The 288,358-nt window shown below is 34.3% G+C and overlaps 1 protein-coding gene across 4 annotated transcripts; it reads left to right on the top strand.

Annotated features, from left to right (window-relative positions):
- Positions 1 to 139,779: 139,779 nt before the first annotated feature.
- ACSL6 (acyl-CoA synthetase long chain family member 6) lies at positions 139,780 to 280,238 on the top strand. Of its 4 annotated transcripts, none has more exons than XM_051978216.1 (21): positions 139,785 to 140,309; positions 208,667 to 208,887; positions 221,339 to 221,453; positions 226,532 to 226,596; positions 227,253 to 227,354; positions 227,542 to 227,641; positions 228,272 to 228,450; positions 232,154 to 232,186; positions 233,142 to 233,193; positions 246,975 to 247,048; positions 249,700 to 249,777; positions 253,297 to 253,431; positions 254,687 to 254,821; positions 256,227 to 256,322; positions 258,244 to 258,316; positions 266,845 to 266,933; positions 269,268 to 269,384; positions 270,516 to 270,659; positions 271,906 to 272,007; positions 274,572 to 274,643; positions 276,278 to 280,238. In XM_051978216.1, the coding sequence occupies exons 1-21, from the start codon at positions 140,261 to 140,263 to the stop codon at positions 276,413 to 276,415; spliced, it is 2,169 nt and encodes a 722-aa protein (XP_051834176.1). In that variant the 5' UTR covers positions 139,785 to 140,260; the 3' UTR covers positions 276,416 to 280,238. The 4 variants fall into 4 exon arrangements, with proteins under 4 accessions (XP_051834178.1, XP_051834176.1, XP_051834175.1 ...); XM_051978215.1 differs by lacking the exon at positions 249,700 to 249,777 and adding an exon at positions 249,565 to 249,642; XM_051978217.1 differs by lacking the exons at positions 139,785 to 140,309; positions 249,700 to 249,777 and adding exons at positions 176,654 to 176,793; positions 249,565 to 249,642.
- The last annotated feature ends 8,120 nt before the right edge of the window (positions 280,239 to 288,358 follow it).

Here is a 288,358-nt window from a genome sequence, read left to right as displayed (position 1 = left end):
AGTACTTCTATGAATTTTATTTAATTGATATGATTTTTCTGTTTTTGACTTTGTATGTGCTTAGCATACTGAGTTTGGCCTGATATAAGCAAGCTTCTTGGTTGTTTATATTCAATACTGAAACAAAATGAGATATCAAAGGTCATTCTCAGTTAAAAGGAGATTTACTTAATAAAAGCAATGGGCCACTCAACAAGGACAGGTGCTGAGGACACTTTGAATTGATTTAACTGGGAAAGGCTCCCTTGTCTAAACTTGCCATTGTGAATTAACAAATAAGACAGGATGTCAACAAACTCAGTCATTGGTTCCTTTAGTCAACTAGGGCTGGAGATTGATCTCAATTATCTTTTAAGGAAAAACTAGCTTACCCTGACTAGAGGATTGGGATAGAGAGGGGATCAAGTATTGTTCCTCCCACACTCTGTCCCTTGGTGTTAAGATGCTTAAGATCTTTCACCATCTAAATGCATTTGGTACTGTTCCTGGTCAATTCTCATCTCCAGTAATCAAGAAGTTTTTGTTTCTTTTTTTACAAGCACCATATAAGAAGAAATAAAATATAAACATAGCAAAAGCAAAATAAATCACTTAAAAGCTCTCTGAAGGAGTGACAGAATAGGACAAAGACTGGAAAGACTAGACTTCATTTCACTCTGCCTTTAGAAAGATCAAATCTTATGTCTAATTGACCAAGTCAATATGGAAATGGATTCCAAATTTTTTTACACTTCACAAGGAGTTTCTCAATGCCAAAAGGTAAAATTAACAAAATATAAAAATAACAGCTCTAGGAATTTATCGCACAGATGATATAGCCTTTTGCATAACTAGGTATAAGAAGGAATAATTGCCTTGTGCTACCACCTATGTAATGTCCTCTCAGAGCCCCATGGGTGGGATAATATGAAATTTTTGTCCCATGAGAAAGTGTCTGAGAAATTGCCACACTTATTTGTAGAGGCCTGGAAGATCCTCTTGTTACCAGAAAGCAAACCATCTTCCAACAAGGTCATCACCTGGTTCTTTAAGTCCTTCCTGAGGGACAATTATAGTATGATCACTGAGTGGCTTACTAGTGGCAATGTGAGAGGAACAATCAGTATTAGATAATGATTGCACTTCATTGGACCTGTCTTTTGCCACAGCTCATACCAATCAATGATTAAATATAGTTCTTTGTGGAATAGTCAGAAGGCTAGTATCACTAGACCAAAGAGTACATGGTAGGGAGTAAAGTGAAAGAAAACTGGGAACCTAGAAGCAGGTTCTGATTAGGAGAGGTTTTAAATGCTAAGCAGAGGATTTTTGTATTGATCCCAGACTCAATAGAAAGCCAGGAGTTTATTGGGTAAGAGGCTGACAATGTGACCTGCACTTTAGGAAAATCACTGTGGTGACTGAATGGAGGATGGATTGAAGTAGGAGAGACTTGAGGTAGACAATCTCACCAACAAGCTATTGCAATAATTAAGATGGCAGATGATAGGCATCTGCACATAGCAGAGTCAAAGGAGAGAGGGGCCTATTCAAGAGATGCTGCAAAAGTGAAATGGATAGGCTTTAGGAGCAGATTACACAATATGGAGGGAGGGTGCAAGACAATGAGGAGTCAAGCATGACATCTAGCTATCAAGTCTGACTGCCTCGGAGGATGGCGTTGTCTTCCACAGAGAAGGTGAAGGGGGGGGACAGGAGGGATTGAAGGGAGTTGATAAAAGTCTGTTGTTTTTTGTTTTTTTTTAAATGAATTCTGTTTTGAACTGTTTAAAATGTCTAGTGGGCAACCAATTTGATATAATGAAGACAGAAATGTGAGATTGGAGGTCAGCAGAAAGGTTGGGGCAGGAAAGGTAGTATTGAGAATTGTAGGCCCAGAGATGGTAATTAAATTCACAGAAGGATGAGATCACCAAGTGAAGTAGCATAGAGGGAGAAGAGAAGGGGCTCAGGAGAATTTCATTTGGTGATCTTAGTTCCCATAGATTTATTATTATTATGTTTATGCCAATGATTCTCACAGCTGATGTCCCAACCTCCACTGACCTTCAATCTTATGTGATTTGGATGAAATCCAGCAAAGGAAACTAAGAAGACGTGGTCAAGTAAATAGGAAGAGAACCAGGAGAGAGTGGTATCCTAAAAACTTCTAAGAGAAGGGTATATTAAGGAGGAGAAAGCAGAGTCAAAAGCTGCAGAAAGTCAAGGAGAATGAGAATTGAGAAAAAGCCATTGGCTACAACAAACTAAAAGATCACTGCTGATTTTGTCAAGAGCAGTTTTAGTGGATAAATTGAGAAGCTGGATTGTAGAGGGTTAAGAAGAGAATGTGAAAAAGGAAAGCAGAGGCACTGATTCCAGATGATATTCTTTCCAGGATTTTAGCCACAAAAATTAGAAGAAGCCAGAAAAAATTAGAAAAATTAGGATTATAATGATATTGGAAGGATTAAGCGAGGTGTTTTTTAGAATGAAAAAGACATGGGCATGTTGATAGGCAATAGGGAATGAATGATGCAGTGCACAGAGTAACATTAAAATAAATAAAAGAGTGAGGATTACAGAGAGATGTGTTTAAATATATTGCTTGAGCATGTAGAAGAATTAGCCTTGGTAAGGAGTAAAGTCACTTTATCATGTGAGACAGAAATGAAGGAGAAAATAGTAGCAGAAAGTGCATGAATGATCAGAGGTGAAGAAGACTTTTAGACTCATGATGAATGGCCTCAAATTTTAAGGTAAAATGTGAGACAAGCTGAGAAGATAAATAAGAAAGAGGGAGCTATATAGGAGGTTTGAAGAGGACTGAAAAAGTTTGAAAGAGTCTTAGATGAGAACAAAAAAATTCTTTTAAAGTGGAATAATTTAGAAATTTTATCAAATTGTCCAACAGAGGGGAGAGCCAGAAAAGGGGGTGGCCATTCCCTTTGAATGTCTGAAAACTACATATATACAATTCAAACAAAGAATGGAAGACTAAACTGACTGACCAGCATAGAGGTGGTTTCCAGATAACACATATGGTATACTTGGGATATAGAAAGGGAGAAAACTACTTTTTTTAAAAATTTAATTTAATTTAATTTAATTTTATTCTTTAAATAACTTTTTATTGACAGAACCCATGCCAGGGTAATTTTTTACAGCATTATCCCTTGCACTCACTTCTGTTCCGATTTTTCCCCTCCCTCCCTCCATCCCCTCCCCCAGTATATCCTAGATACAATATATGTGTGCAGAACTGAACAGTTTTCTTGTTGCACAGGGAGAATTGGATTTAGAAGGTATAAATAACCCGGGAAGAAAAACAAAAATGCAAGCAGTTAATATTCATTTCCCAGTGTTCTTTCTTTGGGTGTAGCTGCTTCTGTCCATCCTGTCCATCCTTGATCCATTGAAACTGAATTAGCTCTTTATCGAAGAGATCCACTTCCATCAAAATACATCCTCAAACAGTATCATTGTTGAGGTATATAATGATCTCCTGGTTCTGCTCATCTCACTTAGCATCAGTCCATGTAAGTCTCGCCAGTCCTCTCTGTATTCATCCTGCTGGTCATTCCTTACAGAACAATAATATTCCATAACGTTCATATACCACAATTTACTTAACCATTCTCCAATTGATGGGCATCCATTCATTTTCCAGCTTCTAGCCACTACAAACAGGGCTGCCACAAACATTTTGGCACATACAGGTCCCTTTTCCTTCTTTAGTGTCTCTTTGGGGTATAAGCCCAGTAGAAACACTGCTAGATCAAAGGATATGCACAGTTTGATAACTTTTTGAGAAAGTTCCAAATTGCTCTCCAGAATGGCTGGATGTGTTCACAATTCCACCAACAATGTATCAGTGTCCCAGTTTTCCCACATCCCCTCCAACATTCCACATTATCTTTCCCTGTCATTCTAGCCAATCTGATAGGTATGTAGTGGTATCTCAGAGTAGTCTTAATTTGCATTTCTTTGATTAATAATGATTTGGAGCATATTTTCATATGTCTATAAATAGTTTCAATTTCTTCATCTGAGAATTGTCTGTTCATATCCTTTGACCATTTATTAATTGGAGAATGGTTTGATTTCTTATAGATTAGAGTCAACTCTCTATATATTTTGGAAATGAGGCCTTTATCAGAAGCTTTGATTGTAAAAATGTTTTCCCAATTTGTTGTTTCCCTTCTAATCTTGTGTGCATTTGTTTTGTTTGTACAAAAACTTTTCAATTTGATATAATCAAAATTTTCTATTTTGTGGTCAATAGTGATCTCTAGTTCTTCTTTGGTCATAAATTCACGAGAAAACTATTTATATTCCTTACATAAATCTTGGGGTATGACTAAGTTTCTGGTTAATATAATCTAGGTCCTGAGTATGTGATATGTGAAACATATCTGACCTCTAAGCAACAAATCAGATTTCTCCATCATACAGAGATAGGCTCAAATGGTGCCATAACATTTCCCCACAGGAGGCATTATAAAGAGTATGATAGTGACTAGAAAGATAAAGCAGGTATAGAAGAATTGCCTATCACTAGTGAGGATCCTTTTTCTGCTATCAGGATCCCTCTATGGCCAGAGACTATTTGCTTGCCATTGGGGCCCACATCTCTTCACTATGAACTACAATATTTATAAAGTCCTGTATCTGTGTCCACTAATCTCTAACCACTACCTCTGGGGCCCTGTGCCTTTTTTTTTTTTCTTTAGGTTGTTGCTACTACCCTCAGTAATAGTATGGATAGATACATAGGCCTTTTTAAAAAAAGCATGAAGAAATTAATGGCTTTTCTAGCATAATTCCAAATTATTTCGAGCATAATTCCAGAAAAGTTAGACTAAATCACTGCTTGACAAATAAGGTATATGTACTCTTCTTATAGCCATTCTCTCTCATATTGCATTTTTTCTGTCTTTTATCATCATTGTCGATTTAGATCTACTAAATCTTCTAAGAGAAAAATCTTAATCATCTTCTAGTTCTCTTTTTTTCCCCTTTTCTCTTAAATTCCTTTTCTTTTTCTCTCTCTTATGAGGACCTGGCCTTTTACTTTACATCTGACACTACTTCAGAAGCAGATTAAACAAGCACTATCTTTGTTTTCTCTGTCATAATTATTTCTGTATTTATCTAAACAGTCATAAAGTTTCTTTGATCATTCTCTTTTTCCATCAGTAGGATTTTAAAAAATAAACCTTTTCTTAAGCTTTTCTCACGTCTTTGCTCATTCTAAAGGCTAGCAGTTCTGATGCCTTTTTATCATTACCATTCAATATTTTTCCATTTATCCTGTTACCTGCATTTGCTTTCATTGTATGTGTATATGATTTCATTTCTTGTTTTGCATATGTTGTTAAAATTGAAATTGGTTGTTCATCTATCTGGGCATGTACATCAGTCTTTCTAGATAAGTTCAACTTTGCCTTCTCTATGGCAATATTTCTCTTTATATTTTCAGACTTTTATTCTTAAGGATTTTTCTTCCTTATATTTCCCTGTAAAACTTTAGTTCATCTTATTCTCAAACTAAAATCTGTTCTTGCATGCCCAATTCATTGATCTCCTCTTTCTCTATTTTATTTATATAATTACTTAGAGATATAAAATTTCCCCTAAGAACTGCTTTGGCTACATCCCATAGGTTTTGGTGTCCTGTCCCATTATTGTCATTCTCTTAAATGAAATTATGGATTGTTTTTGTGACTTCTTGTTTGATCCATTCATTTTTTTAAGAATTAGATTATTTAATTTCCAATTGGTTTTTAGTCTGTCTTTCCTTGTCGCTTTATTGAATATAATTTTATTGCATTGTAGTCTAAAAAAGAAAGCATTTATTATTTCTGCCTTTCTGCATTTGATTGTGAGATTTTTATGTCCTAATACATGGTCAGTTTTTGTGTAGGGGCCATATACTGCTGAGAAAAAAAGTGTATTCCTTACTGTTCCTATTCAATTTTTCTCTAGAGGTCTATCATATCTAGATTTTCTTGAATTCTATTAACCTCTTTAGTTTCTTTCTTGTAGTTTAGTTTCTATTTTGTGGTTAAATTTGTCTGATTCTGGGAAGGGAAGGTTGAGGCTCCCCACTAGTATAGTTTTGCTGTCTATTTCTTCCTAAAACTAGTTTAAAATCTTCTCTAGGAATTTGACTGCTCAACTACTTCATGCATATACATTTAATTTCAGTACTACCTTTATCAAGATGTGCTTTCCTTTGTTACCTCTTTTAATAAGATCTATCTTTAATTTTGCTTTATTTGAGATCAGAATTGCTACCCTTGCTTCTTTTTAAATTTTAGCTGAAACATAATAAATTCTGTTCCAGCTTTTTACAAAACTTCACTCTTTATGTATCTTTATGTGTCAAATATGTTTCTTGTAAACAACATATTACAGCATTCTGATTTTTAATCCATTCTGTCATAGGAGGTGGACAACATCAAAAATTGTCAACGAGACTGCTACAGGAGTTCAAAATCTGCAGGAATCATTGGATTCCTTGACACATGAAGTAATGGACAATAGATTGATTTTGGACTATCTCTTGGCTGATGAAGGAGGTGTATGTGTGGGTGTTATTTATATACCCTCCTTTGAGGACTTATGGATATGTATAATTCCTCATGTTGATTCAGGTTGTTTTTTTACATCACTAGTAGCCTGTGTTATATGCTTGTGTAATACCTCCCATGCTGATGGATTTATGTATACCTGTTTTAAGTAAGACCCTTCAGCCCAGAGGAATCTTGATAACAATATCTAGTTTGACTCTTCATTTTCCTTTGGTGCCCACCTCCCTTCCTGAGAAGTCAGGGAGGGTGTGATCACCTCCTTTTTAGTGTTTTCACCTCCCTTTCTGAGAAATCAGGGAGGGTGTGACCATCTGTGTTCTAAAACAAAAGAAAGTGGGAAATGTAGAGGACCACAAATATTGGGGAATTCTGAGAAAAGTATACTTGAAGCAAAGATACTTACAGCAGGGTGTTTACTTGGTGTGAATGATGAGATAACGGTTCTCTAGTTCTCATATACTTAGTACTTAGTTTGGTGATATAATGGTTCCACAGTTGGCACATGCTCAGTGTGCTGTAATGATGTAATTGTACTAAGGGATATAAGGACTGAGAGGCCTTGAAATAAGCAGACTCCAGAGAGACTCGAGTGAGAGTGTGCTTGAGCTCAGGCTCCAGACTCCAGACTCTATCTCTGACCATCCTCATGGTGACTCTCCTGCTAAGTCCAACGCCTGTCCAGAGATCCTCAACAAAGCTAGCCCAGACATTACATTTTGTGGTTGATTATCTTGACAATATTTCTGTTATGATACAAATTGTTTTCCTGATTCTATTTACTTTGCAATAGTTCACATAAATCTTCTCAAGTTTATGAAACTACCCCCTTCATCACACAATAGTATTCCATCATATTAATATATCATAACTTGTTCAGTTATTCCCCAATTGATGGGTATCCCCTCAATTTCCAGTTCTTTGCCACCATAAAAGAACTGCCATATGGTCCCCTTTCCTTTTTCTTTGATCTCTTTGGGGTATGGATTTAGTAGTAGGATAGCCTTTTGGGTATAATTCCAAATTGTATGAAGAATGGATAGATTAGTTTACAGCTCTACCAGCATTCTCTACCTATATTTCCCTCAATATTTGTTATTTTCCTTTGCTATTATAATAGTCAATCTGATGGCAATGAGGTGGTAACATCTGAATTGTTATGATTTGCATTTCTCCAATTATTAATAATCTTGAACATTTTTTCAAATTGACTATTAATAACTATGATTTCTGGGGCAACTAGGTGTCACAGTGGATAGAGCACCAGCCCTGAAATCAAGAGGACCTGAGTTCAAATCTGGCCTCAGACACAATACTTCCTAAATGTGTGACCCTGGGCAAGTCATTTAATCCCAACTGCCTCAGCAAAAACAAAAATAAACAAAAAACCCCAAAAGCTATGATTTCTTCATCTAAATAATTAAAAAAAAACTTCTTGACCTTTTATCAAAAGAGGAATATCTCTTATTCTTTAAAGTTGATTTAATTCCCTCTGTATTTAAGAAAACCTTTATCAGAAAAACTTGCTGCAAAGATCTCCAGTTTCCTGCTTTTTCTTCTACTTTTCACTTCCTTAATTTAGTTTTTGCAAAAGCTTTAATTTCATGTAATCAAAACTATCCATTTTACTTTCAATGAGTCTCTCTATCTCTTCTTTACTCATGAACTCTTGCCCTATCTATAGATCTGATAGATAATTTCTTGCAAACTCTACAACTTTATTTGTGCTATCATTCTTTATGACTAAACCATGTACCCATTTTGGTACACAGTTTTAGATGTTGGCCTTTGTATAATTTCTACTAGACTGCTTTCCAGTTTTCCCAGAAGTTTTTAATTAAATAGTCAGTTCTTACCCTAATAGCTGGGATCTTTGAGTTTATCAAATGCTATGCTTGCTTACTTCTATATATTGTATACCTTAACAGTACAAATTCAGTACCAAATTGTTGTAATGAAAACAGCTTTGTAGTATAATTTAAGATCTTATGCTGCTAAGCTTCATTTACCTTTTTTCATCAGTTCCCTTAATATCCTTGTCTTCTGTTCCTCTAAGTGAATTTTGTTACCATTTTTAACTATATAAAGTAATTGTGTGATAGTTTGATTGACATGACATTGAATAAGTAAATTAATTTAGTAGTATATAACTTTATTATGTTGATGTGGCCTACATATAAGCATATTTCTCCAATTATTTGTATCTGTCTTTATCTTTGTGAAGAATGGTTTGTAACTGTATTTTGCTGTTCCTGTATATGTGTAAGTAAGCAGACCCTCAAGTATTTTACACTGCAATTATTTTACATGGAATTTCTCTTTCTGTTTTCTTCTTGCTTGCTTTTCTTTTTAAATAACATATAAAATACTGAATTTGTATGGGTTTGTTTTATGTCTTGCAACTTTGCTGAGAAAGTTAATTGTTTGGATTAGTTTTAAAACAAACTCTCTTGGGTTCTCTAAGTATACCATCAAATCATCTGTAAAAAATGGTAGCTTTATTTACTCATTGCCTATGTTTATTCCTTCAATTTCTTTTTCTTTTTTATTGTTATCTAGAATTTCTAGTAAGATATTGAATAGTAATGATGAAAATGGACATTCTTGCTTCATTCCTGATCCTCTCAGAAAGGCTTATAATTTATCACCCAGACAATGTATGTTGTTGTTTTTAGAAAGATACTGCTTATCATTTTTTAAAACTTCATTTATTTCTAGGCTTTTCAGTGATTTTTTAAAAATGGGACTAGATGTTATATTTTGTCAATTTTTTCCTACATTAATTGAAATTGTTATATAATTGTTGTTATTATATGGTCAATTATGCTTATAGATTTCCTTATATTGAACCATCTCAGCATTCCTTTGGTATAAATCTGGCCTGATCATGGTGTATGACTTCTGTAATTTATTGTAATAATCACTGCTAGTGTTTTATTTTAAGATGCTGCATCAATATTTATTAGGGAAATTGTTCTATACTTCCCTTCTCCTGTTTTGACTCCCTCTGGTTTAGATAGCAAAATCATATAATCAAAAGTTCTGCAGAAGGAATTTAGTGGAACTCCTACTATACCTTTTTTTTTTCATTTTATGTAGTATTTTAATTAATTGTTTTTTAAATATTTGATAGAATTTCCTCATAAATCCATATGGGCCTAGATTTCCCCCACCTTATGAAATTCATTTATGATTTGTTCAACATCTTTTTCTAAAATAGTGTTATGTTCTCTGTTTCCTCTTGTCTTAATCTAGGAAGCTACCCTTTTAAAATAATTCATTTATATCATTTAGATTGCCAGTTTTGTTGGCATAATTTTGAACATAACTCTTTTTTATTGACAAAACATATGTATAGGTAATTTTTCAACGTTGACCCTTGTAAACACTTCTGTTCCAACTTTTCCCTTTCTTCCCTCCATCCCCTCCCTTAGATGGCAAGCAGTCCCATACATGTTAAACATGTTAAAGTATATGAATGTAGCTCTTACTCATTGTTTTTCTTTCATCTTTATTGATTGCAAATTCATTTTAAATTTTGAGTACTAGTAATTTGGCTTTCTTCTATCTTTAAAAACAATCAAATTAACCAATGGCTTTTCTATTTAATTTTTTTCATAAAACTAGATCCCAGTTTAACTTATTAGTTCAATGGTATGTTGGTTTTTCACTGTTAATTTTTATTTATCCCTCCCTTGATTTTTAGGATTTCTATTTTGAAATTTAATTGGAAGCTTTGAAATTTTGGATTTTCTTTTTTAGTTGCATATTCAATTTGTTAATCTATTCTTTGAATCTTTTAATTATATGACAGCTATAAAATTTCCCCTAACTACTTCTTTAACTGCATCCCTCTAATTCTGGTATATTGTCTTATGGTTGGTATTATTTTCTTTTCTTTTTTTTTTTCATTAAAGCTTTTTATTTACAAAGCATATTCATGGATAATTTTTCCAACATTGACCCTTGCATAACCTTTTGTTCCAAAATTTCCTTCCTTCCTTCCAACCCTTCCCCTAGCTGGCACATAGTCCAATATATGTTAAATATGTTGAAATACATGTTAGATCCAATATATGTATTTATACAGTTATCTTGTTGTACAAGAAAAATCAGATCAAGAAGGAAGAAAAAGAAAAACTGAGAAAGAAAACAAAATTCAAACAAATAACAACAGAGAGAGTGAGAATGCTATGTTGTGTTCCACACTCCGTTCCTACGGTTCTCTTTCTGGTGTAGATGGTCCTCTTCATCACTGCACAAGTGGAAGTGGTTTGAATCATGTCAATGTTGAAGAGAGCCATGTCCACCAGAATTGATCGTCATATAGTCTTGTTGTTGCTGTGCATAATGATCTCCTGATTCTACTCATTTCACTTTGCGTCAGTTCATGTAGGTCTTTCCAAGTCTCTCTGAAATTATCCTGCTTGTATAGTATTCCATAGCATTCATATACTATAATTTATTCAATCATTCTCCAATTGATGGGTATCCACTCAGTTTCCAGTTTCTGGCCACTACAAAGAAGGCTGACACAAACAATTTTGCACATGTGAGTCCCTTTCCCTCCTTTAGAATCTCTTTGGGATATAATCCCAGCAGAAACACTGCTGGATCAAACTGGATGCACAGTTTGATAACTTTTTGAGCACACTTCCTAACTGCTGTCCAGAATGGTTAGATCCATTCAGTTATGCCAACAATGTATCAGTATCCCAATTTCCCCCCATTCCCTCCAACATTCCTCATTATCTTTTCCTGTCATCTTAGCCAATCTGACAGGTATGTAGTGGTATCTCGGAGTTGTCTTAATTTGCATTTCTCTGATCTATAGTGATTTGGAGTACCTTTTCATGTGGATACAAATACTTTCTATTTCTTCATCTGAAAATTGTCTGTTCATATCCTTTATCAATAGGAGAAGGGCTTGAACTATTATAAATTTGAGTCAATTCTCTATATATTTTAGAAAGGAAGCCTTTATCACATCCTTTGGATGTAAACATGTTTTCCCTTCTATTGCTTCCCTTCTAATCTTGTCTGCATTAGTTTTGTTTGTACAAAAACTTTTTAACTTAATATAATCAAAATTATCTATTTTATGATCAGTTATGATCTCTAGTTCTTCTTTGGTCACAAATTCTTTCCTTCTCCACAAATCTGAGAGGGAAACTATCCTATATTCTTCTTATTGTTTATAGTATCATTCTTTATGTCTAGATTATGAACCCATTTTGACTTTATCTTAGTATACGATATTAGGTGTGGGTTTATGCCTACTTTATGCTATACTAGTTTCCAATTTTTCTAGCAATTTTTGTCAAATAATGAATTCTTATCCCAAAAGGTGGGGCCTTTGTCATTGGTTATTTTGTTCTGTGAACCTAACCTATTCCACTGATCTAACTATTTGTTAGCCAGTAACAAACAGTTTTGATAACCATTGCTTTATAATATTGTTTTAGATCTGGTACAGCTAGGCCACCTTCCTTTGCTTTTCTCTTCATTAATTTCTTTGAAATTCTTGATCTTTTATTCTTCCAGATGAATTTTGTTATTATTTTTTCTAGGTCAGTAAAATAGTTTCTTGGGAGTTTGGATTGGTATAACACTAAATAAATAGATTAATTTAGGGCATATTGTCATCTTTATTATATTTGCTCAAGTTATCCACAAGCACTTAATATTTTTCTATTTGCTAAGATCTGACTTTATTTGTGTGGAAAGTGTTTTTAGTTTTGTTTGTATAGTTCCTGACTTTCTTCTTGGCAGATAAATTCCCAAATATTTTATATTATCAACAGTTATTTTAAATGGAATTTCTCCTTGTATCGCTTGCTGGTGGATTTTGTTAGTAATGTATAAGAATGCTGATGATTTATGTGGATTTATTTTGCATCCTGCAACTTTGCTAAAGGTGTGGATTATTTCTAATAGCTTTTTACTTGATTCTCTGGGGTTCTCTAAGTATACCACCATATCATCAGCAAAGAGTGATAATTTGATTTCTTCATTGTCTACTCTAATTCCTTTAATCTCTTTTTCTTCTCTTATTGCCAAGGCTAGCATTTCTAATACAATATTGAATAGCAATGGTGATAGTGGGCAACCTTGTTTCACCCCTGATCTTATTGGGAATGGTTCTAGTTTATCCCCATTACATATGATGCTTGCTGATGGTTTTAAATAGATGCTATTGATTATTTTAAGGAAAAGTCCATTTATTCCTGTACTCTCTAGTGTTTTTTTTTTTTTTTAATAAGAATGGGTGTTGGATTTTATCAAATGCTTTTTCTGCATCTATTGAGATAATCATATGGTTTTTGTTAATTTGATTATTGATACAGTTAATTATGCTAATAGTTTTCCTAATATTGAACCAGCCCTGCATTCCTGGTATAAATCCTACTTGGTCATGGTGTATTATCCTGGGGATGATTATCTGTAATCTCTTTGCTAATATTTTATTTAAGATTTTTGCATCAATATTCACTGGGGAGACTGGCCTATAATTTTCTTTTTCTGTTTTAGTTCTACCTGGTTTAGGTTTCAGTACCATGTCTGTGTCATAAAAGAAATTTGGTAGGACTCCTTCATTCCTTATTTTTTCAAATAGTTTATATAGCATTGCAGTTCATTATTTTTTAAATGTTTGGTAGAATTCACATGTAAATCCATCTGGTCATGGGGATTTTTTCTTAGGGAGTTGATTAATAGCCTTTTCTATTTCTTTTTCTAAAATGGGACTATTTAAGTAATTTATTTCCTCTTCTGTTAATCTGGGCAATCTATATTTTTGTAGATATTCCTCCATTTCCCTTAGGTTGTCAAATTTGTTGGCATACAGTTGGGCAAAGTAACTCCTGATAATTGCTCGTTTCCCACTAGCCTCTGCAATAAGAGTCGAGAAAGAGATTAAAGGAATTAGAGTAGGCAATGAGGAAACCAAACTATCACTCTTTGCAGATGATATGATGGTATACTTAGAGAATCCCAGAGATTCTACTAAAAAGCTATTAGAAATAATTCATAATTTTGGCAAAGTAGCAGGATACAAAATAAACCCCCATAAATCCTCAGCATTTTTATACATCACCAACAAAATCCAACAGCAAGAGATACAAAATGAAATTCTATTCAAAATAACTGTTGATAGCATAAAATATTTGGAATCTATCTACCAAAGGAAAGTCAGGAATTATATGAGCAAAATTACAAAAAACTTTCCACACAAATAAAGTCAGACTTAAGTAATTGGAAAAATATTAAGTGCTCTTGGATAGGCCAAGTGAATATAATAAAGATGACAATACTCCCTAAACTAATCTATTTATTTAGTGCTATACCAATCAGACTTCCAAGAAAATATTTTAATGATCTAGAAAAAATAACAACGAAATTCATATGGAACAATAAAAAGTTGAGAATCTCAAGGGAATTTATGAAAAAAAAATCAAATGAAGGTGACCTAGCTGTACCTGATCTAAAATTATATTATAAAGCAGCAGTCACCAAAACCATTTGGTATTGGCTAAGAAATAGATTAATTGATCAGTGGAAAAGGTTAGGTTCACAAGACAGAATAGTCAAGTATAGCAATCTAGTGTTTGACAAACCCAAAGATCCTAACTTTTGGGATAAGAAGTCATTATTTGACAAAAACTGCTGGGATAACTGGAAATTAGGATGGCAGAAATTAGGCATGGACCCACACTTAACACCACATACCAAGATAAGATCAAAATGGGTCCATGACCTAGGCATAAAGAACGAGATTATAAATAAATTAGAAAAACATAGGATAGTTTATCTCTCAGACTTGTGGAGGAGAAAGAAATTTGTGACCAAAGATGAACTAGAGACCATTACTGATCACAAAATAGAAAATTTTGATTATATGAAATTAAAAAGCCTTTGTAGAAACAAAACTAATGCAAACAAGATCAGAAGGGATGCAACAAACTGGGAAAACATCTTCACAGTTAAAGGTTCTGCTAAAGGCCTCATTTCCAAAATATATAGAGAACTGACTCAAATTTATAAAAAATCCAAGCCATTCTCCAATTGACAAATGCTCAAAGGATATGAACAGACAATTTTCAGAGGATGAAATTGAAACTATTACCATTCATATGAGTGTTCCAAATCACTATTGTTCAGAGAAATGCAAATTAAGACAACTCTGAGATACCACTACACACCTGTTAGATTGGCTAAGATGACAGGAAAAAATAAAGATGAATGTTGGAGGGGATGCGGGAAAACTGGGACACTAATGCATTGTTGGTGGAGATGTGAACGAATCCAACCATTCTGGAGAACAATCTGGAATTATGCCCCAAAAGTTATCAAACCGTGCATACCCTTTGATCCAGCAGTGTTACTTCTGGGCTTATATCCCAAAGAGATACTACAGAAGGGAAAGGGACCTGTATGTGCCAAAATGTTTGTGGCAGCCCTGTTTGTAGTGGCTAGAAACTGGAAATTGAATGGATGCCCATCAATTGGAGAATGGCTGGGTAAATTGTGGTAAGAAATGACCAGCAGGATGAATACAGAGAGGCTTGGCGAGACTTACATGAACTGATGCTAAGTGAAATGAGCAGAAACAGGAGATCATTATACACTTCGACAACGATACTGTATGAGGATGTATTCTGATGGAAGTAGATTTCTTTGACAGAGACCTAACTGAGTTTCAATTGATAAATGATAGACAGAAGCAGCTACTCCCAAAGAAAGAACACTGGGAAACGAATGTAAACTATCTGCATATTTGTTTTTCTTCCTGGGTTATTTTTACCTTCTGAATCCAATTCTCCTTGTGCAACAAGAGAACTGTTCGGTTCTGCAAACATATATTGTATCTAGGATATACTGCAACATATCTAACATATATAGGACTGCTTGCCATCTAGGGGAGGGGGTGGAGGGAGGGAGGGAGGGGAAAAATCGGAACAGAAGCTAGTGCAAGGGATAATGTTGTAAAAAAATTACCCTGGCATGGATTCTGTCAATATAAAGTTATTATAAAATAATATATATATATAAAAGATAATTACTCGTTTCCTCTTCATTGGTGGTTAGTTCTCCCTTTTCATTTTTGAGACTAACAATTTGATTTTCTTCTTTCCTTTTTTCTAATCAAATTAAATAAAGGTTTATCTATTTTGTTGGGGTTTTTTTCATAAAACTAATTATTAGTTTTATTTATATATTTAGTAATTTTTTTTTACTTTCAATTTTATTGATCTCTTCTTTTATTTTTAGAATTTCAAGTTTGGTAGTTGATTGGGGGTTTTTAATTTGTTCTTTTTCTAGCTTTTTTAGTTGCAAGCCCAATTTATTGAGTTTCTCTTTCTCTGTTTTATTCAAGTAAGCATCTAGAGAGATAAAATTTCCCCTTATTACTGCTTTGCCTGCATCCCACAGATTTTGGTATGTTGTCTCATTGTCATTTTCTTAAATGAAATTATTAATTATGTCTATGATTTATTGTTTAACCCATTCATTCTTTAGGATTAACTTATTTAGTTTCCAGTTAATTTTTGGTCTGTTTTCACCCAGCCTTTTATTGCATGTGATTTTTATTGTATCATGATATGAAAAAAATGCACTTACTATTTCTGCCTTTCTGCATCTGATATTGAGATCTTTATATCCTAATATATGGTCAATTTTTGTACAGGTTTCATGAACCATCACGGAAAAAGTGTACTCCTTTCTGTCTCCATTCAATTTTCTCCAGAGATCTATCATATCTAGTTTTTCTAGTATTCTATTTACCTCTTTAACTTCTTTCTTATTTGTTTTGTGGTTCAATTTATCTAGTTCTGAGAGAGCAAGGTTGAGATCCCCCACTAATATAGTTTTGTCATCTATTTCTTCTTGCAGCTCTCTTATCTTCTCCTTTAGGAATTTAATTGCTATACCACTGAATGCATATATATTTACTATTGATATTGCTTCATTATTTCTGGTCCCTTTTAACAAGATATAGTTTCCTTCCTTATATCTTTTAATTAGATTAGTTTTTACTTTTGGTTGATCTAAGATCAAGATGGCTACCCCTGCTTTTTTTACTTCACTTGAAGCATAATGGATTCTATTCCAGACTTTTATCTTTCTTCTGTATGCATCACTCTGCTTTAAATGTGTTTTTTGTAAACAACATATTGTAGGATTCTGGCTTCTAATCCAGTTTGCTATCCACTTACGTTTTATGGGAGAGTTCATCCCATTCATATTTACAGTTGAAACTACTAATTCTATATTTACTGCCATCTTATTAACCCCAAATTATACTTTTCTCTTTCCTTTTCCCCTTCCCCTCCTCTCCAGTATTTTACTTATGAGCACTACTTACCTCAAGCAGTCCTCCCTCTTTAGAGACCCTTTCTTATACCTTTCCCCTACTATTTCTCTTTTCCTTCTATTTAGTCTATCCTTTTCCCCTCCCACTTTTCTATAAGATGAGAGATGTTTCTTGGTGAAATCAAATATATCTAATATTCTTTCTTTGGGCCAAATCTGATGAGAGTAAGAGTCACAAAATATTTGTCATCCTTTCTTCTTTCCCTCAATTATAATGTTTTCTTTGCGTCTTCCTGAGATGTAATTTCCCTCATTTTACCTCTACTTTCCCCTTTTTTTCTGTTACAACCCCCTTTTCATCTAGTTTCTTTTTTATATTATAACATTACAATCAGATTATACATGTATTCTCAATGTATACCCATAATAGAAATACAATTCTCAAGAGTTTTTTTTTTTTTTTTTTTTTTACCTTTTTATGCTTTTCTTGAGTTCTATGTTTAGAGGTCAAATTTTTCTGGTCTTTTCATCAAAAATAAAGGGAATTCATCAGTTTCATTGAATGTCCACCTTCTTCACTGAAAGAAAATGCTCAGTTTAGTAGGGTAATTTATTCTAGGCTGCATTCCAAGTTCTTTCACTTTTTGCCTGGAGTATCAGATTCCAGGCTCTTTGATTCTTTAAAGTGGAAGCTGCTAGGTCCTGGGTAATCCTTATTGTGACTCCTCAGTATTTGAATTGTTTCTTTCTGGCTGTTTGTAATATTTTTTCCTGGGTCCAATAGTTTTCAAATTTAGCCACGATATTCCTTGTGGTTTTAATTTTCTCTTTTTTATGATATCTTCAGAATATTTGATAAGAAATTTAATGCTGATTTACTAATAACATTGCATAACACAGACATACCGATAATGATAAAATCTTGGAGAATATTACTGGCATACATCCCTTCAATCCATAATTTATAACTCTGTTAGAATAATCTTTCTTTCAGCAAGATCAGACCATGTCATTCCTGTGATCAAAAATCTTCATGGTCTCATGAATGTTTGTATGATAAAATTAAAAATATTCTGCTCATAATTCAAAGCTTTCTACTATTTGGCTTCAATTGAATCTACCTTTCTAAGTTTATTTCTTATTAATTCCATATTTGTAGTATAGTTAGTATAGTGAGGTATATGTGACATGAATATAATACAACATAGTATAGCAATACATTAATATAGCTCTTTCAGTTTTACATATCATTTTTCCTATAGTGGCCCTGTGGGTAGGTAGAACCAATATTATTAACTGGTCTTAGTCTTACTATTTGACGAGTTTGTCCCTGAATTACCACTTCCAAATAATTCAAGAACAATCATTAATCTAAAATGAGTTTCAATTCTCTAGTAATTCAATTCCAAGTAATTTCTTTATTGCTTTATGTTGAAGAGAACAAAGCCCAATCACCACGAGCCCTTTTGTTACTCATTTGTTGTATGGTGTAGGGGAAATAATAACTATTCCAACTTCTATTCTTTTGGGAAGTTATTAGAAGGATGGGGAAGATCATGGAGATGATTCATAAAAATAAAGGAAGCTTCTCTTGTATGAGACCCTGGATAATCCTCTGAAAGGGATAACAATCTTTCAGTTAGTAATGATGATAATATAAAGTTTCAACTAATCTAATATTCATAACAATTATGTTGTGTACAACAGTATTACATAGGTGATTTTTTTTCTTTAAGATTGGACCTGTTGGACCAGCTAGATAGCACAATGGATAGAGTACTGGCCCTGGAGTTAAGAGAAAATTCAAATCTGGCTTCAGATACTTAACATTTAAGCTACATCGGCAAGTTACTTAAAACTAATTGCCTCTCAAAAAAAAAAAATAGGAAAAAAAATTGACCTGTGATTTCCACTAATATAGGAAAGGAAGGAAACAAACATTTTTGAAATATCTACTACATGCCAAAGACTTCACAGTTGATCCCTACAACAACTCTAGAAGTTTGGTAGTGTTATTATGCCCATTTTGCAGGAAACTAAATTAAACAGAAGTTTAGTGGCTATGTCACAGGACTAGTATATGAGGCTAGATTTGGCTCAGGTCTTCCTGACTGGCTCATTGCCCTATCTATTGTGCTATCTAGTGTTCTCTAAGGATTCTAGGGAATTTCTGCTGTGGAAACTTCATCCATCAATGTAGATAGGCAATTGTCCTTTAAAGTATAACCTTAGCTTTATCTGAAGACTGAATGTTAAATGATATACCCAGAAGTGATCCTTTAACCCAGGACATCCTGACTTAAAGGTGAGCTCTCTATGAAATTAACTCAGGTCACCTCTACCATGAATAGTACAAGGGAACAAGATGAGGGGGAGGTATGTTTGTTCTTTTAATAACTTTTAACTTTTCTGAGTTTGTCTCTGACTCATTTCCCCCATTATGATTACAATCACATCAAGTGGTAAGGGAGACATTCAGATATTCACTGAAGATTCTCATAAGTTTGAATGAATTTGCTTTGATACTTTAGAAGAAAAATGAATGGAAATGATCTATTTCTTTCCTATATTGGGATGGTTATTCTTAATTGTCATATGCTCCTTGGTAAGGATGTGGTATATCTTCTCATGAGGGAGCCACACAAATTTGTGTCTGGTGTTATATCATTTTCAAAAAAAACTTCCATAATTTTCAAAGAATATTTATGCTTCTGTGGAAATCTTTCTAGGAAAAAGAATCTCAGAAAAAAGTACCATATTCTTTTATCTTTTTCTCTACCTTTTCCTCAATAGGAAATCACAAAGCTTTGGAATTAGAAGAGGCTTTCTTGATCAACCTGTATCTGGAATATCAAACCCTGAAAAAATAAAAATAGCAACTGGCATTTATAAGAAACTTTAGGTTTTACAAATACATCATATATATCATCTCCTTTCAAGCTCACAACTTGTTACATAAATATTATAGGCATTCCTATTCCAGGTTCACAGATATGCAATTTAAAGTAAAGATGTATATTTTAGTTCCATGAGTTTCTAGGAAGCAAGTAAGACTGTTTCTCATAAACATTACAAGAGCTTTCCCTTTGATTATACAGTACATTTCAAAGGTTAGCATCAAAGCCAGATCCATCATGATTCTAAGCCTACCACTTTTTCCACTGTCCTACAGGTTCATCATGAATCTAAATCTACCACTTTTTCCACTATACTACATTTTTTTCCCAGAAAAACTAAACAAAAAAAAAACCTTCAGTTATGGGGAACTCCCTGTCTCTTGGACTAATTATGTTGCTACTTGAAGCTCAGATCATGTTTTCCAAAACTAAGAACTAGACTCTAGATCACTAATGAGCTGGCTTTCTGAGGGACAGATACCCCAAGTTTGGATAGCCTACCAATTCTCCCCTTCTAGCTTCAGCTCATTAACTACAGTAAATATTTCCATTTACAAGGGACAAAATAATTTACCAAAGTCTTAAACTCTGAGATTTGGCCCAATGAATAATAATTCTACTTGTAAGAACTAAATCTTTTTTTGGTCCTGGTGTATAGGGGAAGTCTGCATTAGTGCAGAAAGAGGCACAGTTGGGCTGTAGGTAGAGGATGATGTAAGGCTCAAATGAAATTATGGATGTAAAACACTTTACAAACTTTAAAATGCTATATGTTCCTATTGTTATTGTTATTTTTGTTAGTCTCCAGTCACCAAACCTCCAGGCGTCATTCCCCAAGCCCTCTACTGCACTTCTACTGAGCTTAGGCTTGATATTTATAAGTTGTATTTATACAACTGTATACTAATAAGTGTATAGCCACAGTGTATTGAAGGAAGACAGGAGAGAAATGTGTGTATCTATACTTTTAAGTTTCATTGTGTTATTGAAACTACTTGAAGTGAAGGCTTAAACCTTAAACTTCAATTTGTCTTTTGCCAGTTTCTAAGATATAAATGGTTACACTGAAAATTAACCATAGTGCAGTTAGATGGTGCAGTAGATAGAGCGCTGGCCTTAGGAGTTAGGAGGACCAGTGTTCAAATCTAATGGCAGATGCTTAACATTACTGTGTGACTTTGGGCAAATCACTTAACCCCAATTGCCTTGCAAAAAACCTTTTTTAAAGAAAATTTAACCAAAAAAAAAAACCCTACTAGAGTTTACTCCAGCATATCCCCAGTTATAGATTGGGATATTTATGAAGAATACTCTCATTTGTTCCCTAGGAAATCATGAATCGAAGAATGCTTCCAGAAAAACAACAACACAACCAAAAGCAACAATAAACAAGCTTTCAATGGAGCTCAATAATCCTCATAGTTCACCTTTATCTAATTCTCTACAAGGATTCTGTCAAACCTTTCTTTTCTTGGTCCCAAAGACTTCTCACCTTCACATGGCTAAACTTTTTACTCAATTAAGAAGACTGAGGTCATTAGTTGTCAATTCCCATCATTCCACTCCTTCAATCTTTAAATATTCACAGAAGCATCACCTACTCACAGAAGTAGTATTCCTATTTCCCACTAAGTCTAGTTGTATTCAGTATGGTCTTGTTCCTCCTTCCTCTTTTAAGATTTTCATCCTTTAGTCATACCCATTCTTACTTACCTTTAATCTTTTTCCATTGGCTCTTTCCCATATGCCTAAAAACATACTTAGGTGTCTTCGGCCTTAAAATAGCCTTCTTTTGCTTTTTCTAACGTGTAAACTTGTCTCATACTGAATACTGACTTGTGAATCTCCTGAACTTGTGAGCTCTAATGTGTAAACTCTTTTAAAGGTGTGAGCTCTAATGTGTGAATCAATTACCTAAGCATTGTTTCTATCAATTCCATTGAGTTAACACTAGGATTCTAACACCATAACACTATCTATCTATTATTTTATTATAAATTCTTTCCTTATCCATAGATCTGATAGAAGCTACTTCAGTTTTAACCTGAATTTGTTTATATTTTCCTTTGAACTCCTTTTTGTTCTCTTCTTTGCATGTTGAAAAATGCTTCCCTTCACCTTCTTACTTTTTGGCCTCATTATCACTCTCTTTCCCCCCCTCCCAAATAGAAGAAAGAGCTTTCCCTCATAAGAACTAAGCATTTTTCTCACAGAGAGAATAGTAACAGTCTCTGTGATCAAGGAATTCATATTCTAATGGGGGAGACAACTTTTACAGAAGGGTTCAGCTGAAAGTCAAATGAAAAAGTCCCTTAGTCCTGATGTCACAGCAGTAAATAAGATACTAATTTCTCTTTAAAATGTCATTCCTAAAAATTAAGACAATTCTGAGATACCACTTCACAGCTCTCAGGTTGACTAAAATGACAGAAAAAGATAATGATAAATGTGGCAGTGGATGTGGGAAAACTGGAAAAATAATGCATTGTTGATGGAGTTGTGAAATAATCCAATCATTCTGGAGAGCAATTTGTAACCGTGCCTAAAGGACTATCAAACTGTGTATATCCTTTGATCCAATAATACCATTGCTAGATTTATATCCCAAAGACATCTAAAAAAATTAGAGAAGAGGATTCACATGTACAAAAATGTTTGTAGCACCTTTTTGTAGTGACAAGGAACTGGAAACCAAGTGGATGTTGCTCATTTGGGAGGGTCTGAGTAAGTTATGGTATATGAATGTAATGGAACGTTATTGTTCTATAAGAAATTATGAGCAGACTGATTTCAGGAAATCCTGGAAAAATCTGAACTGATGCTGAGTGAAGCGAGCAGAATCAGGACAATATTGCACACAGTATCATTAGATGATGATCAACTGTGATAGACTCTCACAAGAGGAGGTCCATTCTATAGGTCTAGGTTGGACTTCCAGCAGCCACTGTAAAGTGACTTCCATGTATTCCAACATGACACTTTAAGTCTTAAAAAATATTGGCAATGTATTAGAGCACAAAGATTTTGCAAACAAATGTAAAAAAGCAGAAATAATTAAGATATGCTTTACAGATAATAACAATAAAAATAATCATTGAGTTAGAGACCATAAAGAAAAGACACAGGTGCAAATGAAGATGTAATATAATAATTAATAGGTCAAAGAATAACTATTAATTATGTGAAAGAAAGTTCTAATGATAAAAAAAATATGCCAAAGTTTTCTGGATTTGACTAAAACAGTCTTCAGAGGAAATATCATAACTCTGCAAACACATGCTAACAAAACAGAAAAAGTAAGGACTGATGAATTGAATATACATTTTAATTAGAAAAACAACAAATAAGTCTAAAATAAGAACAAATGAAAAAAATAATAAAAATTAAAGGAGAAAGATAATTTGAAAAGAACAAATCCTATAGAAATGATACATTTTAAAAAAGCTGATCCTTCAAAAATTATTAAACTTTAGTATAAGAAATGATAAAATTGAAAAACACCCTAACAATTCTTTTATGAGATAACCTATATATCTGAAATAAGGAAAAAATTCAGATGAAAAATTATGGGTCAATATAATTAATGAATATTGACTCAAAAATTTTAAACTAAATTCTATCAAATAGATTTTGGCAATTTATCCAAGAAGTGATTCATCATAACAAAGTGGGGTTTATACCAGGATGCAAAGATAATTAAACATTAAGGAAAGCAATCAATATAAATTAATCATATTAAAAAACAAAATGCACCAAACTACATGTTCATCTCAAAAAATTTAGTAAAAAACATTTGACAAAGTACAACACTCATTTATGCTAAACAATAACAAAACCCTACAAAGCCTAGTCAGATAAAGAGTCTCGATCTAAAACTAAAAACAAACATCATATTCAATAGGAATACATTAGAACTTTTCCAAGAAAATACAAGAGTGAAGCAAGAATGCTCACTCTCACCACTCTTACTTGATAAAGTTTCAGAAATTTTAACAATAATAATAAGCCAAGAGAAAGAAGTTAAAGGAATAAAGATAGGTGAATAGGAGATATAGCTATCTCTGTTTTCTGATGACATGAATAGTTTACTTGGGTAATCCTAAGGAATCAGCAAAGATATTAATTTTGACAATTAATAGTAACTCCAAAATTGCAAACTACAAATTAAAATCTTAAAAATCAACATTTCTATGTGATGGCAAAACTTAGAAGCAAAAATAGGAAGGAAAAATCCATTCCAAATAACTACAAAATGCAAAAAAAAAAAAAAAAAATCTGGGAACTGACCTACCAAAATACAGAAAAGACCTATATGAATTCAATTACAAATTCAATTACTCCATGAAAAAAACAAAGAACAATTTAAATAACTAGAAGAATTTTGGTGTTCATAGCTATGCCATATCAATATAAAATTACAATACTTCCAAAGCTGATTTACACCAATCATATACTTTAGACAACTTGATTCTAAAATTCATTTGGAAAAATAAAATATCTAGAAACTCCTCAAAAATGATGAAAAAAGTAGAGATGAAAGAGAAATAGTACTTTCAGATCTCAAATTATATTATAAAGCAGCAGTCATCAAAACCTTCTGGTATTGGTTAAAAAATAGAATGATAGATCAATGAAATGAACCTGACAAGAGAGAATTTAATAGCCTAGTGATTAGTAAAATAGAAAATATAAGATATTTAAGGGGAAACCTTCTTATTTGAAAAAAAAACAGGTAGAAAACTGGAAAGTAGTGTGGCAGAAATTCTTTAGACCAATATCTTAACATTATATTCTTCAATTTATTCTAAATGGATACCTTATCTTAATATTGATGATCAAACTATAAAATAATTAAAAGAGAGAAAAATCATGTCTCTCATGACTATTAAGAAATCTATTTTTAATCAAATGAGAGATAGAGACAATTATAAAAGATAAAATAGATGACTTTGATTACATGAAACTATAAAGCTTTATAGTACAGACAAAATTAATGTATGTAGGAAAAGAAGAGAAGTAGGTAAATGCTAAAAAATGTTTATCTAATTTCTCTGATAAGAGTTTGGTACCTAACACATAAATAATTAATAAACACATTTAAGACTAATAGCTATTTCCTCAATAGATGTCAAAAGACAGGAAAAAAAAACCTCTTAATAAAATTACCAAGGTGTTGTTGTTATTTGTTGCTGTTCATACTTCATTCTCAAAGAGGACTAATGACAACAGAAGGATGATGTCTTGAATTACAAGTGAATTGGATTTAAGACATAGCCCTGTCTTATGCAAAGGTATCAGCCTCATTCTTTTCTCTATAGTCATCTGAGTCCAGTGGCAAGACATAAGTGAAGATGTCTGAAGAATGACCAAGGTGCAGTTGGAGACTTTGGCCTTTGAAGCTACGGTCTTTCCCAGTTCTCAGTTTGTCTAAAGCAACATTTATTTAATGATTTAAGTCAAGGTCATAATTGAAGCAAAAGATGGCTGTTTGTGGCCACTTATAGGAAAATGGAGTCCCTAGTTTTGAGTCCAGGGCAGAGGGGTAATCTGAAACTTATAGCCACCTGAGGAACCACATGGAGTAAGAGTGCTTGCAGTGACAGCATTGTTGGGCAGCCTGGGCATGGCTTTACTCTTCAGGAGTGAGGAGGAATACGAGATGAACCCCCTAGATAGAGCCCAGAAAACAATACTATGAAAAAACCTGAAGCTTGAGACATTATCCTCCTTTCTTCCTCTCCTTGGCCATCTCAGAATTAGAGCCTAACTCTAACAAAAACTTAGCAGCCAAGAAATAAGTTGCTAAAAAAAAAAAAAAAAAGAGTATAGGTACTACGGTGATAGAGAAGAGCTGAGTTCAAACTTAGAAGATGATGGGAAAATTAAAACAATTATTTTTACTTAAAAAAGTAAAATGATCACAAACCACAAAACAGTTTTTGGAAAATTTCAAAAAGGACTTTAAATATCAAATAAGAAAGGCTGAAGAAAAATTGGAAAAAATAAGAGTAACGCAAGACAAGCAAATTATGAAAAGAAAGTCAACCTATTGTTTTTTATTTTTCAAAATTTGTGCAAAGATAATTTTCAACATCCACCTTTGCAAAACCTTGTGTTCCAAATTAAGAAAATAATTCCTTAAAAAATGAGAATTGGGCAAAGGAAAGATAATGGCTTCACATGAAACTAAGAAATAATAAAACAAAATCAAAAGAATTTTAAAAACCATTAAGAAACATCTCATTAGAAAAATAACTGACAGACAGTAAATGACCATAGAAATCTAATATATAATAAACCCAAAGATTCAAGATTTTGGAACAAAAACTCATTATTTGAGAAAAACTGCTGGGAAAACTAGAAAACAGTATGTCAGAAACTAAGTATAGACCAACATCTCACACCATACATCAAGTGAAGATCAAAATGGATACATGGTTTATACATAAAAGATAATACTATAAACAACTTAAAAGAGGATGAAATAATTTGTCTGTAAGATCTATGAATAAGGCAAGGATTTAGCCAAAGAACATATATAAAACATTACAAAATGTAAGAAAGAGAATTATGATTACACAAGAATAAAAAGTTTTTGCACAAACAAAATCAATGCAACCAAAATTAAAAGGAAAGCAGAAAACTGGGGGGAAATGTTTGCAACAAGTATCTCTAATAAAGGACTCATTTATCAAATATGTAGAGAACTGAGTCAAATCTATGAAAATACAAGTCATTTCTTGCATGATAAATAGTGAAAGAATATATTATTTGATACAGACTAAAGCATGCTATTTTCCACTTTCTTTCTTTCATTCTTTTTCTTTTTTTATTCTTTTTCTTTTTTTTTTAGGCTTCTTGTACCTAATGACTAACATATCATCAACAAAATCCTATAAGAAGAGATATCCCATTTAAAATAAATATAGATAGTGTAAAATACATAGGAATATACCTGCCAAGACAAATTCATGAATTGTATGAACATAATTATAAAACACTTTTTAAACAAATATGGTCAGATTTAAATAATTGGAAAATATTAATTGTTAGTGAGTAGGTAGTGCCAACATTACAAAATGACAATTCAACTTAAATTAATCTACTTATTTAATGGATCCCAAATAACTACCCAAAAATTATTTTATTGAGCTAAAATAATAAAATTCATTTGGAAAAATGAAAGGTCAAAAATGTGAAAGGAATCAATGGGAGAAAAAAACTGTAAAGGGAGGAGGTTTAACAGTATCTTAAATCTTAAAATATATGATAAGGTGGTAATTATCAAAATTGTCTGATACTGACTAAGAAATAGAAAGGTCATTCAATGAAACTGAGAAAATGAGTAATACTCAGTAGCAAATAATTATAACAACTTTGTGTTTGACAAATATGTAGATTTAAGCTTTGAGCCCAAGAATTTGTTATTTGGTTGAAATTATTGAAAAATTGGAAAGCAGTCTGGTAGAAATTGAATATTAAGCATCTTACACCATTTATCAAAATAAAATCAAAATGAATACTTGACTTAGATATAAAGGGAAATATAATAAGTAAATCAGAAGATCATGAAACATACCTACTAGCCTTTCCGACAAGAGAAGAAATGATAAGTAAATAAGAGATAGAGAACATTATGAGATGTAAAATGCATAATTTGATTACATTAAATTTAAAAGCCTTGTACAAATAAAACCAATGTAGCAGGAAGAAAGAAAATTAGAGAAAAAAAATTATAGACACTTTCTCAGATAAAGGTTTCATATCTCAAATATAAAGAGAAAATTGTTAAAATTTTAAGAATATGAGTCATCCTCTAAATGATAAACGATCAAAGGATATGAGCAAGCAGTTTTTCAAAGAAAAAAATCAAAACTTTATATAGACATATGAAAAATGTTCTAAATCATCATTGATAAGACAAAGGCAAATTAAAACAACTTTGAGATACCATTTTACATCTATCAGATTGGTTAAAATAACAGGAGAGGAAACTAACAAATGTTAGAGGTGATGTGGGAAATGAGTCATTTATACATTGTTGATGGAACTGTGAACTGCTTCTAGCATTTTGGAGTGCAACTTGAAATTATACAAAAGTTGTTACAAAATTTTGTTTACCCTTCACCCAGCAATATCACTATTAGTTCTCTTTTTCAAGATGACCAGGGGAAAATGAAAAGGAGCTATCAGTTCTAAATTATAGTTATCCCTTCCACATTGCATCACTGACTGTTATGATATATTGAAGGTTGACATAAGAAATTAAATGAGAATTTATTGGGAAGCTGCAGGTAACATGTGAGGATCAGTAGTTGACACAATAGTTTAGAAACTCAGAAATGGATAAAATAAATGTATATTATTGTATAATATAAACATACTTTATCTTTTAATACTACAAATATGCCTACAGTTTCTTCTTTTCTGGTACAAAGGGAGAACCAAAAATTTTACAAGGATTTTTCATATTATGGGTATGCCCATAACCAGTATTGTGGAAGTGATAACTGTATTTATGGCGGCTCTCTTTGTGGTAGTAAAGAACTGGAAGTTGAGGGGAAGCTCATTAATTGGGGAATAGTTAAACAAGTTGTGTCATATACTTGTATTGAAGTGCTTGTAAAAAATGATAAACTCAATGATTTTTAGAAAAACATGGAAAGACTTGCAAGAAATAATGAAGTATGAAATGAGCAGAAACAAGAAAATCTTATATACAATAACAGCAATACTATTCAAAGAATTGGGAATGACTAAGTTATTCTGAGTAGACATACTACAAATGATTCATGAAGGAAAATTCTTTCCATCTCCAGAAAAAGAACTGACAAAGAAGTATGCATAATGTACTTTTATGAGTGTGTGTGTGTGTGTGTGTGTGTGTGCGCGCGTGTGCACACTTGCGAATGAAAAATGATGGCTTTCAATAGTGCAGGAACAAGGAAGAGAGGAAAAATAGTTTTAAATTTTAAATGTAGCAAAAAAATAAATTAAATTATTTTTTAAAAAATAGAACATCGAGGCAATTATTTCCCTTCTCCATTTCTGAAATCTCTCTTTCATTCTCTACATTCTGCCAAAAAATCTGTGAGAGCAGTTCAGCAGTCATGGATGTAAGATTTTTATTTTCTCCTACATTAAGTTCATTGACTTGAGCTCACTGATTCCTACCATTTTTTTTCTTTAGCATAATGTTATTCTGAAAATGGACACTATTTTTGTTCTACTAGCAATAATAGTTAACATTCATATATCACCAATGTTATATACAAAGTACCTTAAAAATATTTCATTTGATCTTTACAACAAAAAATCTAGGTGATAGGTTGTATTATAATCCCCATAATCCTCAATGGTTGTATTTGCCTGAAGTCATACATTTAGTAAGTGTCTGAGATCAGATGTGAATTCAGGTCCTAAAAGCCTGATGCTCTATCAATAGGCTATCAGCAATGATGACAAATTTTCTTACTTTGCTCATGATATTATAAAAAAGATTTTTAATGTTCTAATTCAATTTCATATAGACTGAAAAAATTAAGGAAAAATCATTTTATTATTTTGGTTTTTAATGTTGTTAACATGGATAAATGCTTTATATATAGTCAGTGATCAAGGCAGTTGTTGAAAAAAATAATTTCATCAGGGAGCAAGAAATAAGATGTATTCACATCAATCATTATCATTTTTTTTATATATTACCTACAAAACTAAGCAGGAAGAAATAGAAATAAAATTCTATTCAAAATAATTTTACAACAACTACAAAACACTCTTTACTGAAATAAAGAAAAGCCTAAATTATTGCTCATATGTTGGCTATGCAAATATAATAATTTCAATTCTATCTAAATTAATTTATTTATTCAGTTCCATAACAACCAATTTTTAAAAAGTTATTTTATTAGACTAGAAGAAGAACAAAATTCATCTAAAAATTAGTTTTGAATTTCTAGAGAAATAATGGAAAAAATATTAGGTAAGAGGATAACAGGACCAGATCTCTAACTATACTATTAAGCCATAGTCATCAAAACTATTTGATTGTGCCTCAAAAAATGGAAAAGTTGACCAGTGGAATAGTTTGGACATATACACTACAAAAAGAAATGAACAAAATAGCATGGTTTTTGATAAATTCAAAGAATCCAACTATTACAATAGTAGGACTCACTATTAGGCAGAAACTGCTGAGAAAACTGGAAAGTAGTTTAACAACCCTCGGTTAAGAATAACAGCTCCCATCATGAATCAAAATAAATATCAAATTGATATATGATCCAAATAATAATCCAAATAGATACATGATCGGGATAATAAAATTATAGGAACAGGGAAGGAGATAACTTTCACAAATAGTAATAGAAAAAGACTTCTTGACCAAATAATAGTGAAAATCACAGAAGAGAAAATGGACCTTTAGTATTATAGAAAACAAATTATTTTTAGCAGAAACAATCAGTTAAAATTAAAAGGGAAAAGTAAAACTAGGGAATATTTTCTGCAAGTTTCTCTGATAAAAATCAGGTATTCAAGACATATTGCAACTGATTCAAATAAAATAATGTTAATGAGGATGATAGTACATATTTTTGTAACACAATGTTTTCTAAGTAGAGCTGTCAAAAAAAAAAAAACTTTGAATTGATTCACACTAGTAAGTATATATAGAAACAAAAAGCATTCACCAACAGGTAAAAGTACAAAAATTTTAATTGGCAATTCTCAAAAGGATAAAAGCAAGTTCTCAATAGCCATATGAAAAATTGATCCAAATCACAAATAATAAGAAAAATGCAAAATAAATTTCCACCTCATAAGATAGTTTAAAATAAAGAAAAAAAAAGAAAAAGAAAATCACAATTGCTGTAGAGCAAAGGTATCAAATATTCTGGCCCAGAACAGATTAAAATGTAATTGGGAAATATTTAACAAAATAAAAATACAACAGAACATGGAAAAAATATTTATGTATGATTTTCTAAGTCACTATCCACCCTGCAGAGATCCTTATATATGCTTTATTGGCCCCATTTCTATTTGACTTTGATACTACCATTATAAAACATCTGGGAGCTCAAACTCTGTTAGTATAATTGTAAAGTAGTTTGACCATTCAGGAAAGCAATTTGGAACTAATATCCCAAAATTCACTAAACTGAACATATCTTTTGACACAGAGATCCCCAAAATTTTTTTGAATGGATGCATGGTAAAATGAATGTCAGTAGAACAGTATTTTAAATGACTTGAGAAGTATGATTGTAATGCCAAAGAAACTGAGGCAAGATAGAGATTGGTTTTTAATATTTTCATTGTGGAGAATTTAGACTAGTCAAGACTAGCTGTCTTAAAGCATTCAGCAGTGAGTGATTAATTCAGGAGACTTTTATAGGGTTCCAGCTATGGGGGAAACAAAGGCAGAGGGGAGAGGGAGGAGGATATTGGGTGAGAAGACAAGTTAGAGTTCAGGAAAGGATCTAACTTAGTCCTGACAAGATGAGGGTCAAGATAAGAAAGTTGAGGGCAGTACACAGCAAGGTGAGGGGCAATATTCAAAAGGAAAGGGAATTAGCCCAGCAAGCATTTGAGATAAGACACCTGGAGTTTTATGACTCAATGGTATTTCAGGGTCTTCGTTCCTACTGGCAAGGAACAAAGGAGTAAGGCTATAATAATTTTATTCAGAGCATAATAATTATGGGAAACTGAGGCATTATATGATTAATGCCATGAGGTACAAGAGGATTAAAAAAAGGGCATCATCTTGACAGAGATGATAAACTAGAATTGCAGAATTGCAAATCTATTTTCACACATCACTAATCTGTGAATTTGTTTTGTATGACTTTATTTATTTGTTACAGGTAAGGTCATTATTTTGAGGGAGAAAGAAAAGTATAATGTGAATAAAAGGAATTGGTAATCAATAATGATGCCCCAAAAAGAAGAAGAGAAAAGAATACTGAAACATCTTTGAAAAATGTACAGAAGAAAGCAGAAGGAAATTAAAAGACAGACAAGTCTGACAGCTTTGAAGCTACTATCCTAAGTTGTTAAGTATTGTTAATAATTTTATATACTTAAAGAAATAGAACAAATTATCCAAAATGTATATTCATTATTTCATTTGCAATCCTCCTCCTTTTATGATTTGCTTTGTATTGGAAATGTTCATATTTGTTGTTGTCAACTTCAAAATGATAAAATAAAGTCAAAATTCAATTCATACTAAAAAGGGGAATGTTCACAAGATCATCAAACTTACTCACTTGCCAATGAATAATTTCACTTTTTTAAAATTCCAGTTTTCTCAATTGGAGGGATAAAGAGTTGAATTAGATGGTCTCTGTTGTCCCCTCTATTAAAACTATTATCTCCAGGACATTTCCTAAGAAACATTTAATGGAAAGTGCTATTTTACACTGACCACATAGCATGATCATTCCTGTTGTTGCTCCCCAAAATTTTGTTGCCTTTTCATGTTGAGGCATTTTCTGATGTCTCACCCACTTTTTGTTTCAATTCCAGGCAGGGAGGCATTAGTATTTGGGCATTAGAAAACTATATCCTCCATTATATAGAACTAAATTGTAGTCCAGTTGAGCATTCATTCTTTTGATTTGAGTCAGCAGGAATCTATCCCCTTGAGCATTACCACCGTGGGAGAATAATTTAAAATGCTGAGTTAAGTTCAGATCACATTTTCCAAATGTGAAGACTAGAATCTGGATCTCTGTTGAGTCAGCTTCCTGAAGGAAAAATATCCTGGACTTGGATAGCTAGGCTGTTTTCCCTCTTAAATCTTATGTTTGCAATAGATTTAATAGTTCATTAAGGTCTTTAGGAATAAACAATAATGAAATTTTGATAATTTAAAATGCTTCTAGTAAAAAAAAAGTCTTTTATTTCATGGCCTGTCAAGTCTGCCAGTTTTAAGTAAAGGGGCCAGTGTGACTACAGTAATAATCAAAATTGAAGGTTAAAGGCTGTAATGTGTATAAGAACCAGTCTTATTTGTTTCTTAGAAATCAGAGAGCCATGAATCATTTCCAGAGAAAAGCCTTAATGGAGCAAAATAGTCCTTTCGTATATACTCGATATACCCTTATCTTATTCCACACAAATATGTTCTGTCTCTTCCCTCTCTCCCTCCCTTCCTCCCTTCATTCTTCCCTTTCCTTCCTCCCTTCCTTCCTTTCCTTCCTCCCTTCCTTCCTTCCTTCCTTCTTTCCTTCTTTCCTTCCTTTCTTTCTTTCTTCCTTCCTTCTTTCCTTTTCTTCCTTCCTTCCTTCCTTCCTTCCTTCCTTCCTTCCTTCCTTTCCTTCCTTCCTTCCTTTCCTTCCTTCCTTCCTTCCTCCTTCCTTCCTTCCTTCCTTCCTTCCTTCCTTCCTTCTTCCTTCCTTCTTTCCTTTCTTTCCTTCCTTCCTTCCTTCTTCCTTCCTTTCCTTCCTTCCTTCCTTCCTTCTTCCTTCCTTCCTTCCTTCCTTCCTTCCTTCCTTCCTTCCTTCCTTCCTTCCTTCCTTCCTTCCTTCCTTCCTTCTTCCTTTCTTTCCTTCCTTCCTTCCTTCCTTCCTTCATTTCCTTCCTTCCTTCCTTCCTTCCTTCCTTTCCTTCCTCCCTTCCTTCCTTTCCTTCCTCCCTTCCTTCCTTCCTTCCCTTCCTTCCTTCCTTCCTTCCTTCCTTCCTTCCTTCCTTCCTTCCTTCCCTTCCTTCCTTCCTTCCTTCCTTCCTTCCTTCCTTCCTTTTCTTCCTTCCTTCCTTTCCTTCCTTCCTTCCTTCCTTCCTTCCTTCCTTTCCTTCCTTCCTTCCTTCCTTCCTTCTTCCTTTCCTTCCTTCCTTCCTTCCTTTCTTCCTTCCTTCCTTCTTCCTTCCTTCCTTCTTCCTTCCTTCCTTCCTTCCTTCCTTCCTTCCTTCCTTTTCTTCCTTCCTTCCTTCTTCCTTCCTTCCTTCTTCCTTCTTCCTTCCTTCCTTCCTTCCTTCCTTCCTTCCTTCCTTCCTTTCCTTCCTTTTCCTTCCTTTCTTTCCTTCCTTCCTTCTTTCCTTCCTTCCTTCCTTCCTTCCTTCCTTCCTTCCTTCCTTCCTTCCTTCCTTCCTTCCTTCTTTCCTTCCTTCCTTCCTTCCTTCCTTCCTTCCTTCCTTCCTTCCTTCCTTCCTTCCTTCCTTTCCTTCCTTCCTTCCTCCCTCCCTTCCTTCCTTTCCTTTCCTTCCTTCCTTCCTTCCTTCCTCCCTCCCTCCTTCACTTCCTTCCTTTCTCTTCCTTTCTTCCTTCATTCCTCCTTTCTTTCTTCCCTTCCTTTCCTTATTTCTGGACCCTTACAAAAGCCTTCTGCTTAATCTACATGCCCCTCTCCAGGCTGCCCTCCAATCAGCTCTCATTATGATCTTCTTCAAAGTCTTCACCACCCCACCACTTTAACCATATTTAATATGTTGCCAAATTCTGTCAATTCTGCCTTTGCAATATGTCTAGTATATACCTCCCTCTCTCCTTATACACTACTACCATGCTGGTGCAGACCTTTTCACCTTGCTCTTGGCCTTCTGGTGGGCTTCTCTGCCTTAAGCACTCTCCATTCCAGGTCATTTTTCCTTCAGCTATCATTGTGTTCTTCCTAAAGTCCAAGTCTGCCCTATTGCACTCAGGATCAAATAATGAATACTCTACTTGACTTTTAAAGCCCTTTATTGTCTAACATCTTTGAATGTTTCCATTCTTCTTATACCTTCTTCATTCTTCTGTACAATTCAGTAACACTGAAATACCTTGAAATACCAAGAAAGGTCTGTTTTTGCTGGAGGGCGGGGACGGTTTTAGATTGGGCACAGGCTGGGGGCAGGCGGCAGTAGTGAGAGCACGGGAGGCAGCTCACAGCCAAGCAGACCGGAGAGGGTGTGATCTCAGCATCTCTGTGGGGAGAACTTTGCTACAGGATTGGATACTTTGCCCTGGCAGCAAGTCAGTAGCCCAGTAGAGAAGCTAAAAACACCGGGGGTGAAGAATACAACCCGGAACAGCTGGAGTCTCTCGGGACCTGGCCACCCCTCCCCCACAGTGTCTCAGCACGCTCTCAGAGTCTCAGAGCGCAGGTGTAGCACAGCCATCGCTGTCTTGTTAGGGCCTCATTGCTGCCCCCGTGGTCTGCAGAGGAAGCTCAGTAACACCACCCAGCCCCTCCATTCCATTTGGGGTTTTTTTCTTTTTTTTCTTTGCTAGTTTGTCTTTGATTCTTCTCTGACAAAATGAGCAAAAAATTGAAAAGGACCTTAACCATTGACAGCTTCTATATGGATTGAGAGCAGACTCTAAACCCTGAGGAGACCAAAAACAGATTGTCTCCAGGTGAATCCCCAAAGGAGGAGATCATCTGTTCCTCAGCACAGATGAATCTCATAGAAGAAATTAAAAAGGCTCTCACAAGAGAGCTAGAAGAAAAGTGGGAAAAGGAGAGGGAGGCTTGGCAAGAGAGTCTGGACAAGTCATCCCACTCATTTAAAGACAGAATGGAGAAAGAAATCAAATCCTTGAAAAATAGGATTAGTGAACTGGAAACAGAAAATAGCTCTCTAAAAAATAAAATTGGTGAAATGAAAAAAAAAATTCCATAGAACAAAAGAACTCAATTGGACAATTAGAAAAAGATATTAAAAAAGTGAGTGAAGAAAATACTTCATTAAAATCAGAATTGAACAAATGGAAATGTCAAGGAGATAACAAGAATCAGTCAAGCAAAACCAAAAAAATCAAACAATGGAAAAGAATGTGAAATACCTTCTTGGGAAAACAACAGACCTTGGGAAAACAAATAGATCCAGGAGAGATAATCTGAGAATTATAGGACTCTCAGAAAAATATGATGAAAAAAATCCTGGACACTATTTTCCAGGAAATCATCAAAGAGAACTGCCCAGAAATCATAGAAACAGAGGGTAAAATAGACATTGAAAGAATTCATCAATCACCTACTGAAAGGGATCCTAAAATCAAAACACCAAGAAATATAGTGGCCAAATGCCAGAACCCTCAGACGAAGGAAAAAATACTGCAAGTGGCTAGAAAAACCCAATTCAAATATAGAGGAGCCACAATGATTACCCAGGATCTAGCAGCATCCACATTAAAAGATCGAAGGGCCTGGAATATGGTATTCTGAAAGGCTAAGGAACTTGGTATGCAACCAAAAAGAACTTACCCAGTCAGAATGAGCATCTTTTTCCAGGGAAGAAGATGGACATTCAATGAAATAAGCAAATTTCACCTATTTTTGATGAAAAAACCAGAACTTAACAAAAAGTTTGATCTACAAATATAGAACTCAAGAGAAACCTAAAAAGGTAAAAAGAAATCTTGGGAACTATATTTCTGCTATAAATATGTATAAAGAATACATGTATACCTTGTCCTAGAAACTAGAGGTGGAAAGGACATTGTAGTAGATGTAGTAACATCTTACGAAGAGGCAAAGGAAACCTATTATATCTGAGAGAAAGAATGGAGGGGGATGAATATAGTGGGTATCTTACTGCCATCAGAATTGGCTTTAAGAGAAAAATTTTAGACATATTCAATTTATGATGAAACTTCTCCCACCTCATTAAAAAGTGAGAAGGGAAAAGTGAAAAGGGAAGGGATAAACTTAGCAGAAGGGAAAGGAGTAAGATAGGGGGAGGAACTCTAAGGTGGGGGCAGGGATACTAAAAAGGGAGAGCTGTAGAAGCAAGCGATACTCACAAGCTTAATACTGGGAAGGGGGGGAAGGGGGAAAGAAGGGAGAAAAGCATAAACAGGGGTTAACAAGATGGCAAGTAATACAGAATTGGTAATTTTTAACCATAAATGTGAATGGGGTAAACTCCCCCATAAAGAGGAAGTAGTTAGCAGAATGGATTAAAAGCCAGAATCCTACAATATGTTGTTTACAGGAAACACACCTGAAGCAGGGAGATACATGCAGAGTAAAGGTAAAAGGTTGGAGCAAAATCTACTATGCTTCAGGTGAAGTAAAAAAAACAGGGGTAGCCATCCTGATCTCAGATCAAGCAAAAGCAAAAATGATCTAATTAAAAGAGATAAGTAAGGGCACGATATCTTGCTAAAGGGTAGCATAGATAATGAAGCAATATCAATATTAAACATATATGCACCAAGTGGTGTAGCATCTAAATTCTTAAAAGAGAAATTAAGAGAGCTGCAAGAAGAAATAGACAGCAAAACTATAATAGTGGGAGATCTCAACCTTGCATTCTCAGAATTAGATAAATCAAACCACAAAATAAATAAGAAAGAAGCCAAAGAGGTAAATAGAATACTAGAAAAGTGAGATATGATAGCTCTCTGGAGAAAACGAAATGGAGACAGAAAGGAGTACACTTTCTTTTCAGCAGTTCATGGAACCTATACAAAAATTGACCATATATTAGGACATAAAAACCTCAAACTCAAATGCAGTAAGGCAGAAATAGTAAATGCATCCTTTTCAGATTATGATACAATGAAAATTACATTCAACAAAAAGCCAGGGGAAAGTAGACCAAAAAATAATTGGAAACTAAATAATCTCATACTAAAGAATGATTGGGTGAAACAGTAAATCATAGACATAATTAATAAGTTCACCCAAGAAAACGACAATAATGAGACATCATACCAAAATGTATGGGATGCAGCCAAAGCAGTAATAAGGGGAAATTTCATATCTCTAGAGGCCTACTTGCATAAAACAGAGAAAGAGAAGGTCAATGAATTGGGCTTGCAACTAAAAATGCTAGAAAAGGAACAAATTAAAACCCTCCAGTCAAACACTAAACTTGAAATTCTAAAAATAAAAGGAGAGATCAATAAAATCGAAAGTAGAAAAACTATTGAATTAATTAATAAAACTAAGAGTTGGTTCTATGAAAAAACCAACAAAATAGACAAACCCTTAGTAAATCTGATTAAAAAAAGGAAAGAGGAAAATCAAATTGTTAGTCTTAAAAATGAAAAGGGAGAACTCGTCACTAATGAAGAGGAAATTAGAGCAATAATTAGGAGTTACTTTGCCCAACTTTATGCCAATAAATTCGACAACTTAAATGAAATGGAAGAATACCTTCAAAAATATAGCTTGCCCAAACTAACAGAGGAAGAAGTAAATATCCTAAACAGTCCCATCTCAGAAAAAGAAATAGAACAAGCTATTAATCAACTCCCTAAGAAAAAATCCCCAGGACCAGATGGATTTACATGTGAATTCTACCAAACATTTAAAGAACAATTAACTCCAATGCTATATGAAAAAATAGGGATTGAAGGAGTCCTACCAAACTCCTTTTACGACATAGACATGGTACTGATACCTAAACCAGGTAGGCTGAAAACAGAGAAAGAAAATTATAGACCAATCTCCCTAATGAATATTGATGCTAAAATCTTAAATAAAATATTAGCAAAAAGATTACAGAAAATCATCCCCAGGATAATTACACTATGACTAAGTAGGCTTTATACCAGGAATGCAGGGCTGGTTCAATATTAGGAAAACTATTAGCATAATTGACTATATCAATAACCAAACAAATAAAAACCATATGCTCATCTAAATAGATTCAGAAAAGGCATTTGATAAAATCTAACATCCATTTCTAATAAAAACACTTAAGAATATAGGAATAAATGGACTTTTCCTTAAAATAATCAGGAGCATATATTTAAAACTGTCAGTAAGCATCATATACAATGGGGAAAAACTGGAACTTTTCCCAGTAAGATTTGGAGTGAAGCAAGGTTGCCCACTATCACCATTATTATTCTATATTGTATTAGAAACATTAATAAAACTAAGAGATGGTTCTATGAAAAAACCAACAAAATAGACAAACCCTTAGTAAATCTGATTAAAAAAAGGAAAGAGGAAAATCAAATTGTTAGTCTTAAAAATGAAAAGGGAGAACTCGTCACTAACAAAGAGAAAATTAGAGCAATAATTAGGAGTTACTTTGCAATAAGAGTTGAGAAAAAGATTAAAGGAATTCTAGAGTAGGCAATGAGGAAACCAAACTATCACTCTTTGCAGATGATATGATGGTATACCTAGAGAACCCCAGAGATTCTACTAAAAAGCTATTAGAAATAATTCATAACTTTAGCAAAGTAGCAGGATACAAAATAAATCCCCATAAATCCTCAGCATTTTTATACATCACCAACAAAATCCAACAGCAAGAGATACAAAGAGAAATTCCATTCAAAATAACTGTCGACGATAGCATAAAATATTTGGGAATCTATCTACCAAAGGAAAGAAAGGGATTACATGAGCAAAATTACAAAAAACTTTCCACACAAATAAAGTCAGACTTAAATAATTGAAAAAATATTAAGTGCTCTTGGATAGACAGAGCGAATATAATAAAGATGACAATACTCCCTAAACTAATCTATTTATTTAGTGCTATACCAATCAGACTTCCAAGAAAATATTTTAATGATCTAGAAAAAATAACAACGAAGTTCATATGGAACAATAAAAGGTCGAGAATCTCAAGGGAATTAATGGGAAAAAAATCAAATGAAGATGGCCTAGCTGTACCTGATCTAAAACTATATTATAAAGCAGCAGTCACCAAAACCATTTGGTATTGGCTAAGAAATAGATTAGTTGATTAGTGGAAAAGGTTAGGTTCACAAGACAGAATAGTCAACTATAGCAATCTAGTGTTTGACAAACCCAAAGATCCTAACTTTTGTGATAAGAATTCATTATTTGATAAAAACTGCTGGGATAACTGGAAATTAGTATGGCAGAAAGTAGGCATGGACCCACACTTAACCATATACCAAGATGAGATCAAAATGGGTCCATGACCTAGGCATAAAGAATGAGATTATAAATAAATTAGAGGAACATAGGATAGTTTATCTCTCAGACTTGTGGAGGAAAAATTTGTGACCAAAGATGAACTAGAGACATTACTGATCACAAAATAGAAAATTTTGATTATTTCAAATTAAAAAGCCTTTGTACAAACAAAACTAATGCAAACAAGATCAGAAGGGAAGCAACAAACTGGGAAAACATTTTCACAGTTAAAGGTTCTGATAAAGGCCTCATTTCCAAAATATATAGAGAACTGACTCAAATTTATAAAAAAATCAAGCCATTCTCCAATTGACAAATGCTCAAAGGATATGAACAGACAATTTTCAGATGATGAAATTGAAACTATTACCACTCACATGAAAGAGTGTTCCAAATCACTATTGATCAGAGAAATGCAAATTAAGACAACTCTGAGATACCACTACACACCTGTCAGATTGGCTAAGATGACAGGAAAAAATAATGATGAATGTTGGAGGGGATGCGGGAAAACGAGGATACTGATGCATTGTTGGTGGAGTTGTGAACGAATCTAACCATTCTGGAGAGCAATCAGGAATTATGCCCCAAAAGTTATCAAATTGTGCATACCCTTTGATCCAGCAGTGTTTCTATTGGGCTTATATCTCAAAGAAATACTAAAGAAGGGAAAGGGACCTATATGTGCCAAAATGTTTGTGGCAGCCCTGTTTGTAGTGGCTAGAAATTGGAAATTGTATGGATGCCCATCAATTGGAGAATGGTTGGGTAAATTGTGGTATATGAATATTATGGAATATTATTGTTCTGTAAGAAATGACCAGCAGGATGAATACAGAGAGACTTGGAGAGACTTACATGAACTGATGCTAAGTGAAATGAGCAGAACCAGGAGATCATTATATACTTCAACAACGATATTGTATGAGGATGTATTCTGATGGAAGTGGATTTCTTTGACAAAGAGACCGAACTCAATTTCAATTGATCTATGATGGGCAGAAGCAGCTACACCCAAAGAAAGAACACTGGGAAGTGAATGTAAACTGTTTGCATTTTTGTTTTTCTTCCCAGATTATTTTTACCTTCTGAATACAATTCTCCCTGTGTAACAAGAGAACTGTTCAGTTCTCTCTCTATATATATTGTATCTAGGCTATACTGCAACATATTTAACATATATAGGACTGCTTGCCCTCTAGGGGAAAGGGTGGAGGGAGGGAGGGAAAAAATTGGAACAGAAGTGAGTGCAAGGGATAATGTTGTAAAAAATTACCCTGGCATGGGTTCTGTCAATAAAAAGTTATTATAAAATTAAAAAAAAATTGCTGCACATTTTTGTAGGTTATCTCCTTCATTAGTCTATGGGTACTTTGAATATAGGGACTTTCCTCCCTTTCTGTCTAGCACGTAGTACAATACCTGACATATAGTAAGTACATAGAAATGGTTGTTGACTTGAGTTGACTCAAATTCAAAATGTCCTAAAGTAAATACTGTCCTAAAGTAAATTTTCAGTAAAACCTGAATCTTCTGATTTTGCTGTTTCTATCACTGGCACCATCATCTCCTACATTTTTAACCCTGATGTTATTCATAATTTTTCCTTCTCTTCCAAATTAGTTATTAAGTACTGCTGATTGCATCTCTGCATTTTTCACATCTATTTTTTACTCATAGACCCTCCCTTCACATAGGGCACAATAAAATCTGCTTGGACTATTGAAATGGCCTCTTAAAAGATCTCCCCATTTTTATTATCTTCTCTTTCCAATTTACTCTTCACTCAAGTACCAAATTAATTTCCCTTATGCCTAGATCTGGTGAAACTGTTCCTCCTAAAAACATTCCAGTAGCTCTAGGAAACAAAACTTCCCTTTTTCACTTTTAAGAACCTCTAAAATTTACCTTTCTTGCCACATTTTATCCTATTCCTCTTGATGTTCCAATGAAACTAATAGGAATACTCATTTTTCCTAAGGTATTGAACAAATCTGGACTATTCCCATCATTACAAAGACAAACCAGTTACCACTTCATCCCTATCACCTTTTCTCATTACCTATCCATTTTAGAATCTCCCATAGTACTTTACTTTTTCCTTACTTAGTACTTACTAATTTCCTTAAATGCATTTATCATGAACTCTTAAATATTGTTATCTGGGTTTGTCATACCCTTTTCCAGATTGTAAGCACCATGACATTAGAAACTGTGCCTTATTTATGTTTCATATATCCTTTGGATTTTAGTATAATGTTTTATGCATAATAGATACTTAAGAAATATATGCTGAATTGAATTGAAATATATATATATATTGCAGCATGAATAATTCAGTATTAGAGAATTCTTATTGAGTTTTGGTTGGACTAGATGCCACTTGAATTCAATGCCAAATTTGAGATTCTATGATCCTGTGCCCTGGACAAAATCAAAATATGTAAACAGGACTATATTGTAGTTAGAATTTATCATTATGAAAAAACCTATAAAGACCCTCCAAAGGAGGTATCTGATTTATATATTTTTTTTATTTCCTGGTGAATTCCTCTTATCCCTCATTTAATGAGCTATTTCCTTAGAAGGAGAGACTAGATTGCCAGCATAAAATGGAAAGAGTTGGGGAGCAGGAATCAAGGAGTCTCGTTAGCAGGTCTCAAAGCTCAGTCAGTTGAGATGTACTCAACCCAAAAGGATGACATGAAATCAGTCTGTTGGTCCTTATTTAGTGTTTCCTTTGTGGATAGTCCAGCCAGGATCTCAAAGCCAGGAATTTGACTTTCTGTGCAAGAGAATGTTGGTTTCCAGTACAATGAGAGGCCTCAAATGAGACTAATTTTTCCAACAGTATTTTTTTCCCTTACTTTTGTCTTATCACAAATATGGAGAAAATTATGAGCAAACATCATCACAGTGTGGGGGTTCTATCTGATAATCAACCAGTTTCTTTCTCCACTGATAAGCTTTCCCTCCCCTTTTCAAAGATTGTGGGTAGATAAGCATCCCTGAAGCATATATAAGAGCTTCACAGCCACCCAAGGATAGTTCAGAGTTTCTGAGCATAAAGCAAGTGTAGGGATGCAGGCCACCGGTGTTCTCCTCCTCTTCTGCACCTCAGCATACTGGGTCCTCACCGAGGCTTTCCCTACTACAACTGTGAAATATGACATAGATAGAATTGGGCAGGAAATTATTTCTATACTAAACAGGAACTATACTTTTCCCACACAAGAGGTAAGTAATTTTCAGGTGTTCTGAATCTGTTTCATTTTTTAGAATTCACTGACTAATTTTGTTCTTGAAAATTGTCCAAATTAATATCACTGATTTTTTTTCTCATTCACAGGGTCTGATAACTCTCCCAAACACTCCTGAACGACAGGTAAGAGGTATTTGTCATCAGTTGTCTGTCCTTTCATTGATTGCCTGGAACTCACTCTGATTATGGATCCATATTGAGTGAAAGGCAATGTAGCATAGTGAGTAGAGAGATAGTCTTTTGAAACTAGAACTTGGTTTCTGCCTCTGACACAGACCAGCTGTGTGATCCATAGGCAAATCATTTAAACTATTATTGTCTCAACTTGCTAAGATTGTAAATTGTAGATGAGTTACTGGTTTGTTGATGCATTTTGCACACTGGAAATTATCTATGTGCATAAAAGCATAGGTGTTTATAGTCCACCATCTCCACCCCACTGAAGAAAAACAATCTGTGTGTGGATAACAGTTGTACCTTTTAAGAATAATTGGTCTCTTTCAGTTAAAGTCTAGCTCATACCAGAAAGAGCAGAGACCTTACAGTAGATACTCTAGATACATAATTTAGATATACCCAGATATAGACACCACAACAGAGTAGAGTGGGGAAAAAGCAATTCAAGGTCATCCCCTTTGAGGAGCAGTTAGGGAAGGTTCCCAACACACAGGATTTTGGAGCTCTCTTATGGACAGGGAGTCTGAAGAGCTGTGGGTGAGATCTGAAGTCCATCATATTAAGAAGAGGATGTTGCTGAGGGCAAGGGATAGAGACTCCCCTGGAGGGTGGCACATATCAGAACACTTCAGTTTCTACCTTTTCAGATCCCTCCTTTATTTCCCTCTCTCTTATCCCCAAGAAAGCCATGATAAAACCCAGATTTCCAACCCCTGGATAGGAGCCTAAAGGTAACTTTCTATTTTTCTGTTATCCACAAGTGTTGTAAGAAAAACCTGAAAAGCTTCATGAATGCTACACAAACATTCTTCCAAAAGAACATTATCGAAAGAAATCACGTTTATCACAGTCTGGACCTTATCCAGGTGGGTCTTGAGGAAAGCTGCCATCTCAATATGTTCCCTGCTAAAGATGGGGTTCCTTGGGTTGGGACAGCAGATACAGTATCCTTCTTCCTGTCTTTGTTCACTAGAGGGACCTGCTTCCAAAGCTGATCCCTTGGGAATGACAGTTGATTCATTTCTGTTGCATCACTTTTCCTTTTGTTACCTCTCCATTAATAGTGAACATGTGTATGGGGCTGAGAGGGTGGAAGGGACAGGTTAGGCCAGGTAATTCAGGACAGAAGAGGTTTTCTCTCCATCACTTTCATAGCTGCAAAGGGAAAACAAAACAACAACAACAACAACAACAACAACAAAACATTTCTTTGAGAAATATGAGCATGTGGTGTGGGGAGATTGCATTTCCAGGAAAATGAAGTAAAATGCATCCTGGAATTATTTATATTGGCAATATCTCAGGTCTGTCCCATCCTAGGGTCTAAAGGTATTGCCTGGGGAGAAGTCTACTCTGGCTATCAAATTGTTTTTGGAAGCAAGGACATGGTCAGTGGTCTTGGCCTGTGATAGCTTTGCTCTAGACAGCTCTAACTCATCTCTCCTCCTTTGCAGAACAACTTTTCTCTATATGAATGTAAAGCACAGGTAAGAAGTTTCCTTTCTCCACAATTCCACTCCACAACCTGTATCCCCAAGCCCCACTGCCAGCTTCCTCTGACTTCCCCAATGTCTGATGCCAATTTTATGATTTTGTCATTAGGATTGTACCTGTGGAGAAGGCAGTTTTCCTCCTGGAAAATTCAAAGAAGATCTAAAAACATTTTTGGTTGACATTTCCTTTTGCCTCTCTAAGGACAACAGCTCTTGAAGAAAAAAAAAAAAAAAAACAATTCTCCGGCCACAGACAGATTCATTCTTCTACCACTGGTGAAAGCAACATTCTCCAGACATTGGAAGTTTGCTTTCATCTCAAAGACCAGAAAGGCAGAACATATGGAAATGACCTTTGAAAACAGGAACTATTTTTCAACATGTGAAGCAAATGATTTCTTTTTATCATATTTAGTAGCAGATATATCATTATATTTGTATTAATGAAATGTATGGCTTGAATTTAAAACTACTTGGTTAACTTATTTCAGGATATTTATTATATTTATAATGTCTTAGCTCTAAAAGTTCTCAAAATGTGACTTATTTTTATTATTATTATTTATTAATACCATATTTATGATGTCCTCTGTTAAGAAGAGACATTTTATAGATATTTACTAATTGTAACGCTCAATTTCAATGGGTAGAATTTCAAGGCATTTTGATATGTAAAAGACTAGAATAATTGAATGTCATCTGGGCATATTTCAAAATAAATAACATTTAAAAACACATGCTTTGCTTTTCAATATTGCAATTATTAAATAATAAATACCTAAAATATTTTTATTTTAATTTTTATAGATTCCTTTTATTATTAGAATACATTCATTTTAGAGGACATTTCTCCTCCCTTCCCAATACTTTGAATCTTCCCTTGTAACAAATATTAAGAGACAGAAATTTAAAAAAACAGCAAAAAAAAAAAAAGAAAGCTGAGTTATCAATATACCAATTTTTTCTTCTTTGGAAATATTCATATTTGTTTGTAGTATTTTTGGACTCCTGAACTTTTTGACCTTTTGCTTTTCTATTGTATTAAAAGTCCTCCTTAATCTGTGGATTCTCCTTTTTTTTACTGCCCAGTTGTCCATAGCCTTCTCTTTTTCTCACTTCCTTTCTTACTGTCCTCCAGCCCCAAAGCAAGGCCCAATTCCTTGTTCTGTGTATTCTCCAGATCTCTTTTCCTTTAGTTTAATCTTCCCTTTCCTTCTAATTTATTCTGCCTTTTGTGCTTTTCTGCTTTCCTTTTTCCTAGATGTTATCCTCTTCCTTTGCAAAACTTAACTGAATGAATGTCTGTCAGTTCTATGGATTAATGGGCCTATGGGGGAGTGGACAGAAAATTTCACAGCTGGCTCCCAAATCACAAGTCTGAAAACCTGCATAAGCTCATTGTACCTAGCATGTGAAATGGTTTGAAAGTGGGAATACTGATCGAGAATTCTAAGAATTAAAGTTTTCTGACATAATTTCATGAAGTTTTTAAAGTTTTGTGATATAGCTATCTTTTCTATGCTTTATCATTTTTGGTTGATGTATTATGCCACATATACTATATAAAATATTCTACATTTGACGCATAGTTCCTTTTTTCATATATATTTTTGGGTTTTTAAGGAAAGTTGAAATCAGCACTTTCATTAGCTTGCCAATCTCATGATCTTCATCTTTCAAGAAATTGTCAAGAAAAACTGCCCTGTTATTCTAGAACCAGAGGATAAAATGGAGATTGAAAGAATTTGCTAATCATCTCTTGAAAGAGATCCCAAAATGAAAACTCCCAGGAATATATTTGCCAAATTTCAGAGTCTCAGGTCACAGAAAAAATATTGCAAGCAGCCAGAAGGAAAAAAAATCAGGTATCTTGGAGCCTTAGTTAGGATAACTAGATTTTGCAATTTCTACATTAAAGAATGAGAAGATTTAGAATTGACATTCTAGAGGGTAAAGGAGTTAGGATCACAACCAAGAATGATATACCCAGAAGAACTGAGTATAATCCTTTAGAGGAAAAAATGATATTCAAAGAAATTGGGAATTTTCAAGTATTCCTGATGACTAGATCAAGAGCTGAATAGAAATTTGACTTTCAAATAAGACTCAAGAAAAGCATAAATCTGTAAACAGGAAAGGCAAATCATAAGGATAGTAAAAGGTTAAAATGTTTAAATTGCTGCATAGAAAGATGATGCTTGTAACTCTTAAGAACTTTCTCATTATTGGGACAATTAGAAGTATACATAGAAAGAAAATACAGATATGGGTTGAATATGAGGAGGTGATATCTAAAAAAATAAAATTAAGGTGTGAGAAAAGGAATGCATTGAGAGAAAGGAGAGAAAGGAAGGTAGAATGAGTTAAATTATCTCACATAAAAAAAGGCATAAAAAAGCCTTTCCTCATTTCCAAAATATATAGAGAATTGACTATTTATAAGAAATCAAGCCATTCTCCAATTGATAAATGGTTAAAAGATATGAACAGACAATTCTCAAAGAAATTAAACTATTTCTAGCCATATGAAAAGATGCTCCAAGTCATTATTAATGAGAGAAAAGCAAATTAAGACAACTCTGAGATACCACTACACACCTGTCAGATTGGCTAAAATGACAGGGAAATATAATGCAGAATGTTGGAGGGGATGTGGGAAAACAGGACACTGATACATTGTTGGTGGGTTTGTGAATGAATCCAACCATTCTAGAGAGCAGTTTGAAACTATGCTCAAAAAGTTATCAAACTGTGCATACCCTTTGATCCAGCAGTGTTACTAATGGGCTTATATCCCAAAGGGATACTAAAGAGGGGAAAGGGACCTGTATGTACACGAATGTTTGTGGCAGCCCTCTTTGTAGTGGCCAGAAACTTGAAACTGAGTGGATGCCCATCAATTGGAAAATGGCTGAATAAATTGTGGTATATGAACGTTATGGAATATTATTGTTCTGTAAGAAATGACCAGCAGGATGATTTAAAAAAGGCCTGGAGAGACTTACATGAACTGATGCTGAGTGAAATGAGCAGGGCATACTCCTTCAACAATACTATATGATGATATGATGGACGTGGCCCTCTTCAGCAATGAGATGAACCAAATCAGTTCCAATAGAGCAGTAATGAATTGAACCAGCTACACCCAGCAAAAGATCTCTGGGAGATGACTATGAACCATTACATAAAATTCCCAATCCCTATATTTTTGTCCTCCTGCATTTTTTATTTCCTTCACAGGCTAATAGTATACTATTTCAAAGTCCAATTCTTTTTGTACAGCAAGATAACTGTTAAGACATGTATACATATATTGTATTTAACTTATACTTTAACATTTAACATGTATTGGTCAACCTGCCATCTGGAGGAGGGGATGGGGGGAAGGAGGGGAAAAACTGGAACAAAAGGTTTAGCAATTGTCAATGCTGTAAAATTACCCCTGCATATAACTTGTAAATAAAAAGATATAATAAAAAAAAATAATTTTTTTTAAAAATGAAAATAAATAAATAAAGCCTTTGTAGTGGAAGGGAAGATGGAGAAGAGGTGGCAAGGAAAATTTGACTCAGGTTAAATTTTTTTTTTAACACAAAAAGGAAATACATGCTCAATAGGTTATAGAGATTTATCTTACCCTATAGGAAAGTATGAGGGGGAAAAGGGATAAAAAAGAGGGAGGTGGAAGTAGATTGTAAGAGGTGGTAGTCAGAAGCAAAAAATTGTTGAGAGAAGACAGGGCGAAAGGAGAGAGAATAGAATAAACAGGAGGGAAACCTACTTCCCATTGGAAGAAAGGAAACACTGTTATGTATTATGTATAATCATGTAAATAGAGGGAAATACCATTAACAATCATAATTGTGAAAAAAATTGACTGTTTCTCTGATAATGGCCTCATCTCTCAAATATAGAGAAATGAGTCACTCTTATAGGAATAAGAGCCATTCCCCAATTGATAAATGATCAAAAAATATGAAGTTAGTTTTCAGATGACATAATCAAAGCCATATAAGAAAATGCTCTAAATCATTATTAATTAGAAAAATGCAAGTTAAGATGATTTGAGGTACTACCTCATGCCCAATTAAATTGCCTAATAAGAAAGAAAAAAGGAAATGACATTTGTTGGAGGAGAACAAGGAAAATTGAGATACTAATGCACTGTTGGTAGAATTATGAACTGATTCAATCATTCCTAGGGCAATTGGAACTATGCCCAAATGATTACAAAAATTTGCATATCCTTTCACCAAGCAATAGTACCATTAAGTCTGTATCACAAAAGAGATTTTTAAAAGAAAAAGAAAAAAAGTAGGCACATGTACAAAAAATTTTTATGGCAACTCTTTTTGGTGGCAAAAAAATTGGAAATTGAAGGGATGTCTATAAATTGAGGAGTGACTGAACAAGTTGTGGTATCTTCTTGTGTTATAAGAAATAATGAGTTGGATGCTTTCAGAAAAACCCAGAAAGACATGTTCAGATGAAAAGTGAAATGAGAAAACACAAAGAAAATTTCACACAGTAACAGCAGTATTGTAAGAAGATCAACTGTGAATGACTAAATTATTCTCATCGATAAAATGATCCATGACAACTCTGAAAGACTTATGATAAAAAAATGCTATCCATTCTCAGAGAAAAAAAATTGATAGAGTCTGAATACAAATTGAAGCACATTTTTAAAATTTATTTTTCTTTTTTTTTAATTTTGGTTTATGATTTTTATACAAGGTGACTAATATGGAAATATGTTTGGCATGACTACATTTCCTTCTTAATGAGGAGAATGGAAAGGAAGAGAGAAAATTTGAAACTCACTTTTTAAAATGAATTTCAAACATTATTTTTACATGTAATTGAAGAAAATAAAATATTAACAAAAAAATTAAATGATTATTGAAAATCAAAAACTTTTAGTTCAAACCATCAGTTTAAATTAGATGGGAAAGATTTAATTGGGAAATATTTACAGCAAGTTTTGCAGATAAAGATCAAATATACATTGAATGTATATAGTAGTTGACCCAAATAAAACAATATTAATGATGATGATGGTTCATTTTTTTGTATAACAATGTTTAAAAAGTACTTTGCATTTAATATCTCACTTCATCCCTATAATAATATTATGAAACAATATTCTCACTTTGCAGAACCTGAACATTAGAGTTGTTAAAATAAAAATTAAAAAAAAAAAAAAACTTTGACTAGATTCACACAGCTAATAAGTATATATAAGAACAAAAAATCACCAATAGCTAAAAAGTACAAACATTTTAACTGGCAATTCTCAAAAGAACAGAAGTAAGCTCTCAACAGCCATATGAAAAATTGATCCAAATCACAAATAATAAGAAAAATGCAAAGTAAAACAACTCTAAGTTTCTATATTACATTCATCAGATTGTCAAAGATAGCAAAAAAAAAAAAAAATGACAATTGCTGAAGAGCAAAATCTGGCCCAAAGCAGATTAAAATATAATTTGGAAATATTAAACAAAACAAAAATACAATAAAACATAAAAAATTAATGTATGATTTTCTAAGTCACTATCCATCCTACAATATTTTTTGTATGCTTTATTGGTCCCATATCTGTTTGAGTTTGATACCACCATTGTAGAACATCTGGAAACTCAAGAATGCTAATGCATTATTGATGTTACTCTTAAATTCTAGAAAGCAATTTGGAACTAGGTCCTCCAAATTCACTAACCTACACATACCCTTTGGCACAATGGTATTCCAAAAGATTCATTTGAATGGATACATGGTGAAATGAGTACAATCAGTACAACAGTTTATGCCATTACCCACAATATTTCCCTTTCTTAGCAATACAGTGATACAGGAAAATTCTGAAAGACTGATTATTTTTAAAAATTAGTTTCAGAAATAGTTAGCATCTTTATAGAAACAGACTATGTATTACAAGACCAAAATTATTTTTAAAATATGAAGTACTCAACACACTTTGTACATACCACAAAACGATAAAAGTACTATTAATAGAGGCACCAGAAGCAAGTCAGTCAGATGCAATTAGAGACTTAATGATGAAAAGTGAGGTTGTCAAAGAAAAATAATCAGTGGAACAATGAATAACTGTATAAAAATTTTAAATGATAAGAAAACATGCTAAAATTTCTGGGATGCAGTTCAGTGTTAAGAGGGAAAGTGTGTTCCTAGAAATACACATTAAGAAAATAGAAAAAGAAAGGAAACCAATAAATAAACTCATAACAAGCAGAAAAATCAAATTCTCCAAATTGGACAGAAACTATGTAAATCGGAAAGCAAGAGCACTATCATATTCATAAATGAGTTAACATGTAAAAAGTGGTTTGCCCACATTAAAACACTATATAAATTCTAAATATAATTATTGTCATTTTGTTGTTCATATTATTATGGACAAAAAATAAAATTTGGTTTTTTGAATAATTAGAAAATTGAGAAATTTAACTAATGATTAAGGTGGGAAAGAAATTAAATGAACAAAATAAAAAATGAACAAAGAGAATAAAGGAAAACAGCAAACAAAATCAAACTTAAAAAAAAAAAGAGCTCATCAAGATCAAAAAGGATACAAAAAGATAAAGACTTAAATGGAAGTTAAAACAGTAGAAGTGAGGGTAAAAAAACAGAACTGAAGCATCAAGATCTAAATACCATGAACTCTACCCTTCTTTTTACAAGTTCATTAATGTCATTTGTTTGAGATATGAAATGAAATTATAGAATGAAAAGCACATGCATGAAAAAAAAGGGAGTTTGGGTACAAAAGGAAATAAATGATATGTCTTTACCAAGTCCATGGATGAACAATTTTTAAAATAACTATTTTTATAATTTCTCAGCAAGAAGGAGACTTCAGGTAAATTACAATTAGCCCCATTTTATAAATGAGAAAACTGAAGGTTAAATAATTTTCACTGGGTCTGAGTTCAGATTTGAACAAAAATCTAAGGTATGCAAGGATAATACAACTCAGTCATTTTCTGATTATTAAATGCTTACGATGAGTCAGGCATTGTTCTAAGTGCTAGGGATAGAAGAAGCAGCATAAGATAATCCCTGACTTAAAATATACAAATATATAAAGCAACTAAATAATGGAAAAAATAAGAGATAAGTAACAGAGGAAAAGTATGAGAATTAAGCAGGGTTTGAAAGGCTTCCTGTAGAAAGTCAGTAGGTGGAAGAGAAGTGGGAGAGTATTCCAGCTAAGGGTGATAGCTGGACAGAATCCCCAAAGTCAAGAAATGGAGTTGATGAGGTCCTGGGTAGGGAAATGGGCATTGAGAATGCCTAAATTATTGTAAACAATATGGAAGTCTAACTACTCCCTGAGACAAGCAGGAAGGAGCACTGATAGGATTATAAGTGGACTTTTTTGATTTTGACTTGTCTTTTTGTTCTGTAAGTGGACTTACAGCCTCATCTTAAGAGGTGTGGGTCTCTTTTCATCGACAAAACCGTCATAACTCTACAATTACTGTATTAAATCAGAAAGCCAAATTATTATGCTAAACTCCTCTATGAAAGACCTAATGTATTGTAAATATTGTAAATTCTTTTTTTCCCCCCTGAGGCAATTAGGATTAAGTGACTTGCTCAGGGTCACACAGATAAGAAGTGTTAAGTGTTAGAGTTCAGATTTGAACTCGGGTCTTCCTGACTTCAGAGCTGGCACTCTATGCACTGTGCCATCTAGCTGCCTCCTTTTCCTACATTCTTTAGGAATTTAGCCCACCAGTCAATAGCAAAATCCCCCCACTTGCCATGCTTAAGTGGAATCTTCCTCCTTGATGGTGTCTTAGAACCCTTGTTAATTGCTAAAATCCCTTTCCTTGCTAAAACAAACAAACAAACAAAAACCTATGGATTTAATCCACTTTTAGCAGCATAATAAAATATTTGCCCCTTGATTTGGAGAAGGCCTAAGCCTACAAATTCTTTTGAGATATCCATAACACTAGCCTGTAATCACAATATACTTTTGGGGTGTGAGACAGGGAGGAATCTAGGATGATTCCTAACTTGAGAGCCTGAGACATTTGGCAAAAGAGGAAATATAATAAATTTTGTTTTGGAAATATCAAATTTAAATTGTCTACCTAGTTCAAGTTGTTTGAAAGGCAATTGGAGACATGAGAATAGAAGTCATTAGAGAAACTGGTGCTGATTCGAAAATCATTAGTATAGAGATTAAATTCATTGATACTAAAAAGATCACCAAAGGAATTTAGGGAGGAAATAGAAAGCTCCAATACATCCAATTTAGAATATTGAAAAAACCCATGGTTAGGGAGCTTAATCTAGAGGAATATCCAGTAAATGAGGCAGAGAATGAGGGGTTAGATACATAGAAAAAAAAAGGGGGGAGAGTGGTAACCCCACAACCCAGAGAGATGAGAGCATTAAGGAGAAACTGATCAACAATTGATCAACAGAGTCAAAAGCTGCAGAGCATAAAGACTGAGAAAAGGCCATTGGATTTAGCAATTGGTAACTATGGAGAAAGCTGTTTTGGTAGAATAAGGTCAGAAGCCAGAATGTAAGGACTGAGAAGAGAGGGAGAGAAGAAAAAGCAGAGGCACATATTCTAGAGGTCCTCAAACTTTTTAAATAGGGGGCCAGTTCACTGTCCCTCAGACTGTTGGAGGGCCAGACTATAGTAAAAACAAAAACTTTGTTTTGTGGGCCTTTAAATAAAGAAACTTCATAGTCCTGGGTGAGGGGGATAATCGTCCTCAGCTGCTGCATCTGGCCTGAGAGCTGTAGTTTGAGGACTTCTGTAACTAGATCATCCTTTTGAGGAGTTTAGCTACAAAAAGCAGAAGATATATAAGATAATAAGAGGAATGGAAGAGTCAAGTGAGTTTGGTAGAATTGGGTTTTTTTTTGTTTTTTGTTTTTTTCCAGGATACAGGAGAGGGAAGGCTTGTAGGCAACAAAATGAGCTAATTGAGAGGAAAAAATGGAAAATAAGTAGAAGACTAAGGATACAGGGAACAATCTGTTGGAGAAAACCATGAAATTACTCGGATAAGTAGAATGGTTAGCCTAGGAAAAGAGTAAGGGTATCATTTGAAACAGGGGGAAGAGGGAGGAGCAGAAATTACTAGAGTGACATGAGATGAAGAAGAGGGAAAAAGAGGGCGTTCATAGGGAATAGTCTCAAATTTTCCCACAAAATATGCAACAAAGTTCTCAGCTGAGAGATTTGAGAGAGGGGGAACAATGGAAGGTTTGAGAAGGAATGAAAAGATTTGGAAGAGCTGCTATGGAGAATGGCGTGGTGAATTGCTAAAGGAGGATTGTAGCATTGCCTAGCAGCATTTAGGACCCAATTGAGGTTATGTAATATAAATCTGTGGTGGCCCTAGTCAGAGAAAGTAGTATGATTTTCTCTACCTTCATGCAATGTGTAAACACAAAAAAGAACAAATAGCAGTGATCAAAGGCTAAGGCTTGGTTGGATGCAGTTATGATATGATAAGAGTTCGAGAGATTCAAGAGAGGAGGACAGAGCATTATTCAATTGGTTCACAAGGAGTCAAGAAGGGGAGAAGAGGAAAAAGTGGCTAATACATGGGAGATAGCATGGAAGAGAATTGAGTGGTCAAGGGATTGTAAGTCACAGTGTGGATGAAGAGTAGAGATAGTGAAGAGAATGCAAAGAAAAAAGTGGAAAGACATTAAATGGGGAAATTACAGAAATCTCGAACATAAAGGTGGTACATTTGTGAATGGTAGATAAAGAGCATGAATATCTTTGTATCTGGTTGAGTTGGGGTGGAGGCATAGCTTATAAGAACTGAGTGATCAGTATTTAAAGGAGAATTAATATGTTTGTCAAAGTTACCTAGTATAAGGGTAGGAGTTGAGGAAGGGAGAGAAATTGTAAGTCAGATGTTAAATTCATTGATGAAAAAAAGGGAATGACCTAGTGGTCTGTAGACAGTAAGTAACTACTAGGACTTTCATTAATTGGTAGATAGGAATAACATGAACCTCCAAGTAAGAGAAGTTACTGAGTAATGAAGGAAGAAAAATATGAAAATGGCAACGAAAAGTAAAGAGTATTATTTCCTTTCTTTGTCTAGTGACCAAAGAGAATGAATGGAGGTGCTGCCAATATTGGAAAGAATGACCAGGGAGGTTGTGTCATCAGGAAGAAACCCCATTTCAGTAAGAACTAATACATGGAAAAAGTGGAGGAAGAACAGTTTTAAGATGACAAGAAATTTACTGACTATAAAATAGGCATTCCAGAAGGCACAATGGAAGGGTTGTGTAGAATTAGGATAAAATTTTAAGAGGAGGAAGATTGAGATGACAATGAGAAATCAGATGGTAGGGAGAAAGGAATATGGGAATTTGGAATTACTGGAATGTGATGAGTATGACCAGGTATAAGAATAGTTATTGTTAAGTGGAGAGAGCCATTCCCATACCCTCAAAGGACAAGAGTACCAGAAGATGCTATAGTTAATGAAGTTGAAAAGAGAGTAACTTTTTTGTATAGATGATTCTTTACATTTCAATTACAAGGTTGGGCCAAGATTAGCAGGCAGCAGTAGCCTTGTATTGATACAGACTGAAAGAGATTGATCTGGAACTTTGGAGGCCTGGCCAACCAGCCTTTCCTAAGGGAACACACTGCACCTATCAGGAGATGAAAGACTCAGGATGCTAGTGCTTACATTGTTCTATTTAGGAAAATGACAAAATTAACCGTGTTAAAAACAAAATAACTAAAACTATATGATAATATAAATAGATGGCAGGAAAACATTCTTTAAAAGTACAATATTAATTTTTACTAATTTTATCATAGGATTAAATGACAGTTCTTTTAAACATTTGATTTATTTTTTTAATTAAAACTTTTTATTTTCAAAATATATACATGGATAACTTTTGACATTCAACCTACAAAACCTTGTGTTCTAATTTTTCCATCCCTTTCCCAAACTTCTTCCTCAGTCAGCAAGTGATCCAATATATGTTAAACATGTGCAATTCATTTATACATATTTCGACAAATATCATGCTGAACAAGAAAAATCAGATCAAGAAGAGGAAAAAATGAGAAAGAAAACAGAATGTAAGCAAACAACTACAAAAAGAGTGAAAATACTATGCTGTGGTCCACATTCAGTTCTGACTGTCCTCTCTTTGGGTGCAGATGGTTCTCATCACCACAAGATCATTGGAATTGTCCTGAATTATCTCATTGTTGGAAAGAGCCACATCCATCAGAATTGATCATCGTATAATCTTGTTGTTGCCATGTACAATGATCTCCTGGTTCTGCACATTTCACTTAGCATCAATTCATTTAAATCTCTCCAACTCTCTCTGTATTCATCCTGCTAGCCATTTCTTTTTTTTTTTTAATTTTTAATTTTTTAAATATATTTTTAAAAAATAATTATTGCTTTTTATTGCCAGAACCCATGCCTGGGTAATTTTTTACAACATTATCCCTTGTACTCACTTCTGTTCCGACTTTTCCCCTCCCACTCTCCACCCCCTCCCCCAGATGGCAAGCAATCCTATACATCTTAAATATATCACAGTATATTTTAGGTACAATATATGTGTATTGAACCGAACAGTTCTCTTGTTGCACAAGAAGAATTGGATTCAGAAGGTAAAAATAACCTGGGAAGAAAAACAAAAATGCAAACAGATTACATTCATTTCCCAGTATTCTTTCTTTAGGTGTAGCTGCTTCTTTCCATCATTGATCCATTGAAACTGAGTTAGATCTCTTTGTTGAAGAAATCCACTTCCATCAGAATACATCCTTATATAGTATCATTGTTGAAGTGTATAATGATCTCTTGGTTCTGCTCATTTCACTCCTGCTGGCCATTTCTTACAGAACAATAATATTCTATAACATTTATATACCACAATTTACCCACCCATTCTCCAATTGATGGACATCCTTTCATTTTCCAGCTTCTAGCCACTACAAAAAGGGTTGCCACAAACATTTTTACATATACAGGTCCCTTTCCTTCTTTAATATCTCTTTGGGACATAAGCTCAGTAGTAATACTGCTAGAACAAAAAGTATGCATAGTTTGACAACTTTTTGAGCATAGTTCCAAATTGGTCTTCAGAATGGTTGGATCCGTTCACAACTCCACTAATAATGCATCAGTGTCCCAGTTTTCCCACATCCCCTCCAACATTTGTCATTATCTTTTCTTGTCATCTTAGCCAATCTGACAGGTGTGTAGTGATATCTCAGAGTTGTCTTAAATTTGGATTTCTCTGATCAATAGTGATTTGGACCACTCTTTTATATGAGTAGAAATAGTTTCAATTTCATCATCTGAAAATTGTCTGTTCATATCCTTTGACCATTTATCAATTAGAGAATGGCTTGATTTCATGTAAGAGTCAATTCTCTATATATTTTGGAAATGAGACCTTTATCAGAACCTTTGACTGTAAAAATGTTTTCCCAGTTTATTGTTTCCCTTCTAATCTTGTGTGTATTAGTTTTGTTTGTACAAAAGCTTTTCAAATTGATATAATCAAAATTTTCTATTTTGTGTTCAATAGTGATCTCTAGTTCTTCTTTGGTCATAAATTCCTTCCTTTTCCACAGGTCTGAGAGGTAAACTATCCTATGTTCTTTCAATTTATAATCTCATTTTTTATGCCTAGGTCATGAACCCATTTTGACCTTATCTTGGTGTACAGTGTTAAGTGTGGGTCAATGCCTAGTTTCTGCCATACTAATTTTCAATTTTCCCAGTAATTTTTGTCAAATAATGCATTCTTATCCCCAACACTGGGGTCTTTGGGTTTGTCAAACACTAGATTATTAAAGTTATTGGCTGTTTTGTTCTTTGAACCTAATCTATTCCATTGATCAACTAGTCTGTTTCTTAGCCAATACCAGATGGTTTTAGTAACCGTTACTTTATAATATAATTTTAGATCTGGTACAGCTAGGCCACCTTCATTTGATTTTTTTTTCCCTTAAATCCCTTGAAATTCTTGACGTTTTGTTTTTCCATATGAATTTTGTTGTTATTTTTTCTAGGTCATCAAAATAGTTTTTTGGGAGTCAGATTGGTATAGAGCTAAATAAACAGACTAGTTTAGGTAGTATTGTCATCTTTATTATATTTGCTTGCCCAATCCAAGAGCATTTAATATTTTTCCAGTTGGTTAGATCAGACTTAATTTGTGTGGAAAGTGTTTTGTAGTTTTGCTCATAAAGTTTCTGATTTTCCCTTGGCAGATAGATTCTTAAATATTTTATACAATCAGTAGTTACTTTAAATGGAATTTCTCTTTGTAACTCTAACTGTTGGGTTTTGTTAGTGATATATAAGAATGCTGATGACTTATGTGGGTTTATTTTGTATCCTGCAACTTTGCTAAAGGAGTGGATTGTTTCTAATAGCTTTTTAGTAGAATCTCTGGGGTTCTCTAGGTATACCATCATATCATCTGCAAAGAGTGATAGTTTGGTTTCTTCATTGCCTACTCTAATTCCTTTAATATCTTTCTCGACTCTTATTGCCGAGGCTAGTGTTTCTAATACGATATTAAATAATAATGGTGATAGAGGGCAACCTTGCTTCACTCCAGATCTTACTGGGAAAGGTTCCAGTTTTTCTCCATTGCATATGATGCTTACTGCTGGTTTTAAATAGATGCTACTGATTATTTTAAGGAAAAGTCCATTTATTCCTATACTCTCAAGAGTTTTTAATAGGAGTGGATGTTGGATTTATCAAATGCTTTTTCTGCATCTATTGAGATGATCATATGGTTTTTGTTAATTTGGTTATTGATATAGTCAATTACATTAATAATTTTCCTAATATTGAACCAGCCCTGCATTCCTCGTATAAATCCTACTTGGTCATGGTGTATTATCCTGTGGATGATTTTCTGTAATCTTTTTGCTAATATTTTATTTAAGAGTTTTGCATCAATGTTCATTAGGGAGATTGGTCTATAGTTTCTTTTTCTGTTTTTGTCCTACTTGGTTTAGATATCAGTACCATGTCTGTGTCATAACAAGAATTTGGTAGGAATTCTTCATTCCCTATTTTTTCAAATAGTTTATATAGTATTGGAGTTATTTGTTCTTTAAATGTTTGGTAGAATTCACATGTAAATTTACCCTGATCCTGGGGATTTTTTCTTAGGAAGTTGATTAATAGCTTGTTCTATTTTTTTTTTCTAAAATGGGACTATTTAACCAATTTACTTCTTCCTCTGTTAATCTAGGCAACCTATATTTTTGAAGGCATTCATCCATTTCATTTAAGTTATTAAATTTATTGGCACAAAGTTGAGCAAAGTAACTCCTAATTTTTGCTCTAATTTCTTCTTCATTAGTGGAAAGGTCTCCCTTTTCATTTTTAAGACAATTTGATTTTCCTCTTTCCTTTTTCTAATCAAATTTACCAAGGGTTAATCTATTTTGTTAGTTTTTTTCATAGAACCAAGTCTTAGTTTTATTTATTAATTCAATAGTTTTGTTTTACTTTCAATTTTATTAATCTCTCCTTTAATTTTTAGGATTTCAAGTTTAGTTTTTGATTGGGGGATTTTAGTTTGCTCTTTTTCTAGCTTTTTTAGTTGCAAGCCTAATTCATTGATTTTTTCTTTCTCTGTTTTATGCAAGTAGGCCTCTAGAAATATAAAATTTCCCCTTATTACTGCTTTGGCTACATCCCACAGATTTTGGTATGTCATCTCATTATTGTCATTCTCTTGGGTGAAATTATTAATTATGTCTACAATTTGTTGTTTCACCCATTCATTATTTAGGATGAGATTATTTAGTTTCCAATTGCTTTTTAGTCTATTTTCCCCTGGCTTATTATTGAATTATTGAATGTAATTTTTATTGCATCATAATCTGAAAAGCATGCATTTACTATTTCTGCCTTTCTGCATTTAAATTTGAGGTCTTTATGTCCTAATATGTGGTCAATGTTTTTTTCTTTGTAAATGATGATATACTTTGAAAATCAACTAAAAAACTACTTGAAATTATTAACCACTTTAGCAAAATTGCAGGATACAAAACAAACCCACATATATAATCAACATTTCTCTATATTACCAAAAAAATCCAGCAGCAAATAATAGAAAAAGAAATTCCATTTAAAATAACCGTAGACAATATAAAATACTTGGGAATCTACCTATTGAGACAAAATCAGGAACTATATGAACACAACTACAACACACACACAAATAATCAGATCTAAGCCATTCAATAGACTCTTGGTTAGGCTGAGCCAATAATAATACATAATTATACAATATAATAAAATATAATAATATAACATGTATTATATAATAAAAATGACAAATTTACCTAAATGAATATCTATTCAACATCAGACCAAACTCTTAAAAACTATTTTATAAAGATAGAAAAGATAACAAAATACATCTGAAAGAACAAAAGCTCAAGGACACCAAAGAAATCAATGAAAAAAAAAAATGCAAAGGAAGGTGCCCTAGCCCTGACCTGATTTCTTTTTTCTTTTTCTTTTTTTTTTTTTATAATAACTTTTTATTGACAGAACCCATGCCAGGGTAATTTTTTACAACATTATCCCTTGCATTCACTTCTGTTCCGATTTTTCCCCTTCCTCCCTCCACCCCCTTCCCTAGATGGCAAGCAGTCCTATATATATTAAATATGTTGCAGTATATCCTAGATACAATATATGTATGCAGAACCAAACAGTTCTCTTGTTGCACAGGGAGAACTGGATTCAGAAAGTAAAAATAATCTGGGAAGAAAAAAAAATGCAAATAGTTTACATTCATTTCCCAGTGTTCTTTCTTTGGGTGTAGCTGCTTCTGTCCATCATTGATCAATTGAAACTGAGTCAGGTCTCTTTGTCAAAGAACTCCACTTCCATCAGAATACATCTTCATATAGTATCGTTGTTGAAATATATAATGATTTCCTGGTTCTGCTCATTTCACTTAGCATCAATTTATGTAAGTCTCTCCAAGCCTCTCTGTATTCATCCTGCTGGTCATTTCTTTTTCTTTTTCTTTTTTTTAAATTTTTTTATTTAATAATTACATTATATTGACACTCGTTTCTGTTCCGATTTTTTTTCCCCTCCCTCCCTCCACCCCCTCCCCTAGATGGCAAGCAGTCCTTTATATGTTGGATATGTTGCAGTATATCCTAGATACAATATATGTTTGCAGAACCGAACAGTTCTCTTGTTGCGTAGGGAGAATTGGATTCAGAAGGTATAAATAATCCGGGAAGAAAAACAAAAATGCAGATAGTTTACATTCGTTTCCCAGTGTTCTTTCTTTGGGTGTAGCTGCTTTTGTCCGTCATTTATCAATTGAAACTCAGGTCTCTTTGTCAAAGAAATCCACTTCCATCAAAATATGTCCTCATACAATATCGTTGTCGAAGTGTATAATGATCTCCTGGTTCTGCTCATTTCACTTAGCATCAGTTCATGTAAGTCTCGCCAATCCTCTCTGTATTCATCCTGCTGGTCATTTCTTACAGAACAATAATATTCCATAACATTCATATACCACAATTTACCCAGCCATTCTCCAATTGATGGGCATCCATTCATTTTCCAGTTTCTATGCTGGTCATTTCTTACAGAACAATAATATTCCATAGCATTAATATACCTATGTGGTCAATTTTTTTTAATGGGTTCTATGGACAGCTGAGAAGAAAGTGTACTCCTTTCTGTCTCCATTTAGTTTTCTCCAAAGATCTATCTATCTAACTTTTCTAGTATTCTATTTACCTCTTTGACTTCTTTCTTATTTATTTTGTGGTTTGATTTATCTAATTCTGACAGTGCACGGTTGATATCTCCCACTACTATAGTTTTGCTGTCTATTTCTTCTTGCAGCTCTCTTAACTTCTCCTTTAAGAATTTAGATGCTACACCACATGGTGCATATATGTTTAATATTGATATTACTTCATTATCTATGCTACCCTTTAGCAAGTTATAGTGCCCTTCCTTATCTCTTTTAATTAAATCAATTTTTGCTTTTGCTGGATCTGAGATTAGGATGGCTACCCCTGCTTTTTTGACTTCACCTGAAGTATAGTAGATTCAAATATGTGTCCTGTAAACAATATATTATAGGATTCTGGCTTTTAATCCAATCTACTATATGCCTCTGTTTTATGGGGGAGTTTACCCTATTCACATTTATGGTTAAGATTACTAATTCTATGTTTCCTGCCATCTTGTTAAACTCAGACTATGCTTTTCTCTTTCTTTTTCCCCTTTCCCCCTTCCCCAGTATTAAACTTATAAGCACCACTTGCCTCACATAGCCCTCCCTCTTTAGGATCCTTCCCCACCTTAGGGTCCCTCCCCTTTTCTTAAACCTTTCCCTTTCAATTTCTGTATTTCCTCCTATTTATTCTACCCCTTCCCTTTTCACTTTTCCCCTCCCACTTTTCAATGAGATGGGAGAATTTTCTGTAAACCAAATATATCTAATAATTTCTCTTTGAGCCAGTTTTGATGAGATTAAGATTCATACTATCATCATTCCTCTCCCTTCTTTCCCTCAGATATAATAGATTTTCTTTGCCTCTTTGTGAGATGTAGTTTCCCTCTTTTTACTTCCACTTTTCCCTTTTTATAGTACAATTTCCTTTCCACCTCTAGATTCTTTTTTGTGTTATAACAGTAAACCAAATTATTCATGTACTCTTTATGTATACCATAACAGAAATACAGTTCTCAAGAGTTCTTTTTACCTTTTTATGCTTCTCTTGAGTCCTGTATTTGGAGGTCAAATTTTTTGTTTAGCTCTTGTTTTTTGGTCAGAAATATATGGAATTCACCTATTTCATTGAATGCCCATTTTCTTCCCTGCAAGAAAATGCTCACTTTAACAGGGTAATTTATTCTTGGCTGCATAGCAAGTTGCTTTGCCTTTTGGAATATCAGATTCCAGGCCCTTTGATTCTTTAATGTGGAAGCTGCTAGATCTTGAGTGATCCTTATTGTGGCATCTTGGTATTTGAATTATTTTTTTTTCTGGCTGTTTGTAGTATTTTTTTCTTCGTCTAATAGTTCTGGAATTTAGCCACAATATTTCCTGGAGTTTTAATTTTGGGATCTTTTTCTGTAGGTGATTGATGAATTCTTTCAATGTCTATTTTACTTTCTGTTTCTATGACATCTGAAAAGTTCTCTTTGATGATTTCCTGAAAAATAGTGTCTATGCTCTTTTTTTCATCATGTATTTTAGAGAGTCCAATAATCTTTAGATTGTCTTTCCTAGATCTATTTTCCAGGTTGGTTGTTTTCCCCATTAGGTACTTTACATTTTTTTTCTATTTTTTCATTTTTTTTTGGTTTTGTTTGATGGATTCTTGTTCCCTTATTGAGTCATTCATTTGCATTTGTTCAATTATGAATTTTAGTGTGTTATTTTCTTCATTTACTTTTTTTTTACTTCTTTTTGTATTTGTCCAATTGAATTTTTGAATGAGTTGTTTTGTTCTATAGAATTTTTTTCCATTTCACAAATTCTATTTTTTAGGGAATTATTTTCTTTTTCCATTTCACAAATTTTGTTTTTTTTTAAGAAGTTATTTTCTTTTTTTGTTTCACAAATACTGTTTTTCTGGAAATTGTTTTCTTTTTCCAGTTTATCAAGTCTGTCTTTTAATGAGTTATATCCGTATTCTATATCACTATGTCTATTTTTCTAGACTCTCTTGCAAGGCTTTCCTTTCCTTTCCTCATTTTTCTTCTAGTTCTCTTTTAAGATCCTTTTTAAGTTCTTCTAGGAGAGCCTTGTGCGATTGGGACCAGATTATTTTACCCCTTGGAGCTTCACTTGGAAAAAATCTGCCTTTAGTCTCCTCAGGGTTTGAAATCTGTTCTCCTCTTTCACCATAAAAGCTTTCAATTGTTAGAGTCCTCTTTACTTTATACTCATTTTTTAATTTTTTTTTTATTTTTTATTTTTTTATTTTTTATTTTTTTTTTAGATTTACAAAGATATTTATTGAAAACTGTTTCACCATTAAGAACAATGGAGCCACTTTTATTTGGACTCAACATCATAGTCTTAATTATGTCTATAGAGAACTTGAGAAAACAAATATGGGAAAAGTTGGTGACCTCTAGCTATAAAATCTTACTATTAAAAAAAAAGATGACCTATACAACATCAGTGACTATTAATTTATATGCCATATTTCCCATTTTTTCTTTTTTTTTTTAATTTTTTATTTAATAATTACTTTATATTGACAATACTCATTTTTTTAAAAGTTAAGTTAAAGTCTGCCTTTAGAGTGGAAGAGGTTTTCCAAGCAACAGCAGCTGCACTGGGTCAGTACTGATTCACTCCTGGTGCTGGATCTGTCACGTGGAGTCATTAGCAATGCCCCGGGGCTCTGTGCTGTCTGCCCTGGTATTTGTGGTTAGTTTTTTGTGCTTTGCTGCTTCTCTCCTGTTTCTGATTGAAACAGATCTTTTCTGGTCTGTTTCTGTTATGTCACAGTCTCTTTGAACTGTTCTACCTCAGTTTCCCTGTACTAATTTCCCTTATTGTTCTGACTGAGTTTCCCTGAATTGTTCTGTCTCAGTCTCCTTAACTGTTCTGCCTCAATCCCCTTAGTTGTAAAACCCCCCTCTGGTCCATCAAGACTGAGGATCATTTGCTCTAAGGTTATAAATTGTCAATATAAGACTCAAGATAAGGGGAAGATCAGACTTCCTGACTCCTAACTCCTTCAGCCTTCAAGAATTTATGACACTACCCCTCTAAAATATTCCAAAAGATAAGACTATCCTGGCTACCTCATTGACATCTTTACTTCTGTTTATTCAGACATCCTGACTCTGGCTTTTAGTAAGATTTATGGCCTCCCCCCATCCTGACAGAATCAAATGGTTCTATGAAGAAGTTTCCTGCTTCTTTCCCCTTCTTTGTCTATAGAAGATATATAAGGATTTGGGATTCTTCCATTCATCACTGGATACTTTGAGATGAGAGTCCTATCCAATCAATTATGCTCTCCAATTAATAAAATATTAAAAACTCTTTAATCTCTCTCCTGCCTCAGCTTCTCCGGCATTACATTTCCTCCAGTAAATTCTCTGCCCCGGGACTCTGAGCTGTCTATGCTGACTTTTGTACTGGTTACCCTGGCTGCTTTCCTCCTCCCATTTCCAATTGAAACAGACCTTTTTTGGCAATCTTTGAAATTATCTTCTGCTGATTATTTGTTGCACTCCCAATATTTGTGGATTCTGCCTGTCCAGAGCTAATGCAGAGGCTGGATTTCGTAATTATTGTGAGGGTTGTAAAGAAGGTCAGAGAGAACCATGTATTGTCTCTGCCATCTTGGCTCTGCCCCTGCTTCAAGCAATATTTTTTAAAAGGAAATAATTAAAGGCACAAAGACAGAAAAGGTCATTAATCTTCAGTGTTTTCCTATTTATTCTTTCACTCCATGTTTCATATAAGAATGCACTAGTTTCCTTGATCTTTCAAAAACCATCATTTGATTTTGGTATCCATATAAGCTATTGTCTTGTAACTTTCCTCCTTTTGTCAGCCAACTTTTTAAAAAAGAAATCTACTTTGGAGACTGCATTTCTTTTCTTTGTATCTCTACAAACTATGTGATCTGGTTTTTGACCTAACTAATCACTCAGTGGAAACAGTTTTCTCTAGTGACCTATAATCATTGTCAATTACATGACAATTTCTCAGTCTTTATCCTTCTAGACTTCTTAACATATTAACTATTTTTTCCTTCTGTATACTCTGTCTTCTCCAAGTTTGAGGCTTTTTTCTTTTCTTTTCTTTTTTTTTTTACATTTTGTTGTTGTTCCATCATTTTTAGTCATGTGTGATTCTTCATGACCTCATTTGGGATTTTCTTTACACAGACACTGGAATAGTTTGCTATTTCCTTGTGTAGCTTATTTTATAGATGGGGAAACTGAGGCAAACAGAGTTAAGTGATGTGCCTAAGGTCACACAGTTGGTTAAAATCTGAGATGAGATTTGAACTCAGAAAGATAGTCTTCTTGACTGTTGCTCTATACACTATGTCACCTAATTGTACCTTTTCTGACATTGCTGATTGTTCTCTCCTAATTCTCTCTTCCTTGACCTACTAATAATAATAACTAACCATTCCTTCTCATTTTCCATTGCTCATTCTTCATTCTAGTTTTATGGAAAACTATGAATAGTAGTTCTTTTCTTCTTTCCTCCTTCCCTCCCTTTCCTCCTTCCTTCCTATTTGTTCCTTTAAAATGGAAGGAGAATTTAATTTTAAATGGGAGAAGATCATGCAAGCTGATGGAATCATTGCTTTCAGTTTTCCTTAAAACCCAAATATAAATATGAAAAAATAATCATGCATCAATTATTATATTTATTACATAGTACATTTGATATAAAACATCAACAAAAGATGATAAAGTATATAAAGATAGATATAGCACAAAATTTTAAAAGTTTGATGAACGACATCAGAAAACTTTAATTCTTAAAATTCTCACTTAATATTCCTACCTCCAAACCATTTCACATGCTAGATGCAATGAGTTTAAGCAGGTTCTCAGACTTGTGGTTTGGGAACTACTGACAATGACAGACATTGATTTGGTCAAGTTTTGCAAAGGAAGAGGAGAAAATCTGGAGAAAAGGAAAGCAGAAAAGCACAAAAGGCAAAATAAAGTAGAAGGAAAGGGAAGATTAAACTAAAGGAAAAGAGACTTTGGAGATTAACAGAGCAAGGAATTGGGGCATGGGGGCTGGAAGGACAGTGAGGAAAGAAGTAGAAAGGAGAGAAGGCTATGGACAATTGAGCAGTAAAAAGGTAGGATCCAAAGATTAAGGAGGAAAAACAAAAGCAAATTACTTTTAATACAAAAGAAAAGCAAAAGGACAAAAAGTTCAAAAGTACAAAATACCATGAACAAATATTATATTATGAATATTTTCAATAAAGAAAAGGATTGGAGTGTTGATGAATTGGTTTGTTTTGCTGGTTTTTAAATATTTTTCTCTCTTAATATTTGTTACAAGGGAAGGTTCAAAGTATTGGGAAGGGAGGAGTTGTCTTCCAAAGTGGATGTGTTCTATTAAAAAAGGAATCAATAAACAAATAAAACCTATATTAGGAATTTTCTTTATCTAAACAACATTGAAAAGCAAAGCATGTGTTTTAAAATATTATTTATTTTAAAATAAAAATAAAGCAGATGACAATCAATTATTCTAGTTTTTTACATATCACAATGTCCTGAAATTCCACCCATACTAGCCATTGAAATTGAGCCTTACAATTTGTCAATACCTATAAAATTTTTCTTTTTAATAGAAGACATTATAAATAGGGTAGTAATAAATAATAATAATGAAAATAAGTAATATTTAGAGAATTCTTAGAGGTTTTTAAAACATTATAAATATAAATATAATAAATATCCTGAAATAAGTTAAGCAAGTAGTTTTAAATTCAAGCCATACATTTCATTAATACAAATATATTGATATATCTGCTACTAAATATGATAAAAAGAAATCATTTGCTTCACATATTGAAAAATAGTTCCTATTTTCAAAGGTCATTTCCATATGTTCTGCTTTTCTGATCTTTGAAATGAAAGCAAACTTCCAATGTCAGTGGTAGAAGGGTGATCTGTCTGTGGCCTGAGAACTGTCTTTTTCAAGAGCTGTTGTCCTTAGAAAGGCAAAAGAAAATTCTTTCCAAAAATGCTTTTAGATCTCTTTTGAAGTTTCCAGGAGGAAAAAGGGCTTCTCCACAGGCACATTTCTAATGACAAAATCATAAAATTGGCATCAGACATTGGAGAAGTCAGAGGAAGCTGGCAGTGGGGCTTGGGGATACAGGTTGTGGAGTGGAATTGTGGAGAAAGGAAACTTCTTACCTGTGTTTTACATTCATATAGAGAAAAGTTGTTCTGCAAAGGAGGAGAGATGAGTTAGAGCTGCCTAGAGCAAAGCCATCACAGGCCAAGATCACTGACCATGTCCTTGCTTCCAAAAACAATTTGATAGCCAGAGTGAGCTTCTTCCCAGACAATGTCTCTAGACCCTAGGATGGGACAGACCTGAGATATCTCCAATATAAATAGTCTCAGGATGCATTTCACTTCATTTTCCTGGAAATCCAATCTCCCCACACCACATGCTCATATTTCTCAAAGAAATGTTTTTTGTTTGTTTGTTTGTTTTTGGTTTTTGGTTTGTTTTGTTTTCCCTTTGCAGCTATGAAAGTGATGGAGAGAAAACCTCTTCTGTCCTGAATTACCTGGCCTAACCTGTCCCTTCCCACCCTCTCAGCCCCATACACATGTTCACCATTAATGGAGAGGTAACAAAAGGAAAAGTGATGCAACAGAATTGAATCACCTGTCATTCCCAGAGGATCAGCTTTGGAAGCAGATCCCTCTAGTGGGCAAAGACAGGAGGAAGGATACTGTATCTGCTGCCCCAACCCAAGGAACCCCAACTTTAGCAGAGAAGATATCGAGATGGCAGCTTCCCTCAAGACCCACCTGGATAAGGTCCAGATTGTGATAAACATGATCTCTTTCGTCAATGTTCTTTTGGAAGAATGTTTGTGTAGCACTCATGAAGCTTTTCAAGTTTTTCTTACAACACTCCTGGACAATAGAAAAATAGAAAGTTACCTTTAGGCTCCTATCCAGGGGTTGGAAGTCTGGGTTTTATTATGGCTTTCTTAGAGATAAGAGAGAGGGGGAATAAAGGAGGGGTCTGAAAAGGTAGAAACTGGAGTGTTATGATATGTGAGCTCCTGCATTGGATAATGACTGAAGACAAGCAGCCACCCTCCAATGGGGTCTCTGTCCCTTGCCTTCAGCAACATCCTCTTCTTAATATGATGGACTTCAGATCTCACCCATAGACTCCCTATGCATAAGAGAGCTCCAATATCCTGTGTGTTGGGGACCTTCCCTAACTGCTCCTCAAAGGGGATGACCTTGAATTGCTTTTCCCCCACTCTACTCTGTTGTGGTGTCTATATCTGGGTATATCTAAATTATGTATCTAGAGTATCTACTGTAAGGTCTCTGCTCTTTCTGGTATGAGCTAGATTTTAACTGAAAGAGACCAATTATTTTTAAAAGGTACAACTGTCATCCGCACAGAGATTGTTTTTCTTCAGTGGGATGGAGATGGTGGACCATAAACACCTATGCTTTTATGCACATAGATAATTTCCAGTGTGCAAAATGCATCAACAAACCAGTAACTCATCTACAATTTACAATCTTAAAGAGTTACTTGAGACAATAATTGTTTAACTGATTTGCCTATGGATCACACAGCTGGTCTGTGTCAGAGGCAGAAATCAAGTTCTAGTTTCAAAAGACTATCTCTCTACTCACTATGCTACATTGCCTTTCACTCAATATGGATCCATAATCAGAGTGAATTCCAGGCAATCAATGAAAGGACAGACAACTGATGACAAATACCTCTTACCTGTCGTTCAAGCTTAAATGGGAGAGTTATCATACTCTGTGAATGAGAAAAAAAAATCAGTGAAATTAATTTGGACAATTTTCAAGAACAAAATTAGTCAGTGAATTCTAAAAAATGAAACAGATTCAGAACATCTGAAAATTACTTACCTCTTGTGTGGGAAAAGTATAGTTGCTGTTTAGTATAGAAATAATTTCCTGCCCAATAATAGCTATGTCATATTTCACAGTTGTAGTAGGGAAAGCCTCGGTGAGGACCCAGTATGCTGAGGTGCAGAAGAGGAGGAGAACACCGGTGGCCTGCATCCCTACACTTGCTTTATGCTCGGAAACTCTGAACTATCCTTGGGTGGCTGTGAAGCTCTTATATATGCTTCAGGGATGCTTATCTACCCACAATCTTTGAAAAGGGGAGGGAAAGCTCATCAGTGGAGGAAGAAACTGTCTGGTTGATTATCAGATAGAACCCCCACACTGTGATGATATATGTTTGCTCATAATTTTCTCCATATTTGTGATAAGACAAAAGTAAAGGAAAAATATTATTGGAAAAATTCATTTCCTTTGGGGTCTCTCATGGAAACCAACCTTCTCTTGCACACAAAGAAAAAGTCTGATTCCTGGCTTTGAGATCCTGGCTGGACTATCCCCAAAGGAAACACTTAGTAAAGACCAATAGACTGATTTCATTTCGGCTATCCTAGCTATTCAGAATTCTCTGGACACTGTCCTGATCTATCATGTAAGGTGATCACCTTGCTTTCTCATTTTGTCATTTTCAATAAAATAATACAATTAAAAAAAAAGACTGATTTCATTTCATCCTTTTCATATAAGATATAATACTCAGCTTTCTGACTTTCTAAAGAGACCCTTGCTCCCCACATACTACTATTTTGTGCCAGGAATCTAGTCTCTCCCTCCAAAGCAAGCTCCTCAAGTGAGGGATAGGGAGAATTCACCAGGAAATAAAGAAAAAAAATAAATCAAATAACTCTCAGAGCATCTTCACAGGTTTTTCACATCCATAAATTCTAATTACAACATAACTCTGTTAAGAGATATTGATTTTGTCCAGGTCACAGAATCATAGAATCTCAAAGTTGGCATTGACTTCAAGTGATATCTAGTCCAATCCAAACCTCTCTTTAATACTGGATTATTCATATTGCAATTGATACTGAAACATTTCAATTCAATTCAATCTTTCTTTAGTAGCTGCTACATATAAAATATTGTACTACAATCCAAAGAATACATAAAGTTCAAATAAGACATAAGTCATATCATAGTGCTTACAATTTGGAAAAGAGTGAGACAAACACAGATAACAGTGATATTTCACAGTGCATTTATTAGAAAGGAAAAATTAAAGTACCGTGGGAGATTCTAAATGAATATTGTTAAAATGGATGATGAGGGAAGGTGATAGGGATCAAGTGGTCCCTGGTTTGTCTTGGCAGCAATAGGAATAATGCAGACTTGTCCAATTCATGAGCAAAAGCAGTGAAATAGGAAAGTACTGCAGATGATATGTTTAGAGAGGAAAGAGTTTTCCTTTTGGTTTCACTGACAAAGGCTAAGATATAGCAAGAAAGGTAGATTGTAGAGATTCTTGAATGTGAAAAAAAGGGATTTTAAACCTTCATAGGTAACAGGAACCTACTGAAAGTTTTTGAGGAGAAACAGATCTACTAGATCTAGGGATAAAGGAGATTAATTTGGTGGTTGAGTAAATAGGAAGGAAGGAAGAAAGGAAGGAAGTGTGAGATGCTGGTCTGTGCCAAGTTTTTGCCATACTACTTTCTGTTTTTACTAGATGTTTTTGTCAACTAGCGAGTTCTTTGCTCTTAATTGAGATTTGGGGGTTCATCAAACTATATTTTTGGGTTTGTTTGCTTCAATATATTATATACCTAATACATTTCATTGATCATCCATTTTCTTCTCCCCTATTAAATTGTTGTTGATGCATATAGCTTTGTAGAACATCTTGAGATGCAGTACTGCTAAAAGAGAAAAAAAGGAAAAAGAAAGAAAGAGAGAGAGAAATAAAGAAAAAGAAAGAAAGAAAAAAGAAAGAAAGAAAGAAAGAAAGAAAGAAAGAAAGAAAGAAAGAAAGAAAGAAAGAAAGAAAGAAAGAAAGAAAGAAGAAAGAAGGAAGGAAGGAAGGAAGGAAGGAAGGAAGGAAGGAAGGAAGGAAGGAAGGGTGAGATGCTGATCTGTGCCAAGTTTTTGCCATACTACTTTCCATTTTTACTAGATGTTTTTGTCAATTAGTGAGTTCTTTGTTCTTAATTGAGATTTGGGGATTCACAAAACTCTATATTTTGGGGTTCATTTGCTTCGATATATTATATACTTAATACATTCCATTGATCATCCACTTTTTTCTTCCCTATTAAATTGTTGTTGATGAATATAGCTTTGTAGAACATCTTGAGATCCAATACTGCTAAAAAAGAAAAAAAAAGAAAAAGAGAGAGAGAAAGAAAGAAAGAAAAAAGGAAGGAAGGAAGGAAGGAAGGAAGGAAGGAAGGAAGGAAGGAAGGAAGGAAGGAAAGAAGGAAGGAAAGAAAGAAAGAAAGAGAGAGGGAGAGAGGGAGAGAGGGAGGGAGAGAGGGAAGAAGGAGGGAAGGAAGAGAAGAAGAAAGGGAAGAAGGAAGGAAGGAAGGAAGGAAAAGATATGAAGAGAGTGAAGGAGGAAAGAAGAAACAGAAAATCTTTTGTGTGGAATGAAATAAGGAATGTGAGGTGAGGAAGGACTATTGAACTTCTTTAAGGCCCCAGTTTGTTTATCTTTGGAAAGGATTTATGGTTCCATGATTTATAAAAGAGCATATAAGACTGATTCTAATAGACATTACAGCCTTTAATGCACAATTATGAATTTTTTAATAGGAGCATTATCCTTACTTTGAAATTACCAAAATTTTATTGTGGCTCATTGCAGTTTGATATAGTTTATACATATGCTACCACATATAACATATTTCCCTATTAGTCACAGTTGTAAAAGAATGAACACATCAAAAGAAAAAAAAAGAGAAAGAAAATAGTGAGTGAAAAAATTCTGCATTTATCTATATTCAGAGACCATCAGTTCTTTATCTGGATATGAATACCATTTTCCTTCATGAGTCCTTTGTACTTCTTGAATCAGTGTTGCTGAGGAGAAATGAGTCTTTCTTAGTTGATTGTCACATAATGTTGCTGATACTACATACAATGCTTTCCTAGTTCTGCACATTTCATTTTGCATCAGTTCATATAAGTTTTTTCAGGTTTTTCTTTTTCCCTTTTTTTTTTTTTTTTTTTTAAAGAGGCAACTGGGGTTAAGTGACCCAGGGTCACACATTTAGTAGTAAGTGTTAAGTATCTGAGATCATATTTGAACTCAGGCCCTCCTGACTTCAGGACTGGTGCTCTATCCACTGAGCCATCTAGCTGCCCTTCCTAAACCTACCTGCTTTCTTATAGCACAATAGTATTCCACTAGATTATATGCTACAGGTTGTTCAGCTATTCCCCAACTGATAGGGATCTCCTCAAATTCTAATATTTTGCCACCATGAAAAAGGCTGCTATAAATACTTTTGTACATAAGTCCTTTTCCATTTTTTATTATCTCTTTGGGATACAGATGTAATAGTGGTATTGCTAGATCAAAGGATATGCAGTTTGATTAGCATAGTCCCAAACTGCTCTCCAGAATAGTTGGATTAAATCACAACTCCAACAATTGTACATGTGTCCCAAATTTCCTCCATCTTCTCCTACATTTCTCACTTTCATTTTTTTGTCATATTACCCAATCTGATAGGTGTGAGGTGGTCTCTCTATTTTAATTTGCATTTTCCTGCTTAAAAGTGATTTAGTGAATTTTTCCATAAGCCTCTAGATATCTTTGCTTTCTTCATCTAAAAGCTGCCTTTTCATATATTTTCACCATTTATCAATTAAGAAAGACTCTTGAATATTTTATAGATTCTATTGTTATTTTGAATAGAATTTTCTTTCTATTTTTTTCCTGCTGGATTTTACAGAAATGATGATAATTAATGTGATTGTATTTTATTTCTTGCTCTTTGATGAAGTTATTGTTTCAATTAATTTTTAATTGAATCTCTACCATTCTCTAAGCAGATCATATCATCTTCAAAAATAATTATTATGTTTCCTCCTATATTATGCTTATTGCTTTAATTTCTCTATCTTCTATTGCAATAGCTAATATTTGTAGAACTATATCAAACAAATGGTGATAATGGACATTCTTGATTTAGCCTCAATTTTATTAGGAGAGCTTCTAAAATTTCACCAAAGCAAATAAAGTTGTTTCTTAGTTTTAGATACATAGTACTTATATTAAAGAAAGGTCCATTAATTCTTATGTTTTTTAATATTTTATAGTAGAAATGAAATCTATATTTTTAAAAGAAACCCAACATTTTCTAAATCTAATGATATAATCATGTTATTACTGTTTCTTAAAAATATGGTCTATTATGCTTATAATTTCCTAACATTGAACTATCCTTGCTTCTTTAGTATAACTTGATCATATAATTTTAATAGGTGCTTGTAACCTATTTGATAAATATTTTCTTTAATACTTTTGTGAACTTATTTATATTTTTATAAACTTGATTTTCACTAAAGCTATTTGGCTAGTTTCCTTTGTCTGCCCCAATATAGTTATCAAGACCAAATTTGTATCATGGAAGGGATTTAGTGTAGGAATTTTTCCTACTTTTGGACACTATTTATGTAATATTAAGATAATTTTTTTGACAAAAAATTTTCAAAATCATGTTTTTTAAAGTTTTTTTATATCTTGCTCAAATTCCATTCCTTCATATATTAATCTGAGCATCTTTTTAGTTATCCATTCTATTGGCCAATAATAGAGCAAAATATCTTCTAATTACTTCATTGTTATGTCAAAATCACACATATTTCATGAATTTTAATTGTTGCTGATTGACATGGTATTAAATATCATTAAAATATATGTCATTTGCTTCACATTATATTGCTTGTAAAAAATTTAGCATATTAATTTTTCTAGTCTCTAAGATGAAGGCAAACATTCTAAGGTCCAAAAAGGTTACTCTTTCCAGTGTAAGAACAATAAGCAAGAAAGAGTAAGGATATCTGTCTGTAGTCTGTGATATATAAGGAAAATTCTGGTTAAATGCATACAAGAGAAGTACTCCCCCCCCACACACCAAATATCTTTAGTTTCATCATTTACCGTTCTTTTGGCTAAGTTAAAAATTGACAGTATGGGGAAATGGATAGAGTAATAGACTTGGAATTTAAAAGTCCTGAGTACAACTTAACTGTGTGACCATAAACAAATCACTTAATCTGATTGGCTTCAGTTTTCTCAACTGTAAAATTAGGTACTTGGTGATCAAATGATCCTATATTTAGAGCTGAAAGGTCCTTAAATCTTTCTAATCTAACCCCTCTCTATCATACATTTTATAGATTAGAAATCTGAAGATCAGATAGATTGTGACTTGCCCAGGGGTCACCACAGCTATTAGTGTGAGGGCAGGAATTGAATTTAGGTCTTTCTGATTCCAAATCCAGCTATCCTCTCTATCTACTATGCCATGACCAATAAGATGTTCTCAGCTCTCTCTCTGGGCTTTGTGATGCAGAATTAAGAAAGGAGATGAGAAAAAAGGAACTCTCTTGCCTGTTAGTCAGGTCTGGGTAGCAAGGAATAAACTTGAGTTACCCAGTGCAAAGGCAGAAAAGGCTGTTTTAATCCCACAACAAAGTGACTACACCTCCCAGTCCCCCATTCTACCCCATTTATTTATTTATCAAGAAGTTCCAAAGAAAGAATACTGAAAAAACAACCATAGAGATAAGCCTTGATACCTTTAGAGATTCTAAAAAGAACCTTGAAAATAGTCACAAATGGCCACACCTTTCCTCAGTTCTCTCATATATATGTTTCAGACTGAATTTAAGCTTTATGTCAAATTCTGCTGCAATCTTCCAGAATTACTTGGAAGGGATTTCAGAGGGCAACTAGTTCAACCCATTCTTGAAAAAAAAGGCCAACTACAATACACTTCAGAAGTGATTACTCCATCTTTGCTTGAAAGCTTCTAGTCCTTCAGTCCAATCCACTTTTGGATCACTCTAATTCTTAGGAAATTTCCCTTTAAACCAATTTTGGTGTAATTTACTTTTCTGCAACTTCTTCTCATTGCTGCCCTTACCTCTGCTGTCCTTTAAAGCCAAGTGGATCAAGTCTATTCTCTTTTTGACATAATGACTCTGAGTGAAATGGGAAACTGAGGACTTCTCAGAATAATAACTGAGTAATTCAAGACTCAATACTGTTAATCATTAAGTCTCTTGCTTTTCCAGCACAAAACATCTGAGAGATAATCCCTTGACCTTTATTTAACAGCTTAGAGACTGGACCTAACTAATAATTTATGACCTGGAGATATTCAAGAAGCCTCTATTTGTTGATTAAGAAAGCTTGAGATAAACCAAGTCTCCTTAGTTATTTTAGAAACCTTTAACCCCTCTAGCTTAATTGATTACTTACCTCTAAATAAATTTCCTTATTGTAAGGGATTATGTGGTTTTTCATAAAATCATTAACTAAGATAGATTGAACCTATAATCTAAATATTAATATATGAAGGCCTGATAGGTTTGGGAAAAATGAAATTCTTTGTACAAACATTACAATAGAGTGTTCATATCAGCACAAGCAAGCATTTGCAAACATTGGAACAAGCTCACCACAGTAAAGTTAGGCAAGCACATCTGCAATAAGTCAACTTATTGAACTATATTTGCTTGACTAGAATTTAGCAAACCTTTGCTATTTCCAGCTAAGCAGACAGTGAAAATTAACCATATTTTCTTTGGGTGGGAGGGGGAATTGTGGGTTCCTACAACTATTTATTCACTTCTAAGTCTGTCATCAGTGGCCTCCTCTCTCTGAGACCTCAGTGAGCTGACTGCCTGATTCTCTCGAGATTCTAATAACACTTCTGCTCTTCACTGAGAAATCTCTGAATAATCATTTTGAGTAAGGAATTGCATTGCCATTTTATACAACTCTTCCAACTACCAGCAAGTCTTCTCTTCTTCAGTTGTATCATCTCCATTTTCTTCAAAGCTCTTTACAACCATACTTGTTTGCTTCCTCTACATATTCTCTAGCTGATCATTGTCCTTCCTAAAATGTGCTACCAAGAATTCAACCCGATATTCCAGAAGAATTCTGATCAGGACACTGTGCAGTGGGACTATTAGTCCTTGATAATATTGCTCTCTCAAAATAGTCCATAGTCATTTGGAGACTGTCTGAAATCTTCCTAAAGATTTCTAGATTTGTCTTTTAATATGCAGGCTTAGTGAAAGAATAGAAAGGAACCATTAGGATGCTGAAAATATGGACTTTCACATGGGAGAAAGGAGGCTAAAAACTAGCTTCTTTCCTCCCAAGTCTTATTATTTAATTCCATTACACTGTGCTCTATGTTCAGAAAAACTCTCTCCTGAGAAATGCAATGCATCCTGGGAGTAATACTGAGTCACATATCTTCTAGCCCCAGCAGAGCCTTTCTTGCTGAAAGCCTAACGATTCTATTGAGGAGGTCTTGGCTGCTGTTGGTAGAAAAAGAATGAAACATCGACGGAATTGCTCCCTGGGGAAGGGTACTGATAGGAGTCAGTTTAGACTCATTATCTTGCCCTCTGTGGAAGATCCTTCTGCCCCAACCAATGGGTGACCCCACCTTGCTGTGTTCAGCCAAGAAATCCAACTTAAGTCAAACCCACGAGGGTTAAATCTCCCTCATAAATCTGTCCATGACTCATGCTATCTTTGCTAAATCCCTTTTGGGGTTATAGCCCATCACAACACTCTGCCTTCACCCCACCCCTGCCATGTGGTGTCTCTTCTCTCAACCCCCCATCATGCTTCATGGTATCTTTCTCCTTATAGCTAACTATATATATAACTACATATATATATAACTACTTATATATAACTACATATATATAACTTTTAGAGTGCTAAACTGTCTGGATTTTGCCTTCCAATGAAGGGCATGCTCCATTCTCATTAGGGTGTTTCCTTTCTCCTGGCTAATTGTGAATTCCACTAGGGAACTTGTCTTTTCCATCATTAATTATTAAAACCTCTTTCCTTGCTATGTGGTCTTCCAATTCTATTTTATATTTGCCACTCCTGGTATCAATTTTATCTCTTCATTTTGTCTGTAACCGCTTCTCCTAAATAAACCTAACTTTTGCCGAAGAGAATGGCCATTGTGAATTCTTCACATGATCAAACTTCAACGTTTAGTGCTTAAATCAATTTCAATCTTTGGTGTCTCAATTGCTCTTCTAAGTCACATTATTTAGTACCTGTGTCTACAGCCACATCACTATCACTGAGGATTCTTCTAGAAAGGAAAGGGACAATGGTCCTAAGCATTAATGCTTTTTTCATTTGCCAGATATTTTTGAATGTCTCTTTTTTACTCCCATAAGTGGTTCACAACATCTTATCTCTAGCTACATCATATTTTGACTTTTGTTTGCCAGCAGTCACATCCTTATTTTTTGTAAGCATCCCAGATGAGGGGAAACATTTGGAAATAATCATAATAATTAATAATACAAATTTCAAAATTAAAACATGTTAAGGTTAATAAAACATTTTTCTGATAATAATTCTAATATCCATGTAATGCAAGAATTAGTACTACCTTTTTGAATACAAGGGAACTAAGGCTCTTAGAGGTTAAGGAACTGGTCCATGATCACACAGATGTTAAGTGTGTAAAGAACACTTTGAACCCAGATATCCCAAGTTCAAGTCTAGTAATGATTATATCCTACAATTACTATTCTATAGTAAGATTTTAGTAGTTAAGTTTTAGTTGTGTCATCAATGTCTATTTTTTTTAGACACTTCCTAGGAGAAAGTTCTATAAACTAATGAAATGGACAAATTTTTCATCCCCAAAGCACAAAGAAAACTGTACTACTTTACTTACATGATTATTATATGGCTCAAATGAAATGAGGCATTAAAGTATTTTGCAAATCTTAGACTTTTATAAATATCAATTGTTAATATTCTATTGCAGAAAAACTTGACATTGCTGGAACTAGTGCAAAAAAAGGCTCTTCCAAACCTTAGATTCTATGATACTATGTTGAAAGATAGAATGTGTTCATTTTGCTATGTATTTTCTTTGGGCTATCCAAATGAAATTGTGACAAAAAAACACCTGATGCATTTTTTGAGAAAATGATAATGTCAAATATATAGGATTTTCATTTGTTCACCCATAGTGAAATAGGAGGATTTAATGCAGCCTTGAAGGAAAAGATGATGAAAGGGCATAGACCTCCGAAAAATTGAGATCATGGAAAGAAATAGGTCATTGCTTTGCTTTACTTCTCTTCTGAAAAGTGAATCTAAAATCATTCAAACATTCAAATCTGAATAAAAATGTAACTCTATCCCTAACCACAAGATCTGATTGCAATCACTTGTAGGGGAAATAAACCAGAGAGCAGCTTAAAAAAATGAGAATTAAAAAAAAATACGTCTTTGTTATATGAGGCAACTTGGCATAATGAATAAAATGTTGGATGGAAAATCCAAATACTACCCCAGATTCCCATTGGCTATGTGACTCTGGACTCAAATCATTAACTTATCTAAATACTGGATTCCTTAATATGAAATGGGATAATAATACCTATAGCTTATTTTTCACAAAACTATTGAGAGGTTCAACTGGGTGAAAGGTGCCTGGCAAAGTTTAAAATCCTGGATAAATATCACTTTTTATTATTGCTAACTAAAGATTCATTCTCTGTTGGATCATCAAGAATCCCAAACATCCTGAAAGGTTTATTTGAAGCCAACAGTACCCTATGAACATCTCCATCTTCCCACTGGCCCTCTAGAATGATAGGATTCATCTCATGTTATGCCCAGAAAAGCAGGAGAAGGAGGAAAGATAGAAGATGAACAAGGCAAGATCTATATGAAAGACTGGAAATGGTCCTTTGAGAAGAATCAAATTCAGTCTGGATTGGGAAATATACTTGAATGAAGAAGTGGGAGCTCAGAATCAACTTCCTCAAGCAACAATGAAATAATTAATTAAATGCTATTGGTCCTACCCACCTCAAGGGACCATTGTGAAGAAAGTGTTTTGTAAAGCTGGAAGAGCTTTGCAAATGTGAGTTTCAAGATTATACCAGATTGTACAAATATTTTCATTCCTCCTACATCATTCCATCCACCCACTCTTTTAGCTGAGGTGAACCCATACTTGAATGGGAAAAACAATGAGGCCATGCCATAACTCCCTTTTTCCCCTTATATTACTCAGATTCCCCCCTCCCCATACTATCTCCTTTACCCTTATCTCACGTGGCCCTTGTTCTTGCTAAGATAAATTCTTTGACATATATCTTTGATCCTATCCCCTCCCTTTTTTTCTCACTATTATTCTATCATGCTATCTCTTCTCTCCCTCCCTCCTCTCTCTTTCTCTGTCTGTCTCCTGTGTATGTATCTCTTCCTTCTTTCCTTCCTCCCTCTCCTCGTCTAAAGGCTCCTTTCCTACTTCCTGAAAATATACTCATTTCTCTTTCATCCTTTTTAGATATTGTCTTATATCTTTCTTATATTCTGTATGAAATTCCTTGAGAAAGCTTTCTACTCTAGGGACCACCCTTTCATCTCTCTCACTTACATTAAAGCCCCTGAAATATGATTTTCTATTTCATCACTCAACTGAAGATGCTCTTCCCAAAGTCTCAAACTCCAAATTTAGTGGATTTTTCATTATTATTTTTCTAGAATTCTCTTCAGTCTTTGATATTACCAATTATCCTTTTCTCATTGATATTCTCTCACTAGCTTTTTGTGACATCTCTTCCCAGATTCTCCTTCTACATCTGGCCCATCTCTCTTGTTCTCTTCAACCTCTCATAGTATATTTTTCTTCTTGACATCTTCTAAAACACAACACTTACACAATAATGACAAGAATGATTATTTTTAAAAATGTGGCAACTTCTTGGAAGATATTTGGAGGCCATTGTAGTTTTGCCTAGCCTTCATGAATAGGGCTGAGTATAGTTTTCAAGTCAAATGAGAAGTTAAGCCAAAACATCATATTACTCACTTAATTAATAGTGATTAAAAATCAAATAGCTTTTTGGATCTATAGGAGATAGCAAATTAAAGCCTGCAGACCAAGTATGAAACTGTTTTCGTATGATCAGCAAGTTTAAAATGTTTTTTACATTTTTATTGTATTAAAAAATATGGCCAGTGGCCATAGTTTGCTAACTATTGATCTGTATTATATTTGGACAGATTTGGGTAATACTTTTGACTTTTACACTTAAATTTTTTTTTGAATGCTGTTCTCATTCTAGGATGACTTATTTGTTAAATTCTCAAAGATTTATAAAAAACACAGCATTTCTATAATATTTAAATGGGATTTTCTTTTCAAGCATTATGGTTTGGATTTTAATCTCATAATACAGAAATACTATTGATTTTTATGCATTAAGTGCATGGAGGTCAATTTACTATAGTACATTCAAAATTTGTATAAATTCAATTACAATATGCTCCTTAAATAAAGAACAGTTTGAGTAGTTGCAGGAATATTCAATGTTCATAGCTAGACCATTGTAATATAACAAAAATGGTAGTACCCAAATAAACTTTGGTTTTAATGCTATCTTGATCAAACTACCAAAAACATACTTTACAGAGATAGATAAAATATTAACAAAATTGATTTGGAAAAAGAAAAAAAAATTTAGAATCAAGAAAATAATGAAAAAAATAGCAATGAAAAGGAAAGAGTACCTCTAGATTTCAAACTGTATATTATAAAGCAAAAGTCATCAAAATCATTTTGTTTGGTTAAAAATAGAACAATAGATCAAAGCAATAAACAGCAACAGGAAAAGAAGAATTAAAAATAATGTGACTCTGGATCTCAGTATCCAGAAAACCAAAATTCCTAGTAATAAACTTTCTATTTGCTAAGAACTCTTGATAAACCTAGAAATCAGCTTGCAAAAAATAGTCTTAAAACTATATTTCTCATGGATACATGACCTGAATATTAACAATCACAGAATTGAAAATTTTTGGAAAAAAAGTAAATTACATAACTTTCACAATTATGAATAAGAGAGAAATTCTTAACCAAACAAGGAATATAGCTACACAGGATAACCATAACTACGCAAGATAAAATAAGTAATTTTGATCACACAAAATTTAGAGGATTTTGTACAAATAGGAAGTGGTTGGTTGAAAATAAAAATTGGATCTAATTTCTTGGATAGGAGAATTGTATGGAATATATTTATATATGTATATGTATATATACACACACACACACATACTCACACACACATATGAGAGTATATATACACATACAATAAAAATAAATACATAAGATCAAAAATCATTCTCAAATAGAGACATTATTAAAGGATATGAACAGCTAGTTCTTGGAAGAATTGCAAACTATTGACAGCTATATGAAAGAATCAATAATCACTAATATTAAGTGCAAATCAAAAGAAGGAAGGAAAGGAGGAAGGAATTGAGGAAGAAAGGGAGGGAGGGAGAAAGGAAGGAAAGGAAAGAGAAAGGAAGGGAGGGAGGGAGGGAAACAGGGAGGGAGAGAGGAAAGAAAAAGGGAAGAAGGAAGGAAGGAGGGAGAAAAAGAGGGAAGAAGGAAGGAACTATGTTGTCCAACTGGAAATGGCCAGCTGTGTCCCCAATAGGGCAGGTACTATTAATTACCGATTATTGATTGTTGTTTGTCCTTTGTTCTTAAAGAAGTCTATGATATCATCTTTAAGGCAGAAAACTAGAAACAAAGTAGACACTCATTAGCTGAAAAACAGCTAAATAAATTACAATGCATAAATGTAATGAAATATTACTCTGCTTTAAGAAATAAATATGATAAATACTGAGAAGTATAGAAAATGTATGAACTATTGCTAAATAAAATAGTCAAAAAACATAATATACTAACTACAGTGATATAAATAAAAAAGAATAACTAATAGAAAACCATAAAAAGTTAGTTTCAACTTGCCAGAGAACAACTTGGTTCCCCCAAAAAAGTTAGAAAAGAATCTTCCCCCACTCCTTTGTAGAGGTAGGAGATCCAGACGTGAAAAAAAACATATTCTTTTTTTAGTGTATTTACTGGCATTAACTTTTTTCTTTTTTTTTAAAAGTATTTATTTAATATTTTCTCCAAGTTACATTTAAAACAATTTTTAAAACATTTGTTTTAAAATCTTATGGTTTCTTTTTTAAAATAATATCTTTTTATTTTCAAAATTTATACATCTTAGTTTTCAATATTCATCCTTGCAATAAAATTAATATTTTCTTTTTCTTCTTCTTCTTTTTTTTTTTTTTTTGGTTTGGCATTAACTTTTGTAAAAATTCTTTGTTATAAAGGTGGTTCTCTTGGAGTGAATAAGACAGGTATTCAGTGGGAAATTTTGGTGATGTAAAAACAAAAAATGGTAACTTTTTAAAAAATAGCTACTTTTAAAGGAAAATTTCTATTAATGTAAAAATGTCATTTGGAATCACCAATGTAACACTTTTAACATGTGCCACATAGTTAACTTCCACCATAAAGAGAGTTTTTAACATAAATATTGAGGGCAAATAGAATTAATGAGTTAAATTTATTTTTATAAATAACTTGGTCTCCAAGAAATATACATAGAACATGACCAACAAAGAAGAATCCAAAGCTATATGTGTTAAAGACAGACTGACAATATAAAATTAAAAGTCTAATGAGAAAAATACATTTCAATTAATTGACAATTACACAATGCAAGTCTTAACTTCTAACTATTGCCACAAGAAAATAGATGACAGTGAATTAATAAAGTGTACAAATAAAAATCAATGCAGTGTTAAAGAAACATATGGCTTATTGCCCCAGATAACTATAGAAAGATTAAACAAAACTGCCTTGTTAAAATGGAGGCAGTTAGATGTTCTATAGGCCAAAACTGACAGAAATACAAAGTGTATTAATAACAAACTGACTCACTCTTCAGAGATTTGTCAAGTGAAATTAGAGATGGATTATCTCCAGATAAAGGTGTTGAAATGATGAAGAACCAACACTGGAATCAAAAATCTCCATGGGCAACATTCACATGAATTCAAATAGTATATCACAAAAGCATAGAAAAATAGATTTGTTTAGGGAAATGGGAAGATTTACAATAGCAATTCAGGAACAAGTCAGTGTCCAAAAAAATTATAGAAAAAATTATTAAGGATCTCATTCTTATGCCTACCAATTGAAAAGTGACTGAATAAATTGTGGTATATGAAGGTAATGGATTATTATTATTCTATAAAAATGATGAACAAGCTGATTTTAGAAAGGCCTCCAAAGATTGATATGAATTAATGCTGAGTGAATAAAGCAGAACCAGGAATACATTGTACACTGTAATAACAATATTGTGTGAAGATCAACTATAAAAGACTTGGTTCTTCTCAGTGGTTTAGTGATCCAAGGCAACCCCAATAAACTTTAGATAGAAAATGCCAAATGAATCCACAAAGAAAACAACAGAGATTGAATGTAAATCATACACATGCTACATCCACTTCTTTTTTCTGTTTTTTTTTTCCTTTCCTGTGTTTTTTTCCTTTTGTTCTCATTTTTCTCTCCCAATATGATTCATAAAGAAATGTGTATTTTAAAAGTTAATGTACACGTATAACCAGAAAAAATTTGAAACAATTTTTAAAAAAGGATCTCATTCTTAGTGATTGATACAGATTGCACAATTAAGTATAGGTTATAACAGTTTAGCATCTACCAAATACTGAGGAAGATTTAAAACTAAATCACTATCAGTGATTTAAAACTAAATATCAGGATTCACTGTGTTTTACAAACTAACAAATGACAAATACATACACTATGAATACAAAGTACAAAATACCCTTGAGAATTCAGCAAATAAATCATCCTAAATTGAGAGCAGCATTATAAGTCAAAAGTATGACCCGAACTTACCCACATATAACATAGATTAAAGGTCAGCAAACTATGGCCAGAGCCCACATTTTTAAATACAATAAAAATGTAAGAACCAATTTAAGCTTGCTGGTCATGTAAAAACAGGCAGTGTAAAATTTAACTTAGAGGTTATAATTTGTTCTCCCCTTTAGATCCATAAAAATATCTAAAGTGTTTTAATAGGTGTAAGGATAACATATGGCTATAATATCCAAATTACCCGAATGAAAAGTTTTTTTTTTAAAATAAAGACCTGGCTAAATAGTTAAAATCATGTGGAAAGAGGATGTTATCTTCTCTGATTTATAACAAGATTATATCTTAATTATTGAATTATGAAATGTATCATACTACCTATGTGTGCAATGGTCTGCAGAACATTAAATACACAAGAATAATAGCAAAATAGTTACTTGTCCATAAACATTTACTATCTGAACCCTAACCCTAATACTGATCTTTAAAAAGAAGGTGCTGAAGAAGGAGAAAAAGCACAATGAGATCTGGGAAACAAAAGTATATTAGAAATTCTATATTCCTTTCATCAGAAATTGACAGCAAAATTTGAAAGCTTTTTTTAAAATCAAAGAAGCACAAAAAGTAGCATAAATAGTTGAACAACAATCAAAACCTTTAGTATAAAAATTTGAGACACAACAAAATTAAAGGAGAAAGATCTTCGCAGTTAAAGAATTGGAAATTTTCTGATTGCATATATGGTAACAGGAAGCCCAACACAATGAAAATTCAATCTGGAAAAAACAAGAAGTAGAAAATATGTTTGGTATTAATATAATAAATGGTAGAACAGGCATGTTAAGGAAAGTAAGTAGAACTCAAATGTCTGAAAATTTGGAAAGAAGAGGGATGAAATAAAACTTATAATTATTGATTTAAGCATTTCACAATGACATGAATCATTAGCAAAAGTAGTTAGCTACTCTCATATGCAAGACTAATCCTGTCTTTTTTTCCTCAATAGCATTTTATTTTATTTATTTGTAAAGATAGTTTTCAACATTCATTTTATTAAGATGTTGTCTTCCAAATTTTTCTCTTTCATCCCTTCTCTCCTCCCTTCCCAAGACAGCAAGCAATCTGATATAAATTAAATATGTGTAATTCTTTTAAACATATTTTCATATTTATCATGTTGTGCAAGAGAAATCAAACCAAAATGGGAAAAACATAAGAAAGAAAAAACAAACAAGAAAGAAAAACAAAAAAAGGTGAAAACACATTTAATTTCCATAATTCTCACTTTGGATGCACATGGCATTTTCTATCCCAAGACTATTGGAATTGTCTGGAATCACTGAACTATTGAAAAGAGCCAAGTCCATCATAGTTTAATCCTCTCTTTTTAAAGAAAAGACATAGAACATATTTTTAAATTTTTCTTTTTTATTATTACAAACTTTACAACCATCAATAAATATGAAAAATTCTTTTTACAAAGAGCAGATTTCTAGCTAAGATGAAACTTGAACTTACTCAATGTGCACCTTGCATATAAATACTTATGTCCACTGATGTACATATTAATTATTACATGTTTAATGTGTTTCCTTTTATTATTATCTTTCTCATGTATGTTGATTTGCTTTGTATTAATATCATGCATTTACTGTATAGTTTGTTAACTACTTTTAGTTTTGTTGTTAGTTATGTCCATATAATCTAGCTCATAGACTACCAGTGTAACTATCATTTTGATTTTGTTTGTTGTTATTTATATCTGTTTGGCACACATGTCATACATGACATTTAAACTTGTAGTCAATGAAGCAGTCTGTCAAATGATGTTCTGCATTGTTCGAATTCTTTCCCATGTATTGTTGATGTATCTTTTCTGTGAATGGCACCCTAACATGATTACCTCAATTAATTATCTTTGTATATTCAATGTTCATGTAATTTGATGCTATACTGTATAATTATAGTATTTTCAAGCTATCAGATTGTCAGAACTTATAATTCTAGATGTCAGGTGTCCAGACCTGGTCAATGAAGGATTTCAGAACCAGTCCAAATCCTGATCATGGGTGAGGAGTGAAAGGGAGGAATTCTCAAAGCTGGTCAAAATAGGAGTTGTTTATTCAAAATTCTCTCAGCCTCATATGCCCTAATACCCTTACATAATTATAGCACTCTGTGCATGCACTAACTATATACTGTCATGCAGGACCACATAAACAACTTGCTATTGTGTGCAGATGTTTCTTTGCCACTTAAGTATAACTGCTTTAATTACAACACAGATTGTCATGCCTCCATGATTTCTCAGAAAGGCCCAGATGCCCCCAGAGGTGAGGAGGAGCCAAACCAGACAGGTCAGCAGGTTCCCTTGCTAGGCTGGAGGGTCTTATACCTCACCCGGAGCCCCCCCTCCCATCTGTGACCTTCTATAGTCAAGTATTGTCAAACTGGCAAATGACAGAGTGTCAAAATTGCAGCCAATTTTGCAAGGAACTGTAAAATTTCAATCCCTGGGGAGAAATGTAAGAGAAATTTGAGAACTGGTAGTCATCCTGGAATCTATAGTTCAAAAGCATAAATGTTTCTTCTTGTCTTCTCATTTTATTTATGTGAGCCCAAAGATAGACTTGAATCATTCCTGAGAGTTCTTAAAGAACATACAGCCTTGAGGCATATCAAGAGAATGGAATGGGATTTTAAAAGTTCAACAGCAACAGCAGCAGCAGCAGCAGCAGCAGCAGCAGCAACAACACTGGGAAGACAGGGTTACCAGCTAGTCCCCAACTAAGACTTAATGAGTGAAATCAGAAGGAATGGGCACAGGTACAATAAGCAAAAGGAGAAACTGAAAGAAAAAATATCAAAGAAGAGCTGAACTGCAGTGGGGAAAGAACAGATCAAGAAAGAAGAGGTCTACAAAAGTCATTAAGTTCCCATAGACTTTAAAGAGCATAAGACTTGAGCTGAAACTACCTATTATACATATTTCTTCAATGACTAGAATAAGTTCAGAGAATTCTGCTCCTTCCTCACCTTCCTGTCTTCATATCTATCTATTCACAAATATTTCGCTGCTCATTTTTTGTAATAAAATATTTCCAGAACCCAGATTTTTTGACTCAAACATAAAGAAGCCAAGAAGTAGCTAGAAACTGAATAAAAATTTAACAAAAATTTAGATTAGTGTAGATTGTAGAGACTTAAACCTCTGTATGAATTTAATGAATTTTTCTGAGGCTTTGTGCTTTGGGGAATTGTTGTCAATAACTTCTCATCTGCTATAAACTGTATAAATTAGAGAATGGAATTATATGGATCTGAGGGCAGTTTTATTGCCCACAGTCTAAATAAGTAAACTAAATGACTCATAAAATCTTAAGAGATAAAGAATGTGGGGAGAAGAGATTGATGACAGGGAAAAAAAGATTCACCCCAAACTGTGCCCCAGGGGAAAGATAGAAATAGAGGAGAAGGATTTAACTCTGTTCCCATCCAGCAGGAAAGAGGGGGCAGAAAAGATCTGATTTCAATGAATCCCAAGTTCCAAAGCAACATTCACTATTGTAACAACAAATAGAATCTTAGATTTAGAGATTTAGGACCTTTAAATCATTTAGCCAAACCCCTTGAGACAATTAAGAGGCTCAGGAGATATAGTACTGGGTCTGGAATCAGAAGGACATAAATTCATATCCAGCCTCAAACACTTACTATCTGTGTGACCCTGGGCAAGTCACTTAATGTCTATTTACTTTAATTTACTGAAGAAGGATGTGGCAAACCACTCCACTATCTATGCCATGAGAACCTCGTGGATAGAGATGGCATGCTATAATCCACAGGTTTGCAAAGAGTCAGACATACTAACCAACAATTCAACCCCCATTCTACAACTGAGGAAGCAATACAGATGATTATCTGAAATTGAAGGTGCTTTTAAAATAAATATCTCCAGCAGCAAACAATTGAAGTGGGACAGATTGGTGAAGTAGAATGAGAACCCAACAGTGTGCTAGAGCCAATTTATTTTATTTTTTTTTGGTAAGGCAGTTAGGGTTAAGTGGTTTGTCCAGGGTCACACAGCTAAGAAGTGTTAAGTGTCTGAGGCAGAATTGGAACTCTTTTGAGTCTAGGGTCAGTATTTTATCTATTACACCAACACCCTAGCTGCCTCTGCTAGAGCCAATTTAAATGGTTTCACAAGAGTCAATTTTTAAGCATGAGCATTTTTACCCAAGGTAAAATTGGCAAATAGTAAAAATCAGGGATTGGTATTCTTTTTGACTTGTATTGGTATTTTTTATTGTTGGAAATCCATAGAGAAAATATTAATAATGAAATAATGAATATTAAATGTAATCATTTTCTTTTTTTCATGGAGTTAATCATTTACTGACATATTGCTGACCAGAACTGACTCAGGCTGGTCTGCTAGCAGTTTCAGTCTGATATTTGAAATAAAATAGACATTTGTAATTCATTCAACTGTTAACAAAAAGATTTTTACTTAGTCATAACATGGGAAGAATATTTCATAAAAATATTCTGTGTGGACAATGAGACTAGATTTAACTGTCTGGCTCTCCTCGTCTTTTGAGTTGTCCAAGGTTGTCCAAGATTTAAAGAAGGGTTGGAACTCCTCTCAACTTTGCATTTAGGAAGTGATATCAGCAACCTGAAGTTTTAGTCACCTGAGTCAGTTAATTCTGAAAGATGGTTTCAATACCTTTTAAAGAAAAAGAACTAGTCTCCTCTAGGTGATGGCAGATACTTCTATTATAATAAATACCCACAACAGAACAATTTGAAGTGGAACTGGTTTAAAAGAATGGGCAAGGGGACAGAATCAAATAACTAATAAGTGGAGGGGAGGAATACATCACATTCACAGGTAAGAAAGTATAGGAGAAATGCAAAATAAATATAGTTTAATGGGGCACTGGTAACTTGAGAAATCAGAAAAGATGTCTTGAAGGAGATAGCACATTATTTGAGTCTTAAAGGGAGCAGTCAATGGACATGCAAGGGCTGGGGATGTTGTGAAAGGTAGAAGTTGGACTGGATGACTCAAAGATCTAACTCTGGAATTCTGTGATCTTCACGAGGATGAGAAGGCTTTTCCTGGGATTAGAATTCTAAACTGTCCAAGCACTGAGTTTTGTTTTTTTTTTTCTTCCTAGACCTCTAGAAACAAGTGATTGGATCCTGAAGTCAATACAATTTAACAATCATTTAATAAATGCTTACTATGAGTATGTATCATGCACTCTATCCATTGTTGGACCATCTCACAGAGGCATAGTTTCAAAATTGCAAAGAATATTAGAGACCTTCTAGTCTACTCTTCATTTCATTTGTGGGGAAAAACTTGGCCATTTCCCATAGTGTATAAATGCCAGAGCTGGGACTAGCACCCAGATCTCATTCCTCTTCCAGTGCTTTTTTCACCATCTTACATCCTGTATTTAACTTGCTTTTTTTTTTTTTTTTTTTTTTTTTTAATCATGTGTAGCATCTTTACTTTTTGGCTTTAGCTTTTTTTTTTTTTTAAATAATAGGCTTTTTATTTACAAGTTATATGCATGGGTAATTTTACAGCATTGACAATTGCCAAACCTTTTGTTCCAATTTTTCCCCTCCTTCCCCCACCCCCTTCCCTAGATGGCAGGATGACCAGTAGATGTTAAATATATTAAAGTACTGTATTTAACTTTCAATTCAATTTCAACATTTATTAAATACCTACTATATGTTAAGATCTGCAATCCTGCTGAGGAAATATAATGATTAAATAAGATATAGCCCCTACCTTCACAGAGCTCACAATTTAGATATGGAATAGGATGTGTGTGTATGTGTGTATGTGTGTGTATGTGTGTGTGTGTGTGTGTGTGTGTGTGTGTGTGTAATTACACCACAAAAAAGATTTTTGATAAATGGATTGAAGAGTACAACCCAAATGCTATGGAAGATCTACAGAAAGTCTACCAAAAAAAAAAAAAAAAAAGGAACACCCATGACTAAGGGATCAGGAAAGACTTCCTGCTGAAGGCAGTGTTTGATATAGGCTTTAAAAGAATGGATGGGATTTCTATACAAGGCAGCTAGGTGGGGCAGTGAATAAGACCCGAATTCAAATGCAGCCTCTGGCACTTACTAACTTTATGATCCTTGGTAAGTCACTTAACCCATTTGCCTCAGTTTTCTCATTTGTAAAATGGAGGGTATAGAAAGCCTACTCCTAGGGTTGTTGTAAAGCTCAAATGGAATGATAATTGTAAAGTGCCTGGCCATATATTATGGCCTATATATACTTATGCCTATGCTTATATACCTATGCATATACTTATGCCTAAGTGTCATATAAATGCAAGCAATTATTACAACTGGTAGAGAGATAAGAGTATAGGGTATTCCAAGAGCAAGGAAGAGCATGAGCAAAGTGACAGGCCCAAACAAGGGAAGGTAAGAAGTATAATGTGTTTGAAGCACATGTTTCTTAATTGATTCATTTTTGATAAACATTTGCCAAGAACTACTTTATTTAGATACTAGAAATACAGAGACAAAAATTCCTGTCCTATGGAGGCAGAAGTGGAGTAAGAGACAAACAGGCACACCGATAAGTTAATACAATATTGATACAAAGCAATTAAGGAGAAGTAAAAAGAGTACTAATGATTGAAGAGAATCCAGGAATGTATGAAGAAACAATTAAGTTCAGCTTGAAAGGAACTAAGAATTGGCAGTGTATGGGACCTCCCCTACTCAAAAGGTAACTCTGACTACTCGGAGGCATCTTCAGATACAAACAGAAAGCATTTATTGGTCCTTGCAAGGAGAGGTCCAAGCGCACCACCTGGAAAAAGTCCAGCATGGTGTGTGGCATATGGTGAAAAACAGGGAATGAATTATAAAGCAGAAAAAAGACTTGGGCTGAAAATACCCTTCTGTTATGCCAGTTTCCTTGAATTTTTCTGCCTCAGTTTCCCTGAATTATTCTGCCTCAGTTCCTTGAATTGTTCTGCCTTAGAACAATGGTAGCAACCCCCCTTCCTGATCATTAGAACTGAGATAATTAGGGCTTTGAGCCCTAGCTACTCTACCATTCCAAAGAGCCATAAACTGCTGATGATTAATTTCAAGATGGGGGGGGATATCTCTTATATCAGACTCAGTGGCTCCTAGCCTCCCAGTTTATCAGAATTTATGATCCTTCCTTATCCCTAACCTGTCAGAATTGAATTTATGGTCCGTTCCTGGAAATTCCCAATCACTAGTGTTCTAAACCCCACCCTGTCTTTGTTCCCCTGATCATTAGAGTCCTATAAGAGTCTCCGGAGTCCTTCTCTCCCTGCTGGATGATTTGAGACAAGAGTCCAATCCAGCCTACTGGGGTCAACATGGATCCTGTTTTGCCCCAAGTCCAAACTCTCTGCTTGGAGCCTCTAATAAAATATTAAAAACTCTCTAATCTCTATCTTGCCTCAGTTTCTCCAGCATTACACTCCCTGCTGATTTTTAAATTCATTGGATGGACTAAAATGGAAGTAACCATTAACTAATGGTCAGCAATGCAGTCACTTCCTGTGAGTCAGGTAATTTCCTGAAGCTTAGACCTAGGGTCTGACCTTTTCGACCCTATAGCCCTGTGAGAATAGGGATCACATGATTTCCTGAAACTTAAGGTCTTACAGACTCTGAGAAATCTTCACCTAGTCCCATTCAGTAGAGAGGAAAGAGAATCTTCCAGGTATGAGGGAAAGTCTGTGCAAAGACTTGAACATCTGTTGCTTAACCAGAAGATGAGAGGGACTGGTAAAAGAGAAGAGGGTCTAGCTACCTATTATCATTAGCCTGATTCTGACCCAAATTTCAGCTATCTAGAAAAGCCTTGGCAAAAATTGACTGGAGACCTTGCTAGTATTGGAAAGGCAGTGAGCAGGTCAAATTTGTGATATGCCTGAGTTTCTCCTCAGAAAATGCTGAAAAGAGCCCTCCTCTTCATTAGGACTTGGTAATCAGTCCTTAGTACTTTGGTGGGGATACTGTTCTTCAAGTGTAGGTGGAGCTAATTCACTGGAAACCTTGGGGCCCCTCTCTTGACAGTGGTTTGATTTGGTCTCTGATTAGTAACCACTCTTCCTTCCTCAAAAGAAAACTTAGTGACATGCCCACGCCTTTTCCTATCCTGATTACAATCTGACAGCTGGGGTGAGTAAGACATGTGGTGGTTTGGAATGTCTCTTCTACCATTGGATATGGCTCATGGAACCAATGATCTGCCCTTAGGTCATTATTGAATTTTCTTGGGCTTTTCTTTCTCTGGTGGCCTTTTCTGAAGGAAACCCTAGAAGCAGATAGCTCACGTCACTTGGATTCAATATATTTCCATCTTCCTCTTCTGCCCTTTGCTTACAGGGAAAATGTCTCTGCAATTGGCAACTCTTAGTTCACTTGCACTATCTACCTTTCAAGACTATTCGGAAAATACAATTAAGACATTGGATGTCAAATGCTTTGGGAACCTCAATCAAAATAATAGCTATGATGTATGGAGTTGGAAGAAATTATCTTATCGGGCATCTAAAAGCAAAACAAGAGATGTTACTTCATAGGACACTAGACCTTCTTGTAAAGAGCTTAAATAATAAGATTGTAATGAAGTTAATTCTCATTTATACAGTGACATCTATAGGAAAGCATATGGAAGTTGAAAATTCTACAAACAATATCCCTTTAAATTAAATCAGTCTATTATTTAATATTCAGTGACTTCAGGGCAAATAAGTGTTTTGAAGATGAGAGCAGGAAAATACATTGGGAAAATATGACTTGGGATCAAGAAACAAAGAAGGCCAAAAGTATGTATATGTTAAACAGAAGACTCATGCATGGATAAACATATATTGAATACTCTTTATGAAGATAAATAGGAGGAGCAGCTAGGTGGTGCAGTGGATAGAGCACCAGCCCTGAAGTCAGGAAAACCTAAATTCAAATCTGGCCTCAGACACTTAACACTTCCTAGTTGTGTGACCCTGGGCAAGTTACTTAATCCCAATTGCCTCAGGGGGAAAAAAGATAATCTAGGAGGTATTGTATATGGTGAGAACAGAGAAGCATCACAAACATAAATAAATAACTGATCTATCCCTATATGATTTTTATAGAATATAACATTGATGAATACTAATTAGAAGAGAGTAGCAGTCAAAATGAATTATTTCTCAAGCAAAACTTAGATATTCCTTCCAGAAATATGGAAAATCTGCCCCTGTTACAAAGTTCTATTTTGGGGTATAAATCTAGAAAAACATATAAAGACATCCACAATAAAGTCATTATGGTGTCAAGAACATCAAAGATACAAATTCAGAAATAGACAATGAATCCAAGACAACAAGCAAGTCTGCAGAACAAAAATAGCATAGGTATTATTCAGAGAAGAAATGAAGCAAACTTTAAAAAATATAAATGAAATAAGAATTCAAGAAGAAATAACTGGGAAATAACTGAAAGATTTAAAGACTTGGAAATACAATCAGAAGCAAGAAATGGTGTTAAAAAAAAAAAAAAAACTTACCCAAATGATCAGCTATGAATGACTTTTCTATCCTCAGCAATACAATAATCCATGTCAACCTTTCCCAGTAAGATCTGGAGTGAAGCAAGGTTGCCCACTATCACCATTATTATTCAATATTGTATTAGAAACACTAGCCTCGGCAATAAGAGTCGAGAAAGAGATTAAAGGAATTAGAGTAGGCAATGAGGAAACCAAACTATCACTCTTTGCAGATGATATGATGGTATACCTAGAGAACCCCAGAGATTCTACTAAAAAGCTATTAGAAATAATTCATAATTTTAGCAAAGTAGCAGGATACAAAATAAATCCCCATAAATTCTCAGCATTTTTATACATCACCAACAAAATCCAACAGCAAGAGAGACATAGAGAAATTCCATTCAAAATAGCTGTTGATAGCATAAAATATTTGGGAATCTACCTACCAAAGGAAAGTCAGGAATTATTTGAGCAAAATTACAAAAAGGTTTCCACACAAATAAAGTCAGACTTAAATAATTGGAAAAATATTAAGTGCTCTTGGATAGGCCAAGAGAATATAATAAAGATGACAATACTCCCTAAACTAATCTATTTATTTAGTGCTATACCAATCAGACTTCCAAGAAAATATTTTAATGATTTAGAAAAAATAACAACAAAATTCATATGGAACAATAAAAAGTCGAGAATCTCAAGGGAATTAATGAAAAAAATCAAATGAAGGTGGTCTAGCTGTACCTGATCTAAAATTATATTATAAAGCAGCAGTCACCAAAACCATTTGGTATTGGCTAAGAAATAGATTAGTTGATCAGTGGAAAAGGTTAGGTTCACAAGACAGAATAGTCAACTATAGCAACCTAGTGTTTGACAAACCCAAAGATTCTAACTTTTGGGATAAGATTTCATTATTTGATAAAAACTGCTGGGATAACTGGAAATTAGTATGGCAGAAATTAGACAAGGACCCACACTTAGCACCATATACCAAGATAAGATCAAAATGGGTCCATGACCTAGGCATAAAGAACAAGATTATAAATAAATTAGAGGAACATAGGATAGTTTATCTCTCAGACTTGTGGAGGAGAAAGAAATTTGTGACCAAAGATGAACTAGAGACCATTACTGATCACAGAATAGAAAATTTTGATTATATCAAATTAAAAGGCCTTTGTACAAACAGAATGAATACAAACAAGATTAGTAGGGAAGCAACAAACTGGGAAAACATCTTTACAATTAAAGGTTCTGATAAAGGCCTCATTTCCAAAATATATAGAGAACTGACTCAAATTTATAAAAAATCAAGCCATTCTCCAATTGATAAATGGTCAAAGGATATGAACAGACAATTTTCAGATGATGAAATTGAAACTATTCCACTCACATAAAAGAGTGTTCCAAATCACTATTGATCAGAGAAATGCAAATTAAGACAACTCTGAGATACCACTACACACCTGTCAGATTGGCTAAGATGACAGGAAAAAATAATGATGAATGTTGGAGGGGATGTGAGAAAACGGGGACACTGATGCATTGTTGGTGGAGTTGTGAACGAATCCAACCATTCTGGAGAGCAATCTGGAATTATGCCCAAAAAGTTATCAAACTGTGCATACCCTTTGATCCAGCAGTGTTTCTATTGGGCTTATACCCCAAAGAGATACTAAAAAAGGGAAAGGGACCTGTATGTGCCAAAATGTTTGTAGCAGCCCTGTTTGTAGTGGCTAGAAACTGGAAAATGAATGGATGCCCATCAATTGGAGAATGGCTGGGTAAATTGTGGTATATGAATGTTATGGAATATTATTGCTCTGTAAGGAATGACCAGCAGGATGAATACAGAGAGGATTGGAGAGACCTACATGGACTGATGCTAAATGAGATGAGCAGAACCAGGAGATCATTATATACTTCGACAATGATACTGTATGAGGATGTATTCTGATGGAAGTGGATTTCTATGACAAAGAGACCTAACTGAGTTTTAAGGGATAAATGATGGACAGAAACAGCTACACCCAAAGAAGGAACACTGGGAAACGAATGTGAACTATTTGCATTTTTGATTTTCTTCCCGAGTTATTTTTACCTTCTGAATCCAATTCTCCCTGTGCAACAGGAGAACTGTTCGGTTCTGCAAATATGTATTGTATCTAGGCTATACTGCAACATATTTAACATATATAGGACTGCTTGCCATCTTGGGGGGCGGGGTGGAGGGAGGGAGGGGAAAAAAACGAAACATAAGCGAGTGCAAGGGATAATGTTGTAAAAAATTACCCTGGCATGGATTCTGTCAATACAAAGTTATTATTAAATAAAATAAAATTTAAATAAAAAAATACAATAATCCATGTCTACTTTGAAGAATTTATCATATTCAGAGAAATAACTGATTGTATCTGAATACAAACTGAAACATACTTTTTAAAAAATTGTTTTCTTAAAAGTTTTTTTTAGGAGAAATCTAGTTTTCTTTCATATCATGATTTTTATAAAAAAACATTTTGTTTAGCTTCACATGTGCCTTCTTAATGGAGTGGGGGTGAGAAAGAAGGGAGAGAATCTAAAACTCAAAGTTTTAAAAACAAATATTTAAAAATAGTTTTACATATAACTGGGGAAAATATTATATATATATTTCCTTGAAAAAGAATAAATATAAGACTACCTTATCCAAGTAACTAAATCTGTGAAAAATTGGAATAGATTAATCAGAAGTTTTCAACACCATGAGATAACAAAAAACATATCAAAAGATTGAAAAAAAAAGCAAATAAGGCATCTCATATTAAGAAAAATTGTGCTGAATATCAAGGATATAAAATTTTTGAATCACTAGACCATCTGAAGGATATGAACAACAACAACAAAAAGGTCTAGAAACCATTTTTCAAGGAATCATGAAACAGTACCATCAGATCTTTTAAAACCAGAAGACAAAGTTAAAAATGGAAAGAATCTTTTGGTTGTCTCCTGAAAGAAATCACAAAATTAAAATTCACAGGAATATCATAGCCAAAAGCCCAAATTTCTGGATTGAAGGGAAAAGAATACTGCAAGCAGCCAGAAAGACTTATTTGTACTAAGGAACCACAGCTATAATTACAAAAAAAAAAAAAAAAAAAAAAAAAAACCAAAAAAATCCAAAACTGGTAGCCACTACTATAAATAATTAGAATGCTTGGAATACAATATTTCAAAGGGCAAAAATTAAGGGACTTACAACCATTAATAACTTACCCAGCAAAAATGAGTATAATTTTATGGGGGAAATTGATATTTAATGAAATGAGTTGCTTGGACATCCCTGATGAAAACACCAAAATTAATTAGAAATTGGAAATATAATTAAAAGAATCAAGTAAAACATAAGAAGTCAAATAAAATTCAATAACCAGAAAAACTATACAAGTTCGAAGTAGTTTTATTACCTTAAAATAATTTTATGGATAGTTTTTGGTTTTTATATCACCAGAATTTCTCCCCATATATCTTGCCTTCCCTTTCCAAGAGACTCATTCCAAATAAAAATAACATTTTAAAGAAAAGAGTAAGAAGATTTAAAAGTCAGCAAAATTGATCAATAGATCAAAAAATTCTAAAAATATATATACAATGTTTCATAACTATGGACCTCCACCTCTGCAAAGGAATAAGTAGAGGTATCTTCTCATTTTTAAAAAAAATATATATTTGTTCTTTGTAGTTTTGTAACATTCTCTTTTGATTACTTTGTGATTGTCGTTTTTTCCATTTATATTGTAATAATCATTCTGTATATTATTTTCTTGGTTCTGCATAATTTACTCTGCATCAGTTCATACATGTCTTTCCATCTTTCCCTGTATTTGTCTCATTCATCTTTTCTTATACCTTAGTAAAATCCCATCATATTTATGTACCACAGTCTATTTTGCTATTCCCCAAAAGATGAACATTTAATTTGTTTCTGTTTCATTTCTACAAAAAGTGCTATTTTAAATATTTTGGCGCATATAAAGGGAAGCCCAAAATACAAAATCAGAAGACAAGAAACTCAAAATTGCTACAGCCCAAAGCCTCAGGAAAAAATATGCAAATTGGTCTCTAACCAAAAAGTATTCATGTAAGGGCTCAAATTTGTTTTCAAATATCAAATCAGAAAAGTTGAGGGAAAATGGAAAAAGAAAGATTGATGCAAGAAAATCATGGGGAAAAAAAGAGTTTAAAAAGCTGTTTTGCCAACAGCTTCATAAAGGAGGCAGATACAAAATTTCATTGAAGAAAATGATTCCTTAAAAATTAATTTCTTAATTAATTGGATTTCTAGTCTAGCTTTCCCTGGCTCTTTATTGAATGTAATTTTTATTGCATTGTGGTCTGAAAAGAAAACATTTACTATTTCTGCCTTTCTGCATTTGATTGTGAGGTTTTTATGCCCTAATACATGGTCAGTTTTTATGTAGATATATTGATGAGAAAAGGGTATATTCCTTTCTCTCCCCATTCTGTTTTCTCCAGAGGTCGCTCATATCTAAGATTTTCTAAGATTCTATCAAACTCCCTAGTTTCTTTCTTGTTTATTTTGTGATTAGATCTATCTAATTCTGAGGGGGGAATACTGAGATCCACCACTTGTTTAGTTTTGCTATTTCTTCCTTTAACTGGCTTAACTTCTTTTCTAAGAATTTGGATGCTATGCCATTTGGTGCATATATAATTCCTCAAAAAATTAGAATTGGACAAGTGGAAACTAATGACTTGAAGACATATTAAGAAGCAGTCAAAGTCAAAAGAATGAAAAAAAGAAAAATGTGAAATATCTCATTGAAAAAATAACTGACATGGAAAATAGAGTGAGGAGAGATAGTTTAAGAATTATTGGGCTATCTGAAAGTCAGGATAATAAAAATAGCCCAGAATTCATCATTCAGGAAATGATTAATGAAAACTATCCTAATATCTATAACCAGAGGGTAACACAGAAATTGAAAGAATCCACCAAATCCTTCCTGAAAAAAAGATCACAAAATAATTATTATATTTAGATTTCAGAGCTTTCAATTAGAAAGGTGATATTGTATGTAGCTAGAAAGAAACAATTCAAATATCATGAAGCCATAATGAGGATAATACAAAACTTAGTAGCTTCTACATTGAAGGCTCAGAGGGCTTGGAATACAATATTCAGAAAAACAAAGGTGCTATGATGATAACTAAGAATCATTTACCCAGGAAAACTGAGTATAATCCTTCAGGGGGAACATAGATATTCAATGAAGTAGAAGTGTTTCAGGCATTTCTGATGAAAAGACTAGAGCTGAATAGAAAATTTGAAAGTCAAGAGAAAGATAAAAAGTTAAACAGTATAGATGAATCATAATTGATAAAAGAAGATTAAACTGTTTACATTACTACATGAGACGATGACACTTGTAACTCATAAGAACTCTTTCATTGTTAAGACAATTAGAAGGAATATACATGAACATAGGGCACAGGTATAGTTGAATATGATTGGATGATTATCTAAAAATAAAATTTAGGGGTGAGAAAGAGAAGTGCACTGGGAGAAGGGGAAAGAGAGATATAATGATGTAATCATATCCCATAAAAAAAGGCAAAGAAGAGCCTTTACACTGGATAGGAAGATGGAGAAGGCGAGGAGAGAGATCATAAAATTTACAGTCATTGGTATACACAATGCATATGTATTATATGTAATGTACATGAAAATCTATCTTACTCTACAGAAAAGTAGGAGAAGAAGAGAGTAAGAGAGGGTATTCATAGAAGATAGGGAAGATTGGGGGAGGTAGTAGTCAGAAACAAATTACTTTTGAAGATGGGCAGGGCAAAAGGAGGGAGAAAATAGGGGGGAAGTGGGTAGAAATACACAGTAATCATAATTATGAAAAAATTTATACCATTTTTCTAATAAAGTCTTCATTTCTTATATGTGTATACATATAAACACACATACCTATACATTCATATCCTGTATATGTATATTTTTATATATTTATATATATAGATACATGTATATATATAGTATGTATATATAAAAATATTTTACATATATATATATATGTATACACACACACACACACATACACAGGAGAAAGAGAGAGAGAGAGAGAACTGAATTAAATTATAAAAACAAGAGCCATTCCTCAATTGATAAATGGCCACAGGATATGAACAGGTAGTTTTCAGATGAAGTAATCAAAACTATCTATAGTCATATGAAAAATGCTTTAAATCACAATTGATTAAAGAAATGTAAATTAAAACAATTTTAAGGTACCATTCCTCACCCCTCATATTGGCTAATATGACAGAAAAGGAAAATGATAAATGTTAGAGGAGATTTGGGAATATTGAGACATTAATGTACTGTTGGTGAATATATATGATTCAATCACTCTGTAGAGCAATTTGGGACCCACCCAAAGAGCTATAAAATTATATGTATTCTTTGACCTAGAATTACTACTATTAGATCTGTATCCCAAAGAGATCAAAAACAAACTTATTTACAGCATCTCTTTTTGTGGCGGCAAAGAATTGGAAATCGAGGGGATATTCATCAACTGGGGAATGGCTGAACAAGTTATGGCACATTATTGTGACAGAATACCATTATGCTATAAAAAAACAATAAAGAAGTTGATTTCAGAAAAACCTGATAAATACTTACATGAACTAATGCAAAGTGAAGTAAGCAGAACCAGAAGAACTTTGTACAAAGTAACAGCAATATTGTATGATGATCAAGTGTGAATGACAGTTATTCTCAGCCATAAAATGTCTGGCAATTTTGAAGGACTTATGAAAAAAAAAGTCTTGATCTCCAGAGAAAAAACTGATTGAATTTGGATTCAGATCAAAAAAAAAAATTTCCTTTATTTTTCATGGGTTTTTTTGTATATTTCCCAACATTTTGTATTATTTCCCAACATTACTAACATGGAAACATAATTTATGTGATGGCACCTGTATAACCTGTGTCAAATTGCTTACCTTCTTAATGAGGTGAGAAGGAGAAAGAGTGAAGAAGTAAGAGAATTTGGAACTCAAATTTTTAAAAAGTTAATTGTTTTTACATGTAATGGGAGAAATCAAATATGTAATTTAAAATATTTTTAAAAAGAAAGAAAATAGGATATTTGGAAATACACAATTAATAATCAGTAATGGGAATGGAAATAGTATCAGCTCACATAAAAATGGAAGTTTTAAAACTTTTATTAAAATAATAGCTTTTTATTTTTTAAATATATGCAAAGATAGTTTTCAACATTCACACTTGCAAAACCTTGTGTTACAAATTTTTCTCCCTCCCTTCCCTCACTTCTTCCCCTAGACAGCAAGTAATCCAATATATATTAAACATGTAAAAATCTTCTATACATATTTCCACATTTATCATGCTGCACAAGAAAAATGATTTCTTATAGAATAATAATATTCCATAATATTCATATACCATAACTTATTCAGCCATTCTCCAACTGATGAGCATCCACTCAGTTTCTAATTCCTTATCACTACAAAAAGTGCTGCTATAAACATTCTTGCATATGTGGGTCCTTTTTCCTTTTTTATAATCTCTTTGGGATACAGACCCAATAGAGACACTGCTGAATCAAAGGATATGCAGAGTTTGATAGTCCTTTGGGCATAGTTCCAAATTGCTCTCCAGAATGATTGGATCAGATCACAACTCTACCAACAATATTCCTTCCAACATTCATCATTATCTTTTCCTGTCATCTTAGCTAATCTGAGAGGTTTACAGCGATATCTCAGAATTTTCTTAATTTGCATTTCTCTGATCAATAGTGACTTAAAGTATTTTTTCACATGACTAGAAATGGTTTTAATTTCTTCATCTGAAAATTGTTTATATCCCTTGGCCATTGATCAATTGGAGATAGCTTATATTTTTATAAATAATTTCTTTATAAATTTATATATTTATATATGTAGTTTAAAAATGAGGCCTTTATCACAACACTTGGATGTACATTTTTTCTCCCAATCTTCTGTTTCTCTTCTAATCTTGTCTGCATTGGTTTTGTTTATATAAAACCTTTTTAATTTAATATAATAAAAATTATTCATTTTGAATTTCATAATGTTCTCTAGTTCTTCTTTGCTCATAAATTTCTTCCTTCTCTACAGATCTAAGAGGTAGACTATTTGGTTTAGGGTATTAGGTGTTGGTCAATGTCTGATTTCTGACATACTATTTTCCAATTTTCCCAGCAATCATAAAATGGAAGTTAGGAGAGTAAATTAGAAAACCAGATCCAATATGTTGCTTACAAGAAACATACTTGAAATATGAAACACAAAGATTCACACAGAATTCACATAAGGGGCTACAGCAAAAATATTTTATACTTCAGAGAAACTCAAACAAGCATGATAGCAATCATAATCTCAAACAACAGTAAAAAATTATTAAAGGAAAAAAATGAGGAAACTATTTTGTTGATAAGTATTGTAGACAATTAATTATCAATATTTAATATGTACATACCAAGTGGCAAGTCATTTAAATACTTAAAGGAAAAATTAAACTTAATCTTGATGTATAAAACAAATACTCATAAGAATAATATTTCTTTATATCAAATCAATAATCATTTATTAAGTACTTTCCACGTGCTTGACACTTTGCTAAGCAGTTGGAATATGAATACAAGCAAAAAATAAAAATAGTTCCTGCCGTCACTCTAATGGACTGAGACAATACCAAAAAAGAAGCTCTTGGAAATCATGAAGAACATAGGTACTCTGAATGAGAGAATAATAAATAAAATGCAGAGTGCAACCTGAAGAATGCTCAGATATGGATGACTTGGTTCCTTCCCTAAAGGAAGGTTCATCTAGTCAGAAAGTCCAGGAGTGAATGAGAGTATGAATTCCAGGGTTGGAATGACCTTCCAGGAGGCAAAGGTTTCTGGAGTATAATAGAGAACATCTAAAGCTCAGTCTGGAGAAGAATTAAATCAAATGATATTGATGAGGTCCTGGGACACTGGGGTGGCAAAGAAAGCCTGAAGTATTGATATAATTAATCCCTAAAGCAAGCAGGGAAGGGCACTGATGGGGATCACTTCAATTTTATAGACCCACCCTCTGTATATGTCATGGGTAGACCCACCTTGCTGTGTCCAGTCAGAAATCCAAGTTATGTCAAACTTCTGAGGTTAAATTTCTCCTATAAATCTGCCTATGGCCCATCCCATTTTTGCTGAATCTGTTTAGCTGACCACCTCCTGGTGTCTTTCTCCTCCCCCCTTCCCCATGTCTAATGATGTCTTTGTTCTCATCCCCCCACTATGACTCATGATGCCTTTCTCCTTCTTATAGATAACTAACACTTTTAGTGTTAAATCCCTCTATAGATTTAGCCTGCAAGTCCTTGGCATACCCATACCTCATTGCATATTCTTTTAATGGATTTTTCCAAATTCCTTTCCTTGGTAACCTTATTGTTCTCCCAAATCTATTTCATATTTACAATTCCTTGTATCTATCGTATCTCTTCATTTTATCTGTGAATGTCCCAAATAAATCTACCTTTTGCCAAAGAGACTGGCCATTGTGAATTCTTTACATGACCAAACTCCAGCATTTGGTGCTTACATCAATCTCATCATTTAATGATAAATCTTTTAAAAATCAACATTATCAATAAAAGCCAGTGGGAAGATAAAGAAAGGGAAAATTTATTTAAAATACATACAGAATGTGTAAGATACTTGAAAATCTTCTTACAAAGACACACATAGGAACCATAAGGATACAAAATAGTATTTATTGATGCAAAAACAGGTTAATTGAATGAATTTCAATTGCTAAATCAATATAATAAAATTGGCAACATTCATTAAATTAATTTACATATATTGTGAAATCTATATCAAGGAATAAAAGGTCAAGAATCTCAAGGGGAATCATAAAAAAACAATAGGAAGGAAGGGGGTCTATTCGTACCATATTTCAAATCATCAAAATAGAAATAATAATTAAATCCATGAGAGTTAATAAGATTATCAAATGAAATAGTATTAAAGGAGAAGAGAAGAGGGCCAGGACAAAATCATATACGATACCTACAGTTAATGATCATGAAGCAAAGAAAATCAAAAAAGAACAGCTCAGATAGGTAGAAGACCCAAAATAGAATGGGATTGAGAGCTTTGAGAGAAGAGAATATTAAGGAGAAAAAAAGTGACTGACAATGTCACAAACTTCAAAGAGATCAAGAGAGATAATTGCAATTAGGAGATAATTAACAACTTTGGAAAGAGAAATTTCAGTCGAAAAATGAGGTCAGAAGTTAAACTATAGCGAGTAAGAGCAAAGTGAGAGAAGAAGAGGCAGATGTACCTCTCTTGAGAGGTGATTCAGGCTAGTTCCAAGGATCTTGTGATGAAGAAAGCCATCGGCACCCAGAGAGATGACTGTGGAGACTGAATGTGGATCACAACATAATATTTTCACTATTTTTTGTTGTTGTTTACTTGCATTTTGTTTCCTTTCTTATTTTTAAAATTCCTGATCTGATTTTTTTTCTGCATCATGATAATTGTGGAAATATGTATAGAAGAATTGCAATTGTTTAACATATATACATATATTGGATTATACTCCAATGGGGGAAGGAATGGGGGGAAAAGAGGGAGATAAAAAGATTTGTAACACAAGATTTTACAAGGATGAATGTTGAAAACACATATGTGTCTGCATATCTATTGTAGATGGCCTTCTCAAGGAATTGAGCCACAAAAGGCAGAAGAGACATAGGGCAATAATGAGGATGGAAGGATCAAGTAGGGTTTTGTTTTTGTTTTTGTTTTTTACAATGGAGGAGATATGAGAGTTTTTTAAGAAGTAGAGAGATACTTTCTTTTCACTAAGGTAGACAACCAGACTGGAAATTTGATGGAATTGTCCTTTTGCCCTTCATCTCAGTAGCAAGAGATTGGTATGATAAAATGGAGCTTATCCTCTTCCCCAGAAGGCTGGGGATCAGACAAAAGAAGTCTGATCATATGATAGCCAACTCTCTCCCTCCGACTCTCACTAAAAGCTGGAGACCATCGGATGGCATAAAGGAATAGATTTTGATTATATAGGTAATGTAGGTAAAGGTAATAGAGAATACAAAGAGTACTCCAAATGATATTTCTCCCCATTTAAGAAGCCAGAGAGTCTATTTCTGGGAGACATAATGATATGAAATAGCAGTGGCTTTGGAATACACACATACATTCTGTTCAGGTTCTGGCTGGATAACCACATGGTGAAATAAAGGCTATTTGATTCATTGTGAAGAGAATCTTTAACTGGATGACAACTCAGCAGAGATAGTGGTTGTTGTCCTTCATTCTCAAACAGGATCAAAATGTTAGCATCAAGTTACAGTGTGTCCAACTGTGGCTGATCAGACTAATGCTAACTTGGGATTGCTCTACCACAGGTTGGATGGACACAAATAGCCCCTCTGAACATATGGGGCAGAATCTCTAACTTTAGGTATCTTGTGTTTCTTCTGAGCTCATTCAATTCTGTTTTGCTCATAGACCATAGCATCTTTTCTGATGAGAGCACCCCATGCTGGATGGTCCTGTGCAAGGGTCTTCTATGTCATACAATTAATTCTAAAGTTTTTAAGAGAGACTTTGAAAGTGTCCTTGTATAATTTTTTTTTTTCTGACCATCATGTGAGCACTTACCCTGTGTGAGTTCTCCACAAAATAATCTTTTCGGCAAGCGTGTATTTGGTATTTGACTAATGTGGTCAGTCCAATGGAATCGCACCTTTTCAGTAGAGTGCAGTTCAGGTACAGATTGGATTACTGAACACTGAGCTCCTTCCAGGTCTGAGGTCTGGAATGTCTTCTGATCTCCAGGATTTAAAAAAAAAAAAATTTTATTTGGGTGTTCTTTGTTAAAAATGGATTGACAAAGGTATTGAGAGTTTCAGTATGTCTCACCTACCCAATGTATTTTAGAAATAAGTTTCCGCTTTATTCATTATACTAGGATGCATTTTTATGCTTTTATTGCGTTATAAAATGTTTGGATTCAAAGCCCATCCTAGGTATTTGGAAAGAGATGGTAGATCAGTTTATGGTTTGGGATTCCATAGAATATAGAGACCAAGAATGAAGAGGCTGAAAGACAGAACTATTACCCAAAAAGAAAAAAAAAGAACGTGAGGTTAAAATGTGAATGACTCCCTTCTTTATCTCTGAGTATTTTTCTGTGCCTGAATATGGGGGTCGGCAGATGGCGCCCTAAGAGTGCACCATGCAAAAGCAGGACAGGTTGTTGTCTGGTTCCTTAAAGAAAAAGGATTTTGAGGATATTTATCAAAAGGCCCTTGGCCAACCTCACTGTCTTTCTCAGCTGACTTCATGATCCCAGAATGGTATCTCCTGACTGCCTCCTGCTCTATGTGCTGCCTTTTTGTCCGCAGACAAGTGATAAAAGGTCATGGGATTGGGGTTTAAAGCTAAAAGGGATGTCAGAGGTCATCCAGTTCAATTCCTTTACTTTGGAGATGAAAAGACAGAACTAAAGCCCAAGATCAAGTTAGTATGTGAGTAACTCCTGAGCTTAAGAAAAATCCACTGCTCATGAAGCTAGAGCACAGCTGAAGGAGGGTAGATACAGAGGAAGAAGTGAATGAAGAGAAGGAAGAAGTGGGAATAATGCAGAGATCCTTCAGCTATAGGAACTCTCTCTGATTGTCCCCCATGCCTGATATGTTCTCCCTCCTCCATTGAGACTACTGATTTCTCTGGCTTTCTTTTAAGTCCCAACTAAAATTATGTTTCCTACAGGAAGGCTTCCTTGATGCCTCTAAATTGCAGTGCCTTCTCTCTGTTAATTATTTCCTCATTATCCTCTACATATTGTCTTGTATAGACAGTATTTGCTTGCAGGTTGTCTACCCAATAGATTATAAACTTTTTTATTGCTTCTTTTTATATCTCCAAGATCCTTGGCACAAAATAGGTATTTCAATAAATGTTTATTGAATGAATGAATGCTTGGAATCTGTATGTTTCCAAATGGGGTTTGACTTTTCCTATTAACAAGTCTTTACAGATCCAGCATTTGTCATCTGCAATAATCGCATTGTGTGTTTGAACATGGACAAGTCACCTTCTCTTTAGACTAGATTATCATTAAGATCCTTTCCAACTACAAATCTCTGATTCAAAATGCTTTAGTGTTTGGGGGTCTGGGAATCAGTCTCTCTAGACTATGGGGGAAGTAAGGGACCAGGAGTCAGGCAAAGACTTTAGGGTACATATCTTTCAGAACTCATTTTCATAGATTAGGCTTGGAAGGAGCCTAAAAATCACCTAGACTCACCCCTTCATTGCCAATGGGGGAACTAATGTCCAAAGAGGGAATGTAATGTGTCCAAGATCACAGAGAGAGCCATTTGAAGAGTTTGACCTGGAACCTTCATTTCCTTTGTGAGGTCTAAAACACCCCCAACAACATTAGGTCCCCAGGTCAGCATCACAAGTGTGGCGAAAGAATTTGCAAACTTAATTTGTCTCCAAATTAAGTGGCAAAGATTTATTTATGCTACTAATAGTGGGCTGATTTCCAAAATTAGAAAAGAATCAGGAGCAAGAAAGTAAATTCAAAGGGGAAAGTCAGAGGTACTAGGTGCTTAATGTCATTGATATGCTAATTTTATGGCTTGGAGGTGGAGCTGAGGAGTGGTCTGGGTCTGACTTTGTGCACAGGTATAATACTCATATTTTTCTGAGTAGAGCTGGGGGAGTGGGTACCTTCCAGAGGTATTCTCTTAGGCCTGAAACAATAAGTGGCAGGTACCCGATTTTGTTCTGTGCCCATGTTAACTTTAAGTACCTCATTATTGTTGTTCATTAGTTTCAGAAACCTTTTATCACTGACCAAAAGACTTATCTGACAGCCAGCAATATTTGTGTCTTCAGCATCATGGTCAAATAGAGTAATTTGAGGCAGGATAGCCTAAGGGAAGAAATATATCATTTCTAACTACATCACTCCCAAGGCCAAGTGGCTGTGCAGTTATTGCTGCATCCTTCCTAAGGGCTGCACCATATCATCCTGGCTTTAGGTTCAATACCCTTTTTCATATACAAGTTAGTGAGTTATCAGGGTATAATATATCCCTAGAAGTTATAAAATACATTTTAAGACAAAGTCCACACTCACTATATAGCTCAGATCATGATAGACTTCAATATTCACTATAATGAAATCTAATTTAGCCATTACCAATCTTTGAAAAGCTTCCTTTTCAAAAAACGATAACCCATGAAAGCTGGTCTTGAGCCCAGAAATGCTTCTTCATAGTATCTAAACCAGTTCTTCATAAGGGAAAATTAAGTATTGTAAAGGCTGCAAGTATAGGACTAGATCATGTGAAGGTAGTAGCTGCGGATATGATTTTGGGATTGTTGGGTTTGTTTTTTGTTTTTGTTTTGTTTTGTTTTGTTTTAATATCCTGTTTGTTACTTCCTATGATGAGTACCTCTGCAAAGAAAAGGGAGCCTGGATATGATGATGTATTTCTGAATGAGAGAATTAGTCCTTTGGAGGGGTTAAGTCAATACAACACAAAAGATTTTTTTTTTTTTTTGCCTCTCTTTGTTTCTCTAGTCCTTAATAAAATGCCTAACATATAGTAAGTATTTAATAAATAAATGCTTGTTAACTGTTGCTCTGAGAATGCTTAGGTTTTCTTTTAATCCTACAACTCCCCAACTATACTTTCAGATAAGTAAGATTTGGAATTCTGTTTTTAGAAAGAGAAAACTAGAAAGTAAAAAGAAAAGAAGGCAGAAAAATACTGTGGATGCCAAGTGTATTGAAGTCAGTTCTAATAGGAAAGCAAATCAGAAATCACAAATACTGCAAATTGGGGTTGATTTATTGCTTTATTGATTATCTAGTCTTGAAAATGTGATATAAAATTTTTAATAATGCAGATTTTACTCAAAACTTCATCATACTTTTTTTTCCCTCCAAGACACAGTTGTTAACACTCCTGGCTGATGAAATTGTATATAGCATTCCCCAACTTTTCAACTAATGTGTTGTTTTTCTACACAAAGCTAGAAAACAGTTAAGACAAAGCATGTGGGGATTCAACTACATCAGAGATATTTTTTTAGAAATATTCCTTCACTAGGGCAGAAACAAAAATTTTAAAGGATGAGTCCATGGTGATATTTAGTCACATATAGAAATCACTTTGGCAATGGAAAAAGCCATGGAGTTTATAGATCAAGACTACTCCAGACTCTGCTCCCAAATCACTGTATAAATGGTATACAAGCTTCTTCCCCTCTGGGCCTGTTTCATCACCTATATAACTAAGAGGTCAAGCTTCAGAGGATCACAGATGTAGATCCTAAAGGAAAGAGGGAAATCATCTGAAGCAACCACATCTCTCAGATGTGGAGATTAAAGCCCATAGAATTAATTTGATTTGCCCAAGATCACATAGGTAGGAAGCTGCAGTACCATGAATCAAAACTAGATCTCCTAACTCTAACTCCAAACCTCTTTCCATTGTGCCCCTCAGACTGAATCAATGTGAGACCTAATTATTTGTGGCAGGCTCTGATTTTAACAGCAATGGTTTTCTGGTGTACATAAAGATTCTTGAGGCATGGGGTGGTTTCTTTAGGCTTTGAGCCTTCAGCTTCTTCTATAGTGCTTGGCATGCAGCAGGTGCTTAATAAATTCTGATTACTTGCTTAGGAATCAAAAAAATCCTCTAATTCCCAGAGGATCAGTATTGCTGACAGCAGCTTTGATGGATCAGAGCCAGGAATCTGCCCAAAATTGCATACCTAGCTAAGGAATATGGAATAATAAAAACTCTATTTTTGCTCCTCATCTGTCCTCTGAAAAAAATCTGTCTGATAGTTAATATCTGATTAATCTGATTAATAACTGATCTGAATAATGTCTGATAGTCCTAAAAGACATCCTTGTCTCCTTACCTGGATAAAAAGATTTCCTGGCTCCTTCTTATTTCTCTTTTACAATTTACAACCTTATAGACTGTTAGCCTATTAGCTAAGCCTCCAATTTTCAGTATATTAAGTTCTCTTGAACTATTTCTAATTTGCTAGACTTCCTTTAAAGACTAATCCATCAACTTTGGCATAAATAAACTCTTCTATGACTTTAAGAAAATCTCTTTGAATTCTTTTAAACTGTGAACTGTGATGCTCACACATTTTAGCTTCACCCCACCCCAAAATTTGGTCTCTTTCCCTTAAAGAGTTTTGCAAAAGACATTTATGCTCCTTATCAGAGCACTTCGCTCTTTTGTTGTGATCAAAGTTAACTAAAGAAACCAGAGGATATTTATCACTTTATTCCCTCGAATCCTTGAACAAAATACTTCAAAATACTTCTGGTAAGTGAGCAAGCCACAAAGCAAGTTATAAAGAAGTAGTCAATAGATTTATAATTTTATTGACAGCAGGTGTTCCCAACAAGGAACTTCATCTACCAAAGTACTTTAGCACCTGCTTGTCTTTGAGAAGGGGTCAGAATACTAATCATTTTCATATAGCAAATATGTGCCAGAATCAGGACTTGACACATGGTCCTGATTTAGAGTCTAGCATAATATTCCCAACACCAGGCTGCTTCTTTCACATAGTAGGTCCTTTGATAATACTTAACAAAATGACTAATTGAAATGACTTCCTTAAGCTTAGTCTTTTGTACCCCACCACGATTTGCCTAAGGACTATATTCAGACTGCAGAAATTCTGTACATATGTAAACTCAGCGTCTGTATATAATAGAGATTCATTTTATAGCCAATCATCTTTTTTTTTTTTTGGTATAAAGAAATGTTGATACTGATGTTTGCTGATGGATTTCTGGCACTTACACTCCATCTCTTGACTCTATGCCTTTTCAGTGGCTGCCTACTGTATCTAAAAGGCTTTCCCTCATTTTCCCTGGTTTTCATCTCTTGCAGGAAGATTTTCTGCATGTCTTCACTCTTCCCCCATCTTCTCTCCACTAATACCATCCTTCTGAGGTTATTTTCCATTTATGCCCTATGTATCTTGTATGTACATGATTATTTGTGTAGCATATGTGACCTCACTCTTAAGAGTTGCAGAGGTTCCCCAGAAAGATTGGGACGGTCACATTTCTCAGCCAATAGTTTGAGTCCCCATCAACATCGTTTCTCCTTTGTGTTAGGGACTTAGATACTAGTCTTGAGTTCCATTTAACCTCTTAAATCAAGTAAATTTTACAAAGAGATATTTACTTCAGAGACATTTCTCCCAATACCTCAAGGGTATGCTCTTCCTTTTATCAGAGCCTCTTAAACTTTTTCCACTAGCAACTCCTTTTCTCCCAAGAAATTTATATGTAACCTTGGGCACATAGACATATAAAATGGATACACAAATCAAACATTTACTAATAATAAATCATAATTTCATGACCCCCACATTCAGTTATGAGACCCTATATGGCATCGTGAAGCACAAATTAAAAACTACCACTTCAAACTCTGGAGGGGAGGGGTAGGCTCAAAACTTGGCTCAGTTCAGACAGAGCATTGATTCCTACAAAGTTCATGTCCAAAGGCAGCATCACTCTGGATTGCTCTTCATTTCAGTTTCTGTGGCACAGATTCAGAAAGTCATTCCAAAGGATTTCTTTTTAGCTTCTTAGGGCATTAATGGGGACTGACAGAAACACCTTGCCTGAATTCCAGCTCCCGGGTTCTAAATATCTTTTTTTCTAACCACACCAGTGCTTGACAACCCGAGATGATATCACTCTGAGGCCAGGCTTATATAATGTAAGAAGCCTTCTGACTCACTCTCCACCACCAGCCTGTCCCAGCTTCACACCAGGAGTCCTGGGGACATGATAGCTTGCCTGAGTTCACTCCCTCCATCATATTGACTGACTGATCTATTTCAAAGGGAGAGGTAGCAATACTCTGATTAATGAAATAGTTTCTGCTCTTTTCCTTTCTTCTATTTGCCTTAGCTATATCCTAATAGTTTCTTACTCTTCTTTCTTCCCTCTCTCTTTTTTCTCTTCCTTCATTTTCTTTTTCTTTCTTTCTTTCTTTCTTTCTTTCTTTTTCTTTCTTTCTTTCTTTCTTTCTTTCTTTCTTTCTTTCTTCCTTCCTTCCTTCCTTCTTTCCTTCCTTCCTTCCTTCCTTCTTTCTTTCCTTCTTTGTTTCCTTCCTTCTTTCTTTTTCTTTCTTTCTTTTTCTTTCTTTCTTTCTTTTCTTTCTTTCTTTCTTTCTTTTTCTTTCTTTCTTTCTCTCTCTCTCTCTCTCTTTCTTTCTTTCTCTTTTCTTCCTGTCTTTCTTTCCTTCTTTCTTTTCCCTTGCATCTCTTTTCATTATACACCCTCTGACATTAGTCCTACTTAGAAACAATCTTTCCCTTAATCTATCCTACCTTTCCTTCTCCATTCTTCTTTCTACTTATTCTCTTTCCTTGTTGAGGGAAATGTATTTCTTCACTGAACTCTGTGTGTATTTTATCTCCTCTGACCAATTCAGATGAAAGTATTTTGATTTCGCCCTTTCTTCTTTGATTGTATAATCTTCTACTTGTACACTTCAATTATATGAAGTCATTTCACTCCCTCTTTTCCCTCCATTTTTTTTACTTTCCCATCCCCCCTTTCCTGTCTTTTTTTAAGATCATAAGAACATAAAAAATTTATTTCCTATCCTAATTTATAAAAAAATTAACAAGAAGAACCAAATGGAAGAAAATATAAAACTAACTTGCATAACTTTGAGTATGGATAGATTAAAAATCCAATATAACAAAAAAGAAAATGACAAATTAGATTGGAAAACAAAATTCTGCAATTTAATTGTTATAAGAAACACACCTAAAGCAAGATATAAACAGAAGAAAAATGAAAGCTTTTAACAAAATTAAACATGTGTCAAGTAAATTCAAAAAAGAAACATTTGCAATTATGCCATTAGACAAAAGAAAACCAAAAGTTCATAGCATAAAAAAGAACATAAACATAAACAAGGAAAGTACATTATGATGAAAGAACTCATAGATAATAAATTTTGTCAATATTACTCTTTTAAACTCCAAATGCCTTAACATTGAAATTCATAAAGGGAAAATTAGCTGAATTATAAAATATAAATATAATAATAGCAGGAAACTTTAATGCTAATCTCTCTAGTTAGGCAAATCTAATAGAAGAAATAGAAGAAGAAAAAGGGAAAAATAGTTATGGTTATCATCATTTATGTCTATGCTGGAGAAGCTAAAGCTAAAACTTCTTCATGGCTTCTTCTAAATAGAAATTCTGAAGCATACATTATAAATATACACATTTATATACCTATATGTATATATCCAGATATATACACATATATGTGTGCATGTATATATGTGTCAATACATATAGAAATCTTCTTAAATTGGCTATATATTGGGGCACTAAGATATTAGAAAATGTCTGCATATTTACAAATCTTTACATACAGATAAATGTAAAAAGGCAGAAATACTAAACATTCCATTACAGACTATAACATAATATGAGTAAGAATCAGTTCAGGGAACACAAATAAAATACACACATGAAATTAGAGACTTAACAATTAAATCCTAAGTAATGAAGAGGTCAGGAGGGCAGCTAGATAGCACTGTGGATAGAGCCTTGACCCTGAAGTCAGGAGGACCTGAGTTCAAATTTGATCTCAGACACTTAATGCTTATTAGCTATGTGACCCTGGGAAGTCACAATCCCAATTGCCTTGCAAAAACAAACAAAACATGAATAGGTCAAAGAGCAAATCAGAGAAATAATAATTCTGTGAAAAAAAGCAGAATAATTATTAAACAACACATCAAATGCTCTAGGATATAGCTAAACTATCCTTAAAAAAATTATATTCCTAAAAACACACATTAACAAAATAGAAAAGAAGAATGATGAACTGAATATACATTTTTTAATTAGAAAACCAAGAAATAAATAAACTCAATTATACTGAAAACTAAAATTAAAAAATTACATTTGAATATTGAAAACTAAAATAAAAATATATTTTATAAATATAAAATGAAGACAAAAAAGACTTAAAAATTGATACAATAAAAGCTGATATTTTTTGAAAAAAGAAAAAACTGTACATTTGTATCCAACTTGATTAAAAGGAAGATGACAGAAAATCAAATCAATAAAAAACAAATGAGCCATGATAAATTACAACAAAATCAGAAAAAAAATAAAAAAGAATTATCAGAACAAATTATTCATAGTTACATGCTAACAAAATTGAAAACACAAAAGAAATAGAGTAAAAATTATAAAACATTCAAACCAAAAACAAGACAAAGATGTTAAATAATTCAATCTCATAAAAGGAAATGGAACTTACCAAAGGAAAAAGACAGAACATTCTGATCATGAAGGATTTGCAGGAAAATTCTATTAAACTTTGAAGGCAATTAATACAAATAGTACCTAAATTATTATAAAAGAAGAGAAACATTTCATTTTCACTTTACTTTTCTCACTTTTTTGTAATATGGCTAATATAGAAATATGTTTTGCATGATGGTTATCATATTGTTTGTTGCCTTCTCAATGAAGACAGGAGGGACTAGAGGGGGAGAGAAAAATTTAAATTTAAATTCAAAATTTTAAAAAAGAATCTTAGTTCTATTTTAAATTAAGATGGGGCAAAGAACTTTACTATACTCCTATTAGGATATAAATAAGGCAACAGAAAAAGTAAATTTTATTTCAAAGAGAAAGAAACTCCATTATACTGAAACGTAAGTTAAACAATGAATAAATGTCAGTACTTAGAATATATGTATCAAAGGCATGATAGCTAAATACTTTTTTTTTAAAGCTACACAAGATACAGGGAGAAATAGGCAGTAAAATTATGATAGTAGATGACCTTAAAAAACCCCTTTGTGAACCTGCATAATTCTATCCAAAAATAAACAAGAAAAAAGTTCAGATTTTGAATCGAATTTTAGAAAATAATTTTAGACTTCTGACTGTTGTTCAATAGGAACATAAAGGAGTATACCTATTTTCATCAATACTCAGCACCTTCACAACACTGATTATATATCAGGATCCCAAAATCTCACAAAAAAATGTAGAAATATTCAACACATCTAATAAACATTGTTATTAATAAGCCATAACAGAATAAAATTATATTCATTAAAGAACTATTGAAGGAAGTATTAGGAATTAATTAGAAATTAAATCATCCTAGAGAATTGATGGGTGAAAGATCAAATCATAGAAATAATAAATATTTTCATCAAAAATAATAACCATACGACAATATGTCATGGTTATCTGACCTTCAAGAATCCAACAAAGAGAAACTCACTACATCTAAAATGTGAGCATTTATACTCAGAAATCAACAATTGCTAAAAATCAGGACTTGATTTATTGTTTTGTTAATTGTTTAAACTTAGAAACATGTTCATAATTCAGATTAAACTTAAAAGTCTGCATGAATACATTTTTTTTTTTTTGTCCCAGAGAAGCAGATAAAACATTTACCTTCATGGTAAAAGATAGAGGACTTAAAATCACTCTATATGAGCACTAATTGAAGGAAATGAGGATACTAGCCTGGAGAATAATAAACTGGCTTTGAGTTATTGAAGAAACTGAGGTGAGGAAGAAGGATTGAATTTGTTCTACTTGTCTTGACAGGATACTGCTAAAAAGTAATCAGGAAAGCTGCAGAGAAACCGATTTTGTCAAGGAAAACTTCCTAAAGATTGGAGCTACCCAAAAGTGGATTATTGCCTCAGGAGATAGTAGATTCCTCCTAATCAGTGGTCTCTTGGAGACTGAAGGACCATTTGTTGGTAGTGCTGTAGAAAGAGTTCTCTGAATTGGGTTTGCAATTAAAAATGCTAGAAAAGGAACAAATTAAAAACCCCCAGTCAAACACTAAACTTGAAATTCTAAAAATAAAAGGTGAGATCAATAAAATTGAAAGTAAAAAAACTATTGAATTGATTAATAAAACTAAGAGTTGGTTCTATGAAAAAACCAACAAAATAGACAAACCCTTAGTAAATCTGATTAAAAAAAGGAAAGAGGAAAATCAAATTGTTAGTCTTAAAAATGAAAAGGGAGAACTCACCACTAACGAAGAGGAAATTAGAGCAATAATTAGGAGTTACTTTGCCCAACTTTATGCCAATAAATTCGACAACTTAAATGAAATAGAAAAATACCTCCAAAAATACAGCTTGCCCAAACTAACAGAGGAAGAAGTAAATATCCTAAACAGTCCCATCTCAGAAAAAGAAATAGAACAAACTATCAATCAACTCCCTAAGAAAAAATCCCCAGGACCAGATGGATTTACATGTGAATTCTACCAAACATTTAAAGAACAATTAACTCCAATGTTATATAAACTATTTGAAAAAATAGGGATTGAAGGAGTCCTACCAAACTCCTTTTATGACACAGACATGGTACTGATACCTAAACCAGGTAGGCTGAAAACAGAGAAAGAAAATTATAGACCAATCTCCCTAATGAATATTGATGCTAAAATCTTAAATAAAATATTAGCAAAAAGATTACAGAAAATTGTCACCAGGATAATACACTATGACCAAGTAGGATTTATACCAGGAATGCAGGGCTGGTTCAATATTAGGAAAACTATTAGCATAATTGACTATATCAATAACCAAACAAACAAAAACCACGATCATCTCAATAGATGCAGAAAAAGCATTTGATAAAATCCAACATCCATTCCTAATAAAAACACTTGAGAGCATAGGAATAAATGGACTTTTCCTTAAAATAGTCAGGAGCATATATTTAAAACCATCAGTAAGCATCATATGCAATGGGGAAAAACTGGAACCTTTCCCAGTAAGATCTGGAGTGAAGCAAGGTTGCCCACTATCACCATTATTATTTAATATCGTATTAGAAACACTAGCCTCGGCAATAAGAGTCGAGAAAGATATTAAAGGAATTAGAGTAGGCAATGAGGAAACCAAACTATCACTCTTTGCAGATGATATGATGGTATACCTAGAGAACCCCAGAGATTCTACCAAAAAGCTATTGGAAATAATTCATAATTTTAGCAAAGTAGCTGGCTACAAAATAAATCCCCATAAATCCTCAGCATTTTTATACATCACCAACAAAACCCAACAGCAAGAGATACAAAGAGAAATTCCATTCAGAATAACTGTTGATACCATAAAATATTTGGGAATCTATCTATCAAAGGAAAGTCAGGAACTATATGAGCAAAATTATAAAAAAGTCTCCACACAAATAAAGTCAGACTTAAATAATTGGAAAAATATTAAGTGCTCTTGGATCGGCCAAGCGAACATAATAAAGATGACAATACTCCCTAAACTAATCTATTTATTTAGTGCTATACCAATCAGACTTCCAAGAAAATATTTTATTGAGCTAGAAAAAATAACAACAAAATTCATATGGAACAATAAAAAGTCAAGAATCTCAAGGGAATTAATGAAAAAAAAAAATCAAATGAAGGTGGCCTAGCTGTACCTGATCTAAAATTATATTATAAAGCAGCAGTCACCAAAACCATTTGGTATTGGCTAAGAAATAGATTAGTGGATCAGTGGAAAAGGCTAGGCTCACAAGACAGAATAGTCAATTATAGCAATCTAGTGTTTGACAAACCCAAAGCCCCTAACTTCTGGGAAAAGAATTCATTATTTGATAAAAACTGCTGGGATAATTGGAAATTAGTATGGCAGAAATTAGGCATGGACCCACACTTAACACCATATACCAAGATAAGATCAAAATGGGTCTATGACCTAGGCATAAAGAACGAGACTATAAATAAATTAGAGGAACATAGAATAGTTTATCTCTCAGACTTGTGGAGGAGAAAGAAATTTGTGACCAAAGATGAACTAGAGACCATTACTGATCACAGAATAGAAAATTTCGATTACATCAAATTAAAAAGCCTTTGTACAAATAAAACTAATGCAAACAAGATTAGAAGGGAAGCAACAAACTGGGAAAACATTTTCACAGTTAAAGGTTCTGATAAAGGCCTCATTTCCAAAATATATAGAGAACTGACTCAAATTTATAAGAAATCAAGCCATTCTCCAATTGATAAATGGTCAAAGGATATGAACAGACAATTTTCAGAGGATGAGATTGAAACTATTACCACTCATATGAAAGAGTGTTCCAAATCATTATTGATCAGAGAAATGCAAATTAAGACAACTCTGAGATACCACTACACACCTGTCAGATTGGCTAAGATGACAGAAAAAATAATGATGAATGTTGGAGGGGATGCGGGAAAACTGGGACACTAATGCATTGTTGGTGGAGTTGTGAACGAATCCAACCATTCTGGAGAGCAATCTGGAATTATGCCCAAAAAATTATCAAATTGTGCATACCCTTTGATCCAGCAGTGTTTCTATTGGGCTTATATCCCAAAGAAATACTAAAGAAGGGAAAGGGACCTGTATGTGCCAAAATGTTTGTAGCAGCCCTGTTTGTAGTGGCTAGAAACTGGAAAATGAATGGATGCCCATCAATTGGAGAATGGCTGGGTAAATTGTGGTATATGAATGTTATGGAATATTATTGTTCTGTAAGAAATGACCAGCAGGATGAATACAGAGAGGACTGGCGAGACTTACATGAACTGATGCTAAGTGGAAATGAGCAGAACCAGGAGATCATTATACACTTCGACAACGATATTGTATGAGGACATATTTTGATGGAAGTGGATTTCTTTGACAAAGAGACCTGAGTTTCAATTGATAAATGACGGACAAAAGCAGCTACACCCAAAGAAAGAACACTGGGAAACGAATGTAAACTATCTGCATTTTTGTTTTTCTTCCCGGGTTATTTATACCTTCTGAATCCAATTCTCCCTAAGCAACAAGAGAACTGTTCGGTTCTGCAAACATATATTGTATCTAGGATATACTGCAACATATCCAACATATAAAGGACTGCTTGCCATCTAGGGGAGGGGGTGGAGGGAGGGAGGGGGGAAAAAATCGGAACAGAAACGAGTGTCAATATAAAGTAATTATTAAATAAAAAATTAAAAAAAAAAAGAGTTCTCTGTCACTTTTGAGTTAGACTAGATGACTTCTGAGATGCTTCCACCTCTGAAATTCTGGCACATTATAAACCCAGGATGCCCACTAGAGTGGCAGGGAAAATGTTGGATTTGAATCTTGGCTCTACCATTTACTACCTGTGTGATTTCAGTTAAGAAAGGAACCACAAAAAGAAACATTTATTTCCAGAGCAGATGCCAGACACTGTGGTAGTCACTTCATAATTATCTCACTTGATTCTTATAACAGCACTGGGAAATGGGCACTATTTCCATTTTAAAGTTGAAGAAATGAAATTTGATGACTTTCCCAGTTACATCCCTAATAAGTATCTCAGGTCAGATTTGAAGTGGAGTCATCCCGACTCTCGCTCCAGTGTTTTATCCACTGTACCATTCCCTCTTTAATTTGGAGGTTGAACAAGATAATATGAAAGCACCAATTCCTATTATTCTGATTCAGAAGGATATTTCTATTCCTCGTTCCCTGGGACTCTGTCATCTGAGGGGAATTTGTTCAGTAACTCCCAGAGGAAAGGAAAAAAGTACTGAGGATCTCTGGTGACTGTCCTTAAACGCTCTGGCAGCCTAACCAGCAGCTTTGAAATGACGTTGGGTTGCAGCAGCTGGAGCTGTGAAGGAGAGATTATCTTCTGTCTGTGGACCTCGTGCTATTTATAATCTGACTAGGAATTTTTTTCCCCTGACATCTAATTCCCTGTAGATCTCTCTGAGTGAATCAGAGCAAACAAAGCCCCACAAGGTTTGTGCTTGTTGCGTCTTCCTAACAATGCTTCTTGGGCCTCCAGTGCATAGGCCCTGCTGATCTCAGCCCTGCTGCTCCCTCTTCTGAGTTTCTCCTCAACTGTTGGAGGTAGTCAAACCTCCACCCTCAGTGGTTATTAATTTCTAACACTTCACAAAATAAATTCAAAGATATAAAAGCCAAGATATTCAAAGGCAAGACTCCTGTAATACATTGGCAACTTTGTTATTGGTTGGTTTTTGTTTATTTGTTTTTGTTTTGCCTCTACCCAAATGTCCCAGCTAGTTAAAAAAAAATAGTTCATGACAGAAATTCTGTGCTCAATTTGATGTCTAACTGAAGCCATAATTAATTCTTGATGATGCTTTGCAGCTGTTTTGTACAAGACATGGACTTAAAGTTACCAAAAATCAACTATTGTATAGTGGGAGATATACCCTATTTAGGCATTGGGAGACAAGAATTCCAGTCTTGGTATTGAGACTGACTCGTGTACCTGAGGTAAATTATGAACTATCTCTGCGTTCCTTTTTTCTAATATGTAAAATGAATTTGGATTAAGGGATATTTAAGCTTCTGTTCTAATACTTTATGTTTCTTTTTAAAAATTTCAATAGCATTTTATTTTTTCAAATGCATGCAAAGATAGATTTCAACATTCATTTTTGTAAGACTTTATGTTCCAAATTTTTTTCCCTCTTCCCTTACCTTCCCCTTTACCTTCTCCCTCTCTAAGACAACAAGCTATCAGATATAGGTTAAATCTGTGCAATTCTTTTAAACACATTTCCATATTTGTCATGTTCAAGAAAACTCAAATCAAAAGGGGAAAAACCATGAGAAAGAAAAAAAACAAAAAGTGAAAATATTATACTTCAATCCATTTCAGTCTCCATATAACACTTTGTGTTTCTAAACTCCCTTTCTATATTCAGGGATCCAGATGGTGGTCAAATCATTTAACCTGTGAAACAAAGCCAGAATCAAAGCAATTAGCACTTGATCCCAAGATGAGAAAATTGCCTCAGGGATGGAAATTGAGACGAGACTGAAAGATTTTATAGTCCTCTAAGAAATGGAGGGCAGAGAAGAAATGGAGTTCAACTGGGCCAACCTGTGGTGTTCAATGTCAGGATAATGACATCAGGCATTGTAATAGGCTCTGGTTCTGGAGAAAGGAAACCATTCTGCTGAGTTCCCAGCTCTGTCCTAGAGGAACATGGAGAAATGGAGAAAGAGCAAAGGATTTGAATAAAGGATCTGAATTCCAACCTAGCCTATGGAAGGAGAGGCTGGAGCTGGCTCTGTCCCAGGAAAAAGTCTCTATGTGAATAGCCAGTAGTCTGGGATCCCAAGCAATGAAATGGGAGGAATAAGTGGGCAACCCTTCAGTGTGCCAGCTATACCATAGACCCATAATTATTAACTAGAGCAGGTCCAGGCCACTGATCCTTCTAGAATTGGGAGGCAGTTTAAAGTAGCCAATTTGAAGATTAACAAATGCTATAGTAAGGTTTGAATTACTGTTTTGTTGATTGTCTGAGCCTGGGGTGATCAAACTATCACATCCAATTAAGAATGGTTTTTACCATTTTAAACAAGGTTTTATTGTGGTTTTTTTAAAAGTAAAAATCATTCAAACTCCAATTAGGCACAGGCCTATAATATGCTGACCCCTGGTCTACACTTAAGAAAAATGATTTTTAAAATATTAGTAATGCAGATCAAACTTTAAAATGTGTGGTTACATTTTTCAGAGAGTTGGTTGTTAAACATTCAGCAGCTCATTCCCTAGTAGAGGAGTTAAGTTTAGGGCAAGAATACGCTCAAGAAGAACTGTGGATCCCCCTTGCCATTCAACCATGATTGAGAGATGGGATTAAGGCCAGTGTTCAGAAAAAGTTGGAAACCTTTATCACTTCTCAGGACAAATATCAATATCTGACTGTATGAGAGCTGGAATAGGAATTAAGAAAACCTGGATCCTAACCCTATCTGATATTAACTCTGGGTCTTTGTTTCTTCTTCTGTTAAAAGAGGCAATTAGACAAGATTTCCAGCTCTAATATTCTGTGAGTTATGAGAAAGGGGTTCCATGGGACTCAAGCCTAGCCTCGATTTCAGTAAGAATTGAATGAGCCTTTTATACCTCTGGCCAGTTACTTCTTTCTGGGGCTTCAGTGTCCTCCATAAAATGAAGAAGCAATGGAAGATGATCCCTAAAGTCTCTCTTAGTTATCTTGTTAAATTTTGAGAATTTTAATATTGGGTGAAGGACACTGGGAGGGTTAATTTCAAGACAAGAAAAGTGTGCTTTTTAAAAAAGAGATAATTCATAAGTTGAGAGACAGAGACAAAGAAAGAGAGGCAGAGACCTAGAGACACAGAAACACACACACACACACACATACACACACACACACACACACACACACACACACACACACACACACAGAAACAGACAGAGACAAAGATAAACATACAAAGGGAGCCAGACAGAGACAGAGACAAAGAAAGAGAAATAGAGACAAGAAAGAGACAAAGACAGAGAGAGACAGAGAAAGACAGAAATACTCTCTATAGCATTTCTAATGTAGTAGAATGCAAACCTCAACTGTAACATTTTTTGCTTATGGTTTTGAAACCAACCCTTCCAGTCTCCTTCACCCTTATGACCATAAGAATATATATGTCACCTCCCTGAGTCTTAGTATTCTCTTCTGGAGTAATAACTAGTAACATACAAAACCGGTTTCACAGTGTTGTTGTGAAAATAGTACCTTGGAAAACTGAAAGTGCTATTGACTGCTTTCTTACACAGCTACCCAAGATAGAAGTTAGCACACTAGAACTGGAATCAAGGAGAACTGAATTCACATGTGATCTCAGACATTTATTAACTGTGTAACTTTAGATAAGTCATTTAATTCTTGACCACCCCGATTGTCTCACCTAACAAATGAGAATAATAATAGCACCTTCTTCTCAGGAATAAAATGTCAGGATAAAATGAAATGGTGTTTTTAAAAAAACTTTGCAAATTTTAAAGTATTATATAAAAGCTAGCTATTATTATTCTAGTTTTTTTTTAAAAGATAACAATCTTAAAGTCTATATTTCCAAAAGGCTCCACTTTTCAAGATAAGAGTAAGTCATTCATTGTGATCCCACTGTGTCATCTAGAATGTTTCCTATTGTTGTTCTATATGTCCAAAGGATCACAGATTTTGAGCTAAAAGAGACCTTATAATGAAAAATTGTCATCCATCCCCAGAAGATGGGTTGATAGAGTTTGAATACAGATCAAAGCATACTTGTTTTACTTTATTTTTCTCCGATTTTAATTTTGTTTTCTCTTTTAACATAACTAATGTGGAAATATGTTTTCTCCAGTACACATGTATAATGCATATCAAATTACTTGTCTTCTCAATGAGGGGATTGAAGAGGAGGGTAGAGAATTTGAAATCCAATTTTTAAAATGAATGTTGAAATTTGTTCTTACATATAATTGGGGAAAATAAAATATTAAATAAAAACATTTCAATATAAATGATACAATCAAACCCTCTCATTTCACATATGAAGAAACTGAGGCACAGGGATGTTAAGTCACACAGATACAAGCAGTCAGTGATAGAACTAGGACTCAATCCACAAATGCAATATTTTTTTCCATGGGACTATGCAGATATAAGGGTCTTTGGGGGCAGGGAAGGTGAAACTTGGGATGAGGAGGAAATAAATGAGGAAAGAATCCAGACTTAAGCCTTGCAGACAGGGAATAAAGGAAATGGGATAGGCATATGATATAAGAGTAGGACTAACAAGAGTAGAGAATAGAAAAATAGGATCTATGGGCTTATCTGGGTCACTGAAAGCACTAGGTGAAGAAACAAATCCCTAATTTGAAGTCTGGAGAATACATTTGGGTCTTTTAAAAGGATCAGGATTAAGCAGAGGGAACTCTAAGAAAATCTGAGGATACTTGGGTCACAGAAGGTATTGGCAAACCTCTGCCCATTGGCTTGTAACTTCCTTCTCTAAATAAAAGGACCTCATTGCTTACTCATTATAATCTCCTGCCCTTTCTCACTGTGGCTGAGGCCCAAGTGAGATGCCAGCTCTCAGTCAGCTTTTTCCTCATGTCAGACACTAACAGCTCAACTGCCTTGTGCCATTCCTTAAAGGAGGAAGAGTGATCCTAGATTAGCATGCTCTAGAATCACCTAAAAGTATTATAAATCTGTGATCTAATATTATTTTCTTTACAAATGAGGAACCTAAGTCCTACAAGTGAAAAGTGACTTGCCCATGTCCATGTTGATAATATAGTGTCAGAACTAGTGTTTGAATGTAGGTCTTTTAATTTTAAATCCATTGTTCTTTCCTAAAAATGAATTCTTGCTTCTAAAATGGATGAAGCTGGACACAGGCACTTTCTGGGCATTTTCCCTTCTTTAGTAGTTCAAAAAACTAGGAGAGAAGTTAGCCCTAATTTAGCTATGTGATAGTTTTTATGAAAATATCCATCTGCTATCAAAAGCTATGCTATAACATGACTAATATGGAAATATAATTAAAATGATTGTACATGTGTAACCTATATCAGATTGCTTACTGTATTGGGGAGGAGGGAGGGAAAGTAGGGAGAGAGAAGAAAACTTGAAACTCAAAATCTTAAAAAATAAATGTTGATATGATAAACTAGGCCCTTTTCAACAATGAGTTGATTCAAGATAATTCTTGTAAACATGTTGGAAGATGCCATCTGTATCCAGAAAGAGAAGTATGGAGATAGAATGTGGATCAAAGCATAATATATTTTCACCTTCCATTGTAGTTGTTTGTTTGCTTGTTTTTTTTTTTTTTTTCTTTCTTTTTTTTTTTTCCCCTTTTGATCTGATTTTGTGTGTGTGTGTGTGTGTGTGTGTGTGTGTGTGTGTGTGCAGCATGCGACTATGGAAATGCATTTATAAGAAATGCACACGTTTAGCCTATATTGGGTTGCTTGCTGTCTTGGGAAGTAGTTATGAGGAGGAAGGAATAAAAATTTGGAATACAAGGTTTTACAAAGATGAATGTTGAAAACTATTTTTGCATGTATTTGGAAAAATAAAATACTATTTTAGAAAATGAATGTTGAAAACTATCTTTACACGTAATTGGACAAAATAAAAGGCTATTAAATGGGAAAAATAAGAGTTTGTCTTAGGGTGTTTTGACTTCTCTAGTTACTACTCACATAGTTTTATGCTTACACTCTCTGTGACAGAGGATGTTGGACCCAATCTAGAAGACTTAAGTTCTCTTCCAAATTCTATTCCAACTTTTTGGTAACCTTAAACAAGTTCTGAACCTTATCAGTCTTCTCATCTACAAAATGAAGGTTTAGATCGAATGATCCTTAATGTTTCCTTCAAGTCTAGAGCCTATAACACTTGTTTAGTTGATCCAGTTCTGTCCAACTCTTTGTGACTCTATTTGCAATTTGTTTTGTTCTGGGTTTTTTGGAGTAGTTTGCCTTTTCCTTCTCCAATTCACTGTACAGATGAAAGAGTTGAGACAAACAAGAGTTTTGACTTGCCTAGAATCATTCAGCTAGTGTCAGAGGCCAGATTTGAATTCAGGAAGGTGAGTTTTCTTGACTCCATGTCTGACACTATATCCACTAAGCCACTTGATCCCAAAACACTATACTCTTATGAAAAGTGCCCATCCCAAGGGAAAAGACTAGGTTTCTCATGAAAATTCAAGTTTAAGGAATAAGCCTGATGGAAATTCTTAAGACTGTAGTTCCATTGTACTTGTAATTCAAGGTAATTTATTATGAGGTCAGCAGAAATGGCTAGGAGAAAAATGAGAAAGTGGGTCTTGAAGTCATAGAGCTAAACAAGAATGGATTGTGGATGGACTATATGACTATACCAGTCAACCAAACAATGCCAAAGCCACCTTTGTTCAAGATTGACAAGTCTTTGTCTTGTTTCACTCAGTTTGCACTCAGGGACCTATATGAGGAAAGTGTTTGAAAAATGGATTCTGAAAATAGTCTAGTGAAGTCAAAAAGCACTTTTATTAATCACTTACCATGTCTCAAAGTGCTAAAACCATGCTAAGTGCTACAAAAAAAAAAAAAAATTATAGGCCCTCATGGGAAATGACAACACATACATTGAAACTGAAAAAGGCTTGGAGCAAAGAAGGTACCTATATAGGATAATAATGGCAAGTTCAGGAAATTAAATAACAATTGGTATAGGCATTCCTCAAAATGGAGATTACAGGAGGAACTCCCCAGTAGAGCACACAATTTTCACTAAAGAGTCAAGAATACGTCCTTCACAATTTGGAGTTGGGCTGCTGTCACTTGGGACTTCGTACTAAGGATGCATGCATGGAATCAGTCTCTCTACATTCTGTTTTAGTAATAAAAAGTAAGAGAAAGAGAAGGAGTGGGGTACAATTTTCAACTATGTTATTTCTTCCTGTTTGAACTCAATGGGCTTCAATGAAAGCTACCTTTGGATATGAACTTGATCAATATTCTGTGGGAACTAAGCTATGCTTTGAACTTTCTCCCCAGAGACCAAGTTACAGGAAAGAGTATGCCCTCAAAATAATGGGGAAATGTTTGTGCTTTGTGACTGCTATATTTTTGAAATAAATATTCCTTTGTAAAAGCTACCTAGTGTTAAATGGTTAAATAGAACTAGAGTCTAGTCCCTGGCCCTTAATTAAAAGGGAAAGGCATAATGCTAGTAATGGAGACTCAAACTGAAGATAGCAGAGAAAAGAAATGTTCCCTAACTCTGGACTCTGAGGGTATGAGTAGCAATCTGGTTTTCAGAGGGCCAGAGAACATATAAGTATTTCCATATTGGATTCAGTCTAGCTTTCAATTTCTATTTCTCTTTTCTTTTGGAGAATTCTGCTATGGGAATGAGAGACTTCATTTCTCCTCTCCAGTCCCATTAACTTTTAGAACCCCTGAAAATGACCACATGCAGAGCTAAAGGTGCCCTGGTAATTGGTGACAGTTAATGAACAAACAAACTATATTCATTTTTCTGGTCGGAAGGAAGAAGAAGGAATCTGACTGTCGTGACAATTAAGCTCTCTATGTAAGGGTAGATATTTTGTTAGGTATTCAGGGAATCTGACACACATTTATCAGCCCAGTGGTACCTTGTGTGGAAATCATGAGTGTTGACCATGAATAATTCTGGTGCCTTACATCTGGCTAAATATTCAAGATTGGTTTAGGGAGACGTGTCAAAAATAAAATTTGAAGTCTATGGTACTGATAAAGTGCTTGATAGCTGGATGGCATTGATAGAGACTCTGAATTACTGTAAACAATCTGCAAGTTAAGCTGCTCCCTGAGACTAGAAGGAAGGAGAACTAATAGGATGATTTTGATTAGTTACCTTTAAGTGGACTTTTAATACCCTGTTTGGATTTTTAGCCTAATTTTTCGCATTGACAAAACCATAGTACCTTAACAGTTAGTATCCAATCAGAAAGCCAAATTATAATGTTAGCTCTCTAGATTATATTTCCTCTATAAAAGACCTACTCATAATCCCTCCCCCCCTAACTCTCCCAGCCTATTAGGATGCTAACTTTTCTTAAGGGTTAGCCTGCCAGTCAATGGCATAATCCCCCATTTTCCAGACCTTAATGGCAGCACACCTCTAAAGTCCTCTTCCTCCTTGATGGTGCCTTCCTCCTGGTTATTTGTGAATTAAGTTAGAAGACTTAGTTCTTTTCCTTGTTAACTATTAAATCCCCCTTTCTTTACTTTCTTTTCTTATTCTTTCTTTACAGATACATAATACAATCTTTGTCTTTTGATTTGGAGAAGGTCTAAGCCTAAAATTGTTTTAAAACACCTTGAGATACTGGCCTGTAACCCCAATATACTTTTGGAGTCCAACAACCCCTCACCCCAGGAGTCCCAGTTTCAAATGTGAATTATACAGTTTATTGGATATGACATTTAATTTCTTCATCTGTAAATGAATGCAGTGGAGTAGATCATTTCTAAGGTTACTCCAAGGTCCAGCACTATGATTCTATGAAGCCATTTCCTTGTAGTCTGATGAAGTTCCTAGACTTTTCAAAGGGTAATATCAGAGTAGCTGGTCATAAGGAGGGTCAGGTACAATAAGGAGAAGGAGGAATGGAAGAAACCATGTCATACTGATCCCTTAATACTTCTGTGAATACAACTGACCTTTGCAGTGAAGTCAACTGAGGGAAGCAGCACTATTTCTGCTAGCCTTAGGCAGCGATCAGGCAGCTGATGTGTTTGTACATCAAGATCAAGGCTGCTTTCCTTTTCCCAAGCCAGATGTCACTCTCCTCAGCTGACCCCCGGGGAAGGACTGTGCCTGCTGTTTTCAATTATATGATGAGATACTTGGATTTAAAGGGTATATATTGGAACTGATCTTAAAAATCATCCATTCTAACTCCATCACTTCATAGACAGGTCCAAAAGTTGAAATCATTAAATGACCAGGGTCACATAGGTATAGAGGTATGCTGGCAAATGCTTAACAATTAGCAATCAGAGGGAAGGAAAATGTATGCAAAACAGGAGAACTAGAGTTGAAGGTCTGAGTTTAAATCCCACAACTGTTACTTGCTAAATGTATGAACTTGCACAAGTTTTTTTGAGTCTCAATTTCTTCATCTGAAAAAGTATATTCTAAAAATTGTATTAAATGGCCTCTACAATCTCTTAAATTCATGATTGTTAGTCCTTACAATGATAAAATGAAGCTTGCTACAAAAGACATTTTATCCAATTGTTTCCTTTCTAATTTTAACTGTTAAATTCGTTTCTGCAAAATCTTTTTATTTTTATGTAATAAAAATTTATCATTTTATTTTTTAAATCCTCTCTGTCTCTTGTTTGCAAATGAATTTTCCCTCTACCCTTTTATCTGGAAGGCAATTTATTCCCTGTTTCTCTTATTTATGATGTCACCTTTTATATCTAAACAGTGTTTCTTGATATATGCAAAATATTGGTCTATAACTAGTTCCTGCCAGAATGTTTTCCACTTTTCTTAGAAGGCTATTTTTGTTTTTTGGTGCTTTGGTTTTCTTTCTTTTCTTTCTTTCTTTCTTTCTTTCTTTCTTTCTTTCTTTCTTTCTTTCTTTCTTTCTTTCTTTCTTTCTTTCTTTCTTTCTTTCTTTCTTTCTTCTTCCTTCCTTTTTTCCTTTTTTCTTTCTTTCTCTTTCTTTTTTCTCTTTCTTTCTTCCCACCTTCCTTTTCTTCCTTCCTTCTTTCTTTTTTCTCTTTCTTCCTTCCTTTTCTTCTCACCTTCCTTCCTTTCTTCCCTCCTTCCCTCCTTCCCTCCTTCCTTCCTTCCTTCCTTCCTTCCTTCCTTCCTTCTTCCCTCCTTCCTTCCTTCCTTCCTTCTCTCCTTCTTTCCTTCCTTCCTTCCTTCCTTCTCTCCTTCCTTCCTTCTCTTCTTCCTTCCTCCTTCCTTCCTTCCTTGCTTCCCTCCTTCCTTCCTTCCTTCCTTCCTTCCTTCCTTCCTTCCTTCCTTCCTTCCTTCTTTCTTTCCCTCCCTCCTTCCTTCCTTCCTTCCTTCCTTCCTTCCTTCCTCCTTCCTTCCTTCCTTCCTTCCTTCCTTCCTTCCTTCTTTCCTTCCTTCCTTCCTTCCTTCCTTCTTTCCTTCCTTCCTTCCTTCCTTCCTTCCTTCCTTCTTCCGTTCTTTCTTTCTTTTTTTTTCTTTCTTTCCAACAATGAGTTCTGATCCCAGCAATTAGGACTTATGAATCTAATGACTGTTGCTTTTTGTTGTGAACCTAATTTGTTCATTTTAAAGATGCCTCTATTTCTTAATCAGCAACAGATCACTTTAATGATCACTACATTATAATTTATATTTGTTATCTAAGAATTTTAGGCCTCCTTCCTTTCCATTTTTCATAATTTTCCTTGAGATTGCTGACCTTTTGTTCCTCCAGATACATTTCACTAATTTTTCTAGTTTTATAAAGCAATTTTTGGCAGTTTGGTGGTAGAACACTGAAAAAGTAAACTAATTTAGGTAATATTGTTATTCAAATATATTGGCTTAGCTAATATATTAAATGAGAAACAATGTTTCTCCAATTATTTAGATCTGTATTTATGTAGGATGCTTTGTAATTGTATCTTTATGGTTTCTGTGTGTTTTGACAGGGAGACTCCCAAATATTTTATACTTTATGTAGTTGTTTTAAAATGCAATTTAAATGTTGCTCTGAACTTGTATAGAGTCCATTCCGTGATCTGTAAATAAATGTCCTTCACTTGTTGCTACTAAAATACATTTACAGCACCCAAATTACCCGGATGTTTTTCAAGTCTTTGGGTTACTGAGTTACAATCCTAATCTAACAAATAGTTGAATTAGAAATATGTCTTGACAATATTTACATGTGAATAGGGAAGATTTCTGCATCTTTTTATTGAAGTGCTATTTTATAGATTTATACCTGGATTTCCTTGCTTGTCCATCCAGCCTCACAAGACTGGAAACAGTAGAAAGAATCCTTATAACTTAAAGTCCAGTGGCTGGGAAATGAGAAAACCCCTTATACTGTTAATTCTTTCATAGTGACAGATTCTGCTCAAGGAGAAAACATAATGATGTTTGGCTCCTGGCAAAAGGAAATATAAGCGATCTTTTAGAAAAGATAGAAGATATTCTTGAGGAATATCTTAGCTATGACAACCACAGCTTTTTGTTTCATTAATTGAGCTTCTCCTGTTAGTGAAAGTCTATAGGTAATTTTTTAGTCGGGATTGTGTCTTAATCTTTCTCTTTCCATTGCTTAGTTGAGTGCAAGACTGAGCATACAGTGGACTACAACACAAATGTTTTGATGGAATTGCTGTTGAGACAGACATTGAATAGTCACTGAGACAATTGTACTTGACACATATTTTTTTTTTTTGTCTGTTCCTTATTTCTCTTCCTTCCTACATGCCTCTCATTCTCTAAATCCTTTCTTTCCTATTTGTGTCTTTTCCATAGTCAATGCATTAAACCTGCCAGAGGCACCTATGAACATTGCCTAGACTCCTTGGAGCACAAGTGTGAAAATATGCCGACCTCTTCAAAAGCTTATAAGACCAGAGATTTAGAGTTGAATAGGACTTGAGGAAAATAAAGGCTGGAAGAGTGTTGTGACTGACCCAATTTAATAGAAATAATTAGTCTATAATTTTAGAGATTTTAATTTGGACTTAGCCCTTATTCTAGTCATCTTTCAGCTTGCTATTTGACTAATTCTCATATTTAAGTTAACCATTCCAAGTTCTAGGATAACCTAAGGGTTGATCAGAGTCCCTACTTCATTTTATTAAATGTTATTTAATGTATTATTATTTAATAATGTTAAGTGTTATTTAATAAACTAGAAAAAGCTCATTACCTGTGGATTTTCTTGAGACATTGAAAACTCCTAATTTCCTGAGGATATAAACTCTGGTAACAATATGTTCAAAAATAATACAAAAAACATATATGATTTTGCAATATTTTAACTACAAGAAAATTCAAAGCCATAGTTACTTCGAATTATTCCTGTGACTGTGACTTCCTATTTCTAGAAATACAGTTTTGTCGCTCAGTGCATTTAATATTCCTCTTTGTGTAATACAGGTTAAAATATTTTTATCAGGAAAGAAGATCCTTACATTTTCTTTTTCTCTGTCATATACAACTTTTATTTCATTCATAACAGGAAAGAATTCTTTCAGTTCCTCTCAAGTCATCATTCTAAAGAGTATCTCCAAACTAATAGTTGAGATTCTTATTTCTACAACATTCTATTTGGCTTTTAAAAAGGCATGAATAATATCTGCAGTCTCTTTGGAAGAGCATTAAAAAGGTGCCACATTTCTCTCTGAGGTCCAAAATTTTTCAGTTATTTGAAAATCATTTGGAAGGGTTCTACCAAATCCAAAGGAATATTATATACAACAGACACATCACAATGCAAATGAAAAGTTGGCTTTAAACAAAGAAAGAAAAAAAAGTACTAGTAACAGTAAAAAAAAAACACTAGTTAAATAGAATAAAAAATGATGCAGCATTACCAATAGTAATAATAATAATCAAATAAAATAATAATATATGCATGACATTGCACTTACACATCAAAAGCAGTAACAGATTTTTATTAATGAGTAAACCACTTCTATTTCTCTTGCAATATGCTCAATATTGATTAAATAGAGATTAAATGGTAATCTATTGATCTTTTGCTTATATAACTTGATGGTACAAACTATCCTTATTTCTAAACTTTAGAAACTGTCTTTTCCCCCTTGGAAATTTCTCCAAATGAACTTTTCAGAAGGAAAAGAACTGCTTTTGAGTTCAGCCCCAACACTGGTTGTTGAATTCTGAGTATAGTGTCATCCTCACTATAATCATCACTTCCTGAACTATTGTCTAACTCATACAGTCTAGCTATAACTGGTAGATAATCTTGTTGAAGTTCTTTTAATTAATTGCTCTTTACTTTCTTCTCGTTCCTTAGAGAATTCAACTACTTCTCCTATGAGCATTAGATCATTTCTATGAATTGTTTTTATAGCACCCCAGTACTCTTACGTGCTACTCTATTTATTGGCAAGTTGCTTAGTCTCTTAACAATTTGAAAAATTGTTATTTTCCATCTATCTACTAATTTATCACCCGCTTCTAGATCTTGATGATGAACCTGACATTGAACCTTTACTAGTATAAGAATTCTTTGCTGAGATCAGAACCACTTATTACCAATTACCAAAAGGTAATTTTCCTTAAACTTCTCTTTCAATATAAGAAAATACATTGATTGTAACTATATTTTTCTATCCTTTCTATTCTATCCTTTACATTCTTTCTATTTAGCTAAAGTCACCACATAAAGATGGTGCATACCCAAACACTAATATTGAGTGCAAAATCTGTGATATCATAATTGGTAGAGTGAACATGTAAAAATGCCATATAGAATATTGTTGTTCTGTAAGAAATGACCAGCAGGATGAATACAGAGAGGCTTGGAGAGACTTACATGAACTGATACTAAGTGAAATGAGCAGAACCAGGAGATCATTATACACTTCAACAACAATACTGTATGAGGATGTATTCTGATGGAAGTGGATTTCTTCGACAAAGAGAAGGTCTAACTCAGTTTCAATTGATCAATGATGGACAGAAGCAGCTACACACAAAGAAAGAACATTGGGAAATGAATGTAAACTGTTTGCATTTTTGTTTTTTTTCCCAGGTTATTTTTACCTTCTGAATCCAGTTCTTCCTGTGCAATAAGAGAACTGTTCGGTTCTGCACACATATATTGTATCTAGGCTATACTGTGACATATTTAACATATATAGGATTGCTTGCCATCTCGGGGAAGGGGTGGAGAGAGGGAGGGGAAAAGTGGGAACAGAAGTGAGTGCAATGGATAATGTTCTGTCAATAAAAAAGTTATAATTATTAAAAATAAAAATGTCATATATTGGTTCCACTGAGATTTTTGTTCAGGCTTCAATGTGCTCAACATGTTTACCAATATTAGACTGAAATGCTTAGATTATGGATTTCCTTGAGAAGGGTAAAACATCATTCTTGATTTCTTAATGCTGTCAAGGCTATCTTTCATGTAATTTATTTTAAAAATCTCTACTTTGGTCAGAATCAATCATGACAGAGAAATAATAACTAAAAATAACTTTCTGAACAATAAAAATCAATGGAAGTTTTTTGGTTTCTTATTGAATATATCTATGTGTGTATGGTAAAATGATCAGTCACTACTAAAATATAACTTACACTCTTACTATCACATTTGAGTCATTGGAGATATTTCCCCATTGGGAGAAAGGAGTCATAGAGGTGGAGGAATCTGCCAGGGTAAGAAAGCCAAAAGGACAAAGAAATTCCAGGGTAATAAAACTGGAGGGAACTTCCTGAGTAACAAGATCACAGATATAAAAGAAACTTTACAGGGTAAAAAAAAAAAGTCAATGCAGTTCAGTTCCAAAAATTTGCTAGTACTAATTTTATTCAAACATGTTTTATAAGGTGGTAGTACTTTTCTTTGCATACAACAAACAGAGGTTACTTCTTAGTAATATCTGCAGCCAAACAAGGTCAGTAAAATCTATTTCTTACTAACACTAAGGTCTTAACACATATATCTGAAGTCATCCTGCAACCTTTCATAGTCATAAAATAAAATGTCCTTGGAAGCACCAACTGTTTCCTAGTGCTGTGCATGAATTTAAACAGCTGTTAATGATACAACAACTTTCCAAGCTGTCAGTAGAATTGTCATGATAGTGGGTATAAGAAGGAAGATTCTTACATGTATTTCTTAGATCATATTCATTTATGGTCTCCAGGCTATCTCAATATTCACATTAAATTAACAGTTTTATTCATTCATAATATTAAATCACTTTTATAGAATATGGAGACACTTAACAAATGTATGATTTGTCCATTTCATAGAATTTATTGTGCAGAGTATGGATGTGGCTAGGTCCTAATGAAAGATACAAAAGGAGTTTACAATCAAAAGAGGATGACAATACTAGTTGAAAGCTCCACATAGTATGGTATAATTGACTAAGTTAATTGCAAGTATAGAAGCAATTGTTTAACAACTAAGGGACAGAAAAACTTTAGGAGAGGACTCAGATCTGTGCTTAGTAGAATTGGGACAAGAAACTTACACTTTCAAAGAATTTCTGACTTTAAACTGTCATTAAACATTCCTCCTTTGCCCGGTTGTTGAGAAGTTTTCATTTCTTATAGTACAGCAAAAAAAAAAAAAAAAAGAAGAAGAAGAAGAAGAAGAAGAAGAAGCAATCACATTTTTCTTTTGAATCCCTGTCCTAGGTGCTAGAGGGACTCTATCTGTAGTCATTTTTATACATTTGTTCAATAAAGAAAACATCCTTTAGTCTATATGTCAGATCACATTGATGTCATTCCATATTCTTTTCTTTGTTCCAGTCTCTGAAAAAAAAAAAAAAAACAACAACTCTCTTCTTTTGTAGATCCAATAAATTACTCATGCCCTTTATCCCAACCTTTCCTATATTCTCCTATTAACATTGTCCGCTCCTACTGGCTTTTTTCTCTGTTACTTTCAAAAATATCTGGGTCTCTTACAATCTTTTAAAAAACATTTGACCTTATTAATATCTTATTCTATTGTGCTAATAGATTATAGTCTATTATCTAATGTCCTCATTTCACAAACAAATTTCTAGAAAAAGAAAAAATTGCCTAGCTTTCTTGTCTCTCCTTTCTGTTTTGGTTTTAACCTCCTCATTCAACTGAAATTTCTCTCATAGGTTACCAAAAATCTCTTAATTGCCAAATCTGATGGCCTTATCTTAATCCTTATCCTTTTTCAAGTCAATAAGTAAATACTTACCAAGTGCTTACTAACCACCAGTTAAATACTGGAGATATAAATACAGTTTAAAAAGAAGAAGAAGAAGAAGAAGAAGAAGAAGAAGAAGAAGAAGAAGAAGAAGAAGAAGAAGAAGAAGAAGAAGAAGAAGAAGAAGAAGAAGAAGAAGAAGAAGAAGAAGAAGAAGAAGAAGAAGAAGAAGAAGAAGAAGAAGAAAGAAACACAGTCCCTGACCTCAAAGAGACTAGTCTAATGAAGAAAGACAACACATAAAAAGAACTGTGAAAATTAGGAAGAAATGTATGGTAGTAAAGTCTTGAGATTCAGAAGGAAAATTGGGAGAGGAATAAGGGATGGCTAGTCTGTGCCCTGGGTATAGAAATCCTCCAGAATGAAAAGGCAACTGAAACATGATGGCAAAGCCCAGAGAGTTAAAAAGTAAATCTAGAAAAGGAAAGGCCTCTCTTTACAACATTTGATATCATTTGCCATGCCTTTCCCAGAATATTCTCTCTCTTTGGCGATTTTATAACTCTCCTGATTCTTCTCCTACATGTTTAGTCATTAAATTCCAGCATCTCTAGCACCAACCATGTCCAACTCTATGTATGGGGTACTCCAGGATTCTGTCCCCCACTCTTCTCTTCTCTCTATACACACTTTCTATGAGTCATTTTATCAATCTCCACAGGTTTAAATACCAATTCTAAGTGCTTTCCTGAGTTCTAGTCCCACATCAAAGACTGACTGTAAGACATTTCTAACGATGTCCCACAGACATCTTAAATTCACACATCCAAAGAAGAATCCATTATCTCTCCACTCTCACCCAAATACTTTCATCTTGCTAACCTCTATTCCTTTCTAGCTACCTAAATTTGAAATCTTGGAGTTATCCTCAGTTCTTTCCTCTCCCATACCCTGCCATGTCCAATCAATCATATATCTAAATATCTCTAAAGACATCCCTTGACAACATCTCTAGTTGAACTTCTTTACACAACTATTAAACTGATATCTCTAAAGTGCAAGTTTGTCTGACTCTGGCACTGCTCTGCTCAATAAACCTTGGTGGCTCCCTGTTGCCTCTAGCATAATTATATATGAACCCCTCTGATGAGAATTCCTTCTAAATCTGACTCTAAACTATCTTTCCAGGGTTGTTATACATGACTTTCCTTCATGTACTTTATATTATAACCATGTTGTCTTATCTGATGTTTCCCATATGTAAAATTCCATCTCTTTCTTCCATGATTTTGTACAGGCTGTCTCCAATGCCTATAAAGTTTTTCTTCCTCTCTTCTGTCTTTTGGAAATCCCAACTTCCTTGAATCAGATCAAATTCTTTCTTATATATGGTAGCATGATTATTCACTAGTAGAGGTAATAGCTGATAGAGCAACCTCTTTGCAACTTATCAACTTAAGTGAGTTGCCTATAATACCAAGAGGTTGTGATGTCCCTAGGATCACATAACCAGTATGTGTCAGAGTGAGAACTTAACTCTGGGTCTTTTTGACTTCAAGGCCAACAGTCTTATCACCTCTGCCAAGATGCCTCTTGTGATAGAAATAACAATTATTAGATGAGAAAATCCAGCTAAATAGATATGATAAATTAGAGAAGACCATGTTTACCAAATAACACCAAAGCAATCCTTTGGTTCAGTGGGAGGGAGAAATGTCAGTATATCTGCCATTATGCAGATCATGATGTAAGCTTGAGCAAATTTTTAATTTGTCATCAGGTGGTAATGGAATTTTTTCTTTGTAGATGCAATTTGAGCAATCACAGAATCTCAGACTGTTAGAGCTGAAAAGGACTTCAGAACTCATCAGCTCCTTCATTTTATGGAAACATAAGCTAAATTGGCTTGAGAGAAGGGTAATGACTTGCTCAAAATCACAAAGCTGATAACTGCGAGATTTTGGACTCCAGTCCAGTCTTCTGAATTTAAGTCCTAAGACCTTCACTTTGTAGCACTAATGATCTCACTTTTATTCACACTACTGATTTTACACATCTTTCTAAATGGGGTAAATTAAGGTAAGATATCATGTTTTGTCTAAGCTCAAAGCAGTAAAATCTGTGGGACCAGATATTGTCCCTATTTTCTTAACAGGAAAACCAAAGATATACAGTTCCATAGCTATTTGGCTATTTGCCAGTGGTTAGGGTCATTTAAATCTATAAATTCCTTACTTATAATATCCCCAGTATTTGGGAGACTATTATTCAAGGAAATCACTCTGGGGAGCAGATAATAGTAAATAATAATAATAACTAATATTTATATAGCCTTTTAAGTTTTATAAAGAGCTTTCATATATGATCTTGTTTGAGCCTCACAGAAATCCTGGGGCAAGTGCCATGTATTATCTCTATTTTACAGATGAAGAAATTGAGATTGGTAGGGATAAATTACTTAGAGTAAATCACTTATTGGGATATCTGAGAGAGGATTTGAACTTATATATTCTTGACTCCAAGTCCAGTGTTTTTACCCAAAGCTAGTGAAATGATACCTGTTCTCTAACTCTCCAATAACTAAATCAGAATACAGTAATTATGACAGAATATACCACTATCCTCTCACCTTACATGCAGGATCACACATTTAGAACAAACATCACCAAGAGGCTGCATTTTAATTCTGGGCTATTTGAGAGCAAGCATCAGAAGCCTGAATCATTTGTGAAGATAGATAGATCATGGCTATGTAAATTAAATAGACTCCATCCAACCTTCTATTCCCTGTGGGGACACAGTTAGAACTTTGCTCCTGTTAAATGGATGGACTTTCCCTACTGCCAGAGTAAACAGGCACAATCAGAAAACAATATATAATTAGAATTGTATCTTTGGAAACTGAGAGCAAAGAGTATTTTATTCTGTGCTACTTCTTCCCTTCCCTTCCCTTCCCATTAGACTCATGAACCTACTTTAAGAAATCTAACCTGACCTTTTCATTCCTGCCTCTACCAATTAAAGATGGGCAGGTTAAGCAGATTGGGGGTGGGTTGATCCTTCCTGTAATGACAGTGGGGAGCATGCACATACACCAACCAGATGGTATCAGGTTTCTCCTGAAAGATGTAACCCATGACTTAAATTGCAAACCTGCTGTTTTTAACAGTGTAAGTCCTGGACTAGGTGCCTGGTATTTTCCAAAGTGTACACTCCGGCTTTCTAAAGACACTGATAATTCACAGAATTATCCTCAAATGATTAGGGCCACAGAGGAAGAAGATACACTGGACTGGGGAAATTGGAGAAGTATAATTTGAATGAAAAATAATTTATTCAAATGGCCTTGGGAAGATGAAAGGATGACCTTGGGAAATGATGAGTAGGGCATTTAAGGATATAAGCTAAAGGAGAAAGGTCTGTAAATGGAATCAAAGGATCAGAAAAGGGTCTGGGAAGATTTTGAGGACTTGTATTCATGCCTATGTTCTTCAACAGATCCCAACCAATGAATTCTTCTCATACTATAATTAGCAAATTAATGAGGAACCTTTTTTTTTTGACCATTAAAAAGAGGGCTTCTTTTTGTCATAAAATTTCCTTCTCTCATTTATGGAAGAAATGCATATATTGCATATATGTATGTATATATCATACTCTATATATGTATGTATAATATGTATAACTTCATGTACATATGTGTATATACTGATATAGAGAAAAATTAGAGATTCTACCTCTGAGGCCAAAGATTGTAAGATTTGAGAAGAACTATGAAGTTTGATACCCTCTTTTTATAGAATAATATTCCACTATATTCTTTTTAAATTTTTAAAAATTTTGCTTTATCAAAACTTTTTATTTTTCAAAACATATGCATGGATAATTCTGCAAAATTAACCCTTACAAAACCCTGTGTTCCAATTTCTTCCCTTCCTCCCCTCCCATTTCTACCTCCTCCAATGGCAAGTAGTCCACTATATGTTAAACAGAATATCCTCTGTTACAGATGAGGAAACTGAGGACCAGGAATGGGAAGGGGATCCTTGCGACTTCAACTGAATGTTTGCTGAGTTGAATGATATTGTAGCAAAACTTGAACTGAGATCCAGATTGGTTAAAGAGCAGTATTTTATTTGGCTTAACATTTTAAGTAATCCAAGTTTCAGGGGAAATAAAGTTCTGTTTGGAACTAGAATAGATTCATGGGAGAAGCTAGACTGCAAACATTTAGAGAGGCAACTTAGCATGATGGGAAGTATACTAGACTCAAAGTAATAGGTCTGGCTTCAAATTGTGTCTCTGACACTAGTTACGTGATCATGAGAAGCCCACTTTATCATCTTAGCCTCAGTTTTCTTATTTGTAAAATGGACACTATAATACAAATATAAATGTTAGATGTTCCCGTTATTATGCCTATATATCTATATTTCCCAGGATGCCCTAATTCTCATACAGGACCATCATTAACCTGATTTGAACTAATAAATAACTCTCTTTATATCAGAATTATGATCTGGTTGAGTAGATTTGCAGCCCTAAATCCAAGAACTCTGTAAAAACTCTTATTTCTCCTTTATTTTGATCTCTGAAGGAGGTTGAGAGGGGCCACAAGAAAGTGGGACTGAGCTCCACCCCACCCCCATCAACGTTCTCTCTTCTGGACTTGAAAAGCCGTGGGCTGCTGGTCAAGGTGAGCACTAAGTCCTCATTGCACCCCCACAGGTGGATGTGACTTTATAGCCGGGGAGTAAGGAGTCCTCTGGACTGCAGGAGGAAGAGAGGTGGGGAGCAAAGAAGGAAGGGGGGGGGGGAGAATGAGGAAGCGGAGGTGAGGGGGAGGGAAAAGGCTAAAAATAGCTTCGCCGCTGCGGGAACCAGGGTGGCGCTGATGCTGCGGGAGGCAGCATCGGAGACATAGGAGGAAGAGACAGAAGCGAAGCGGGTCCTGAGGAGCCGCAGGAGGCCGCGGGCACCTCGGTCCCTTTGTCCGCAGTGCGCGCAGCTGCAGCCCCGCCTGCCTCCTCCAGTCGCCCGCCCGGGCTGCAGTCACCTCCAGAAAATATGCTCACCTTCTTCCTTCTGTCCGGCGGCTCCCTCTGGCTGCTCGTGGGTAAGGCATCCCTCCCCCAACCCAGTTCCCATTAGGTGACCCCGGCCCCGAACCCCCCTGCCACACTCTGGGCCAGCATCCTTTTTCTGATGTGAGGTCTAGTCTCACACCGGCATCTTTTCTAGCCTCAATCTTTGCCCATTAGTCCGGCATAAATCTCTAGGCGGAACGCGTTCAGTTGGAGGAGGGAAGAGGATCGCTGGAAGACAGGAGTGGGTGGTGGTGGTCTTTGTCTTGCAAAGACGGCATGGGCCCTAATCGCAGGTTACTCTCTTTCGGAAGTCACCCCATACCGAGCCTCGGGGTAGGCAGTAGATTTGAGAACTAGAGACTTTGTGCCAGAAGTCGCGGCGTTCAAGGCCCCAAGGCCAATCAATATTCTTTATTCTTGTGGGTTCTGGGGATGCTGCATCACTTTCATTCTCAATATTGAGAAACTGTGCCCATAGAAAGCGGGGGTCTGCAGAAGAAGATGCAGTTCAAGGAAGTGGGGGAAGGGCAGATAATGGCCTTCCCTATCCTTTTCCCTTACCACTAACCTAGTCCCTTTCTCCTTCCAGCCCCCCTTTCTTACCCCTTTTCTCTTTTCCAGCCTATCCCAGCAGTTTCCTCCTCTCTTTATTACTCCATTCCATGTCTTTCATACACCCCAGCTTTCCCATGTCTTCTCTCTCCCTCTCCCCACTCTCTCTCTCTCTCCTCCCATCTCCCCCGCATCACCCTCCCGGCTCTTTCTCTCTCCCATCCCTTTCACCTCTCCCATTCCCACATTTATCGCCTTCTCCTTCATCTTCCTTCTTTTCCCTCCTCACTACTTCAACTCTCTTAATACCCCCATCTGTCCCCTCCCCCATTCGCCCCTGAAGATAGGCTTTGCGGGCTGGAAGGGATTTTCTTGCTGACGTCAAGTGTGCTAATTTTACCTGTCGGCAGGAGCAGCTGCTGAAACTTTCAGTACTGGGGAGACCCATACTGACCTGGGAGCAGAGGGGGCTTATATCTGTGGGGACAGTTCCATAACATAGAACTCTCCTTCCTGGAAAGCAACTATTTGGTTCAATGCAAAGTGTAAAAGATTATGGGAGCAGTTGAGTCCCTCCAACTATCCAGTTCTAAAATATAGTTGCTCCTAAACTAAGATACTCTTCCACACTCACCCACAACCTCCTTTGCTGTGGAAAGTCGGAGACAGACTTTAGATACCCTGGAGTTTAGCGCCTTATTTTTACCGGAAGCAGCAGAAGCATGGCAAAGGAATATTACTTTCCCTGGTACATATTCAGCAAGTAAACGATAGAATCAGGGTACAAAGCCAGGACTCCTGGCTCCGGGGCCTGAGCTGTTTCTACTATAGCAAGTTTTTGGAGTATGCGCTCCATTCCTTCAGAAAGGGAGGACATACCATGTAATAGAATGAAGTTATAACCAGGAGGCAAGAGGTCCAGGTTCTAGCCTTATCTGTGTAAATGATTCTGTAAGATCATACCCTTGTTACCCAGGAGACAGAAGCAGCAAAGTAGATGGAAGTTACAAACAACTGGGCATAAAGAAAAACTTCCTAATAGTTGAAACTGTAGACAAAAGTGGAATGGGCTATCTCTACAATTAACAGTTTCTTAATACTAGAGAAGTTAACTGGAGGCTGAGTGACCATTGGTCAGGAAAATTATAGAAGGAGTTCTAGTGTTATTCAGTTGTTCAGTTGTTTCAACTGTCTGACTCTTTATAACCTTTTGGGGGTCATATCATGTCATCCTGTCATCTTGGTAGCGATTTGCTATTTCCTTCTCCAGTTTACTTACAGATGAGGAAACTAGGGTTTAAAACTGAGATAGACAGCATCATACAGTAAGTATCTGAAGTCAGAGTTAACTCATGAAGATGGAGTCTTCTTGACTCTAACATTAGCAGAGCTGTAATTATCAATTCTTTCCCACCCACAATTTCCTTCTCTGGCTTTCTACTGAGGACTCTACTGGACCAGGTGGAGAAGAAGTAGTCCATCTGGTAGTTTCCCATTTTAACCCTTCTCTTTAGTTGTGTTAATAGCTCAATTCTTTCTACTTGCTGGAGTAAATCACTATCAAAGCTCTTTAAGTTTCAGCATCATGGAATAAAAAACTCTTACCATCTCACTATAATTCTGCTTCTTTGCTCTGAAATCAGTTATATTACCTGGCCTCTTGGGTCTCTTTCAATTTAAACTTCTGTGATTCTATTATTGATTCCTTTCTAAGATTCATGTTCCTCTTCTTAAAAAAAAATGACTGAATGACAACCAAAGACCTTCTGACTTCTAACATTCTACATCTTAACGTTATCATCATGCAAAATTATGACCAGAAAAAAAAAAGGAAAAAAAAAAGGGAAAAAAAAAAAAGGAAAAGGGAAATTGAAAGGGTAGGGATGGAGTACAAGGTCTCTGGTCTCCCTGAGAAGGTACTGAAATGGAAAGATTTGGGTCTTTGAATATCAGCAATGATGCTTATCTTTCTAATACCTAATACTATCTCCCACAATGAAATAGAATGCTTTTCAATTGGCTAAATATATCCTTGGAGGCAGACTTAGTGAACTCTCTGTGAAAGTAAGAGCCAGGACATTTAAGTCCTCAAGCTTGGAACTAAAAATGCCCATTTACTTACTGCCTCTATAAAGAGTTACAGGCATATTTTGTTTTGTGTGATGGTTTGTTGACTTAAGTGTGAATCCAGTCATAATTTCCCACAGACTTACAGGACCTTATTAGAATTGTTTATTTCTGCTATATCTTTGGTGGGTTTTGGCTTCAAAAATTTTAAGTTTTACCCTTCTATCTTTATGTCCTATCTTATTCCCTTCATCCATCTCCCAAGGGTGATAGTCGTTGACATGGAAACACTTGTGTGACATTCTTAGGAAGCTCTATCTTAAAGGAGTCTTTTGGTAAGGACAAGAAAGCCTTTGACCAGCAACAATTCCACCCACATTATCTTCTTTGTAAATCTAGATTTTTTATGGCAGATTTTCTTTAAATTGGCACCACTATGCCAACTAAATTCATTTGTATTCCAACAGTGCCTGCCTACACTCATGACTTACTTTAATTCAACAAACATTTATTAAACACTTGTGAATTCCAAGCTTTGGGGGGGGGGGGGATGAAGATGTACACTACAGCCTAGTATCTTGCAGATCTCATAGTCTAATAGAGGAGTGTGATATACACAAGTATTGTACAAAGTAGATAGATATTCTGACATCCAAGTCATCCTTTAGAACCTCATTGTAGCTTGAAAATAATCCAAGATTCTGCAAGATTATGCCAAAGAACAAATGCTCTGAGAGGTTCTGGCAAAGTAGAAAGGCTTCAAGTCAGGAGCAAGAATGGACTGTATGCCTGAGGCCAGCCTATTGCCTAAGAATCAAGGAAGATTTGCTTGGCTCAGCTACAGTGATGAATTTTTTAGCTGTACCAGTTGTCAAGACAAATATACTGAGTCATAGAGGAAGTCATGGTCTACTTTGGTGGTATAAATACTCACATGGACTAAAATCATGGATCATTTAAGTATTGAATGGTAGGGGCAAAGCAAGCAAATGGGAGGAAACAGAAAACATTTTTAACTGAGATCAGGGAAATATTCTTGGTGAGATGGCACTTGAGCTGAGCCCTGAAGAAAGAGGAGCTCAATGCTTGAACAAATGTAAAGAGACCAAAAAGAAATGGAAAAGAACCAGTTATCTAGCATGTGAGAGGAGCACTATGAAATTTCTAGCATTCTCTTTTGAAGTAATCTTCTGACAAGTCATACTCTCCACTGTCAGGAACCAACTCACAAATTTACCCTATGAAAGAATCCTTCCCAGATTTAATCATCCAATTCTGATTACTTCTTCTATCTGCACAGCAGTCAGAACGGAACTTGTAAAAGTAACAGTAATTCTTGGAGAATGAAACATAATCTTGGTCATCAAAAAATGGCCTATCATGACATCATCTTATCTTTGGGATCATTATCTTTTTTCCCTTGCCCTAGCTCATTTGTTCAGACATAATAGTAACAGATATAGAGTGCTTTTAAGATTCATATAGCCTTGTATATGTATTATCCATTTGACCACTTTGAAGAAGGTGGCATTATTATTTCCATCTTACAGATGAGGAAAGTGAGACTGAATTGGCACTTGTAAATAGATATATTCTGATTATTTCCAGGTAGTTTCATATTTGTCCCTCCCAGTTCCCTAGATAGATTGTGAGCTCTTAGAAGGCAGGGACAGTTTTCTTTCTTATATATTTGCAATGTGTCCAACAGGTCTTGATCAAGAATAATTTGTTCTATATTTTAACTTATTTAACATATATTGGATCACCTGCCATCCAGGGGAGGGAGTGGGGGAAAGGAGAGGAAAATTTGGAACACAAGGTTTTGCAAGGGTCAGTATTGAAAAATTACAAATGCATATGTTTTGTAAATAAAAAAGCTTTAATAAAAAAATTTAAAATTAAATTTAAATTAAATTTAATTTAAAAATTTTAAAGAATAATTTGTTCATTCATTCTATCTGTTCATAAATATTTTTATCATCTAATAGAGGTTAATCTATTATGCTGTTTTTAATTCCTTGTATTTATAAATTATTATTGGTGTTTTATTTTGTTCTAATCAGCAGCAGCAATTTGGTGATTTAGGATACAATTAAGCTAACGTTAAATAATAGGGAGAGTTTTCCTGTCATTATTTCAAAATCAAAGATCAGATTTTTTTACCTTACTGTAGAAGGACTAGTTGTTTGAGGATCACTTCTGATTTTCAATGGAATTTCATAGACAGTCTTAGAGCATTTCAGAGACATTATAATAGAACCACACAATCTCAGAGTTGGAAAGGATTTTAGGTGTCTTCTAGTACATGCAACCCATGCCTCCAGTCCAAGTTGGTGTCAAACTCAAAAAGAGACAGGGACCACTAAATCCTACATAAGGATCATTTAGAAAAACCATACATTAATATTATTCATATTCTGTTGCATTTTTATTTATTTTATTCAATATTTCCCAATTGCATGTTAATCCCACTGTGGATATCCTGCATGTTAGCTACCCCTGCCCTATAATTTATCCAAGTACAGCTATACCTTCCACATCATGGAGATTACATCTGAAAAATCTGCATAAAATGTTTTGGCCCTCCATTTGTGCCACAGAAAAAGATTGTATTTTTTTTTATGGAATGTTTACAGTACTTTACTATAAAATTTGGATTAAGTATTGGGTTATACTCATAGGTAATTCAGTTATTCATAATAATGAGAACAAGAGAACTTGGACAGATACATCAAAATCCTTTTCCTCAATTCATCCTTTAACCTCAACCAGATTTGTTTCACCAGAAACATTGATTGTATGGAATTTTACCTTTCTAAAATCTTAAAGAATTTTATAAGTAAAAAGTATAGCAGTCAGAATGGAAGTGCTAAAAGTAGCAACAACTCTTGGAGAGTGAAACACAATCCTGATCATCAAAAAAATGGGCTATCATGATATCATCTTATTTTTTGGAATGATTACCTTTTTCCCCTTGCCCTAGTTCATTTGTTCAGACATAATAATAACAGATATAGAGTGCTTTTAAGATTCATATAGCCTTGTATATGTATTATCCATTTGATCACTTTGAGATAGATGGCATTATTATCTCCATTTTACAGACAAAGAAAGTGAGGCTGAATGGCTTATTTAGGGTCCTACAGTTAGTAAATGAGGTGGGATTTCAGCTTTCTAGTCACTAGATAGCTCTAGCTGCTTCTGAGCTACAAGAAAAAGGAATGATTTTTAAAATAAACTAAGGATTAGTTTTGTGAGAGAAAAAGAGAAAAAATCTTTAAAAGCACTTATTAAAATATGTTTAGACAGTTACATTTAGTTATCAGATACAATTACACCAAGATGACCTTAAATCAACTTGATTAAGAGCTTGCAATAAAAGATCACACTTGTTCACTAGTCATAGGCTCTACATTGTCTACTATGTTATCAAATGTCATCTACAAGCGTCTTCAAAGCTCTCCAAAAATTCTCATTTAATTTCTTATGCCAACCTAAAACCACAATGGACAAAGTAGTGATATGAAAGGAATAACGTATTCATACAGCTTTTGCTTGAAGATCAATAGAAAGAGAGCCCACCACCTCCTGAGGCATCTTGTTACACTTTAGTTAGGGTATTTTTCTGTAGCTCAAGTAATAACTGTGTTTCATTTAAGTTTCTTACTCTATTACCTTTGGGTCTTTAGGGACAGAGTGAGAGAATTAAACAATACTTTTTCTTTTATAGTACCTTTTGTTGGTATCTGTTCACAGCCTAAATATGAGTTTCCACTGCGGGATAGATTCTCATAGGCATAATAAGTCACTAGAGAAATTCCAAAAGGATTTTGCCTGATGAAGGCATCACTAGAGAAGAATTCATTCAAAAACTGGATGACTGTTACAGACAGGCTTCTGAAGTGAACGTGGTATTTTCTGGGTGCTGAATTATATGATCATATATGTCATGAATCAGTGAGCTCCCAGCTAATTAAAGTATTTGAAGGAAGTTCTACATAATTTAAAAGGTAGTAAGAAGAGACCTAGAGGTCTCTATACACTAACAGTGCTAGCAAGACACTACAAAAATGTCCGTTTTTGTTGTTTCTATAAAGCATTGATTCTCAAACTTTTGTTTTCAATATCTTTATCCTATTAAAAATTATTGAAGATCTCTCTAAAGTGTTTTTGTTTATCTGGATTATATTTATAGACATTTACCATATTGGAAATAAAATCTATTTTTGAATTTGTAGACCCTCTAAAAGGGTTTCAGAGATCCCCAGGATTTTCTAGACCATACTTTGAGAACCACTGCTATAAAACCTGGGATGATGTGTGTGTTGGTTAAGGTGGGAGGGCACCTTCAATTTGGTCAATAGATACTGGTCTGCTGAATTAGTACTCACTGATGTGACAATTTCAGGTTGCTCAGGAATTTTCTTGTAGTATATTCAAGTAAGGGAATTTCATCTTCAGGAAGTCAAACACATTTCATAGCTCTGTACCTCTTACCTCCATAAATTGCTGCAAGGAAAGTGATTTGTCCACAAAAAGTTGAATTATCTGAAATTGAGGGTTGGGAGAAAGCAAGCAGGATATTCAGAAACAAAAAAAGTTTTGGGAGATAATACAATTAGGTTCCAAAGAATAGCGAAGAGTGTTTGACTGGTCTTGTCTGAGACTTAAACTAAACTCCAGAGTTATAAGTTTGATCTTCTCCGGTTGAAGAGATTTCCTATGAAATTACTCTCAGCAACCTCTATTTGGGACCTGTGGTCACTCAGACAGCTAGACTAAAGTTTGTCTTTGTTTAGCAAAAGCTTTTTCTCTAAAGGCCTTGAAAATTAGTAATATAAACAAAATAGAAGGCAAACATTTAAAGAAAGGATCCTTGTCTGTTGTCATTATCAGACAGTGGTGTGCTGATAAACGTTAACAACCATCTATCCAAGGGGGAAAATGTGTACTTCCTGTACTTTTAAATTTAACCTGCATTTTAACATTTTCTCCATCAGTTTATTCTTAAGACAAGACCAATAACAAAATAATAAATCAAGTCTGATTTATAGCATTTGCTAAATTTGAAGTGAAAATGCTCACATTGAAAATTTACCAATTTGAGTTGGCTCCATGTAACTCTTGCCCTCAGACCTCTTAGTCACTTTCCTTTTTTTTTTTTTTTTTTTTTTTAAACTATTTAAAATTGACTTAGGGTCAATTATAATCTCTAACCCTTGTCATCACTGTGACTAAAGTTTCTAAATTAATCACACTTTTTAATACCAACTTTATAATCTTTCAAACTACTCAGTTTCTATGACCTTCATCTCCCCTCCTTCTCCCACTAAGGAGATCTTAATTTTAGACATTATCATTATTAAACTTTTCCAAAATGCTGCATTCCTTTGTCAGATTTTTCCCCCTCTTCTTCCTTCTCCCTCATGTCTTTATTCCTATCATACATATTCTTCACCTTCATCATAAAGACACTATGAATTCCTTCTCTTCTCTCTTTCTTTTTTCCTGAGTCAATTGGAGTTAAGTGATTTGCCTAGGGTCATAGCTAGGAAGTGTTAAGTATCTGAGGTTAAGTTTGAATTTAGGTCCTCCGGACTTCAGGACTGGTGCTCTGTCCACTATACCACTTAGTTGCTCCTCCTTCTCTTCTCTCAAACAATCCTCTTCTAGTCCTATTTTTCTATATGGAGGCAGTGTCCTTTAGTGGGAAGAACATTGCCTTTGGGTTCAAATTCTGCCAAAGTGACATTGGGAAAGTTTCTTAACCTATTTTATTCTGAGGAAGCTAGGTTTAGAGACTGAAAGACATGAATTCATAGTTATTATGTCACATTCATAGTTATTAAGTCACTTAATTTCCACTTATTTCAGTTTCCTCATTTATAAAATAGTGATGATAAGACATATCCCACGATTGATATGAAGAATGAGATATCTGAAAAAGGTTGCAAAGGCACTATAAAAATTCTAGGTGTTATTATTACAGTCATACCTTGGAGATATTGTGGGTGAGGGTCCAGACCACTTAAAACAAATATGTCAATAAAGTGAGTCACAAAAATCTTCCCAATACATAAAAGTTATATTTATACTAATCTGTACTCTTCATTGTAGAATATTGCTGTCTAAAAATGTTTATAACTTAATTTAAAATACTTTATTGCTAAAAAAAAAAAAGGCTAACCATCTGAGCTTTCAGTGAATTGTAATATTTTTGCTGGTGGAGGGTCTAGCCTCAGTTTTGATAGCTGCTGACGGATTAGGGTGGTTGTTGCTGAAAGGTAGCTGTGGTAATTTCTTATAATAAGACAACAATGAAGTTTGTCACATCGACTGACTCTTTCTTTCATAAAAGATTTCTCTGTAGCATGTGATGCTGTTTGATTGCATTTTACCCACAACAGAACTTCTTTCAAAATTGGAATCAATTTTTTCAAGCCCTGCCACTCCTTTCTTAATTAAGTTTATATAATATCCATCAATATTGTTGTGTCTCATGGAATAGGGAGGACTGAGGAGAAAGAGAGAGAAAAAAGGGAATGGGCAGTTGGTGAAGCAATCAGAACACAACATTCATCAATTAAATACTCCATCTTTTACGGGCACAGTTCATGACACCCCCAAATAATTATAATAGTAATATCAAAGAACACTGATCACAGATCACCATAACAGATCTATTAATAATGAAAAAGTTTGAAATGTGATACAGAGACATAATGTGAGCATATGCTGTTAGAAAAATGTTAGATTTTCTTGATGCAGAGTTGCCACAAATGAGGTATGCCTGTATTATGTTTTTCCTTATTTATAAAACTAAGTGACTTCTGAGGTCCCTTTTAGCTATTTAGCTGTGAGCCATCCTGCCGATTCTTGACTACTGTAGTCTGACTTTATCAGTTTACATTTGAATCTCTTGCCTCACTGATTTTCACCTTTTTTGTTCTGTCAGTTCTTGGCCTTGGAAAAGTACTGTTTTCTATTCCTTCAGGATACTGAACGCTCTAAAACAGGTTCTATACCTAGTTTTAGAGTCCATGAATTTGGATGGAGAAAATACATCTTTAAAAAAAATAATTTCTAACCAAAATTTAGCTTTTCCACCAATTGTGAATTTAAAAAAAAAAATCATTATATTGAGAAGTGTTCCATAGGTTTCACCAGAGTGCTAAAGAAATCCACCTCTCTCTCCTGACACACACACACACACAGAGTTAAGAACCGCTGCTCAAAGAGGAAATGGACCAATTTGATCCTCTCTAAATTTACACTATCCAATATCAACTGGAATGATGCTACTGCAGTTCTTTAAATGATCTCTTCTAGACTCTTTTTATACAAGCTATTTCAAGCTCCCCATTCTGCCTGTACAGCCATCAGACTCAGCAGATAATCTAGCCTTTCATTTTTACCTAGAATATTGGAGTTATTTTACATGACCTCCTTCAGCTTTCTTCTTTCCCTCTGTGAGTCCCTCTTCTCAGATTTCCAGTGGCACTTTGTCTAGATCTCACTTAAAATTAATGTAAAAATACATCCATTTTGGTATTTATTCTCACACCCACACTTTTCCTGGATTATGAAATTCATGAGTACTAGTATTATGCTTATTCAATCTTGCTGTCTCTACTAGCTCCTAGCATACAACTCTGAACATGATAAGTCTTTACTAAATGTTTGCTGAATTAATGGTGAATGATCCATTGACTACAGCTGTCTACCTCAGTGATGTAGCTTTTGACAATTTACAGTTGAGCTTTTTGCACTTCGCCACTCGGGGGAGATGGCAATACATGCCAGAGCTTTTGCCCTGCCTATTTCTCTCTGCAATTTCTGTGCAAATGTGAAAAGATTCATCAAATACTTTGCAGGATGTAGTGGCTGGGTCTGTGATTTCATTAGTACAGAGAATTCTCAGGTGAGGAAACTCACTATACCAAAATAGGTCAGCAACTTTTCTGAAATTTATAGTCACACAGTTAGTATTTGTTGAGTCAAAACTTGAATTTTATTTTTCCTCAATCCAAGGCATGCTTTCTATTTACTATACCATGTGCCTCACCTTCTCAGTCTTCCATTAAAAAAACAAAAAACTCAAAATCTAACTTGAGCAATATTCCTAATGTATCTGCATTAGTTTCCCCTTTCCCTTCTAATCAAAATGGTTTCTTTGTATGCCTTCAAGAATTTTAGATCAAAGAATCTTACCTAACCTTTCTTGGAACCCTTTGAAATGTGGACCTTTCTATATAATCTTGTGCTCAGTTTTGTCCTCTATTTGCTTTACCATTTCCCTTTGACAATATTAAGATCTGTCCCCAAAGGAGCTGGTACATCTCATTGCCTCAAGCACACCTGAGCCACAGTGCATTACAATTAAAGTTTATGTCATGGCCCATTAAAAATGTGTGAAATATCAGAATCTGGATGCACCTATACTGACATTAGTATTTTCTCAATACATGATTTTCTTTTCTTTTACAATTGACTATCCTTACAGGAGTTAATAGAATACATGGAAATGACATGCTGTGCTTCCTTATATTTGCTTCTCTCTTCCTAAGGTTAATGGTTAGGTTGTTTATGCAGTTTTTTTGGGGGTCTAATTATGCATTTCACCTACCCTCCCTAAACCAGACACTCTTAAGGTAGGCTCTGAGACTACATTAGCCTGATTCAATCTCTCTATGAGTTATGGTGGGTGTAAAGGCTGTGTTCTAGTTGATTTATATATACCCCTAAGAACTGTGTTCTGACATACTTTAGGAGCATCCAAGTAAATCAATCAATAAGCTTTCATGGAAAATAATTAGAAATGACAATTTTTCCTTGATACCGTCTTTTCTGTGGTTCTAGTCCCTTAGCCAGAGGTTCTTAATTTGATTAATCTAAAGGATGAATAATCTAATCTATAGGATTGTCCTAAATCATGAGAATTATTCTGGAAAATGTTATTTGCCGTTTGCTTTCACGGCCTCATTCAGAACTGTGTGATCTTGGACAAACTCCTTTTTCTCCCTAGGCCTCAGTTTCCCTACATGTAAATTAGGTTTACTACATGATCCCATAAACATATTTGCAGGGAGAAATTTTTTTACATTTATCATTTGCCCTCTAAGCAACTATATTTAATAACTATTCTCTCCAAAATATGATTTATGTTTAAGTTTAATATTCATTGTTAACATTTTCACCATCACTTTCTTTAGACATTCAAAACTACAAATCAAGACTTTTTGGTACCTTTGAAAATGCTGATGTGTAAATGTTCACTCTGAAATTTTAGCTATCAGTTCTCAAGGCTTGGTAAGAGCTGGCTCCAGAATGCTCCTAGATAGATATATAATAGATGCTTGTTTAAAAATTTGATCGTAGTCCGAATTGAGAGGAATCTGTCCATTCCTGAACTCTATTCTGTTGTGAGAAATAGTCCTTTGAGTTCTGGGAGCTCACATTCCAGCTGAGGAGACAATTCATCGGAATGGGACTTAAATTGAGACGTTCAAATCACATCTAGGGTATTTTGTTTAATTCTAAGCAGCACATTTTATGGAAGACATTGATAATCTGGAATTTATCCAAAGAAAGATGACTAAGATGGTGAAAAGACTAGACACCAGATCATATGAGGATCAGTGAATAACCATTTAATGTTTAAGTTACAGCAAATTGAGAATTAGATATGCAGAGAGGCAAAAAATGATAGCAATTTTCAAGTATTTGAAGGAATAGCATGTGAAAGGGGGGGAGTGGTGTTTGCCTTGGCCCCAGAAGACCAAAAGATGGCACAATGGATAAAGTGCAGGTCCTGAATTCAAATTTGGCCTCACACATCCATTAGCTGTGTGACCCTGACAAGTAGCTTAATCTCTGCCTCCTTCAGTTTCCTCATCTGTAAAATGGAGTAGATAATAATGCCTACCTACCTCCCAGATTTGTTATAGGGATCAAATGAGATCATATTTGTAAAGTGCTTAGTATAGTATTTGGCTTATAGTACAGGCACTTAATAAATATTTGTTTACTTCCTTCCTTTTGTCCCTCTTCCCTCTTTCTCTTCTTACCTCTCTCCCTCCCTTCCTTCCCCTCTCCCTTTGTTTTTTTTTCCTTCTCTTCCTTCTATCCATCCTCCTTCCTTTCTTTCTTCTTTCTTCTTTCCTTCCTTCCTTCCTTTCTTCCTTCTTTCTTTTCCTTTCTTTCTTCTTAAAAACATAACTCTAAGAAATAAGTAGAAGTTTCAGAGAGGCAGGCAGGTTTAGGCTAGATAGAAATTTTTGAGAACCAAATCTATCCAAAAGTAGAATGGATCACCTAAAGAGGAAGGAGATTTTGCCAGGAGATTTTTTCAGGTATATTTCAAACTAAGTGACTCTTAGATCCCTTCTAGGTCTGAATTTCTGTGGTGTTCTGGATTTGTAGAAGGAAGCGTATTAGACTCTTGCTGATACCATTTTTTTTTTTAAAGATGGTTTGTGCTTTTTGCTGTTGGTGGTATGACACAGAGAATTGTGATTCATGCAGGAGGAACAGAATCAAAGCTTGGGAGAGAACAACCAATGGGAAATGGAGTTGAGCAAATCTCTTCTAATACAAAGCTTGGGCTCCCTAGCACCCTGTCCATGTGGTGGACCAGAAGAGGGCTTTTATTTAAGCTTACCCGTAGAGGGCTGGAACTCTGGAAAGGTATACTTGAATCAAGGACAGCAGGGTGCTTATAGTTAAGCACCCACTCAGTGTGATTGATGGGCTAATGGTTCTCTAGTTAAACATATACTCTGTAATGTAATGATTAAGCACTCTAGTTGGCTTATACTTAATGAGATTTGGTGATGTAATGGCTACAGTTGGCAATGCTCAGTTGCTGTAGTGATGTGATCTTACTGAGGTATTTAAGCACTGAGAGGACTGGGAATTGGGAGTCTCAGCCACAGACATAGGAGAAGATGCCAGACTCCAGACCCCAGACTCCGGATTCCATCTCTGACCAGCCTTGTGGTGGCTCTCCTTCTTTCACTCTTCCGCTAAGACCAAGGACCAAGGCTGGTCCAGAGATCATCCAGAAAGCTAGTCTAGTCATTACACCTACCCATGCATAAAGCAGGATTCCCCAGCTTTCTAGTTGGAACATTCTTGATTCTCTAAGGAATCTTGAAATTTGTCAGACCTTAGATGTAGTTGGCCCCATGTATTAATTTCACAAAGTATCTTCCTCTTTCCTTAGTTTCTCTCCAAGCAGATTTATTGCCCATAACCCACAACTTATTGAATAACTGATTCAATGCCTTCAAAATGCCATCCTCAAGGAGGTATTTATTAACTTTCTTTCACCAGCTGTGAGTCAAGATATGCTCATCCTGGCCCATCCTGGAATGCATTCAGAATGGGAGACATAAAAAATGCATTTGTGACTTGAGTGAAATTACCGAGGGAACTTTAGATGGTCTATTTCTCCAATGCTCTTGAAATCTTTGGTGAAGACCAGCATCCAATTTTATTTTATTTTTTTTTTTTACTTTATGACCCTACCAGAAAAGTTCACCCATAAAATCTACACAGAAATTCCAGCCAAAGCACCTGTCTAAATAGGAAGACTTGATATGTCACACCTTTTCATGTATACAAATTGTCTGTAAATTAATAAATAGTTATTTTCTGGGTCAGCCCTGATTGGGATGGGGGAGGAGAAGGCAAAGCCATAAATAGAATGTGTTGCTTAGGGTTTTGCTCAGAGGGACCAAATTTAAAGGATATAGACAACATGTAGCAATAGCTACAAGAAGTCAGATGAACAGGGTTTTTTTTGTTTGTTTGTTTGTTTATTTTTTGTTTTTTAAGGGTCTATTATGTACCAGGCATTGTGCTAAATAAGCATTGGGGATAGGAGTACAAAGAAAAACAAAAAACAGCCTCTTCTCTCAAGAAACTCATAGTATAATGGGGAAACTATGTAAAACTATGTACATGAAAACTATATGTAGGGATTGATGTAAAAACCATGTAACATGTATAAACTATGTACAAGCAAGATAAAGATAGAAAGGATAGATTAGGAACACTTAACACATGATAGGCATTAGCAGTTAAGGAAAATTGGGAAAAGTTTCTTAGAGAAGGCAGGATTTTAGCTGGGGACTTGAAGAAAGCCAAGGAAGTCAGGACACAAAGTGGCTTTCAGGCATGGAGTGGAGGAGATATAGGGAAAAGGCCAGAATGAGGAGGTGGAGTTCTGTGTCAGAAGAGCAACAAGGGTGCTAATCTATCAGATTATAAAGGATTTTAAAAGATAGGATTTTATAGTTTATCCTGGAGATAATAAGGAAGCAATGGAATTTACTGAATAAGAAATGGAGAGGGTATGATGGCAGGGTCAGACTTGTGCTTTAAAAGATTAATTTGGTAATTGAGTGGAGAATAGACTGGAATGGAGAGAGGCTTGGGATAGAAAAACAAATTTACAGATCACTACAAGTGGAAGTGTTAGGTGCTTATACCACGTTGGTGGCAGTTTCAAAAGAGAGAAAAGTAAAAAAAAGAGAGAGAAAAGTTAGCATTAGTTAATTGTTGTTCACTCTTCATTTTTGAAAAGGACCAATGACATATGGGAAATGATTTGCTTGTAGTCAACTTCACTGAGCTATTTGATAGCAGGCTAGGATGAGCTCCCTTTTTGCCACCTCCACATTGACTCCACCTCCCCACCCCCCCATATTTGGCAATCAGTGTCAAACCAAGTTTGATGAAGGTCAAACTTGGTGCCATTAATCCTTGACTTGATTTGCAGTATTTGCCATGTCACAAAAATCCCTAATTATGATGTTGCCCATAGGTGACGTAAGCCTTGCACTGAACCAACCATTCTACCATGTGGTCCCCTGTGTTTTCTCAAGAACAGTGAAATTCATTCATTTATTCAATAGCTGTCTTTTAAATGCCTGCTGTGTTTCAGGATCCTATTGTGTCCTGCTTTCTAGAGCCCCCAAGTTGGGGTATATAAAGTACAGGTTAGCTCCCTGGAGGGCCTCAGGATCAGCCAGAATCAGGATAAATCAAAGTCCTTAGTCTTTAGGAGGAGAAGTGAAGGAGGCAGGCAAGCTGCCACACAGCTTGCCAAAGATGTATTCTGGATTCTGGAGCCTGGAGTCTCCAGCCTCTCTCTTCCTCATCCTGCTACCAAGTGACTTTGACTTCTCTGTCCCGGCCCTCCAATCCTTGCCTACGATTATCTCAACATCAAAAATTCAGCAAGCACCGATGGTGAGAAGAGCCATTACATCACCATCTCATCTAAATATGTAAATAGAGCCATTATCTCACATTAAATATGTAATTAACCTTAAGTACTCTGTTGTTTGATTCAAGCACACCTTTTTGGAGTTTCAGCCTTCTGCGGGGGTGACAAAATATACTGTGCTTTCTGGAGCTCACACACCACGATGAGTAAAATATTGTGTCCTGCTTTCTACAGCCCCCAAGCTGGGGTGACAAAACATAAAACATACTGTGCTTAGCCCCCATGCCGAGATGATTAAAATATACTGTCTTAAAAGAGAAGTGATGAGGAGGGACTCCTGAGAATGGTGGGAAAATGGAGTCCATTTATTCCAAGTTCTTTCCCCTTTTTATACCCTCATACTCTTATGTAACAAAAATAACACTGGGCATGTGCCAAGTATATACTGCATGTGGGACCACATGAACAACTTGCTATTGTACATAGTTTGCCACTTGGTATCACTCTTCCACCTGGTATCACTGTGCTTCAATCACAGCACAGGTTGTCACCGCCCCCTGTCTTCTCAGGAAAGCCAAGAACCCTTAGGGGAGATGAGGAGCTGAACCAGACATTGTCAGCAGGTTCCCTCTGGGCTGAAGAGTCTTATTCCTCACCCAGAATTCTCCTACTGTCTGTGACCCTCTATATGATCCTGTGCCAGGTCTAGAGAGCAAAAATTTCTGTCCTCATGGATCATCTAGCATAGTGGTTGGCACACACCAACACATGCTATACAACAGACACATTACAGAATAATATATTAGTATAGTAACAGCATAATATATCATAAAATAACAGTATTTTAATCATAAAATATTATTTTAGTTATAAAATAATATTTTAATCATAAAATACTATTTTAGTTATATTAATATATTAATTACATTATTTTATTACTATATTTAAAATAGTATATTAATCACAAAACATTTATTAAACACTATGTGCAAGGCACTTAATACAGGGGATATAATGTAAGGTTAAAGACAGTCTCTGTCTTCAAGGAACTCACATTTTAAATTAGGAAGATAATATATAAATAACTTGGCATATATATATATATAGCATATATATAGCTATATAAGATAAGATAAAAAAAAAAGACTGGTACAAAGAAATTCTGTGTGGGCCAGTTTGGGAGGCAGGTCCTCTGGAATCCAGCCCACTTTTTTGCCATTGTATTGTTACACAAGTATTTCAGTCCTTGCTGGTAAATTGCTTTCTTTTTAGGCACCTAGAGCTGATGTATTTTTCTTAACGGTTTTCCTGAATTTGGACCAAGAAAGAAAGCTGGAAAAAAACTAATAATGTTTTGGGAAAAAAACAAAAAACCAAAAAACAAAGACACAAAATGTACTTGTTAAGGATCTGAATTCTCAGGAGCCTCCTGGCAACCCAGGTAGTACCTGCTAGGATTTCCTAGTGTCAATAACCACTACATTTTATGTCCCCATAAATTCCGTGGGTTACTCTCTGTTCCTTTCTATCTGCAATCTTTTCATTCCATTCTTGGACATTTTGCTAAGGGAGGTTATTTTCATCTTGAAAGAGGCTAATATAGAGTCTAGAATCAGGATGCCAGGTGACTTTGATGTATCTGACAGACAAAGGGCAGAAATGATTTAGGATAGAGGAAGAGGAGTTTATTTGGAAAGGAAAATCAACTTGGCAAAATTCAAGATGGAAAAGAATTAGAAGTATGGCCCCAAGTTATATGAGGCCAAAATAGACAAATTCTATCTGGAAAAAAAAAGAATTAAGTGAAATCCTCAAGAAGTTTACAGTCTTAATAGGGAAATGAAAGACATGCCATCTGACTAGAGAGAAGGTTACAGTGACAGGTGCATAAGAGGAATAGAAATAAAGTGCTATAGGGAAGAGGGTTAGAAGGGGAAAAAAATCACTTCAATGTTCAGGGATCAAAGAATACTTTATGGAGTCAGTGGTATTTAAATTGGACTTTGAAGGATTTTCTTTTGAATCAGATATGTAATTTCACTGACAGAAAGAATTCCCATTGAGAGGATGCCCATCGATGTGAGAATGGCTGAATAAATTGTGGTGTATGATTTGTCATGGAATAATGTTGTTCTCTGGGAAGGAATGAGCAGAATGCTCTTAGGAAAAAACAAACAAACCAGAAAGTCCTCCATGAACTCAAGCAAAGTGAAATGTACTGTATATAAAGTAATAGCAATGTTGTGAATGACCAGCTGTAAATGATTTTGCTATTTTCAGCAGTACAATGATCCATGGTTACTCTGAAAGACTTATGAAAAATCCTATCCATATCCAGAGAAGAAACTGATTGTGGCTGAATACAAATTGAATCATTAAAAAAAAAAAAAAAAAGAATTGCACCAGTTTATATATTGGATAACCTGTTATCATGGGGAGGGAGGAGGAGAAGAGGAAGGGAGAAAAATTTAGAAAACAAGGTTTTGCAAGGGTAAATATTGAAAACTATCTTTGTATTTTGAAAAATAAAAAGCTTTATTTAAAAAAAAGAATTCACAATAAGGAAACCTGAGGCAAGTTCTGATAAGATAGCATCCACTTTACATTTAGAAAGTTCCTTAAGGTGGTGAGTAAATGACCTTTCTAAGGTCACTAAGCCAGGAAGGGATCGAGGCTGAAAGGTTTTCTGTTTCTGAGATTGATTCTCACCTTGCTGAGTTTTCGATAGGCAGAATTGGTCAAGGGAGACATTGTGGGGCAGAAGGAAGGCCATAAGCTGAGTGCTAGCAAGTCATTTAAAGTGCCTGGAAATTTATCACATTTTTAGTCTTGGATTGGGGCAAGATTAAGTATAATAATATAAACATAATAATTAACATTTAAATAGCACTTTAGGGTTAACCACACACTTTACAAATATTATCTCATTTTATCCTCCCCCAAACTCTGAGAAGTGCTATGATTAACCTCACTTTAAGAATTAGGAAACTGGAACTCAGAGTATAATGCCAGAGAAACTGAGGTAAGATAGAGATTAGAGGGTCTTTAATATTTTATTTGAAAGGGAGAGATTATGCTGGGGACATGCTGCCCCCAGGGCTGATGTCCAAAGCATGCAGCAACCAATGTGAGTTCTCAATGACATACACACACACACACACACTGGTGGTTAAGCTACAGGGATAGTACAGGGGTAGACTGAGGCACGGGCGAAGTCAGAGCGCTGAGAGAGGGAATCGGACTATCAATCCGGTTGATAGGGTTGGGGGAGGCATGGGATATTCTGATAAACTGGGATTACAGAATGGGGAGAGGCACTGACATTCTGATGATGTCTAAGACAGAAGGTCTTTCTCCTTATCTGGATCATGTGATTAGGAGGGAAGGGTGGTATTGCAGGATTGAACAGAACAATTAGGAATTGAGGCAGAACAATTTAGAGAAACTGGTCAGGACAATAAAAAGAAACTGTGGCACAACAAGAGAGATTAAGTGATTTGTCCAGAATAATGCCACTAGTGTATCTGAGGTCAAATTTGAACTCAAGACTTCCTGATTCAAATCAAGTACACCATCTACATTGCCACCTAAGTAAAATCATGTTTGACAACTTGGCTTCCAGGAGGACGGCCATATTATCCAACAACCTCTTTGGAAGAACCAAAACATATGCCATTGGTCAAGGTTATTCTGACTCCTGGGAGGACCTCCTTCATTCTTTGAAGATACATAGCTCTCAAGTTGGTTTCTGAATAAAATTTCTTAACTGCTTTGAGTCTGAGTGTCCTTTAAGGACAAATGCTCACAAAATACTGGGTTTTAGTCCTGGCTAGTAAGTTGCTTTTCTATTTACTCACCCAGAGCTTAATTAACTTTTGTCATTGATAGATATTTCTTTTGGAGTTTGGACCTGGTAGACACAAGAAAAAAAATTGAAAGTGTTCACTAGTAAACATTTGGGGGATGTGGAGAGCAACACCAACAAAAATAGTCCACCAAAAATACCGATTACTCCCTAACAGCTGAATTTAGGAAACCTTACAGAGATGATAATAATTGTCATGCAGGTCTACACCTGTTCTCACTCCAGGAAACTTCTGATGGATAGAGTGATCTCACATGATCACAAAACATATCAACTCTCTGTGTTACATGAACAGCTTGGTAATGGACATTTCTGGTTGATGCTCTGATAACATATAAAACCCTAAAGCCCTAGAAGAGATTTTCAGTGAAAATCAAAGGGGTGTCCATCCTGAATTCATCAAACTCTGCCGCTTCCAAGCTGCATTCCCCAGCAATACTTGGTCCAAAATCCATCCTGACCTGAAAGGAATTTTTGTTGTGCAGTGAGAATAGCTCCAGTCTGGCCAGACTTGTGAGCCAGAGTGCAGGATAAAAAACCCTTTCATATGACAGGCTGGGGAGAGTGGTGTGATGCTGAGGCTTGCCAACAACAATTCAAGCTTGTGTTCCATTTTAAAATGTCTATTTGCATATCCCCCCATTCACTCAATTTGATCAAACACATTTGAAAAGGCAAAGTTCTCAGCCATTGAGACTAAAGAATGAACTGCCTGAACACTGAGCCCTGGACTTTTAACACTTTGAAAACTGCCAACTTAGAGTCGGGGATAGAAATTATAAAGAAGCTGCTGTCCCATCTTGAAGGAGGCCACATTGGGGAGATGTATTTTACTTGTGATTTACACAGATCCAAAAACTGGGGATTAAATTAAAGATTTTTGTAAGGGTGGAGATAGTTGTTCCAGGAGCTAAGAAGAAGGATCAAAGGGTATGGGCATCTCATTGTGGTATTTAAGCCACCAATTTCAGGCCCCAGTAGAGAAATCAGGAAATGGCACCATTCAAAAGAAAAAGTTCAAATTCTCAATTTCTTTTCTCATAACCCTCTCTCTGCAGTGAGAAAAGCAATGGGAGAGGATCTGAAATTGAGTATTTAATAATGCAGGTCATTTTTCAGATATGCATTTATATTATATAGGGATCCCATTTTTACTGCTGGGGTGTATTTCAAGTTGTGTGGTTATCTATGAGTTATCTAAAGCAGTAATAATGCACTAAGGGGTATTCTGTTTTCAGAAGAATTATAGACTTTGAAGTATCTGTAAATCAAAATGTACAGGAAATTAGTCAAAATAACAAGATCACTATCAATCTTCATGTTGTCTTATCATTCTTGAATACATTAAGGACCTGTGATTTCTCGTGGGAACTTCTGGTATAAGGAACCCCTTACTTCTTTCACTCAATCTTCAGTACATCCAAAATATGTGTTCTTTGATTACTCATCCTAGGTCACATCTAGTCATCTAGTAAGTGTCAGAAGCTGAATTGGAATATGAGGCTTCCAGACTTCCAAGTCAAAGCTCTCTCTCCTCTAAGTCAAGTTGCTTCTCTTTATCAGTTCAAAAGGGCTATGAACTGTGTTTTTAAGGAAAAGACACATTCATTGTCTAAACTTAAGTCACTTTGGAGTTTTTGCTCTTTATCATTTTTTGATTGTTTTTTTATTGCTGTTGTTGTTTTAAATAACAATGCCTTACAAAGAGCAAGAGTAGAATAGTGAATAGAGAACTGACCTGGGAGTCAGGAAAGCAGGATCACATATTGATTTAGAGTGACCTTATAAGTCATATACTTCTTTCATTTTATATATGAGGAAACTGAGTCTCAGATTGGTTAAGGGATTTACCTGGTTACAGAACCAATATCTGAAATATACAATCTCTGCCATTTTGTCTTATGAGCAGAACAATTTTATTTTTCATTGAATCTGCATTTTTATTTAAGTTTTCCTCAGATCTTTCTAAGACATTGCTTCATTATCATTTTGTCTTCTTACTCTTTTTTTTTTTTTAACTAATGACGAATCATTATTAATATAATTTTTTAAAAATTGAAAACACTAGTTTTTCCTTTATTTCCCTCAGAGAGCTTAGTATCCAACCTAATGTATTTTGTGATCGAATCTTATTTGGGGGGTCATTGCTGATGTTTACTTATTTTTCCATTCTATTATTCTTCAGTTTGGGTTCTTTTAATCCAAAACATTCAACATGCAACTTTTGGTTTGAGAAGATTCTTTTTCCTGCTTGCTAATGACCTTGAGAATTTTCTTTTTCTTTTTTGGAGAAATTCTATTGTGAGGCTTTTTACTCCCCTTCCCCTCTCCCCCATAGACACATTTTTTTTTTTTAATTTAATGGCATATTCTAGGCAATAAGATTATAAGCATTTATTAAGAACTTACAATCTTCTAGATACTGTGCTATAAACTAGATACAAAAATACAACCAAAAAGAAAGATAGACTTTGCTCTCAAGGGATTTACATTCTAAGGGAGGAAGACAACAAAAGGGAATTAGAAAGATGGGTCATGGTTTTGAAACATAGGGACAGGAGAGGAATGGAGGCTGGCCTGGGCCTCTTTTGGAACTAGAGGCTCCAGAAGGAACTCACCAATGGGAAAAGGGACTAATCCTAAACAAAGAATATTCTATCTTGAAAAAGCTTAGAGGGATTGGTTAGATGTTCCAAGGCAAGCAGGCCCCAAGCGCTGAAGGAATTTCTAAATTGAGACAATATGGTGTGGAAGTCTGGGAGATAGGAATAAAATTGTTATAAATTCCCAAAGACTTTTATTTTGTTAAATTCAGTGGACTTTTTAAAGTTTCATTCTCTTCACTGTCTCTGTAGTCAGTTCTGGTATCATTAGTTTTGAAATCACAAGTTTGTTCCAGTGCAATTGAGACATTGGGACAGTTTGAGAATAACATGAATTTTGTGTTTGCTTATGCATGATTTTATTAATGAGGAAACTGCTATATGGTGGTGGGGTATTCATCATGGAGGTAGCCTTTATGAACGTTTTGGTGGATGAGATTGGTGGCTGTCACCATGAAGTGGGAAGAGGAGATTCCTCAAGAAAAGGAGATAAATGTCGGGCTCCAACTAGTAGAAAGCAATACTATAGTAATCTTCTTTCACTCAGGATATTTTGAGAGCTACTAAGGATGAATGGGTAATAATACCATAGGGAGTAAGAATGGGGTTTAGAGAAACAGGCTCAGAAAAGAAGAGAAGAGAGGGAGTCACTTTCCCTCAGTGCAACCTGAGAACACACTTGAAGATCACCTGCCTCCCTTGACACCACTACCACCAAGTTACCTGTCTAAGAAAAGCTGAGCCATCACTACCTCTGTGGACATGAGACTGGCACTGTAGTGAGAGAAGTCTAAGGCACCTCTTAAAAGACTATGCCAAAAGTCTCCAATTCCCCATTACAGGGTGATTCTACCTATGCCCTTCACAGGGCTAGCATTGTCAGTGTCCTGGATGCCACAGTAGGAGTACCTCATGTAGCGGTTATGGTGACTTCCTCTGCAGCTGACTTTGAGAATTGTCCCACTAACCCTATTTCTCCCATAAGCTCTGTGGGTTTCATTGTGTAATTTCTGGAATTTACCACCATGTCTCAGCTGCTTTCTCATCTTGGAACATCTATTCATCTCTGTAACCCTCATCTGCCATTGGAAAACTCTTCCTGTGGCCTCTATTTTGGGGAAAGAGGCTAACTAGGCCTTGTATCCTTACCTTCCCACATTACCCTTCCAACTCTGCTTATGATTCTTGGGATTTTGTCAAGATTTCCATCTCTACTCCACTTTTTGTCTCATTTTTATGCATTGCCTTCTCTCACTAAAAATTAGTAAATGTGAGAGCCAAGGACTGTCTTTCTTTCTTTCTTTCTTTCTTTCTTTTTTTTTTTTTTTGACTTAATTTATATCCTTGTTGCTTAGCATAATACCTGAGATATAGTAAGTGCTCAATAATGCTTGTTGATTGACTGATTGACCTATTTAACATTTGTAAATGAGTTCCTTTTTCTATTCCTTTTTGTCCATCAAAAGTGTACCTAGCAATATTGTCCCAAACAGGCAGCATAAAATTAACTTTTTCAAGGCAAGTTTATTTTCAATTTAATAGATCCTAGAACATGTGGGGAAACGCAGAAAGATACTGAGAGACCATTTCTGAAAAATTGTTAGAATATGGAGAGAAGGTTGATGGGCAACATTTGCTGGCTTTCTATTTTAACTATTTATTCTTGTTAACTAGATATGAAAATCAATTGTTTCTTATCTGCTGAAGGAATACAAGCCCAATCAGCATCCTCTAAATTTTGGTACACTGGGAGAGGGTCTGTCTCTTTGTCCTAGTTAAAATCATCATTTATGACAATACCATACTTTTAATCAGTAGGGGCAAACTTAAATAAAAATAGGGGCCACAATCCATATATAAGGAATCCTGTGGGCCAAATATTGACTTAGTTTTAAAATGTAATGTTTATGTTTTATTTTAGTTTTGTTTTGTTAAATAGTTCTCCAATTATATTTTAATTTCAAATTATCTTTCACTCAGTGTTCTAGCTCACCTGTTTCTTCAACTCCAAGTGTTAGATCTTCCTTTGTATTATTTCTCATTTGATCCCCTCCTTTCCATTTTCATGGCCACTACTCTGTTCAGACTCTCCTTATCTTTCCATTGAACTAGCTTCTGTCCGTCCCTTTCTCTCTGTGTGTTTCTGTCTCTCCCTGTCCAACACACTGCTTTTCTTGCCAGATAAATCCTATCCATGTATGAGGGGCAGGTAGGTAGTAAAGTGGATGGAATTAGGCAAATGCATTTTCCTGAGTTCAAATCTGGCTTCAGTCACTTACTAGCTGTAATCATTTAACCTTATGTGCCTCAGTTTCCTCATCTGTAAAATGACCGGGAAAAGGAAATGACAAACCACTCCAATATCTTTGTCTTGAAAACCCCAAATGGGATCATGAAGAGTTGGAGATGACTTAAAAAAATAACTAACCCAAAAAATAACTAACAAAAACAAAAATGACCATACATTACTGCCTCAAAACAATTTTTCTATGTACATTCAGCTCAACTCAAACATTAGTCTATCTGGGATAGGACCTGTATCTTCCATTACTCACACAGGGTTCAGAGCAGGTGCTCAATTAAATCTTAGTGGTTGCAAAAGAACATTTGTAGAGCTTGGAAGACTTCAGTGATTGCATGATGAATGTTTTTCCCCCTTCAAATGTCCTCAAGCAACCCAAATCTTTTTAGGTAACTAGACTCTTATATCTGAAGCCAGAACATTGACATCTCTGTGACATCCATGTCCACAAAGGAAAAAGGGCTCATATGGCATCTAAAGGACTTGGCTTTGCTGGTAGAGATATCCTGGCCAAGAGAATAGGAAGCTCTTCTTGAATGTCATTTAATATGGTGTTTGGCAAAGCCTTCCACCCGGATATTAATCTTGGTTATATGCACAGAAAGCATTTGTTAATGTCAATCTGCAGAAGGACTTCCTAGGTACTGTACAAATCTCATTCTATGCCCTGCCCCCAACCTCCTTTTTAAGAGCTTTGACAAATGTTATAAGCACATCATGAGTACAACAAAGAGGCAGCAAAATCACAAGCTAAGCCATTATATTAATATTTCAACAGTCTGTGATTTTGTAGGATCACAGAATTAAAAATGGAAGGGATCGATTCCTTAATTTTAAAGATAAGAAAATTGAATCCCAGATAGTTGGAATAGCATGCTCATAATCACAGAGGCAATGTGACAAAGATGAAATTGGAATCTAGTTCCTCTAGATTCCAAATTTAGAGTTTGTTATATAGTACCTTACTATGTTATTACTGATTTCATTAATGTTAATTTTCCCTCCACTGACATGGAGAGATCATAATCCCTGTGGGCTTTACCCTGAGTGAATGAATAAAAGGCATTTATTAGCAACTTACTATGTGTGAAATACTATGCTAAGCACTAGGGATGCAAATAGGGAAAAATAATACAGTCCTTAATCTTAAGGAGCTCACATTTTAATGTGACAGCATATATAATCAGTATTATATATATATATATACATATATGTCACTATAATATATACATATGTCACTATGATATATGTGTCATGATAAAAATAAATAATAGCTAGTATTTACATAGAGCTTTAAAAATTTACAAAAGTACCTTACAATTAATTATCCTATCTTATTCTTACAATAATCTTAGGAAGATAGACACAACTTGTGGTGTTTTTCTTCATCTTTAAAATATAATAATATGATGGTTCTCTCTGGGAGAAAGCAGGTTTCTCGGGGAGGTTTTCTGGAGGCAGCCTTAGTTTCAGTCAAAGATAATAATCACCCAAATGCAGCCAGCTGGTAAAAATGCAAACATTTATTTTCTCCTTCCAAAATAGCCCGGTTAGTTGAAGCCTATCTCTCTGCTTGGTTCTAAGAGCTCTTGCAGCTTTGTCCTTTGCTTCTGCCTCTGCTTTCTTCAGCCTCCAGAGCCAGCACCAAGTTGAATCTGTCTTGCCTCTGAGAGAGGGTTTCTGGCTCTAAATCTCCCAGAGTGCTCCTCTCCGACCCCAGTCAATGTTCCGAAGTAAAACTCCTCACTCAGAGAGGGCTTCTGGCTGAACTCACTTGACGCTCCCCTCAATCTAAATTCAGCTGAACTTCCGACTGAGTCCGCTTCTTATATATCATCTCCCAAAGGTTGACTCCTCCTCCTGGAGGCACACCTAAGGGAGGTGTGAATTCACAAAGTTACAAAGTTTGCTTTGTGAATCTCCCATACTTGTGAACTCCAATGAGTACTGGTGTGAACACAAGCATTGTATCAATTAGTTCTACTTAATACCTTGTTTCAGGTTCTGACCCAAAACATCTCCTTGTAAGATCAGATCAATGATACTGAAACATGCTAAATTAGATAATGATTGTCTCTATCAATTCTAATGACTTAACAGTTTGTAAAGATTCCAACAACAACTAATAAGTATATGAGGCTGGATTTGACTTCAGGTTTTCCTTGCTCCCAAGAGCATTATACACTGAACTAGCTGCAGAAATTAATAATTCACTAGCTATGTGGTCTACTGGATAGAGTGCCAGGCCTGGAGAAAGGAATATTCCTGAGTCAAAATCTGACCTCAGACATTAACTAGTTGTTAGGCAAGTCATTCCAACTACTGCCTGCCTCAGGTTCCCCATCTATAAAATGAGCAAGAAAAGAAAATGACAATTCCAATATCTCTGTCAAGAAAATTCCAAAGATATCACAAAGGGTCCCACATGACTAAAATGATTGAACACAAGTTTCTGGTAGCTAAAATTTTAAAATTTAGCTGGGATGATTCTTAGACAACACACACAGGATTAATCACTTTTCCAACTTGCCAAGATTTTCCACAGATATTCTTAAATAACTAAGGCTAGCTACCCAAATATGGCAAGATACTGTACCATAGGCCATGGACATAAAAAAAAAATCAAAGAAATAAAGTATATATATATATATATATATATATAATAGAATTTAAAGCTAGAACTTACATTAATAATCATCTATCCCAAGTCCTTCCTTTGACAAATGAGAAAACTGAGGCCCAATTTTTCATGTATTTATTTAAAAGTTAAATAGAAAATAGCAAAAGAAAAAAACAAGAAAAGAAAAAAGACAGAAAAAGAAAAAAAATTCATGTACACAGCAAAACTTGAGAGGATTTAAAATATGTAACAATAAATTTTCATTTCAAGAAAGCATATAAAATAATAGAAGAATTTTATATGCTTTCTTGAAATGAAAATTCAAAACAGAAGTATTCACAACTTTCCATCTTTGCTTCTTTGTAAATTTTTTTGTACTTTGCTATGCACTTTTTATTTTATTTTATTTTATTCATTTTTCTCCTTTCTTTACCCTCTCCCTCCTTCCTCCCTGAGGCCCTATTTACAAATGGTTTATAAATCAGTTGTTTGTAATTTAAAACACATTTCCCATAAAAATGGAATACTACAGAATGACCAGGTTCCCATATAAACTTATTGTACATATATATTTTTAAATTTTGTATTAAATTTTTTGTATTATTTGTACTAAATATTTGTATATTTAAAAATAGAAAAAATACAGTCATGCCCCACCTTTCCTCTTTGACATTGGCACATCCCTTTAGGAAGTATGCTGTGTTCATATAGACGGGATATTTTCCAGTCTATCAATCATTTATCAATTATTTATTAAGTGCCTACCATGTGCCTGGTACCATGATGGTAGCTAAACATACAGATAAAAATAAAACAGGAATTTATATCCTATCAGTGTTCTAAGTCTTAACTAAGAATAGCAATATTCATAATTTAGGGGGATTTCCATATATTATGCAAGCAAAGAGGGAAAAAGCCTTGTGGGCAATCTCTTACAAGTCCTAAAAATGATTCTTCAAAACGCTGTACATATATAGCTAAAAGGAACTAATCCCTTTACCTAATCTTTATCTTTTGAAGTCCAGAAATGTGAAATGATCTATCTATAGTCCTATAGAAAACAGGGAATAGAACCAGGTTTCAACCTAGTTCTTGGTTCATAACCCTTAGGTTCATCATCCCTTGGTCTCAGACAATTGGTAAACTATTATGAATATTCCCCAAGCTAAAAAGCACATTGCTACAGTATATTCTTTTTATAAAGCAAATTACTCTCCCTACAAAAGGAACCCAAATTTTAAAATAAATGAAATTGGCTTCATTATTTAGATATCAGTCTTTGCTCGTTATCAATAAGGAGGAGATGTTTGCTATGTTGTAAACTCATACTGTAATGGAATTAAAACATTAGTTTGGAACTAGGAAAGGATTCCCTGGAGATATATAAATGATTGTATTAAGTATTAAAAGTATTAAGAAAATGGCTTGGGTGGGTTTTATTGATTTCTTTGCCAGTCCTGATATTTCATAGTTCAGAATTTTTCCAAATTCTGTTCTTCAGAATTGGTTTGACAGAGGGGCGTCCTATAATAAATATTTCACAAAAAGATATGAGTCTTAGAATATATTTAACATATATAGGACTGCTTGCCATCTTGGGGGGGGGTGGAGGGAGGGAGGGGAAAAAACGAAACATAAGCGAGTGCAAGGGATAATGTTGTAAAAAATTACCCTGGCATGGATTCTGTCAATACAAAGTTATTATTAAATAAAATTAAATTAAAAAAAAAACAAAAAAGATATGGGCCTTAGATGTTTGATGAAATTATTAGACTTTCACATTTTGTTAGGATGTTAAAATTTGTTTGTTAAAGTTTTATTTCTAAATATAGCTCCTTCACTTTCTATGTTTAAATTGCAGTCTCACCTCTGCTTTCCCAAGAATCATTTCTTCCAAGAATAATAAAGGATCAAGTCCCAAAGCAAGCAGAACAAATTGCTACTACTAGGCATAAAATGTATCATATTTGTTTTATCATGACCTTGTTAAGTTGCAAATTAACCACAAAATCATTTTGTTATTCCTCCACAATCTGCATTCCCAACTGGTGGGTCAGAGGGTATAAACAGTTTGACAACTCTTTGGGCATAGTTCCAAATTGCTCTCCAAAATGGTTGGATCCATTCACGGCTCTACCAACAATATATTAGTATCCCAGTTTTCCCATATCCCCTCCTACAGTATCTTTTCCTGTCATCTTAGCCATGCATGATCTATTCTTTTTTATTATTATTATAGCTTTTTATTTATAAAACATATGCATGGGTAATTTTTCAATATTAATCTTTGCAAAATCTTCTGTTCCAACTTTTCCCTTTTCCCTCCACCCCCTCACCTAGATGGCAGGTAGTCCAATATATGTTAAATATGTTAAAATATATGTTAGATCCAATATATGTTTAGATCCAATATTTGTATACATATTTATACAGTTATCTTGCTACACAAGAAAGCTCGGATCTAGAAAGAAAGAAAGAAAAAAAAAAAAAAAACCTGAGAAGGAAAACAAAAATGCAAGGAAAACAATAACAGAAAGAGTGGAAATGCTATGTTGTGGTCTACACTCACTTCCCATAGTTCTCTCTCTGGGTGTAGCTGATTCTCTTCATTACTGAACAATTGGAACTTGTTTGAATCATCTCATTGTTGAAGAGAGCCACATCCATCAGAGTTGACATGATCTATTCTTAATAAACAAAGAAGTCTGATTTATTAAGCATTTCTAGGACAAGAAGTTTACTTGACTGAACCAAAGGAGCTGTGTGTTTGACATCCATGGGGTTGTGGGCTCCAGGTATCTCTGGCCCCAGGTATCATATACTTGGAGGCAATATAGCTGGAGGCCTTCCTTGCCCTTTTTCCCTCCCTCACCTTCCCATGATGAGTAAGGTATGAGTAAGCAGAACAGTACTTGCATTTCCTCATCCCAGAAAAAAGAAAGTAAAAGTTGAATGAGAAAAAACCCTGGGTTTAGGCTGGCTATGTGTTTGGAATTACATTCCAAAATCAAACCTGATATTCCTCTCCACTGATCTCTTGAGATTCATCTCTTCAAATTCCTTCCCTACTCAGAGAAGGGATGCCATAAAAGTGTTCAGTCTTGACTAAAAGGGCCTTTAGAGAACCTTAGGTTACCCTGTCTCTCAGCATTTGAAATATCCATCTCTCTAGCCATTATCCATTCATCCTTTCCATAACACTCTTGATAAATCCAGCCTTGATTTGAACACCTGCAGTGAAAAGGCGCTCACCATCTCTAACTATACAACTGAAAAGAGTCTGTTCAAGTATAGGAAAAAGTCAATTTGCTTTATATTTTCTTTCTATGCATTATCACTTATTTATATATTCACATATTGTTTCCACATAGTAGAATTAAGTTCCTTTAAGGCAAGGGATCTTACTTTCTTTTGTCCTTGTATTCTCAATACCTGGAAATAAGCCAGTAAACTAGCATTAAGTACTTACTATAAGTATTGTGACTTTTTCTGTATCTATTCCTACAATGATATAGTTTTGGATGTTTTGGGGCTGGATAATATAAAATTATATGTATTATTTTATTTTTGTCTTATCTTTTTAAGTAGCATTGTACTTTTCAATTATATATACAGACAATTTTTAGCATTTATTTTTACAATATTTTGAGTTCCAAAATTTTCTTCCTCCCTTCTTTTTCCTTATTCCTAAAATGGTGAGCTATTTGATGTAGATTATACTTACTCTTCATGTTAAATCCTTACAAACTGATAAATAAATAAATGATAATTCTAGAGTTATGAAGTTTTTCTCAGCCTCTCTGCAGCTTACTAACTGCTTCAGGGTGTCACACAAACAAGCTTCCTTTTCCTTTTGGTTAAGTTTAGCTAAGACACATTTGAGATACAGATCTAGTTCAACATGTAATAATAATAATAACTAACACATATAAAGTACCCTGTGTCAGGCACAGTTATATCTTATTTGATACTCACAATAATGTTGAGAAGTATGTGCTATTATTATCTTCATTTTACAAGTGAGAAAATTAAAGTTGTGTGGTTTCTCAGGATCACATAGCTAGGAAAATGTTGTCTGGATTAGAACTTGAGTTTTCCTTATTCCAGTCCTAATTACTCTAACCACTGTATTATCCACCTGTGCTAGCACAGAATAATGAATAAAGTGCTATCTTATAGCCAGAATAAAATTTTCCGTTGGTGATCAACTATCATGTGCCCAAGGACATGTCACTTAACTGTTAATGAATCTCAGTTTCTACATTAATGAAATAGAGATGAGAATAAGACCTGTAGCACTTACCTCACAGGATTGTAGTGAGGTTCAAATGAAATATAACCCTAAATAGTTTTTGCCAAATTCAATGTGTTATCTAAATATCAGTTATTTGATTGTAATGATTTTAATATTGGACTAAGGAGCCTACTGCTGAGGGGAACTCATAAATAGCCAATCCCTAGGGCCATTGCAGGTGCTCTTAATTTCCAAATGTGATTTTGAGAGGCATTAATTCCATTAGTGTATCATTACAAAAGATCAGAAGTGACTGTTATTCTACAAACAGGTGAAGAATTTTTTTTTTTTTTTTTTTTTTACAAAATAGTCTTCTCTATCAGATGAATGGATGAAGGGGAGTATATTTTTGAAGAGGCCATACTAGGTTGGAGCCAAAACTGCATTCAGTTTTGTTTTGTTTTTGTTTGTTTGTTTTATTTTTTTTTTTTAACATAAATGGAGGTGCCAAACTTGAGGAAATATTTGACATAATTTTCCCTGAAATTTGTGTATTTCTCAATCATTTCCTTCTTTTTCTTTAAGGAGTAAGGAAAAACATTATAATCTCTTCTCAGTTTGTAATGCATTTTTACATAGTATCTCCATCTTATACCCATTTACATGTAGCAAAAATGAGTGTTTCCATGAATGACAACTGACCCACAAAATAATTTTTACTTGTTTATTTCTTGGTCTAGAGCTATGATTTTCTAAGCACAGTAGAAAATCCCTATAGTTGATATAGACCTGCAACTTAGCTGTACTTTGTAAGTTTTTTAAATAGTTTTTTTTTAATTTTTCCAAATACATGCAAAGATAGTTTTCAACATTCACCTCTGTAAAACCTTGTGTTCCAAATTTTCCTCTCTTCTTGCCCTCCATTCCCTACTATAGACAGAAAGCAATCCAATATAGGTTAAACATGTGCCATTCTTTTAAATATATTTCCATATTCATCACGTTACACAAGAAAAATCAGATCAAAAGGTGAAAGAAGAGGCAGCTAGGTAGAAAGGAAGAGGCAGTGGATAGAGCACCGGTCCTCAAGTCAGGAGGACTTGAGTTCAAATCTGGTCACCTTGTGATCCCAGGCAAGTCACTTCATCCCATTTGCCTCAGCAAAAAAATAAACAAACAAAACAACCAAAAAAAAAGTGAAAGGAAAAAAAAGAGAAAAAAACAAGCAAACAACTAACAACAGCAACAAAAAATAAAAATTCTATGCTTTGATCCTCATTCAGTCTACATAGTTCTCTCTCTGGATGTAGATGGCTCTTTTCCTCACAAGTCTATTGAAATTGCCATGAATCACTTCACTGTTGAAAAGAGCCAAGTCCATTACAGTTGATCATCACATAATCTTATTGTTGCAGTTTACAATGTTCTCTTGGTTCTACTCACTTCACTCAGCATCAGTTCATGCAAGTCTTTCCATGTTCTGAAGTCACCTGTTCATCATTTCTTACAGAACAATAATATTCCATTACATTCATATACCATAACTTATTCAGCCATTCCCCAACTGATGGGCTCCACTTAATTTCCAGTTCCTTGCCACTACAAAAAGGGCTGCTACAAACATTTTTGCACATATGGGTTCTTTTCCTTTGTTTATGATCTCTTTGGGCTACAGAAATGATAGAGAGACTGCTGGATCAAAGGGTTTGTATAGTTTGATAGCCTTTTGAGCATAGTTCCAAATTGCTCTCCAGAATAGTTGGATCAGTTCACAACTGTACCAGCAATGTATTAGTGTTTCAGTTTTCCCACATCCCCTCCAACATTTATCATTATTTTTTCCTGTCATCTTAGCTAATCTAATAGCTGTGAAGTGGCACTTCAGAGTTGTCTTAATTTACATTTCTCTAATAAGTAGTGATTTAGAGCATTTTTTTTTCATATGACTAGAAATGGCTTTAATTTTTCTCCTGGTATATTTTATTATTCATATAAAAAGATATAATTTAAGACAATAAAAATTCCACTCTAGTGAAGAGATGAGCACATCAGAATGGAACTAATCTTGAAGAAGCCATTTACTCTTGGTGTCTCCTACTCTTTTCTAAGCTCCCCTGGATTCAGTTATTATATTTCTAAGATGACGATCCCATAGACTTTTCAGATTCAGCATGTCTAAAACAACTCATTATCTTTCTCCCTAGACTCAGCCTTCTTCTGAACTTCCCAATTATGATTCAGGATCCCATCATCCTCCTGTTTACCAGGTTCACAATCTCAGTGTCATCTTCAAGTCTCTACTATCATTTATCCCACATATCTTTTTTGGTATAACTTTCAGCATAACTTAAGATCAAAATAGCTTTGTGGCTGTCATATCCTAATGTTTACTTATATTTGGATTTCATTAACACCCCCGAATCCTTTTTTCATATGAATTTCTCTCAAGCCATTTATGGGTTATGGGCTCTACAAATTTGAAAACTTTGACATCTATGTTTTTCTCAATTATCCCATATATCTAATCAATTGCCAATCTTGCCATGTTTACTTCCACAGCATTCCTTAAATGTACCCCTTCCTTCTACTCACACAGCCTCTACCCAGATTGAGATTCTCATTACCTTTCATTTGGACTATAACAATCATCTATTAACAGGACACCCAGCTTCCAGTCTTTTTCTATTGTGATCCATTTACATGGTTGCCAAAGTGATTTTCCTAAAATGTCAGTCTGATCATGTTGTGTAGTCCCCTACTCAATAAACTCTAATGACCTCCAGTTGTTTCTAGGGTACAATGAAAACTCCAGGATTTATTATTTAAAGTTCTTAACAAGCTGGCCTCTATTTTTCCAGTCTTCTTACACATTATTTTCCTTCATGTGTACTATAGTCAGGTCATACTGATCTACTTACTGTTCTTTACATACACGGCTCTATTTCCATTCTACATGTCTTTGTTCTGGCTGTCCCCCATGTCTGGAACACTTTGTCTATTCAATCTACCTTTGAAAACTCCTGGCTCCTTCAATATATGTTTCAAATACCACCTTCTGTAGGAGGCCTTTCCTAGTTGGCCACCTCTCCTTATTCTTTTTCTCCCCATCCTTCATTTATTAATGCTTTCTCCTTTAAGATTACCTTCAATCTATTCTATATGTTCTTATATGTGCCTATCTACATACAGGGAATATGTAAATACTTTATGGCTGGACATTGAGGTTTAATATTCTTAGCTTTCCCAGTCTATTTCTGCACAGTCTGCATTTTTATGGCTCTAAAAATGAGACAAATAACACTTATCCCTGGAGACCCTTGAACAACAGTCAGATAACTAATAGACCATGGGGGTGTGCAGCCCTTTTGACACTGATGAAGCATAAATTCACCATAGGAGGAATATTTATTTCCCTAAGGCCAAGAAATTAATGAATTTCTGTTTTAACACTGTGTAGTTTAGAAAATTCTAGTTAATTTAGTTTAAATATGCAAACATTATTCAGCTCTCTTTTCTCCCCTCCTCCATCAAGTAAAGCATCAGTTTCTTTTTTTTTAATAGTTATATTATTTTGCCAAATACATGCAAAGATAGTTTTCAACATTCACCTTTGCAAAACCTAGTATTTCAAAATTTTCTCTTTCCTCTCTCTCTCCTCCCCAAGACAGCAAGCAAGCTGATATAGGTTAAACATATGCAATTCTTCTAAACATTTCCATATTATCAAAGCATGATTTTCTTAACCTAGACAAATAAATCTCAGACAGAGCTCCTTCAGGGAAAGGGTGCTGGGGAGGGGATGGGGGGAAATGGGAAGGTCATGCTGGATTAAGCTTGAGAATAGCTGATTTATTTGGCACTTTAGTTTGCATCTTCATAGATCCCAGTTGTCTTGAAAAATTCTGACAAAACTGCAAACTAGTGAAAAAGTCATGAGGACTGAAACTGGAGTTTCATTATTACCCCCTTTCTTGATTAAGACTGAAAAGTTGGGATTCAGATGTTCAGAATAAAGACATTCAAACCATCTCAAGTTCAATTCAACCCTAGACCAAATAATACCAAAAGTATACCTGCCCCTGATAGACTTTTTCTCAAATTTAGACTGTAGACTGAAGACTGATAGTCTTGTTAAAAGCTGAAGAATCTTGGGCCTCTCCTGACACATAAGCAGTTTTACTCTCTAAGCAAACTAAGGAGTTCTCTAAGCGGCTTTCTCAGGTCCCATTTTATCTTTCTTTGAGGAGCGCATCAATTTTGCGGAGCTCAGTTACCTGCTCATCTTCATTAACTCTGCTTCCTGTTGTATTCTGCCTCTCTCTTGTTGATGTAGAAATCATCGTGCTTCCTGCTCAGTTGAAATAGCTGGGAAAGGTCTGTTAAAATTACCCAATTGAATATTTTTGTACTCATTCATTCTTGCCAATAGGGAGCTGTTAAATTTCCAATGTGCTTCCGAATGAAAGTGTTAAAAAGCATTTATCATTTAGCCCCAGATGTTGCCAGCAGTGAAAGCATGCCCTTTTAAAGGAGCAGAAGAAAGAGAATGCCTGGCCCATCTGCTCAAGATAAGTCCAGCACAGCCAGGGTTACAGTCTTGGGCAGCATCAGTGAGGTCTCAAATGCAGGCTAAACTCACGTTAGCCAAGCTTAACTCCTTCCAACTGTTTGCAGATGGGGAAGAAGGCAGGGTCCTCTGTAGCCAACAGTTCTTTACTAAGAACTTTTCTGAGCCCAAATTTGAGCCAGATTTCCTCTCAACTCTGCACTGGTTGGATCATAGACAGAGGACACATTCTAAGGAGTAGCCAGTGCATCTCAGAACAGTAAGTCTGTTGCAATCTCTTTGGATTTGTACAGAGGCACTCGCAGCGGCATCCAAGGGCCTTTCATTCTCAAAATGTTGTGAGGGCTCTTCCCCCTGTACAAGTGCAGCTCTCCGGCTGCTCATGAACCTTTATAAAGAGAAGAATTGTATCTGTCCAATAACAAATTTTGATGTCTCCCTTCCCTGAGACATTTCAGAGACTGAAAAGGTAGGAGATGGTCTTCCTGTTTTCTGAAGAGTGTTGGTTGAGGGTTTGTTGTTTGAGAAACAGAAGTAGCTTTGTGATGAATTAGATTATTAGAATGATGTTCTTAAGAAAACTGAGGTGTCATAGCCTCCCACAATGCACCATAGGATTTGATTTTTCAATATGTTCCTTTTGGATTCTAGGGATAATCTGAAGCTTTCTTTTTTATTTTATTGATACTTTTTGTTTTTATATCACTGTCATCTCTGAATATTTCCCTTCCCCAATGCAGAGAGCCAATTCTTTTAACAAATGCTAAAGGAAAAAGGGGAGGAGTAGATGAGATTAGGAACAATTCAGTAAATCTACACAACATATTACCTGATTCTGATGGTATATGCAAATTCAATACCCATAGTTCCTATCTCTGCAAAAAACAAAAAAGGATAGAGATACATTTTCTGAGGGACTTTTGTAAATGTTTGGTATTTTAGAAAATGTTTTTTTCTTAATATCAAGAATTCCTTTCTGGAATGTATACCTTTTCTCATGTGATTTTTCTCTAAGTCCAGATGGATAGTAATGAATAAGGTTGCAGTGTTTTGAAATGAGTTTTGTCAAGAGTGTCTCTAGCAGCTAAATAAAACAGTGGATAGAATGCTGGGCCTGGAGTCAGAAGGCTGTGAGTTTACATCCAGCCTCAGATAGTAGTTATGTGACTCTGGACAAGTCACATAATCTTTCCTCATGTGTAAAATGATCTGGAGAAGGAAATAGCAAACCATTTTAGGATTTTTGCCAGGAAAACTCCAAATGGAGTCACAAATAGTTGGCCATTATTGATTAACTAAAAAACAGGAAAAAAAAAAGTCTCTAGTAGTAAAACTTTTAAGATTATTTGGGTTTATAATTAAGTTAGAAGGCCCTTTCGATTTCTTCCTATTATTGACTGCTTCTAGGCTGCAGTTTTGAATTTATGACAATAAATAAAGAATTTAAAAAATGTTTGAAGGTTCTTGCCAACTCAGTATCTTGAAAAAGGCTAGAAAATATGGAAATCCCTTCTGTTCATCCTCAACTTTTTCCTAAAGCAGATTTCAAGAAGCTAAAACCAGATCTAGTTGGTATTTGACCCACCAGCTAAACAAGATTTAGTTGAAACCTTGAAATGACCTTGTATGAAACAGTGCTCTCAAAATTGCTTGATAAACTAGGTTTTTACAATGTTTTGAAGTTTTAGTTTAACCAAATCCCTTCCCCAAACTCATAAATGAACAGAATTGTCAGGTTTAAAAGCCTGGCTGCAAAAATTAGATGCCTGGTTTGAAAAGGTTAGATAGGTCACTTTCTTGGTTCTGAAATTTCCTGATGTTACAGTGAACCCCTTAAGATCATTAGAATTTGGAAACTGGAATGACCCCATTCCTCTTTCTTACTATGAAGCAGAGCAATTAGTAATTTTACCTTTTGATGTATGTTCTGGATTGCAGCTGGGAAGGAAAATGAATGAGAGTTAAGATTAGAGAACTTGGAAACCATCTAAAGTTAAGGGTGAGAAGGAAGAAGAGGAACCAGTGAAAACTGGCAAAGAATACAAGAGATAAGAGAAGAATCCAAGCCCAATAGAGTGTCTTCTCTCTTTACACTCTCTCCCTTGGTCAACTCTCATAGGTTCAATTATCATATTTATGTAAATGGGGGTAGAAAATAAGAAAAAGAAGGAAGGAAGGAAGGAAAGAAGGAGGGAAGGAAAGTAAGAAGAAAGAAAGGAAGGGAGGGAGAGAGGAAGGAAGGAAATCATGTATTAAGGACTTACCATATGTCAGGCATTTTACAAAAGTGCTAATGATAACTAACACAAGCAAAAAGGAGTCAGTCCCTGCCTTCAAATAGATTATATTCTAATGGAGGGCAGGGTTAGAGAGGGTTGTGGGGAGAAACCACACACAAAAGAAAACTCAAAAAACAGAAAGGAAAATAGAAGTATATAGGCAAAGCATAATGTCAAAGCACAAAACATCAGAAGCAGAGCTAGGTATGGGAATTAAGTTTGTCTCCTGACGCTAATCCACTGCTATTCCCAAAAAATCATGCTCACATTACTGTAAATAAAACATATATTTCTAGAACTCAGCTTTCTGAACAACTTTCTAATCTTACTCTTTGAATAAACTATGAGGATGCTCAGTCCCAACTTACATAAAAGTCCTATCATCCAAGTCAATTTCTTTTGATACCAAATAGTGCCCTTAAAAGAATAGAGACATATTCTATGATATATTTTAATGTCACATCTCTTCTCTTCACTAAATAAAACCTCTTTTATGCCTGTTACATTGTGGTCTTCCCACTTCCACTTTACCCTCAAAGATGCTCAAACTTAATGGTAAAATCATATTGATTTTCAATTTCAGCTCAATCAAGGCAATGAAAAATGAAAGTGATCACAATTTTATATTTTATTTTTATATGGAGCTATTGATTTGTGTGTCAGCGGAAAGACATGGGAAAAATAGTTTGGGACTTAATTATAGGCTACTTCAGTGTGAATTTGTAAGAGCTGGTTTAATAGTTGCCCCTTGCAGTCCACTTGTGTGCTAATTAGTGCTGCTTAAATTCAAATGACTTCATATAATTGAAGGGTTGTAACAGTCAGAACCAAGTCAAGGCCAGATCCCAGCATCCCCAAATCTCATAGTTGGAAAAACATAAATAGAAGATTTACAAGGGTACAAGGGTAGTCAATAGACTATTAATACAGAAGTGTAGTGCTGTCCGGTAAGAACTGAACTGAGATTCTAATATGCTCAGAATGAGCTGGTGCTGGGGATATTGAGGACAAAAAAAAAAAAAAGAATTATTCTAATTAACTGAGGAAAAAGGGGAAGGATCAAAGAAAGCATCCAACTTGGGAATGAATGATAGCAGATGAAAGAAAATATCAAATCTACCCAGCATTTAATTTGCTTCTATTTTCCTCACCAAGAGTAAATAATTTTGGAATACAAGAAACAACAAAAATGAGTAACATTGTATTGCAATTCAAGATAAGAAAGAAAATCACTGAAGTCATACAAATTATATTCCTGTGCATTTAATGAGCTGATAGATTCTACAGCCAATTTATTCATTATCCATGAGTTTGCTACTTACTACCTGTCTTTTATCCTTTCTGAGATTCAATTTCATCATCTGTAAGATGAGGGGCTAAACAAGATGACCTCAAAGGTCCCTTTTACCTCTGAAACTATGAAGAGATCCTTTGAAGGGATCTCATAGATTATACAGTTCAACTTCTTCTTCAAAAGGTATCTCCTTTGTGATACAAGTTTATCATAAACATTCCTAGACTCACTGGAGCTATTTTTTGAGACTTTTAAGAAAACTATATAAATGCGATGCAAATTTCAACCATTTTTTTGAGAAATCTTGCAATATATAATAAATCTCATGAAGTGATCACGGTATTCAAATTGGCCCAGCATATTTCCACTGAACTAGAACCAATCACCATATTTTATATAATCATAATTTCCAGTAGTGTGAGTTTTAATACATATGACTAATTCATGGTGTTCATTATTCACACAAAATAGGACATAGCTGTAAGTTGTACCAGATGGGAACCTATATAATCAGAAATAAGTATAAGTAAGTAAATAATGTGACTGGCAACCACATAAATTTGTTAGAATGTATCTTTATCTCCTTTTTCCCTTGTTTTAATGTCATCAAATTGTTATCAAATGTCTCCATTTTTAAAAGAAGAGAAGCAATTACACATACTATATATACATATCAGAGAATTTGATTTCAATTTCAACTAAAATTCTAGAATGTGAATTATTATGGAATTGGTTTGTGATGCTAAAAAGGAATTAGCACCAGAGTCTATGACCTTATGGAGGGCAGGTTATGAGAAACAGATTCTAGGAAATTTAGGCAGATTGTAGTGTTCTAGAATATGGAGGAATTTCTGTGGACTTACACATGCATTCTGGTAGACCAGAGAAAGAATCACTTTAGACCCCTAGACTCTCCTAATTCAGGAATTCACAGATGGGCCTCATAAATCCTTTGGAAATCTTGGCTAGAGAAACTAGAGAAGCCCTTCTTGCCCAAATTCTAAAGTACCCAACCAAACAGTCAAACCAAAGTTTTCTCTGAGGCTCGAGATTACAGGAAAGTGATTTAGGGGTATTCTAGGGCCCACCTAGTATAGCACTCTCTATCCAAGCCAGGAAGAGTCCTAAACCCAGCATACACCCATCTCTGGAGGGAGCAGTCTTGGGATATTCTGAGTGGCCCAGTGAGGCACTCCAGGAAATAGATCTGAGGCTTTCCTAGTTACAGCAAAGCCCCAAGCCAGCTCTAGGCTAACAGAGCGAGCATGTCAGAACATTCTGAACAAGGTCCTGTGGGCATCAGTGGCCCTAGCTATAGGAGAAAGGTCCTAAACAAAATCTAACCTGAATAATCCCTGAAGCCTATGGTGGAAATCCAGAATAAGAATAAGCCCTCAGAAGCAGAAAGGCAGGAGACCAGGAATATCTTGGGACTCTCTTTAAAGAGAAGTCTAAATTGGTAGACTTCCTAGAACCTGGTCACTGAATTGAAGAGTTTCACTTAACCCACGTCCCTTCCTTCCTACCCCTTGAAGAAACAGAGGCAACTCTGACCATCATGAGAACATAGTATAGTTTGAAGGACTTCCAGAAAATAAATCCCAAGATAATAGAGACTCCACAAATCCCAGTAAAGCCTTAGAGGAGAAAAATGTCCTGGACACTTGAACAATAGAAGTACCTCAAAGAAATAAAACAAAAGATATAGATTTTCAAAGAAGGAAGGGAAAAAATAGCAAAGAAAATTAGTATGGCTTCACTCAAGAAATGAGTGCACTGAAAATTAGAATAGGCCAAGAAAAATCATTAATTCAACAATACAACAAAAAATATCAAAACAAAACCAATCAAAATTTGTTATCTAAAATTTTGTAAATCTAAGTAATATAATATAAAGAATGATTTAATTAGTCAACTATGATCAGAAAAAAAGTCTGAATACCATATTTCAGGAAATCATAAACGAAATTAACTTGAAACTCATATCTAGAGGACAAATTGAAAATGGAAAGAATTCACCAGCCATACACATTATTCCCTGATGCCAAAGAAGCTGAGACTATGATATCCCTTGAGCTTGGGTGTTCTGTCCTTCAGTGAGTATGGCTAGCCATGGGGAGAAGAAAGGGCAGGTTGGCATCAGATTTCCTAAATAGCAGAAGGAGAATTAGTTCATACTCAAAACATGAGGGAAAGATTATACCAATCAGTAATGGTATCTGGTCTATTAGTGGTCCCTATACATTCAGCCTAGGTGAAATATGGTAACATCATCATCTTTATTATCATCACCACTAGTCACTTCCAGAAAGAAATCCAAAATAAAAATTCCCAGAACATTATAGCCAAAATTCTGAGTTCCAAGTAAATAAAAATTACTACAAGCAGCCAAAAAAGATGAATTCAAATACCAAGAAATTATAATAACTATTACATAAGACCTAATAGCTATCACATAAAGGAGTGGAGAACTTGGAATATGATATTATTCCAAGAGATAAAGGTTTACAAATAAGGATAATCCTTTCAGCAAAACTAAGTCTAATATATAAAAGAAAGGATGAATAGAAGCATTCAAGCATTTCTGATTTTTAAAAAGTCCAGAGCTACATGGATATTTGGAAAGGTAATGCTGACACCAAAAGAAAGATAGAATGCTACATATATTTGTTTATTGAAAAGGAATATATAGGAAGGTTTTATTCATATGTTTATAGGAAGATAAGGAGCAAAGGTCTTCTCATAATCCCAATATGCTGAAGGGCCACAAAGAAAATTTAAAATGATAGTGTGTCTATGTGTAATTTTGTTTTAATGTCTTAGAAGATAAAAATAAGAGAAACAAAATTGAACTTGGGATAAATGGGGGGAAACCATGATTATATAAGAGAAGTGTATAATATGAAGAGTATATAGTTATAGAAGAAAGGGTAAGGCAGCAAGTATGCCATGAATCTCACTTTCATTTGAATAAATTAAAGAAAATTGAATGCAATTTTATACAGATACACACACACAAATAGTAATATAGAAATTTAAATTCAGAAGGAAGATTAGGAGGGAATAAGGACAAGGGTGTAATGCCAGAGAAACTGAGGCAAGACAGAGATTGGTTTTTAATATTTTAATTGTGGAGAGTTTAGGCTAGCCGACCAAATCGAACTCATGTTCAAAAATCACTTGGCCCCGAGTGACTTAAGTCGGGAACCTTTATAGCTAACTAGGGTTTGCAAATAGCTTATAGGGCAACAAAGGCAGGTAAGGGGGGGCGAGGACAGTGGATGAGTGGACAAATCATAATTCCAGGAAAGGATCATAATTTAGTCCTGACAGGATAAAAGTCAAGATGAGAAGGTGGAGGGCAGGAAACAGTAAGGCAATACTCAAATGGAGAGGGAATTATCCTAACAAGGATTGAGATAAGGCATTTATGACTCAATGGTATTTCAAGGCTTCTTTTTTGATTCAATTCTCGCACTTCTAATGGCAAGGAAAAAAGGAGGGGTATAATAATTTTATTCAGGGCATAATAATTCAGGGCATAACAGGGAGAGTAAAGGTGGGTCTAAGAGGGAGGATCTAAAATGTAAGGGAATGGTTGCAAGCAAAAAACCCTCCAATGTTAGAGGAAGGAAAATGAAGATGGAAGTTAAAAGGAAAAGGAAGAAAAAGAAAAAAGTAGCATCAGGAGGGAAGGGAGAGGAGAAAAGCTATAACAGAGGAAGCAAGCTGTTTCACTTATAGAGTCACATGTATCAGGCAATTTGCCTCTTTTCTACCACTTTCTTATTTATAGAGAAGTCAGAATAAAGAAAGGTGAAAAGACTAGAGGACAGGATGAAATGAAATACACAAGGAACAGTCTTAACTGATAATGTAAATGGGATGAGTTCACCCTCAAAATGGAATGATTTCAGAATAGATTGAAAAATAGAATCTGACATATATGGTTAAGCAGCTAAGTGGTGCAATGGATAGAGCACTGCCCTTAGAGTTAACTCAGGAAGACCTGAGTTAATATCTGACCTTAGGTTAACCCTGTTTGCCTCAGTTCCTTATCTGCAAAATGAGCTGGAGAAGGAAATGGTAAAACCTCAAATGGGGTAATTGAGAGCTAAACTCAACTGAAGTGACTCAACAACAACAATATGTGGTTTATGAAAATTGCAATTGAAATAGAAAGATTCACGGGAGGTACTAAAGAAAAATCTATTATCCTTCAGCTAAACTCAAAAAGCCGAGGTATTAATCATTATTTTAAATAAACTACAGTAAAAAAAAAAAAAAAAAGAAAAGGTAAAAGGAGTTAAGCGAGAAAATTGAATTATGCTTAAAGGCACTGTAAATAATGGATCCATATCACTACAAATAAGTAAATCCAAAAACACAGCAGTTAAATATATGAAAGTTACTTAAAGGGAAAAAAGAGATAGTATAACAATAATGCCACTTTATATATTATAACAATGTGCCACTTTAAAAAACTATTCAATTCTAACCTAAAGATATATAAGAAAATAGTTAAAGACTTGAATAGAACCTCAAACTTAAAGATAAGATATTCAGCAGTTACTAATTGGGGAAAAAAATTTTGGGAAAAAAATATACATTCTTCTCTGCTTTATAAAAATTAACCACATATTGGGGCAGAAAATATAGAGCTAAAGAAATACTGAACACATCATTTACAGATCAAAATGCAATAAAAATTACATTCAATAAAAGGCCCTGGAAAATAGCTTAAAAGTACTTAAAAGAAACCAAATAGCAAAATATCAAAGAACCAGTGGGTCAAAGAACAAATTATGGAAATAGTAGAAAATTTTATTCAAAAAATGACATTAATGAGATAGCAAAACAAATTTACCAAAACTGATGGTATTCAACTAAAGTAATTTTGAGGGAAATATCTCTAAATACTTCCATCAACAAAAGAGAGAAAAATCAGTAAGTTATGTGATTAAAAAATTTAAATGACAAGTCAAAATTCCCAACTAAATGAGAAAGTAAAAATTCTGAAAATTTCTTTTGAAAACACTGAATTGATAGATAAAATTGGTGATTTGTCTTTTTTTTAAATAAACAGTTAGCTAATCTGATTTTAAAAAGAGATAGGAAAATCATATTATTTATATAAAAAGAAAAAAGAAAACTCATAATAACTTGAAAAAAAGAAAGTATAACTACTTTTTTGCCCAGTTATATTAACAAAACTTATGACTTAGAAGAAATAGAAGAATACTTGCAAAAAATATATTCTACCAGATTTACAAAAGAAAAGACTATTTAAATAATCCTATATTGGAAAAGAAATGGAAAAAAAAACATGAATGAAAACAAAGAAGTTCTTGAGTGAATTCTGTTAACCATTTAAAGTATTACAACACAATGTAAATGGTTTTCAATAATAAGAAAAAAAGATACTCTACCAATCTTTTTCTATATTTATTGATAAATAAATGAGAGACAAAGTTGAGAAATAAAACTTTAGACCAATATCAACAATGATTATTGATGGAAAACTCTAAATAAATTATTATCAAGTAGTCCAACACAAGATATTAGAAAGATTTTATACTATAATCAGATTGGGTTTATACCAAAAATATGAGCTTGGTTCAAAATTAGGAATGCTTATAAATATAATAAACCATGTTAATGATATAAATAATAAAAATGATATGATTACAATGAGGTTCCAGTTACTATGAATAAAGAATTCCATGGAGTTATCCTGTTAATTATTATTCTATTTAAAGTTATAATTATGTAAAATATAATCTTTGGTTTCAGCCCAATAGAAATACACTTTACAAATTTGAATTAATATGTTTCATTATTTGCATTAATTGGGAACAGATATATATATATATATACACATATGCTGAAAAGGCTTTTGATAAAATACAATTGTTATTTCTATTAAAAACTTTAAAAATATTAGAATAAGTATATCTTTCCTTAATATAGTAAATTTTTACTAATCATGTATTCCTATGCAAGTCACTTAACCCTATTTGCCTCAGTTTCTCATCTGTAAAATGAGCTAGAGAAGGAAATGACAAATCACTCAACATGTTTTCCGAGAAACCCCAAATGGAGTCATGAAGAATTGGACACAACCAAAAACAACTGAACAACAAGAAAAGGTTAAGTCAATACAATAAAAATAATACACTACCCGAGTTAATTTATTTATTTCATGCTATATCATTTCCAAAAGAACATTTTCTAGGGCTAAAAAAAGATCTATGTGTATAAATATTTTTAGAGCAGTTCTTTTTATTTTAGCTAAAAATTGGTAACTAAGGTTATCCTTTTAGGAAATGGATAAACTAAATATGTCATATGAATGTAATAAAATATTATTTATAATCCCCCAAGAAATTATAAAGTGGACAATTTCAGATAAAACTTGGAAGACTTTTATGAACAGGCCATAACAAAATTATCTTATTTTCTTTTTTGACAACATTACTAGCTGTAGACATAGCCAACTTGGAACAGCAAAGGATTTAGCAAAATCTTTTATACTTCCTTATGAGCAAATCACCATGTACAAAATATAGTAAATGAAAAATAATGGGGGAACTCTAAAAAATGATGGAGACAGTTTCAGAAAAAAAAATTGGAAAAACTTTTATACAGAATGAAGTAAGCTAAACCAGGAGAATGATTTATAAAATAACAAAAACATTGTAAATATAAGTGATTTTGTGAGACGGGAAAAATTTGTTCACTGTAATAAATAGCCTTTCTTCATCTTATCCAGAAGAATAGCATAAAAAAATAAATAATCACAATTCCAAAGAATCAATGATGAAACATGCTATTCTTCTCTGAGAAGAAAGATGAAGAACTCAGCTTACATAAAAGGAAATATGTTTTTTGGAAATGGCTAATGCAGGGATTTATTTTTACTTGATTATACAGATTGTTTTTAAAAATTCATTTTTATTTTTCTTAATGGGATGGAAAAATGGGAGAGAGATTTTGTTAATTGAAAAAAATAATATATTTTTCAAATAAAAAAAAATTATTGCATTAAAAAACCTGAGTGTTCATTAATGTCTCAATGTCAAGTTGGAAGGAATTCTGCAGTAGTTTGAACTAGATGACCTGTAAGAGATCTTCATGATCTATTTATTTAGATCTATTATAAGTAATAATGAAGCAGATTATTAGCCAATCCTCTGCTGACCCTCCATTCAAGAAACCATATAGGGAAAGTGTTCTCTTAATAACATCTTTGCAAGCCCTAACTATTATTTGGTTAAGAATGCAAACAAAATTTTCTCTCATTAGAAAAACTGTCTGCCTCACTCAACAGAACACAGCTCCATAGCTCAACAGAACCATAGGCTAACACACTCTAGCTGTTTCTGGGAGAATATTTAGCATTTGCTTGTTTGCTAGCTAGCATTTTATGCTTTGATTGGATAATGAGAGGGAGGCAAAGAGAGAAGGGCAACTTTTTATGGACTAAAGAGCCAGTTGTACCCCAGTGAGAACTGAGGGAAGATAGGAAAGGACCCATAGGGCTACTATTGATTTTGCAATTCAGTACTTTGAAACAAATATTAATTAGATTTGGAGTCAGACCTGAACTTGATTGACAGTTTTACCTCTTGTACTTTCTGGTCCTTAATTCTGTCATAAATGAAATGGCAGAAATAGAGGAGGGGTTGGATTTCTGAGTCCCTCACTAAATTCAAGATCTTAAAAATGTATAAATTCAAGCTGGAAGAGTTGCAGGAAAGATTTTGAGAATAGACTGAATCATGAGGAGAGTTAAAAGATATAAGGATGAGGGGATGCACAAGAACATATTGGGCTCATTGTCAGCTAGAAATAAACCCAGATATAATGAAGTTCCTCTAATCCCATCTCTCCCAACCCCTGTGAACTTTCCTATGATCAGCAATTACTCTTTTAAATTCTTTTTTTTTAAATAACTTTTTATTGATAGAACCCATGCCAGGGTAATTTTTTACAGCATTATCCCTTGCATTCACTTCTGTTTCGATTTTTCCCCTTCCTCCCTCCACCCCCTCCCCTAGATGGCAAGCAGTCCTTTACATGTTGAATACTCTTTTAAATTCTTGACTGAGAGCTAAGACTGGTTATTGCACAATTGAGTAGCTTGATGCAGTCTAAATGTTCCCTCAGGTCTGAGGCTTTTCTCAGGGTTAGAGGATATGAAAGCAGTTTTCCTTGCCTCAGATTCTACTTCCTGAATTCCAGGCATTCCTATGAGGCTTCCCTAAATTCCCATTTTGACTCAAAAGGGATTCAGGTTTAAGAGGCTTATGTTAGTACTGAAAAACAAATATTTAATCATTTCACAGGCCTACAGTTGGGATTAGTTTGAGCTAGTTTGTCTGCCCTAACTCAAAGGTTTGCTGTTAGAGTTTTAAAAGAAAATGATCATGGGGTGCAAAGCAAAGGTAGAAAGAAGTTAAGTAAGTTACTCCAGAGCCACACAGTTAGTAGATGTTATTCAATGGACTTCTGGCCCTGAAGTCTGGGAGTGACATCTACTTGACATGCAGTGACATTTACTTGAGTGTGGCTCTGAGCAACTGAATTAACCTCTTTCCACATTTCTTTCCTCACCTATAAAATGAGGACAGCATTTATTTTCCAGGCTTGTTGAGATAGTATTTTTTTCAATAGTATTTTATTTTTTCCAAATATATGCAAAGATAGTTTTCAATATTCACCTTTGCAAAATCTTGTGTCTCAAGTTTTTCTCCCTCCATCTCCCACCTCTTCCCCAAGACAGCAAGCAATTCAATATAGCAATTCAAAGAAATAGATTTCTTCTAAACATATTTCCCTTTTGTCATGCTGCACAAAAAAATTCAGATCAAAAGGGAAAAAAAAAAGAATTAAAAAAACAAGCAAAAATACAACAACATAATGGAGAAAATACTATGTTTTGATCCACATTCAGTCTCCATAGTTCTCTCTCTGGATATGGATGGCACTTTCCATAATAAGTCTATTGGAATTGCCTTGTATTACCATGTGGTTGAAAAAGAGCCTAATCCATCACAATTGATTATCACATAATCTTGTTGTTACTGTGTACAATGTTCTCTTGGTCCTGCTCACTTCACTCAGCATCTATTTGTGTAAATCTTTATAGGCTTCTCTGAAATCAGCTTGCTCATCATTTCTTATAGAACAATAATATTCCATTATATTCATATACCATAACTTATTCAATCATTCTCCAAATGATGGGCATCCACTCAGTTTCCAGTTCCTTGACACTACAGAAAAAGGACTTTTTTCACATTGCCCAATATAGGAATTTATTTTCCTTCATTATATGAATTTGTTTTTCTTCTTTTCTTTCTAATCCTTTTTATATCTGCCAGAATTATCATCCTTATAGTATGTGCCAGAAATTTTAAAAAAATTTTAAAATATTATCTCATTATTAACCTCACTTACAATGAAGAAAACTGAGGCAAACAGAGGTTAAATGATTTGCCCAATGTCACTAATAAGTATATAAAGCTGAATTTTAACTCAGGTCTTCTCTCTATCTGTTTTATAAAGCCAATAGGGAACTATTAAAGATTCCTAAGCAAAAGTCATACTCTTTAGACAAATCATTCAGCAAAACACATATACATATATATTCACACCTATCCACAGACCTACACACAAATACATATAATCTATACATACATAGACTAACATTCATATATATCTGCATATGCTCAAACACACACATACGTATATATGTGTATATATATATATATATATATATATATATATATATATATATACACATTCCTCTAACATGTAAACATGCATCTAAAACAATATTAGTATGGGAGATATGTTTCTCTCTTAATTGAATCTTTAAGCTTAACTGTGTCTAAGATGAATAACTACTATCCTTGCTTTTTTTTCTAACAAATTCAACTCCTTGTCTATGTCATGTTTATACACATCTCTTCTTTTCTATATCTGCTAAGTCTTCTACTTTCATTCTGATCCTTAATTTACCTTGCTATTACTTATCCTCCCCTCACCCATGGATTCCCTCCCTTATCTTCTCTGCCTCCCCTTTGCATCCTTCTCTGTATTTCCCTCATTCTTATTAATTTATAGATTTTGGAAGGTACTATATCCTTCATGATATATTGTAATGTGGCCTATTTTATTCATTTCCAATATGAATAGGTTTTCAGAACTATAAGCCCTCCTCTCTTCTCTAATATGTCTGTTCTTCCTCTGCACCTCATTTGTATGAATCTTTATTTTAAGCTATCCAATTCCTGACGTGAATCATAAATATTGCCATGTAAAAAACAAATAACTTATCCATGTTAAGTTCCTTAAAATTAATATTGGGTCTTGGTTCTCATATGTTAAATTTTCTACTGAGTTCTGGTTTGGTTGATAAAAAGTCCTGAAAAACTGCAAGTTCGTTGAATGTTCATTTTTTTCATTGTATATTATAGATAATTTTCCTGAATATGATATTTTTGACCTCAGGTCTAGTTCTTTTTGCCAATGCAGATGATTCCAGAACCTAGGTATTTTATTGTGGCTACTGATCAGTCCTGTATAATTCTAACTGTAGCTCCAGCATATTTGAATTTTTTTTCTTGTTTTCTTGCAAAATTTTCTTTGTTCTGGGATTTTTGAAATTTGGCAATAATATTCCTATGTGTTTTCCAGAAAGGATCTTTTTGGGGAGATGATGATTGGTGAATCTTTTCTATTTCTACTTTCCCTTCATGATCTATCATTCCAGGACAATTTTGTTGAATTATTTGTTACATTATTGTATCAAAGTTCTTTTTTTTGGTCAGAGTTTTCAGTAGTCCAATTATTCTTATATTTTCTCTTCTTGATCTGTTCTCCAGATCTGTTGTTTTTCTTATGCTTCACATTCTGTTTTATTATTTCCCAATCTCTTATTATTCACTGATTTCCCCTTTGCCCAATTCTAATTTTCAGAATTATTTTCATCTTTAATGTATCTCCTTTTCTAGTTGAATAACTTTTTTTTTCATAATCTTTTTTTTTTTCTTGGATGTTGTTTTTTTTTTTTTTTTTCATGATGTCTCATTTGATTTTTAAATTCTCTTTTGAGTTCTATAAATTCTCTCTGGGCAGTGAGCCATTTATCATTACTCTTTAGGGTAGAAAAAGCTCTTTTTACTTCAGTGTCTTCCTCTGAAGATGAACCCTGGTCTTCCCTATTTCCATAGTAAGTTTCTATGGTAGGATTCTTTCTTCTTTGCCAGTTCATTTTTTTTTTTAAATGAGAAGTATTAATGTAAGCCGCTCTAATTGTGGGGTGGAAGGATAGCGCCTCTACCTTCACTTCAGCTCTTCTCTTTGACCTGGAACCCAAACCACCCTCCAGCAAATGCCTGCAGTGACCTATGTTCCTGCCCTACTACTTCTACACTTTTTTGGGTGCTGATTCCTCACCTAGGACCATGTCTCAGCAGCACAGCTGACCCTGGTGAGCTTCACTCATTCTTCCCGGATATAGATCCCCACTCTCCCACCTCACTTCTCAAATTGTCAAGGTAGTGAAAGTTTCTATAGTTCCTGCTACACCCAGCCACACTCAGCTAGCCTCACGCTCCCCACTTGTGTGTTTCTAGGAAGTTAGACCTGAGGGATTTGCACTTCACACTGGTTAAATCTGGCCTGAGGGCTTTCTTCCCACCTTCTTGGGCTATACCAAGAGGAGTCCTGTTCTCACCCAAGTCTTCATTTTTCGTTAGTTTATTTTTTGTCCTGTAGTGCAAATTTGTTCCATTTGTAGAGGAAATCTAGAGAACTTGAAATTTACTGATCTATTCTGCCATCTTTCCAGAATCCACCCCCACCCCCCACACCCCCAACCTCCTCCGCCATACCCCAAACTATTATCTCTTACAAAAAGAAATTGGGGCATGGAATGATTAATGTTGTGACCTGCTCCCTAACTCATCCTCCCATTTAAATTTTTCAACTCGCCTGTTTTGTCTGTTATTATATGGGTTGTAGTTAGTCTTATCTTCCTAGAATCTTACAGAATGGGCAGTGCTAAAGCAAAAATAGTGATATTTACCCTAGAATCATCCCTTTGACAGCGCTTGATACCTTTGCTAGTCCAAAGGGCTATCAAAATGTGCATATCCTTTGACCCAGCAGTTTTTCTACTGGGCTTATATCCAGAGGGAAAGGGACCCATGTGTGCAAAAATTTTGTGGCAGCCTTTTTTGTAGTGGCAAAAAATTGAAAACTGCGTGGATGCCCATCAGTTGGAGAATGGCTGAATGGATTGTGATATAATGAATGTTATGGAATATTATTGTTCTATAAGATACGATCAGCAGGATCATTTCAGAGAGGCCTGGAGAGACTTGCATGAACTGATGAGAAGTGAAATGAGCAGAACCAGGAGCTCATTGTACATGGCAACAAGTAGATCATATAGTAATCAATTCTTAAGGATGTGGCTCTTTTCAACAATGAGATAATTCAGGCAATGATCTTGTGATGAAGAGAACCACCTACACCCAGAAAAACAATTATGGAACTGATTGTGAATCACAACATAACATTTTCACTCTTTTGCTTGCTTGCATTTTATTTTCTTTCTCATTTTTTTCTTTTTGATTTGATCCACTACATCTACTAATTTTTGAGATAAAGGATTTGGAGGCTTCTGAAATTGTCAGGCCTTCACTGTCACCATCTTAGAATCTCAAAGATGGAGGAAATTGATGTTAAAGGCTATCCTGTCCATTTCTTATCCAGGGACATTTCTGTTTTTCAGTCTCTTACTTTCACAAAAATCATTGAATTAGAGCTGGAAAGAATTTTAGAGATTATTTAGTTCAACCAACTCATTTTACAGGAAAGAAAATGGTTCCCCAACATAGATATGATTGACCTATAATTCACATCTAGAAAGTAGTAGTTCCTATATTCAAACCCATCTGTTTGATCCAGTTCTGTTGCTCTTTTCAGTATATTTTCTGGGGAAGACAAATTTGGGTTCTAGGTGCCTAATACCATATTAATTCCTTTAGGAAAGGCAATGTTACATAACAGTCTAATTTTTACTGTTTCTATGACCTTGGATAAGCCACTTTGAGTCTCAGTCTTCTTATCAATAAATTAAAGTAATATTTCTACTACTTAGTTCACAGTGTTACTTTTCTCATAACATGAGCTCTTTGTGACTCAATATACTGCACAAACATAAACAATCATTATTTTCCATTGAATTTTTACTTGCTTCTCATAGATGATCAAAATCATTTTACTTCCTTCTAAATAACATCTAACATTTGCATAGTGCTTACTGTGTGGTAGGCACCATGCTGAGCTCTTTGCAAATATTATTTCATTTGATTTTCAAACAACTCTAAGATTTAGGTGTTATCTCTCTCTTTTTTTTTTTTTTTTAATAAATGAAGGAACTGAGGCTAACAGATTGAATGACTTGCCCAACACCACACACCTAATAAGTGTCAGAGATTGAGATTTGAACTCAGACCTTCCTTATAATAGGCCCAGTGCCCTATGCACTTATTGTATCAGCTAGGTGCTTCTAGATAGTTTTTATTTTTTATTTTCAAAGTACATGCCAAGATAATTTTCAACATTCTTCTTTGCAAAACTTGTGCTCCAAATTTTCTCCCTCCCATATCACCTTTCCTAGACAGCAAGCAAACCAATGTAGTTTAAATATGTAAAATTCTTCTAAACATATTTCCACATTTATCATGCTGTACAAGAAGCATCAGATTAAAAAGGAGAAAAAAATGAGAAAGGAAAAAGCAAATTACTATAACAAAAATGCTGAAAATACTATGTTGTGATTCACATTAGTCTCCACAGTCCTTTCTCTGGACGCAAATGGCTCTCTCCATCACAAGTGTGTTAGAATTGACCTGAATCACTTCATTGTTGAATAGAGTCAAGTTCATCACAGTTGATTATCACATAATCTTGTTGCTGTGTACAATGTTCTTTTAGTTCTTCTCACTTCATTTAGCATCACTTCATCTAAGTCTCTTCAGGACTTTCTGAAATTAGGCGCAATTTCCTTTCTTCTGCCAATTCTCCAGTCAAAACAAACTAAATTCTGGGACAATTTTAGAGTCACTCTTACCATCATGGGTCTAGGCTATGATGATATCTGTGTATTATACATTATAGAATCATGGGAATAACAAGATAGTTCAGCAAATCATGTAGACACAAGGACTGGTGAAAGGCCTAACTTTAAGCCCTCCTTAGAAAAGTGGAGGTTCCATGAGTAGAAGTGGCAATGTACTGCTAAACCATGTTGGACAATGGTGATTAGGGTAATTGAAGGGAAAAATTCAGTCATTCAAATCAATCACATCATGTAGCTATCCCAAAGAATCTCTTTTCATTCAGAATGTAATTGATTTATCTCACAAGCCATGTTTCTGAAATGTTCACCTGTACTTCATTGATTCCTGAAAGTCAAATTCCAAAAATATGAAAGAGAGATATCCCCCTCAACTTCATAGTTCTGTCCTCCCACTGACTTAATCACCAAAGACTTCTTGTCTTTCTCTTATTTCCTCACTATAGCTAGAGAAGACATGCAGATGATAGAGCAATATTCACTCTACTTAACTTAAAGTTGACCTTTTAAGCACCTTATTTGCATAATAGCAAATTATTTTTCAAATAGTTGCATGGATTCATTTATTCATTCATTCAGATATATCCTACAATCCCTTCAAACATTGATTATTCTCATCTTTTGTTTTGCTAATAATTATTGATTTGGAACAACATTTTATTATAGTTGTTAATGCAATTCTTCTTTGGGCACTTATCTTTTGGAGAATGCCTTTGGCATGTGTATGGATGTGTAATGTGTGTGTATATACACAGAGACAGAGAGAAAAAGATTTCTGTATGCATATACAGTTTATTTACATATGTATATATTATTATTATACTTGTTAGTTGTCTATCTTAGAAACCATGCTTTATCTGAAAAAAATGATATATTTTCCTCCAATATAACTGCTTTCCTTTTTAACCTAACTCCATTAATTTTATGTGTGCAGAAGCTTTTCAATTTCATGTAATCGACATTATCAATTTATTATTTGTCACTGTCTATCTTTCATTTGTTAAGACTATATCTTATATCCTTAGTTATGAAAGATATATAATCTACTCTGGCAAAATTTTTTTTGGTGTTGTGATCTTTAATATTAAAGTATCCCTTTATAATTTATTGTAAAATAAGACAGAGGGTGATGGTCCAAATCTAATTTCTTCTAGATTATTTTCTAGTTTTCTCAGTAGATTTCTATCAAATGTGAAGTTCTTTCCTAAGTAATTTATGTTTTGGAGTTTATCAAATAGCAGATTATTGAGTTCCATTGTTTCTGATTGTCCCTTGTCTGGTCTTTTCCATTGATTTACTGTTTTATTTTTAAATAATGTTAAATGGTTTGGATATTACTGCTTTAGAATGTATTTTGAGGGATGGAAGTTTTAGAGTTCTTTCAATTTTACCCTTTTTATTATTTCCCTTGATATTTTAGCTCTTTTGCTTCTCCAAATGAATTTTATTATTATTTTGTTAAATTCTGCAAACTATCCTTTTGATGATTTGATTAGAGTATTATTAAACTTATAAATTAAATTAGGCAGTGTCATCATTTTTAATATATTGGCACATCCAAATCATGAGTACTAAATAGTCCTCTAATGAAGTTGTCAAGTTGGCTATTGGTTAATTTAGTTTTTTTTAATTTCTTCTTCTTGTTCTTCTTGTTCTTCTTCTTCTTCTTCTTCTTCGTCTTCGTCTTCGTCTTCTGTGAGCTTGCTACCCTCAGGAAATCTTTTCTGCTTTTTTGACCTCCTCTGCACAGGGCAGAATTAAAGAGGGCAGAGCTGAGTTCTGCTGCTTTTTGTTATGGAATTTTGGAATGAGGACAGTGGTAGAAAGGTGTCCTAATAAAGACTGCCAATTGCAATATAATTTTGCTAAGTGGATCTCAGAGTACAAAGTCATTGATCTATTTGTGGAGCCTATCCAAGCATAGCAGCTGTTCAGAGAGGAGGTGCTAAATGAGCAAAATGTGCATTAGAGATTGGCCTCTCTGCTACCATTTTAAAGTAAACTATATGTAGATTCAAGGTTTCATCCGCTCCTGGAAACTTGGATTTCTTCTAAAAACACTGTATCTCTTACTACTATTTCTTACTTATGTCAACTCTTCTCATTATTAGAGACATGTTGTATTAGAAGTAAGATTTTTTTTTGCCATTCTCTTCCTACCACCATCAGTTATCAACTTCCCCCACACCTTTGAAATTCATAAGATATCACATTCTAAGGATCTTCACAATTGTATGATTCCAACATTGTTTTTTTCTATGCAAACTTGGTCTGGTTCAGCTGTTGGAATGATGTTTCCTAATTATCTGCTTCCCTTCTAATTTTTATTATGTTAGATTTGTTTGTGAAATTTATTTTACATTTAATGTACTCAAAAATTGCACATTTTTATCTTCTGTGATGCTCTTTATTCCTTGTTTGATCATGAATTCTCTCTTTATCTACAGACATAACAGATAATTTCTTCTTTGCTCTTCTAATTTGTTTATGATTTCACCCTTAATGTTAAAGTCATGTAACCATTTAAAACTTATTTCAATATGTTGTAGCAAGAAGTGACAGTCTATCCCTAATTTCTGCTAGATTGATTTCCAATCTTTTTAGCAATTTTTGTTGAACAGTGAGTTCTTACCCTAGTAACTGGAGTCTTAGCCACTAGCTTTTGTGCTTGTTTTTTTCTATATGTTGTATAACTAATACTATGTTCCACTTACATACTTAATAAGTTTTTTAATGATCAATTAGCTATAACAATGTAGTGACAAAATCATCTTGTTTCTATTTCTTCCCATACTTTTTGTCTTCTGTAATTTTTCTAGATCTTTATTATTGTTGTTATTAATTCATATTTGTAGTCAATATGTATATTGCTCTTTTGATTTTTCTTACTATGTTCTATATTAATTTGTATTTTTATGTTTATAATATATTATTATGTCACAATAGTATATTATATTGGCTTACCACATTTTTCCCACTATTACTTAATCACTGGACACACAACTTGTTTCCAGTTTTTTGCTGCTATGAATTCTAAGGTGTTTTTCATAGCAATATAGATATAAAGCTAGAATAATCTTTAAATGCAATGTAGTCTAATTCCCTCATGTTAAAGATTAATGGAGACATTAACTGATTTGTCCAAGATGACATTGCTAATAAGTTACAAAGTCAGAATTCCAAAGTTAGTGCTCTTGCTTTTGATACATTAGTTCATTTGATCTTCATCACAACCTTGTAAGGTTAGTGCTACAGATTATCCCTATTTTAACAAATTGAGATTCAGGTGTTTAACAAAACTGGAATCCAGACCTTCCCAGGGTTGCATAGCTAATAAATATCTTAGGCAGTTTAAATCTAGGTCTTTCTGATTTCAAATTTAGAAGTCTATCCTCCTGCCTCTCAATTAGAATATGGAAGTTAGGCAAGATAATAGTTGATGAATACGAGTGGTATGATTCTCTGAGGATTCCTGCTGCACAGAATAAGCTGAAAGTGATACCAAGGACTTTTGTTTTACCTATGTGGGGGAAGAAGAGAAAGAACAAAGAAAGAATGGGACCAATGCTTAGAGCAGATGAGTGAATTGTGCATGGTAGAGAGAAGGCAAAACTATCCAAATCATTTTATTTTTTCCAGCCTAAAAGAATGATCTTTACACTAGGGAAGAGAAAACCAAAATGGTTAGTAAGGAGGATAAATAAGAAAGGGAATAGTAAGCAAGTCCTTGTCTTTCTTTGATGCCTTTATGTTTCTAATCTAAGATCTACATACTAGAAAGATACAGAACAAATTGATAGGTCATGGGAATTCTATAGATATCATTTTGTAAATTTTAGGAGACCATTTGACAAAGGTCATGCTACCCTTGTGAACAAAATGAAGAAATTTAGACTAGATGAGAGATTTCAAACTTGAGGACTCCGTTTGATTGAAGCCCAAATCAAATTAAAATGAAAGTGGCATGTTTAGTGAAATAAAACTTCCATGATATATGTATTCAGATACATATATCATTGAATTTATATACATATGTATATACATATATATATATATATATATATATATATATATATATATATATATATGTGAGTGTGCTATGGTTATATAAGATACATATTCATATATATATGTATATATATATAATGTTAATTATTTATTATTTTCTAAATAACTATGTGACCAGTAAGGATCTGATTCTATTTGAGTTTGAAATTACTGAGCTAGGTGATAGGAGGATTCAGAAGTGATTGAATGACTAGACTCAAAAGGCAGTTATTAACGGAACAGTATTTTTTAAATTTTTTTAAAATAATATTTTTTCAAATTACATGTAAAAACAATTTTAACATTCTTTTCTTTTAAATTTTGAGTTCTAAATTTTTTTTTTAATTTTGAGAAGGCAAGCAATGATTTAAAACACATTTCCATATTAGTCGAGTTGTAAAAGGAAATAGAAAATAAAGAAAGTAAAAATGTATATTTCAAACTACATTCAGACTTCAACAATTCTTTCTCTGGAGTTGGATAGGATTGTCTTGGATCATTGTATTGATAAGAATAATAGCTAAGTCATATTATTATATAATATTGCTATTACTGTATACAGTGAATAGATCAGTGTTAATTTGGAAAAATGTCTAGGAGAATGTCATTCAGGGTTGTATCTTTGGCAATGTACTGTTCAATATTTTTATCAGTGACTTGAATGAAGTCATAGAGATGGCATGCTTATAAAACCTTCATATGACACAAAGTTGAGAGCAAGAGCCATTTGATACCCTGCATTACTTTATAATAAGAATGTTTCTAAACTAGAACAATGGATTGAATAAACAGTAGTAAAATGAAATTTAATAGTAATACATGTGAAGTACTTCAAATTTTATCTTTCTCTCTCAGGAAGACAAGATGCCTACCTAAGCAATGGTTCTTATGACAAAGAGCTGACAGTTTTTCAATGTATTTTTAAATTTAATGAGTCAATAGTAAAACAATAAAATCATAATCCATAGTAAAAACCACATAATATCTAAAGAATGATACACAATAATCTTGTTTTATTCTAACATGCTCAGAATATGATTAGTAGATTCAGTGTTAGGCCCCAGACTTTGGAAAGGATATTAGAGACAACAGCATAGCAAAAGGCCTCAAGACCATGGAATATAAGGATTGTCAAAAGAAATCGGGAGGTTTAAATCAGAAGAGAAAAGATTTAGATGTGACATGTTGATATTTTCAAATATTTGAATATTGTCATGGGGAAGAAGAATTAGATTTGTTCTGCTTAGTACCGGAGATCAGATCTAGTTATAATGAACATAAGTTGGAGAAAAGCAGATTTATATTTAATGTAAGAAGAAATCCTCAACAATTAGAGCTATTCAAAAGTATTAAGGATTCTCTTGGGAATTAGTGGCTTTCTTTTCTCTAGAAGTCTCCAAGAAAATCTGTATTACTTGATCAAGTGATAAGGGCATAGGATCATGGATTTAGAATAGAAAGGAATCTTAAGGGTCACTAAGTCCACACTTTCCATGTCCAAGCATTTTACAAATGAAGAAACTAAAGATAGTAACATTATAAAGTAAGTGGCATTATAAAAGATTATCCTGTTTAAGTACAGGCAGTGCAGTTTGACAGAAAGTATACAAATTTGGAGTCAGAAGATTTGGGTTCAAATTCTGGTTCTGTCATTTACTAGCTGGATGACATCGGGCAAGTGACTTAATCTTTATGGACCTCAGCTTTCTTATCTCTAAACTGAGATAATTACAAATAATTTCTCATTTCTGATTTTGGTCATTTGTCATTTTTTCCTTTTTTCTTATTAATTTTGCTAATTATTTATGAATTTTAATTGTCTATTTAAAAACCAACATAGGAAGCATGTTTTATTATCCATGATATTTATATTGGTATATTGTACCATTTATGATATTATAGTGACTCTTTTAGCAGCTAGATGGAGCAGTGGATAGAGCACCAGTTCTGGAGTAAGGAAGACTCATCTTTCTAAATTCAAAAAAGCTTCCAGATACTTACTACTTGCGAGACCCTAGGCAAGTCCCTTAACCTTGTTTGCTTCAGTTCCTCACCTGTAAAATGAGCTGGAGAAGGAAATAGCAAAACACTCCAGTATCATTGCCAAACCAACAAACCAAATAGGATCAAGACAAGTGAGATATGATGAAACAACTGAACAACAACAAAAAATTCATGTATATAAACATGTATGTATTTGTACATATCCACACAAATGCATGTGTGATCTTATAGAATATATTCTTTTTTCTTAATGGTTACCCTACACCACTGCCTCTGATGAGAGTACCCATTTTACTATAAAGTAAGTACAATATTAAGTCCATGTCCATCACATTTACTGAATTTTCCATCTCCCACATTATTTTCAGGTAGCTGGTATTATTTAATGCACTACTGAAACAGAATCTCATCTTACCCTTGATCATTCTCATTCATCAAAACATATATTTGTATATACATAAAGTGATATTTATTACAAATTTATTTATTTATTTTTGAGTTTTTAATATTTTATTAATGGGAGAGTAAGATTGACTGGACAGGACTCTCGTCTCAGATTATCCAGTCAGACAGAGATAAAGATATACTGGGACTAAGGAATTCATGTTGGTCCCAGGGCTGGAGGAGTCCAGCATACAACTGCCAGCCACCATACTCCAGCAATGAATGGAGGAACCCCAACTTCTTAAATACCTTTTTGGAGACAAAGAAGAGAAAGGGAGGGAAAGTTTTTATCAGGGAGGGGAAGCCATAAAACCCTAAAAAATCCGGAGACAAAGAAGTAAAGATATTGTGGGTTATCTTGGAAAATTCTAAAGGAATATTGTAAATCCATAAAAGAGTCAGGAGATCTACTCTTTTATCTTGCTAATTTATAAGAGATTGAGACAGAACAGTTAAGGAAACTGAGACAGGGAAATTGTAAAGAGAACTGTGGCATAACATTCCACACTCTCTCTCCTAAATATTCAAACCTTTGAATCTTAGCACCTTCCTCTAGATACCCAGGAGGTCTTTGACCCACCTTATGTAAAGCAAATGAGCCAAAAATAAAACTAGAAAAATGTAAGGACTCATGTGGCAAGAGCAAGTCTCTCCCTGATAATCCCAGAGTTAACAGCTGTACAGAGGCTCCCTTGTTGCAAGCATGTCAGGTCCTTTCCAGTTCTGGAGCACCATCTCAGCCAGAGAATCCAATTTGAGATGGACAGTTAGGTCTGTGGTCATTTGTGCACTTAACTCAGTCTCTGCTTACAGATCAGCAGGACCAAAAGCTCAAGCCCATTCAGAGGGGCAGATCTCTCCAGGGGGGAAGAATGAGGCTGTAGTAGCTCCACCCGTCCCCACCCAGAGAAACAGGGCTGCTATTAGAATACAGATTTCTGAGCAAATTATGCACAGTTAGACCATCAAGGCAGGCAAACCCCAAACTTTTTAGGTGCCTCATGCCAAACTTCAAGGTCCTTTGAAATGCTGAAATACTTAATGAACTGGAGTTACAGGACTGAAGAAAAATAGATCAGAGAGACTGCCAGTGTCAGGACAGGTGTCTGATTTCTAAACTTTTTCAAAAAAAATAATAATCCCAAAAACTGAGTCTGCCAGGGAAATTTTAACAAAATAAAGGATTCTAAAACTAAAGCATCCAAATTCAATCTGAACTAGTGAGACAGGGGGTGGGGCAAAAGTGCTTAAGGCAAAGTGAATAGGAGCTAGGGGTTCCCATTCTTTCAGGTATTTTGAAAAAAATATACCAGGTTCCCCAATGTTCTACCAGGTTCCCCAATGTTCTAAAATATACCAGGTTCCCCAATGTTCTACCAGGTTCCCCAATGTTCTATCTCTACCTCCCCCTTTTTTTTTCTCACAGAAAGGAATTATCAAATGACCATTCCCCATATAAATCCCAAGAGCAAATCAAAATCCCTATACATAACAGACTAATACAGTAGCATTTATTTATTACAAATTTAAAAAAATATTTTAAAAAATACATATTATACACATAGAGACCCACCTGTAAGTATATTCAAGTAGGCATATGGAGGTACATATATATGTATATGAATGCATATATATGTGTGTGCACATACACACAAACTTGCCAATGCATTTCTATCTATTTACATAAACCAAGCTTGTTTTCTTTTAAGTGAATGGAGATGTCATCCTTAGGATTTGGCTGGTAGGAGGCCCTATGGTTTGAACTACTGGCATAGCTTCCTGTTCACCTGGTATAAAGAGCTTATTCTGTAAGGAGCTAGAGTTGATAGTGTAATTTAGTTTAGTTTATTGGAAGGTTAATTACTCTGAAAATTAAGCAGAATTTTCACTAAACTATGGGATGTCTTTCTGATCTTGTGTAGCAACAGTAGTAAGTGTGGAGGTGGAAAAGAGCAGGGGTTATTGTGTTTAGTAATTTAAAAAAAGTAGACATCTTATTAAATTTTTTCTAAGTAAAAATATTTTTATTGTATGTAAAGGGCGGGAACTCAGTATGATTGATTTAATCCTACAATAAGGTATTAACAAAGTAGAATTGATAAGACAATGGTTATCTAGGTTTATTATGTGAGTTCTCTAGTTCAATATGATTGATGTAACTTACAACAAATAATGGTTCCCTAGTGATATAATGATTGGTTTATATTCAGTATACTGTAATGCTGTAATTGTAATAGAGTATATAAACTGGGACAAACTCAGCCAGCCAGACTTCAAGATAGATACCCTCGTGGTAGCTCTCCTGCCTTCTCCACTGAAATCCAAGACCCATTCCAGAGGGCCTCCACAAAGCTAGCCCAGGCCCCAGGCAAAGGAGACAGACTGTGTAGGACATAATAAAGACTTTGGACTTTATCCCTGACTATTCTTGTGGTGATTATTCTGCTGAAATCAAACCTGGTCGCAAGACCTCTAGAAACCTATCCAGAATATTACAATTGTACTTCTTGGTCCATGAGTGTTTCATTAAATTACAGTCCCATGCCTGAATCACTGAACTGACCAGAGCTAGTCCTGTTCTAGAATATTTGTGCTAGGAGTTTATATAGTAAAGGAGTTAACCATATTTTCAATATTCGACAGAATTCACTTGTAAAGTGTTCTGGATCCAAAGATTTCCTGTATACAAAATGTACCTCAATGGTTCTTGGTATTTTTATTGATTTCTTTTATGTCAAATACTGCTTAACGTTTGGCTTTACTCTCTTAATAAAATTTCAAAAGTCCAGTGAATAACCTTTATCTTCAAAAATCATCTTGTCTTGCTTTAAAGATGGATTTGAGAATATACAGTCTTTTGGTGCTTTTTCTATTATTGTCTAGCGTTTTTTGTGATATCTCCTTTTTTAAAAAAAGAAAAATAGTTTTGGCATTGAATTTTTTTTGAGGGGGGAGGTGTTACATTGGAGTCACAAATCCTTAAGGATCCAAAACATAAGACGTGTTTTTTTTTTTTTTAAATAAAGAGGAAAACTGAATTTTGGAGAAGGGACACAAGTTGCAAATGAGATGAGTTGTTCCAGGTTACAAAGCTATAAAATGGTAGAGCCTGGTTATTGTTATTGTTCAGCTATTTGCAACCGTGTCTGACTTTTCGTGATCTTATTTGGGGTTTTCTTAGCAAAGATACTACAGGGCAAAGCCCTACATGCACAAAGAGAGAGGGACCAATGGACTTTCTGCCATAAAAGACCAGATATTAATGACTTTAGGGAATCTTTTCAAAATTATTAAGCCTTGGCATTAATATGTTTTATCAGATGCTTTCATGTTGCTGAACTTTATTTTTAGAGTTATCCCTTTTCTTGCAACTGAATTTTCCTTTGTCCTGAGGAATATTTTGTTGTTATTTTCCCCAGGTACCAGAATTATTAGTTTACAACTTATTATCAAAGAAGAGAGTTTTGTGGCCAACAGAAGTGCAGAAAGCTTATTTTACTGACAACTAGAAGGTGAAATGAACAAAGTCTTAAGAGGAAAACATAAATTCAAATCCAGTCTCACATATTTACTTGCTACGTAACCCTGGGCAAGTCACTCAATCTCTGTTTGCCTCAGTTTCCTCATGTGTAAAACAGAGATAATAATAACACACCTATCTCACAGAATTTTTGGAGAATCTAATGAGACAATAAATTGTAAAAATACTTATCATAGTGCCTAACACATAGTAAGCACTATTTTATAAAAAATTAATTATCATTATTATTATTGTTACTACTACTACTATTGCTACTACTACCATTACTATCACTACCACCACCACCATCACCACCATCACCACCACCACCACCACCACTATTACTACTACTACTTCGATGACGACGATGATGACGACGACGACGACGACTACTACTACTATTACTACTACTACTACTACTACTACTACTACTACTACTACTATTACTACTACTATCACCATTACTACATTATCCCATTCTGTAAAAGGATAGCCATCCCTTCCTTCTAGGTTCCTACTCACTGTTTACTCTTCTTTTCCTTCCCCACCCTGCCAAAGCTGATCCCAAACACCAGGGGCCATTCCCTTGCTGTGTTGACTAAAGTTCTTAATTATAGTCCTTGAGTCTTGCTCATTAAACACCTGCTCCCTCCCCTTGTGATGAATCCACAAGTGACTGGAAGTTTTAAAAGCAATATTTTACTAAGAAACCAGGGTAAACAGAATGAAGCACAAACCTTACACAAGAGACATGAAGAAGAGTACAGCTAGAAAGCTTTTCTGAGCATAGGTATCCATATCACCCTGGTAATAAACAGGAACACTAAGCCTTTTGGTCTGAGGCAAATTAGGGTTTGCTAATTTCTTCTAGGAACTCCTAATCTGAGCAGAATCTAACTCTCTCCCTATATCTGTTCTTGTCTGAGTATGTGTCATGCATTCTTCCCTCTTGCCTTGGAGAGAGACCATGTTAATTTTCATCTTTATATTCCCAATGCACAATATGGTCCTCTGTACCTAATAAACGATTAATAATTGTTGGTGAATAATAAAAGTAGTTGTGTAATCTTATACCACAGGCTTTCATATGACAAATACCTGGGTATACTTTGGGGTGGAATAGATCCATAGATTTCTCTGTGACGGCACAATACTTCTAAATACCAAATCAGATTAAAATGTTAACAGGAAATATCTTTCAACATAAATAAAAATTCAATAGAACACAAGGTATATGTGGTTTTCTAAGTCACTATGAACCCACAGAAATGCTTATAGACAGTTAGTTGTTACCATTTATTGTTTGACTTTGCCTTGAGAGATTGCTCAAGTCACAGGTTTGTTGAAAAACCCCAGATTAAATGTAGCTACTTCATTATACATTATACATTATTCATTATACTAATGCAGAGACCACAAAGTACAAGAAAAAATTATAAGTCAACAAACAAGTATACCTCTTTTCAGAGCTTATGAGGCATATGAACCTGCTCCAATGAGCAATCCTTCTCCAGGGTTCTATATTATCTTGTAGGTAGGATCTCCTAGCAGGCATTACCTCTAAGAGTTGTTCTGCACACTGTATCTATGGCAGCTCTCTCTAGCTCAAGTCTTTTATTTTTTCTTATTTATATTTTTGTTAAATTTGTCTAGGTCTTAAAGGAGGACGTTGAAGTTTTCAGTGATTGTAGTTTTGCTTTCTCTTTACCTTGTAATTTGATTAGCTTCTCCTTTAAGTACTTAGATACTATGTCACTTGGTACACATACACATACACACACACACTGATACAATTTTACTACTTATGGTAACTTTATATATAATGTTGTTCCCCTAATAAAGTTTTCCTTATTTCTTTTATTATTGTCTTGTCTATGATCATGATTACTACCCTTGGTTTAGGGTTGTTGTTCAGTTTGTTTTATTTTTAAAATTCTCCTGTATACAACAGATTCCTACTTCAGCCTCTCCTTTTAACTCTATGTGAATCTTTGGTTTTCAAATGTGTTTCTTGTAAACATTATGATTACTAATTCATCTTTATTTCCATTTTGCAACTGAAATTATTTCATTGATATTATAATTACACATTTGTATATTTTTCTTTCCATCTTTTCCTATTACGGTATTTTTTGTCTCCCAACTTCCTCTTTAAAAAAGAAAAAGATGGAGAAAGAAAAGGAATGTGATCAACACTAGGAATTTATTATTAGTCAGATACTACTCTTTTGACATTCCTATATTCATTCTACCTGGTTTTTAGGTTCCTAGATCACTGGTCCTTATGTTTTCTTTCTCTTCTTTTGATTCATCATTTATCATCAGTCCTTCATTTTCAGACATTGTTTTTCTTTTGGCTTTACCTTCTCTAATTCTAACTTTACTTTTAAATCCCTCTCCCAATTCCCTATATCCTATTTACCTATTGATTTAAAAGTATTTCTGCACTAAACTCATGTTCAACCTTCCTTTGCTTGATTCACATAAAAAGGTGAGGTTCAAGGGATGAAGTCTCCCACCCCACTTCAGTGCTTGAATGGAAGGGGGGAGCAGGAATAACTTGATCTCTTCAGTGTCTGATTTCATTGCTCAGTCACTGAGCAATTTGGTGGTTTCAGATATTATCTTCAGGTTTGTTCTGTCTAGATATCATGCTGGATACTAGCCTATCCCTTTGGCACATCTTCTAAAGTAGGACATCCAAAGACTTTGGACTATCTTTTGGTATAATCTTAAACTGGACTGAATAGCTCATTGGTGTTTTCTTTCTGGTTTTGTTTAATTTGCTTCTTTTCATTTTTCTGGGGGTATTTCCAATAGAACTAAACTTGGTTAGTACTTTTTTCATAGTTGTATTTTCTGAAAGTCTCTCTCATTAGATGCCAACAGATGGTCATTTTTCCCTCTGTAGTTCTCTCCTGCTCCCAGAAGGCTGTCACACTAACACCACTTTTGTGGCTATGTTAAAGATTAGGATGGTGGGTGGAGTGGGGAGAGGAATACCAGTATAGCAGAAGAGTTATTTTACAATTTTCCTATAATCAGAACATGATGGCCCACCAGGGCGTGTCTACTCTTAAATTTCTTTCTTGTGGTTTATACTAAATTATAGCCTTACCAATGTTTGCATAGTAGTTGGAGCATAAATCCATCCCTTTCACTTTTGAACAAGTCTCTATCAATGATAAAAGGTTAGATCAAAATTAATCTAGAATATACTATTCTCCTTTATTCCACTACCTGAGCAAGTTATTTCTCACCCACATCAGTATTTCCCAGGAACCTAAAAGCCTGGCCTTTCAGTTCCCTCCCTCCAAGTTGTATCATCCATCCTAAGAATCCATTTTCATCCCATTGGGTTGGTTTACTAAAATTTCCCTGGAAATTGCAGAGTAGAACAATATGAGAATTTGGAAACATAGAGTAATGCAGTAGAGAGCCCTAAATACCAGGGAAAGGAACTTTATGCATAAGATAATAAGGGGCTATCATGGAAAAGGGAAGGTCATTCAGTCATTCCTTTCTTGTGTGTGAAGCAAAGACAGTTGTTGTTGTTGTTGTTGTTGTTGTTGTTGTTGTTGTTGTTGTTGTTGTTGTTGTTGTTGTTATTGTTTTGAATTAGGAAATAACTTGCCAAGATTTACTTGTTAAAACTTCCTAATTTAGACCCAACACCTGAGCCTTATAGTAGGGACATGGCAAGTAATTAGATACATATATTGCTCAGATCTCTGATTCTACAGAGCTGCCAGTTTATTATAGGGTTCTTTTCAAACCTTACATATGGAGTAATTGAGGAATTGAAGGAGTTAACTATTTACCTGTTCCAGGAAATATATGGAAAACATGATATAGACTACTAACACTGACCTCATCCACTTTTTTAAAACTATGCCCAAGAGACTGATACTTAAGTTGGACTCTACCATATGAAAGAATTGGAGGGGTAAGATTATGAAAAACACTTAAAAATTTTAATTCTAAAAGTCAGGTGAACCATTTAAAAAAAAAAAACTACTGGGTTGAAGATTTCTCTTTTGATTTAAGAAATGAAAAACTGAACAGAAATATGTTTAATGCTGAAACATCAAGCTCTTTTTGTGTGAGGCAAATGTATTCTGTACACGCATTCATATGGTCCCTCAACATCGTCCATAAAGAGCTACTGCTCCAGAGACTCATGTGATGCTGAGAAAGACCTAAAGACAGAACAAACATGAAGTCTGTTTCTTTCAAAATCCTTCTGATCAGCCTGTAATCTCTTTGTCTTTGGAAGGAAAGTGACTTCAGAAGTCTGGCACCTGCCTGTCCTCACCAGGCTTTCAGAATCAGTGCTTACTTGGATATAGTGGCTTCTAGCTGAAGGTGCCCCTAACTTTTGGCTTTCCATTTTGTGGGGCTGTTGGGATTAGAGGCACAGTTACCCAAAACCTCAGGCAGTGGATGCCCAGAAGTTAAAAGAATTCTGTGGATATCTTCTGTACACTTGTTCCATATTTTCCATCTTGTCTCCTTGGTCACACTCTCATCTCCCTTCCCCCATTTCTCCCCCCACCCCCCTCAAACCACACTGATTATTGTTTTCCTATCTTACAGAGTTTGCCCTTTCAATCCTGGAGAAAATGCAAGCTCAGGAGATCCTGAGGAGCCTGCGTCTGCCAGAGTTGGATGATTTCAGCCAGTTTTTGCGTAATTTGCCAGCCACCACATTAGTGGGAATTGGGGCTTTTGCTGCTCTGCTGGCCTATTGGTTTGCTAACCGGCCAAAAGCTGTTAAGCCTCCATGTGACCTCCTGATGCAGTCTGAAGAAGCGGAGGTAAGATTGGGAGCCAGAGTACAGGCGAGGGGCCCAAGAAAGCTCTATACTTTTCTGCTTTGGTAAAGCTTCAAGTTTTAACCATACTGACCTTATACAATTGATATTCTGCTGGTTATTACAAATTGCCGCTACACTCACTATTGTTAATGTGTGATGCTGCCACTATTGTGTTTGCCCAGTGTTGCTACTATGTTATTCCTGTCATCATTTGCTATTGCTACTATCTGCCACTGTTACTACCTTCCATTGCTATGTCCTGGATGTACTATTGTTATCTCCCATTCTTACTGCCTCTCACTATTATTGGTACTCCTAGTCACTCTCTGCCCCATTTCTTACCTGAGCTTAACCAGTAAATGGGTGTTTCCTCAATCAAGCTGAGATCTCTTAAAGACCTTAGTTTTAAAAAGTCAAGATGTTTAAAAAAAGTCAAGATCTCCCACTGTGTCCAGGGCCATTTCTAGTCATCCTGATCTATGTCTTGCCACTTGACCCAGATAGCTCCAAAGAACAAAATGAAGCTGGTGACTTTGCACAGTCCTTACTTCAATTCAAATCACTTGCATATCATGGGCATCACCTCTCTGATATGGTGCTCTTCAAGAATGAAGGACAAACAACAAAACATTATTACTGGTACTACCTTCCATTATTAGTGGCTGTTCTTGTTTTTGGTCTTTCCTTCCTAGAATGACTTTGTTTTCTTCCTTTACTTATTATATCATTAATCATCATTTAAACCCTAAATCAAATGTCACCTTCTTTATAGCTCCCTTAATCAATAACAATCCCCCAGACCTCCTGCCACAAACCTCTCAATTTCATCATTCTTTTCTTTAATGTCCTTACGTAATTTTATGTAAAATTAACTATGTTTTTATCTTATTCCCCGACTAAAATGTAAGTTCCAGGAAGAGCAGAAATTGTTTCCTTTCTAAACTTTTCCTGAACCCTAGCATCCAGCTGACAGGGCTCTGTACCCACTAAGGGCTCTGTTTTTTCCTGAATGAATGGATAGTTACTGCTTGCCATTGTTTTCATCTGATACTCCTTTTCTCCTGGTGTTAATGTTTATTTTATCCTAGGGGACAGTGGCTCAGGGTGCCATTAGGTACTAAGGAAAATTGAGCCAAGTTACATGCCCATGGGAGAGATTTATTGTCAGCTTGGCAACAGCCTCCACACTGGCTACCTTCACGGAGACAGAGGAATAAGATTTTTACTCACTCTCAGGAGCAACTTTGTATCGGTGTGAGGGAGAGAATATTGTGGCAGAGAACCCAGAAATTCAGCTGAAGTATGAGGGCAATATGTACTAGGGCTCAGAGGTGAGGAACACTTTATCTTAGAATAAACAATCTAGTCAGAGTTCACCATTCACTACTAGAGCAAGGCTTAGTCATCCTTTAACTTGGGTGTCTCTCCTCTACAAACTGCCTAATATCAGAATGATTGGGCCTCAGGGAATAGGGCAAAAAGGACAGGTTCTGAATTAGGATCCAAGAAAATGTATGCTAAGGATTTGGCCAGGCATTTACAATGAACTTATTCTCTTTTATCTCTAATGTCTTTATCATATAATAATATTTATAATTATCTGTTTTTGGGTACTATTCCCATACTAAGATCATTATAGTGTCCTATATCAGTTAAATGTATGTTCTCTAGTAACTAACGTAGGGACCCTCATGCATTTACTATTGTATTAGTGCTGTTGTATTTTTTAAAGAATAATAAATGTACTGTGATTTCTCTGAAACACCACACTACAATATACTGAGATGAGTCAGAAAAGAAATTCAGCCTGGAAAGTTCATATCACACTAAGAGGCAAAATATGGGAAATACCAGCTGGAAAAATAACTAGAGTTTTTCATACTCAGGGCCAGTACCAAAAAGTTACCCAAAGCAAATGGCAGGAAGGATACCCACAGGTGAATTGAGGAAGGACAGAATAGAATAATAAACAAGTTCAGGCCAGTCAGTCATATAGTAACTTCTGTTTTAACTATTCTTGCTAAGCAGATTATAAATTCTGTTCTTTATAAGCTGGTGAAGGACTACAAGAACCATTAACACTCTCCAAATTTGGTAACCTACTTCAAAGCCCTGATCACCCTGTCCAAATTATGGAATAATAGGCAGATTGATTGAATTAAATCAATCAATTAGTAAGCATTTAATAGTGAAAATTTTTATATATTAACACTATGCTAAATACAGGGAATATAAAAATAAAATAGCCCCAGCCCTCAAGGAGCTTATATTCTATCAGAAGAAATGAATATAAATAAATGTATACAAAGTAAATAAAAGGTAATTGGGAAGAATTAGAAATTTGGGGATCAATGAAATAAAATTATGCTTAAGCTAAATTTTGAAGTCAATCAGGAATTCAAATAGGCTGAAATAGAGAAGGAATGCATTCCAGGATACAGTCAGTACAAAAACATGGAAGCACAAAATGAAGTATCATTTATGAAGAATAGGAAGAAAGTTGTCTTGTAGGATCATGGAGTGTGTGTATGGAAATAATAAATAGTAAGACTGGAAAATAAATTGGAGTCAGATTGTGAAGGGTTATAAATGCCAAAAAGAAATGTAATTTGTCTTTAGAATTAATAGGGAGGCACTGTAATTTATTGACTATTGGCCTTTATGAATATCTCTGTGATAGCTATGTAGAAGCAGAAACCTTAGATAGGGTGATCAGTTAGGAGGTAACAATTGGTGAAGACCTGAACTATAGTGGTGACTGTGTTAGAGAAAAGAGGGAAAGTGAGAAATGCTATAAAAGTGGAATGAGAAAAACCTGTTAATTGATCGGATATATGAGGTAAGATAGAGTAAGAAGTCATGGGTAACTCTAAGCAAGTATGTCTCAGAGCTACATCTAAATGGCTTACAAGAGATGATTTTTGAATTTTCATTAAATAACTTTTTTTTACATTTCAGAAAGTACTACACTTCTGAGCTTGAATTATTGTTTTGTTGGTTGTCTAGATTTAAGAAAGTGTTAATAATGCAGATTAAATTTTAAAAATGGGTGTGCTTATAGTTTTCCCCCTGAGAGAATTTGGTTGTTGAATGCTATATTTAACAGCACATCTCTATATGCTCTATAAACATTGCTTTAATTTAGCAGGCATACAATAGAAAGCTCAGAAAATGGTCATCATTAGACTCAAGGCTTGATGATTGGAAGCTAACAATAATAATAATAACTTGTATTAATATAGAACTTTAAGGTTTGCACCATGTACCCTTGTACCATGTCAACCTCACAACACCTCTAGATTAAAAATTGAAATGGAGAAATCCAGAGAAGAGTTAGATAATGAATTCAATTTTGAACAAGTTGAATTTGAGTTGCCTATGGATGTCCAGTTCAAAATATTCAATGGGTAATTGAGGATGTGGATAACAGGTAGGATATGCTTGATGATGAACCAAGAGAGCATAATTTCATGACAATCCAAATAGAGAAGAGAGTATCCTGAAGAGTTTAGTGATCAGCAAGATCAAATAATACAGAAAGTAATCAAGATGAGGATGATTGGGAAGAAGGCATTAGTTTTAATAATTTAGAGATTATTGCTAACAGTCATTTCTCTCCAAAATTTTGGCCTTTATAGTACTTGCTTCTACTCTTTACCAGATCTTCTATATCTCATACTAAAAATTAATCAGAAAGGCATGTGACAGATAGCAGACTCCTCTTTTTAGCTATTTGAGTTATTCAATTTAATTTGATAAACATTTATTAAACACTCACAATTTACAGAGCATTGTGCTGGGAAAGATGGAAAGTTTAGATGAGACAGGGTTTCTGCCTTCATCTAGTCTAGTGTGAAAATTAGATCAACTCTCCACTTTATTTTCAGTGGGTTTGTTACTACTGAATTCCATTGAGAAAGTCTTTGTTGAGTGTTCTCTATGTACTCTATCATGCGTTATATAATTCAGAAATCAGTTGAAGTTATGCATATTAACATCTGAACTGAGTTTTTTTTAAGTGTTTGTTAATTCAAATGAAACTCTAATAGGTGGGATTTCAAGCATTGTTACAAAGTAAAATGAACAAAATCATATTGTGGGGGAGAGTATTTTTTGAGGCAGGGCCATAAGTAAGCCAACCCTGGACTGAGAATCATTTCTTCAAAGTTGTACTTAATTTGCATGGTATTTTCCCTTCCTTAAGTCACAGTGCCTATAAAACTCCCAAGTTCTTCCTCAACTTTCCAATTATGAGAGATAGCTGGGCTATGTGCAGTATCTGCTATTCATGTGTCTAAATCATTTGTGAATGGGTTCTTTTTAAGGAGGGACTGCCTTCATTTTAAGAAGTCTTGGATATAATTTTGTAAACAAGTTTCCAAAAGTAACATTAGAATTTGATTCAACTCACTTTCTAGAAAAGCTCTCACTTTCTCGGCAAGTACCCAAGCCAAAAAATAACATTAGAATAGGACATATTTTATTTAATCTAACAAAAAATATGTAGAACATACTTTGATCCATGGCCCTCACAGTCAGAAGTACTCTCTTCCTTTTTCCAGAGAGTGTTAAGCAACTTTTCCTTGTTGTGGATACTACCTTCCCTCACAATCCACAATGGCTCACAGTATGCCAACAAAAGGATAAGTCCACATGACATTTTTAATGTATTTTATTGATATCTTTGTTTTTTTCGTCATCATAGTTATCCCAAGAATCTCCTTCAAGCATCACTCCTCCCAGAGAACCATCTCATATAACAATATCATTTACAAAGGGGAAAAATGAGCACAATTGATTGATACATCAAAAAAAGTCCAAATACATAATATATAACACTTGTGGATCTCATAAAGAGGTGGATTGGGAATTTTCTCTCATAATTTTTTACTCAAGTCCTGCTTGATCTTTATAATTTTGTTTTAAATTTTTTAGTATGTAATTATTTCCATTTTTCAGTTACTGTGTATATTGTTTTCTTGGTTCTACTCACTTCATTCTCTATCACTTCATATAGGCATTTCCATGCTTCTCGGAATTTATAACACATAATTTCTTACAGCATAGTAATATTCTATTACATTAATATCATTAATGTTGTTAAATCTTGTCTTCATGACTCTTTTGGAGTTTTCTTGGCAAATATATCAGAGTAGTTTGTCATTTCCTTCTCCAGCTCATTTTACATTTGGGAAACCTGAGGCAAATATCCTCTAACAGGGTCACACAGGTAATATATGTCTGAGTCTGGATTTGAACTCAAATCTTACTGACTCCAGGCCCTATAGTTTACATTGCAACCTAGCTGCTTGTTTCATTACATTCATATACCATGATTTGTTTAGCTATTCCTCAAATAATAGGCTTTTATTTTGTTTCCATTTCTTTGCTTTCATAAGAAGTACAATTAAAAGTATTTTGTTGTATTTGGAAACTTCTTATTATTGACCTCCTTAAGGTTTCATTCTAGTAATAAAGTATATTATTATATACTTACATAAAAAATAATGAATATTTTAGTCACTTAGTGTTTAATTTTAAATTGCTTTCCCAAAATGATTGTACCATTTCACAGCTTTCCAGAATGAATTAGTATGACAGTCATTCCTCAATTTCTCTAACATTAACTATTGCCATTTTTGTTGTTTTAGCCAGTTTTCAGGGAATGAGGTAATATATCAAATTTGTTTTCATTCGCATTTTCTGATGATTACTGATTTGGAGTTCTTTCATAGAGTTGTGAACACTTAATAATTTTTCTTTTGAGAACTATTTATTCATATCCTTTGATCACTTATCTTTTGAGGGAATGGCTAATATTTTAAAGTATATTTATTAATTGTTTATATATTTTGGAAACTAAACCTGTGTTTAGAAATTTAATTTAAAGATTTTTTTTCATTTTTTGCCCATTCAATTACTTCCTTTTTTGTCCTAGGTGTATTAATTTAGTCTAAGCAGAAGCTTTTCAGTTTCATGTAACCAAAGTTATCTATTTTAATCTTTTGAAATTGTCTCTATCTTTTGTTTGGGTAACAATAAATGTTAAGATTGTATTCATTTAGAATGCATTATAAAATGTAGTATGAGGTAATGGTCTAAGTGTAATTTCTGCCAGACTACTTTGTAGTTTTTCCAGCAATTTTTTATAAAATAAGAAAATTTTTTCCTATGTTAATTTGTTTTTTCCATTTTTATCATGCACTGGATCACTAAGTTCTATAATTTCTGATTCTTCCTGGTCTATTCTGCTTTTTCCTTTTAATCAAAAGCATATGGTCTGTATGACTGCTTCTTTATATAGTCCATTTTGAGGTTTGGAAGTACTATTTCTCCTTCATTCTACTTCTTTTCGTCATTTCCCTTGATATTCTAGAAATTTTGATTTTTGAAATGAATTTTGTTATTTTATCAGAGTCTACAAAGTATAATCTTGGTGATTTTTTTGGATGGCATAGCAATTTTAGTATAAATTAGCTTTAGTAATAATTATAATTTTTACTATATTGGCATGTCCTACCCAAGAGCATCGTCCAACCCCTTAAGTTCTCTATTTCTTTAAGGAGTACTTTGTAATTAAGTTTATACAAGTCTTTTGTGTCCTTTGATAGTTCAATACCTAGATATTTTATGTATTTTATAGTTATCTGGATTTGGATTTCCCTTTCTCTTATTGTAATATTACTTTACCATTTTTTATTATATTGAAAAACTGTTGAATTATGAAGATTTGTTTTGTAGTTCATAACTTTGCAGACATTATTAGTTATCTCAAATAGTATATCTTTCTGATGTTTTAAATTTCTTTTTTCTTGTCCTATTGCTATTGTTGGCATTTCCAGAACTCTCTCAAATAATAATAAAGAGAATGAACATCCTTGCTTTACTTTGTTCTTACTGGAAAAGGCTCTCATTTATCTCCATTGCATTTGATGCTTGATTTTGGTTTTAGATTTTCATGATATTATTATGATATCCATATATTTTGTAGGATTTTTGAACTTTATCAAAGAGTTTTTCTGCACCTATTGAGGTAATCATGTGATTTGGGATGTTTTATTTCTTAATATCATTAATTATGTTGATTGTTTTCTAACGTTGTATCATCTTTCAACATCCTGGTATAAATTTCATTTAGCTATAATGAATGATTTCTTGGATAACTTGCTATATAATATATTTGACAGAATTTTGTTTAATATTTTAAAGTCAAAATTAATCCATGTGTTTGGTCTAGTTTTCTTTCTGTGTTTTTAATCTTTCTCTGATTTAGACATTAGGACTATGTATATAACTACATGTATGCTATAATAGGATTCTAGTAGGGTATATTCTTTTTTACTTTTGAAAATAATTGTGAAGTATGGATATTAATTGCTCTTTAAAAGTTTGATAGAATTCTCCTGTGAATTCATCAGGGCCAGGAGGTCTCCCTACCCCTTGGTAATTCCTTTATAACAAGATTCTATTTTCTTTTCTAAAATTGGCTTAAGATCTGTCTTATCTTTTTGTAGTTTGAATATTTTATATTTTTGAAGATATTCCTTTATTTCTCTTATGTTTTCATTTTCATCACATAACTGTGAATAATGTGATTTAATTATTCTTTTTATTCTTTTAGTTTTATTGTGATTTTGCTTTGCTCATTTGTTATTTTATTGGTTCGATTTTCTATCCTCTTCCTTATTATCAGATTAACTAAGGTTTATCAATTTTATTAGTCTTTTTAAAGAATCAGCTTTTAGTTTTATTCATAATTTGTATGGTTTCTTTCCAAAATTTATCTATCATTACTCTCTAATTTAAATTTCTTTTTTGTGCTTATTTTAGTTTTTTTTTATTTGTTGATTTTCTAATTTTTAAAAATGTACATTCAGTTAACTAATCATTTCTTTTTCTATTTTGTTAATGTATGTTTATAAGGATATGATTTTTTTTTTCTCCTGAGGACTGCTTTAGCTGCATATCAGAAATTTTGGTATATTGTTTCATCATTATCATTTTCCTTTTACATAGTTATTAATTGTTTATATGATTTGCTCTCTAATCTACTCATTATGTAGGATCACCTTGTTTCATCTTCATTGGGATTTTTATCTTTTGTTTGTTATTTCTAAACCAATTGCTACTTTTATTGTGCTATGATCTAAAAAGAATTTATTAATGATTTCTGCCTTTTTACATTTGTTTGCAATATCTCTACTTGATCTGTTTTTGTAAAAGTTGTATGGTTTTGAGATTATATATATATTACATAAACATATAATATATAATATATGTAAGTAATCTTTTGAAGTTTAATTTAGAAGATGCTATAAATTTTTTTAACTCTAGTTTCTCCAGAAAATTTTTAATTCCACATTTTCCCTCTTTTTTATCTTTCTGATAGACTTATTTATAACTGAGGGGAGATATTATAGTTTTCTGCCATTATTGTATTACTATCCATGCCATCCTGTAGCTCAGATAATTTTTTTTGTATCAATTTAGATGTAAAAGCACTTGGAATATATGTTTATTACTTATATTGGTTTGTCATCTAAGATTCTTTTCAGCATAATGTAGTTTCCTTAATTATCCCTTTTTATTTTTTAATTGTTTTTGCTTCCCCCCACTCCATAGCATGATTGCAATTCCTACTTTTTTTTATTCATTTGTTGTTGCACAGTAATTTTTTTCTACCTCCTTGGTTCATTTTATGTAGATCTTTGTTTTTTAAATGTATTCATTGTAAGCAACAGATTATTGTTTTGTGGTCTTATCCAATTTGTCATTTGTCATTTTATTAGATTGCTTGATTTATTCACAATTAAAGTTAGGAGGGTTAAGTTATATTTCCTTCCAGTTACCTATAATATTGATTTTTGATTGAATTTTTATTGAGTTATGATTTTTTCTTTCTTCTGGAAACACAATACTATATTACTTTAATCTTTTTTAAGCTGGACTTATACCCACTGAATCTCCTCCTCTCATTTGTTTTCTCATTTGTTATCTTTTTACCTTAAAAGTTTTGCTTATTTTTACATTTTTTCTTTTTTTATTTGTTATATGTACAATTCTTCCCCTTTGCTTTTCCTCTGTTAATTCCATTTAAATGGAATAGATTTCCTCCTTCTTTCTTTCTCTTCGACTAATTCTCTTAAATTTTTATTTCATTTTTTCGCTGTTTTCCAAAAATAATTTCTCTCATTCTCTTCATTATTTATCCTCTCTTTCTACTCTAGACCCTTATTTCCTGATTCATCACCCTTAAAAAAAAGTTTCTTTATTCACTGTATTCTTAATGCAACCAAAACTTCCAATATATCCATTCTATGGTCTCCCCTCTAGCCATTTTCTGCCACTGAGCGAATTAGAACAAAGTGGTAGTGGAAATTAAGTTAATCACATGATCTCATCTTGTAACTCAATTCTGGAGCTAGCTCAGTTCCTTTTCTAATCAATTATTCATCTAGTCTTGTGAGAAAACTTTATCCAATTGTGAGAGAGGAGAGAAAATTTTATTGCTTTGCTTAAACCTAGCCCTGCAAAGCTGGATCATTTCTACCTGCTGCTTAGAATTATCTGAATTAAAAAATTAGGCTATGCTGACCAGAAACCTAGTCAGATATGAAAAGTAATGCAAGGAAATATCTCTGTTATACATCTAAAACAATCATATGTCTTTTCTGAAAACTGGGCCCATCCTAGTTAATCAGTGATTATTTGCATGTTCCTTTGATTGAATTTTGGAGGAAGTGGGCCACCTCTTTTTCTGATTTGAGGTGACTCCTATTTACTCTCCCCCTCTCAATTTAGAAAGTCCTTAAACTTTTCTCCAGATGGAAATAAGATTACCTATTTTTGTATTTCATTTTTTTTATTAGTCATATTTGATTAACTGTTTTTAATGCATGAAAAATCTCTCGCCCCTTGTATTTGGGATCTAGTGCCAAAGTTGAGTGGCCTGGTGTAATGCCAGAGAAACTGAGGCAGGAGAGAGATTAGAGAGTTTTAATATTTTATTAATGGGAGAGTAAGATTGACTGGACAGGACTCTCGTCTCAGATTATCCAGTCAGACAGAGATAAGTATACTGGGACCAAGGAATCCATATTGGTCCCAGGGCTGGAGGACCCAAAGAATCCAGCGTCCAGCATACAGCTGCCAGACGCCATTCTCCAGCATTGAATGGAGGAACCCCAACTTCTTAAATACCTTTTTGGAGACAAAGAAGAGAAAGGGAGGGAAAGTTTTTATCAGGGAGGGGAAGCCATAAAACTCTAAAAAATCCAGAGACAAAGAAGTAAAGATATCATGGGTTACTCTTGGAATATTCTAAAGGAATATTGTAAATCCATAAAAGAATCAGGAGATCTACTCTTTTATCTTGCTAATTTATAACCCGAGAGGGAATAATCCTTAGTTTTACTGGGTCAGAGACAGAACAGTTAAGGAAACTGAGACAGGGAAACTGAGTCAGGACAGTTAAAGAGAACTGTGGCATAACATTGGTACCAATTTGTTAGGCAGTTGGCATGCATTGCTTAACAAATTAATATGCTCAGAAAATCAAACCTTTTTTCCTTATTTTATCTGTCACCCACCCATTACACCACAGCCTTGTAGAGCTTGCCCTATGGGGTTTTTCCCCCCATTGAGTCTCAGTCCCAGAACATTGCAAATTTATTGCAGGTGTCAGAATACACTACCTTATGCTAGGGTCCCTCCCCCCACACACCCCTAATTACACACCTCATTACTGATCTATACTTTGTCCCTGTTGACTTTTTTTTTCTACATTTGTTTTAAAATCTCCTATCTGGATTAAGGCTCTTTCACCTCCCTCCCCAGGTGCAAGTTGCCCCCAGAAGTTCCAAATTTCTCTGTACTGAGGTAGAATTAATGAACTTTTCAACTACCAAATCTCTCAAACCTACCACAAGGCAATATCTCTCTTTATACGCATTTGTCCCTAGAGCCCCCTCCCTTTACCAAATCAAGCTCTCTTTCCTTTTCCTCTCTTTTTATTCTATTCCCCCTTCTTTTCTTCTCCCATTCTCTCTGTAGGCTTTTTGAGTTCATAGAGGCCACCTTTCCCTCATTGTTAGCCCTCCATTTGATCCTGACACATCACACATTTATCTCTATCATACTGTTCCCCTCTCCCCGTTTTTGACCTTCCCATGTTAGAATGTAGTACCATATTGTTGAGGTCTAGATTTGGGGTACCTAAATGAAATTAGAGTTTAATTGAGGTCTACTGGCAGGTTTGGGGTACAGGGAGTCAAACAAAGTTCCCCTGCAACCCCCATGGATTCGGCGCAAGGATATGGCAGTAAATGAGGTCAAGTAGCCACGCAAGTCTCCAATAAAAGCATTTATTGGCCCGAGAGCTAGATTGATAAGAGGTTTATTATTGGGTTTGGAAGTAAGGAGCTAGGTGAAGGTAAAGATAGGGCACCGGACAGAGAGTCCAGTGGACAGAGGGTCCTCACATGGATAGCATGTTTGGAATCTCTGCAAAGAGGGGGGTCCCAGTGTCTCCCTTTTATAATGGGAGATTTAGCTGAGGGGCTTTTGGGTGTAGCCCCAAAGTTGGCTGGGACAGGTCCAATCTTCTATTGAAATTCAAAGGGACCAGGATTTGTGAGTCAAAGGGTAATTACATTAACTGAGGGGGTGGGGAGGGGTGGGAATCAAAGATAGGAATCTTTCCCACATCAATATGATTCACCTTTAGGCAAAGTATTGCCAGGTTCTGTCTATAATATTCTAGTCTGCCTCTTCATTATTGTTTACAATGGACTTCCATCTTCACCTTTAGAAGTTTCTTACTAATTTCTCTGTTGTTACTCTGTTGCAGTTGCTATCTTTGATTGTTTCGTTTTTTTGACTTCCTGTATGTTTTTTTGTTTTGAGGTGTTTAAAATCAAATAATTTCTTTATCTAGCTTTCTAGAATTTCTAAAAAATGTTTCAAATATCTCTTTATTATTAAATACCCATCTTTTTTCATTTGTGATTAAGCTCAGATTTTCAGGGTAGGTCACTTTCAGTTGCATTCTGGGCTCCATTACTCTGAAACATGATTCCATTACTTCCTATGTTTTCTAGTGGAAGCAGAATAGTATTGTATTATTTAAATTTTCTTTCCTTTGTATTTAAAGATCTTTCTCCTGATGCAGGACTTGATGTTTTTGAGTTGAATTGTTAAATTTAAACATTATATGTCTCAGAGTTTGCAATCTTGTTTTATCTCCCCTTCAAGGATTTATTTCTAGTCTGTCTAGCCAATGAGTTATGGGATTGTGTAATGAATTTTGTTAACAAATGGAATTAGTCTATGGAATGTAATTGGAAAGATGCTATGAATCTCTAGATGACAGGATGATAGTTGCTTTCTTACTCCCTGGAAATGTCACATTTTCTGAAGTTCCCTTCTAACCCATGTCTTTTTGGTTCCACAGGGCTTTGATGGAGCTCGGAGATCTGTGATTGGAGGCAGCCCCAAGTTGCTGAACCATTATTATGATGATGCTAGAACCATGTATGAAGTCTTCAGAAGGGGATTGAACATCTCTGGTGAGTATGGGACACTTCTGGGCCAAAGAGGCTCATTTGTCCTCAGAGAGACTATATGAACATTCTGTCAGCAATAGACTGTTCTTTTCATTCCAAGTGAAGACTAGTAGCTATTATTTAGTAAAATAAGTGACTATTACTTACCAGGAATCATTGGAACTAGAGGAAGGACTAGCCAGTACTAAAAGTGGAAAATGGATGACAAATGCCATACGGACAGAGCCAGCAACAGCAGTTCCCATAGGCTTTTAAGGCTTACAAAAAGCTAGCTTCTCAACAATCTTGTAGTAGAGATATTATCTCAACTTTAGAGAAAAGAAAATGGAGGGAATGACTTAGATATAGGGAAAAGGAGTTGTTTAGGTCATTAAGCCAGTAAGTACAAGATTCAAATTGAGATCACCCAAAGCCCTTCCCATTAAAACACATTGCTGTAGACATGTGTAATGACTGGTTCACATGGTGTTATAGAGTACTACATATGGAGACCTGATTTTAAATATTGACTTAACTAACTACTTTCTTCCAAATCTCTACACTTCTTTGGGACTCAAGTTTCCTCCTCCATAAAAAAGTACAAACAGGCTTGTACAGAAGGATCCCTGCAGGCCTCAGATTGACTTAGAGTTAACATTATCAATGTTCTATTGCATTTTTATTTATTTTGTTAAATATTTCCCAATAAAATTTTAATTTGGTTTGGTCCTGGAGCTGCTTTTTCTTTTTTCTGCCTTTCAGCACATAATAATGTAATCCTGGTGTTGTGACTGTCATAGTTTAGCACATTCAGAGAATGGCTAGGGACTGGTTTCTCATGCTTAGGACACAGGGTGTAGAAAGACTAAAAAGTAACAGTATTCCAAAAAAAGAAGAACAAAACAATGTTGGGATACAAAAAATTCATGTAAACTGTATGGGAGAAACATCTCCTCTCTGAATTTATTTAGTAGGTAACTGCTGTCAAAATATATTTACCACAAGGCAGAAATTATAGCGTTATCAATCTAGGTTTTATTATTATGCTCAAGCAGGGCTTAGAGAAAACCTGAATCCTCATTAGATTTCTGACAAAGTCTCTTACAGGTAAAATTACATCGGAGTGACAAATATAATTCTTTTACTTATTGCAATCTTGTACATTCCTCTTGGGTAATAAAACTTAGCATACTTCCTTCAGTGTCATAAAACTTAAAGAAACTTAGTCAAGTCATAATATCACATTTCCCTTAAGGAAACAGATTTTATCAAACTCTATATGTAAACTAAGTCAGGTAATAGATTAAACATTTAAAAGATTCAAAAATAGGCTAATTGAAGAAAACAATTTATATGTTGCCAATGACTCAAGGATAACTGAAATTATTCCTTTAGCATTCGTTTCCACTTTTAGTACTGGCTAGTCCTTCCTCTAGTTCCAGTGGTTCCTGGTAAGTAGTAGTAACTTATTCTACTAAATAATAGCTACCAGTCTTTACTTGGAATGAAAAGAACAGTCTATTGCTGACAGAATATTAAAGGAATGTTAAATCTTTAAGTAAATTTTTACATGTCATAGGACAGATTTTGATTAACTCAACAATCTCTGAACAAGGAGAAATGACTTTGACCTTCCCTTCACATTATTATTCCATGAGTCAGGTTTTGGTCAAGTAAGATCATTAAGTCAAAAATAAACATAAGACCCTTGGTCACTATTTCAAGCTCATTTTCTCCACTCTGATCAAATGAGAGGAGAAGTGATTTCTAAGATGAATTTGAGAACAATTTTCAAAATATTTGTTTTTAGAACAGAGACACCAATATTACCACCTCAATGCTGCAGACTTGAGCTGCAGCTTCAAATACTGTAGTGAGTGTGTGGAATAATGAGTATATTCTGGGTAAATCATTTCTGTGAATAATGAAAATTCATTAGAATTATTAGCCCTTATCTATATCCCCTCTCTTTTCCTGTTCTCTCCCCTGTTCCCCATGTTGTAGCTATAAAGTTAGAAAAGTGTCAAGGGCCCAACTGCTTTCCCCAAGCATCTGCCCTTTGGTTTAGGCATAAACTAAGTTTTAGATTTAACACCTGGTTTGATAAAAAATTTTATTTTTCTGGATTTTTAGCTGTTTTCTTTGAACTTGGCAAAGAACCTAAAATATCCCAAAATGGCCTTTCTTGGCCTGTCTTGATGTAAAAATCAAAGGCATGAAAACAGCATCCCAACATGTGGTCATTAAAAAAACAAAACAAATAAACAAACAAAAAACCTGAGATCCTGTAAGACTTAAGAGTCTGATTCTGTGAATAGCCAGTTAAGTTGTGTACTTTGTATAGAATAGAGGGAGTTAAGGAAATCATAGCTTTCTCATTTTTTTTTCCACACAAGAACTAGATGACAGGAAGAAGCTGCAGGACCTTTTGCTATTATCTGTGTGGTAACTAGTCTTTACCCTTTGTCCTTTTTGTCACCACCAGGAGATTGTTGGATACCTCTGGAAATATTTCATTACCTAAGGGGATGCAATTGTTACGTTTTATCCTGCCTTTAGTTCATTTGGATCTGTATTCCAAAAGGTTAGGATTAGATAGGAAGACCAAGATTATGTTTAAAAAATGATTTCCTATTCAAGGTAAGAAAGGTTTTTTTCTAATTGAATTTTCTAATATGGGGGACCAACTTCCTGTCCAGTGAGGTGGAGTCAAAGCTTTCTTGTTGCTGTTCTCATAAAATTTGGGGTATTTTGCTTTCTGGAAAGTTTGAGTTAAAAGGGTCACGTGTTTTTTAATTGTGTTTTGGTTTTTGTTGTAAGAGATTTTGAGCCCTGAGAAAAGGCTCAAAGGTATTTATTCCAAGCAGGCCAATATTTGAAAATTGTTCCCACTGTGTGTCTATTCCCTGAAATCTCTGAGCCTTCATTGTAAACTATTCTACATGACTTGGCTTATCACAGAATAAGTACTCCTAGACATAAGATTTTCTGATTAGAAAAATATGTTTGTAAAAAGTTCTATTAAAAAGTTTTTCTCATTGTATTTCTTTCATGCTGACTCTCATACCCACCCTTGGTCCTTTCTCGGGAGGGCAACATGGGATAATGGGGAAAATATTGGATTTGGACTAAAAAGTTTTAGTTCTATTTCTTACAACCTATGTTACCTTGGAAAAGGATCTTGCCTTTTCTGAGTCTTCATTCTCTCGTATATTAAAATAAGAAGGAATAAGAGGGTGACCAGATGAACACCCTCTTCCAGCTTGAAAGCCTATGCCACTTGGCTTCTCAGAAAGTCTGCTGAGAAGTCTCACCTTCTGTTCTTTCCTGGCATGGTGAGGTTTGCTGGTCTGAGGGGACTAAGGGACTGTGGGTCAAGCATGCTCTGTTTGTTAATACTTAAGTAAAAGAGTGAGCATGTTCAGGAGTCAGACTAACACAGACTTTCTCCCACTTTCAGAGACAATGAGAAGAAGTCCTTGCTGTCTTGCACCTTTTGTATAGACACTGCTCTCTGTGTGACCAGGGCCTTCTCTCTTAACCCATTTCCCCAGAAGGTTCTTCTTGGTTGCTGGGAAAAAGTCTTCCTGCAGATCCTTACTACCAGAGGCTGCTTATCCAGCCTGTAATATGACATTAACAATGACATCATTAGATTTACTGGATTCTGTTTAGGACAACAAGTGCATATTAAGTATCTGCTCTGTGCCAAATGTTGCACTAAGCTCTGGGCATAAAAAGAAAGGCAAAAGAGAAACCCAAACAAACACTCTGCTCTCAACGAGCTCACAGTCTAATGTAAGAGTTTGCAATAATACTCCATTACATTTCATATACAATTCTGTTTATTCTCTTATTCATTCTATATAGCCATTGCCAAATTGTGCAATAGGCAATATTAAATCACCATCTTAGATTCTAGTACTTTTCTTTCTCCTTTTTAATCCCCATTTAGGCTCAGGAAGTTTGTTTTGCTTGTAACTACTTCCTCCCTGACATTTTCCTCTTTCTTAATTCCTCCTACTCACCTCCACTAGTTTTCCCAATAAGTCTGATGGATTTCTACACACTGGTATATGTGTTGTGTGTTAGACATATCTTTAAAATTATCTGTTTAGATTATTCTTGGCTAGAACAGGCACTTTGAGAACACATTTGAAGCAAGTCTAGAACTGGCAATATTGACCCTTGAGTAGTTTTAGTTAGCTTCATAGGAGCTGGCATTATGTATTAGAAAGAGTTCCAAACTGAGAGTCAGGAGACCTGGATATGAATCCTCCTTTTGACATTTACGAGCTTCATAACCCTGAGCAAATCCCTCTAGGTCTCACTTTTCTCATCTACAAAGTGGGGATAAAAAATATTTGTTATATTCACAGGGTTGTGATGAGGATCAAATGAAATAATGTATCTAAAGTTCCTTTTCAAACTTAAAATACTGTGAAAATGTGAGATAGTAATAATATGATACATTGAAGAAATAGAGTCTCTGGTTGGATAACTCTCAACACATACTACTCCCCCCCCAAACCCTAAAAACTATTCAATAATATAAAAGCATTTTAAATGGCACTTCTTAATTTGAGGGGGAGAGGGAAGGGGAGAGTGCTTTCCTGATTGCAAACATATACATAAAACAAAACATTTTCCCTTCTGGATGAACACGAACACTACACACACACACACACACACACACACACACACACAATAATTGTTAGGAATGAGTGAGGGCAACTGCATCATTTCTTACAGATTCTTTTTGCAGTTCATGAATTATACCAGAATTGAAACTCCATCCCACAAGAGAGAGATTTTTGAAACTCTCTGATCTGAAACTAGCAGCCTTGTGTGTTATTGTACTCATTCTCTACTTATCCATTAACCAACACTTAAAATACTAAAATGTGTGTGGATGGGTCAGCCTGGTGCTTCTCCATCACAATAAAAAAAAAAAAAAAGTTTTCCCCAAACTGGCACTTTGTTTCATCAGGCAAAAGAATGCTACGCAGTGCTGTAGGTGAATGGAAACTTCAAAGAATTTTTCATAAAATAGGTCTCCATAGTGTCCACAATGGCTAATAGCCAGTATTCCTCTTTTTTAGGAGATGGTCCCTGCCTTGGATCCAGGAAGCCCAAGCAGCCATATCAGTGGTTGTCCTACAGGGAGGTAAGGACTATTCAATATATGACATTGACATTTTTTGTAACTAAATAAATTCCAAGGAGAGAGAGCTTAAAACTTCAGTGCAATATTACTCATCTCCAAGGTTACTTCGTGTCATTTGTCATGTTTTTGCTGACAAATATGATAAGTTATTTTTACCTAATAATGCCATTAGCAAACATCAGGAAATGTATCTTGGATGGACTTCAAATCTTTTGAGGGGAAACTGGATTCATCAGCAATTTAGTGGCCTTTAGCAATCTTCTTCTGGGCTTTTAGCTGGTACAGTTAGAGGGAAAGGAAATCTTAGTGCCATAGTTGGGGGTAGGAGTTATGATTTCATTGGTGTAGAAAACTCACTGGTAAGAAAACTACTTCAACTAATTCATATTGGCAAGTTATATGTAACTTATCTTCTTAGGAAGTTAGCAGGCAGGATAAGTGATTTTTGCCTGGGTCAGCCAGATAATAGATCAAAAGTACAACTTGAACCCACATCCTCTTGAGCTCAATGCTAATCTTTTCTTCACTACACCAAGCTGCTTCTCTAGTATAAGCAATATAATTGTTTAAATTGAAACATTCAATCTTTTAGCTATATCTCAAGATTTCTCATGTAATAATTTTTTCCTTACTGAATTGTCTTTTCCATATACCAGGTGGCAGACAGGGCAGAGTTCCTGGGATCAGGACTCCTTCAACATGAATGTAAACCATCAACAGAGCAGTTTATTGGTGTGTTTGCTCAGAACCGGCCAGAGGTAAAAACAAACAAACAACAACAACAGCAACAACAAAACAACAGTGATACATATATATATATATATATATATATATATATATATATATATATGTTTTTTTTTTTCATGTGTCAAGTCACTGAACACTATTTTAACTCTCCTCTTCTTCCTCTTCCCACCAAATCCTCTCTCCTGTGGCTCTTACCAGTGGATCATCTCAGAGCTGGCCTGCTATACCTATTCCATGGTGGTGGTTCCACTATATGACACATTAGGCCCAGGTGCCATTCGCTACATTATTAATACAGGTAACATTAATCCAGGGAAAGCATACACTGAAATTTCATTTCCCAAAGAAGATTGCCAAAGTATTCTTGGAATGAGAATTTTCAGAATAGCAGGTTCTAGGGGTGCCTTGCACAGACTAACCTTGAATGGTTCCTTCTAGTTGCAATCTTTATGAAATCCCAAATTTTTGTGCTGATCTAGAAGTTGGAAAAAAAAAGAGTTTCCACTGAGGGCTTTCCATTTAGTAGACAGAAAGTTTGTCTTCTAAATACCCATTCTCCCAGAATCAGTTTTCATGGGAAAACTAAGTCACCAATAGACTAGTCTATTCATCTTGGCCCTCTGATTTCATGTATGCGCCTATGTGTGTGATCACTCACGAAGGCACACACATATGCATATGCATAGACCTCTGTTAGCAATTTTTAAAAAAAAAAACTAAGCACAAAAATCTCACACAAATGTTTGACAATACTGCTGGATAGAATAAGAAAACTACAGTATCTTAGGGGTAAGGTTTTCAAAGCCAGAGCTCTTCTGGATCCTGGAGCACTGTCTGCCCAGGTTACCCTTTAACTATAGCATATTTTGGACAGGCTGTAGCCAAAGATTCTGCCTACTACTGACACTTATAACAATTTTATTCTCAGCTGATATTGCCACAGTGATTTGCGATAGACCTGAAAAAGCCATACTTCTCCTGGAAAATGTGGAAAGAAAGGAAATTCCCGGCCTGAAATTCATTATTCTCATTGAACCATTTGAAAAGGACTTGAAAGAACGAGGGAAGAAATGTGGTGTGGAGATTCAGTCCATGAAGGAAGTCGAGGTGAGCTTCTTTGCCTTGTTTTAATAAAAGCTTGCTCTTTAAAAATGTAAAACCAAATATATTGTTAATTTAAAAAAAAACTTTAAATTTCTAAAAAAAAAAAAAAACTTTTTTTTTTTTTACAGATGTTTTCTGTAATTGTGAGATAGATTAGAAAGGTTTTATTATTTCTAACTGATAATATAACCTCTCTACTAAGAAGTTTGAATAACTTGTTAAAAGAGCTTTTCCTCACAACTCTGAGAAGAAGGTAGCAAAATTATAATTTCTTCATCTTATAAATCAGGAAACCAAAATTCTGAAAAGTGAAGTGATTTGTTTTGGACTTCATAGTTAGTGTAAAGAGTCCAAAGTTCAAACTTAAGTCTTCTGGGAAGACTAGTGCTCTTTCCCTTTGTTTTTTAGTTTTGTTTAATTTTTTATGACCCCATAAGTCATAGCACACCAATATTGTGTCTGTGGAGTTTTCCTGGCAAAGATTCTGGAGTGGTTTTCCATTTCTTTTTATAGTGGATTAAAGCAAATAGTGACTTGCTAGGGTCACACAACTACTAAGTGTTTGAAGCTATTGAACTCAGGTCTTCCTGACCCCAAACCCAACACTCTCCCCAATGAATCATGTAGAGGCTCTTTTCCCTATGTCTTGCTAATTCTTAGCACAGTATCTGGTCCAGAAGGGATGCATAACAAATCTTTATTGACTAACCCATTGACAGGTTAAAAGTATGATTTAAGGTCATACAGTATTTTCATATCCAGGTTTTCTGGCTTTCTGCCAGTGCTTTTTGTCTCCATATACAAAATCAGATATATAGGGTCATGGTTTACATGTATATATATGTATGTATATATATGATATAGCTTGAAGCTTTCATTGTTGTGGAGCTGGATAGCATGTTAGAACCCATTTAATTCAACCGCTTCATTTTCTAGATGAGGAAACAGATTCAGGGAGATTGGGATTTGAACGCAGGTCTTCTGACGCCAAAAATCACTGTTTTTGGTATAGCTACTGTACTGAATTATCTCCCTCTTAGACATGTTATGATCTAAAAGTACTGATATGATCTATCAAGAAAATATCAAGCATGCTCCACTCACTAAGGAAAGCATCCAGGAGAAAGGACTTTGAAGACATTCATTTGAATGGAATGTACACATCCATAATTGTTTTTGTTGTTGTCCAGGGTATGAGTCAATTCCATCAGTAGCAGCTCAGCATAATAGAGGATTTATTTCTCTTGACTTTGGTGTTACAAATGAAATAGTAGCAGAGATTAGAAGAAGCTCTCTAGGCATGAAGCCTGACCTCATTTTAGCACAATGGACAGTACCAGCTGAGTTAACACAGAGAATGTCAGTAACAGAATTATCTCTGGGTTTAAGGAACTGGTCTTTCTAGAAATGGCACCTCAGTAATGTAACTATCACACTTCCTCTTGAACCTTCAACCATCACTTAATAAGACATTATAGCATGCTCGCCAAAAATATTATTTTATGGAGCTCTCACACAGGGTAAGCACTCACAAGGTGATAAGAAAAAGCAATGTAAGGATACTCTCTTAAGAACATTAAAATTGATTGTATGATATGGGAAACACTGGCATAGAACTGGCTAGCATGGTGTGCCCTCATCAGAGAAGGTGCTGTGTGCTATGAGCAAAGCAGAATTGAATTATCACAGAGCAAACACTAGATGAACAAAGCTAGAGAGTCTACCCCAAATGTTCACAGGGACTATTTGTGTCCAACTTGTGCCAGAGCATTCCAAGCTCATATAGCTCTAACTCAGCTCTGACAGTAATGTAATGTTGGTCCTCTTCAAGAATGAAGGACAAAAACCAGTCAGCAGTTTAGATACAAACCTGGACCTGTGCTTAGCTATATACTATGGTGAGTCCAAAGGATGGAGTGGCAATAGTCCATGTCCTTTATAGTCCTTTTGGACTATAAATAATAATATAGGCAATAAATATTATAGAAGCGTAAGGAGGTATTCAACTGTGGGGTGTTTTTTTTTATTATTATAGCATTTTATTTACAAGACATATGCATGGGTAATTTTTCAGGATTGACAGTTGCAAAACCTTTTGTTCCAACTTTTCCCTTCCTTCCCCCAACACCCTCCCCCAGATGGCAGGTAGAACAATACATGTTAAATATGTTAGAGTATATGCTAAATATAATATATGTATACATGTCCATACAGTTATTTTGCTGCACAAAAAGAATTGGACTTTCAAATAATGTACAATTAACCTGTGAAGGAAATCAAAAATGCAGGTGGACAAAAATAGAGGGATTGGGAATTCTATGTAGTGGTTCTGAGTTCTTTTGCTGGGTATAGCTGATTCAATTCATTACTGTTCTATTGGAGCTGATTTGTTTCATTTCATTATTGAAGAGGGCCACGTCCATCAGAATTGATTAACATATAGTATTGTTGTTGAAGTATATGATGATCTCCTGGTCCTGCTCATTTCACTCAGCATCAGTTTCATGTAAGTCTCTCCAGGCTGATTTCAGAGACAGATTTCTATTTACTATGTTTTGCTGCCTATCAAAAGATAAATTAATGAAGGTAATGATTATACATTTTAAAAAAATAATTCTCTTCTTTATAGAAAGGGATTCCATTCATGATTGTGTTATATAATTAATTTCCTCATGCATTTAAGATATAATAAAATAACATGTTACAACAGTGCTTTCATGTTTAAAAAACACTTATAATAACACTAGGAAGTAGACACTATGTGTCATTATCTCCATCTTATAAGAGAGGATACTGAGATTCAGAGATCTACAGTAATCTGCTCAAAATCACACAACTAATTGCTAAAGCTAGGATTTTAACATGGGCTTTCCTAATTCCTAATTTGCTGCCAAGTATACAACTTTTCTGGAGGGTGCCTACTGAGTCCAGTGAGAGTCTACATCTGTTTGCATGGGATATTATAAGCAAGCATATTATGGAAGTCCACAGAATCTCTATTGTCTGAAGGGTCATGGTTCAATGCCATGTTTGACATACAAACTATTTTAGAAAGAAAATGAATGCATTTTATTAATCAGCTTTTACACATCTGCTTAATTGCTTGTTCTAAGTGTATGTTTGACTTAGTTCAACTTTCCCTTCCCCACACTAGTAAATACAGCCTATACAGACAATCCTCAAGTGGATAAAACACCCTGCAGGCTCATACGGAACATAGAGTAACATGTGGGACTCTGGAGAAAAAAAGTTTTTACTCGTAAGGGCACCAGATACAATGAAAATATCAACAACTGTGGAAATTGCACCATTTCCCACTAGAATAAATTTGGCCAAAGGAATTAAACTCTTGAGAGTATAACAACCAGATTAAAATAGGAATTAGGAAATGTTTAATAGAATAAATATACAGCACAATATAAAGAGTGTACATTTGTGGTTTTATAAGTCAATATGCAGTTTGTAAGGATTCATTCCCATTTGAGTTTAACACTAGCATTGAAGGCAGCATTTCTGATATACCTTTGATCGCAACTTCTCAAGGCTATTAAACCTCAATTTCCCAGATACTGTCTTCTTAATAAGAAAAATTTTGAATAATTTGGGATGTTGAAATGAAATGAATAAATGTTATCTGAATGAATTTCAGTGCTCTCATGATGCAAATGTATTTAAGAACTTTTAAAACCACATTTCCTTTTTTCAGGATTGTGGACGAGAGAATCATCATCCTCCTGTGGTAAGTTAATAATCAGCAAAAGTGTTGATTATTTACTCTGTATTAGATGTAATGACAGAACTAAAAGGTCGATGCCCTCAAGTCACATATGGATAAGGGGATTGTACATATACCTATGAAAAGTTTCTAGGCATACCATGTAATAAGTGATTCAAGTTTGATGAGTATAAACAGTAAATTCTCAACGAAGTTAAAAGACAGAAAAAAATTGGGCTCTGACAGTGTTCAAGGAAAACTTCATGGAGATGGCAGAACTTTATCTGGTCCTAGAACTGAGTAACTAGAGAGACAAAAAGAGCATTCTAGATCATACTTTGTTTTTCATCATTTTTTCATGAGTGGCTTCATTCATTTGCTATGGTGATTCTAGGCTGCAAATCACAGAATCATAGAAAAAGAGATTTGAGTTCAGTGGTCATTTAGTCCAACTCTTTTATTTTATAGTTAAGGCAACTGAGGTTAAAGGCTTTGCCCAAGATTAAACAGGTAGCAAGAATCAGTGACTGTATGTAGATCCCAGATACATAGATTTAGAACTAGAATAGCATCTATTCCAATCCCCTCATTCTACAGATGAAGGAACTAAGATCCAAAGAGCTGAAGTAACTTATTCAAGATCACAGGTAGTAGAGGAGTTGGGTTTGAATTCAGGTTCTCTGATTCAAAATATAACATCATCACTTATGCCATGGAAATAGCACTTCTTTTCTAAGTGCATAAAGGAGGTCAAATTTGGGGGCGAAGTCTGGGAGAAGAGAGGCAGTCACCAAGGAAAGAGCTATCAACAGTGAGTACTAAAACAAGAAAAGGGGAGAATCAGGGTCCTAGATCAACAAGGGGCAAATGTAAAAGAATAATAAGCAGAAAATTGGAATTGCATTTCCTCATAAATATGGAATAGGTATAGATGGACATTCGAGTAATTTCCTTTTTTTTTTACCTTGTCTCCTCTTAGCCTCCTCGGCCAGAAGACCTTTCAATCGTGTGTTTCACCAGTGGTACTACAGGTAACCATATAGGCCACCATGTCCCTCTGCATTTGATTGAGCTTTCCTGATGGAAAGGAAATGTCAAAAGCTTTGTACTTGTTGAAATTGCATTTAGCAGGTCAATGTGCCATGAATGAGGTATAGTTTAATCTTCTTAGAGAGAAGAACTTACTCAGAATTATATCAGGCCTTGCCCACTAGGCCAATTCACTTTTGATTCCAAGATCTGGATTAGTAATGTTTGCATACACACACACACACACACACACACACACACACACACAGACATTAAAACAATTCGACAAGCAACTGAAAAGGAGAAACAACTTTCATTCGGGAAGGAAAAAAATATTTTTTGCTTACTTCCCATTTGTTTGACAGATTCGGTTACTGTATATTTCAGGAAAGCTCTTTCTGGATAGCAGAAAGAGTCAGTCTATTCCCACCAAATGACATATTCTAAATATGCTACATTATAGGATTGATTATTATGTTCATAGGCATTCCTATAAACCCACTTACCATCCAATATTCAGAGGTACCTGTAATTTAATTGATATAAATCTCCTGTGTGAGGAAATGCTCTCTGTGAATGCAGGAAAGATGCATTTCTTTACAATTTATATTCTTAAAGAGTTGCCTTGAATAGGGAGATTAATTGATTTATTTAGTGTCATACAGACAATATATGTGTATGAAGCGGGGTGGAAAAAAGGAGGGAGAGGGGCATAGATTTAACAGTACATTTATAGAACAAAACTTAATGTCATTGTAATTATGGAACAATTATCCCATAGCTATTATTGAAGACTTTTTGTGGGTCTAATACTAAACTTGGCATTGTAGGAAGGTAGAAACATTAGATAGGTTCAATAATAAAGGAATTTACAAATAAGTTGGGAAGACAACAAACAAATGTACATTGAAAGCTAAATAACAATTTGTTCTATGAACTATAGGTTTCTCCTATGCTATGGTGGGTCATGCAAAATAATAGTCAATTTAGATAAGGCATGTCCCTGTTCTCAGGGAGTTTGCACTCTAGTTGGGAGATTAAGATATAATCTTAGGTAACTATAATATATAACTTTACACAAGTACTTTAGAGGTACAAAACAAAAGTATAAGGAAATAGCCTTTAAGATACGCTTTAAAAGATAGATGGGACTTCAGCAAATGAAAAAAGAAAAGGGCAGAAGCTTTCTGTTAGAAGTACAGACAGTGAATGCTGAGGAGGAGCTGAGAAATGGGAGATCACCATGAGAAAAGGTAGTCACAGGAGGCTTCTTGGAGGAGCTGGGACTTGGGCTTGGTACTGAAAAATAAAGTATTATTGCTGTTATTGAGTTGTTTCAATTATGTCCAACTCTTTGTGACCCCATTTTAGCGTTTTCTTGATAAAGATACTGCTGTTTTTTCTCCAGCTCATTTTACAAATGAAAAAACTGAAGCAAACAGGGTTAAGTGATTTGCCAGAGTCACACAGCTAAGTGTCTGAGCCAGTCATCCTGACTTCAGGTCCAGCACTGTATGCACTATGGTGCCACCTAGCTGCCCTGAAGGATGAATAGGAGTTAGTTACATAGAGAAAAGACCAGGTGATAAGACTAGGTTATTTTAGGTAACATTTTTAGGCAACTTTTTGCTTAGGTACATTCATAAATATGAGTCAAGTTGAGCTAAAGCTGAACCAAAGCTGTATTGGCTGAGTATTTGAGACAATCCTTACAAAATGAGCCTTTTGTATTTTGAATGATAGGTAATTGTTTTACTTGAACCTAGTTCCAGGAAAGCAATTTGGACAAATGGCTCATACACCTGTGAGCACACTCTTTGGGAGAGAGCACTCTAACACATGAAATAATGGCAGAGGAAAGCAAGATGATGTATAATCAAATATGGTGCAGATGATGGTCAAGAGAGATAACAAGTGATAGATGAGTGAATGGGCACAGGAACTGAATTTCATGGGGGAGGTTGGGACATATAGATAGCAAATATATCATACTTTTGTACGATGATTTACAGCTTTTTCTAAAGCATTTCCACATACCTATTATATAATGCCAGAAACGTCACTTCCCCTTCCTACAGCTATCCCCAATTGATAAGACATAACTGACAGTCCTGTTTTTCCTATTAATTCTCCTGATACCTGAAAGGACTTGACTTTTAGGCATAAAAACATCTCTATTTCTTTTAAAAGATTTATCTCTTTGCAGTCTTGAATAATGGCATAAATAAGATTAGCCTTCTCTGTTCTCATCTCTTAAGTGATGATACATCAATATTTCAAGGATCTGTGCTTACATTATTTTGCATTATGTGCCAGTGGTGATATTTTTATCTCTTCCAATGAGCTAATTAATTTACTGGCTCTACTGAATGCCAAACAGACCTGAGGCCCAGAAATTGACCCTTATTCTCCAGTATCTTACATTATAAAACATAAACCTAAATTTTAGAGTAATTTTAGGAAGTTTTGTAGATAATTTAATATCTTAAAAACAAGACATAAGATTTTTATGGTGTTCTACCAAACTGAAGACTTCAAGTATAGATCTAGGGAAAATTTATAGGTCTTACTGTCTGAGGACTAGTCAAGATAAATACAAGGAGAGGCACATCATCAGAAGCTTGGCTCCAAAGGATTAAAGGGGTTTTCTGTCAGCTATTCATGGGTATAGGAGATTTGGCATGTATCCTCTAAGGGAATACTCACACCGGCAAAATTAGAGATTCTTGAAATATTAAAGGAAATAGTGACAGATCATAAGTCAAGAGATTGGATTCTGGTCCCAGCTCTACCCCTAACTAATTATGGCATAGACTTCAAGGTCAAATGGATATTAAGGTAACACACACATTATACTGAAACTCAGGGAGGCTGAATAATTTCTTCAAGGTCACAGGATATAAGTGGTGGAGTCAAGATTCAAGTCCATGTCCTCTGACTCCAGCGCCAGCATTCTTCTTATTTTCCCATGCATCTCAACAAATCACAGAATCACAGAATCTCATAATTGACAGGGCTAGCAGAATCTTCTAGTCTAACCCACATATGAATAACAATTTGATAAGTGATCCTCTAATCTTAGCTTGAAGCCTTACTTTTATCAGAGAAACTAACTTCCAAAATATTTTTCCACATTTACCTTTTCCCTTTTAATTTTATCTAAATTGACTTTGCTTTTATATAAATTCTCCAGTAAGGAAGAATCCACTGCTTCTCAAAGCTCCCACTTCACTTTTAGACAATTCTGAATGTTAAAAAGTTTTTCCACATATCAAATCTAAATTTGATTTTTCACAACTTTTTCCCCCTGCCAAATGGAAGTAATAAATATTACTTGCCTTCCCCTCCAAAACAGGGCTGATATAAAATCAAATGAGATAGATGTGAACATACTTTAGAAATTACAAATGTAAGATAGTATTTTTATTTTCAAAAACATATTGATGATGTGAATAAACTCTGAGAGTCTCTTATAAAAGATCTTTCTCCAACATAAACATTTTTCTTTTTGGATCTATATTTATGGGGAAAATACTTTATTGTGATACTAATATTGATTATAGTTTATATACAAATGTGAATGCAATCAATCTCTCACTAAAAAAGAGTTTTTTTATCTCAATGATTGGTTATTTAGTAAAAACAAAAAACAACAACCTATTTCTAGATTTATAGTTTCTTTTTTCAGTCAATAAACCTCTGCTGTTTTTCCCATCTTCCTCCTGCCCAAATTGATTAAAAAACACTTTAGTACAATCATACATAGTCAAGCAAAACAAATTCTTGCATAGCCATATCTAAAAACATATATATCCTCATCTATCTCTGAGTCTTTCACAGTTGTATTTACAGTGTGTTGCTATATAAATTTTTATCCTGATTATCATTTCATTTTCCATCAATTCCTAAAAATCTTTCCAGGTTTCTTTGAAATCATACCCTTCATTTCTTAGGGTATTCCAGACAATATTCCACGTAGCACAATAGTATTCCATCACATTCATATACTCCAATTGATAAGCAAGTCCTTGGTTTCCAATCTTTGCCACAACAATGAGTCATTGTAAATACTATTTTTCCAACGGCCCTTTTCCTCTTTGGGATATAGCCCGAGTACTATTATCACTGCATCAGAAGTTGTGAATTTCTTCTTAGAACTGTCTATTTATATCCTTTGACCATTTCTCAATTAGGGACAGATGGAGAAACAGACACAGAGACAGAGACAGAGAGACAGAGGGACAGAAATTCAGAACCCTTTACCCAGAGAAATTTGCTGCAAAATTCTCTTCCTATTTATCTGTTTCTCTTCTAATGTTAAACAAATTGGTTTTGTATCTCTACAAACTTTTTAATTTTAGATAATAAAATTTTTCCATTTTGTGATCTTTTTTAGCTCTTATTTTATCATGAATTCAAAACATCTGATAGAGAATTTCCTCTATCCTCTAATTTGTTTATGATGTCACCCTTTATGCCTAAGTCATGTACTCACTTGGAACTGTAAAATGTTGGTCTATATTTAGTTCCTACCAGATTCTGTTCCCATATTCCTACAGTTTTTAATCAAATAAAGAATTCTTACCTCAATACCAGTGATCTTTAGTATGATCAAACCTTAGGCTACTAAAATCCTTTGCTTTTGTATATGGTGTAATTAATCTGTCCTATGGCCCAACCTTTATTTCTTTTCCAGTACCAGACTATTTTAAGCATTTCTGCTTCGAAGTTTAATTTGAGATCTAGTATTGCTATGCCCTTCCTTCCTACTTTTTCCATTATTTCTCTTGAGATTCTTAATCTTTATTCATCTAATCATTATCATTATCTTAATCTTTTATTCATCTAGAATTCTATTCATATTTTTTCTGCTCCTTTAAAATAATCCCTTGGCAGTTTAATTAGTGTGACATAGATTAAGTTGATTTGGGTAATACTGTCATTTTATTATATTGTCCTGCCTACCCAGGAGCAATTAATATAGTCTTAATATTCTGTTTTTTCCTAATTACTTGTAAAAACAATTTTAGTATTCTTTTTTTTTATTTTGATTTTTAAATTCTCTCCACCTTCTCTTCTCTCCTCATTGAGAAGGCAAGCAGTTTGATAGAGATTATGCATGTCAAGTCATGTTAAACATTTCCATATTAGTCACATTATAAAAGAAAACATATACACACATACACTCCAAGAAAAATAAAGTTAAAAAAAAAGTGTAGTTCAATCTGCATTCAGATTCCATCAGTTCTTGCTCTGGAGGTAGATAACAATTTTTCATCAAAAATCTTTTGGAATTTTCTCAGATCACTGTATTGCTGAGAATAGCTAAATCATTCACAATATTGCTGTTACTGTGTATGTTTTTCCAGTTTTGTGCACTTCACTTTGCATCAGTAAATTTTCTCAGGTTTTTCTGAAATCATTATGTGTTTCATTTCTTATAGCATAATAGTATTCTATCACAATCATATACCACAATTTGTTCAATCATTCCCCAATTAATGGGCATACCCTCAATTTCCAAGTCTTTGCTACCACAAAAGAATGCTGCTATTTTGCATATATAAGGCCTCTTTCCTCTTTTTTCCTTTTTCTTCTGGTCTCTTTGAGATACAGATCTAGTTGTGGTATTGCTGAGTTAAAGAGTATACACAATTATATAGTCTTTTGGGTAAATTGACCTCTACCAAATTTAGTGTCTCCATTTTCCTATATATCCTCCATCTGTCATTTCCCCTTTCTATCATGTTAGCTAATCTGATAGGTATATATGGTAGTACCTTAGAGTTGTTTTAATTTGTATTTCTTTAATCAATAATAACAGAATATTTTTCATAACTAGATAGCTTTGATTTCTTTGTCTGAAAACTATTTGTTCATATGTTTTAACCATCTACCTTTTGAGAAATGATTTGCATTCTTATAAATTTGACTCAGTTCTATATATATTTGAGAAATGAGCACTTTATCAGAGAAACTTGCTGTAAATTTTTTCAGTTATCATTGCTGTGTATTTCCTTCCATTTTATTTCCACCCTCTTTATTCTTCTCTCTCTTTCTTTTCATCCTATCTCTCCTCAAAATTATTTTGTTTCTGAGCACTCCCTCTTCCAATCTGCTCTTTCTTCTGTCAGTTATTACTTCTGTTGCCCTCTTCCCCTCCTACTTCCCTGTAGGATGAGATAGATTGCTACACCCAACTGATTGTATTATGTTATTCCCTCTTTGAGACAATTCCTCTTCCCTCACTTCCCTTTCACTGTAAAAGGTCTTTCATGCCTCTTTTATGTAAAATAATTTACTCCATTACATATCTCCTTTTCTATTTCTCCCAGTGGATAGCTCTTTCTTACCCTTTAATTTTTTTTTTTTTTTTTACATTTCCTTCCATCATAGTCAACCCACAACTATGTCCTCTATATACTTCTTTTAACTGCCCTGATAATGATTTGGGTATAATATTCCTAAGAATTTTCATTCATTTTGGAATCTTTTAAAGAAGATAACTGGTGAATTCAGCAATCAAATTTTTATTATTATTTAGCCTTAAGTATTTTGTAGTTATAGTAATATAATCCTTGTGTTTGGAAAGTAGACTACTAACTATTTTAAGCTTTCTGTATTTATTTTAAATAGAATTTCTCCTCCTGTAACTTCCTGTTGGATTTCATTTCTAATATACAAAAAAATCTAATATTTATATGGATTTATTTTATATTCTGAAACTTTGCTGTTATTGTTTCAATTATTTGTTTAGTTTATACACTAGACTTCTCTAAGCTTCATATGATCTGCAAAAAAGGCAAAAATTTTGTTTATGCCCGCAACTTCTTCTTCCTTATTGATTTAGCTAGTATTTTAGCACAATATGCAACAGTAATAGATCTGATAATGGATATCCTTACTTTATCCCTGGCCTGAATAGAAAGGTCCCCATTATAAATAATGCTGGTTCTTAGTTTTATATTCATAATTTCAAGATACAATGAGGCACCTTATTTGCTCAGAGACAACGAGGACACTCAGAACTAGTTAGGAACCTGTATTGTAATATTTTCTGAACTGAAACCATAGACCTGTGGAATTAGAGAAGCAGAAGTTGAGCAGACATAGTTATCATAGAGATCAAAAAAAAAAAAAAAAGAAAAAGAAAAAAGGACCTACATGTGCAAAAAAAAATGTTTGTAGCAGCCCTTTTTGCAGTGGCAAGGAATTGGAAACTGAGTGGATGCCCAATAGTTGGGGAATGGCTGAATAAAGTTATGGTATATGAATGTTATGGAACATTATTGTTCTATAAGAAAGGATCAACAGGCTGATTTCAGAAAGGCCTGGAGAGACTTGCATGAAATGATGCTAAGTGAAGTAAGTAGAACCAAGAGAACATTGTTCAAAGCACTCACAAAGTTAAGCACTTTGCAAACCTTAAAATACTATATAAATGATAGTTATGCTGATTATTATGTCACTAGGACATCAAAGATAAAATATACACACATTTACTTCGAGATTTAAAAAAAAAAGAAAACTTTATTTAAATTCTATTTCTACCTCTAATCTTTGAGCTATCTATTTAGTAATACTCATCTTTTTCAGTGCATCTAAATAAATTGACCTTGCTAATCTTAACCAGGAGTATGCATGGCGATATACCTTTCCTCCTGGTAGATTATCTCCTAAGGTTTTCATTGAATATGGAATGAGAAAACTCAGAGATATTATCATCTGGATCCTGGAAGGAATCCTTTCATACAAGTTCCTGAATCTCCCCTTCATGATTAGTAGAGATGAGGTAAGTGAATTTCTTATTAAGCCAATGTAATGGCTTATTCTAATGATGTCCTCAAGATTGCTGATTGTTGATCAAGAAACAAGAAAACAGTGTATTAGTGTATTAAAAATTAGTGTATTTTAAATAATAAATTAGTGTATTTATTAGTAATTTTAAAAATTTAGTGTTTTTGAAGCTAATTAATAGTGTGCCACTCTCTAAAACCTCAAATTCATAAGTTCATGGACCTTTTGGACTTCTTTTTTTTAGTATCTGCATTTGAATTTTAAAGCTCTACATACACACAAATCTGTTTAGAGAGAGATAGAAATAGAATTTAGATTTTTAAAAAGAGTTTATCTTCAAAATAACCACCAGGATCAAGTATTATCAGTCTACAACTGGAAGGGACACTGGAGATCATCTAGCCCAACTCCCTTATTTTACAGATAAGAAAATTAAGGCCCAAAAAATGCTTTTCCTTATCCAAGATCTAAACAATAGAAAGTAGCTAGTTAGTTTATAATTAACTATTTTAACACAACCTTTTTAGGGAAATTGCTTTCTTGTTACATATTTAGATTTAGAAGAATGAAGAAATTATGTACATAATATTCTTTAATCAATTTTTAATTTTAGGCTCTACATTTTCTTCAATTTTGTCCTTGCTCTGAATTGTATTCAGAAAACACTTATTGAATTGAATTTGAAGGACAAATACAAATTTAAAAGGCTCAGTAAAATGCATTATGCATTTAGCACAGAAAAGAACCTTAGAGGTCATCTACTTGAACACCTTCATTTCACAGATGAGCAAAGAGGATCAATGACTTACTTTAAAATAATAAATGGAAGAGCTGGGATTTGAACCTGGATCCTATGATTCCAGTTGCAATACTTTTCCTATGTACAACACAGCCTCACAAGTTAAAACCAACCAGCCTTATAGTAGTATTATATATGATCAAGAATGATCTATTTAAGTGAAAATATAGATATAATAATCATGATTAGGGTGTAATATGGTGCAGTAAGAAGATATAGAGGATAGAGTACTAGATCTGGAGTGAGGAAAATCCAAGTTCAAATCCTTCCTCTCATGTTACCTAATTCTGTGATCCTAGATAAGCCCCTCCACCTCTGTTTGCCTCAGTTTCCTCATCTGTAAAATGAAGATTAATAATAGCGTTTAACCTCCCAGATTTGTTATGAGGATCAAACAAATCAATAGTGGCTAAAAATAATAATAATAACACTTAGCATAATGTCTGGTACATAATTAGCATTAAATAAATGTTAACTATTATTATTACTAATATTGGAGATAATTAAATTCATATCTATCTATGGTCAAATCCTTAGAACTCAGCTACATAGATTTTGGCTTAAACCATCCAGACAATTGTAGCAGTGTGAATATGTATATTCATATCCACCATATAGGAGTATATATGTGTATATATATATATGTCCAGACCCAAAACACCACCAGCCTGTCAAAAATAAAATATTCTTCATAAAATAGAATTGTTTGGGCAAAGAACTCACCTTTACAGGTTTTGGCCATGGATAATTTGGTTCCTATTATAAAATTAAGCCTGTCCAAAGGAGAGATTTCACTTTTGATATAAAATTGATCAATTCAGAGTTAAAGGAAATGATGTGTAATTGTTATCAAAATTCTAATTTGTGAAGGAGAGTGTATTGTAAATTAGAAACAATTTTAAGTTGAAGAGTTAATGAAAATTAGTGGGAGAACTCCAGAACCTAAAAATTTTTTTGGAGAATTTCCATTTTACCTCCTTGTAAATAGCAAACATTTTTAAAGATATAAATTTACTGATTTTTGTGGTTAACAGAGGGAAGATAATGGCTGATGAAGAAGAAAGAAAACTCACATCAGAAATTAACAAATACTTTCCACTTTGTGAGGCTTTGTGAAAATGTGACCTTATTCTGGCCAAGTTTTGAAGACTGGATCATGGTCCACAAAAGGAAATGCCACATATATGTCAGTTGCTCCATAGAATGTTCTGCAAGGTGAAAAGATGACAGGATGTTCACTACAGAAGAAAGGTTATGACTAATGAAGACAATTTGGTGAATTCCTATTTATGAATCATAGGTGGAAAACAAGCCATTTAATATTTTCTGAAATTATGATTAACCTGATTTTTAAAAAATGCATTTTCATTGATATCTTTAATTTTTACATCTTATTAAAAATCCTTTAAAAAAAAAATCCTGCATCTTTCCCCATCACTCAACCTCACACCCCCCTACTGACAAGAACCAATGCTTAAAAGAAAGAATTTTTACCTGATTTCTTCTTATGGCTTACTGGTATTGAACTAGAAAATATCAGAAGATTTTGAAGAGGATAAAGAAGATATAAAACCTCATTTTCATATAGATTCTGATGATTTTAAACTATATTAGCTATTGATCTTTCCCCCCTAATGATTAATTGGTAGAGAATCTGCCTATCTAATGATTGGTAGAGAGTCTGCCTATCTACTAAAAGAAATGTAGTGAAGTTATACTATAGAAGAAAACATGCTGAATTAATCTTAACTGGACAAATGTAATAATCACTACTTTGTTGTGGAATTAACAGGATGACTCAGAACTTCAAAACATGGTTGTGAAATTTCTATTGAGAATATACAGTCCCTCTTTGAGATTCTCCTGTCAGGAATCCAGCAGGATTTTAAGCTCAATTTTCCAGAAGAGCTCCTTTTCACCGAAGCCCATGTTTCACCCCCAGAGTTTTGAGTGAGTTCTTTGAAAATATCCAGAATGTAATATTCTAGCAACCATGAATGAAAACTAACAAACAGAAAGCATTTGGCCATACTCTCAGCTGAGGAAACTTTCAAAGACTTGTGTAAGCAAATTTCTGAAAACCTGTCTTATTTAATTTAGATTTGAGAAGGATTGTTTCTGAAGAGAGGACAATCTTATTTCTCTTTGATACAGCATTGAAAGAGATGATATGTATAAAGTTCCTTCTTAAAGGGAAATTATTTCCATAATGGAAATCATTCATAAAATATTATAATGTTGAAGATTATGATGTATCATTTCATCAGAAGTTTACTATTCTGGTTTAAATAACTTATGTATGTGCCTATAGCACACATTAAAGATTTTTTTTAGTTGTTTTTTTTTTAATAAGTTTGTATCCTTTCTCCATCTCCTCCCAGAGTATTATCCTATAAAACAAACGGTAATTTTGAGAAAAAAGAAGAGGAAAAATCAGCATTATTGATCTATATCCAAAAAAAAAAAGTCTGAAAATATGTGCAATGTGACAACACTTGTGGAATTCCTGATATTGTAAAGGCTTGAGTTAGGAGTCTCTCTGTCTTTTCTTTCAAAGCATGCTTGTAGTTTAGTGTTTCACAGCATTCACTTTTGATTATGTATATATGGTTATTTTTTCAATTTACATTGTTGTAGCCATTGTGTATGTTGTTCTTTGCATTAGTTCAGGTAGAACTGTTCAAGTTTCTCTGTATTCATTATGTTCATTATTTCTTTCAACATGGTATTATTCATGTACCACAATTTGCTTAACCACAAAGTTCTATATATCACAAATTTGCAGTTGAAACTTGTCTCTTAAATTCAAAGGTAATACTATAGAAGTAACTGTAATTGTAGGGGAGGCTAAATGGCCAGCCTATAATTTGGTATATGAAAAGATGGCTCATACCAATGACTCTGTACCTGTTTTGTCCTTCTGTCTAGAACTTCATTAGTGACACACTGGGGATTTTCAATGCATTTCATTTGTTCCATGGAAAGCACTCTTTCTATGTGAATCTTGAAACCATTGCATTCCTACTGTTCAATAATGGGAATTAGAGGACAGAACTAAGAACAAATGGCAGAAATTAACTAAGCCAAGCAAGAAGTGTAAACAACTCAGAATACAATTCCTACTCAGAGTCTTTTCATTTTGTAGTGATACCTGCCAAAGCTTGTGCTCTACTGGGAAGTTTAACTTTTGTTTCCAGTGCTACAGTAAAGTATCAAGAGTGGGACTGAAAGTGGAGGAGTAATAATATTACTCATGTTTTTTATAATGCCTTTAGGTTTTTTGTAAACAAAACATCTTCAGAACACCTAATAAGGTAATATAAGCATTATTATTCTGACTTTAGAGGTAAAGACACAGATGAAGCTCAGGGAACAGTCAACATTTCAGTATCTTCTTGCACATCAATATGGATTGATATGAATAGTAGTACTCATATTGATGAGATTATCTAAACAATGCACTAAAATGACATAGGCACTGCCTACTACAATATAGATCACAACTGACTCATGCTATGATATTCTTACTTATGTTTCTCTTTCTCTTTCCTTCTCCAAATAAATCCTCCAAAGAGATCAATCTAATATGCTGAAATCCTTTCTCAAAATATTTTAAGTTAAAGTGAAAGTACTATAATGATCCACAACTCTCTGAAGGACCTATGATGAAAAATTCTATCCATACCCAGAGAAAAAACTGATCATACCTGAATACAGATTGAATCATAATCTATTTCTCTTTTTTTAAAAGTTTATTTTTCTTGAGGTTTTTTTTTTTATTAGAGTGGGATATCTATGTTTTATTTTACAACATTACTTTTATAGGAAAAAACGAAACTTTATTAATCAAATAAAAAGTTAAAGCACTAGTGCAGTCATTGAGCTATCTGGAATCTCACACTCCATGATGAACCCAACTCCCTTTTTTGATTATGTGTACTTCCTCTATGATCATTTATATATATATTTTTTTCAATTTAGAAAGTACTCATCTTCTGCCTAATACTAATAACCCCAGTTATTAGTTTTCCCAGATGCATGGTCTATTGAGTCCCTGAGTGTTGAAGCCTGTGATTTTTATAGTGAGGAGTGCAAAGAATATTGCCTAGATTGAGCCAGAAATACCACATCCTATTTCCTCTGGTTCACAATTTGCAGGGGATGCCACTAAATCTTGACTGCAGTGTAAGTCAGATATGATTTAACACAATTCTGTCCACACATGTCTGAATGCTCTAAAAGGACTACACAGTCTTAAATATCTTCAAGTAACATGTTGTGCTTGATATATGGGGCAGAGATATATTTCCTAATGCCTCCTTATGATAATTCCAATGAAAACAATGACAGTTCACTCACAAAGCACTTCGTAAATTATCAAGTTTTTTGGTTCCAAGTACAGCGCTTTTTATGCAATGCCATTCTTTAGAATGAACCACATTAGAAACATCACATGTATTCAAATTATTAAGACCCATATACCTCAAAAAATCATTTTGCTTATTCTATAAAATCCATTTCATCTCAAGGCAGGCTTCTCTCCTACAGAATCAGACTTTGGGTAAAAAGAGCTTGTTCATAACCATTTCATCTGATTTGTACCTTCATATACCTAAATCCCTCTTTGCAGCTCCTCTAAGCTACAGCAAGGGAAAATCCTTGTGCCTTGTCTGGTTCAATTATATTTATCATAGGATCTGCCCTATAAATTGTGCTGAGACAGCCACGCCATGTCATATCTCTCTGTAGCATCATACAAAGGAGGAGAAAAGCTGACAAAACAAGGCCTCAAACAGATCTAAAACTTCAACTAGAAGTTGAAGAGAATCATCCTATAGTTCCTTGCCAAGCCTATGATGTATCAGCAGGGTTCCACTTCCTTGCCCTCTACCTTATTACAGGGTACTGACGACACTCATTTCATATAGTTCTTAGTTCCTAGAAAATCCTTTGATCTTGTTTAGTGATCTTTAAGTCAGTGGTAGAAAGATTCAGTGTAGACCTGCCTTTTGGTCTCTAAGCATATGGAATAAGCTACCCAGCGATTTGTGACTTTGACAAGAGGGGATTGAAGTTTGCTATTCTATCATTTGCTAACAATATGACAGTTCTTCTATAAAGTATAGAGTTGCTCAGGAAAGAGCCCTGTGATTCTCTATTAATAATGCCTTTTCTTTTCCTTCTCAGGGAACCCGAAAGGTGCGATGCTCACCCATGGGAATGTGGTTGCTGATTTTTCAGGCTTTCTGAAAGTCACAGAGGTGAATATGGCAGTATCACTAATGTGGTCAGAGAGCCCATCCAGGACATCTTGAATTTTCAGGTTTCTTTTCACTTTGCAATCCTGGATATCATATGTGAACTTGGTGCTTTGGTTCTTACTTAAGGAAAACCACTTCGGCCATCAGTGGAATTGTAAAAGCCCCAAGAGACTTATTCTGCCTTAGTTAGGGAACATCTAAAGCCCAGAACTTATTTCTACAAAATCAAAAAATCATTTCTCATCTGTTTCATATACATTGCTTAGTGTCACTATATATAAATCAAATTCATAACTATGAATGCATATACAGTTTATAGAGCATCCTTCCATTGTCAATCTTGCATTTCTAATAATAAGTTCAAAATTCTATTTTGACCACTTTTTTAAAGTAAGAAACTATGGATACTATGACTTTTTGATAGAATTTTAAAAATAAACCTAAATTAAACTGGAACTGTTTTTTATCCTAAAAATAATTTTTAAAACTTTTTTTTTAATGCTTTATTCCTTATGTGCAATAAATCTTGTCACGCAGAAGAAGGGATTATGAACCCTTTTCTTCCCCAAGTACCTAATAACAATAATTTATATCTAATAACTAAAGATTATGGAAAAGACCTTTGGCAAAAAGAGAACTATTAAGTGCATTCTGAATAAAGATAAGAAAAAGATAACCCCAAAATAAGCATTTCCTGTAGCTAATCTCATACATGGTGCATATGGATTTCCTCAGTATGAAAATAGCCTCAACCTGAGATCATACCTCTTTCTTTGGAACTTGCTGGAATCTCAGAGAGGTTAAATCCTACTTATGGCATATGTTTATTAATTTTTCAACAAACTAAATAAAATCTGGCCCATGTTAAAGCTCCATTCAAATTTGGCCAAAGTACCAGAACAGAAAAGAATGCCATAGAAAAAGAAAAAAATCTTAAAAGTCTATGTTATGACAACTTTTGAAGGCAAACTATATCTATAAGCTATATCTTCCAAAACACATGTGCCCATCTTAGAAGTAGGTTGCCCAAGATACAGTACTCATGAAGTACATGGAAAACATTTTAAAATGACTTTCAAAATAAGTGCACATATTTGTAATCCTATATAAACCTGACTTCCATGTTATGAGAATTTATTTTATATAAGTATTTTGAACTACAGTGTGGGCTTAAAGCTTCCCATAGAAAGTATTAAATTGCAGTAAATAGGTCTGTGTGACAAAACAGTGTAATAAAACTCTAAACTATAAGTTAGCTACTCCCTTTCTAATATCATTTCATAGCAGGTCACATTAACTCTTTTTGTTAAAGTTGGTATGAAAGTATCCATTTTGTGTGTGTGTGTATTTTCATCCAATGAAGGATATTCATTGAAATCCAACGTATAACTTTTTTTCTTTTCTCTACACTCTCCCAAACTGTGACTGTGACAAGAATGTTGAATACAGCTCTCAAACCTAAGGGAAAGGCTTTCAAACTAAACATGATTGTCCTCAGACAGTGAGTGGTCCTGAGGATTTGGTTGGCACGGTAACTTAAGGATCTCTTGGCCCCTGTAGTCTCTTTGTCTGCACATTTTAGACAACTCCATCTATGGCCCCTTAAGAAGGTCAAGGAGATGTTGGGTCTGTTCCAACAACAATTTCTTCTATCAGTTATTCTCCCAGAGCAGAAATTTTTTAAAAATGCTCAGAGAGGGGAAGGGAAAAATTATTCTTCCTTCCAAAATATCATGGCAAAACTGAAAACAGAAAAAGAATTCTGCATCTTTTGATCTAAATTACTTGTAAAATGGGTGGGGAAGATTTCAGGTATCAAATCTGCCATCATTCCATGCTTAAATATTTTAAAAATTGCCTAGTACTCCCATGAACAATATAAGATGCAGATTTCTTTATAAAAGTAGTTCTTTTTTCGGTGGGGACTCTGCTCCACTGGTTTATATGTGCTTCATTTTGCTCTTTGCTGCTCCCAATAACCTGAAGTCATTGACATTGTGACCTAACAATTCGCTTCCTATACTGCTCTCTCTCTGTTTCTTTCTTTTTCTTTCTCTGTGTCCTTCTTTCTCTCTTCCTTCCTATGTCTTCTCTCTCTCTCCCCTTCTTCAGAATTCCTCATCTTCCTTACTCTTTTCTGCTTTTCTAGCCCTTTATTCAATTTTTCTCCTATCATCTCTCTTTCTTCATCTCTGTTCTCTCTCTCATTCTATCTTCTCCTTTCTTCCTTCCTCTTTTCTGTGCTTTTTCTGTCTTTTCTGCTTTTTGAATTCTTTTTTTCTCATTTTCTCTCTTTCTCCTTTCTTTTTTCTCTTACCCCTGTTATCATCCTTTCTTCCTACTCTCACTCCTGCTTCCCTTTCTTTTGCTCCTTTTCTTTTCTCTTTCTTTCCTTTCCTCTAATCTTTACTGTTTGCTCCTCTAGTACCATTTTTCTCTTTATTGTTTTATGACTTTCTTGTTGTCTTCCTGTCAGTGTTTCTTTCCTTTCTGTCTCCCATGCCCTTCACCTGCAGAAAGTGATCTTTCCGAGACAGGACGATGTGCTCATCTCCTTCCTGCCTCTGGCTCACATGTTTGAAAGAGTTATACAGGTAAGACACCTGTCTGACTGACTGGGCCTGGTTCGGGCTCCTTTTGTTTTCTTACAGAGTCAGTGGTCACCCACTTGTGAGGATGTACACATTTCCTATTTGCCTTTAGCACACATGTTTGAGAGAATGGTACAGGTAAGGTCCAAGCATCAGAGAAGTCTTCTTCTGTGACAAGAACGAATAACCCTACTGAAATCATTGGCAGTGTGACATAGAACTAAAAATATACCATACTCAGAAAGTGGGATAGGGGCCTCTTTCAATGCTTAAACATTGGACTAATCATCTCTCTGTGTGTCAAAGTTCTACAGGGTGTAGGACAGTTAAAATTATAGCTATCTTTATCATAGAGAAGACCACTGGGACCAGATCTCATCAGTCGAGCAAAATAGTTACATTTCCTTCTTAGATAGGAAAGGGTTTTTTTTTTTTTTTGAGAGAACCTCTTCCCCCATATTCTTCTAATAATAATGGCTGCTTTAGTGCTACACCATGGCATAATATAGACTAGCTGCTGCCACATTTCACAAGAGAAATCTCAGTGTAGTTTTGCAATTTCATTTCTGTCAGAAGCTTCGTAACTCATCAAAATGGGAAATTTTTAAAAATAAAACTCAAGAAAATGACCAGCAAATGTTTATTATTACAGAGTGTCTGTTTTGTACCCGACACTATGCTAAAAACTGGTGAAATAAATTCAAAGAATAACAAAATCCCAGCTCACTAGGAGTTTACATTCAAATGGAGGAAAAAAACCAAGTACATGTAAACATATATATGTGATTTTACTTTACAATTTGTAAAGTAAAAAATACAAACATATTTAAAGTTGTTAAATATACATTTGTGAGGGAGAATACTAGCAGTTGAGGGGATTAGGAATGATTTCATGAAGAAAATGGCACTTGAAATGCATATTTGACAAAGAGAATAATTCTATGAGGTGATGATAAAGAGACAGTGTGTGTATTCTAGGCATGAAGGACAATTAGTAAAAAGGCACAGAGGTGAGTGATAGAGTGTTCTGTATGATGAAGAAACAGGAGTCCAGTTTGACTGGACTTCAACATGCTGGAGGGGAAGTAATGAATGTTTGATGAGGTTGGAAAGATAAGTTGGAATCAGGTTGTGAAGGATTTTAAACAGGCGTTTATATTTTATCCTAGAGACATTAGGAAGCCACTAGAGTAGATTAAGTAGGAGAGTCATACCTTTAGATATGTGCTTAAGGAAAATTACATTTTAAGTATGTAGGCTAGATTGGAGTAGAAAGAGACTTGAGGCAGGAAATCAACTAGGAAATGATGACAGTAATTGAAGTGAGAATTGGTGAGGACATGAATTAAAGTAATAACTATATGAGTAGAGAAAAGGTATCAAATGTAAGAGATATGAAGGGGAAAACAGCAAGCTTTGCCCACTGATTGGACATGGTAGAGTAAGAATGAGGAGGCTACGATAATACTTAGGTTATGAACCTGAGATACTCCTGGGATGGTGTTGCCTTCTGCAGCATCAGGGAAGTTTGAGAGAAGAGAAAGTTTTTCGGATGAAACATAATGAGTTCAGTTTTCCCTATGTTGAGTTTAAGATATCTCCAGGATGTCCATTGGAAATATCCAATAAGCAATTGGTGATACAAAGTTAAAGTTTAGGACATATGGACCTGGGTTCCATCTGCATAGAGATTATAATTAAGCCTATTGGAACTAATAAGGTTATCAAGAGAGTATAGAAGGAGAAGAGAAGAGGACTTAAGTCATAACCCTAGGGAATACCCACAATTAGGAGATGTGATATGGATGACAAGTGAACCAAGAATACTGAGAAGGAACAAACAGTTTCAAATGCAGGAGATAAATTGAGAAGGTGAGGTCTAAGAAAAGACAATCAGATTTGGCAATTATTAACTATAATCATTATTCACTATGGAGAAAGCATTTATAGATTGGTAATAGAGTTGGAACTCAACACTGCAAAGTGTTCAGAAGCAAATGAAAGAGAAGAAAGTAGAGATATGAAGCATAGACAGTTTTCCATGAAGTGTCCTTAAGGAACTAAATCAACATTACTTCCAGTAACATGGAAAGAAACATGTTCATCTCAGCATCTGTTAATTTGATTCTTACTAAGATAAGAAATATAAATTTTGAAAGAGTATGGGATCATTTGGAAATGTGGGCTCAAGTGAGATAGCTGAATATATACAACTTTTCCCACAGAAGTGGTCCTTCACTAATGGGCCAATAGCTCTTCCACTTTCTTCATTGTTTTCTTTAATAATAATATTTATATTATATTACATATATTATATTATATATTTAATAAATAAAAATTGATTGATTCAGAACTGGAACAAAAAGTCAGGTTTCATACCCATCCAAGTTAAAGATTCTAAAGAAAAGTCTTATCATCTTACCCTGAGTTAGATTTCCCTTTGAAAGTTTAGAAAATATAACAATGATCTACAGTCATTACCCTCTTTCTTACCATCAAGCCACAGGCCACTAAAGATAATGCTATAAACTACATTCAGAGGGGAAAAAAAGTTTTTTGACTATTAGACCCTTAGAAGCACTGAATGATTTGAATATCTACTGTTGACTGTTATTACAAGTGAAAGAAAAACTTAAAATATTAATGTATGACATCATCCCATTTTATAAGCACTCCTAGAGGTACCATTCAGTGCTTTCCAGTGGGAAATACTAACCACTAGGAGAAGAAAGAGTTTTGGTATACTAACCAATGACTACTTAGTGAAGTCTATAAAAATTAGTGCAATTTCCAAAGGTATCTGAGGAATCCCTGTGAAGAATGTGAGGAAATATTCCATAAGCATCTGAATACATGTAAAAATATATATGTGATTTTATTTTACAATTTGTAAAGTATCTATCTGAAGTAGATAACCCCTTCCTGCTTAAGTCTCATTCTAGAATATTAATTCTGAATGGAAAATTAATGTCAAAGATTGTGATGTTGCTACTAGAAAAGCTCTTTCCTTATATCATCTTCCATCTAGGACTTCAAGTTTCCACAGCTATGAAATTGGGGAAATGAACTCAATGACCTCTGAGGCCACTTCATTCTATGAGTTTCTGTCCTACCACTGAGACTTTTCTTTGTGGTACCTCTCGTTGGAAGATATTTTCCTCCAGTTTGAGAATACAGGCTTATAATGATCATCCAAGGAAGTTAGAGAGCATGGTGCCATCTTCCTGATTACATTTAATTAAGCATAATTTTGAAGTGATATTTTAATATATAGATGTTTATTGAAACAAAAACAAAATGCACATAAGCTTTAGAAAGATTTTCCACATTTTTCTTGTGGCACGGATTTAGTGGGGCAGTCATAGAAGTGACACTGATAGCAATTGGGGTTGAGGTGGGACTCCCCAAATGACAACTTTCTGAATCACACAATGGATCAAATTGTAGAAGCATAGATAACTTTGGGATAGGGTGAAGTCCTCTTACTCCCAGGTCTCAGAGCTGCCTTGGATATATGACTGGGCTGTTGGAGTCCAGGCCAAGTGTCATTCTGCCCTCTTGAATTAGATTGGCTTTAAATAGCTCTTTAGTCAAAGGTGAACATAACCTTTTATTCAGTATCTCTCTCTCTCTCTCCTGCACCATTTTCTTGAACAGTCAGTAGTGTACTGCCATGGAGGGAGAGTTGGATTCTTCCAAGGAGACATCCGCCTTCTGTCAGATGACATGAAAGCTTTACATCCTACTATCTTTCCAGTGGTCCCCAGACTGCTAAACAGAATGTATGACAAGGTGAGATGGTTTGATCACCACAGAGTTCAATTCAGCAAGCAATTATTAAGTACTTACTGTATGCCAGGCTACAAAAGACAAAAACAAATAGTCCCTGCCTTCAAAGAGCTTTCTTTCCATTCAAAGTAACATATTTACCAAAAAGTATAAAATAAATATAAAGGAGATTTACAGGAGGCATCAACAGCTGGAAAAATTAGGTAAATAGGGGTGGGGAAGGCAGCCCTGGAACCAACCTTTAAAAGGAGTTAGATTCTGAGAGGCTTAGGTGAAGGAAAAAGGAAAGTATTCTGTGCATCAAAATTGCCTATGCAAAGGCACAGAAACAGATGATGGAATATTGTGTGCAGGAAATAATACACACCTCTGTTTAGCTGGAATGGAGGATGCATTTACTTGGGGATTTACCTGGAGGATAATTAACTGGAAAGAGAAGGCAGAGCCAACAGAGGATCCTTTCTTCCTGTCCTGAGATGGACATTCTGCCTCATCCTAACACTCAATGAGAGCTTCTAGCCATGTGATTTTCTTCCTGAGAATAAAAATAGGGAGACGCTAATGAGCCTCCATCATTGTCATGGATGCTTTTGAGATGGTATCTAGGGGCTGGAAAGAGATGAATTTTAAATATATTCCTCCAGTTATTCAAAATGAGTAAGAAAATGGTCCAAAGCTGCTTCTTTCCTTTCTACTTCTGGCCTCCTTCAGTGGTTGCATCTTTTAATCAACAAACATTTACTAAATTCCTACAGTATATAATGCATTGTGCTATCCAAACTTAATATAAGAACTATAACAGAGTGTCTCTAAATTGTCAAACATGAAGTGAAAAACATAGCAGTCATTGATAATGATCTCCTTGTAATTAAATCTTCAAGAAAAAGTCAAATGATTCTGTCAGAGATATCATAAAGGGGATTCCTTCACTGAGTTAGTATATATGAACCAGACTCTTTTCTCCCCCCCGCCCCCTTCCTTCTTCTCCATTCTTACATTTTCTATTACTCTCATTCCATAATAGTAGATAAGTAGGAGGACCTACTAAAGCCTAAGAGAGACATCTTAGTTTCTTGTTTCTGTTTTTAAACTAACCTTTAGTTAAGTTCAGCATGAATTCATCCATCTCCCATCCTAAGCCCACCAAAGACAGAAGTAGAATTAAGTTTGGGGTTTATAGATTACTTTCCTTTATGATGAAGCGTTTGCATTAAATTATGTGTCCAAATTAAGTTTTTGTCCATTGTTTTTGTCCCAGATATTCAGCCAAGCAAATACTCCATTAAAACGGTGGCTCTTGGAATTTGCTGCAAAGCGTAAGAAGGCTGAAGTTCGAAGTGGAATCATTAGAAATGATAGCATATGGGATGAGCTTTTTTTTAATAAGATTCAGGTAAGGAATTGGGTAAAGCAGCTGGATAGTTACACCACAAATCAGTTCATTCAACAGGGAAATGAAAATAATCCTAAGGACTCCAAGTAATTTGCTCAGATCTTCAAGTCTCATAACTTTAACACTGGCATATTATAGCTGGAGGGGATTAAATGAAGGTCTTTGGTAGAGACAAATACAGGAAGGAAAGGAGCATTCAAGTAATAGAAAACATTAATTCTCTAAGGAGCTCAAAAAATTTTAATTTTCTCCAATGAAATTGGTCTGTAAGGTACTTAAACTATTTCATGTTCTCCCTACTAGACAAGAGAAGAAAAAAGCTGAACACTAAAACCAAGGTAATTTTCATGAAACAATACTAAATAAAAAGGTAGTAGAAAGAACCCTGGTCTGGAAGTTAGGAGAGCTCTGTTCTGGTCCTTGCTGTCACTGACTCACTGTGTGGTCTTCAGATATTCTTTTCCTTTCTCTGGACCTCAGTATCTCCTTCTTAAATAAGCAAAAATGGATGGACTAGTTTTTGAGGTTCTTTCCATTTTTTGAGTCTATAGTTCTAAGAATTATTTCTTTGTTTCCTATCCTTCACTTGCTCCTGAATAGGACCAAATTCTTAGTTACTGTTATATACCTCTGCCCGATCTAACCTCCTCCAGGGAGCTATGGTTAATTAGTTTTTTTTGAAAAATGACATGACTATGCATTCACTTGCTTCTCCATTATTAACTATGAAAGTTGATAATTCTTAAAGTGCTTTTGGCCATACTTACAAAGATGAAGAGTTCTGAGTCTTCTTTATCCACTGAGATGTCTTGCAAAAGGAAGCAGTGTATTGATCTGAAAACTATATATAAAAAGCAAGGCCATTAGCATTTTAGAAATTTGAAGTAACTTCTTATAACTCAGCTTTTTTGGTGCTGAGAAATGATGTAACAATGACTAGATGTATTTTAAGGACACTAACATTAAGGAGAGAACAAAATCTATAAAAGGGTACATAGATTAATATATTAATAATGAATAAAGAATAAATAATTCATTTAAAATTGTAGCCAAATATGAAAGATTGGAAAACAGTATTAAGTAACCTGTACCACTGGATTCAACTTATTTTCTTCAATTTAAAATTGAAATTTATTTCCTAGCATTCCCTGTCCTCACTAGATGATTTTAGGGTTCTAAGAAGCTACCAGATTGGACAACTGATCTATCTCTAAGGCTTTTTTTCCTCTAACATTCAATCAATGAACTTCTGAGCTTTCTATTCCTGAATATTCCCTTGGGTTTGATTCTTAGTGGTAGGTTGAGCTTCAAACTATTTAATTATATTTCATGAGGCTGCAAAGATTGTCTTAGGCACATGTCAAAATTCTAATTAATTGATTGTTTCCTATCATCTATTCCATAGGCTAGTCTCGGTGGGCGTGTAAGGATGATTGTTACTGGAGCAGCTCCTGCATCTCCCACGGTCCTGGGTTTTCTTCGTGCAGCCTTGGGGTGTCAGGTACAGTACCATAATATTCTGCCTACCTTCCCAAGGAATCATGTCTGAGAGCAGCTAGATATTCCCATAAGTAAAATCATTTAGACTCAGCAGCCACATAGCAGCTTCTCTTTCCTCCAGAAGGAATAAGCCATAAGATGAAGAGAGCCAAGATAGATTTTATATAGGACTTATTTATTTGGATTTTCCTCATTATTGCTAACATATTATTCAGGATAAAGAGCCAACATGTTGCATATTGGTTATTTATGCAATTCAAAAAGCATTTATTAAATTCCTACTCTGTACCAACATCTTGAGATGCAAAGACAAAAAAAAAAAAAAAAAAAAAAAAAAAGGCTCTTTAAGGAGCTTTCATTCTATTGGATAAAAATATGTTCTTAGAGAATTTTTTTTAAATTAAGTAATTCCTGGGATAAAGGCCCTAGGAACAGAAATGATTATTTTAGGCAAGCTATAGCAGGTAGTCTTTGAGCTGAACTTTGAAGAAAACCTTGAATTCTACAAAATGCAAAAGGTACAGGAGTACATTCCAACCCACTGGAGACAGAGCTAAGCAAAGACATGGGTATGATAAATGGGATACTATGTACTGAGAATAGTAAGTGGGCCTATTTGATTGAAACAAAGAATGAATATAGGAGAATAAAATGCAATAAGCCCAGGAAGGTAGAGTGTATTCCCAGAAGGTAAAAAGTTTAAAAATCAAACAGAAGTATTTTTATTGTATCATGGAGATAAAAGAGGATCTTGCAAACAGCAGAGTAATGATATGGTCATAAATGTGGTTCAGGAATATCAAGTTAGCAACTGTGTAAATCATTAAAAAGGGGGAGAGAATGAGTTAGGAAGACCTATTAGAAGACTATTGCAATAATCTAGACAAGAGATGATAAAGGTCTCAATTGAGTCAAGGTTGGGGATTAGGGAAGAAGTATCATGTAAATGGAGAGAAAAGAATGGATAGAAAATTGTCAACTGATACTCTGCATGCATCTGATCTGCACTTATTCCAATTTGTACAATATTTCCTAATCCAGATATAAGTATAAATATGGCTTTTAATTAAGAGAAATAATATTTTTTATATTGTGTTTCCACTAAATGTGTTTTGGTAGCATTTAAAAGTAATTTACTTACTCATTCCAATATGTACTTATTTAGCTTTCTATGGGCAAGGCCCTGTAATAAGTTCCATATACTGGACTTTATTAGTGGGACTCAGATAAAATTGATCACATGTATGTTTAAATATTGGTTTTTTAAAATTCTTGTATTTATAATACTATCCTCAGCATATGAATCATGGTACTACCTTATAATAATGTTCTTTTAATAGTATATCAACTAAATTCCTTCAAAAGGTACCCAAAGAAGATCAACTTTATTCCAAATGTTCATGTATAGTTGTTATTTAGAAAGTTTCTAGGCTATATGCTTTTGCATAGCTAAAATAAAACAGGCACTGAACTTAATAATAAATTAATAAATCATGTAAAATTTTTAACCCTATAAATATGAGTTAAAACAATCCACAGTTACAATCCCACACCTCACAGCATTACTTTTATACACTTACTTTTATAGTTAAAAAAAAAAAAAGCTTATCCCCAGTCTCCAGCCTATTTTATTCACTTGTTTATCATTGTGATCTACACTAAGCACATGTCTTACACAACAACAGCCAAAATCACATTTCCAGTGCTGACTATTTTCAAATTATTCATGAATGTTAATTGGCTGAAAAGAAAAGTATTATACAACACAGAAGAAATTTCCCTTATTTAAATAATGCTCAGATGAATAATTATAACAACCATTACTGATTTCTATATAGGAGAGGGCTTTGCCTACATTATCTCAATCAGCATAGGAATCTTTGAGATGATGGTCAAGGTTAAGAGCTATGTTTCTCTTGTAGGTATATGAAGGTTATGGCCAAACTGAGTGTACAGCTGGGTGTACTTTTACAACCCCAGGGGACTGGACCTCAGGTAAGAAAGAGGGAAAGAAAGTATTTAATTCCAGACAGAATAATGCTTAGGACATATGTGAGTGATGGAATTTGAAGATTCATTAGGAAACAATGGACTACTAAATTTTCCAAAGTTTTTAAATGATTAAAAGTGTATGTGAATAGAAAAACATTGGCTTCTAGTAGGAAGGGAGATATTCTGTCAATCCTTTAGAAGGTCTTTGGTCTCTTATAATGCTAATATTCATAATGTTACATTATCTATATGTTTGTTATGATAATTTAGGTAACTAGGAATTATGTTAGTACCATTTCACTCAAAGTAGCACTTGTCTTTACATTTGTCTTGCGGAGAAAGTAACAACCTATGATACTGTCCACAATAACTTTTCCAAAACTAATTTCAGTCCACCTTCCTACTCTCAGAAGACTCTCTTACTCTCTCTACTTTACTGAGATGATTGAGACCATTTCTGATAGTTGCTTTATTTCCCATCTTCTAGATGTCAAAATCTCTCTGGACCCTGCCTACCCCTTCTCCATTTTCATTCCAGTCTCAGAAGGTGAAGTTGCCTTCCTTTTTCCTCACTCTCTTGTACTATTCTCAAATCCAACTCCCCTTTGACCTTGTGCTACTGACCATATTAATTTTCTATCTTCCTTTCCATCTTAAATTTCTTTTTCTCTATTTGTCCTTTCCATGATATCTACAAGTGTGTTCTTTCCTCCTCTATCCTAAAAGATAAAAAGTCCTACTCTTGAACCCTTGCCATTGCCTCAAACTGATGAGGGGACCCTGAAGCTCTCTGAAAACTCCTTCAAGGAGAAAGTTTCCTTGAATCCTACCTCTGTAGGGGACCCACCTGAGGGAAACCTCCTAACAGCTTCATTCTGTTTTCCTGAGAGATGGGCACCATCCCCACTGATAACATTCACCACTACTGATTATTTCCATTGAATTAAAGATCAAGCCTAGAGACACTCATTCAGTTCTATTTGATTCAGCTCAAGCTGTACCCAGCCCCATCAAGAACTGCCCTCAGCTTATAGATAAAAAAGAGCCAACTTGGGGCACAGTCCTTGCAGAGGACCTAATATGCCATCTCTGGCATAGCAGCAAACCTCTGTCCGCTGGAATGATATTCTCTTCAGCTTTACCCTCTCTTTATCCTCACCTATTTCCCTTATGAGACTTTACACCTCCCTGTCGGGATTTCTCTACTAAAAACTTTACTTCTCTATTGAGACCTTGCCACTAAAGAATTCAGTCTTTCTATTCATGCATAGCAAAGGCTGACTTCCCAATGCCAATAATAAACCTCTTTTTATCAGTCTAGCTTTTCAGGCTAGCCACCATCAGAAAGGGGGTTCCCACAACTTCCTACTTTGTGCCAAATCCCTAAGGAGATTTAAGGGAGCCAAACCTCTTCATTTGGTTCCCTGAATCTCGAACCTGCTACTAACCTCATCATCTAACTCCCTGACCACCAAGAACCCTAATCTCATAATTTTGGTTCCCTGAATCTAATCTCATCATTTGGTTCCCTAACTGGGAACCCCCAAAACTAGACCTCATCATTTGATTGCTGAATGGAACTCCCAAATCTGGACAAGGTCAAAAAAAGCCTTTCTTGTTGTTGCCTTTTCTCTAGCTATCAGAATTCCTTTATGGGGATTACTGTGACCCCTCTCTTTCTAGAGCCAGTGGTTCTCAAAATATGGTCTAGAGAATCCTGGGGATCTCTGAAACCCTTTTAGAGGGTCTACAAATTCAAAAATAGTTTTTATTTCCAATATGGTAAATGTCTATAAATATAATCCAGATAATCAAAAACTCTTTGGAGAGATCCTCAATAATTTTTAATAGGATAAAGATACTGAAAACAAAAGTTTGAGAACCACTGCTCTAGAAGTTGTCTACTCTATAGCTAGGACACTCAAACTTTGAGTTGTCAATCTCTGACAATTCTCCCTTGAAAAATTGAGACTCAGGGAGCATTTTGTTGCTCTCCTTCTCTAGAGAAGGAAGAGATGCTATAGTATCCGGGTCCCCTCATCAAAGCTACCTCTTCTATTTCACCTGCTACATTTCTATACCCTACATACATTTTCTTCTCTTCTTCAACATTCATTTTCTTCAACCTCCTATTTTCTTGTTTATATCTCTGCCCTTCTAATGAAACTTTTTTCTCCAAGTTTACCAATGAAAGGGATTCAAAACTATGAATAGTGTAGGAAACTCCTTCTGCCAATAGATTGGCATCTGTTCTGTGACTTAACATTATTAAAGAATTGCCTAAGACAGAGGTCTTCACATTTTTTATTACTTCTCCAATATGTGTTTATTACATTTTAATTACATAAATATATTATTGTATGAAATCATTATTTACATTATAAAACACACCCAAAATGGAAAATTTAAAAAGATGAGATTAAAGAAAAATAATACTTGATTCTCAAGTCATAGGGATTGATTATAGTTTATTGAATAGGAGAGAAGTGACATAGTTACACCTGTAGTTTAGGACAATCACTCTGCCAGCCATGTGGAGGATAATTTGGAGGGAAGAAATATGTAATAAGGAGATTCATTAAGCTATTGCTGTAGTCCACTTGAAGGCCTGAAATAGGATAATATTCAGGTAAATGAGAAAGGACATTTGTGAGAAATATTGTAGAGTTAAGAATGACAAGATTTGGCAACTGATAAGATATATGACGTGAATAAGGAGTTGAGGATGACACCCAAGTTGTGAACATGGGACACTTAAAGAATGGTGTTACCATTAAAAGTAATGGAGAAATTCAGAATACATGAGCCATGAATACTCATTCTGTATCATTTTTTCCCACCTCACTCTCAAAATGAGAAAGAAAATGCCAGTGCCCTGAAGCACAGAGCCTGACTACAGAAACCTGGTTCTCATTAATTTGTGGATACCCATGATTGCCTATTGTGGGAAAGATAGATGTGACCCATCTTCTCATCCTTCAATTGGTTGATTTATCACTCATGAAATTATGCTACAGTCTTCTAGGGGACTTGATCTCTTTGTTGGATGCCACTGGCTTAGGGAATTGAGATGTTGGAAAACTTGCCTAAATTTACTGAGCCAGTACAAGTCGGATGTAGGACTTAAATCTAGGTCATCCTAATTCTGAAGTTGACTCTGTATTCACCAGACCATGCCATTTCTCTTCAATGACCTTTCAGATCCTAAATCCAATAGACTTTGTTTTTTCAGTTGTCATTCTTCTTTGCTAAAATGCAGAGTACACAATAAAGAATAATATACAATGAGCATAGAAAAGTGTGCTCAAACCAGATTATGAAGGATTTTTAATGACAAATAAGTTTTTATATCATATCCTAAAAACAAAAGGAAGGTACTAAAATGATGGTTCTTGAACAGCAAAGTGGTATAATCAAACCTATGCTTTAAGAAGATAAATTTGACAACCAGTTAGAGAATGGATTGAAAGGGAAATACTGAAAGCTAAAAGACAAATTAGAAGATTACATAATAGCCAGCAAGTGGTGATATCATTCTTAAACTAAGGTGGCAGTCATGTGAATATAATAAGGTGATGGATTCAAGACACATTGTGGTAGTAGAATCAACAAAATATCACAACTGATAAGAAGGATAAGGAAGAAGAAAGAGGGGAAGACTAAAAGATAAAATACTATTTTTCCTTAATCTCATCTTTTTAAAATGTCTATTTTTGGTATGTTTTATAATGTATATAATTATTTAGTAGATTAATGAGTATATATGTATATATATGTAATATTATATATAATAATAATAATAACAATATATTTATATAAAATTTATAAATAAGACTAGAAACCTAGATGACTAAAGGATGTCCATAACATCCTCAACAGAAAAAAGGAAAGAAATAAAGGCAATTTGAGGGGAAAGAGGATTATTATTGTTTCTGACATGATATAAAACTAGCAGTTGAGAGATGTCCAATAAGTATCCAATACTGATATGGAGTTGGAGCTCAAGAAAGAGCTTGGTAATGATTATATAGAGCTTTGAGATATGTGTATCAAGACAATTGAGAATCTGATGGAAACTGATAAATTCACAAGGATTGGAGAGAGAAAAGTCCCAGGATACAAACCAGGGATATAATTATTTGTAGAGAGTGGGACAACAATTGTAATCTTGCAGAGGAAAACAAAAAAAGCAGTCAGAAATAGGTGATCCAGAAGAAAGCAAATATTATAAAAATTACTATTATAAATAATAGTCCCTGTTCTCAAGTAATTTCTAATCCAATAAAGAAGATATGGCTGTGCCCAAATGAATGTGGCATAAAGTAGAATTAATAAAGGAAAAGAAGGGATAAAGACAATATTATATATTTTTTAAAAAACTAAGGTAATTAGAAGTGATTGACTTTTTAAATCAACCTAGACTTAGGTCTAGAAGAAGGAAATGGTCAACCATGTCAAATGCTGCAGAGAGGTAAAGAAGAATGAGGGCTATGAAAAGACCATTGGATTTGGCAATAAAGAGATCACTGATAATCTTGGAGATAGCAGTTTCAGGTGAGTGATAAGTTTGGCAGATTGCAAAGGGTTACAGAATGAATGGGAAGTAAGAAAGTGAAGGCAACACTTAAATGTTGGTAGCTTTTTGTTGTTGTTGTTGTTATTGTTATTTGTCTGTGAAAAGGACAAGAGATAGAAAATGACTGTTTGGTTTTTTAATAGTATTCCTCCTTATGTCCTCTATATCTAGTCAAACTGGCTCCAATTTGTTCTCTGGTCTCATCCCTCTCTCTTCTAAGTCTATGTATTTGTATGTTTCTTCCCCATCTCCCTTACCTGGAATATACTTCCTCATTTCTACCTAATAATATCCTTCCTTTCTTTCAAAGCTCTATTCAAGTTGCCTTTCCTAATATCTCCAACTAAAAGTGAACTTTCTCCTCAAAGTTTTAAATAAATAAATACACACACACACACACACATAAATCTTGGCTTTATCTCTTCTATTTTATTCCACATCAATTTGGGCACATGCCATATCTTTTCTATTAAACCAAAAATTTACCAGAGAACAGAAACTTTTATAATTTTTCTTACTCCTTCAGCATCCAACATATTAAGTTGTACATTATAGGTATTTAATAAAGCTTGTTTATATTGAAGTGGCCAGAGAGAATAGTTGAATGGTTGATCCATGACTATTTTTACCTCTCTGGAGTGGGCCCCCACTACAATAAAGAAATGTGAGCAACACTGGTCTAGAACATCATCCAGGACACTTAATGACTATCACTGCAACCTCTTATATGGAATCAGCCTTTTGTATTTTAATTTATCAACATATCTCTCCAGATTTAGAGTTAATGGTATTGTGAGCATTGGTGAAATAATGCTTACCAAGTATTCTGAGTTACCCAGTAGGAAAAGAATATGTCAAGTCTAAATGGAATAAGGGAAGGTTTCTTTATTCTCATTTCTCCTCATTTTACAAAGTATTCTCTAATATTGTAAAAATTATGAAGGCTATTTTATGAACTAGCTCCTTTATCTGTCTAGAGCACTCAAAATACAATGTATAAGATCTGTTCAGAGATTTCATTCTCATTTTTCTCCTGAATCTTTGACCACTTCTTTACCAACTTATCCTCCCTTCCCCCTATGTTGGTTTGTTTGCTGCCTTTGTTATTCTTTCATACTATCCATGCAAGCAAAAATAACATCATCATTATTTAAGTACCTATCACTGGATTTATGGATTATATTTGAAAATCATTTACTTCTAGAGAGAGACTTTGAAACATCTAAGATCAATGAGTGAATTTAAGAGATCCTTTATGGTAAGGTGTGGGAAATGTGTGCAGAACTTAAAATTCAAGCACATATTAATCAGTAACTATTAGCTAGATTAGCTGAAGCCTGAAGGCCTCAGTTTTGGCTTCTCCATGTGATTTTAGGTAAGGCCTGAACTGCATTCCATTGTCCAAAGAAAGAACTAAAGGTATACGTGGCCATTACCTCATTTACTGCATTCTACTAACCAAATAAGGAATAAAACTTATATAGCCAATCATAACATATAGAGGGTAGGATCTTTGGGGTTCTTTATCTGAAATATATAAAAACTGTGAGCACTCTCAAGGGAATGGGCCTCCTACTGTGAGTCTCTTTATCTCTTAGTGAGACTGCCCTGCCACTCATAAGTTGCTATAATAAACAACCTTTTCTGCTTTTCTACTTTGAGTGATTTCTGAGTAGTCATTTTGGGTAGGGGTCTTCCACATCCCACACAGCAACATCCACATGAATTCAGTCAACAAAATATAGAAACAAAGAAATATGAATCATAAGGATTTGTCACAGATACAGAAAAATTAATGACAGCAATTCAGAACTAGATCATTGCCACTATGGATTACAGAAGTGGCAAAAACCTGGTTCCGAATTGTCATCATTATATTAATGGTTAAATCAGATTATGCAAGGAAATGGTAAAACAAAGAAACAATTGCACAGTATATCAATACAGGCTGAAAAAATTTAGCATCTACCAAATATTTAGAAAATATGATTTAGTGGCTAGAACTACATATCATAAACTCCCTAAATTTGGAGATAAAAAATCATCAAATTATATGTTCAGATTTCAAAATGTCCCAGAGAAAAGGCAGCTGATGATAGTATTCTGGGTTTGGAGTAAAAATATCCTAGAGAATTTAATCAATGAACTGTAATGGAAGTGGACTATTATAAAAAATTGAATTGTCACCTATAACAACTTTAAAATGTAAATAATAACTGTCACAATACCATATGCTCATAATTTCCACATTACATGGAACAAAAAAAACCCCAACAAAACAAATATAAAAAAGAGATAAAAAAATTTTTTTTATGACAGTAGATAAGACCCATATCATGATGCTTTGTTATTCTGTATGTTATAAAACCAAGGAAGCTTTTAATGAGCCTACAGAGTATATACTTCTATCCCAAAAGTTAATCAACTACCAAAAAAAGTTATTTTATCACCTTGAACAACAGTTCAAAGAATAGTAAATATGAAAGAGTAATAGGATAATACTGTATCTCAGCACCATTTCCAAACCACATTAAACGAAATCTAAGAGTATTAAAAGCTTCACATTTTTATATCATTTTAAGATTCATGATGCTTTTTATCACACCATTCCTTTGAGATAAGGATATATATTCTTTCACTGTAAGATCTGTCAGATTCTGCCTTTTTTAATCTCAGTTCTTTTAAAAGCTTATCCTTTGGCTGGCAAGAAGTCATAAAAGCAATGGGGTATAAGGTAAAAGAATGAGAAATTTTCATTAAAAAATCAAATCATAAATGTATCGACATATTTAAAGATTTAAAGGCAATTTGCTGAAATAATTAGAATGTTAAACCTGGATTCAAATTCTGCATCTCATGCTTACTAGATATGTAACAAATCATGTAATCCCTCTAAACCCCAAGCAATTCTCTAAAATGATAAATTATAGATTTTAATCTGCACTGGTAGAAAGAGTTGTGTCTTGTAGTTAATTCAGGATTGCTTAGCAGAATACTCTTCACACTATAAAATCATTTTTATTCAATATCTTGTCCAGGATTTGCTTCTTAATAATCCTACACTAAATGTATATTCTGTAGTTCAAAGTAAAGCCTCTTTAATTCAATCTACAGGTTGTATAATGAGCCTAAATTAGTTTTAAAAATTATTATGTAAACTTGTCTTTAGTGTACACAAGACTAATTTGAATTCTTTCTAGCTCTTCTCAACCCGATCCCATCTATAGTAGCAGGAAATTCATATAAGATTAGCAGGTTGAGTAGGCAAGCTTAAATTTAAGTAATTTTATTTTAGTATTTTATTTTTTTTTTATTTTTGCAGATGCAATTGGGGTTAAGTGACTTGCCCAAGGTCACATAGTTAAGAAGTGTTAAGACCTGACTTAAAGGGCTGGTGCTCTATCCCCTGCACCACCTCGCTGCCCCTATTTAAGTAATTTTAGAAGAGTTTTTCTTTCCCCTGAAGAAATGTTAAATCTGCCAGTATGTAACAAAGGTAGAAATATTGAGCTAGGAAATGTTTAATTATAATTGTGTGTTTTTTTGTGCCCTGAGTGAGGGGGATAAACATCCTCAGTTGCTTCTTCTGGCCCGCGAGCCATAATTTGAGGACCCCTGTAAGTAGTACTAGAAAATGATGACATTGTTCTATAATATTGTTGATCATGCTCCCTGTGATTTATGCTACCCTTCCGGGAGAAACCATTTTCTCCAGTGGTATTAAACTTAAGCCAGGAAGTAATAGTGATGATGGACCACTTCTTTCTCCAGGATTTTAAGTTTTGGGGAACTATTAAGAGGGGAAGAGAAAGAAGAAAAGGGTCTAGATTTGAATTGAATTGAAAGTCCCACCTGTACTTTGAAAGGCTTGAAGATCTCTGCTTAGAAAGCTATCTGCATTAATGCTGAACTCAATTTGAAAGCTGAAACTTGCTGAACTAATTCTGATTTGTAGGTCATGTGGGTGCACCATTACCCTGCAATTACATCAAACTGATAGATGTGGAAGAACTGAACTATTTTGCCTCCAAAGGAGAGGGAGAGGTAAGTGTAAGGAAGGGGGAAATTAGTCAGGGTTCATCATCTGTAACACTAAGAAAAGCTCCTCATTGCTTTGTGAGTGTGTCATAATAACCTACAAATGCAAGTGTGTGTAGCATGTGATTTTCTTGTATTATATAATCAAATGGTGAAACAAAGGGGAAATAATAGGAAAAGCGTGTGAACATTAGTCTATTTTAATTAGAGGCATAGAGACTTGAATCACCAAAAGTTAATGTTATATTATATATATATGTATATATGTATGTATGTATTATTATTTAGTTATTGTTAAAATTCTGAAAAGGAATTCCAGAGTGTTCAAGAACATAATTTTGAGTTGAAGGAGTCCTTAGAGGTTATACTACCCAAAATATACCTTACCAAGAATCTTTTTTTCTACATTCTTCCAGATACTATTCTACTATGGAAACAGTTCTGAATTTGGATATTGACCTGGATTGAAATCCCATAGTTGAGGGACTTTCTGATCTTTATTTTCTTCATCTCTAAAATCAAGAGTCTGGATTAGACAGCTTATAAGATAACTTCCAGCTTTAAATGTGCAATCAACTAGACTCTAATGAGATAATAAAAGGCATAACAAGATTTTTCCTTCCCACACCTCATCCCTATCTGCAGTACCCAGCCTTTATTTCAAGGCTCTAATATCATCCCTTATTCTCCATTCTGTCACCTATTTCCTTTGTTCCTAGTTCAACTTTCATCCCCAGTCAACAACTAATTCTCCATCTCTTCATTCACACTGTGGACTAATAATAATGATGATAATGATAATAAGAACATATTATATAGGGCCTACTATGTGCTAAGACATAGTGCTAAGTGCTTTTCAAGCATTATCTCATGTGAGTCTCATAACAACTCTTGGAAATAGATGCTATTATTATACTCATTTTACATCTGGAGAAACTGAGGCAGAGGTGAAGTGATTTGCCCAAATTTACAAAGCTAGTGCCTGAGGCTATATTTGACATCAAACCCAACACTTCATCCACTGTGCTCCCTTGTTGCCACATCATTGCCCTGTCTCTCTGGTATTTGAGTGCTAGGGGATATCTGCCAGCCTGTAAGAAAAACATTAGGGGAATAACCAGGGGTATCTACTGAAGCAGTTACATCCATTGGGGAGTGGGGTCTCAATCATTTTGATTGTACAGAAATTGATACTTAGACTATGCATGCTAATATAAAGGATGCCTCTTTGGATTTCTTTTATGAATTGGTTTGTATTTTAAATCACATTCCCTTATTTTTATGCCCTTTTTAATATCATCATAATTCACATTTCTGTAGGATGACCTTTAAAATTTATTCCTCCCAGTCAGTATTATCCCAATTTCAGGTAAAAAAACCAAAGTTTGGAGAAGTTTTAACATGCTTATAATCATATAGTTAAGTTTGTGTGGGAGCCAGAAATTATCCAGGTCTCCTAGCTCCAAATCCATTATGGTTTCTGCATATTAGACTATAATTGATCATATAATTGAGTGAACGGCTATATTTGGGAGGTAAAATATAGTCTAAATGATATAATTCCATTTTTAATCTATGCTTAGAATTACCTACACATTGAGAAAAAAGTGAGCATTTTTTCCTCTTTCTATTGCCTCCCCATATGATCAAAATTACCTGCCATAGTTTTTATTAATTTAATTCTACATGTACCTATTACTAAAAAAAAAAAAAAAACCAACAACCCTCAAAGTTTGTTTTACTTATCTCAAATCAAGTATAGTAAGTTTCTTCTTATTAACAAAAATTTGGGTAAAATAACTTTTGCAAAACTACAATTTCATTTTTATCCATGAGATTAACTGTATAGAAATGGACTTTTAGATTCCCTCTTTCAGTTACATACCACTTTTAAAAATTCTAGTTTTATTGCCATTATATTTGCATATGGTAACATATGAGAATAGAGAAACATTGACTGTCTTTGTGCTATGCCTCTGACCCTTTGCTAGATGTGGTGGAGCATTTTGGTGTCTGCCATCAAAGAGTTTAGTAGTAGATTAGATATGTATACATAAAGAGATGAATAAGGCAGTAAGTGTTTATTCAATATCATCACAGAAATGGACTTATGCTGGCTTTGCAGTATGGGCAGAGGGAGAGAGAATAAGCATTCCAAAAATGGAATTTTCAGGGTTTTTTTGTTTTTGTTTTTGTTTTGTTTTGAGGGTGAGGAGGATGACTGGGGAAAGGGAGGGGAGATTAAGATTGGTGAATCAGCTGCTCCCCCTAGAGTTTAACTGGGTTGATAGTAAAGTTTGTTTGCTATCATCAGTCAACAGGGATCTTTATTTCATCCAGATCTGCGTGAAAGGACCAAACGTTTTCAAGGGTTATCTTAAAGACAAGGAGAAAACTGATGAGGCATTGGACAAAGATGGCTGGCTTCACACTGGAGATATTGGGAAGTGGTTACCTGTATGTATTATTTGCCTACATTTATTCCCTGAAGAGTTTTTAAGGAACTTTGTGTCAACTTTGATTCTCTAAATTGTAATGAAGATAGCAAGCTTGCATCTAGCTGAAATCAGTGGTAGAAGTTTATGTAAATACCATATTCTCCCACTTTCCCATAGACTATAAGCTCATTTAAGGGAGGAACTGTCATTTTTTTCAATTTTCTATCCCTAGCATTTAGCACACAGTGCCTTATACACACTAGGTGTTTAATAAATATTATAAATAATATAAACATAATAAAATCATAAATATAAATAATATTATAAAATATAATAAAATTATAAATAAATAAAAATATTATGGATATAATAAATTATTATAAATAAATAATAAATATTTGCTGAAGAAAGAAGATATGTTCATTTTTAGGTGAACAAAGTACATGATACTGGCATAGACTAGGCATATTTGCTAAGGTAAGGGTCTTTCTTTAAAAGCTTTCCAATCCGGTTTCTCTATGTTTCTACTGTAGTGCTCGATTCTATTAAGGCACCATCTCTAAATCCCTAAACCTTTGCTAAACCCACTACTATATAACTGTTTTCTCTCTAGAAAAGACTATCACAATCATTCCAACCAATAGATTAAGAGAAATTGTCACAAGGTTCTTGAATCTGCTTTTATGATTATTGTATGATTTATGATTTTATGATGTTTTATGATGATGTTATGATTTTACCCTTTTAAAAGTGCCTACTTAGTTCTCTAGGGCAGCTAGGTGGTACAGTGGATAGAGATCCAGGAAGACTCATCTTCTTGAGCTCAACCCTGGCCTCAGACATTTATAAGTTTTGTGACCCTGGGGCAAGTCACTTAATTCTCTGTTTGTCTCAGTTTCCTCATCTATAAAATGAGCTGGAGAAGAAAATGGCAAATCACTCCAGTTCACAAAGAATCAGATATGACTGAACAACACAACTTAGTTTGCCAAACGTCTAATTTGTATTACTTTTTATTTGTAACTCACTTAGGCATTGAACTGCATGTGCTCTGCTTGGCTATAGCAGAAGAGAATATGCTAAAATGACCTAGATAATAAGACAACATATTGTAATTATTTTTATTAAAGCCATTCCTCTTACTCAACAGACGGGCACTCTTAAAATTATTGATCGGAAAAAGCACATATTTAAACTTGCTCAAGGAGAATACATTGCTCCAGAAAAGATTGAAAACATCTACATTCGGAGTGAACCAGTAGCTCAGACTTATGTGCATGGAGACAGCTTACAGGTAATATTTAGAACTGCTGCATACATGTCTTTATTCATTGATCTTACTAAGGAGCAGGAGTGTTCTTAATAATCAGAGTACTCCAAAAGTTGACACCTAATTAGCATGAGCTTTCCTGTTTCCCCTCTCACAAAATAAATTCTAATACCCTGCTGCTATACTTGTCAAAGGCTAAAGGATTAAATTTATTGATAAACTCTCCTTATCAATGGAAGAGCTAGTCATTGTAGAAGTTTTTAAAAATACACAATGGAGTAAAATTTAGTTATTCTCTAAAGAAATAATGTTAAATTAGAAAGCTCAGTAAAAATCATGTAATTCTGAACTAATAATGTCAGGAAGTGTCATAACTCTAATCATTTGATGTAACCATTATCCTAATGATTTTTTAAAATTTTGTTGAAGCCTTTTATTTTTACATTACAATGATTTCTGAAAATACCTGCTACTTCTGCCGCCACCACAAAAATTAATTAAGAAAAGCCAACAGAGCAAGCCTTATCTCACAGAGTAAACATTCTGTAAACTTTTCACTTCTCCACAAAAAAGAGAAAGGTGATTCCTCCTCTTTCATTAGAATGTGTCATAATTCTAATGAATTTATACATATGATTAGAGCAATATTTTAAGAAGTAAGCCCAAAGATGGTATCAAAACAATTGAAAAGGAAAATATGAAATATTTGAGAAATAATATTACATGAAGTAATTTCTAATTACAGTACTCTTAGAATTATTAAGGCTCAGAAGCAGAAGAAACAAATCAATCACAGTCTCTTCTTCCCTCTCCATATACTATCACTGGGTTAGCATAATTAGAATAGAATTCTTAAGTTTTTTAATTAATTTTTTGGTCTTATAAATAGGTTTTTTAGAAATGTCACAATGATGATAATTGGTTATTCAATATTCCAAGAGACTTGAGTGAAAATGCAAATGATTTTTGTTCTGTATTATAGAATCATTTGACTTGCAGTTCAAAATTACATTGATTAATGTTTAAATAATCAAAGCCAAATTTGGACACAATGAGTATGAATATGCTAATGTACAGTCTAACATTAAATGCCATTAAAAAGTAAAAATGATTAAATTACTGATTAATTTCATCTGTAGGATTTAATTGTGGAGATATTTCATATCACAGATAAATACACTGGATGGGCACATCAATTTTTCAAAAATACTAACAAATGATACATGTCACAACCAATTTTTCTTTTTTTTAATCTGTGGGGAAATGACAGGCCTTCCTGGTGGGTATTGTTGTACCTGATCCTGAAGTCATGCCTAGTTGGGCAAAGAAGAAAGGATTTGATGGAACATATGCAGAGCTCTGTCAAGATAAGGTATATATCTCTGGGATTCTTTTCTATGACATAGTTGCATATTTGATGATCTAGCTAATAACAGGAGAGCAATGAAAAACTATGTAAAATTTAGACTTCTTTGAAAACCCCAAAACAATGAGCTCTTAACTAGAGGGCTTATTTTTTCTAACCATCCTATCCTCCTACTCCTTGTCCTTTACAATACACCCCCCAAACAAAAAAACTAATAATAACAGTAAACTATGGCTTCCTTTACAACTTAAAAAAATCATCAAATCAAGAACTCAGGATTCAAAGAAACTTCACAACCTACCTAGTCTAAACTTATTTTACAGAGGACAAGATTGAAACCCAGAATCAGATCTTACTTACATCCTAGTGCTCTTTCCAACCATTAGGTGCCTTTGTTTTATAACCACTGATGAGTATAAATACTGGTGAGTTGGAAATGAAACTTGACAACTAATTACACTTTATACAACGCATATGGATCTATGATCTCACAGATTTGGTAGTTGCTTCCAAAGATTCAGACTGCACAATCTTCTTCTCGGTATCTTCCCACCATATTTGACATAAATGGTTCATCTAATTGCTGGAGGCCTCCATCTATTGTTCCTGATGTTGAGAGTATACCAGCAAAGACTTAACTGTTCATCTCTCATCCCTTATCCTTGCCATATGAATACTGTATCTTTTGCTCCTGTCATGCATTTGTTTCATGGCACTTTTTATTTCTGTTTTCCTTTTAAGTTCCTCATTGCTTATATATAGGAGCCTGTTCATGCCAACTTTCTGCCTTTCCATTATCCTCTATGCCATATTCATTTTTAATTCTTTAGAGGCCATTACATTTCATTTCTTGCTGCTATATAGCAACACTGGTGGAATGAGTATTAAAAGATGGGCTTTTATTTCCATGAGAAACTTGGATCCAAATAAAAGTTTTGCAATGTCCTAAAGGCAATTCATTCCATTCTTCAATTCAAGATCCATTTGACTTTCCATCTGGAATATCTGTCTGGGAGATACATACTGATGGAAAATTGTACAGATTTGCCATTTAAATGCATGCCATAATCTGCAGTAGACATTCTTTATGGCTTAGCCTTTCCTATATCAATGCTATATTTAAACAATCACAGATTAAATTAAAAAGATCAGAAATTTTTACAATCCAAAGTATAGCCCATGAAGGGAGAAGGGAATATAGAGCTAGAGAAAGGGAAAAAAAAAAAAAAAAACTTATCTTTAGCAAATAGAACTCTGTACCATGGGGCACAGAATTGCTTTGTTCACAGTTCAGTTTCTTTCTCCATAAAATGATGGGATGGAATTAGACTAAGATCCCATCAGCTCTAAATTTTACTGACCTATGATTCACATGTTTAGAATACTAAATTGTATTGTCTAACCACTAGCAAAGCACCTCTGGAAATAAGAGCACAGTTAAATGCTAAGGCTTGGAAGCATCAGGTCAGCAGCTCATATACTATTAAGAAAATCTATAATACAAGTCTACTTAGAAATTTAGTACCTTTTTAACTTCATGAATATCGGGTATCCATGATCTGGGTTTGGGAAGTCAGAGGACTATATATATATATATGATAATTTGAATTTCTGTAGCATTTAAAAGTACTTGTAGAAGCAACTAAATGACACAGTGGGACAGAATGCTGAACCTGGAATGAGAAAGGTCTCAGTTCAAATTCTTCCTCAAATATTTACTATCTGTGTGACCTTGGACATAAAATTTAACCTCTGTCACATTTTCTCCATGTAAAATGGGGATAATAATAGCACCCACCTTCCAGGATTTTTGTGAAGATGGAATGAGATGTTTGCAAAGTATTTTATAAATCTTAATAAACTACATAAATGTAAATTATTATCATTTTAAAAGTACTTTCTTTAAACGATCGTATGAGTTAGGGAGACTAATTACCATAATTTCCATTTTACACAAGAAGAAAATGAAATTCAGAAAAGCTAAGCTAAGACAGAAAGACAGTTACATAGCTAGAAAATAAGCTGGCATTCCTAAGGACTTTTGATTCTAAAGTGGTCTTTCTGCTGTTCCACAATCCAATAGAGTAAGCATGGTACAATAGAAAAACCATGTTGTGTCAGGAGAGCAAGGTCTGAAATTTGGTTCTGCCGCTGGATTATCTATGTGACTTTGTGCAAATCACATGTTTTTCTGATCCTGTTTCCTTTTATATAAATAAAAGGTCACTAGCAGGATAACCTCAAATGTCTCTTCCTTGGAGATAACAGAGGTCATACATGAACTTCTTCATAAAAGGCAGCTCCATTTTGTTTAAAGTATTCTTTCCATGCCTAGAAGGTATCATGGGCAATAAAGCAAGAATACAGAGAAATAGAATAACTCACTAATAGTCATTGGGAAGCATTTCACAGGACATCTGAGAAGAGGACTTGGAAAACATGTCTATTAATTGTGGAAATGCTAAGCAATTTTCCATCAACCTCTGTTTAGAAACCATTCTTTTCTTCCTGATCTTAAAATGTATTCTTGTATTGTCTTTCTAATTCAGAATATATATGGTTTGTTTTAGGAGCTGAAACAAGCTATAATGGATGATATGGTCAGACTAGGAAAAGAAAGTGGACTACATTCCTTTGAACAGGTAAAGATTATCTTTTGACTAATCAGCTTTGATGTTTAATCAGTAATACATCATAGCTATTAGTATTTCTGACTTAAATCTCTGACCTTACCATGGCCTGCAGATTATATTTATTAATGAATTTCTGACTTAGGCAGGTGAATAGATTCTAGAAGGCCTTTATACAACTGTGATTTTTATTATGATTCCTCATAAGAACTGTGTTCTTACAAGAAGCAGAGTATGCAGCAATGCTATTTTCATTGTTTTCAAGAGTACAATGAATATTATAAGTGTTTACTGTGTATAGTTCACTTTTCCAGGCACCAGGGAGATAGATAACTTAGATAAAATAATTCCTGTCCTTAAAGAAGCTTATAGTCTAGTAAGAGATAGATACAAAGATAACTGTAAGACTTTGAATCTTGCTCCATTTTCATGTTCTTGGGAGTTTGATATAAAAATACAATACATGAATTTCACAGATAAATGATCCTTTATTCTGCCCGCATCTATGCCAAAAGATATACCCATTATAGATATGTAAGCAAGTCTTCCATGTCAGTCCATAAAGATAAGGAGAGCCTCAAATATCCTTGGTTTTCTTGTAATAATTTCTTATGAATTCATCACCCATTAATTTATCTGAGCTGTACTTGAACCAAACCTAGTGTAATAGCATGCAAAACTGCTCCAGATATCCAAAAATTCAACGTGGAAAAATTCTCCAACAAGAAAGTTAGATATTAATCAAAATTTGTTTATATATATTTCACTAGATATAATATGCTTTTTACAGAATTTGTTTTTATAAGTATGGATTGTGCAACTTGATAATTATATGTTTGTGTAACAATTTCCATCTTATGACAAATATCTAGTTTGGCAGCTCAGAAAACATTCAGAGTACTCTTAGCTTGAAATTAGTATGTGAGCTACCTCTCATGCTTCACCTTTACATATTACTCAAGGCTCAGTTCAGTCCAAGCTAGATAGATAAAGATTTCCAGGATCAAATGTCATCTGTTCTAACCCTTTTGTTTTTATAGATGATGAAATTGTTAAATCACTTGCCCAGGGTCACACAGCTTGAACGTATCATAGTTGAAATTTAATAGGAGTCTTTCGGATTTTAAATCCACTTTACCATGCTTTTTCTGTGGCTGAAAAAAAATCTAGGATCTCTTTATTTGGCTAACTCCAGCAGACAGGTGAACCTAAGCACTCTGAAAGACTAACCAAAATAAAACAGAGATTATAGTACTATTCCCTGTCTCCCAATTGGTATCAAAAAAAGCAAGATTTTCTATGCTAAATAACAAAAATGAAACAGGCAAAGTAAAAACTATATTCTAAATCCCTATCTGTAGCTATAATATGATTCCATACCAGCATAAAAACTAGTTGGTAGATGTGACCATCTAGATGTGTGTCTAGCTTTTATATGAAAATTACTTTGATTGTTAAAAGTTGTAATGAGAGATGTTTAATTACACTGGCTTATTACAAGTTTGCTTATTTTTATTTGTGCTATAAAATGAGAGATATTTAATTACACTGGCTTATTACAAGTTTGCTTATTTTTATTTGTGCTATAAATATTTATGTTCAATTTCTATTAAAATATGTTCCTATATTTTGCATTTGGTTTTTAGGTTAAAGCCATTTACATACACTCTGACATGTTCTCAGTACAAAATGGCTTGCTGACGCCAACATTAAAGGCTAAGAGACGAGAACTAAGAGATTACTTCAAAAAACAAATAGAAGAGCTTTACTCAACCTCTATGTGAACTTCAAGGGCAGTTCTTAACATATTGGACGATGTAGCAATATCCTAGTGATGCTTGAAAGTGTGGTCAAAATGATGCGGTTGAAAGTGACTAAGCACCTGACCTTATGACTGAGCCTTTTCTTGTTTGAAGAAATCTTTAACAATATTTTCTTTATCATCATTGAGCACCATATATTTTTATTGAACTGACATTGTAATAGGCTGCTATGAATATGGCATATGGCAATGTAAAGACATCAAGACATCATCTCCTGTATGGTATCCCACTAAAAATTAATATGTGTATATATAATCTCAATGTTCAGAGAAATTCTATTAAATATGGAGGGAAAACACAATTGAAATATTCTATGTAATTATTTGAAAGCTAGTCACAAGATGGCATGCATACCTAGACAATGTTGGTCTACCTCATTTAATAACCAATACTCAAAAATCACAGTTCAGTCTGGCTTAAAAATTTAGATTAATAGTTACACTAAATCTTGTTCAAGACAGAGAACATCTTCCATATTTGGCAGAACTTCAGTGTCTTTCAACATAATCTAATCCTTACTGATATGACCATCAACACACATTCCAGACCAAGGAGCAAGTCATCATTGTTTCATGCTTAGTCATAGTCATGAGAAAAATATGGAACCAGCCAAGGTAAACTATACAGGAATTACTCAGAAAGACAAATATTACAAACCTATTTCCAGGATGATATTTGTATATTCATGGATGTTCAAGTGGCACAAACTCTAGGTGATTACATTTTCTGACTTTCCAAAAGTCCCTCTGAGGAAAACTTGAACAAAACAACAAAACAACCTATTTCTCAGGATAGTACACTGTTAATGTAAATAAGCTAAAAGCTAACTCCCTGCTAGAATATTTCAGTTATCATCTGAAACTGTGAATGCTTACCCTAGCAAGCCCAATTATATGAATATTTCTGTATAGCGATAGATAAAATAAGATAGAATCCGGATATGGCCCGTCACAAAGAAATCTGCAAAATACTCACTTGCTTGACACAAAAAGAGATTTTTGGTTCTTTATTCCTAGAATACTATATAGGATTGAGTGCCATTCTCCAAAGGTAATATGGTTCCATATCCCATATAGTGCTGAGTACAAAGTTCAACAACCTCCAAATTGCTACTGAAAAAAATATTATGATACAGCTTGGAGTACAGAAATGTGTTCTTAAGACCACCCATCTCTTAACATCTCTGAATGGCTTTAAAAACTAAAGAAGACTGTTTTCCTTCATATTATGACTACTATATATGTCTTTCTTTTCTTCAATGGGAAAAAAAATGCCTTTTACCTGGATATCATCCATTTCATACAACAGAAACCCAGTTATCATGGAAAGCAATTAAATTAGACAACAACCATTCTGTTTCTGGGAAGATTAGAACTCCAAAAAAGAGAGGGCATTATTTCCCTATTAGAGATTCTGTGATTAGAAGCCAAAGGTGCTGAATGATTCAACAACCAAGCAACCAGAGATGCTCATTTTGGTCAGAGAGGATCCTAATATTTTGTAAATAAATAAATGTGATCACTTAGAAACTACATACATGTATGGGCTTGCTTGATAAATGCCTTCTGGAACAACAATCTTACATTTCTTTGTCAGTTTCCAACTGGAATGGGCTAAAGCTTCAATCTAAAAAACTACTATGTTTATTTTATCTGTCAGATACTTTAACATGTCTCTCAAATTCCATTGCATGCCTTTGCAAGTTTAATAAATTGAATGAATGAACTAGCTACATACAGACTGACAAATTACATTTCTGAATAAGAAATACTCAAATTGTTACAAACAAGAAAAAAGATTGCATCTATATTGCATTGGTTTTTCTTTATATATAGAATTTGACTAATTAAATGATGAATTCATTGTTTGACTGATACTGATGCAATTTTTTAGCCAAGTGACTTGTTTCTTAATTAAACAGAAATGAAAAAGAAGCTTTTTTCCAATGTTCTTCCATTGTAGTATGAACTTCATTATTTACCTTTATTTCCAAAAGAATCTTACATGTACAAGGAGCACAAAAGTATTTTTGTACAAATAAGAGAAACCCTATTTTTATCTGACTCCTGCCCTATACCTGCCAACTTCAGTTATTAGTAAAAATGTAACCAGTTTTCTCTCACTTAAAAGGTCAACTGTTTTTTGTCTTTCCTGAATAACAGAAATGTTCAACTATAGCCAGGGAGTGAGAGAAATTAAGCAAGTACAAGTTAAAGTGAAATGAATGGCATGGATATTAAATATGTTGCATGCTATCTTGATAAGTTCTTCTCCATTAATACTATCTAATTTCTAATGAAAAGACAATCAAGAGAACATTTTCTTATGACAAATCTTACATTCACAAATCAATATACATTATTTAGACAGAAAAAAACGGTGAATTGTTTAAAGAGACAAGACAGGAAAAAGCCATACTGGAAACATCAAAACATCCCTGAACAGATTCATAGTAATTTATTTAGTCCCTGAGATTTCACTAACTGTGACTATGTAAAATACAGAGTTCCTGTTCAACAGCCAGGGATCTACCTGGTCTTATAGACAAGCATGTTCAGCCTTTTAGGTTGTTCTTCATTGAAAGTGTGCTTATTATTCCCATCATTTGCTTAAGTTTTGAATTTCTAACAATCTTTTACAGTACTATAGTTACTATCTAATACAATTTGCACTATTTCTATTCACTTTGGCCACAAAGAGTGTCTTGTTGGTCTATATTCAGACATTCAGGATGATTCCAACAAATCAAGAATATGCACATAGCATCCCATGTCAATTTATGCAAGCTGTCCTGAAATCTGCCATATGCTAAAAATCAGGAAATAAACAGCAAATTCCCACAACTCGAATAAATCACTTTGGGGCCCTAAACTTAAAGAACTGCAAAAAAAGAGAAACAAAAAAAATTTTTTTTCATTATAAATATGAATTTTTTACATATAAAATTCTTACCTGATAATAATACTTTTAGCAGTTCAATGTCAACACCTTGGATTTGATTTTACTATATATGTATATAATATATAGAAAATAAATGACATTTTTTCTGCTGTGAAGAAAAATTAACTTCCATGTATTTAAAGCATACATTTTTGGTCATTTTGTATTGAATATAAAACCCTATAAGAGATGAATGTAAAGAAAGGGAAAAAATATTTTTGAATGAAAAGGACCACTTAAGAACTTGTTTATTCCTCAGGAAAAAGAACTGATGAAGACTCTCCCATACAAATGAGATCTAGCTAAGCTGGCTATATTTCTTTTACTTATTTTTATTGTAAAGTAATATTTCTATGGAAATAAAAAAGGATACTAGTTGTCCAAAGAATTCATCTATTTATATTTCATAGTCTTTACTATGACATTTCAATCGCAACTAGCATGGGATTAAAGTTTATGAAATCAGAAATAAGATACTTCTGTTACAACATCTTAGCAATGAAAATAAAGAAAAGGCATGTAAGCACTTTGAATCTGAATCTCTGTAATATTGGTCCTAGTAGAAAAAGTTTTCATGATGGTAATGCTGGCTTTTAAACCCTTCACTTGACTGATGGTTTTGACTTTTCTTTTTTTTAAGAATTTTTTTAAAGGCATTTTCTGAAATGTTGCTTATCCTAATTTTACATTTTTTAAGTGAGGGGATTAAAATATTTCACATATATGTACAAGTGTCTTAATTGTAATGACCTTTTCAGTTTTGTTATAATAGCATGTATATTTAGAATATAAAATGCATTTATGAAAACTTTTATAAAGAAATAAATTTCAATTTTCAAAGTTACTTATATTCATTTTGAATGACCTGCAAGAAAGATTTTTCCTTTTTGTAACTTGTTATATTTTTCATGTGATCAGTAATAAGCTAATCAGAATTTGTAACTAAACTAAACTTGCTATAAACTCAGTTCATCTGTAGCATAGCCTTCATTGCCTCTTTAACCCAAACAAAATTTTGCTTAGAGGATCCCCCTCCATATTTCTATTGTGGAAAGATTCTATAGCTCATTGTTTTGTAGAAGTAAAAAAGAAGCTTTAGTCAGATTGTTTTTAGGATTTTTATTACAAGTCATGAGAAGGAAGTCTGATTGACTGCTAAACTTTCTTCTGTAAGTAACAAAGAGGGCTCTGCCTATAAGCCTTTTCTTAGCAGGATATATATATATATATATATATATATATTATATATATATATATATATATATATATGAAAGGATATAACACAGGATAAAGTGAAAAGCACTTAGTACAGGTTGGTCACATGCTTTCTACAGCTAGCCTTGAAATAAAAAGATGTTTCAAGATAAAAGAGAAGAGGCTTGTGGAAACAGAGTAAATTTCCTCCCTTTAGTGGTCAACCTATTAATTTCACATGTAAGAGAGATAGATATGCCTACCCATTTTATCTTGAAATTAAGGCTACTTTAAATATGGAGTCATATTAACAGAAGTTACAGTGCCCCTCTCTTTGAGCTCCCACTCACTACAAATGCTATTTAGAAGATAGCTCTTCTTCTTAGAATCAAACTAGTTTCTACTTATAAAATACTTATACTTATAAAAATATTATGTTTATTGAATCAACAAGCACATATTAACCATCTACTGTGTGTCAGGCACTTCACTATGTATTACAAATACAAAAACAAAAATTAAATAGTTAATACCCTACGGGAGCTAACATTCTACTGGGGGGTGCTGAGGAAGAGAAGAAGAAGATGATGTGTGTATGTTTAAGTGCAAAATATACACAAAAGGAGATATAAAATAATTGTTGAAGGGAAGAGTCTAATGACTGAGGCAGTCAAGAAAGACTTCATATCAATATGCTTCAATTGAACTTTGAAGAAAGCTATTAGAAGTTTCTATTTGAGTGATCATTGAACAACATACCTTTAATTTGCCATTATTTTAATTACATCTGGTTTACTTTTATGCCTTCATGTAATCTAACCTATATGAGTAGATATATTTGTTCTACCTAGGCAAGACATAGTTCTTTCATGCATTTTAACCCTATATGGTTCTTACCAATTAAAAAAAACCTCATAAACAACTACAAGATTCTAGGATATCTTTCATTTTTTTTTTTTTTTTTTTTTTTTTTAGTATTTCAAGGATACCACCATGGTCTGTCATTCTTATTGTCACTAGTTCACACCAAACAAATCTGTGTTGATGAAACCAAGGAACACTATGGGCATCAGCCATCCTTTCTGTTCTTTTTGGATTTCTGAGCAGCTGGGTGACAATCATCACTTAGCTCCACCCTCAAGAAATGATATCTTCTCTCACTTCTACCTTTAGTTGAAGTGTGTGAATCTGTATCTCAATCAAAACATTCAGCTCTAAGTCTCCACCTACTGACCACAACCATTTTCTTCAACTGGTGAAATTTTCACCTGGATCATAAGATCATGAATTTATAACAATTTCAACAAAAGTGGCAGTTTGACAATATGTTAATGTGAAATCAAAACATTCATTCAATTCCCAAACTTGATTGAGCCCAGAATCAGAAATATTTTTAAACTGATGCTAAGTATTCCCACTTCCCGCTGCAATTCTCTGTGCTGAGACCTGGATCATGAGATGGTAGGGAATCAATATTTGGTTATAAATACTTAGGTCTTCAGCATAAGAAGAAAAGTATCACTCACAGTATACAGGCTGAATAGATTTCTCAGTTATCACTCAAAGGGCCACAGGAGTCAAAATCTCACTTCATAATTCTCTTTAACTTGTCTCTATGCTACTGATCAGCATTACAAACATTGCTGAATCTTATGCTATCCTTAAACTACTAGCACTACCACTTTAGTACAAAAGGGCAAGTTGATAAAATGTTCCAGAAGCTGTGCCCTCATAAATCTTGATTTCACAGTGGCAAAATGTCTGGAATGGCCTCAGTTTTCATTCACACATATCCTTGCTTCTAACATACCTCCAAAAGTTCTGTTCCTAGATATCTCTGGGGTTTGCATGCAGGTTCCCTAAGAATAAACTTTTAGGATTCTAAAAGTGGTCTCCAAAGGGTTGTGAATGAATGAAAAAATTATCAAGTACTTACTGCTTATTTAAAATGCCAAGCACTATGCTATACACTCTAAATATAAATGCAAAAGTGTAACAGTTCCTGCCTCCAAGGAATTTACAATCCAACTAGAGGAAATAACATATATATAGAAGAGTGATGGCTAAGGAGGGAAGTTATGGTGTGGGGAGTTAAAGGGATAGTAATTTAAGAATAAGAACTAATAGCTCTATGGCAAATTTTAAGGATTGTAAAATGCTTTACATATACTATCTCACTTGATCCTCACAATAACTATTCAGAATTGATCTAAAGGAAAGTCAATTGACACATTTTAGAACCTTTGGTAGTACTGATTTCATTACTGTGCTCAGAGGTAAAAAGGAGCAATGAGAAAAAGTAGTCCAAAGGAAAAGACATCAAGTAACAGGCAACAGAGGTATTTTGCAATGGTAACAAGCTGCACTCTGCTTTTACTTACAATGCATTATTTCCATTGCCCTGCTGTTAACTGTAGTAATTCATCTGAGAAGGTGGTTTTCGGTAAATCACAGTCCTGAAGCATAATCAGAAGAATTTAGTAATAAAGACATGGGTTTTTGCTATAGCAAATGGCTTAAGATTGTTGAAAGCATTGAACAATTTACCCAATTATCATCTTGTCTAATCTTCTGTTCATTTCTGGATCAATTGGTTGAATAAATATGAATCTCTTGAAATGGAAAGATTTGCTCAAGGCATTGTATTATTGTTTAGGTAAATTGGCATCAAAATCCCCGTGACAATTTAAAAAAAAAATTTTTATTTAACTGACTATATCAAAATCCTCAGAGTGGCTTTCCAGACTTTACTTTGTCCTTGGCTGATATTTCACTAAGTTCTTCCACAGAGACCATACTGTTATGGTATCGTTAAAAGCTAATAAAATATTTCTCAAAAAGATAACTTGAAGAAAATAACTCTTATTCTATGAGGAGCTTTATCATGGAATCAGGGAGTGTGTGTGTGAATTTATTTTGAGAGTATATGTGTATGAAGTATCTCTGGAAAACAAAGGTAGAAATGTTTCAGGAGAAATTTATTATTATAATGGCATAAACATTCTTTAAAATGAAGAAATTTTATAAAAAGAATTCTGTGGAGTCCATGAGGTGCTATTAAGTATAATGCTCTGTTTACTGTAATAATTCAAGAGAAGGCAAATAAAAAAGACTAATATAATTTATTTCCTGAGGTAACATTTAACTTCTTTTGAGGAGAAATATGAGGAAGATTCTTAAAAGATTTTAACCAGTATTTGGAATGAATTGAATGGTGAAATTTTGTTTTTTTTTTTTGAGTAAAGAGAAGTCATTTCCAATTAAAATATGAGCCTGAGACATGGGTAACATAGTTAACGAGATGGCAGGGTAGTCTCTCCAATTTGCACAAATTCTCCAAAATAACACTTGTGTGCAAGAGAGAAAGCAATTTCAGCCTTCTTCATTATCTGAGACATCAAGAATCCTAATGAGGTAAAAATCATAAACTAACAAAGAAATGTAATCCCTACCTCTTAACAACCTTCCTCAATACTCCTCCTTCATCACTCATAATGCTCTGGCTGTAAAAGTTCACTCATCGGATTGCAACAGAATTCAACTCTACCTTCTACTTCCTCCTAATACTATAGAAAACCAAGAGATACAAACTTGCTTTTTCTGGGACAACAGCATGGCAGCACTGTATTACAGAATCCAGTTAGAGATCTGAGAAATAGAGGGAACTGGAGCAGGACATATCCTACAAACATGAGTCTAATCATTATTGAAAAAAGATGAATGTTCAGTTTTTTAAATGGCAGTCAAAGCATTAATAAAAAGAAATACATCAACCAAAAACCATGACAACAAAAACCACAGAGAGCCCATTAAAAGTGAATTTTTTTTCCCCTAAAAATATACAGGAAGAGGAGGAGGCTGAAAGCAGAAGACAAAGAAAAGTGATGATGGAAAGAAGCCTGAAACATCATGAACAAAAATTGCACAACACCCTGCCTACAGGTTAATCAATGTTTTTGTGAAACCAAATTATGGAATGGGAGGAGGGCACATAAAAGGAAAGAGGAGAGAAAGAGGATAGAGGAGAATATGATGGATTCTAATCAAGTTAAAGATTAACAAGAAGAAAATAACTTTCAGGCCACATTATAATCAGGGAGGAGTCAAAGGAAGGGATTGAAATAGGGGGAGAACAAAGGGGACACTCTTATTACAGTGGTGAGATGAGGGGTACCACTGATAAACATTCCCATGGTGGGGAAGAAATGTTCTATAAAGGGAGATGTGGACATTATAATGGATGTGACTTGCATACTTTGATGTTTAAAATTGACCACTCTTTTGCTTCAGCAAATAGGGAATAGAAAGTCCTAGACACAAAACACATCCAGGGGGGAAAGAGATGGACCCAGGGAGAAAATTTTATGGAAAATACAATAGGGAGTGCAAAAGTTAAAAATAAACATCAAAATCAGAGACATGAGAAAATGAAAGAATATAGGGTAATATCCTCTAAATCACAAATAAGACTTGGTATTTCTAGGAATGAGACATAATAGGGAAAAAAAAAGGACCCAGGGAATAAAATCTATATGGCAATAACAAACAGACTATTTACCAAGAATAAGTACCTTAGAAACTTTGATATATAAAGAATAAAAAAGATTAAATCAGTATAAGGGTCATAAACCAAAGAATAAAAGACTAGGGGAAAAAAAAGACAATGAAAATAATGAAGGAAAAGAAAAAAAGAAAAAGTCAAAATGAAATTTTAAAATGAATGAACAAAACAAATTAAAGGGATGGAAAGGAAGGAGAATTTATTTGACAACTTAAGAGGGGAAAGGAGAAATTATTAAATAACTAGATTAAAGGAAGAAAAGCATCTTGCCTACTTCCCTTGTTAACAATTTCCTTAGTTTTGCTTTTCTAATTTGACTAATTTGTTTATAACCCCCCTTGACCTTTACTCAAATACTTAAAGAAGAACCTGACAATTTAATGGCCTGGAGATATTCTCCAAACTAGCTATCTCTATTTGTTGTTTGAGAGTCTGAGGTAAAATCAAGTTTCAGTTATTTTAGAAACCTTTAGCCCCTCTGGCTTAATCAATTACTTACCTCTAAGTAAATCTTCTTATTGTGAGGAATTATGTGGTTTTTCATAAAATCATAAACTAAGATAGATTGAACCTATAACCTAAATTTTAGTTTATAAAAGTCTGATGGATTTAGGAAAAATGAAATTCTTTATCCAAACATTACAATAGAGTGCTCATATCAACTCAAGCAAGCATTTGCAAACATTGCCTAAATTTACTGGAATCAGCTTGTTACAAACACATCTGCAATAAGTCAATTATATTGGCTTGACTAGAATTTAGCAAACCTTTGCTACTTCTATCTGAGCAGGCAGTGAAAATTAAGCAGGGGGCAGTTGTGGGTTCCTATGACTATTTAATATCTTCTAACTCTGTAATGTGTACCTCCTCTCTCTGAAGAATCTCTGAAAAAAATCATTTTGAGTAAGGAATTGTGTTGCTGTTCCACACATAAGTAAGGTTATGCTTAAATTCTGCAAAGTGGGCTTCAGCAACATGTGAACCATGAATTTCCCAAAGTACAGACTGGTTTTTGAAGAGGCAGAAGAACTAGGAATCAAATTATCTGATATTCCCTAGATTATAAAAAAAAGAAAGGGAGTTCCAGAAAAACTTCAACTTCTGCTTCATCATCTATAATAAAGCCTTTGACTATGTGTATGACAGCAAAATGTGGCAAGTCCCCAAAGAGATAGGAATACCAGATCATCTTGCTTGTCTCCAGAAAACCATGTATGCAGGGTGAAACAAGGATGCTCGTTATCACCACTATTATTCAATATTGTACTAGAAATGTTGGCTTTAAGCAATAAGAAAAAGAAATTAAAGGAACTAGAATAGTTAATGAGGAAATAAAACTGCTACTCTTTGCAGATGATATGATTGTAGGATATAAAGTAAACCACAAATCATCAGCATTTCTATATATTAGTGACAATTCATCAATAAGATTATTTTTTAAATTTAATTTAAAATTACTGTAGACAAAATAAAATATTTGGGGATCTAGTTGCCAAGACAAACCCAAAAACCACACGAACACAATTATAAAACACTTTTCACACAAATAAAGTCAGATCTAATCAACTGGAAAAATATTATTTGCTCATGAATGGGATTGATTGAAGTTTTCTCAGTTTGAGACTGAGTCACATGATCCCTATTCCCAGAGCCAGAAGATAAAAGTCTTGAGCCTCAGGTTTCAAGAAGTCACATGACCTCTGGGACTAGGTCTCTAAAGGTCAGACCTACAGGAAGCAGACAAGATTGGTCAAAGATGATTATTTCTTTTTAGTCTATCCAATAAAAGGCTTGAGTCTTTTGCTATTTAAACCTAAGAAGCCAGAAGCTTATTAGGTTTCACCAGCACATGATAGGAGTTGAAATGGCTCCCAGGTGTGTGAGTTTCTCTCTGCAGGGATTAAATAAATGCTTTTTCTTTGTACCTGAAGATGTCTTTGATTAGTTAATTTGAGAAAAGGAGTCTAGGACCTGTTCTACATACTTATGGGAAGGCCAAGTTAATATAATAAAAATGACAATTCTGCCTAAATTGGTCTAATTGTTCAGTGCCATACCAATCAAACTGCCAAAAAATTATTTTGTAGAACTAGAAAAAATAATAACAAAATTCATCTGGAAGAATAAAAGGTCAATAATATAAAGGCAATTAATGGAAAAAATACAAAGGATTGTGGCTTAGCAGTACTAAACTAAAACTATATAATAAAGCAGCAGTCATCAAAACCATTTAGTACTGGCTAAGAAATAGAGTGATAAATTATGAAACAGATTAGATAGACATGACACAATAATCAGGGCCTATAATAATCTAGTATTTGATAAAGCCTAAACTCCAGTTTCTGGAATAAGAACTCCCAATTTTATAGGAAGATATAACTCTAGGACTGGAATCACCAGGTCTTGAGTTTGTATAGTACGGCAAATCCAATTTACAAATACTCAAGAGATATCTCAAATGAAGAAAAGAAATATGTATTCTTAGTAACTTGCAAGAAACAAACATCTCCATACTGGACTCCAGACAAGACTCAGAAATCAATTATGTTGTCATGACCACAAGAATAATGCTTGGAAGTAACATGAACTTGTTAAATTTTGACTTGAATTTTATGATGGTCAGTTTTATAACTATTTACCCCATTTCATTTCCCAGATAAATTAAATCTCAATTTACCTTAGTTAATGATTTTATAAGAAACCATATAATCCCCTCACAAAGAGATTTGTTTAGAGGTAAGTAATCCATTAAACTAGGATAACCAAGGAGGCTCCTTTTTACCTCAGGCTTCCTCAACAAATAGAGATTACCCTTAGAATGTCTCCAGTTAATTAATTAGTTAGCTTCCTCTAAGAAGTTAAGTAGAGGTCCAGCAGATCTGATATTTCTACTAGAGGAGCAGGTCTTTGTTCTCCTTTCCAGAGTCTTAATGATTAACAGACCCTTGAAATGGGGTCTGGAATTATCAAGTGAGAGGTTTAAGTTTTGGGGTTCTCTTCAAAATGGCTTTCTTGGGAAGTCCTCAGTTTCCTGTTACATTCAAGTTCAAATTCAGTTTCAGGCACTAGCTATGTGACTCTGGGTAAGTCACTTAACTACGGTGTCATCCTCTGTAAAATGGGGATTAATAATATAACCTAATCCCAAGTGTGGGGATCAAATGAGATAATAACTGTAAAGCACTTAACAGTGCCTGATACATATTAAG

Source organism: Antechinus flavipes, chromosome 2, assembly GCF_016432865.1.
Source record: "Antechinus flavipes isolate AdamAnt ecotype Samford, QLD, Australia chromosome 2, AdamAnt_v2, whole genome shotgun sequence".
Classification (NCBI taxonomy): Eukaryota; Metazoa; Chordata; class Mammalia; order Dasyuromorphia; family Dasyuridae; genus Antechinus; species Antechinus flavipes.
Note: the sequence above shows the minus strand (reverse complement) of the source record. Positions and strands in the feature narration are given on the sequence as shown.

Coding starts and splice junctions, on each gene's coding strand:
- ACSL6 (XM_051978216.1), top strand. CDS start 140,261: ATGCTCACCTTCTTCCTTCTGTCCGGCGGCTCCCTCTGGCTGCTCGTG. Junction 269,385..270,515: donor ATATTGGGAAGTGGTTACCT/GTATGTATTATT, acceptor CTTACTCAACAG/ACGGGCACTCTTAAAATTAT. Junction 274,644..276,277: donor GACTACATTCCTTTGAACAG/GTAAAGATTATC, acceptor TTTGGTTTTTAG/GTTAAAGCCATTTACATACA.